This window comes from Gobius niger, assembly GCF_951799975.1.
Source record: "Gobius niger genome assembly, chromosome: 11".
Classification (NCBI taxonomy): Eukaryota; Metazoa; Chordata; class Actinopteri; order Gobiiformes; family Gobiidae; genus Gobius; species Gobius niger.
In genome coordinates this window covers 35,120,566-35,408,923 of record NC_136862.1, presented here as the reverse complement: position 1 = coordinate 35,408,923, position 288,358 = coordinate 35,120,566, and the positions used below count along the sequence as shown (strand labels likewise).

At 45.7% G+C, this 288,358-nt stretch overlaps 6 protein-coding genes across 10 annotated transcripts; 3 read left to right on the top strand and 3 right to left on the bottom strand.

The window, feature by feature from the left end:
* Positions 1 to 19,771: 19,771 nt before the first annotated feature.
* Positions 19,772 to 29,473, top strand: LOC306970715 (uncharacterized protein; the record flags this gene model as incomplete). Its single annotated transcript, XM_079566742.1, has 6 exons — positions 19,772 to 19,891; positions 20,016 to 20,067; positions 25,144 to 26,133; positions 26,206 to 26,358; positions 26,453 to 26,542; positions 29,162 to 29,473. The coding sequence occupies exons 3-6, from the start codon at positions 25,144 to 25,146 to the stop codon at positions 29,471 to 29,473; spliced, it is 1,545 nt and encodes a 514-aa protein (XP_079422868.1). The 5' UTR covers positions 19,772 to 19,891; positions 20,016 to 20,067.
* Positions 29,474 to 38,189: 8,716 nt separating this feature from the next.
* On the top strand, positions 38,190 to 57,463 carry taf9 (TAF9 RNA polymerase II, TATA box binding protein (TBP)-associated factor). Of its 4 annotated transcripts, none has more exons than XM_079566379.1 (7): positions 38,190 to 38,325; positions 41,929 to 42,010; positions 51,127 to 51,263; positions 51,874 to 52,008; positions 53,217 to 53,298; positions 53,688 to 53,780; positions 57,319 to 57,463. In XM_079566379.1, exons 1-7 carry the CDS (start codon positions 38,290 to 38,292, stop codon positions 57,450 to 57,452), a joined length of 699 nt encoding a protein of 232 aa, XP_079422505.1. In that variant the 5' UTR covers positions 38,190 to 38,289; the 3' UTR covers positions 57,453 to 57,463. The 4 variants fall into 4 exon arrangements, with proteins under 4 accessions (XP_079422505.1, XP_079422504.1, XP_079422503.1 ...); XM_079566378.1 differs by having other exon boundaries at positions 57,316 to 57,463; XM_079566377.1 differs by having other exon boundaries at positions 53,667 to 53,780.
* Positions 57,464 to 79,597: 22,134 nt separating this feature from the next.
* On the bottom strand, positions 79,598 to 148,699 carry LOC306970389 (arrestin red cell). 2 transcript variants are annotated; one of them, XM_079566361.1, is made up of 16 exons: positions 148,429 to 148,699; positions 105,833 to 105,863; positions 104,913 to 104,973; positions 104,644 to 104,688; positions 103,506 to 103,603; positions 101,348 to 101,446; positions 100,165 to 100,224; positions 95,784 to 95,851; positions 95,543 to 95,678; positions 95,001 to 95,085; positions 89,827 to 89,899; positions 87,736 to 87,873; positions 82,576 to 82,659; positions 82,429 to 82,505; positions 82,104 to 82,158; positions 79,598 to 80,624 (listed from the first exon to the last, which is right to left on the bottom strand). In XM_079566361.1, exons 1-16 carry the CDS (start codon positions 148,452 to 148,454, stop codon positions 80,537 to 80,539), a joined length of 1,224 nt encoding a protein of 407 aa, XP_079422487.1. In that variant the 5' UTR covers positions 148,455 to 148,699; the 3' UTR covers positions 79,598 to 80,536. The 2 variants fall into 2 exon arrangements, with proteins under 2 accessions (XP_079422487.1, XP_079422486.1); XM_079566360.1 differs by having other exon boundaries at positions 79,601 to 80,627; positions 148,429 to 148,697.
* An 8,883-nt stretch (positions 148,700 to 157,582) lies between these two features.
* On the bottom strand, positions 157,583 to 191,721 carry ap4m1 (adaptor related protein complex 4 subunit mu 1). Its single transcript, XM_079566357.1, has 16 exons — positions 191,496 to 191,721; positions 190,452 to 190,510; positions 189,326 to 189,411; positions 188,910 to 189,016; positions 182,361 to 182,457; positions 181,321 to 181,431; positions 181,007 to 181,081; positions 179,090 to 179,149; positions 175,411 to 175,477; positions 175,185 to 175,238; positions 167,311 to 167,417; positions 167,122 to 167,213; positions 165,826 to 165,870; positions 162,222 to 162,272; positions 158,548 to 158,665; positions 157,583 to 157,920 (listed from the first exon to the last, which is right to left on the bottom strand). Exons 2-16 carry the CDS (start codon positions 190,507 to 190,509, stop codon positions 157,729 to 157,731), a joined length of 1,320 nt encoding a protein of 439 aa, XP_079422483.1. The 5' UTR covers position 190,510; positions 191,496 to 191,721; the 3' UTR covers positions 157,583 to 157,728.
* Positions 191,722 to 192,322: 601 nt separating this feature from the next.
* rbmx2 (RNA binding motif protein X-linked 2) lies at positions 192,323 to 213,176 on the top strand (the record flags this gene model as incomplete). The annotated part of the gene is made up of 6 exons (XM_079566741.1): positions 192,323 to 192,350; positions 194,889 to 195,004; positions 195,080 to 195,131; positions 196,664 to 196,793; positions 205,042 to 205,216; positions 212,551 to 213,176. Exons 1-6 carry the CDS (start codon positions 192,346 to 192,348, stop codon positions 213,174 to 213,176), a joined length of 1,104 nt encoding a protein of 367 aa, XP_079422867.1. The 5' UTR covers positions 192,323 to 192,345.
* A 46,293-nt stretch (positions 213,177 to 259,469) lies between these two features.
* LOC306970061 (olfactory receptor 51I2-like) lies at positions 259,470 to 266,882 on the bottom strand (the record flags this gene model as incomplete). Its single annotated transcript, XM_079565887.1, has 2 exons — positions 259,470 to 260,013; positions 266,491 to 266,882. 2 exons carry the CDS (start codon positions 266,880 to 266,882, stop codon positions 259,470 to 259,472), a joined length of 936 nt encoding a protein of 311 aa, XP_079422013.1.
* Between the last annotated feature and the right edge of the window lie 21,476 nt (positions 266,883 to 288,358).

Genomic DNA, 288,358 nt, shown 5'->3' with positions numbered 1-288,358 from the left:
TTTATTCTATTAATTTCTCCATTAAACCAAGTTGAGTTGGGGGATAGATGGCCTAATCCAATCATTGGCCCTAACCTTAAGGTCAGTGGACCCATGCCTAAACCTAATTTATAGGAAGGACAATTTTAGTTCTACAAAAAAACATCATTTTTTGCATTATGGATTATGTTAGCTTGTTATTTTAGTTTTTGATTTTGGTGTTGTACAACGCGACTCTGGGAAAACCTCATGGTACAACTTGCAGCAGATATGGCCCGTGCATTACCGAGCTCCACTAGGGAGTTGGGTCTAACTCATAAACCTACTCCGCCAGTGCCTATCTGGTGTTGGAAATGCCAGCGTTCATCATAAGACGCCTTGGAAGCCAGTTGGGGAAATACCGTAAGACGTGCCTATAATTTACCATGACAAGCAGTCATGAGGACATGTGCACTGATGCCTGAAGAAGGACTAGTTGATCCGAAACGTCGCGACCGTGCACAGAGGGGAATAGCTCACATTTAAAAATCCAAATTTGGTCAAGTTTGATAGAGCAACGCGGGATTTGGCGCACAGTATATAAGAAGCTCACCAAGCAGGGAGCATTCAGTCAGAGCAAGGCTACTCAAGGACACACATGGACGTAAGAGTGACTCAGATCAATGGATAATACACACCAGGGGGCGCTGAACCCAATTTTTAAGGCAAGTTAGCCGACATTTAAAAACAATTTCACATTTAATTTAATTTTACATTATCAGTTTATTCTATTAATTTCTCCATTAAACCAAGTTGAGTTGGGGGATAGATGGCCTAATCCAATCATTGGCCCTAACCTTAAGGTCAGTGGACCCATGCCTAAACCTAATTTATAGGAAGGACAATTTTAGTTCTACAAAAAAACATCATTTTTTGCATTATGGATTATGTTAGCTTGTTATTTTAGTTTTTGATTTTGGTGTTGTACAACGCGACTCTGGGAAAACCTCATGGTACAACTTGCAGCAGATATGGCCCGTGCATTACCGAGCTCCACTAGGGAGTTGGGTCTAACTCATAAACCTAACCCTAACCCTAACCCTAACCCTAACCCTAACTCAGGTATGGCCAGTGCATAAGTCAAACCCTTAACCCCTAAACCCTAAGGAACTCCCCCTAGTGGATGGGGTTAGGAAACGTTGCCACATATGCAAATGAGAGTCTTGGCTTTCCAGAGTCATCTGCACTTTCTTCTCTAACCCTAACCCTAACCCTAACCCTAACCCTAACTCTCCTTAACTGTTTAATTCATCAAGGAATGAACAGGGAGGGTCATCGTGATAATTTTCTAACCCTAACCCTAACCCTAACCCTAACTCAGGTATGGCCAGTGCATAAGTCAAACCCTTAACCCCTAAACCCTAAGGAACTCCCCCTAGTGGATGGGGTTAGGAAACGTTGCCACATATGCAAATGAGAGTCTTGGCTTTCCAGAGTCATCTGCACTTTCTTCTCTATACCTACAGCCCCCATGGCCCCGGCAGCCCTGTAACCCAAACCCTGAGGAGCTCCCCCTAGTGGACCCCATTGGTAAGTGCTTGTCACATCTTGTTACTGAGTTCTGGCCATGCCTGCATTTACATTACACATCATTTGAACAAATCTGGTCGACTCATATCGCCCTAATTCATGACTTGAAAATGACTTTCAATAGAATTCATTTCTCCATTATACCCAGTTGAGCTGTTGACTAGAGGGCCATATACAACCATCGGGCCTGACCTTAAGGTCAGTGGACCCATGCCTGAACCTAAGTTATAGGAAGGACCATTTCAGTTCTACAGAAAAATATCATTTTTTGCATTTGGGATTATGTTAGTTTGTTATCGTGCCTTTTTTGGAATGACAATTTCAGTTTTACATTATATCAGTTTTGCATTTAGAATGACGTTGCTTTCTTATTTTCTGATTTTCAAACTAATTGGAGTCTAGCTCAGTTAGTGATGAGTAACTCAGGTATGGCCAGTGCATAAGTCAAACCCTTAACCCCTAAACCCTAGGGGAACTCCCCCTAGTGGATGGGGTTAGGAAACGTTGCCACATATGCAAATGAGAGTCTTGGCTTTCCAGAGTCATCTGCACTTTCTTCTCTATACCTACAGCCCCCATGGCCCCGGCAGCCCTGTAACCCAAACCCTGAGGAGCTCCCCCTAGTGGACCCCATTGGTAAGTGCTTGTCACATCTTGTTACTGAGTTCTGGCCATGCCTGCATTTACATTACACATCATTTGAACAAATCTGGTCGACTCATATCGCCCTAATTCATGACTTGAAAATGACTTTCAATAGAATTCATTTCTCCATTATACCCAGTTGAGCTGTTGACTAGAGGGCCATATACAACCATCGGCCCTGACCTTAAGGTCAGTGGACCCATGCCTGAACCTAAGTTATAGGAAGGACCATTTCAGTTCTACAGAAAAATATCATTTTTTGCATTTGGGATTATGTTAGTTTGTTATCGTGCCTTTTTTGGAATGACAATTTCAGTTTTACATTATATCAGTTTTGCATTTAGAATGACGTTGCTTTCTTATTTTCTGATTTTCAAACTAATTGGAGTCTAGCTCAGTTAGTGATGAGTAACTCAGGTATGGCCAGTGCATAAGTCAAACCCTTAACCCCTAAACCCTAAGGAACTCCCCCTAGTGGATGGGGTTAGGAAACGTTGCCACATATGCAAATGAGAGTCTTGGCTTTCCAGAGTCATCTGCACTTTCTTCTCTATACCTAACCCTAACCCTAACCCTAACCCTAACCCTAACCCTAGGGGAACTCCCCCTAGTGGATGGGGTTAGGAAACGTTGCCACATATGCAAATGAGAGTCTTGGCTTTCCAGAGTCATCTGCACTTTCTTCTCTATACCTACAGCCCCCATGGCCCCGGCAGCCCTGTAACCCAAACCCTGAGGAGCTCCCCCTAGTGGACCCCATTGGTAAGTGCTTGTCACATCTTGTTACTGAGTTCTGGCCATGCCTGCATTTACATTACACATCATTTGAACAAATCTGGTCGACTCATATCGCCCTAATTCATGACTTGAAAATGACTTTCAATAGAATTCATTTCTCCATTATACCCAGTTGAGCTGTTGACTAGAGGGCCATATACAACCATCGGGCCTGACCTTAAGGTCAGTGGACCCATGCCTGAACCTAAGTTATAGGAAGGACCATTTCAGTTCTACAGAAAAATATCATTTTTTGCATTTGGGATTATGTTAGTTTGTTATCGTGCCTTTTTTGGAATGACAATTTCAGTTTTACATTATATCAGTTTTGCATTTAGAATGACGTTGCTTTCTTATTTTCTGATTTTCAAACTAATTGGAGTCTAGCTCAGTTAGTGATGAGTAACTCAGGTATGGCCAGTGCATAACTCAAACCCTTAACCCCTAAACCCTAAGGAACTCCCCCTAGTGGATGGGGTTAGGAAACGTTGCCACATATGCAAATGAGAGTCATGGCTTTCCAGAGTCATCTGCACTTTCTTCTGTATACCCTAACCCTAACCCTAACCCTAGGTAAATGAAAAGGTTTGTAATAAGAGTAAAGTAAAAAAGAAAAAGAAAAGAAGGACAATAAACAGAAAGTGAATAAAAAAAATAAAAAAAAACATGATCTTATTTTTGGTAGGTTCTTCAAAATATTCAGCAGGCAAAATTAAGGCAACCAAAATCCTTTGCTGACAATAAAAGGAAAAAGAAGTGGTGACACTTTGACATCTCAGCATGAAGGACCATTTCTGTTTGAAGAACTGACAAATAAAGGTGTTGCCACTATAAAAATAAAAATAAAAAAAAGGATATGTGCTTAAGAAACTTAATGTATCAAGGCTCAGGCCATACTACAGATTCAAAAGTAAGAATAGCAAAGCAAGCTCACACCTATTGGTAAATTCTTAGTGGAAAATTAAGCTACAAATATTCAATTGCATTTGTGTTAATTTGGTAAATAAATCATGTGAATAAGATTGTTTTAGGAGCTAATTTGTAGTTAAAAACTCCACATTGTGTATGCAAATGAGTGGCACCACAGAACTGACAGGAGTTTGGAGCGACAGACGTTACACAAGGGAAACTCGCTTCGTAACTTCACACTGTGGCTGCTGCGGGCACCGTGCGGACCCGCTGGTTACCGGTGTGCCAGGGCCTTTGTCAGAGCCATAAACAGCAGAATTCACCGCCACAGAACTGGACACAGTCGGGCCGTTGGCGCGGGGGCGGAGCGGAGCTAGCGCGAGCTACACCGTGGACCCATCAGAGTTTAGAACCGCTGGTAAACTCTGACTGCGCAGCGGGGTTTTATATTCACTGATATAAGAAATCTGGCACCATATTGAACGAACGTAAAAAGAACGGGAATGCCGTTCATAGACACCAGAATGAGCGCGTTCATGGTTTCGTTCATCAGGCAGTAATCCAGTGCGTTCAGTTCACATTCGCCCAAAATATGAACACGTTCAGGTACATCACTTCCTATAGTTGTCATGGCTTCAAATGGGAAAAAGGTTTGATCCCAGTCCAAGAAGATCTGGTAAGCATTTTTCCTAGTTTCTTGTGAAAACCCTGTAAGTAAAGGTGACGGGAAAAGAGACAATTAAAAGCATTCAAATACACATTCTGATCAAAACCTATAAATAAAGGACAAACTATATCCTGTGTTCAATCAAACCCTGTTTCTGAATAGAGCATAAATGAAGAATGTACAGGAGTACTCGACAATTTGTAGTGAGCATGTATATTTCATCGTGAAAAAGATCAGGACTTGGTAACTTTTCAATTCAATTTAACAGAAACCAGTGCTTTAGCATTACATGATAACCCCAGTACAAGAACGATCATGTTTCCCTATTCAGTCCAGTCTTGCTTTACATTGAATGATCCTAAACTTCCAACAAACAATACAGGCATGCCGAGAACACAAAAAATTATTTTTTCCAGAAATTTCGTTGAAATGTGTCTGATGTTGTTGTATGATGCTCTTTTTGAACTAACAAGCTGTTTGCAAATGGTTTCTGAAAGGGAGAATAACAAATAAATTATATAATTTGCATATTATTATATCATATATCTTTCTGTGAGTAAAATACAGTAGTAGTCTGAAACATAACCAAACTGGCACCAGAACAATAGGTAAGATACATTAATAGCTTGACCAGCTCAACCAGTAAAAATGAGGACACATAATTCATCTGTAATGCAAGAGCAACTAAGGTAATAGAAGGTGGAGCTGTAAAGGCCTACAGTACGAAGTTCTGGAAGAGACATGATTGAGGAAAAACAATACCATGGTTAAGTCGACAGTGACTTGGGTTAACATGGGGCCTGGTTTAAATAAAATGCGCGCACTAAGTCGTATGTGGAACAGGAAATAGCCCGCGGACGCGCAGCATGTTGGCTACGGTATTACGCATGAGGTGTGGTAGCCTGATAGACCCATTAATCATAATGAATGAGTGCCCAGTCAATGGTATACGTCCTGCCTGTTTTCACCTCAATTGTCCCCTATAAATATAAGAAATAAAGATCTAATATCCATAGGATACTAAGGTCTACTAAGTCGCCAAGATGTTGCACGTTCACATGCTCTTTGTCGTTCAAAGATGCACATGGCCTGGTAGTGCGGTGCGCGTGTTACTGAACACGGGGTCCCAATCCACTTAATATCCTATTTAATTAGCTCTGACACTTGTCACTTGGGCAATACAGGGAGAGTGTGAAAATAATAAAACGCAACGCATAAACAAAGAATATTGTACTAAAGTGGCAAAGGCAATTGGCCTAAATAACTAGTTGCAAGAGGCCTAAAATTGAAGTAGCTACATAGGCCCTACTAAAAAGAGATAAAAACATGTAAAGACACTTGCACATGTAGGCTATAACATTAATAGACCACGACAAGATATGTTTACTTACTTGTAGGGCACACACAATGGCACGACAGCTGTAATTTGGGTCAAACGCTGGGTCGGTCAAACGCTGGGTCGGTCAACCAACGACACCCTGCAGCTTCAACGACGCTTGGAGGCTTCTGATTGATTGAGAGTTCAGGCGAAGTGAAAAATCAAGGGGGTGACAACAAGGGTGTGGTCGCTCAGCTTGCTGTCAAACAATACAGGTGCTCGTCATATTTAGAATATCATGAAAATGTGCTTTCATTTCTATTATTCAACTTAAACTGTGAAACTAATCTATGATATAGACTCATTACATGCAAAGTGAGATATGCATAGCCTTTATTTGTTATCATTTTGATTATTATGGCTCAGCTTGTAAAAACCCCAAAGAGGATATCACTGTCCTCTGTCGAGAGCGGACGTGTTTTCTGACTTCTCCTGCCCCCACTTTTATCTGCTGCTGCTAGTGTCTTGTCTGACTTATCTTCATTTTTCTCAGGACTCCCTGCTCGCTGTGCTCCTAAACCGGCTAACCATAGAATTGACAAGATTTTTTCACAAAGAAATGGGACAGTGGGGGAGCCTACTTGTCCAGAGGGTACATTTCCGGCCGGGCATGGAATCGACTCTTGGAACAAGTGGAAGGTTGTATGTCTGGCCCCCTTCTCTGTGGAAGATGTCAAAGACATCTATCTTTTTGGGCCTATGGTAACAAGGTACCTGCTTATTGGACTAGGAGTTGCCCTGGTTTATCGCAAAGTTGGCAAATTGGCAGCAAAAAAGGAGACCCCGCGGCTGTCAACTGAAATTAAAGAACGTTTTGAAGCGGTAAGCGCCAGCGTGATGGAGTTAGAACGGAAAGTAGCGAAAAGTGAGGAACTGATTAAGAACCTTTCTTCTCGTTACGAGGAAGGATTACGGAGGATGGATTACATCTTGGCAAAGTCAGGGGAGGCGTCTCGGGAGGTCTTGGGACAGATCTCGGGGCTTTGCAGAACTGAGAAGGCCACTACCTGCTGCGGATGTCTGAATAATGTTGAAGATCGGTGAAAAATCACATTGATTAACTTAAAGTTGAAATCTGAATAATTTTCACCCTCCATGGAACACAGGAGAGCAACTGGGCCGTTATCGTTCCTGTGCAATGTCTACATCCCACACCAAGGCCAAGCAACGGGGGAAAGGACTGATAGGACTGACGCCGGGCTGATACACAGACATAAACATCTCAAGGTTTTTCTGCAAAGAGGCCTCATACTGCACAACACGAAATGTCCCGCCCCTATCCTACCCCCCTCTCTCTGAGTCCGCCTCACCACTACTAGCCCCCCACCACCCCTCCCTTTTTGGTCTAAGAAAAATTTCCACCATGCTTTCCGCACGTACTGTGTATCATCCAAAAAAGGTGTTATGTGTTAATGTGTGTGTATGTTGTAAGACTTGCTTTTACTTCTTCTGTAACTTTCGAAGAAAAAGAGTGGTGCGCACTGAATGGGTGCTGCTGCCGGATGCTCTTTCATCAAATGTAATTTCTCTATCTGTGAGATCAATAAAGTATCATCTATCTATCTATCTATCTATCTATCTATCTATCTATCTATCTATCTATCTATCTATCTATCTATCTATCTATCTATCTATCAATAAAAATTCCTAAAATTTGAACATTTTGCTAATGTAATCCATAATCGATAACATTATCACAAACAAAGGCATAAGTTTCTTATAATGTTATCGAGTAAAGTTCAGAAGCCCCTTATGAGAGACCAACAAGCCCGGTAAGAATCGTGAGGATTTCCTTCCGTGGACCCACCACCTGCAGGAGAAGCCATAAGGGGCTGGTGCAATGTGATTTGGGCAAATTCAAATAGCTGCCCCCACGACCCGGCAATATGGAAGAGAATGGATGGATGGATCATATATTAGTTTCGCATTTTAAGTTGAATTACAGATATAAATGAACTTTCTCATGACAAGCACATGTATATTCCACACAAATGTACTGCTTGTGGCCACTGATGTCACAGATCACATTCATACATGGACAAGGTGGACGAAGTGTTTTGCCCAAGGACACCAAAATGAACTTATCAGGCGAAGGTTTGAATTACAGGGCGGATATCTAAACGGGAAACAGGAGAGAGAGAACAACAATAACATACATTTATCCTCTTTAATGTGTCAAATAACATCTTCCTTGGTTACACTTCATTTTGCAAAACTGTTAATTTGAACTTTATTCAACCAGGAAAGTCCACACTGAAAAAATGTGTAATAGTAGTTGTTGTAGTAGTAATAGCAGTAGTAGTAGCTGTAGTACTAGTCGTAGTAATGTAATAATATATATCAGGGGGGTTAAGGTTAGGGTTAGATTTACGATCTTGTGTCTTAGTACATTATGTACCTCCAAACTGCAAATACTATTCCTTTGTGTATGTGGTATATGTTACACACTGTTCAAATTACACACTGTAGCAGATTACATTGTACTGAATTCTGCAGGTACAATGTATTAAAAGAAGTGATTAGTTTTAAGCGTTGCCCTTTATTATTATTTTTTAGTTGAACTACATTCTGGACCAAAGTCGTCCTTCCGGGGAATTGATAGTAAAAGATGGGCAGAGGATTTCTGGTCCTTGGGACTACAGGAGTCCTTAGAATCCAACGTACGTTTCTTTTTTTTCCTTCTCCATCTTAAAATTAACGCATGCATACCCATTATTTTATATAAAAACAGTATTTGATCATTTCAGATTGGGAACGCTTGCAAGGCAACTTTATTTATACCGCGCATTTCGTACACAAGGCAACTCAATGCGCCTTACAAAAGAAAATATGCGAAATTACAATCAGGTTAAGTTAAGGCAAAGCACATATATAATCTAATAATATATAATATATATATATATAATAATAATATATAAACATCAAGACATGGGAAACACACAGTACACCTGGGCAGGCGCTGTAGGGGAGGGGCGCCCGCCTGTCGACTGGAGGGCGGGGGTGGGGGAGTTAAAAAAGTTGGTGAACACAGACGCAGAGGGATTTGGGGCGTGGTTAGGGAGGGGATGTGTGTGCACTTATTTGCATAGTCCTTGAAATGAATGTTGTGAGTGAATGTTTGTAAATATAGTCGCAGAAGCGTCAGTCCGTATCTGGTTTAGCTCCGTGACTTGACCTTGAGTGGGGAAAGCTGACGGTGTAGGAGAGATAAGAGGTCCAGCTGCTTCAATCTCCTCTCAGGAGGAAAAGAATTATTCCAGTATTAGTTCATCACTTAATAATAAATTTGCTTTTTTATTTTTTCTTGGTCTCAGCATAAGTTCAGTTCTCCAGAGCAGGTAGTTCCTTCACAGTTCATCCCTTTTCCTGCCAAGATGTCGCCCTCCTTTTGTCCGTCTCCACAGTGAGCTGCCAGGTCATGCAGAACAGTCCATCATTGTGCATTACTTTCCTGTATAACTCCATCACTCGGTCACTCCCTGCTCCAAAGTGCAACAGCAGCGGACTTTCTGATAAACCAGGGCAAAGCCAAGTCCGTACCCTGTTATCAAGAGTCCAAATAAGTGAATATCTTTGATGTCTCCGACCGACAGGACCGCGAGGCAAACGATCCACTTACTCCACACGTCCACCATAGCTGTGAAAGTCCAGTCAGGGAAGACGACCGGCTTGCCTCAAAATCGTGGAGGAGGAAGCAAAAAGAGTTGTAATTAAACTTTCCAGTCTTTTTATTAGTATTTCTCACATGTGTTGTGTCTTACTTTTTTACATTTGTTGAAAGGGAAAAGATGTTTACATTGCTGACCTCTATGGAGTAGCGACATGGAAAGCTGGCAATGACCCACTGCTCACGTTGCCTGTAAGTTAATTGCTAATGTTAATTGGCCAGGTTTGGCCAGAATGAATGTAGTGTGTGAGTGAGTGGTTGGTAGTCGTAGGAGGGGCCGATGGCACAGACTGGTTGCCTCGCTTCCGTTAGTCTACCCTAGGGCAGCAGTGGCTACAACAGTAGCTTACCACCACAGAGTATGGAGTGAATGAATAATGACGACAGTGAAACTTGGTAACACAGGCTTACAGTACAAATGTAAGCCATTATTACTATCATTATAATTCACAGGAAAACATGGCGTCTAAAGATGCAGTTGTGCTGCCAGCCTGGAGCCACCAGTCAGGTTTTCCTGACCATTACCTTCTCTGTGTAAGTTGAAATCTTTGTTTAATGAGTGCTGGATTGTGTAATATATAATAACAAAACTTCACATTCCAGATTCTTTTAGTGAAACAAAGGCAAATGGTGCTGCTGGACTCAATAAACCCTGAGGGCTTTGGCGATGAGACATACAGAAATATTTTCAGGTGAAAATAATATCTATTCTACTGAAAATGTATATGTTAATGAGTGATGTCTAAACTACAAAGATACTTTTCTGCAGACAAATTGCCAATTCCATTCGGCAGGGACCGTGGCTGGAAAAGATGGGAAAAGACATAGAAGAATGTTTTAAGTTAGACTCTGCACCAAATAATGAATTGACTTCAATCTCTTTTGTTGAATTTTCCAGTCCAGTCCGCATTCAATGACTGCGGGATCTTTATGCTGATGGTATGCCACCTGCTTAGCGTGCATATAGGCTTCGCTTTTGTGGTTTATGTATGTGACAGAACAATTGGGCCTGAGACAGAAACACTACAGATGTCTTGGCCCTGGAACTAGTCGCAGGGATCGTTTACTACACTCGTGTCTTAAGGCAACATGAAAGAATAAAATGTATATTGCTATGAGGAGGAATTTACAGTTAGATTGCCTGCAGTGGAAGTTATTTGTAAGCAACCAAAAGCGGGAGGCCTTATGGGTTTTCTAACTAGACAATTGGTAGAAAAACAAAATATTTAACAACTTTTATATTGTATTGTGCAAAATTATATTCTAATTGTGATCAAATATACTAAGCAATTGTTGTCAGTGAAATCCATCCATCCAATTTCTTCCCCTTTATCCGGGGCCAGGTTGTGGATGCAGCAGTCTGTGCAGAGATTCCCAGACTTCTCTTTTCCACGCACACCTCTCTGCTCAGACTGCTGCCTCCATCACCCGGCCCAAGATAAAGTGGATGAAAATGGATGGATGGATTATTATTACAACATTTCAATAACATAGTTAGTCCCGGAAAATATTACAGTATACAGTGTTCAATGGAAATATAAAATTCACAAAATGTTATCTTTTACAGTATGCGCTCTGTCTCTGTACCTCTACCTGTTTGACGTTCACACAGGTATGGTGTCTCCTCTGAAGGCACATCATAACATTTCTAGCTATCACCAGCTTTTTTCTCTCTAAAGATGCCTTTAGTTCGCCGTTGGTGGTGTATCCAACTGATGGAGAGATGGGGTATAGCTTACATTAAACCTTTTATTTTTATTTTTATTAAGTTTATAAAACAGTAGTAGTAGTAGTAGTAGTAGTAGTAGTAGTAGTAGTAGTAGTCATTTCAACTCTAAATGATACCTATAGGCATGGTCAGAAATTTGCTCACTGGACGGAAGAGGCAAGTGAGCTTCTGAAGGGAACAGTAAATCCTGTATTCAGAGTCCCAAAAACTCTGCAAACCCATCAAAGTGTAAGTCTTGCACCAAACTGAGGATGGCACTTTCCTACATTTGATTAATTTTGCACAAGCTTTTAATGCTCTTCTTCAATATTCCCACCATTTAAAGGAATAGGCCACCGTTTTTACATACTAAAATATGTTCTTACCTCACTTTAGACGTGTTAATATATCCCCGTCTGGTCTTTGTCCGTGCGCTCTGTCACGCAAACGGAGCACATACGCAGCCTCTCCCACATGTCACATAGCTCCGAAAAAGCTCACGATAGAAGCTACCAAGCTCTTCCACGTGTTCCCTATTTAAATAAAGTTACGTGAAGTGTTTTCATGCGAAGTATATTTACACAGAAATGTAACATGTCGATTTTATAAGCAAATAAAAAGGGGGACTATATTGTGAGGCGTAATGATACGAGGAGTAAAACGTCCGCGCAGTAACTCCTAAAGGTTATTGACGGAAGTGAGCGGGGGAAGTCTTTAGGAGTTACTGCGCGGACGTTTTACTCCTCGTATCATTACGCCTCACAATATAGTCCCCCTTTTTATTTGCTTATAAAATCGACATGTTACATTTCTGTGTAAATATACTTCGCATGAAAACACTTCACGTAACTTTATTTAAATAGGGAACACGTGGAAGAGCTTGGTAGCTTCTATCGTGAGCTTTTTTGGAGCTATGTGACATGTGGGAGAGGCTGCGTATGTGCTCCGTTTGCGTGACAGAGCGCACGGACAAAGACCAGACGGGGATATATTAACACGTCTAAAGTGAGGTAAGAACATATTTTAGTATGTAAAAACGGTGGCCTATTCCTTTAAGGCGCAATCAAAGAAGAGTCACATGGTGCCACATATTGGAGGAACATTTTTATGTATTGTATTTCTTTACTTCTTAGAGTAGCCTAGTTTTACAATAAAGGTACTTTTTACTCTAACATGGGTAACATGGGTACTCCACTCTGGGGCAAGTGCTCCTCCGAGAAAGAGATCTCAGTGGGACTTTCCTAGTTGACAAACATTTATTCAGTAAGCTACTCAAGCAGCATTTTCCCCTCGTATTTTTTCCCACTTTTTGTTGTTATGAATTAACATCCATCCATCCATCCATCCATCCATCTTCGTCCACTTGTCCATTGCCGGGTCGTGGGGGCAGCTGTTGGAGCTGCCCAAATCACATTGCATCAGCCCCTTATGGCTCCTCCTGCAGGTGGTGGGTCCACGGGAGGACGGCCTCACGATTAACCGGGCCTGTTGGTCTCTCATAAGGGGCTTCTGAACTGCTCTTTGACCCGTCACCTAGGACCTGTTTGCCATGGGAGACTCTACCAGGGACACGAAGCCCCCGACAACAGAGCTCCCAGGATCATTCGGGCGCTTAAACCCCTCCACCACGTTAAGGTGGCAGTTCCAGGAGGGGGTTATGAATTAACAAGTAAATATATTTAGTACTAGGTGAGACCCGGCCTTCGGCCGGGCCTCACTAGTCTCCACATTTGATATTCTGAGATTATGAGTGATTACAAAGAAATGTCCAACCCGTCACACAGTACAGCTGTAGAGCAGTGGTTCCCAACCCATTCCAAAAACTATGGCCACTACAAATGTTTAAAATAATGAATGCTAAAAATAATTTCAAACAAACTGCAATTGGAGTGTTTGATGCACCCGTAGTCCTTTCTTCTAAACTACAACGACAATATGTTTGCTAAACTCAGGGAAGAGAATTCAAGAGACAGTGGAATATTTATGGATAAATATTAGGGGTTCAGCTCTAACGGTTTGGGTCACGGTGCAGGACCTGTGGTTTGGAGCATCACGGTAGTGTACAATCAAAAAAATAATAAGTTGGATTTGAACTGAAATAGCCTAATGATCGTTGTTAGACAGTATTTATGACCTTACAATAAAATTGGCAATGCTTTCAAAGCTGCTTTGGAAGAAAATGTACCTCTGGGCTCACAATACGTGAAAGCAAAACAGAAAACAAATGGTATAGCAGCAAAGTAAAAAAAAAGAAAAAAACTACGCAGTGCAGGCCATGCGCTCGTTAAGTGGTAGTTTCATTTTCGCTTTTACTCACACGGAGGATAAATCAGTCGGAGCAGCGCGTGTGATTAGAGGCTCGTGTTTGAGCAGGTTTTGGGCAATGTTTTGCGTGTCCTTTTTTTCGGAGACAAAGCTTTGGAGACGGAATATGACCAGCATTGGATCTTACGCATTTGTCTGCGCCTCTGACATTACGCAGCACTGGATCTATAATGAACCACAGCCTCGGTCACTGCAGGAGAGAGTTAAACACGATGGCACACATCGCCCTGTTTGGATGCGCGCGCGCACACATGCACACCCACGCACGCACACACACACACACACACACGCACACACACACACACACGCACATACACACGCGCACATATCGCCCTGTTTGGATGCGCGCGCACACACACATGCACACACGCACGCACACACACACACACACACACACATCGCCCTGTTTGGATGCGCGCACACGCACGGCAGTCAGATCTCGTGCACTCGCGTTGTTGTGACGGCGGGTTGTCCTCGGACAGCAGCACCGCGGTCCATATGGACCCGTGGTCAATGCCCGCGGCCGGTGGGACCTTCACGTGGGGGCCGGCCCGCGATGTAATAATAATAATTATAATTATAATAATAATAATAATAATAATAATGCATTAGTCTTATATAGCGCTTTTCCAGACGCTCAAAGTCGCTTAACAATTTGGTGCATTATTCATTCACTCCATACTCGGTGATGATAAGCGAGGCAACCAGTCTGTGCACATGAGCCACCACCACCAACCACGCACACACTCACTACTGTCGCCAGGCTTCCTGGTGTTCCCAAACGGTCTCCCATCCAAGTCCTAACCAGGCCCTTCCCTGCTTAGCTTCAAAGGCGGTATGGGAAATAAACATGGTGGCGCCCATGGAGCTTATGGCGGCGCCCAAGGAGCTGAAGGCCAGTTTGCGTTTTATATAATAGATACCACTCTCACTTAAAATACACTGCTGACCAAATGCTTGTCTTAAACATACAATTGACCTCTTCGTGCAGATGCCAGCCTTGGTCCTTGAAAGGATCCTGGTGGAGGTGGTGTTACAGGATGGGGACGTGGCATTTAAAAATCTGTCGCTTGAATGCAAGGTTTTCAGAGACAAAACAGTTGTAAAACATCTTTTTCATTATTTCTGTTGTAAGAAATAAATAAAGGAAATTAAAAAAAAGGTCAGCTGGGGCCAAATCAAACGCACCCCCTGAGCATCTGAACAGACGTCATGTTTGCGCTGCTGATGTGACGATGGAGCTCGTTATAACCTATTCCGGACACACCTGTTCTTTATTCTTACCTAACGATCATGTCACGGAGAAAAAGAAGTGCGTTTGGCTACGAGGACTTTTTTCAACCTTCCTAAATAGAAGGCCATTCATCAGAATTTGTTTTTTCTCTCCGAGATTCAGCGACTATCACCAAAATAGTGTTTTTCTGTGACTGTCTCTGATGGATATTTGGTGAACCTTCACCAGAATCAAAGTGGATTAATGGTGCGTTCAAGGCAACTGGAAACTGGTAAATTTAACACTTCCCACTTGGAAAATGCCTTGGAATGCCGCTCGAACTGGTAATTACAACTTGTAAACTCGGATACCTGAAGACTGCTACGAGTTCGTATACAAGATGAAGACAATAATGGCGGCCCCCAGTGGAGCAGTACAGCTAACGTTAAAACTGTAATAAAACCACTACATCAGTGATGTGAACGTTACTTTTGGTCACAGCTTTCAACACAACTTTATGTCGCATGTTTGTAATAACATCTGGTTTAACGAAACGTTCATATAACGTTAGCATCATATGAGCTAACTGTTGTAGTATTAGCAGTTTTGTTTATGTAGCAGGCTGGACGTGCCACTAGATGGCGCTAGCCCTAAAATATAAATAGCCCCTGCTTTAGCTTAACCGTCCTCTGCTTTCACTGTTACCGCCCCCACATACGCCGCCTCACCGTCCCTCTTCCGGGTAGTCACGGAGCGTTAGCTGCGGGCGGCTCACAGGTAATCAGTATAGTTCTCTTTATCATACATACAATGATACATGATTCTGTTATTTTTCAAAAAATAGAAAAGTGGGGCATTTTTCTGAGTGCAATAAATTGACTTTATAACATTCCTAATTACGGCAGAATGTTCGCACTTTGGCCTAACCATTATTACACTGTGTGTAATCTACTCTCAGTATAATTACAGCTGTTCTTTTAGGCCCTCAGAGCTGTGGTCGAAGTGTATTGGTCACTAAACAACATCATGAAGGTCCAGGAGCACCAGAGAGGTCAGGGATAAAGCTGTGGAGAAGTTTAAAGCAGCATTAAGTTATACAAAGATTTCCCAAGATTTAAACATCTCCTGGAGCAACTGTTCAATCCATCATTCAGAAATGAAAAGAGTACAGCACCACTGCCAACTTACCAAGACACGGCCGTCCACCTAAAATATTAGACCGAACAAGGAGAGCATTGGTAAGAAATACAACCAAGTGCCCCAAGATAACTCTGGAGGAGCTGAAGTCCTGCCGCTGAGCTGGGGGAATCTGTACATGGGACAACTATGAGTCGTATCTATACAAATCTGGCCTTCATGGATGAGTGGAAGAAGAAAGCCATTATTGAAAGGAGGCCATAAGAAATCCTGTTTGAAGTTTGCTAGAAGTCATATGGAGGACACAGCTCCATGTGGAAGAAGGAGCTTTGGTCAGATGAGAAAAATATGCAACTTTGTTGCCCAAATGCAAAACGTTATGTATGGAGCAAATCTGACACTGCTCATCGTCCTGAGTGCACCATCCCCAGTGTCAAATATATGGGGGGGGGGCATCATGATGTGGGGCTGCTTTTCCTCAGCGGGGACTGGGGAGATTGTAAGAATAGTTGTGAAGATGGATGGAGCCAAATACAGGGACATTTTGGAGGAAAACCTGCTGGAGTCACAAGAGAACTGAGGCTGGGGTGGAGATTCACCTTCAGCAGGACAATGACCCGAAACACAAAGATAAATCTACAATGGAATGGTTTTTAAAAAAACATATTAATGTGTTAGAATGGCCCAGTCAAAGTCCTGACCTAAATCCTATTGAAAATCTGTGGAATAATGTGAAAACTGCTGTTCACAAACGTTTTCCTTCTAATTTGACAGAGCTGGAGTTGTTTTGTAAAGAGGAATGGGCTAAAATGTCAGTCTCTACATGCGCAAATCTTGTAGAGTCAATATCACACTCTTGTAGAGGCGATATCACACTCTAATCTTGTTCTAAATCCAAAAAACGACCTAAAGTTTAATTCATTTGAAAGTCTAACGCTGTCTCTCACCTGTCCCAAATTTAAAAATCAAAAAGCTTTACTACTTGCAATAATTTATCGACCTCCGGACCCCTACTCAGACTTCTTAGCAGAATTTTCTGAGTTTTTAGCCAGCATAGTGCTGGACTGGAATAAAATTATAATAGTGGGTGATTTTAACATCCACGTCGATAATAAGAGTGACAGTCTAAGCAGGGCATTTAGTGCCCTGCTGGACGGGGTTGGCTTCACGCAAAATGTGAATAAACCTACCCACTGTCATAAACACACCCTTGATTTGGTTTTAAGTTATGGGATTGAAATTAGCGACCTAGACGTTCTCCCTCAAAACCCCGCGCTTTCTGACCATTTCCTAATTACATTCAATTTCTTAATTGAAGATTATACTAATCCACAGGATAAAATTAAATTAACACGGACACTATCTGAAAAATCTGTGTTAAAATTTAAAGAAATTATCCAACCAGTCTTTAACATTACAGAGAATAGCTCGCTTACTAATTTAAATGATAGTGATGAGTTTGTGGACAGCGTTATGCTCACGTTAAAAACAGCCCTTGATGTTGCGGCTCCACTGAAACAGAAAGTAATTCGGCCAAGGTGTGTCGCCCCCTGGTACAACGCGGAAACACCAGCGCTTAAGCGGAAGACTCGCAAATTAGAGCGGTTATGGCGCAATTCGCGCACTGAACAATCTCTTAGATATTGGAACAAATGCCTACACTGTTAACCCAAAAGTTAATTGCATTCAAATGGTTTAGCTATAATCACTTATGGTAATTCATTTTCTTCGTAAAACTGAAATCATATAACTGTGGCAGACAGAACTCATTGCTATAAGCTTAATGCACTTAATCTATATTGTTTTGCATGTGATAAACTTAAATAAATACATTTAACATGGTCCTTTCAATTTTAAGTTCATTGTTAAACATAGTTTGAGTGCATTTTTTTATAAGAGAATAAGTTTTAAATGAAACACTCAAATAATAAGAGTAAATGATAGTATTACTAATTGTGTTAAGTTTAAACCACTTTCACTATCTTTAAATTTTTATAGCCCCTCCCATATTTTTTACCCGGCACTGGCACCGAGGAGACGTCTGGACTTGTTTGTCAGAAAATTTCAAGAAAACGTCGTTTTTGATGGTTTTTCCTGGGCTTGGACATTTTATTTTCAGTCTACAGTCAATAGAGAGTACTTTTCCTCAAATATCCACGCAAACTGGTGAGTTACGTTTTTGTATTTCAACTTTAAGCGAAAATGGTATTATGTTACGCAAATGCGCACGCTAATTCAGTCTACTGAAAATGGTACACGGTGGCAGTGAATCTCCACACCGCGCATGTTTCCATGCTGCTGCTGCTGCTTTTGGCTGAGAAGTACACGACGGTAAAGGCAACTTTTAGATATCAACATCACTCCTTTCCATTTTAAGACAGCGGATCATCGCCGTTAGAGTTTACCAGCGGCCGCTCTGAACTCGGGCGAGTCCACGGTGTAGCTAGCGCTAGCTCTGATCTGCTGCCGCGAACGGCCCCACTGTGGCGGTGAACTCTGCTGTTCATGACCCTGGCATAGACCGGTGACCAGCGGCTCCGCACGTTAACCAGCGGCTCCGCACGTTAACCAGCGGCTCCGCACGGTAACCAGCGGCTCCGCACGGTAACCAGCGGCTCCGCACGTTAACCAGCGGCTCCGCACGGTAACCAGCGGCTCCGCACGGTGACCAGCGGCTCCGCACGGTGACCAGCGGCTCCGCACGGTAACCAGCGGCTCCGCACGGTGACCAGCGGCTCCGCACGGTGACCAGCGGCTCCGCACGGTGACCAGCGGCTCCGCACGGTGACCAGCGGCTCCGCACGGTGACCAGCGGCTCCGCACGGTGACCAGCGGCTCCGCACGTTAACCAGCGGCTCCGCACGGTGACCAGCGGCTCCGCACGGTGACCAGCGGCTCCGCACGTTAACCAGCGGCTCCGCACGGTGACCAGCGGCTCCGCACGGTAACCAGCGGCTCCGCACGGTGACCAGCGGCTCCGCACGGTGACCAGCGGCTCCGCACGGTGACCAGCGGCTCCGCACGGTAACCAGCGGCTCCGCACGTTAACCAGCGGCTCCGCACGGTGACCAGCGGCTCCGCACGGTGACCAGCGGCTCCGCACGGTAACCAGCGGCTCCGCACGGTAACCAGCGGCTCCGCACGTTAACCAGCGGCTCCGCACGGTGACCAGCGGCTCCGCACGGTGCCCGTAAGCGGGCATATTGTGAGGTTACGAAGCTAGTTTCCCTTGTGTAACGTGTGTCGCTCGAACTCTTTTCTGCTCCTGGCTGCACACGCATTTGCCTAAAGACACAATGCGGAGTTTTTGAACTACAAATTAGCTCTTAAAACAACCTTATTCATATGATTAATTTACCAAATTAACACAAATGCAATTTAATATTTTTAGCTTCATTTTCCACTATGAATTTACCAACTGAACAACTTAAAAAATAAAAATAAAAAAAAAGATTCGAGAACATAATACTGAAGAACTGAACTGCCAACACAAAGTGAATAGATTTGATTAGATGTTCACTATATTTTATAGATTTTTGATTATAATTAGTTATTTGTATTTATTTGTTTGGTCCAGACTATATCCTATTGTTTTAATGGAGGTTGATTTCACCAAAAGTGTCCTCGTAATTCACAAATTGTGGGGCAGGGCCTATAAAGGGAATGTAAAGCCTATGAAGACTGGTGTGACACTGTGATCCTTGCAAATATGATGGTGGTAAGTGGTTCTCCAATGGAGTGACTGCCAAATTAAGGTTTTATCATTTTACACACCTGTCTTGTGCATGATACTGGACTTTTTTGTTTCAATAACATTTTCAGACGTTTCAATGTTTTAATGCTTGTGTGCATTTCCTCAGGAATTCAACCTGAACCAGGAATTAATCTGGAACCAGGAATATTTACCATAAAGGTAAGTTTATGCAGAAAAGGTTACTGTTGTGTGGGGTTGCTCAAAGTAATACGAATTAATTTAAAATGTTCTAAAAGCATGAACTAGTATTGTCTGTTTATTTTTTGTATGTTTTTATCCTCAGGAAGGAAACAGCATAAACCAGGAAAAAGGTTGGAACCAGGATTATCTACCATAAAGGTGAATGATGGTACACAGAAAGAAACTGAATTATTTAAAAAATAGTGTTTTCCACAGGCATTGCAAGTTAATTATAGAGCATAATTCCAACACAGTATAAATCAAAGGGCCTTATGTATGAATAGATGAAAAATTATGGGGAGTTACTTGTCATGAAAAGTATGCAGAGACTTTTAAATACAATACAGTTTGTTTGGCCTAAATTGCATTGAATTCAATTTCATTTTATTAAAACTTTGAACTCTCAGACACCATTAACTTAAATAAACAGCCACCACTTGTCCTTACAGAAAAATCTAAATGTGCACCAGCTGTCTTAAAAATAAAACTCTTTATCAGTAATCATTGTTGTATGTTTGCAGATTTTAAAGATGATGCAAACATGATGTGGAAATGCAAGTACTGCAATTTCGTCTGTGAGAAGAGAGCACAGCTCTTTAAGCATTTAAGGCTAAAACATGGGACATTCACAAGAACTGAGCCTTTTCCTTGCTTACATCAAGAATGTATATGTACGTTCAAGTCCTTAAATGCACTTAAAATACATCTGTCCAGATTTCACTCTAAAATCACAGATCCGCAACCAACAAACCCTCATGTAAATTTCCGCTGCATGTCATGTGACTTTGTTGCGTCTTGCTCTGAAGGAGAATATTTGGTTCATCTACGAAGTGCACATTTAAAAGTAAATCACAATGTTCCATGCCCATTTAAGTACTGTGACTTTCAAACAAGTGTGTATGCCACATTCAACTCACACAAAAGTAAAATGCACAAAGAGCAATCTTGGAAGGATTTCAAGCCTGAAATAATTTTATGTGATACTTGTGAAGTGGCAAATGAAAGTCAAAATGAAGAGGAGCAAATGCAGACATCTGATACCGAAGCCCTAGAAACCATGTCAGAAGCCTCTGATGATGACGACGTAGGAGATTTAAGAAAGCAGCTTGAGCACAACGTAGCATCTCTATTATTGAAAATGCAAACTATTTTGCATATTCCAGAAAGTGCTACTCAAGAAGTGATGGAGTACCTTTGCCATATACATGACATGTCCCAACCACTTCTTTTCAGCAATGTCAAGTCAGTTCTGATGAAATATTATCCAAATGTGGATGATTCAGTTGTAAAAGAAATTGTTGGTGCTGTTTCTGAAAGCAATGTTGTGACATCATTGTGTGGAAAACATGGAAAGATGAGCACTCAGAAAAGACGAGCTGCCTATGTGCGAAATGAGTTTCCCTTGGTAATGCCAGTAGAATACCTTGCAGCAAAAGGCACAAAAACAATTGTGTACGTGCCCATACAAAGTATGTTAACAAAATTGTTGAACAAAAGTGAGATTTTGGATAAAGCAATGGCAGAGAACACGCATGCCCCAAATGAATTTACTTCATATGCTGATGGGGAACATTTCAAGGAAAATAAACTACTTTCAGGGGATGAGTTCACCATTGCGCTCATCCTGTACATAGATGACTTTGAGGTAGCAAATCCCCTGGGAACATCGAAACTAAAACATAAAATGTGTGCAGTGTACTGGACTATTGCTAATCTACCTGCAAAGTATAGATCTACACTCAACTGCATCCAGCTCGGCCTCCTTTGCAACACCACCACTATTAAACAGTGTGGATATGGGAAAGTGCTTGAGCCTCTGATTAATGACCTGGTCACATTAGAAAAGCACGGAGTTTTTGTAGAAAAGTTAGGTGCAAGTATCAAAGGAACTATATTGTTTGTTGTTGCCGACAACCTTGCAGCCCATTCTCTTGCAGGTTTTCAAGAAAGCTTTACAGTTCAGAAATTTTGCAGATTCTGTATGGCATCCAAAAGTGACATCCAACAAAATGATGCAAATTCTGGCGTCTTTCAGATCAGAGACAAAATCAATCACGACAGGCATGTTCAAGAAGTCAGAAAAGACCCACAGTTTCGTCAGAACACTGGTGTAAAAGGTGGATGCCCTCTTACAGAGAAACTTGAACATTTCCATGTTGTCAAGGGTTATCCTCCTGACGTTTTACATGATGTTTTGGAAGGGATTGTCCCAGTAGAATTATCTCTGTGCCTGTCAGACCTGATTAGCCAGAAGTATTTCACTCTTGATGAGCTAAATCAAGCCATTAAAACATTGGGCTATACTTTTTCGGACAAGACCAATCAGCCACAGACGATTAGTAAAGGATTTTCAGCCAAAGGGACCATCGGTGGTAATGGCCATGAAAACTGGTCTTTAATCAGGCTACTGCCATTTCTCATAGGCCATCGTGTTCCAAAAGGTGTCAGAGCATGGGAAATTCTCATGCTACTCAAGGATATTGTGGAGCTAGTGGTAATGCCTAAACACACTGAGGCAACACTGTGTTTTCTTGACAGCAAACTGCAGGAACACAGAGAACTGCTGCAAGCTACCTTCCCTAGCTTTAGATTGCGCCCAAAACACCATTACGTAGAACACTACCCTCAGCTGATAAGAGACTTTGGTCCATTAACTGAGCTTTGGACTATACGCTTTGAGGGGAAACATAAATTTTTCAAAAGAGCCATCAGGGGATCACAGAACTTCAAAAATGTGGCGTTGACGCTTGCAGTGAAACACCAGAAAGCTGTCAGTTATTATTTGGACTGCAATTCATTTTTCCGGCCAGCAGTCGAGTTGACAAAGGTTTCCAAGGTTTCGGTCTCATCTTTCTCCACTGATGTTCAGAAAGCTCTCCCTCAAAGTATATCCGCTCCTGGGTCAGTACTTGTTGCATCATCAGCCTGCATCGAGGGAATCAAATATAATGTTGATATGATCCTCTGCATTGGTTCCTGTTCAGGTCTCCCTGCCTTTGGTCAGATCACACATATTGTTGCTTCAAACACTGAAATCATGTTTGTGTGCAGAAAAATGACCGCATGGTATGAGGAGCACATTCGGTCCTACGAGTTATGTCACTCTGTGGGTTCATTTTGCGTGACGAAGTGGTCTGATTTAACTGACATTTTCCCACTGTGTGCATACAAAATACAAGAGAAGCTTATGGTTACTCTCAAGCGATTTGTACTTTGTTAAAACAAATCAAACAAGAATTGTCGGACATCCTGGTGGATAAATAATCAAAATCTCATAAATGAATACAGATGAACATGTCTTGATTTAGATTGCTGATATTTCATCCAAACTGGCGACCCACAGGTTGGCAAAGTGGATGGTAACAAGGGCTGTCAATCGATTAATTTGTTAAATCACGATCAATCGCACTTGTGAAGTTCGATTAATCACAATTCATCATGGCTAATTCTTTTCTAATAATTATGTTAATTTTTAATACTTGTCCAACATAAAACACTTACATTTAAGGCATTTGACAATTGATTGTACATTTCATTAACCAAATATTCATAAAGTTCATAATTATGGGAAAAGCCCAACAGCTTATAACCAGGATCTTTTCAGCCTTTCTTTGTCGCTTGCCGAAGGCTTGATATTTCACATTTTAGAGACATTTTTGACAGTCTGCAAACTTCTAGGTTAATAAAGTAGAGTATCAGGATTAGTAGTAGTATTAGGAGTATCAGAAATTAAAATCATTCTTGTTGAAATAGGATAATTAGACAAGCCTTTTTGATGCATAAGTTGCTCTTTGTTGCTTTTGTTTGATTAAAATACCTCATGGTGTGAAAAGATTGGAGACCCCTGGCTTACAATATGGAGTTAATACAAGTGCTTTGTCTTTCAGGACGTGTGTGAAGATACAAAACACATGTTTTTGATAAATTGCGATTCATTTTGACAGCCTTAAGGCCTATTCATACTCCACAAGACGCGAGAACTTTGTTCTCGCACCCAGAGCTGCGAGAACAAAATGACGTCATTTTGTTCTCGCAGCTCCTGTTCGGCAGCTCTGGCTGACACTTTGGCCCAGCAGAACTTTGTTCGGCAGGGCTGCGAGAACTCTGGCTGTGATTGGCTGGATTTTTAGTGGGCGGAGTTATTTTGGCGGAAGCGGGAAGCGAGAATCCAATGTTTACGTCCTAACACTGGTGCGGAAAACGGAGACAACATGGATAGTTTTGCGGCACCGCTCACGGCAGTAAAATACTTCGCTGAAGGATTACAAGGACACGCAAATGGCAACAAAGTCCTGGGGAGAAACACGCGGACGTTTTGGGCGAGGACGAAGAGGAAACAGAAGAGCCTGGCGCTACCTGCGTGAAAGAAGCGTGATAAAGAAAAAAAAAAAGTGGTTCAGGCTTGTGGACGGAGGAATACCAAGCTTGTACATCATAGACCCTTTCGTCAAACACCGGGAAACGTCACCAACATGTTCAGTGAAGGTTCTTGGATGGACAAAACCTGTACTGAGCTACATGGACGTGAAACTATTAGATATTATGAGACTTGTTCTTCTCCTCTGCTCCGTTTCATTCATACCGTGTTGGCTTGGCGGTTTTATTGTGATTGCACAACATCACTTTTGAATGAAATAAATAAAATGAAATGAAATGAAACAACATGGTTTTACCGAGTGACACGTTTTTTAACATAATAAACCAGCGTGAGATGTGGCTAAACATGAAGTCAATCTTCAAAATGTTTTCAATATCGTGACTGATACATTTTATAATAATTTGAAGTCAAATGGCTCGTTTTATTTCGGTCATTCCTTGTTTGTTTTGGCTGCGGAAAAAGGGGGCGTGGCAGTTCGGCAGCAACACGTCTTGTGGAGTATGAAATGTCAGAGCCCAGACGAACTTTGTTCTCGTTCTTTTTGCCTCAAGAACAAGAACAAAGTTCTCGCGTCTTGTGGAGTATGCAGAGGCCTCTAGTCATAAGACAACTGTGCACAGCTCTGTTACTGTCACTGTCCCATCCTTTGGTTAGTCAGTCACTAAAGCCAAATTCACACATGCCCTCCTCTAGACATTGTCTAGAGGAGGGCACATGTTTGAATTTTGCTTTTTATTTGGCACTGGAGAAGAAAATTAATTAAAATAAGCCATGGCCATCTAAATCAAGACATGTACAGCTTTATTTATTTATTGTGGTCTGATTAATTTGCTAAAACATGTTGTTTTTGTCCCCAGATGGAAGAAGCAAAAATGACCATGAGACTCATTGTGAATGACGGGGACATTCGAAAACTAACATTAAATCCACGTCCTAACACAGTAGATGATTTAATCAACTGGATCAAGACTACAATTCAAGCAAATTACCAGTTCACCTTGCAGTATGACGAGCCTGACTTCAACAATGCTCCTGTAAACCTGAGAGATATGTCCGAACTTCCAGAGAAGCCAACAATTCGCATCATCCCGATCATAGAGCTTACACCAGTGCCAGTGTTTGACAGCTTTAGTGAGACAAGCAGCCAGGCTGATACAGAGATCTTGTCTGTTTCATCGTCGTCATTGTCTGTGGAGGTGCGCAAAGAGTGGCCTGACCCGTTCATCATTCCAAAGTTTTCAGTTAGTGTAGAATACCAACTGCGCCAAGGTAATCTTGCATACCTCCGGGATGTAACCTACCTCAAAATCTCAAAAGAGCTGAAGCATTGCATCCTTGACAGGCTGGCTGAGGCTATTTATAGTTTTAAAGCCTACCCAGACGACGAGGACATTGATGCTGTTGCAATGGCCTTAGTTGCAGAACATCCATGCCTCAAGGAACGAGGTTCATCAACTGGCTTTCAGGGATGGAAGAACAGCCTTAAATTTAAAATGGGCAACTACAGAAATGATATGCGCAAGCTGGGACACCCCGATGTTACTGTGAATGCAGGCAAACGTGGAAAACGCAATTCTGATGGTGAACCTTCACACAAAAACATTAAGAAGCCACGAAAAGGAGAAGTAAACTACCTCCCAGACCTGCCAGAAGGAATGGATAGTGCTAGCCTTGAAACTGCCCGAGAAGCCATGGTTGATGAAATGAAGAAAAGAACTCCTGATGTTTCCTTCATAAAGCATGAAATGAACACCACTTTTGCCTTAAGAAGAGCTGAAGTGGTCAAGGACAAACCTGACATTAGCCAGATGGTTCAGCGGTGGCCAGCGCTTTTTACTGAAAGCCAGGTTTGTGATTTAATTTTTAATTTTTTATGTATAGTTGTATTTTTGAAAATAATAACTGGGCTTCTTCTATAGGTCAACTTGGAATTCAACAGAATCACTGGAAAAAACCTCATAGCAGAATTCTTTTCTGCTCTGGATGGTTTGTACCCTGGCCTGGAAGAGGTCTTCACCAGAAAGACAGGACGTGTGGGCCAACAACTGGCAGACCTTCGAAAACAAAAGAAGGTGAGTTGCCATCATATTTTAATCTTTTAATTGTACAGCATGTCCCATCCCATGATTTCAGAGTGGTAAATGTGTCTGTTTTAACTTGTTGCAGAGCATGGAGCCCACTGTCAACAGATGCTACGCCTTGAGGGGACTTCCAATTCTTCTTGGGGACAACGCCTCCAAGTTCTTTACGAGCCAAGTAAGTATATTTGAATGTTGCAATTTTACCTCCATGTTCCAAAAACATACACAAATAGACCTTGATTCATTAATTTTAATATTTATATTCTTCATTTATACATGGGTATGTCTCTTGAGACTCTTAAGTCTCATTTGCAAGAGAGACCTGTTAACAGTTTTACAAATTTAATAAAACATACAATGTAGACAAACTCCTTCACATGGGTTTTAAAATGTTGAAGGGCCATAAGGCTGTCCACAGACTTAAGATATTATTGTTCACAAAATGAAATAATTGTTCATGTACACGGTGCATAATTTAGAAAGAAACAGACAAAACAACAACAGACATACTGTAGACAGAGGACAATGGGATCTGCTGTTAAGAAATGTGATAGCTTTTTTTGAAAACAAGCCTTCCTGCATCTGAGTGCCATGTATCTCTATCCTGAGTGTAAATGGTTAATGGTAAATGGTCTCAACTTATAAAGCGCTTTTCCACCTACATTAGGCACTGAAAGCGCTTTACAGCAAGGATCCACCCATTCATACTCTCATTCATACACCAATGTACGCAGACACTGGGGGCAATGTGGGTGAAGTGTCTTGCCCAAGGACACAACGACAGTGTGCACTTTCAGGAGGTGGGATTCGAACCCCTGACCGTCCAATCATGAGACGACCCGCTTTACCATCTGCGCCACTGTGTAGAGCAGTGGTTCTCAACCTGGGGGTCAGGACCCCCAAGGGGGTCGCCAGACAAATTTGGGGGGTCACCAGCTCATGTAGATAAAATACACATATTTTCATTACAATATAATCTGATGCTTTATTGTAGCCTGTGTTTGCTATTTTACCAGAGAGCCATTATTTGTTCGTAGTTTCTTTATTTTTTAAGAATTATGTAGGCTAATGTTCTTATTTCCTATGGTGTGACCCGGGGGGGGGGGGAGGTCACAAACCTCTTTAATGGGGGTCGCAGCTCCAAAAGGTTGAGAACCACTGGTGTAGAGGTTTGAGCAGGGAGACCACCTCATATAGTAGTGACAGACATGAGAAATAAAAACTTAGATCACTATTGAAGTGCTTTCTCTGCTTTTGACCCAAAAATCACACATACAGATAGATTTAGGTCACAAAATATTTTAATCCAGAAAGTTAGGACACAGTGTACAAACGGGTTTTACATTTCTTCACATGTAGTACTCTAGTACAGTGGTTCTCAACCTTTTGGAGCTGCGACCCCCATTATAAAAGTTCATTGGGTTTGTCACACCGGGGGATATGGGGTCATTGGCCTATAATTCTTCAAAATCAAAGGTAAGAGAAAAAAAAGGGCAAAATAAAATTAATCAAATTAAGAACAACTAATGGCACTTTGGTAAAATAGCACACACCTTCTTCAATAAAATAATAATAATAAAATATATATTTCTTATCTACATGATCTGGCGACCTCCCAATTTTGTCTCGCGACCCCCAGGTTGAGAACCGCTGCTCTAGTACCCACGCAGCGCTTTTCCAAAATTGTTCTATGTGATGCAGTTTATGTGCTTCGTCCCATACTTTTGAATTTTTAAGAATTTGCTGAATAAAAGATAAAGAAATTAAGACTTAATGTCAACTTGAAAAACTGTAATACTTTTAAGTGACATTTAAGCCCTTCAATTTGTTACAATTCCTTTAATGACTCCGAAATCGGGGGATCATTGGTCATTCTCTAGGTCAGTGGTTCTCAACCTTTTGGAGTCGCGACCCCCATTATAACAGGTAAAGGGATTTGTGACCACCGCCTGGGTCACAATGTGAGAAATAGGAACATTAGCCTACATAATTCTGAAAAACCAAAGAAAAAAAACAAATGACTGAAATAAAATTCATCAAACTACGGACAAATAATGGCACTCTGGTAAAATAGCAAACACATGCTCCAATAAAACATTAGATTATATGCTAATGAAAATATGTATATTTTATCTAAATGATCTGGCGACCCCCCAAATTTGTCTTGCGACCCCCTTGGGGGTCCCGACCCCCAGGTTGAGAACCACTGCTCTAGGTAAAGAGAACTATATTGAAAAAGTGGGACGGGGAACAAAGGTGTATATGGTTATGCAGTGCACCCGAAAAAGATACAGGTGGTCAGCTTTTGTAGAGACATGTTTTATAGTGAGGGAAAGGAGAACGTATGTAAGTACAACAGGAGAGGTGAACAGGAGTGGACCAGAGGAGAAAAGTGAACCAGTGGACAGTGGTTGACGAAGCTCTCAATCATCTTTATGAAAGAATGCACAACAGGTGAATCCTCCTGCCAGGTTATTCTGACCATTAGCCTGGCCAGACATCCGGAGATGAGTCCCCATGCACTGCATGTAGCTGGCCTCTCCTCTTGATGGGTTGCCCCAGCAGCATTGATGGATTGGTCAAATGCAGAGGACAAACGTCATTGTACAGTTGTGTAATGACAATAAACCTTACAATTTCCCAAAATGTGTCTTAGTTTTTAAATTTGAAAATATAACTTGTACTTAAATTTAAAAAAAAATATTTGTAGAAATACAAACTGTAGAAATATTTTGGTCTTGTGTTACTCTCCACCAACAGGTTAACTCACTGATTCTTCTTTTCCCCTCTGTAGAATGCTGCTGATGGTGACCTTGAAATCCCCATAGGAATCATCTTCAAGGGTGAAAACGGAGGTCCAGAGCAAGAACTCAACCCCTCCCAAGTGGGGATCCTTCTGGAGGGCAATGTGGTCATGGATTCCGTCTGCAGTCTTCCTTTGGCAATGGGTCTCCTGTTTGGACTGACTTATGCACTCCACTTGGAGTACCCAAAGTGCATGAAGAACACATTCCTGTTCATCCAGCAGATTATGCTGAACCTGGGACGAAACGATCCTCCTCCAAAACTCCAAAGGCTGAAAAATGAGCTTGCTATGTGTGCATAGATACATTGAATGTTCACTCTTCATTCAGCAGCTTCATCTCAAGTTCAGAAAGTCATTATTGTATTTTTTTTTTTTTGTCTTTTGATTTTGGTGGATGGCAAAACCAGGGCTTGTCCAGCTGGGGCCATTCCATATTTTTTATATTTTTTTTCATATGGGTAAAAAAGTTCAAATTATTGTGAAAAGAGGTTTTACTGTTATAACCTGTTACAAGTGTGTCGCACCAAAGTTCTCTGTTACTACTGATGTACAGTTTTAGCTGTTTAAACGGATTTTTAGAAAGAAAATATTTTATTGGAAGTCCAATGTCGTTTGTGAAAACATAGCAATTACTGTCAAATAATGCCAAAAGTCCTTGTTGAAAAGTGGCTTGGAACTACTAAAATGTAGTGTTTGTTTCTGAAAGGAATGTTTTCTTAGAATCACTGTGCGAAAATTGGAGTACTGTTCATAGGAAAACAAAATTGTTACAAAATAAAAAAGTAAAAAAAAAAAAACTTTTGTGGTAATTGGCGACAGTACTAAAAATGAAAATGATACTTTTATTATTGATATTACTAGAAGTATTAAGTGTGTTTGACTTGACATGTTAAGTTAACTGTAATTAAGCATATGAGCTTTAGAGTAGCACTACGCAAACTAGTGAGTTTTCTAATATCGGCACTACTTAAACAATTGAGTTTTCTACTAGTACTTCCCTTAATAAGTTAAGTTCATTATACATAAACAAATTAGTTTTGAAATATTGAATACTTAAACACATTAGCTAGCTATGACTCAACATAGTAATTTGTGACATTTTTTACTTTTGAGTTTACTCTACTAAATCAGTTATTTTTTGGTTTTGGGTCAATTACTCAAACCATTTGATGGGAATCGGTTTCCTCAAACGATTTAAGTGTATTGAACTTATCCGGGTTTACAGTGTACTCGCATATAAGCAAGCCATGAGGAAAGCAAAAACAAACTACTACTCCTCATTAATTGAAGCAAATAAAAACAACCCTAGGTTTCTCTTCAGTACTGTGGCCCGGCTAACAAACAGTCACAGCGCAGTAGAACCTTTAATCCCTAATACCCTTAGCTGCGATGACTTCCTTGAATTCTTTAATGATAAAATCAAAACCATTAGAGATAAAATAAATGATAAGCTTCCCTCATCTTGTCCTGATCTAAACCCAGTTGAATCATTGACTCCATCTGAAGTCTTAGACAGGTTTATAACTGTAGATGAGGCTGAGGTATCATCAATCATTATGTCCTCAAAACCTTCAACTTGTCTTCTAGATCCAATTCCAATTAAACTCCTTAAAGAAATTACTCCTGAAATCTCAGACACCATATTGAAAATAATTAACTCGTCTTTAGAAAACAGTTATGTGCCAAAGTCCTTTAAATATGCTGTTATCAAACCACTTTTGAAAAAACCTAGTCTTGATCCTGACATTTTAGCCAACTATAGGCCCATATCTAATCTCCCTTTCATTTCAAAAGTCCTTGAAAAAGTAGTGGCTAAGCAGCTTTGCAGTCACCTACAGGACAATAACTTATTTGAAAAATTTCAGTCAGGGTACAGAAGTTATCATAGCACAGAGACCGCCTTAGTCAAAGTTACCAACGACCTGTTATTAGCAGCTGACGCCGGACTAGCTTCAATCCTAGTTTTGTTAGACCTTAGCGCAGCCTTTGACACAATCGATCACAATATTCTCCTGCAGAGGTTAGAATGTGACGTAGGCATCAGGGGAACAGCCCTCTCCTGGTTTAAATCTTACTTATCTGACAGGCAACAATTCGTTAATGTAAACCAAAAGTCTTCACCGTGTTCCAAAGTGTGCTATGGGGTGCCACAAGGTTCAGTGCTCGGGCCAATTTTATTTATACTATATATTCTTCCATTAGGTAACATAATCCGAAATCACAATATAAGTTTTCACTGTTATGCGGACGACACACAGCTGTATTTATCAATAAAACCAGGTCAGACAGATAAATTAGAAACACTTAGCTCCTGCGTAAAAGCCATAAAGACATGGATGACAGCAAATTACCTCCTTCTTAACCCGGACAAAACCGAGGTTATTATATTAGGCCCTCAAAAACTGAGTGAGTCTTTATCTCAACAGATCATCTCCCTGGATAATGTTAGCATATCAACGAGCACAACAGTAAAAAACCTCAGAGTTCTGTTTGACCAAGACCTCTCTTTTAAGCGATGCAGAAAAACGTATTCACGCATTTGTCTCTTCAAGGCTGGATTACTGCAATAGCCTGCTGGCAGCGTGCCCTAAAAGCTCCCTGAAAAGTCTTCAATTAGTTCAAAATGCAGCTGCTAGATTGTTTTTTTTGTGATCAATTTTTTATTAATTTTCCATTCAGGTGTAGGGGTGAGAATCCACATATTCAGCATGTATATAGTACAGCGAGAGATGCACACACAGACACATACAAAAAAAGATATATATATATATATAGCGCAGATACATACTGCAAACTCAAAGGCATGCTACCTCACCCCAACCATTGTCCAGAAAGTTTTGACATTTTGACAGTCCCAAACCATATGCATAAATGTGCCTTGGGTTTTGAGATTGCAAAATGTACAATTGGGGGATGGTAGCACTTTCATTTTGAATAGAATGTAGGGAGTGAAATATGTTCTATGGATAAAATTGAAATGAATAACCTGATGATTAGGATTTCTTGACGATAACAGCATATTTTGCCAAATCATATTCCAATTTAAATTTGTAGGATGAGGAAGTTCTTCTTTCCACAGTTGGAGAACAAGCATAGACTCATCATGTGCTGATTGAAATATAGAATATAGTTTAGAAACTGTTCCGTGAGAAGTAAGTAGAGTTGAATACAATGGGTGAGTAATTGGACAACTGTTCCATGGGACCCCATAAGTGCGCATTGCAGTCCGCAATTGGAGATAGAAAAAAAAACTAGATCCTGGCAGATGTTAGGAGACCTGAAGAGTTGCAAATATGACTCAAATTATGGACACCTTTACGAGACCATTTAGGAAAGGAAATAGGGATCTCTCCTATTTTGAGTAAAAGATTATGAAAGATTGGCGAGTGAAAGAACCATTTGGCTTGGATGTTACAATGTTTCCTTATATTATTCCAAACTTTAATAATTTCACCAATAATTAAGCCATATTTGGTGCAATCATTTGAAGGAATATTTGCAAACAGAAAATCTTGGAGTCTGTGAGGGAACACAAGGTTCTCCTCTGAGGGTCTCCAAGAAACAGTTGATGATTGGTTCAACCAATGACTCAGGGGGCGGAGAACAAATGACCAGTGATACCATTTAAAATTAGGTATGTTAACCCCGCCTTCTTTTTTTGTTTTTTGTAATATCGATAATTTAACTGTGCTTTTTATTGCACCAAATAAAATTAGCAGCTAATAAGTGCAACTTTTCCCAGTATCCTTTAGTAGGGGAAATAGGGATCATTGAGCTTATAAAATTAATGCGGGGAAGAATGTTCATTTTTATTACAGAGATGCGTCCATGAAAAGACAGAGGAAGTGAGTCCCATTTTCGTAAATCTACTTCAACTTCTGCTGCCAGCTGGTTATAGTTATGTTTGACTATATCTGAGATTGAGGGATATATAGATACTCCTAAATATTTCAGATGGTCTACAACTGGAATATTTGATATTAAGCTTTCTTGGCGAGCAGATAAATTAAGTGGAAGTACTGCAGATTTACTCCAATTGACTTTGTAGCCTGAGATTAGCCTAAAATTGTTGAAAATACCAAGAAGATGGGGAAGTGAGTGAGCAACATCCTCCAGATAGAGCAAAACATCATCTGCATATAAAGATATAGAATGAGAAGTGTTGGCAAGATGAATAGGTTTATGGCTGATTGATTGACGCACTGCTTGTGCCACAGGTTCAAGGCTAAGTGCAAATAGTAAAGGTGAGAGAGGACATCCCTGACGAGAACCACGGGATACCTGAAATGGTTTAGAGAATGTCTGCCCAGTCACTACCATTGCCATAGGGTTGGTGTATAATATCTTAATCATTGAAATAAAATGAGGGCCAAATCCCATAGATTCCAATACTGACCATAGAAAGCTCCATTCAAGGCGATCGAACGCCTTCTCAGCGTCTAAGGAAAGAATGGCAGCAGAAGATTTTATTTTCTTGGCATTTTCAACAATGTGAAGAAGACGCCCTTACGTTATCAGAAGCAAGACGTGTTTTAATAAAGCCAGTTTGATCTTTATCAATCAAAAGAGTCATGTGGGATTCTAAGCGAGAAGCCAGAACTTTAGCATATAACTAGATATCGGTATTTAAAAGAGAAAGTGGTCTGTAGTTAGAGCAATCGGTGGGATCTTTACCTTTTTTCAGAAGTAAAGAAATAAGAGCTGTATTGGTATGCTGATGAAATGTGCCACTTGCAATGGACCGTTTTATCATATCCAGTAAAAGGGGACCTAACTCTGACCAGAAAATTATATAAAATTCCGGTGGGAGACCATCTAAACCGGGTGATTTCCCTGTTTTCATAGATTGGAGGGCCTTTGATAGTTCAGACAGAGTAATAGGTGTATCCAGATTATTACAATCTTGATCTGAGAGGCAAGGTAGATTTAATGGATTCATAAAGGTTGAAATGGCTTGTTCATTACAACCTGTTGTAGAGGAGTACAACACGCTATAAAATGCTGCAAATGTATCGTTAATATCTTTGGAATCAGTGACTAAATGGCCGGTGCTGGTCTTAACACTTGTTATATTTGCAAGATTTTCGCATGCCTTTAGCTTCATGGCTAGTAATCGACTAGACTGAGCACTGTTCAGGTAATATTTTTGTCTAACTCGATGCATTAAAAAATCTGCTCTTTTAGTGAGCAAATCATTTAATTTTTTTTTCAACAATTCATTCTTCAACATTACTTCAGGTGAATTATTAGAGACCATATTCTGTTCCGATTCTGAGATTTGTTTTTCCAATAATTCAATTTGTTTCAGTCTAGATCTGTGTAGGTGAGAGGCAAAGCTAATTGCTTTCCCTCTGATGCAGCCTTTCACTGTCTCCTGCTAGATTGTTAACGCAGACAAAGAGAAGAGAACACATTACACCTGTGCTAAAGTCTCTCCATTGGCTTCCTGTTGAGTTTAGAATAAAATTTAAAATCCTGCTCCTCACATTTAAATCCATAAAGGGTTTAGCTCCGCTTTACACTGCGTTCCAAATTATTATGCAAATTGGATTTTTGTGTCAAAAAGGTAAAAAAAAAAACAATAATAATGAAACTCATGGATGGTATCGTGTCTTGGGGCTCTTTGAATCCCTGACATTAATCTCAGAGACCTGGGATGATTAGTTGTCGGGTTAAGCCCAGTTAAGAGAAAAACTACTGAAAAAGGGTATTCCACTTTATTATGCAGATCATCATTTTCAAGCAATATGGGAAAGAAAAAGGGACTTTCTGCTGATGAAAAGCGTGAAATAGTTGAATGCCTTGGTCTAGGTATGAAAACCTTCGGTATTTCATGAAAGATTAAGTGTAATCATCGTACAGATCAGAGATTTGTGGATGATTCAGAGACACACTCCGTTTTATGCCGATAAAGGCACAATATGGACGGTTTCTGCGAGACAAACACATCAGATTAGGAGAACAGATGCCACAAAGCAGCATACAGGTATTTGAAGCTGCTGGTGCCTCTGGAGTCTCCCGAACATCAAGGTGTAGGACCCTCCAGAGGCTGCAGTTGTGCATAAACCTTCTATCCGGGCCTCCCCTAAACTGTTCATTGAATGTTCATGAACAGAAACGGCTGCAGTGGCTCAGAAATACATGAGGACTCATTTTCAAACAGTCTTGTTCACTGATGAGCGCCGTGTAGCCCTGGATGGTTAGATCAATGGAGTAGTGGATGGTTGGTGAATGACCACAATGTCCAAACAAGGCTGTGACGTCAGTAAGGAGGGGGCTGAGTCATGTTTTGGGCCAGAATCATGGTGAGAGAGCTGGTCGGCCCCTTTAGGCCCTTTTAGGCTCCCTGAAGGTGTGAAAATGACCTTTGAAAAATATGTGGAGTTTCTGACTGACCACTGTCTTCTATCCTACAAAAAGAAGAGCCGTGCTTTCCCGAACAAAATCCTCTTCATGCATGACAACGCACCATGTCCTGCTGTAAAGAAAACCTCTGCATCACTGGCTGCTATGGGCATAAAAGGAGAGAAACTCATGATGTGGACCCCCTCCTACCCTGACCTCAACCCTGTTGAGAACATTTGGAGCCTCAACAAAAAACACTTCTATGAGGGTGGGAGTCAGTTTTCATCCAAACAGCAGCTCTGAGAGGCTATTCTAACATCCTGCAAAGAAATCCAAGCAGAAACTGTCCAAAAACTTACAATTTTAATGGATTTAAGAATTTTGAAGCTGCTATCACACAAGGGCTCCTATGTTAAAATATAACTTGACCTGTTAATATTTTTTTGATTGAAATAGCTTTTGATTTCAGTAAATATGACCTCCTAATGCTACAAATACAACAAATGACCATTTTCAGTTAATTACAAGCTTTAAAATGTATTGAAACGATGAGTTGCATAATAACTTGGAACAGTGGATTTTGAGGTTTTTACTATATTTATTTTTGAAAAAAATACTGTTATCACTAGGAAATTTTTTCCACCACATTTAAATGATCCTCTACCAGTTAAAGACTTGAAAATTATGCTGACTCTCATTTGAGTTGACAATTTAGAAAATCTTAGAAAAATGTCATTTGCATAATAATTTGGAACACAGTGTATCTCCAAGACGCTGTCATTCCATATCAGCCAACCAGAGCTCTCCGCTCTCAAAACTCAGGGCAACTAGTGATTCCTCGAGTCTCCAAAATCACTGTAGGAGGCAGAGCATTTAGCTACCAAGCTCCGGTTTTATGGAATAAACTCCCAGCCCACGTTAAAGAAGCAGACACAGTCCCTATATTTAAGACTAGGCTCAAAACGTACCTCTTTGAATTAGCTTATAATCAGGTCAGTTAGGTAAAGCTCTGACCCTCAGCCTGAAGTAAAGCTCTGACCCTCAGCCTGAAGTAAAGCTGCCTCAGGAGGAACACTGCTGTGGGAAGTACGGTCCACTGAGCGCTCTCCTCTTCTTCTTACTGCAGACTTTGTCTTATCATGATACAATATTTATTTTATCTGTAGTCTGTTCATCACTATTCACATGGTGTCTCCTGTCCCACTCCCCCTCGGGAGTGCCCGTCTAGATCGAACGGAGGAACCTGGGTGAACGGAGGAACCTGCATTCTGGAATCTGAGGACTGGACAGTCTGTGATCTTGGCCCGTCTGCTGAGGGATCCTTCGGCCCTGGGTCTCTATAGCCTGTCCGTCCATGGGAATGGATCTCTCCTTCTGTGGTTTTCCCCAAGGTTTCTCTTTTCTCCTGCCGGGTTTTGAGTTTTTCCTTGCCGTTCTGGAGAGTCTAAGGACGGGGGACGCCCACACCGCTCGTCTTTACCTCCTATTGGACATTATATTTGCCATTATATTTACCTGAACTTTTAATTGTCATATTTATTGCTCTGTTTTATTGCCTTAATGTTTGGTGCAGCTGTGAGGCGACTTCTGTTGGTTTTCTATTTTTTGAAAAATGTGCAAAAGTTCAAGGTGTATGAATACTTTCGAGGCACTGTGTATCATATTAATGCCTATACTTAACTTTGGAATGGCTAAAATAGCATGATACAGATCCTTTAACATTACTGTCTTACAGGGTATGAAGGAAATGGCAAAAGGGGCCACATCTCAGCCTTCTACTCAGACGCAGTGCCAGGTTACTGCAGTCACTTAGACAGTGCTGGGCACCTTCAACCCGAGGGAAGCAGAGGATGTTTTGAGTCCGATAATATTTGACTTGCTTTATCTAGAGCTCGAGCAAAATAAATGTCCGGCAGATAGAAGAACACTTTGCTTGCAACTGTACTTTTAGAGTTATGTATTTATTTTCTCTGTTCTCCAATTGATTGTATTTTGTTTTGTTTTTTTATTGGTTTAATCCTGTATTTTTTCTTGACCAAAAAAAAAATGCTCCTTCGCTGAAAAGAATGGCTTTATGAGGACCTAACCTATTTAAATCTTATATTTGGCTACCTTGTGTGTATGTATATATTTAGGCCTATATATATTATCATGGATTGTAAAGTTTGTAAATAGTCAATTGATTGACTGCGGAATTCTTCCGCAGTCAATTATTGATGAATTGATGAATTGATGAAAAATGGACGAAAAATGGACGAAAAAATGACAAAAATGTGATAAAAAATTACAAAAATGTGATAAAAAATTACAAAAATGTGACAAAAATGTGACAAAAAATTGATTAAAAATTGACGAAAAATGGACGAAAAAATGACAAAAATGTGACAAAAAATGACAAAAAAGTTACAAAAATGAGTTGAATACCCAACAAAAAAATGTTGGAAAAAAAAATCTGATGACGTGAGGAAAAAGATCCTCTCGGTTCAGGCGGGAGTGAAGAGGTTAACCATTTCCCTGGCCCTAACCTTAATTTGTGTCATGATATCTCACGTTTTCACAGCAGACTGTCCCTCCGGAGCATACGATCTAGCACTAACCATTCTCCAGCGTTCGCTAGCTCCGATTCTCTTCCTGTCCCCGATATGCCTGCCACAAACAGAAGAGGGCAGCGTTACGCTTTGCTAGCGTACAGCCTGCCGTAAACCATCCGAAGAAGAAGAAGGAGAAGAAGAGCTAAAAACAAAAGGAGAGTCGCATACCTAAAGGCAGACATGTCGGCTCCAAAAACCATCCCTAAAGACGCGCAGGTGAGTTTTCCCCAGAGGAGAGGACCTGAGCCCGGGCAGCTCCGAGAGAACACCAGGGGTCGTGTGGAGCTCTGTGCCCAGGGAGGAGCGTAGCACGGACTCGTTTGAGCGTTAGCATTAGCACTTAGCGGCTAACATTAGCATTGCTCGTTTGACTTGATTGGAAATGTTTTCACTGATTCACGGCTCAAACAGCGGACTGACTTGTTCAAAAGCTCGTGTTTTCTCTGATACTCAAAGGTAAATGACTTCCCCCGGCTCTCACGCAGACAAACGAAGTTAAGGAAGTGTTGTGGTTAGCCAACCTCTGTTTGTTTTTAGCTTCTAGCCCCGTGCATCCCAACAAATCCTGTGTCGAAGAAGTTAACGCTGTTGTGACTTCTTCAAGAATGAAAATATTGACGCGTTTTGGACAGACAGGGTCATGGGGTGAATTGCTGTACTAAGCTGATATGTGCAGTGGAGTAAGCGGAGGAGAGTGGTAACTTGTGATTCTTGTTTTATCTTTTGTCTTTGTGACGTCTGCAAAAGCAACTTTATCTGAGTGTCCTGCTGAAATAACACCAGATAAAAGGCCAGGTGTTCTACACCTAATCAGTAAAATATCGCTCACTATTTCTACAGGAAAGATATTTTTAGATTTAAAATAAGCCTTCATTGTGTCTGAAAAAAGAAGTTGCTAATTAATGTCAAAAAAGCATTACTAACCCCATAGTAAATGTCAGACTATTGTTGGCTTGATAGCAGGTTATAATCCCTAAAAATCCCATTCTAGTCAATAGGGCTAAAGTTCTGTTGGGTTTATTAGGTGGTGATGTCATCGCTCTACGTCCGGATCCAAGTTCAGGACTGTGATGTCATATCTGCTAAACATGGGTTTTTTGCACTAATGGAGATTTGAAAAAGTAAAGTTATTGCTCAAATCAAAACTCTTGGACACTACTGTGTGTTAGATGGATTTGCCAGCAGTGACTCAGCAGTAGGGGTGAGTGATATATCGTTTACAGGATAATGGAGACATAGGGCTAGGGATGTCCCGATCAGGTTTTTTTCCCCTCCGAGTCATTTGAATTTGAGAATTGCCCGATACCGAGTCCTGATCCGATACCTAATACATTGTTTTAAAAAATTAAGAAAATTCATGGTTTTGGACATAGAGAGCAACTTTGCTTTGTCTGTTTTTTCTCAAGTAAGCAAGACTATTAGTCTTTACAGTGTAATATAGTTTTACACAGAGAGGCTGATCTAAAATCCCATTCTTTATTAAATGTGTTTGTTGATTGGCAATGAAAACAACACTTGGGCAATACATTTTTTATGCACTGCAATGTAAAAAACTGTCTGTGTGCCATGTTAACTTGATTACAGTCTCTTTAATAAGTAGATATAGGGTGGCCACATTTCCCAGCCTGGAAACCGGGACGGGGTCGAGGTCCGCGCGCGCAGTGCACCGTCCACCGAGCTGTGCACGTGCACCGTCCACTGTGGCTTGAGCGTGGGTCACCTACTGTGGGCGTGTACAGAGTGCGTGTGTTTTACTAAAGGTTTAAGACAACCAGGAGTGACAACAAGTGCTTCAATTCACCTCCTGAACATAGCGCAGGGATAAGTAAGGAAAGGAGGCAGTGGTTATCAGGTTATAGAGACGAAGTTTGCCCTTGTTTGTCAGCGTTTGCGCACGTATGAGCGCAGTTGGCCATCACGGACTTTTAAACATCTCAACAGAAATGTGAGGAGGGTTTCTCTGCTCAGTGCGGGTCTGAGTAGGCATGGTTTAATCACATGTATCGGGGTAATAGCTATAAAAACAGCTGTTTGCTACTTCTTGCCGCTCTCTCTCCGCCCTGTCTTCCCGTCCGTTCTCACTCCTCTCTCCTCACTTAGCCTACAGTAAACTCTGCACGGGTTATCAGAGATGTTGTTATTGTTCCCCTGCGCTGGCACTTGTGTGGATTTGGGGATTTCTCAGACGAAGGGGGGACACGGACTGAGCGATGGTGCGAGCGGTTTGACGCAGCAGGTGGAGTGAGTAACAGAGGCACTGGGCCAGAGGGAGAGGACCGAAAGTGGTTCGCAGTAGCTCGAAATCTGATCAAAAGTAACGAGAATGGACACGCATAAATATCCGAGTCCTGATCGGGAGGTATTGTCCGATTCCAAACGAGTCTGTAACCACGTGATCGGGTCCGATTTCCGATCACGTGATCGGATGGGGACATCCCTACATAGGGCCAGATCTTGTGACTGGCGCAGTCCGTGCGCAACTCTAAACGCAACGTGGTACACGCGTGATCTTGCACGTGGCGCAGGTTTTGCGCTAAAGGCTGCGCCACTAGGGAGAGGGCGTTATTTAAGAAAAAGAGGCCGACTGAGGCGTGGTTCATTACAAGCAGCACTTGGAGCCGCTCTTCTGTGGCACATTCACATTATGTTCCTCTTTACATCGCGCTGCCTTGTCTTCTTCCTTAGAATCAACGTCAAATTGAAAACAAAAGTGGTAACAAAGTTACATTTAAAGGAATAGGCCACCGTTTTTACATACTGAGATATGTTCTTACCTTAGCTTTGACGAGTTCTTTAGGACCTGTCTGGTCTTCCCTCGTGCCTTCAATCACGTAAACACAGCGCAGACGGCGTTAGCATTTAGCCTCTCCCTCTCCCCACTATAGCTCCAAAACAGGTCAAGATAGAAGCTACCAAGCTCTTCCACGTTTTCCCTATTTAAATATGGTTACGTAAGGTGTTACACTACAGAGTATAATTACACAACATTAAACAATGTGGATTTTCTAAGCGGATAAAATGGGGAACTATATTGTAAGGCGTAATAATACCAGGAGTAGTTTGGCATCCGCACAGTAAAGTGAAGATTATTATTTAAATAGGGAAAACGTGGAAGAGCTTGGTAGCTTCTATCTTGACCTGTTTTGGAGCTATAGTGGAGAGAGGGAGAGGCTAAATGCTAACGCCGTCTGCGATGTTTACGTGACTGAAGGCACGGGTGAAGACCAGACAGGTCCTAAAGAACTCGTCAAAGCTAAGGTAAGAACATATCTCAGTATGTAAAAACGGTGGCCTATTCCTTTAAAAAAAATGGATAATACTATACATTTTCCAAGTTCAATGGCAAACCAAAAAAAATTATAATCTCAAGGTGTTTTTTGACACTCAACTTGCCATGGTTTGAGAACTTCACCACTGGAAAGCGCATGACTTGTTTAGCACATGTGGAAAAGCTCATGTTAGTTTTGTGAGGTTGACTATCATAATGTGTTTGATGCACATGGATCATCAAAATTAGAGTAATTTACTTCATTCTGCGAGGACAGAGCCTCCCTCTTTCCAATCACCTTCAACTCCATCCTCACCTTCAACTCCATCCTCACCTTCACACACTCCATCCTCACCTTCACACCCTCCATCCTCACCTTCACACCCTCCATCCTCACCTTCACACCCTCCATCCTCACCTTCACACCCTCCATCCTCACGTTCACACCCTCACCTTCACACCCCCTGTCAGAATCAGGGGGTGTGAAGGTCTGTCTGAGGTGGAGGAATCGAACTGTGAAGACTCACAAGAACTATTGTTTTTGTGTCCAGGTGATGATGCAGATCCTCAAAGATATGGGCATCACGGAGTATGAGCCCCGGGTCATCAACCAGATGTTAGAGTTCACCTACAGTAAGTGCCATAGACCTGGTTTATCGAGGGGTAACAGCAGTTATCTAGGAAGTTTTTTGGTTGGGACCAGGGTTTCCGTTAGCCGGCTGAAAACCAAATGGCCAGTAAAAATAATTTCTATCGGCCAATTTGGCCGACAGTAGAAAATATGGAGAGAATGGAGAAAACTATATTAAATACAGCATTGAACCTAAGTCAGTGACTAACATAGCAAAGTGTTTTGAGACAGCCCTAAATATGAAAAAAGGTTCAATATTTCTATCAAAAAAGTTTAGATTTACGCCCTAAGCCCATCTTACTAAGCACTTTTGAAGCACCATCATGGAAATGAAAGGCTTTTCTCTTCGTGCTTCGTAACATTTGCCAAGAAAACGGTGAACTACAGATACATTTACTTTTATAAAAGTGTGTTAAGAACTCAGCAGCGAATACTTTTGATTAGGATATTCTTTAAACGAGCATGTGTTCAGTCAGACTGCCACGCTGTCCCGCAGCGGCTCTCCCTGAGAGAGTGGCCAGGTTTAGAGACGCTTTCCTCGTTCAGTCTGCACAGATGCCTCAGCTTACTTACCTGTGTTGGAGCCGCTCAGAGCGTGGCAGAGCTGGGTCCGTGTGGAATCGCTCGACACTGACTTTCGATGACTTTAGTGCTCTCGATTTGTCCCTCTGTAATATTTCAGCGTGGAAGGGCATCCTACAGCCCAGCCCTCCCTGTGCAGCTGATGTGGTCAGATCTGGACAGCATTGGGTCGCAGATATCTTTTGTCTGAGTTAAAGGTCAGATGAGTACGTCCGCGTGACACCTGTCGCTCTCCATCGTCTCCACATGCACAACTTTATGTTTGGATTTAAGCATTTTTCTCGTGTCATTTAGTCATTAGGAATAGCCGCTAAAGTGAACCTACTAAAGCACTCGTGTAGCTCTGTCTTAATGAAGATTGTTATTGCTAATAAGCCACATTCATTATGTATATATCGATTTGGGCTGCAACGATTAATCGATAAATTCGATTAACTCGATTAGTAAAATGCTTCGAACATTATTTTCCCGCTTCGATTACTCGCTTTATTAATATTTCTCATTAAAACCGTATGAAACGGGGCCGCCTACGTGCCCGGAACTTTAAGTGGCGCTTGTTTCCGCACGGCCGCTTTTGAAGAGCACAGCTCTATGGTTGTTTTAAACACCAGAGCGGAGCTCACTGTGCTAAAACTCGTAGCCGGGCAGAGCCAGGTAGCAGAGCGGAGAACCAGGCTGTTGTAATCATCAAAACACGGCTCAAACAAGAAGAAACTCCGCAACGAGAGGCGAAGACAGGACGGAGGTGAACGAGGCGAACAAGGTGAAAGGACACGGCTCCCCCCGCTCCGCTACCGCCACAACAATGCTAACAGCTGCATCAGTGATGATTTACCATCAGGACCATCTACACTTTCATCCACTGTTACTTCAAAGTGTGACATAAGGTAAGGTATGATGGCGAACTTATCCCCCCCCCCCCCCCCCCACCAAACACAGACTTTTTTATCCTACTGTATCTACTTGTCCGTTGCTGCAAAGTTTTTTGCACTAAATATCTTTACGCTGTATCTACGATTTAAATTAAGATAAATTAATCCACAGATCTAAATAGAGTGACCACCTGTCCCTCTTTTGACTGTCCTGCAGAGCCCTGTCGTTCTCTGTTCCTCCTGCTTAACATGTTCCACTTTTTTTTATTGAAGCCTACCTCATGATTTTTTTTATCATTATTTTTTACGTCCAACTGCCTTGTAATATATCTGTTGCTAGCTCAGTGTTATATAAGTTGCAATAATAAAAAGGTGTGTGTGTCTTTTCATGGGATTAAAATGCCTGATCTATAAAAAAATAAAAAAAATCTCTGTCCTTCAAACTTCAGACAAAGTTCTGCCAAATTGTCCCACTGGTCTGTTTAAACTATTTATGGTGGTCACACTATTTCAAAAGCAGAATAAAACTCCAGCACAGTCACACTGTCTCATCTGTACGTTAAACTTTCTCATATCCATCCTTTCATTGCTCACAACAAATACATTTATGAACCATGCAAATTGACACATTAATCCCTGTTATAGCAATACTATGACAAAAATAATTAAAATGTTTCTCCTCTTTTAGGAAACTCCTCTGGTTGAGATCCCGGCAAAGAAATCAATCACCTGAGCTTCAGCAAAACATTTCAAGATGCTGTCTCCAATCAGGACCTACTTCACTTGAATAAGAATAAAAGTACTCATTTAAAAGACACTATGAAGCTGCTCTCTCTCCTCATCATGGACATAAGGACAGGCGTCTCTTGATGAGAGTGAAATGTTGCTGCTTTTGGGACAAACTGGAAATTTAGAATAAATGCTATTTCTAGCAGAAAAATCCTTTGTTTTTATTATCCGATTAATTGATTAATCGATGTAAATAATCGATGTAAATAATCGATAGATTAATCGATTACTAAAATAATCGATAGTTGCAGCCCTAATATAGATATATATTTTTCATGGCCGGTAATTCTTGTGAATGGCCGACATTTTACAATCCAGCCGGCAAAAGTGGCCGACAAAAAAGAGTCTTCCAGAACCTCTGGTTGGGACAGTACATGTTAATTGTCAAGCCACTCCGGATTGTTGCCATGGGCTACAAAACAGTCAACCAAGAAGAATGACCGGACATAAAATAGTTTAAAAAAAATATTGTCATATTATAAAAAAAAACATGCACCTACATTTAATCATAGCTAGAGCGCTATACAAGTGCTTTAACACGAGCGAGCGGGTCCAACAACACTTTGCTATTTCCAAAGAAGGGACTACAAAAATACAATGGTATGCAAAAGTTTGGGCACCAATTTAAATGTTCATGATCTTACTTTATAAATCATTGGTTGTCTGGATAAGAAATTTCAGGTAAATATATCGTATAGGAGACAAACACAGTGATATTTCTGAAGTGAAATAAAGTTTATATGATTTATGGAAAGTGTGCAGGAATTATTTAAACAAAATTAGGCATGTGCATAAATGTATGCACCCATGTCAATGTATTGAGGAGAAAGGAAAGAAAAATCTCACTGACATAACGCTGATATCGTTGGTCGTGTGCGCTGGGTCATCCCCAGGTCATTCTAATCCTGTGTGAATAGTTCTTTAGGCTCAATATTGCATGTAGCTATTTGTCTTTTTCAGAAATAGTATTGAAATGATATACAAGCGGACTAAACTGACTGCTTTACAGAAACAATACAGCTACACGTGTGTCCTCCTCTAAACTCCTATGGTTTAGTTCAATGTACCTGGGTCACCGGAAGTTCAGGCTTGATCCTGGACTTGCTTCGAGAATAAAAAACATGCGTCTCTTGTTTGGAAAGTGTTTAGAAAATATGTGGTAATGAAAGGATTTTCTTGTAGTAGAGTGAAGTTAATTTGGCATCTCAAATCTAAATTGTAAGTTGACATTTGCAACAGGAAAACAGGTTCCGCTAGACTTTTTTTTGTCGGCCACTTTGGCCGGCTGGGTCGTAAAATGTCGGCCATTCACAGGAATTACCGGCCATTAAAAAAATATATACATAATAAACATGGCTTATTATCAATAACAATCTACATGTAGGCAGAGCACTACACGAGTGCTTTAGTGGGTCCAAAAGAGGCTATTGCTAATGAAAAAATGACGTGAGAAAATGCAGCTGAAATCCAAATATAAAGCCTACTCATCAGTACTTTAACTCAGACAGAAAGTAGCCCATATCTATGACCCTCCTTAAACCCGGCTACTCTCTGAGCGGCTCCAACACCGGTAACTAAGCCGAGGCGTCTGTGCAGGCCGACCGAGGGAAGCGCCTCTAAACCCGACCACTCTCTGAGCGGCTCCAACACCGGTAACTAAGCCGAGGCGTCTGCGCAGACTGACCGAGGGAAGCGCCTCTAAACCCGGCCACTCTCCCAGGAAGAGACAGTGCAGGACAGCGTGCACTGTAAATTCCAACTCATTGCACTTACTTGGGATAAGTTGTAAACCCGATGCATAACTATTACTCCCAATGTTAAGCCATGATTACTAGTAACGCTAGTATGATTAAGACGGCTTTCACAGTATTCATTACTAATGATACAAGTTCTGATTACTAGACATGTTAGTACTGGCAACTGGGAATTCCGAGTACTGATTACTTTTGTTACTTAAATATGGCCTTAACCTGTACTATTATGCTTAGTACTGGTTAATGGAACATTCCTGTTCCCTTTATGGTTTATTGGTTATTCCCATTAATGAAGTTTTACAAATTTAGTACAAGATATAAATGTTGTAATAAAGCAAAACAAAGTGTAGTTATAAAGTCAATTTATTTAACATTAACACAGTGTAAAACACTTACATTTTTAGGTGCAGTTAATGATAGAACATCTCTATTTCTGCAGTTATAGTTCACTTCAGTCCAAACAGGTGGATTAGTCTGTACTGAGCCGATGAAGACGAGGAGCTGAAGTGTCTCAGACGGTTCCACAGACTCTGTACATGCAGCAGGTTCTGCAGACTCACAGCAGGAGGAAGGGCATCTTTGTAAATCACCGTCAAGTCTTCATCAGCGAGGTCAGATTTCTGTAAGACATAAAAAGAACAAAAATACTTTAGATACAAGTCCCTTTGGCAAGACCAAAACCTACAGGTAAAATGTTGCTTTGTCTCATCCAAACATCTCAGCTCTGACTCTGTCTCACCTTAGTGTGTTCAGCTCCAGCCTCAGCAGATCCTTCAACAGCTGCTCTTCAGTCTGACACTGGACACACACAAAAGCATTCATAAGTGTTATTTCACATCCAACTTATGGCCACTTTATCAGAATATAATGATGAGTGCCGTCTTACCTACTGCCTGGATGCTGAGATGGTCTCAGAGTTTTCACAGCAGTTCAGACTTCTGTAAAACAAAGAATTTCAATCAGTAAGCACAGTAAAAACAGATAAAAAAGAGTATGGACTTCCTCAGAGTTTTATGACAATAAGGATAAACTATCATATAAAAAAATCAGGATTGATATTTATATATTTCTATTATATTTGTACTAATACTAAAGTCATTTGAGTGTCTCACCTCAGCGTGTTCAGCTCCGTCTCATCAGGTCTTTCCACAGCTGGACTCCTCAGTCTGACACTGGACACACAACCCATTTCAAAGATTATTTTACTAAATTACATGCTGTTTAAAACACTGATCAGTGCAGTCTTACCTTCAGCCTTGATGTAGAGTCAGTCTCTAAATCTTCACAGCTGTCACTGTCTGGGAATAAAAGAAAATCTTTAATCATAACCAGCAGTATTAGATGTTGTGGACAGGCTGCACTTGATTTAACTTTTGAAATAATGACTATTACATTAATATGGCCAAAGCTAATATGTAGATGGTCCATGAGTAAAAAATGCACAAATGACTGTGCTGCTGCTGCTGCACTTTTGCACGAGAACACTCAGTAAATTACCCTTACGTATCTATTTTCTGTCTTTAAATGACACGTCTGGAGCTTTAATACTTAAATTTGTATCACTAATATTAGACAGGCCACTGTGCGGTCACCAAATTAAATAATAAATGTGTTTTAAGGTAGAGCAAGAGCGTTATTGCATTTTTCAAATATAAAAAAATACTGAAAATAGTAACAATACATCAAACTCTCAGAGCAAACACAAATATATCCAAAGACACACTCACCTTATGTCGATTAACGAGAAATCAAACAGGAAAGGTCCTGTTTTCTGCTGTTTCTGCTGATGATGCACTGAGGGCTGTCGAACACTTTTCTTTTGAATTCAAAACAGTTCAGAGCAACCTGATTGGCTCATTCTGTACATGTGACATATGACCTGAACCAATCACGGGCAGCGTAGGTTACAGCTTAGTTTTGTCAGTTACGATTACTAGACAGTCAAGTTCCCGTTACAGGGGGGCAGTAGAGGACACTGGGGGGGTTAGTGAGAGTTACTAAAACCATGTACTGGATAAAGAGAAAAGCAAGTCAAGCCAATGTCAAGCCGATATTATTCAAAACTGGCAAATCCTAGTAAGTGGGACAGAATCTGATAATGGATACTTTAGATTGAGCGTGAGCACAACAGGACGACAACTAATCATTACTGGCATCATGTAAAGTTAGTAATTACTGACAAAACCCTGTTATTGGAACAGAAACATGTTGCTGTAAAATGGAAAAGCAATTAATCATAATTTTCTCTTGAAAATGTACCTCTTACATGGAATAGAGGGTTAATGCTGAAAATTTCAGGTCTCTTAGTAATTATAACACTTTATTTCATGTTGCGACCTTAGTTGGAATTTACAGTGTGTCAGTCTGACTGACCACACGCTCGTTTAAAGAATATCCTAATCAAAAGTATTGCTGAGTTCTTAACACACTTTTATAAAAGTAAATGTACCTGTAGTTCACTGTTTTCTTGGAAAATGTGACGAAGCACGAAGAGAAAATCCTTTCATTTCCAGCGTGACGATGGCGCTTCAACTGCTTGTAAAATGGGCTTTTTGATAAAAACATTGACCTTTCTTTAATATTTGGGGCTGTCTCAAAAACACTTTGTTAGTCACTGACCCAGGTGACATGTTGTATTAATATATTTTTCTTTATTCTCTCCATATTTTTTACTGTCGGCCAATTTGGCCGATGGAAATTATTTTTACCAGCCATTTGCTTTGCAAGCCGGCTGTAGCCGGCTAACGGAAACCCTGCAGGAAAAAACACTAACATTAGGGTTGCCGCATATAAATGCCACAGTTTGGTCCCTCTTGGTGCGTACGAAGTATTGTAAATACCCTGGTTTATATCCCAGGGAGGAGGAGATGTGAAGTGAGACATGGCAGCACCTTGATCGTGCCTTGCTTTGGTGTGTGCCATTAAACCTCCATCCATCCATCCATTTTCTTCCGCTTTATCCGGCCGGGTCGCGGGGGCAGCAGTCTCAGCAGAGATGCCCAAACTTCCCGGTCCACACACACCTCCTCCAGCTGTTCAGACTATGTCTCCAGGCCAGCTCGGAGACATAGTCCCACCACCGTGTCCTGGGTCTTCCACGAGGCCTTGTCCCACTAGGACATGCCTGGAATTCCTCCCGCGGGAGGCGACCAGGAGGCATCCGGAACAGATGCCCTAGCCACCTCAGCTGGCTCCTTTCGACGTGAAGGAGCAGCGACTCTACACCGAGCTCCTCCCGGGTAACTGAGCTCCTCACCCGATCTCGAAGGGTGCGCCCAGCCACCCTGCGAAGGAAACCTATTTCGGCCGCTTGTATTCACGATCTTGTCCTTTCGGTCATTACCCAAATCTCATGACCATAGGTGAGGGTGGGAACATAGATCGATCGGTAAATCGAGAGCTTTGCCCCGACTCAGCTCCCTCTTCACCAACCGATACAGCGACCGCATCACTGCTGACGCTGCACTGATCCGTCTGTCGATCTCACGCTCCATCCGTCCCTTACTGAGAACAAGACCCCGAGATACTTGAACTCCTCCACTTGAGGTAAGGACTCCCCACCGACCTGAAGAGGTGAAACCACCTTTTTCCGGTGGAGAACCATGGCCTCAGATTTGGAGGTGCTGATCCTCATCCCGGCCGCTACACACTCGGCTGCAAACCGCCCCAGAGCTTGCTGAAGGTCCTGGTTTGTTGAAGCCAACAGTACAACATCATCCGCAAACAGCAAAGATGAGATCCTGAGGCTCCCAAACCGGACACCCTCCGGCCCCTGGCTGCGCCTAGAAAGACTGTCCCTAAAAGTAATGAACAGAACCGGTGACAAAGGGCAGCCCTGGCGGAGACCAACATGCACCGGGAACAGGTCTGACTTATTGCCAGCAATGCGAACCAAGCTCCTGCTGCGGTCATACAGGGAATGGACAGCCCTTAGCAGAGGGCCCCGGACCCCATACTCCCGGAGCACCCCCCACAGGGCACCACGAGGGACACGGTCAAACGCTTTCTCCAGATCCACAAAACACATGTGGACTGGTTGGGCGAACTCCCACGAACCCTCGAGCACCCGATGAAGGGTATAGAGCTGGTCCAGTGTGCCACGACCAGGACGAAAACCGCATTGTTCCTCCTGGATCCAAGGTTCGACTATCGGCCGGATCCTCCTCTCCAGCACCCCGGAGTAGACCTTACCGGGGAGGCTGAGGAGGGTGATTCCTCTGTAATTGGAACACACCCTCCGATCCCCCTTCTTAAAGAGACGGACCACCACCCCGTTCTGCCAATCCAGGGGCACTGTCCCCGACCGCCACGCGATGTTGCAGAGACGTGTCAGCCAAGACAGTCCTACAACATCCAGAGACTTCAGGTACTCAGAGCGAATCTCATCCACCCCCGGAGCCTTGCCACCGAGGAGCTTTCTCACCACCTCGGTGACTTCAGCCCCGGTGATGGGCGAGCCCACCTCCGAGTCCCCAGCCTCTGCTTCCCCATCGGAAGACGTGACGGCGGGATTGAGGAGGTCCTCGAAGTACTCCTTCCACTGTCCGACGACATCCCCAGTCGAGGTCAGCAGCCCCCCACCCGCACTGTAAACAGTGCGGGTGAAGCACTGCTTCCCCCTCCTGAGGCGCCGGATGGTTTGCCAGAATCTCCTCGAGGCCGACCGATAGTCTTCCTCCATGGCTTCTCCGAACTCCTCCCAGACCCGAGTTTTTGCCTCTATGACCGCACGAGCTGCAGCATACTTGGCCTGCCGGTACCTCTCACCTGCCTCCGGAGTCCCACAAGCCAACAAGGCCAGGTAGGACTCCTTCTTCAGCTTGAAGGCATCCCTTACTTCCGGGCGCCACCACCGGGTTCGGGGATTGCCGCCGGGACAGGCACCAGAGACCTTACGGCCACAACTACGAGCAGCCGCATCGACAATGGAGGACCCGTGAACGTCAAATTCATAATTTGCATATAATGATAATTTGGTTTGTTTTGGGCTCGGGCATTGGTCAGGCTTCATGACTGCGGAGCCGGGTCTGGTTGGGCTGGATTTTTTGGGCGTAATATAAGTTTTGCACCAAATCAAACACTTTCATTTGACACTTTCCTAACTTTTGCCCCGTTTTTCAGGGTACGTGACGACCATCATAGAGGACGCTAAAATCTACTCCACTCACGCTAAAAAGTCCACTGTGGATGCAGACGACATCAAACTGGCCATTCAATGTCGAATGGACCAGTCCTTCACGTCCCCCCCGCCTCGAGACGTGAGTGGTGCCGTCTTCTCGTGTGTCTCTATGTCCTCTGCAGAGGACTAGTGTTTTTGCTCCTGTATCATTACGCCTCACAATATAGTTCCCCTTTTTATCTGCTTATCAAATCGACATGCTACATTTCTGTGTAAATATACTTCGCATGAAAACACTTCACGTAACTTTATTTAAATAGGGAACACGTGGAAGAGCTTGGTAGCTTCTATCGTGAGCTTTTTTGGAGCTATATGACATGTGGGAGAGGCTACGTATGTGCTCCGTTTGCGTGACAGAGCGCACGGACAAAGACCAGACGGGTATATATTAACTCGACTAAGGTTAGGTAAGAACATATCTTAGTATGTAAAAACGGTGGCCTGTTCCTTTCAGTACCACTTTTAGTATCGATTTAGTATCGAGGAATACATTTTTGTTACAACAGGACTATGTACTATATCCCCATGGCTCTATGGAGCCTTGTAGTGTCTAAAAGCTGCCAAGTGCTAACCCTGTAGTTTCAAGATCCAGGGTTTGGCAGTACATGAGCATTTATTAGATGTCTTCGATCTTTTTGCCTTCATCTGTGGTCATTGTTAAAGGTAACTGCTTGTGTTTTGTGTGGTAGTTTCTGTTGGAAGTGGCACGTCAGAAGAACCAGACTCCTCTCCCTCTGATCAAACCATACACCGGACCCAGACTACCTCCGGATCGATACTGCCTCACTGCACCCAACTACCGCCTCAAATCTGTGCAGAAGAAGGTACCAACCAATAATAAAGGCGCACTGACACTTGGCATCCAAACCGTCCCAATCTCAGGCCTGGATGCCTCCAATGCGCTCACACTTGCACAAACAAACCGAGCCGCACCGATTAGAGAAGCACAAGGATTCGTTTGATTAATGCAGAAGGGAAGAAAACAAATAAACCCAGCAGCACGAAATAATGCAAGTCTATGAGTCCCGTTGTCAAATTTGTTTACTCCACTTTTCAATGGTGAATAAAAGAGTCACTTTAAGCTGATAGAAACAGAGCTGTGCGCGCCGCCCTGTCCCCCGCTATGCTGAGGCAGTGGGCAGGGCAGTGGCTCTGAGCCTTTCCTCCATGGATTACTGGATAAAGTACAGCAAAATACAGCCTTTAAAATGAAAACAGAAGATATGACGCTCAGTTTGTGTCATTCATTGCTGCTTCGGCCACCATTGTAACTTCATTGTAACTCCTGGAAGTAGGCTATACGTTGCAAGAAAGCACTTAACACGAATGCGCACTAAAATCACAAGTGGTCTAAATGCACTTAAGCTTTTGTTTTATCTATCAGACAAAAGCTGGTTGTAAAATCAGAGCAGATGGTAACCCTTTTTTATTGTAGACTAAATTTAACCTCTTACTATTCGCCTTAACCGAGCACATTTTCTCCAGTGCGGCTTTATCCAAATCTAAAAGCTTCTGGATTGGAGCTTACGGCCAGTGCAACGCCTCATTTGAAAGCTAAGACCTTCAAAACTCATCATAACTCTTTTGTCGTATTGTCGCCCCTTTATCACATTTTTAAGTGGTTTTTTTTTTCTTGTTTTTTTTTTCTTCTTGTTTTTGTTTCTTTTTTTTTCTCCTTGTGTTGTTGCTTTTCCAGCACGTTTTTGTCGGTCTTTTGTTGGCTTTTTTGAAGAAGCTTTTAGATTTGAGTAAAGCCAAACTCTGTTCAGGCGGGGCTTAAGAGGTTAAAGAGGAGGGAGGTGGGTCACAAGAGATTATTAATTAACAAAAAGTTGCCAAAACAGTTTGTGAAACCACTGGCTTGAATGTTGACACTTGTCTCTTTATTCACCAAAGGCACTGAAAAACATTTAACACATTAACTACCACAGCTTTATGATGGTTATTAGTATTATTTTCTGTACTTTTTCTAGTTTAGCGGGGCTAAGCACAGAGATTGTGTTTTGTCAGTAACTCTTTTCTTTGGTTGCAGGTGACTGCCTCTGCTGGTCGAATCTCAGTCCCACGCCTCAGCGTCGGAGCAGTGTCCAGTCGCCCCGCCACCCCCACCATAGGTCTGCACAGTCTGTTCATTTGGCTTGGTTTGGTCCTGCTTTGGGTTTTATTATTTCATTCAATCGACTTTATTTCAAATACATTTTTCCCACACTCTTAAGACGACATCTGTTCTTCAAGCAGCTCCTCAAAACTCCACATTTACTCTATTATGTTTGTTTCTTTCCTGGAGCTGTAGCTTACGACCACAAGAAAAACGGGTATTAAATATCAACAAATCCTACAGTTTGAGTTATCTCAAGATCTTTCCCATTTACCTGCTGAGTTTATACATTTTGTTAAACCGTGGCTTTATTTGAACCACTGATCTGTGAAGGCCATCCTGGTTAAATGAGGAGGCACATCTTACTTCTGTCTGTCACTACAGGCTCTTCATCTGTTCCTTCAGTCACCGCCAAAGTGTCCACTCCCGTGTCGCTGTCAGCCCAAAGGTTCACCGTCCAGATCCCAACGGCCGCACAGAGCCACGTTCCCAAAACCAGTAAGAGCTCAGCACGACTCTCCCTAACCAGTAACTCATCACACTAACCAGTAACTCATCACACTAACCAGTAACTCATCGCACTAACCAGTAACTCATCACACTAACCAGTAACTCACTACACTAACCAGTAACTCACTGCACTAACCAGTAACTCACTGCACTAACCAGTAACTCATCACACTAACCAGTAACTCATCGCACTAACTAGTAACTCATCACACTAACCAGTAACTCATTACACTAACCAGTAACTCACTGCACTAACCAGTAACTCACTACACTAACCAGTAACTCACTGCACTAACCAGTAACTCACTACACTAACCAGTAACTCATCACACTAACCAGTAACTCACTACACTAACCAGTAACTCACTGCACTAACCAGTAACTCACTACACTAACCAGTAACTCATCACACTAACCAGTAACTCACTATATTAACCAGTAACTCACTGCACTAACCAGTAACTCACTACACTAACCAGTAACTCATCACACTAACCAGTAACTCACTATATTAACCAGTAACTCACTGCACTAACCAGTAACTCACTACACTAACCAGTAACTCACTGCACTAACCAGTAACTCATCGCACTAACTAGTAACTCATCACACTAACCAGTAACTCATCGCACTAACTAGTAACTCATCGCACTAACCAGTAACTCATCGCACTAACCAGTAACTCATCGCACTAACCAGTAACTCATCACACTAACCAGTAACTCATCACACTAACCAGTAACTCATCACACTAACCAGTAACTCATCACACTAACCTGTAACTCATCGCACTAACCAGTAACTCAATGCACTAACCAGTAACTCAATGCACTAACCAGTAACTCATCACACTAACCAGTAACTCAATGCACTAACCAGTAACTCAATGCACTAACCAGTAACTCACTACACTAACCATTAACTCATCGCACTAACCAGTAACTCATCGCACTAACCAGTAACTCATCGCACTAACCAGTAACTCATCGCACTAACCAGTAACTCATCGCACTAACCTGTAACTCACTGCACTAACCAGTAACTCATCACACTAACCAGTAACTCACTGCACTAACCAGTAACTCATCACACTAACCTGTAACTCATCACACTAACCTGTAACTCATCGCACTAACCAGTAACTCATCGCACTAACCAGTAACTCATCGCACTAACCAGTAACTCATCACACTAACCTGTAACTCATCACACTAACCTGTAACTCATCGCACTAACCAGTAACTCATCGCACTAACCAGTAACTCATCGCACTAACCAGTAACTCATCACACTAACCTGTAACTCATCACACTAACCTGTAACTCATCGCACTAACCAGTAACTCATCACACTAACCAGTAACTCACTGCACTAACCAGTAACTCACTGCACTAACCAGTAACTCATCGCACTAACCAGTAACTCATCGCACTAACCAGTAACTCATCGCACTAACCAGTAACTCATCGCACTAACCTGTAACTCATCGCACTAACCTGTAACTCATCACACTAACCTGTAACTCATCGCACTAACCAGTAACTCATCACACTAACCAGTAACTCACTACACTAACCAGTAACTCATCGCACTAACCAGTAACTCATCACACTAACCAGTAACTCATCACACTAACCAGTAACTCATCGCACTAACCAGTAACTCATCACACTAACCTGTAACTCATCACACTAACCTGTAACTCATCACACTAACCTGTAACTCATCACACTAACCTGTAACTCATCGCACTAACCAGTAACTCATCGCACTAACCTGTAACTCATCGCACTAACCAGTAACTCATCGCACTAACCTGTAACTCATCGCACTAACCAGTAACTCATCGCACTAACCAGTAACTCATCGCACTAACCAGTAACTCATCACACTAACCTGTAACTCATCGCACTAACCTGTAACTCATCGCACTAACCTGTAACTCATCGCACTAACCAGTAAATCATCACACTAACCAGTAACTCACTGCACTAACCAGTAACTCACTGCACTAACCAGTAACTCATCGCACTAACCAGTAACTCATCGCACTAACCAGTAACTCATCGCACTAACCTGTAACTCATCAAACTAACCTGTAACTCATCGCACTAACCATTAACTCATCACACTAACCAGTAACTCATCGCACTAACCAGTAACTCATCACACTAACCAGTAACTCATCACACTAACCTGTAACTCATCACACTAACCTGTAACTCATCACACTAACCAGTAACTCACTGCACTAACCATTAACTCATCACACTAACCAGTAACTCATCGCACTAACCAGTAACTCATCACACTAACCAGTAACTCATCGCACTAACCAGTAACTCATCACACTAACCAGTAACTCATCGCACTAACCAGTAACTCATCGCACTAACCAGTAACTCATCACACTAACCTGTAACTCATCACACTAACCTGTAACTCATCACACTAACCTGTAACTCACTGCACTAACCAGTAACTCACTGCACTAACCAGTAACTCACTGCACTAACCAGTAACTCACTGCACTAACCAGTAACTCATCACACTAACCAGTAACTCACTGCACTAACCAGTAACTCATCACACTAACCTGTAACTCATCACACTAACCAGTAACTCATCGCACTAACCAGTAACTCATCGCACTAACCAGTAACTCATCGCACTAACCAGTAACTCATCGCACTAACCAGTAACTCATCGCACTAACCTGTAACTCACTGCACTAACCAGTAACTCATCACACTAACCAGTAACTATCACACTAACCAGTAACTCATCGCACTAACCAGTAACTCACTGCACTAACCAGTAACTCATCACACTAACCTGTAACTCATCACACTAACCTGTAACTCACTGCACTAACCAGTAACTCGCTGCACTAACCAGTAACTCGCTGCACTAACCAGTAACTCATCGCACTAACCAGTAACTCATCACACTGACCAGTAACTCATCGCACTAACCAGTAACTCATCACACTAACCAGTAACTCATCACACTAACCAGTAACTCATCGCACTAACCAGTAACTCACTGCACTAACCAGTAACTCATCACACTAACCAGTAACTCATCGCACTAACCAGTAACTCATCACACTAACCTGTAACTCATCGCACTAACCAGTAACTCATCACACTAACCAGTAACTCATCGCACTAACCAGTAACTCATCACACTAACCAGTAACTCATCACACTAACCAGTAACTCATCGCACTAACCAGTAACTCATCGCACTAACCAGTAACTCGCTGCACTAACCAGTAACTCGCTGCACTAACCAGTAACTCATCACACTAACCAGTAACTCATCACACTAACCAGTAACTCATCGCACTAACCAGTAACTCATCGCACTAACCAGTAACTCGCTGCACTAACCAGTAACTCGCTGCACTAACCAGTAACTCATCGGCTTTTTCCTACAAATAAATAAATACAAATATTGATATTAACACACAGTAAATGTTGATATGGTTTTATTTGATCTATGGCTCCTCCCCCAACAGCAGCGGCCACGCCCCCTGTCCTGATGAGCTCATCTCTTATTGGTCCGAAGACTCTCCTGATGAGCAGCAGCAGCCTATCACAGAGCGACAGCCTGAAGCGCAAACATGAAGACGACGAAGACTACGACGCGCTATAGACATTTCCATAAACATTCAACACAGTGAGAATCAATCCTTGTGAAAGATGGAGATTACTGCTGGACCACGGCTCTTGTTTACTTTTAAAGGGGACATGTCATGCAAATCCGTATTTTTTTTTATTTCTTGAATTTAGTTGAGTCATAGATAACTAGGGGTTGAACCTCCCAAAAAAGTAGCATGTTCCCCAAATCCCAGGGTTGCACATCATGTATGACCTAACAGGAGGTTCAGGGGGCATAGGAATGGGTGTATTTTTACACTACTTTAATTGGTATTTGATTATATTCATCTTGTGGGCCTGAGGTCCTTGACTGGAGGGCCGGATTTTGCCCCCGAGCCGGCCGTTTACTTGCCCATTTCCAAGAGAGTACTCCAAACGAGATGCCTAACACAATTCAAATAAAGTTCTCCTTGCTCCTGAGAACATTTGAATATATTGTGAAATAAATCCCTGCACACTTGAAACAGTCACTGCATATTTGGAGCTGGTCCATTGTTACCAGTTTAACCGGGCTCAGAGGATCTTTGTTTGTTTTTTCCTTTTAGTCCTGCTCATGTCCACCAGAGAAAGCAGTGTTAACACAGACTGAAGAAACTCCTGTTTTTCATAATAAAGGTTTTGTAAAGATAAAACCACAACAGTAAAGTCTCATCTTTTCAGCGTCGATGGCGTCAGACACCAGCTCACCAACTGACTCATTTCTTAAAAACACAACACTTGGGGAGTAAATGTCCTTAATGGAGGGGAGAGGGTGAGACGGTGGAGTAAATGTCCTTAATGGAGGGGAGAGGGGGGAGACGGGTGGAGTACATGTCCTTAATGGAGGGGAGAGGGTGAGACGGTGGAGTAAATGTCCTTAATGGAGGGGAGAGGGGGGAGACGGGTGGAGTACATGTCCTTAATGGAGGGGAGAGGGTGAGACGGTGGAGTAAATGTCCTTAATGGAGGGGAGAGGGGGGAGACGGTGGAGTAAATGTCCTTAATGGAGGGGAGAGGGGGGAGACGGTGGAGTAAATGTCCTTAATGGAGGGGAGAGGGGGGAGACGGGTGGAGTACATGTCCTTAATGGAGGGGAGAGGGTGAGACGGGTGGAGAACATGTCCTTAATGGAGGGGAGAGGGGGGAGACGGGTGGAGTAAATGTCCTTAATGGAGGGGAGAGGGGTGAGACGGTGGAGTAAATGTCCTTAATGGGGGGGAGACGGTGGAGTAAATGTCCTTAATGGGGGGAGACGGTGGAGTAAATGTCCTTAATGCAGGGGAGAGGGTGAGACGGGTGGAGTAAATGTCCTTAATGGGGGGGAGACGGTGGAGTACATGTCCTTAATGGGGGGGAGAGGGGGGAGACGGTGGAGTAAATGTCCTTAATGGAGGGGAGAGGGTGAGACGGGTGGAGAACATGTCCTTAATGGAGGGGAGAGGGTGAGACGGGTGGAGAACATGTCCTTAATGGAGGGAAGAGGGGGGAGACGGGTGGAGTAAATGTCCTTAATGGAGGGGAGAGGGGTGAGACGGTGGAGTAAATGTCCTTAATGGGGGGGAGACGGTGGAGTAAATGTCCTTAATGGGGGGGAGAGGGTGAGACGGGTGGAGAACATGTCCTTAATGGAGGGGAGAGGGGGGAGACGGGTGGAGTAAATGTCCTTAATGGAGGGGAGAGGGTGAGACGGGTGGAGAACATGTCCTTAATGGAGGGGAGAGGGTGAGACAGTGGAGTACATGTCCTTAATGGAGGGGAGAGGGTGAGACGGGTGGAGAACATGTCCTTAATGGGGGGGAGAGGGGGGAGACGGTGGAGTAAATGTCCTTAATGGAGGGGAGAGGGTGAGACGGGTGGAGTACATGTCCTTAATGGAGGGGAGAGGGTGAGACGGGTGGAGAACATGTCCTTAATGGAGGGGAGAGGGTGAGACGGTGGAGTAAATGTCCTTAATGGAGGGGAGAGGGGGGAGACGGGTGGAGTACATGTCCTTAATGGGGGGAGAGGGGGGAGACGGGTGGAGTACATGTCCTTAATGGGGGGAGAGGGTGAGACAGGTGGAGTACATGTCCTTAATGGGGGGAGAGGGTGAGACGGTGGAGTACATGTCCTTAATGGGGGGGAGACGGGGGGAGTACATGTCCTTAATGGGGGGAGAGGGGGGAGACGGGGGGAGTACATGTCCTTAATGGGGGGGAGAGGGGGGAGACGGTTGGAGTACATGTCCTTAATGGGGGGAGACGGGTGGAGTACATGTCCTTAATGGGGGGGAGACGGGGGGAGTACATGTCCTTAATGGGGGGGAGACGGGGGGAGACGGGTGGAGTAAATGTCCTTAATGGGGGGGAGACGGGGGGAGTACATGTCCTTAATGGGGGGGAGAGGGGGGAGACGGGTGGAGTACATGTCCTTAATGGGGGGGAGACGGGGGGAGTACATGTCCTTAATGGGGGGAGAGGGGGGAGACGGGTGGAGTAAATGTCCTTAATGGGGGGGAGACGGGGGGAGTACATGTCCTTAATGGGGGGGAGACGGGTGGAGTAAATGTCCTTAATGGGGGGGAGACGGGGGGAGTACATGTCCTTAATGGGGGGGAGACGGGGGGAGTACATGTCCTTAATGGGGGGGAGAGGGGGGAGACGGGTGGAGTACTGGTGAATTTTTGTACTAACTCTTCAAGGGAAGTTTGCATTGGTTAGCAGTTCTGAGAAACGTGTTGCTACATTTTTTGTCCACAAGGGGGCAGTCCTGGTCCATGAAAGCAGAGAGAACCTTTTACAGCGCTAACAGCATTAATGACATCAGGAAAAGTAAGTAAATTCCCTAAGTGCAACACTGACCACATTCCTCCCGATCATCTCAGTCTTTAAAGTAAAAGGACATGCTTATATATTCATTTCCAGTGCTGTAGGACTTAGGACATGGAATTTTGACAGTTTTATGGGTAGTTTAGACAGTTCAAAATTACATTGTAGAAGAAAGAGAATATTTCTTCTACAATAGAAGAAATATGGTTTAAGTATTCATATGAATACTTAAACCATTAAGTATTCATATGAGTCATAAAGTTTTGTAACTATCTTAGTTTGAAATCACCTTCCATCTGTCACCATGTATTAAAATAGTTGGACTTTTTTTTTACTGTACCATCAACATTGCTTTTCAATCAAACTTAGATTTTTGAGATGGTAGGGGAGACCGGGTATGGTTATAACCAGGTGGAGAGTTGTACACCACCTGTTCCACCACTCAGGGGTAAGACAGGAGTCACATGATCATATCAGTGTTTACCCACTTCCTCCCTGATCCACAAGGTTCATGCAGATTCTATACAGAAAAAATATTTTGTGGTAAGAAAGTAAATTATTTGACCAAGACTATATTCTGTTTAGTGTTTATACTATTGCACATGAAACCATATGACTTCCATGAGATTAAATGATAGTTTCTCAGGCTGAATATGGGTTCGGGTTTTTCACATCCCCCTGATAATCTCACATCATTGTGCTGATACAGCTCACTCCTTACATACAACTAATGACACTTTCTAGAATTTAATACTTTTTCAGAATGCCCGGACAGTGGAAAAGAAAGACTGACAGATTTGTGCTAATGTTTTGTTTTTCTGATGTGTTCAGACAGAAGGGCAATAAACAGCAACAATGTGTCGTACCACAACTATGCAGATGACACTCAAATCTACGTGTCACTGACGGCTGGTGAACATGGGTCTGTAGATACTCTCTGTCACTGATACAGGTGAACATGGGCCTGTAGATACTCTCTGTCACTGATACAGGAGAACATGGGTCTGTAGATACTCTCTGTCACTGATACAGGTGAACATGGGCCTGTAGATACTCTCTGTCACTGATCCAGGTGAACATGGGTCTGTAGATACTCTCTGTCACTGATACAGGTGAACATGGGCCTGTAGATACTCTCTGTCACTGATACAGGTGAACATGGGCCTGTAGATACTCTCTGTCACTGATACAGGAGAACATGGGCCTGTAGATACTCTCTGTCACTGATACAGGAGAACATGGGCCTGTAGATACTCTCTGTCACTGATACAGGTGAACATGGGCCTGTAGATACTCTCTGTCACTGATACAGGAGAACATGGGCCTGTAGATACTCTCTGTCACTGATACAGGTGAACGTGGGTCTGTAGATACTCTCTGTCACTGATACAGGTGAGTCTGTAGATACTCTCTGTCACTGATACAGGAGAACATGGGCCTGTAGATACTCTCTGTCACTGATACAGGTGAACATGGGCCTGTAGATACTCTCTGTCACTGATACAGGAGAACATGGGTCTGTAGATACTCTCTGTCACTGATACAGGTGAACATGGGCCTGTAGATACTCTCTGTCACTGATACAGGAGAACATGGGTCTGTAGATACTCTCTGTCACTGATACAGGAGAACATGGGCCTGTAGATACTCTCTGTCACTGATACAGGTGAGTCTGTAGATACTCTCTGTCACTGATACAGGTGAACATGGGTCTGTAGATACTCTCTGTCACTGATACAGGTGAGTCTGTAGATACTCTCTGTCACTGATACAGGTGAACATGGGCCTGTAGATACTCTCTGTCACTGATACAGGTGAACATGGGCCTGTAGATACTCTCTGTCACTGATACAGGTGAACATGGGCCTGTAGATACTCTCTGTCACTGATACAGGAGAACATGGGCCTGTAGATACTCTCTGTCACTGATACAGGAGAACATGGGCCTGTAGATACTCTCTGTCACTGATACAGGAGAACATGGGTCTGTAGATACTCTCTGTCACTGATACAGGTGAGTCTGTAGATACTCTCTGTCACTGATACAGGTGAGTCTGTAGATACTCTCTGTCACTGATACAGGTGAGTCTGTAGATACTCTCTGTCACTGATACAGGTGAACATGGGTCTGTAGATACTCTCTGTCACTGATACAGGTGAACATGGGTCTGTAGATACTCTCTGTCACTGCATCCAACAGATCAGTTTGTGGATGCAAAACAACTTTCTCCAGCTAAATGCAGACAAAACTGAGATCATTGTTTTTGGCCCACAGGCACAAAGACAAAGTGTTATCAGTCACCTTGAGTCTCTCTCTCTAAAACCAAAAAATCAGGTTAGAAATCTAGGAGTAATCATGGACTCAGACCTGAACTTAAACAGCCACATCAAAGCAATAACATCAGCAGCTTTTTACCATCTGAAAAACATTGCTAAGATCAGAGGAATAGTGTAAAAACCAGACTTAGAGAGACTTTTCCATGTGTTTGCCTCCAGCAGGTTAGACGACTGTAACGGCCTCACTGTCAGAGCTACAGTACATCCAGAACACTGCTGCTCGAGTCCTCACAAGAACCAGGAAATACGACCATATTAGTCCAGTGCTCCGGTCTCTGCACTGGCTTCCTGTCACTCAGAGAATAGACTTTAAAACAGCTCTGCTTGTTACAAGTCTTTTCATGGTTTAGCACCAAAGTACATCTCTGACATGTTACAGCTGTATGAACCATCTCGGGCCCTGAGAACTTCAGGGAGGGGCCTCCTGGTGGTTCCCAGAGGCAATAATAAACACGGTGAGGCTGCGTTTCAGTTTCATGCAGCTAAAATCTGGAACAGTCTTCATGAGGATGTGAGACAGGCCTCAACTCTGACAATGTTCAAATCCAGGCTGAAAACAGTTCTTTTTACCGATGCATATGACTGAAAGTATTTTATCTGCACTCTTGCTTTTTACTGTAATTGATTAATTTGTTGTTAATGTTTTTATTGATTCTATTTGTTTTCTTGTATTTATGCAACTGTGAAGCACTTTGAATTGCCTTGTGTATGAATTGTGCTCTACAAATAAACTTGCCTTGCCTTGCCTTGCCAATTCAGATCAGTTGCAAAGGCTCATGGGATCTGCCATGTAAAACTGAGCAGATACTGCAAAGCACATGAGAAGCTGAGAGACCAGGTCCAGTGATCGTCCCAGTGCAGGTCACTGAAGCATCAACAGAGTTTTCTCTGAGGAGCAGGAGGAAGAGTTGGCGGATTATATGACTCAGATATGCAGTATATGATATGAACAAAGAGAAGAGAACACATCACGCCTGTGCTAAAGTCTCTCCACTGGCTCCCTGTTGACTTTAAAGTAAGTTAAAATCCTGCTCCTCACATTTAAAGCCATAAAGGGTTTAGCTCCGCTCTATCTCCAAGACGCTGTCGTTCCATATCAGCCAACCAGAGCTCTCCGCTCTCAAAACTCAGGGACTAGTGATTCTTCGAGTCTCTAAAATCACCACGCTCCGGTTTTATGGAATAAACTCCTAGCTCATGTTGAAGAAACAGACACAGTCCCTATATTTAAGACTAGGCTCAAAACGTACCTCTTTGAATTAGCTTATAATCAGGTCAGTTTGGTAAAGCTCTGACCCTCAGCCTGAAGTAAAGCTCTGACCCTCAGCCTGAAGTAAAGCTGCCTCAGGAGGAACACTGCTGTGGGAAGTACGGTCCACTGAGCGCTGTCCTCTTCTTCTTACTGCAGACTTTGTCTTATTATGATACAATATTTATTTTATCTGTAGTCTGTTCATCACTATTCACATGGTGTCTCCTGTCCCCCCCCGAGTATGGAGTGAACGAATAGTGCAAAGTAAAGCGTCTTTGAGTGTCCAGAAAAGCGCTATATAAAACCAATGCATTATTATTATTATTATTGGACATTATGCCTGAAACGTCATTTGCATGAACTTTATAATTTTATATTTACTGTTTTATTGCCTTAATGTTCGGTGCAGCTGTGAGGAAACTCCTGTTGTGAGATTGCCTGTCCTGCCAGACACTCCTCCTTTCTGTTCAAAAGAAGAACCGTCTGGACAGCTCTTCGCAGCCGATCATTTCACCATTCTACCCAGATCGGTCCAATCACGCACCGAGAGGCGGGACTTCATTCCCCCAAGAGGCGGAAGCCGTCACCACACTTGACCCAAACAATAGAGATGGCGTGCGTGGCGAGTGATACGATGTCCCTAAGAAGAAGAAGAAGAAACAGAGTAGGGATGCGCTCCTTGTAAATAAGGACGTTTTTGGAAAGGCTTCCTGCCGCTTGTTGCTGTGAGGTATCTAGTGTGGCAGTATGAATGATGCGTGGTTGCCTGCGGGGTATAGATAGTTTTCCATTGACGTCACACTCCCGCATAGTTCCATATGGCGCCATCTTGTGTTTCTAGGGTCTTGTTTGTGTTACGGATCATTGATAATATGGTGAAGAAATAGTGCTCACACCTGTGTTGTGTGGGGCTGATCCCAACACGACGAAGAGAAAACGTCTCAATATCCCAAAAGTAATTCATCACTAAGGAACAGAAACATAAAAACTTTCGTACGAGAGATTTAAACTATGGCCGCCTGCCGCTCGTCCCGGGTGTCGGGTCTGACTTTACGGGGCAGCCTGTGCTTATTCCGCTCTGTGTCTGTGTTTGAGTCTCATGTCTTGGCTGATGTTCCCTGGTTTTGCCCGGGTCTGTCAGCTTTTATCTGACAGATAAAAGAGAAAAAGTGGCATCAAACAGATTTGACAGCAGGGCTAGCTGCTAGCATGAAATAAACAAGTCTACGATGAGCTCGTAGACTTGAATTTTTTCATGCTGCTGCCAAACACAAACCAGGTACAGTTAGCAGCTAGCAGAGAGAGGAGACTTGGACAAATCACGGAGGAAGCACCGGCCGTCCCTGTAAACTGAGACCCGGCGAGAGCGAGAGGCGGCCGGGGAGTGTGAGGAGAAGGCCCGGGAGGCGAGAGCGAGAGGCGGCCGGGGAGAGTGTGAGGAGAAGGCCCGGGAGGCGAGAGCGAGAGGCGGCCGGGGAAGAGCGTGAGGAGAAGGCCGGGGAGGCCAGAGCGAGGCGGCCGGGGAGGCGAGAGCGAGGCGGCCGGGGAGGCGAGAGCGAGAGGCGGCCGGGGAAGAGCGTGAGGAGAAGGCCGGGGAGGCCAGAGCGAGGCGGCCGGGGAGGCGAGAGCGAGGCGGCCGGGGAGGCGAGAGCGAGAGGCGGCCGGGGAAGAGCGTGAGGAGAAGGCCGGGGAGGCCAGAGCGAGGCGGCCGGGGAGGCCAGAGCGAGGCGGCCGGGGAGGCCAGAGCGAGGCGGCCGGGGAGGCCAGAGCGAGGCGGACGCTGTTATTCTCTTGGTTCATCAGGAGGTAAACGCAGCACAGATCGGCGCTGATACACGTTATAAATACAGCCATTCCTCATTGTTTAACAGCTGTTTGTTTGGTTCGATGGACAAGTTTAAGTGCACGCTCAGGCCTACGTGTTTTACTGTTATGATTACCGTGCATGTGTACATCACAATGATTATGTTAGTGTGGCAAGGGCGATAGGTAGGACACATTTGATGACACCAACAACGACGCCCAGGGAGTATGGCCCTGGGACCAGAATTACTCTTAATACGCCGTGCTAGGTTGGACAAGAAAGAGAGGAGGTTTAATTAACTATAAATCCATTTTATTTAAGCGACTCATTAAAATAGGCCTATGTACACTGATAAAATCTATAAGGTAGTATATGCTGGACAAACAAATTCCGTAACACAAAACAAACACACAAGCGACCAATTGGCAGCACATGGACATACAGTAACAGGGAAAAAAATTGCACACAAACAGACTGAACACCATGCAACCAAATCAAAATCATGCAAAAACAGTCGAAACACAATTAACAATAAGCACAGCAAACCAAAATACATAAAGAACCAGGCAAAAACAACATGCAAGGCGGCGAAACTCACCGCAGCCTGTAAAGGGTCATTTGTGTGTTTGAGCAAGGCAAGGCAAGGCAAGGCAAGTTTATTTGTAGAGCACAATTCATACACACGGCAATTCAAAGTGCTTCACAGTTGCATAAATACAAGAAAGCAAATAGAATCAATAAAACCATCAACATAAAACTAATCAATTACAGTAAGAGGCAAGAGTGCAGATAAAATACTTTCAGTCATATGCACAGGCAAAGCAAGTTTCATACAGGGCATTGGGACTGCCTCGGATTGCACCCTTATAGATTGTAAACATTTGGTAAACAAAATAATTGAGGACAAAACAACGGCCCTCCCTCACAGGGGGCGGCCTGGAAGGCAGCCGTATACCACACGCCTGGTGCCTAAAATAAACAGGACATGGTCGTTAAAGAATATGCCCATAATCTATAAACTAGTGTTTAGGGACATCTTACCGGCTGACCGAGATTGCGTGAATGCACGAGGAGCGTGAGGAGGGGAAAAGGCGTGGGGGAGTGCGCTTGTTCCCACGCAGCTCAGGATCTAAAGTAAATTGGGTGTCAGCTTGGTCCAAGACCCAAAAGAAGTCAGACACAGAGGGCACTTACCCGGGGAAGACCCCAAACCCGCGCCGAGCCCTAATGTAAACTCTGCACACGCGGCAGGAAGAGGGGAAGAGGCGAGGAGGGATTGCGCGCATTCCAACGCAACTCCAAATATAAAGCCAGGGTAGAATCAGCATGGTATACAACAGGGTACAAACCCATAAGAGCTAGACAGAAGTGCACTTACCTGGAGGAACCCCAAACATGCACCGCGTGGCCGACGCACACACTCCAGCCAAGGGGAGAGAGGAGGCAGCCCGGTCACTTACGGCAGACCGACGCAGCCTGTGCAAGAGACGCGCTGTGTTAGAACCTGCCACGGAACATGGCAAGGGAAGAAAGGGAACGTACTGACCTGAGCGAAAAGGCCTGACATGCACGGGGGTTCGGGACTGTGAAGCCCCGACCCAGTCAAGCAGCAGCACGACAAGACGCCTCGCAAAGCCGAAAAGACAGGTGTGTGTACGCTCACCGTGCGCGTGTCCGCTTTAAAACCTATGTCGGGGACGCCCACTGCACACCATAAAGGTAACCACAACACCATCGGGACCTACTACATTCGCCTACCCATCACATGGCTCATTGTGAATGAAAAAAACACATTAGCGACTACAGAACGGCCGTAGTAGACACAATTATTAAAGTAAAGGAAGCAAAAAGATGGCGCCACTGTGTATGGTTCGCCGTCTGCTCCTGCCAAGTTTGGTGACTTTTCTACTCATTATAGGGCCTTTCATTGATAATGTGACATCGCTGTTGGTGTATGATCGCCTGACACTGTTAAAGATCCGGGATTCTGTAAACAACCTGCCCATTCAAGCCTTTGATGGACATTCTAAGACACCGCCACCTGTCCTCGAGTCTGTCCCACCCTTTCTGCAGCGTCCTGTGAGCGGGTTGCCTCGCAACGAGAGGCGCAGAAACGAGGAAAGAGAGGCGGGATCTCTGTCAGAATCAAGGCTTACCTTGCCTCCTCCGGTGTGGATAATCCTAGACACTTTTGCAACTGGACAGCGGACCCTCGCGGCCTCGGCCTCCGGCGTTCCCTCCAGCTCTGCTATCAGTGGCTACATCCAGCTAGCCCTGACACTGGGCACTCCCTTCCGTCTTGCCGGCCCACCAGGATCTGGAGTCGGCGGTGCGCGCAGGAGAATCTCGGCCCGCTGGTCCGCGCTGTCTCGGAGCCTGACGGTTGTGGATCTTTCTCTGCAGTGCTTCTTAACGTCCGTTCACTCGCAAGCAAGACTTTCATCATAAACAACTTCATTACTACGCACGATCTGGATTTTTGCTTTCTGACGGAAACCTGGCAGAAGTCTGGCGATAACAGCGCCTTCACTGAGCTCCTCCCACCTGGTTATTCATACCTCAGTACACCGCGGGTCTCCGGCCGTGGTGGTGGCCTGGCTACTGTGTATAAACATACATACACTTGTCGCTTACTGCCCGCCAAAGCCTACAGTAGTTTTGAACTGCAGCTCTTTTTATTTGAGTCAGTCACCCCTGTTTTGTGCGCCATTGTCTACCGCCCACCAAAGCACAATAAGGACTTTATAAATGAGTTTTCAGAATTTTTGGCCGAGTTTGTCCCATCATATGACAACATCATAATTTGTGGGGATTTTAACATTCATGTGTGCTGTCCATCAAACCCTTTAGCATCTGAGTTCCTCTGCTTGTGAAACACCTTTGACATGTCACAATCAGTACATGAACCCACACATAATCTTGGCCACACACTGGACCTTATCATCTCACATGGACTCCCTGTAGTACTACAGGAAATATCTCAGACATGCATCTCGGATCATTTTCCAATTCTTTTTCATTTCTCGGCGCCCCGTTCTGCATCCAACCCCCTCACTGCACCCTCCTGTCGCCGCATCATTTCCTCCTCCACCCCTGCTCAGTTCGCCACTGCCTTTCAGACCACTGCTCTGTACACAGAGACAATTGTGGCTTCCCCTGTCTGCCCAGATGATGCTGTTTCCTCCTTCCACTCCACCTGTGCTGATATTCTGGACAGTATTGCACCATTTAGGTGCAAATCTACAAGGTGTCTATGGAGATCCTGAGGGAGAGCCTTACAAGTTACCAAAAGGCAGTCAGGGAGGCTAAATGGCAATATCTGTCAAACATTGTCTCCTCCAGCTCTAGCAACCCTAGGGTGCTCTTTAACACCATACAGTCTGTGATTAGTCCTTCTGGCAGCGTGCTGAAGAATGTTTCTGAATCTACATGTGAGGGGTTTCTGAAGCATTTTGTGGATAAAGTGGCGTCAGTGAGGATGAACATTAGTTGTAATGCTCCCTCTGTTGACATTTATAGTCCTCCACTGCCCCCTGCTGTTTTCAGAGAGTTTGAGCCCGTGACACTGACTCTCCTCTCTGAGGTGGTCCAGGGGATGAGACCCACAAGTTGCCCTCTGGATATCGTTCCATCTAAGGTTCTCAAACATGTTTTTGACACCGTGGGCCCATACCTTCTCACTCTGTTTAATAGCAGCCTCAGCACTGGATCTGTCCCAGCAACCTTCAAACATGCTGTGGTTAGGCCACTGTTAAAAAAACCTAACCTAGATCCTGCTGTTCTGTCAAATTTCGACCTGTCTCTCACCTGCCATTTCTGTCCAAGGTTTTAGAGAAACTAATCTTCATTCAGTTGCAGTCTTTTTTGGAAAATAATTCTATTTTAGAGAAGTTTCAATCTGGCTTCAGATCACGTCACAGTACGGAGTCCGCTCTTCTTAAAGTGCACAATGACATTTTGCTGTGTTTGGATTTGAAGCAGCCAGTGCTTTTAATGATGCTGGACCTGACTGCGGCGTTCGACACCGTGGACCACGCAGTTCTCCTCTCCCGGCTCGCGGAGCATGTTGGTGTTCAGGGCACGGCCCTGCAGTGGTTCAGGTCTTACCTGACTGACCGGAGCTTTGCTGTCATGATCGACGATTATTCCTCCTCTTCTGCCCCGCTGTCATCTGGGGTGCCACAGGGTTCCATCCTTGGCCCGGTCCTATTCTCACTGTACATGCTTCCGCTCGGGTCCATCATTGCCAGACACAATTTATCATTCCATCTTTATGCTGACGATGTCCAGATCTATTTACCAGTATTCCCTAACACTGCCCCTGCTCTTGACTCCCTCCATAGCTGCTTTTCGGACATTAAACAATGGCTCGCGCAGAACTTCCTCCACCTCAACGAAACTAAATCTGAATTTATTATTTTTGGTTCCAAGGATGTTCCTCAGATTCAGTCGAGGGTTGTGGGTCCAGTCCGAGATGCCGTCAGGAACCTGGGAGTCATCTTTGACCGAGAGCTGAACTTCAAACAACAGATAAATGCTGTGGTCAAGGCCAGCTTTTTCCTGCTGCGCCTTTTGACCGATGTGAAGCCTTTTCTCTCACGCCAAGACCTTGAGAAGGCGACCCACGCGTTTATCAGTTCTCGGTTGGACTATTGCAACGCTCTCTACTCCGGCCTCCCACACTCGTCACTCCACCGGTTACAGTTAGTGCAGAAGCAGCAGCCCGTCTTCTCACCGGTTCATCCAGACACAGCCACATCACTCCCGTCCTCTCCTCCCTGCACTGGCTCCCGGTCCGTTTTCGGATTGATTTTAAAATGTTAACGCTTGTTTTTAAAGCCCTTCATGGTCTCGCTCCTTTATATCTGACTGAGTTGTGACCGTACATCGCCCCAGCAGAGTCTCCGGTCTGCCGATCAGATGGTCCTGCCCAGGTCCCAGTACAAACAGTGGGGTGATCGTTCCTTTGTTGTTGCCGTGCCTAAACTGTGGAACAGCCTGCCTCTCAGTCTGCGTGTTCTCACGGACCTGTCCCTTTTTAAATCCAGATTAAAGACTCATCTCTTCAAACTTGCTTTTAATACTTAGAGCACTGAATTGTGTCTAGGTTGTAATTTTTTGGTGTTTTTAAATGTGTTTTATCTTTCTGTGAAGCACTTTGGTCCTCCTGGTGTTGCTGTAAAGTGCTATATAAATAAACTTTAAATGATTGATTGATTGAATTATTCATGAAATGTGCATACGAGTCGTGCATAAACATTGTCGAACGCCACACAAAATGGCGGCGCAGCGCAGAGGATCATGGGAATGGAAAACCATCTATTAAATAGGGCAGCATTCCCCTTTGTTCGTCCCACCTGACCTATCCCCTCCGTGACGTCACCCGCCGACCAGGAGCTAGCATGGCTGTCAGAGCTTCATAGTGTAACATGTATGAAGATTGTCGCTAAGAACGAGGAAATGTCACCGTCTCAAGGCGTCAAGCCCAGTGTTCGGAGCCTGCGGTGGAGCATGTGCTCTCGGTGAGTGGCAACGAGATCATTATTGTTGGTAACTATCACTGAGCTAACGCTAGCATTGTTTGTAGCTTCTCGGAGGTCGGCGTCGCGGCTGTAGCCCTCGCGTGTGTGTCTGGATGGCTTTACAGGGCCGTTGTGAGCACAGCCACCCGGTATGTGCACGTTCAGTGTCCTTGTTGTAATGTACGTAGATTCATACTGTTAGACTGTAACCTCCTAGGCTGCTGGTCGGCGGGAGAGCCTCCCTTTCTCTGTCTCATGTTTCTGTCACTGGTCCTTCCTCCACCACACGCTGTCTCGTGTTGGACTGGTAACATGGACATTGACTGACAACTACACGAAATGATACCTTTTTATAAATCAATGAAGTGTGAACCTGTCAATGTGGACCGTGAGAAGGAACGTAAACAATGTGCCTAAACCAAAAGACAAACTAGTTTAAAGTCAAAGAAACAAAAACTTGTTAGTAATACAGGTTTGGTTAGTTTATTGTCTCTGTCCATAGTTAATACGAACCTGTTTAGCGATAATTTCAGTTCAGCCAAAGTGAGATTCGGGGCTTAAATGGTAACATCTTGGTGAGATAATGCACCCCTGCGCCCCATATAGTCACACTAGCTTTGCTCTGATTGGTTGATGCCGTCTGTCAATCACGCCCACCGGGAAATCGTTGAGATCATGCTCGCTCCCAGACTATATGTCTTTGAAATATCTATGAAAAAGCAGGTAGTTTGGCAGGACAGGCAAGGTGTGATATTGGGCTATACAAAACCATTGATTGATTGATTTGCACATGAGGTTAAACATATGACAGAGAGAGAGATTGTTCTTTTATTGAAATAAATCTCTATTTGAAGCAGATCACGTGACGTGGCCTGTTTTTGCTTCATGTGCATGTGTTCCAACCTGCCCCGGTAGAGGGGTCGGTTGGAACACAGGACCACCATGTATTTGACGTCAACTCACAAGGTCTGTGATTTTCTTGCAGAGGTTTGAATTGGTGCCATCTATAGTTAACACATGTGGTACTTTATATAAAGGTTTGAGAACTCCAGCTCCTGTAACTCACTGAATTTTTGAGCTACAGCAAAACCCGGTCTCCACTCTTTTAACCTCTTAACCCCCGCCTTAACCAAGATTTTCTCCAGTTTACCCAAATCCATAAAGTCACCACAGCCTATAGAGCCAGTGTAACGCCTCATTTGAAAGTGAAGGCCTACAAAACTCATCTAAACTGAGCTTTTTCCTTGCGTTGTTGCCATATGATCACTTATTTTTTACTTTCTTTTTCCATTGTTTTCTTGTTGGGTTTTTGTCACATTTTGCCACATTTTCAATGTTTTTTTTGTTGCTCTTTTGTCACCTTTTCATTACGTTTTTTGCCACTTTTCTCTTGCTTCTCACTTTTTTGTCCCATTTTTGTCACTTTTTCATCACTTTTGCATTTCCATCCTCGTTCCGTCTAATTTTTGTCGCTATTTTGACACTTTTTTTCAAGAAGCCTCTAGATTTGGGTAAAGCTAAACTGGAGAAAATGTGCTTGGTTCAGGTGGGGGTTAAGAGGTTAACATCAAATGGTTTACGAGCAGGAAAAGGGAGCAACACAGAACTATTGATATGGTGTTTGTTTATGGAGACACTTTTTGTGAAATTATCCAAATTGACGTAACGTATCTAAGAAAAAGTTCAACCTGGTCAAATGCCTTCCAAAAGTCCAAGAAAAGAATGAAACCGTCATTAGATAATCTAATCAGTCTAGAACCATCCTAATGTTGTTACGGAAACAACGACCTCTGAGAAAACCAGACTGTGAATCACGGATTATTAGTGAAATACCTTCTTAAGTCTGTTAGCAATAACACACTTTAGCGAGTAAGGTTATCTGTCTTACGCTGCGTTTGTGGATCAGTGAGATGAGACCTTGTTTCGTGGTGGTCTTCAGAGATTTAGTTTTGACACATTCTTATATGACAACGAGAAGAAGGTCATTTACACCTTCCCTGAAGTGTTTGTCAGGACGACCTCTCAGACTTTTACAGACTCATCTATTTTGAACAGGAGTAAACACAACATTCCAACCATCAGCCCGGACTATCAGAGGTCGATGAATAAAGATCTTTATAAAACTGGTAAACTTCCTCAGCACTGACTTTGGGATCCATGTATTAAACATCATTAATGTTCCTCCTCAAGGCCACACAAATATGCTGTTACGTCCACCTTGTCCGATCCATCTGGCTCTCGATCTAATCAAGACTCCTGTGACTTTCCGAGAGCTTCATTCATCCAATTTGGATTCAAGAATAACAAAGGCAGCTTTGTCAGAGACCAACATTGGATTTTTCTTAAATTAATACAAGACTTGGATGAATAATGTAAGTTCTTGTTGTACATTGTGACACAATGGGGATAAATTGGCGCTAGCCCCCGTTAGCCTGTTAGCTTCTTCGCTATGATTCCTTTAGTGTGCATTAGTGACTCCGACCTGGAGGCTGGAAAGCTGCAATTGTGGTTTTCTGGCCAGAGACATCGGGGGAGATGAAAGACCCCCCAATCCTCCCATTAACACTTGTATCACCCCCAGAGGGACTACGAATCGTAAACCCATTTTTATTTTTATTTTTATTTTTGGAGGGAATTGCCCAGCTCTAAGCTCCAGTCGAGAAGCTTTTAGATTTGGGTAAAGCCGAACAGAGTCAAGAGGTTAAAACAACAAAGGAGTCCACACCAGAGAAATTCATTTGACTTTAATAAGAAAAAGAAAACTAAAATACAAATCTCCAAATAAAAATACATGTCAAACCATGTGATTATGAGTTGGTGCGATGACGTACATTAATAATAATATCAAGAGTCACCATAAGAAGCGGAGGATATAACTCTGTAGAGCCACGTTTCGTCCCATATTTTCACACGAATCTGAATCACGACAAAAACTGGACGTCACGGCTCGAAAATTCACAGCACAGCGAATAAAACATGCTGAGGAGCGCCCCCTGCCTCTGACCCGCGGGACCACGCTCGGGGCGGCGTGGGGCTCCGCGAGAAGCGAGAGGCGCGTCATAGAAAACATCACGGAGTGGCTTTAAAAACACCAACTTTGATTTTCTCACATGTGAAACTGACCGAGCAGAGTTAAAGGCGCCATTTCTGACACAAGCAGGAAGTGGAGCAAAGACTTTTCATGTTTTTGTTTTCGGAACAGGATTAGGATGAAAATTAAACAATGACATTTTTCTTGACATATTGATTTATAAAGCTGAAGGACAAAAAGAAGCTTAAACATTATACAGACAAATGGCCAAAACAAAAACAGAACATCGTGAAAGACATGAACACCTGAATGTTTTCTGTTTTATAGAAACCTAAATGAATAATAAGACCATTTATTTAAAGATGATCAGATGTCGACAATACATTTGTTAAGTGGTGACATCACAGCTCTACTTCCGGGTCCACAGATGTGTGAGAAACTACAAAAAACTCTAACTCATTGACTGTCAGCCATTTTCAAATCAGAGAGATCCCACTGCCAGAGGTTTTGCAGGTTTTTTCAAGACCCAAATGCTGCACCCACTACTATATAAGTCTTATTTACCAAAATAGCTACATCCGGGTTAGCGGAGATAAATGCTAACAGTGCAGCAGCTACGCTAACCCCTGAAGTAGTGACTTTAGTAAATATTACTTTTTAAGCAGTAGGTGCTGCATTTTTGGCTAATGGGCCTGATAAATAAGTAGGTTCAGTAACTCTCCGCTGAGTTTCAGAAATATTGCTGGTTGTTTTTAAGAGTTTTTTACTCGCATATTAGCCGGTCTGCTAGCACCCGGAAGCGGAAGTCATGACGTCACATTAAACGTGTTGAAAATAATCAAATCTGCACCATTTCTTGCTTGAAATCTTTCAAATGGGCCCAAACTCTGTTGAAAAAACAGTGAGACTTCATGGATTTAAAATGATCACATTGGAAAAGAGTCCTGCTGTGTTTGGTTCCAGCGCTTTTGGCACAAAGTAAATTAGAACGATTATATATCCGACAGTGATTATTTTGTGCTTAACAGAACATTTGAACCCCTTACCCCCCCGCCTAAACCTACAGCACATTCTCCAGTTCAGTTTTACCTAAATCTAAAAGCTTCTTGACCTGAGAGTTTAAAGCCTACAGCAGGGGCATCGAAGTCGTTAGGGCTGAGGGCCCAAATTCAGCCCCCACAGCGGGTCGGGGGCCACATAGATGTTATTTATGAGGCACATGTTTCTCACACATGTTTCTCACACAGGCTGAGAAACATGTGACACAGTCTCACATGTGTCACATGTTCCTGTGTCACATGTTCCTGTGTCACATGTTCCTGTGTCACATGTTCCTGTGTCACATGTTCCTGTGTCACATGTTCCTGTGTCACATGTTCCTGTGTCACATGTTCCTGTGTCACATGTTTCTCAGCCTGTGTCACATGTTCCTGTGTCACATGTTTCTCAGCCTGTGTCACATGTTCCTGTGTCACATGTTCCTGTGTCACATGTTCCTGTGTCACATGTTCCTGTGTCACATGTTCCTGTGTCACATGTTTCTCAGCCTGTGTCACATGTTCCTGTGTCACATGTTCCTGTGTCACATGTTCCTGTGTCACATGTTTCTCAGCCTGTGTCACATGTTTTTTCAAAGTGCTGCATGAAGTCATTATTCATTCACTCCACACTCGATGGCAGTAAGTTGCTATTGTAGCCACAGCCGCCCTGGGGCAGACTGACCATTTACCACATGGCTATAATATGCTGTTTATATCCTGATCTCTTATCATGTCAGCGTCCTCTGCTGGACACGTGTGGAATTCTCCTCCTTTTTTATTTAAGCTGCCCCCTAGTGGCTGGAGTGAGCAAACAGGTTATTTCTTTAAAAATCCATCGCTCCGCACAGGAATGGGTTAGAGCAGGGGTGCCCAAACTTTTTGTCTCCGAAGAAGTGCTTGTGACTCGGCGATGTCAAGCACGAAAAAAAAAAAAAAAACATAACTACAAATTATAGTTATTTTATTTACTTTTAATTTTTTCGATGGCCTACATTTGCATTTGATATATATATATATATATATATATTAAAACAAATGGTAACTATGACAAAAGCCTAATTTTAGTAGAACAAAACCAACAATTGTAGTTGCACCTACAGTAACTACCTCATTCGCTCACTCAAAGAAAATGCCACATTAGATTATTTTGAAAGTTTCAGTTCAGCATCAATTATTTTATAAGTCATTTTTTAACATATACTGTTGTTGACGTCAACAATCTTTGCAATAAAATTTGGAAAACTGTGAAAGTTGATGCTACAAAGCTCTGTAATTGAGAAACACCAAGACATCACAACAGTGTTTCCTTAACTTTGCGAAAGGAGTGAAACAGCGCCCCCAATTTGACACTCGTGGTCAAAAAGTGTACTGCATCCATATTTACCATTGAGAGTGAATGGAAGAGAGTTAGTATTAACCACAAGCAGCGCAAAAGTAGGTCACTCTCTGGCAGGCCAACAGAATTGCGTCGGCAGGCCAAATTTGGCCCGCGGGCCCCACTTTGGGCACCTCTGGGCTAGAGACTTAATTATTATTTTTTTGACATGCTCAGGACCATGACACATGTGGCCGATAGGCTCGGGTAACGCCTCATTTGAAAGCAAAGACAAGTTTGTGTCACGTTTTTTGTAGCTTTTTGTACTTACATTAGACTAAAAACAAAAATGACAAACATGTTCACAAAAACAAGATCGACCAAAAGATGAGTCTTGTAGGTCGTAGTTTTTAAATGAGACGTTACCCCGTCCAATAGGCTGCAAGCTCTAGGGCCAAGAAGCATTTAGATTTGGGTAAAACCAAACTGAAGAGAATGTGCTTGGCTCAGGTGGAGGTTTAAGAGATAGTTTGTGCATTCAAAACTCCAATGACCAACTGTTAAATAAAAAAGCTTAACAACAGTATAAAAAATATTGGTGCGTATAAAGACGGTGAGTTTAATCAGGTAAAAAAATCCATTGCACTTAGAAAGTTTACAAAAGCTCAAATCAAGACGAAGGGAAAGAAGTTCATATTTGGCCACGTTTAAGCGGAACAAAAACGGAATGTTAACTTAAAGAAATAATGGCAACTTTTTCAAGTGAGTTTTTAAGGCAAAAATATTTCAATACAAAAAAAAGTGATGTGTTAAAGCAGTGCAGAGAAATAATGGCCAATCAACTTTTATTTCAAACAAAAACACTTGGAGTAAGTGGAGTTTTGAATCTGGTGGAAAAGGAGAGTTTAGTCAAAATGTTGCAACAATTTTATAAGAATTAATTTTCAACAAAATAAAACCAGAATAAAAGCATTTGGACACTGGGACATCCGGCTTTGGGTTGGTTTCAAATGGCAGGAGTTTTATTGTGAAAAGGCACTGATTTGTCTTTTTTTTAATGACGTGGAGAAAATCTTTTTGACGCCGAACCAAACGACAGCAGCTTTTTAGTTTTACTCTTCAAACCATTCTGAAAACCAGAGAGAAAAAAACATCAAACGTAAAGATGGTGGACTTTGAGGCGAAGGAGGCGACGACGGCGGCCGTTTTAACGCTCGCAAAAATATGACTTGGACTTTCAAAAGTCCCCAAACTGGTTCGAGTTTGTCTTATACTCGCGTCTTATTTTGAATCATGTACAAATCATTTTTAAAAGAAAATATTACAGGATTCGACAAACCGTTTCCTGACTTGTACTAAAATAATGAAGATCTACCTAAAATGCAATCATTTTGAATGTTTTCCTTTTTGACAATAACTAAAATGAGCTTCCGTAGTAACTAATGTGCTGGACATGGTCAGTACACGGAGAGCGGACAGCAGAGCGTGACGAGGGTGGGCGTTGGCCGCTGTCGCCGAACCAAGCGTGGAGTTTGCTGAGTTTTTGCGCTGGTGAATCGAGCTTTTCGTTTTTTTTTCATGTGACACAAAAACAAGAATCAAACACAGAAATGAGTATGTTTTTTTCTTCTTCAAATATATATATCTGATTTACAAGGCCCACATTCAGTCGCTCCTGACGTCTGCTCAGAGCTCCAGACCAAAGACACAGGCTTGAGGAGAGTCCCTGACCGTCTGCCCACAGTCTGGACAAAGACAATAGAGGCCAAATGATGAGGACTCATGTCAGAGACACAAGAAGCCACAAAACAAAAACAAACAAGTCCTGAGTTTGCACTTTTATTTCCACTTTAGCCGTGTTTTGGTCCCGATTTATCTTAAATTAAATGTATAGGTAGAACTTTTATCTCTTACCCCCGCTTTAACCAAGCGTATTTTCGCCATTGCAGCTTTACCCAAATGTAAAAGCTTCTCGACTGGAGCTGACAGCTTTCAAATGAGGCGTTACTCTGGCCTATAGGCTAAGACCTCAGCTCTTTCCTCATTTTTTGGGTCATGTTGTCATCATGTTTTTGTTGCGTTTTTGTCATGTGGCCCAAAAAAAGCAATAAAAACGTGATGAAAACATGACAACAAAAACAAGGAAGAAGCTTAGATGATTTAGTAGGCCTTAGCTTTCAAATGAGGTTTTACACTGGCCTATCAGCTGTCAGCTCTCAGGTCAAGAAGCTTATGATTGGCTAAACTGGAGAAGATGTGCTTACGGTGGGGATTAAGAGGAGCTTTAGATTACCGACAGAAATATGATGGGGAAAAAGAATGTATTTTATGTGTAATATTAGCATATGTGACGTATTAGTTACAAAGACTTGCTCATGTTAAAGAAACAAGAACTGACATTTTTACAGATCTTTCCACTAATGACTCGTTTATTTGAGTTCAAAGCAGGAAAAGAGAAAAGCTTCCAAAAGTTGTGGAGTTCCAAACTGTAACGTGTGGAGTCTGTAGAAGCTTCTTAAGAGTGGGATGAAACTGGCCCTAAAGTTGAGTAAATAGATACAGACGGTATCGCGTCATAGAAGGGGGCGTGGCTTCACCAAGGGGGAAAATAGAATCTTTAAGGAAACACAAATTTCACACAAATTAAGCCATTTTCTGGTGGAATGTGAACTTATTTACCACATTAATAAAGTCTAGTGTAAATCGGGCCCATATGGATGTTTATTCACAGCAGTCATTAGAAGAGAAAAAACGGCAGTCGTAGCTAGCCGTTAGCATTAGCATTCTGCTAACATGAAGCATCATGTTAGCATTATCCGTTAATATATTTATGGGCTGTTGAACCACTTTGCTCCTCTCCATGTCTTTGTATCTTTATTTAGTGGAAAATGAAAATTCAGCATTTGTTAAAGTAGTTTTTGAATAATTAGATAAAGTTTAGATATTCCCCGTTAAACATGACCATATATGGGCGGTTCCAGTCTGTATCTATCCCTCTTTGGATTTAAGAGCGTTGTCGGGGGGATTCCATGTGTCACAAACAGTACTTGTGAATAAATAAGTGTGAGAAAGACTCGGGAGCGCCCCCATGTGGGAGTGATTTCAGTCGACAAAATGTCATGAAATAAACATCGTAAAGAGAGTTTGGTCTGTGTTTTTACTCATTAAAAGTAAGAGGTTAAGGAGAAAATGTACCACTTTTCACATGCAGCATCTAAAGGACTAAAGTGGAGCTGAACCAGGACTAAAGTGGAGCTGAACCAGGACTAAAGTGGAGCTGAACCAGGACTAAAGTGGAGCTGAACCAGGACTACAGTGGAGCTAAACCAGGACTAAAGTGGAGCTGAACCAGGACTAAAGTGGAGCTGAACCAGGACTACAGTGGAGCTAAACCAGGACTAAAGTGGAGCTGAACCAGGACTAAAGTGGAGCTGAACCAGGACTGAAGTGGAGCTGAACCAGGACTAAAGTGGAGCTGAACCAGGACTAAAGTGGAGCTGAACCAGGACTATAGTGGAGCTGAACCAGGACTAAAGTGGAGCTGAACCAGGACTAAAGTGGAGCTGAACCAGGACTATAGTGGAGCTGAACCAGGACTAAAGTGGAGCTGAACCAGGACTGAAGTGGAGCTGAACCAGGACTGAAGCAGACGGTCAGGGTGAAGAGCTAAAGTGAATGTTGGAACGCGGTGCTGAGCTCTGGGCAGAAAGCCTGTTAGATATTTCAATTCTCTGATTCCTCTGTTCAGGGGAATGTGTCTGTACAACAAATAATCACAACTCCACCAGTTCAAAAGATTCACCAGGACTGGAGCCGCCGCTGCTGATGGGCGGGGCATGTGGTGCGCAGGTCCAGATGAACATTTGAACTGGCGCGTCGTCTCTACAGGTCTACACCCCTGTGCTGTGTCTACGTGTGGAGCTAGCTTTGTTTTCTCTCCAAATGTTGACTTTGTATGTGACTTTTCTGCAGGTTTTTTCGAGGCCGGGGTTCTAGCAGTCCTCGTCCTTGTCGTCCACGGCGCCTTTGAGCCGCAGCCGCGCAAAATCCTCGAAAACAAAGTCGTCGTCCTGTGAAATGCTGCTGTAGGAAACAAGACACACAGAGGAGTCAGGGTGAGCACGGTCTGCCAGAGACAAGCCCAAACTCCCCTTTACCCCAAAGCTCCTCCCCTTTACCCCCAAAGCTCCTCCCCTTTACCCCACACCCCTAACCGCTCCTCCCCTTTACCCTCAAAGCTCCTCCCCTTTACCCCATACCCCTAACCGCTCCTCCCCTTTACCCTCAAAGCTCCTCCCCTTTACCCCACACCCCTAACCGCTCCTCCCCTTTACCCCCAAAGCTCCTCCCCTTTACCCTCAAAGCTCCTCCCCTTTACCCCACACCCCTAACCGCTCCTCCCCTTTACCCCCAAAGCTCCTCCCCTTTACCCCACACCCCTAACCGCTCCTCCCCTTTACCCACAAAGCTCCTCCCCTTTACCCCACACCCCTAACCGCTCCTCCCCTTTACCCTCAAAGCTCCTCCCCTTTACCCCACACCCCTAACCGCTCCTCCCCTTTACCCTCAAAGCTCCTCCCCTTTACCCTCAAAGCTCCTCCCCTTTACCCCACACCCCTAACCGCTCCTCCCCTTTACCCCACACCCCTAACCGCTCCTCCCCTTTACCCTCAAAGCTCCTCCCCTTTACCCCACACCCCTAACCGCTCCTCCCCTTTACCCCAAAAGCTCCTCCCCTTTACCCCACACCCCTAACCGCTCCTCCCCTTTACCCTCAAAGCTCCTCCCCTTTACCCCACACCCCTAACCGCTCCTCCCCTTTACCCCAAAAGCTCCTCCCCTTTACCCCACACCCCTAACCGCTCCTCCCCTTTACCCCCAAAGCTCCTCCCCTTTACCCTCAAAGCTCCTCCCCTTTACCCCACACCCCTAACCGCTCCTCCCCTTTACCCCCAAAGCTCCTCCCCTTTACCCCACACCCCTAACCGCTCCTCCCCTTTACCCCCAAAGCTCCTCCCCTTTACCCCACACCCCTAACCGCTCCTCCCCTTTACCCTCAAAGCTCCTCCCCTTTACCCCACACCCCTAACCGCTCCTCCCCTTTACCCTCAAAGCTCCTCCCCTTTACCCTCAAAGCTCCTCCCCTTTACCCCACACCCCTAACCGCTCCTCCCCTTTACCCCACACCCCTAACCGCTCCTCCCCTTTACCCTCAAAGCTCCTCCCCTTTACCCCACACCCCTAACCGCTCCTCCCCTTTACCCCACACCCCTAACCGCTCCTCCCCTTTACCCTCAAAGCTCCTCCCCTTTACCCCACACCCCTAACCGCTCCTCCCTTTACCCCCAAAGCTCCTCCCCTTTACCCCACACCCCTAACCGCTCCTCCCCTTTACCCTCAAAGCTCCTCCCCTTTACCCCAAAGCTCCTCCCCTCAGAGTGAGCCACAGTCATCACCATGTCAGTAAAGATATATAAGGCACTATATAAACGATTACAAATAGGCTCCATTATGTCACCTGGTCTGATAAAGGTACTTTTCAAAGTAAACTGAACTCACTTTGTGTCGAACTCGATGAGGTTGGTGTCGATGGGAGGGTCCATCTCTGGCACCGCTGAGGGAGACAACACACATGTTAAACCTGAGCGAGATATTATCACACACTGAAGACCTGCAGAAGGTTTGTGAGTGTGTCCGATGTTTTCTCCTTCCCATTTGCTGTGAGGTCAAATATCTCCTATATAACCTGTAACCTATAACCTGCTTCAGCCAAGCTTCTTCTCACTGCAAACGTCCCCATCACCTGCGACTCTTCAATCCAGCAGCCTCTCAGTTTGACAGAAATGCCAGTCTCACAGAGAGGAACGTGGAATGAACTAAATACCTGAGTGTGGGCGGGACGCCGGGGGTTCCACAGGTTTAGGGTGCATCAGGATGAAGGGCAGCTCCACCGACACGTCTCTGTCACACAAAGGTCACTATTATGGGATATGAATTACATCAAGAGAGAGACAGAGGGATGAGTACGTACCCTCCACGGGACACCACCAGCTTCACCTTGACTCTGTAGGACACTAGGATCCCCAGCACCTCCTTATTGGTCACATCCTTCACTCTGTGGAGAGAAACCCAAGGTCAAAGGTCAACTTTATCTGTATAGCACATTTACAACTACACCAGCTGGGTTTTTAGGGAGGACTTAGAACTGCTTAGAGGGGCAGACCAGAAGCTCGGACTCCTCTGGTGACAGTGTGTTAGGCCCATCCAGCCCTGACCCGCTTCACCTCCTGACGACCCGCTTCACCACCCGACGACCCGCTTCACCTCCTGACGACCCGCTTCACCTCCCGACGACCCGCTTCACCTCCCGACGACGACCCGCTTCACCTCCCGACAACAACCCGCTTCACCTCCCGACGACCCGCTTCACCTCCCGACGACCCGCTTCACCTCCTGACGACCCGCTTCACAACCCGACGACCCGCTTCACCTCCTGACGACCCGCTTCACCACCCGACGACCCGCTTCACCTCCCGACGACCCGCTTCACCTCCCGACGACCCGCTTCACCTCCCGACGACCCGCTTCACCTCCCGACGACCCGCTTCACCTCCTGACGACACGCTTCACCTCCCGACGACGACCCGCTTCACCACCCGACGACCCGCTTCACCACCCGACGACCCGCTTCACCACCCGACGACCCGCTTCACCTCCTGACGACCCGCTTCACAACCCGACGACCCGCTTCACCTCCTGACGACCCGCTTCACCACCCGACGACCCGCTTCACCTCCCGACGACCCGCTTCACCTCCTGACGACACGCTTCACCTCCCGACGACGACCCGCTTCACCACCCGACGACCCGCTTCACCACCCGACGACCCGCTTCACCACCCGACGACCCGCTTCACCACCCGACGACCCGCTTCACCTCCCGACGACCCGCTTCACCTCCCGACGACCCGCTTCACCACCCGACGACCCGCTTCACCTCCCGACGACCCGCTTCACCTCCCGACGACCCGCTTCACCACCCGACGACCAGCTTCACCTCCCGACGACCCGCTTCACCTCCCGACGACGACCCGCTTCACCTCCCGACGACGACCCGCTTCACCTCCCGACGACGACCCGCTTCACCTCCCGACGACGACCCGCTTCACCACCCGACGACCCGCTTCACCTCCCGACGACGACCCGCTTCACCACCCGACGACCCGCTTCACCTCCCGACGACCCGCTTCACCTCCCGACGACGACCCGCTTCACCACCCGACGACCCGCTTCACCACCCGACGACCCGCTTCACCTCCCGACGACGACCCGCTTCACCTCCCGACGACGACCCGCTTCACCTCCCGACGACGACCCGCTTCACCTCCCGACGACCCGCTTCACCTCCCGACGACGACCCGCTTCACCACCCGACGACCCGCTTCACCTCCCGACGACCCGCTTCACCACCCGACGACCCGCTTCACCTCCCGACGACCCGCTTCACCTCCCGACGACCCGCTTCACCACCCGACGACCCGCTTCACCACCCGACGACCCGCTTCACCTCCCGACGACGACCCGCTTCACCTCCCGACGACGACCCGCTTCACCTCCCGACGACCCGCTTCACCACCCGACGACCCGCTTCACCACCCGACGACCCGCTTCACCACCCGACGATCCGCTTCACCTCCCGACGACCCGCTTCACCACCCGACGACCCGCTTCACCACCCGACGACGACCCGCTTCACCTCCCGACGACCCGCTTCACCTCCCGACGACCCGCTTCACCACCCGACGACCCGCTTCACCTCCCGACGACCCGCTTCACCTCCCGACGACCCGCTTCACCACCCGACGACCCGCTTCACCTCCTGACGACCCGCTTCACCTCCCGACGACGACCCGCTTCACCTCCCGACGACCCGCTTCACCACCCGACGACGACCCGCTTCACCTCCCGACGACCCGCTTCACCACCCGACGACCCGCTTCACCACCCAACGACCCGCTTCACCTCCCGACGACGACCCGCTTCACCACCCGACGACCCGCTTCACCTCCCGACGACCCGCTTCACCACCCGACGACCCGCTTCACCACCCGACGACGACCCGCTTCACCTCCCGACGACCCGCTTCACCTCCCGACGACCCGCTTCACCTCCCGACGACCCGCTTCACCACTCGACGACCCGCTTCACCACCCAACGACCCGCTTCACCTCCCGACGACGACCCGCTTCACCTCCCGACGACGACCCGCTTCACCACCCGACGACCCGCTTCACCTCCCGACGACCCGCTTCACCTCCCGACGACGACCCGCTTCACCTCCCGACGACGACCCGCCTCACCTCCCGACGACGACCCGCTTCACCTCCCGACGACCCGCTTCACCTCCCGACGACCCGCTTCACCTCCCGACGACCCGCTTCACCTCCCGACGACGACCCGCTTCACCACCCGACGACCCGCTTCACCTCCCGACGACCCGCTTCACCTCCCGACGACGACCCGCTTCACCTCCCGACGACGACCCGCCTCACCTCCCGACGACGACCCGCTTCACCTCCCGACGACCCGCTTCACCTCCCGACGACCCGCTTCACCTCCCGACGACCCGCTTCACCACCCGACGACCCGCTTCACCACCTGACGACCCGCTTCACCTCCTGACGACCCGCTTCACCTCCCGACGACGACCCGCTTCACCACCCGACGACCCGCTTCACCTCCTGACGACCACCCGCTTCACCTCCCGACGACGACCCGCTTCACCTCCCGACGACGACCCGCTTCACCTCCCGACGACGACCCGCTTCACCTCCCGACGACGACCCGCCTCACCTCCCGACGACGACCCGCTTCACCTCCCGACGACCCGCTTCACCTCCCGACGACCCGCTTCACCTCCTGACGACCCGCTTCACCACCCGACGACCCGCTTCACCACCTGACGACCCGCTTCACCTCCTGACGACCCGCTTCACCTCCCAACGACGACCCGCTTCACCACCCGACGACGACCCGCTTCACCACCCGACGACGACCCGCTTCACCTCCTGACGACCACCCGCTTCACCTCCCGACGACGACCCGCTTCACCTCCCGACGACGACCCGCTTCACCACCCGACGACGACCCGCTTCACCTCCCGACGACCCGCTTCACCACCCGACGACCCGCTTCACCACCCAACGACCCGCTTCACCTCCCGACGACGACCCGCTTCACCACCCGACGACCCGCTTCACCTCCCGACGACCCGCTTCACCACCCGACGACCCGCTTCACCACCCGACGACGACCCGCTTCACCTCCCGACGACCCGCTTCACCTCCCGACGACCCGCTTCACCACTCGACGACCCGCTTCACCACCCAACGACCCGCTTCACCTCCCGACGACCCGCTTCACCTCCCGACGACGACCCGCTTCACCACCCGACGACCCGCTTCACCTCCCGACGACGACCCGCTTCACCACCCGACGACCCGCTTCACCACCCGACGACCCGCTTCACCTCCCGACGACGACCCGCTTCACCACCCGACGACCCGCTTCACCTCCCGACGACCCGCTTCACCTCCCGACGACGACCCGCTTCACCTCCCGACGACGACCCGCCTCACCTCCCGACGACGACCCGCTTCACCTCCCGACGACCCGCTTCACCTCCCGACGACCCGCTTCACCTCCTGACGACCCGCTTCACCACCCGACGACCCGCTTCACCACCTGACGACCCGCTTCACCTCCTGACGACCCGCTTCACCTCCCGACGACGACCCGCTTCACCACCCGACGACCCGCTTCACCTCCTGACGACCACCCGCTTCACCTCCCGACGACGACCCGCTTCACCTCCCGACGACGACCCGCTTCACCTCCCGACGACGACCCGCTTCACCTCCCGACGACGACCCGCTTCACCTCCCGACGACGACCCGCTTCACCTCCCGACGACGACCCGCTTCACCTCCCGACGACGACCCGCTTCACCTCCCGACGACGACCCGCTTCACCTCCCGACGACCCGCTTCACCACCCGACGACCCGCTTCACCTCCCGACGACGACCCGCTTCACCTCCCGACGACCCGCTTCACCTCCCGACGACGACCCGCTTCACCTCCCGACGACCCGCTTCACCTCCCGACGACCCGCTTCACCTCCCGACGACGACCCGCTTCAGCTCCCGACGACCCGCTTCACCTCCCGACGACCCGCTTCACCTCCCGACGACGACCCGCTTCACCTCCCGACGACGACCCGCTTCACCTCCCGACGACGACCCGCTTCACCTCCCGACGACGACCCGCTTCACCTCCCGACGACCCGCTTCACCACCCGACGACCCGCTTCACCTCCCGACGACGACCCGCTTCACCTCCCGACGACGACCCGCTTCACCTCCCGACGACGACCCGCTTCACCTCCCGACGACCCGCTTCACCTCCCGACGACCCGCTTCACCTCCCGACGACGACCCGCTTCAGCTCCCGACGACCCGCTTCACCTCCCGACGACCCGCTTCACCTCCCGACGACGACCCGCTTCACCTCCCGACGACGACCCGCTTCACCTCCCGACGACCCGCTTCACCTCCCGACGACGACCCGCTTCACCTCCCGACGACCCGCTTCACCACCCGACGACCCGCTTCACCTCCCGACGACGACCCGCTTCACCTCCCGACGACGACCCGCTTCACCTCCCGACGACGACCCGCTTCACCTCCCGACAACGACCCGCTTCACCTCCCGACGACGACCCGCTTCACCACCCGACGACGACCCGCTTCACCACCCGACGACGACCCGCTTCTGCTCCTGACGACGACCCGCTTCACCTCCTGACGACTATCTAATTACACCTGTTTCCCGGGGCGTCACGGTTCAGTTCGATTTCCAGTGTGGTGGATAAAGCCAGGCCTTTGTGCAGTAGTAGTACAGTAGTATTTGGAGTATTGGTAGTACTTACATGGTGGATGAAGCCAGGCCTTTGTGCAGTAGTAGTACAGTAGTATTTGGAGTATTGGTAGTACTTACATGGTGGATGAAGCCAGGCCTTTGTGCAGTAGTAGTACAGTAGTATTTGGAGTATTGGTAGTACTTACATGGTGGATGAAGCCAGGCCTTTGTGCAGTAGTAGTACAGTAGTATTTGGAGTATTGGTAGTACTTACATGGTGGATGAAGCCAGGTTGGTGTCCTCGTGCTTGAGTTTTCCGTCCAAAGCGAGGCCCCGTTTCTCACGGTTCTTGTCGAGCGTCGGGGTCAGAGTGTACACTTTACAGAAGGTGGAGCTCGACGACACCTGGTCGCTATGGAGACAAGAGACATGACATCAGAAACGTTGCACCTGACTGCATCCAACAGATACAGTGGCAACTCGTTCTAACGTAATACCATCTCGTTCTAACGAGTTGCCAAAGTCGTGAGAACGACTATTTAAGCCCAACGCAGACGCTTGACGGATGCAGACGCGGGGCCGCGGGGCCGCGGGGGTTTGACCTGCTGCAGAGGCACAGACGGGTCTCGGCTGTGACAAACAGGGAGACGCCGTACACTTTGTTTAAGGGGATGATGGAAGCAGCGGAGACAGAACCATCATCAGGGCTCAGGTGGAGCATGTTAAATTGGCAACTCGTTAGAACGACATTGGCAACTCGTTAGAACGACATTGGCAACCCGTTAGAACGACATTGGCAACTCGTTAGAACGACATTGGCAACTCGTTAGAACGACATTGGCAACTCGTTAGAACGACATTGGCAACTCGTTAGAACGACATTGGCAACTCGTTAGAACGACATTGGCAACTCGTTAGAACGACATTGGCAACTCGCTAGAACGACATTGGCAACTCGTTAGAACGACATTGGCAACTCGTTAGAACGACATTGGCAACTCGCTAGAACGACATTGGCAACTCGCTAGAACGACATTGGCAACTCGTTAGAACGACATTGGCAACTCGTTAGAACGACATTGGCAACTCGTTAGAACGACATTGGCAACTCGCTAGAACGACATTGGCAACTCGCTAGAACGACATTGGCAACTCGTTAGAACGACATTGGCAACTCGCTAGAACGACATTGGCAACTCGTTAGAACGACATTGGCAACTCGCTAGAACGACATTGGCAACTCGTTAGAACGACATTGGCAACTCGCTAGAACGACATTGGCAACTCGTTAGAACGACATTGGCAACTCGCTAGAACGACATTGGCAACTCGCTAGAACGACATTGGCAACTCGCTAGAACGACATTGGCAACTCGCTAGAACGACATTGGCAACTCGTTAGAACGACATTGGCAACTCGCTAGAACGACATTGGCAACTCGCTAGAACGACATTGGCAACTCGCTAGAACGACATTGGCAACTCGTTAGAACGACATTGGCAACTCGCTAGAACGACATTGGCAACTCGTTAGAACGACATTGGCAACTCGCTAGAACGACATTGGCAACTCGCTAGAACGACATTGGCAACTCGTTAGAACGACATTGGCAACTCGTTAGAACGACATTGGCAACTCGCTAGAACGACAATGGCAACTCGTTAGAACGACATTGGCAACTCGTTAGAACGACATTGGCAACTCGTTAGAACGACATTGGCAACTCGCTAGAACGACATTGGCAACTCGTTAGAACGACATTGGCAACTCGTTAGAACGACATTGGCAACTCGTTAGAACGACATTGGCAACTCGCTAGAACGACATTGGCAACTCGTTAGAACGACATTGGCAACTCGCTAGAACGACATTGGCAACTCGTTAGAACGACATTGGCAACTCGTTAGAACGACATTGGCAACTCGCTAGAACGACATTGGCAACTCGTTAGAACGACATTGGCAACTCGCTAGAACGACATTGGCAACTCGTTAGAACGACATTGGCAACTCGTTAGAACGACATTGGCAACTCGTTAGAACGACATTGGCAACTCGTTAGAACGACATTGGCAACTCGTTAGAACGACATTGGCAACTCGCTAGAACGACATTGGCAACTCGCTAGAACGACATTGGCAACTCGTGGATTGATTTTCAAGTAACACGTATAATCTAAAATAAAATACTTAGACGCCCATGTGACATATGTCAATTTACAGATCTTGGACACCAGGGGGTGTTTCCACAAAATAACACCAGAAATGTGATAGATTTGATCCATTTACTCCGTTTCATATCCAGCATATTTTCCCTTAAAGAAAAAGGGCTCTGGTTCTAATGGGATAAAAACAAAAATACTCACTCTGCCTCCAGTTGAGCCACGGGACATTTGTACTGGGCAGTACTGAAGAGACAGATGTCTGCATACTGACGCACTGAAACACAAGTACACGGGTCAAAGTACTGAAGAGACAGATGTCTGCATACTGACGCACTGAAACACAAGTACACGGGTCAAAGTACTGAAGAGACAGATGTCTGCATACTGACGCACTGAAACACAAGTACACGGGTCAAAGTACTGAAGAGACAGGAGTACTGACGCACTGAAACACAAGTACACGGGTAAAAGTACTGAAGAGACAGATGTCTGCATACTGACACACTGAAACACAAGTACACGGGTCAAAGTAGTGAAGAGACAGGAGTACTGACGCACTGAAACACAAGTACACGGGTCAAAGTACTGAAGAGACAGATGTCTGCATACTGACGCACTGAAACACAAGTACACGGGTCAAAGTAGTGAAGAGACAGGAGTACTGACGCACTGAAACACAAGTACACGGGTCAAAGTACTGAAGAGACAGATGTCTGCATACTGACGCACTGAAACACAAGTACACGGGTCAAAGTACTGAAGAGACAGATGTCTGCATACTGACGCACTGAAACACAAGTACACGGGTCAAAGTACTGAAGAGACAGGAGTACTGACGCACTGAAACACAAGTACACGGGTCAAAGTACTGAAGAGACAGGAGTACTGACGCACTGAAATACAAGTACACGGGTCAAAGTACTGAAGAGACAGATGTCTGCATACTGACGCACTGAAACACAAGTACACGGGTGAAAGTACTGAAGAGACAGGAGTACTGACGCACTGAAATACAACTACACGGGTCAAAGTACTGCAGAGAGAGGAGTACTGACGCACTGAAACACAAGTACAAGGGTCAAAGTACTGCAGAGAGAGGAGTACTGACGCACTGAAACACAAGTACAAGGGTCAAAGTACTGCAGAGAGAGGAGTACTGACGCACTGAAACACAAGTACAAGGGTCAGAAAGTACTGCAGAGACAGGAGTACTGACGCACTGAAACACAAGTACAAGAGTCAAAGTACTGCAGAGACAGGAGTACTGACGCACTGAAACACAAGTACAAGAGTCAAAGTACTGCAGAGAGAGGAGTACTGATGCACTGAAACAAGTACACGGGTCAGAAAGTACTGCAGAGACCGGAGTACTGACGCACTGAAACACAAGTACACGGGTCAAAGTACTGCAGAGACAGGAGTACTGACGCACTGAAACACAAGTACACGGGTCAAAGTACTGCAGAGACCGGAGTACTGACGCACTGAAACACAAGTACACGGGTCAGAAAGTACTGCAGAGACCGGAGTACTGACGCACTGAAACACAAGTACAAGAGTCAAAGTACTGCAGAGAGAGGAGTACTGACGCACTGAAACACAAGTACAAGGGTCAGAAAGTACTGCAGAGACAGGAGTACTGACGCACTGAAACACAAGTACAAGGGTCAAAGTACTGCAGAGACAGGAGTACTGACGCACTGAAACACAAGTACAAGGGTCAAAGTACTGCAGAGAGAGGAGTACTGACGCACTGAAACACAAGTACAAGGGTCAAAGTACTGCAGAGACAGGAGTACTGACGCACTGAAACACAAGTACAAGGGTCAAAGTACTGCAGAGACAGGAGTACTGACGCACTGAAACACAAGTACACGGGTCAAAGTACTGCAGAGAGAGGAGTACTGACGCACTGAAACACAAGTACAAGGGTCAAAGTACTGCAGAGAGAGGAGTACTGACGCACTGAAACACAAGTACAAGAGTCAAAGAACTGCAGAGAGAGGAGTACTGACGCACTGAAACAAGTACATGGGTCAGAAAGTACTGCAGAGACCGGAGTACTGACGCACTGAAACACAAGTACAAGGGTCAAAGTACTGCAGAGAGAGGAGTACTGACGCACTGAAACACAAGTACAAGGGTCAGAAAGTACTGCAGAGAGAGGAGTACTGACGCACTGAAACACAAGTACAAGGGTCAGAAAGTACTGCAGAGACAGGAGTACTGACGCACTGAAACACAAGTACAAGGGTCAAAGTACTGCAGAGACAGGAGTACTGACGCACTGAAACACAAGTACAAGGGTCAAAGTACTGCAGAGACAGGAGTACTGACGCACTGAAACACAAGTACACGGGTGAAAGTACTGAAGAGACAGGAGTACTGACGCACTGAAACACAAGTACAAGAGTCAAAGTACTGCAGAGACAGGAGTACTGACGCACTGAAACACAAGTACAAGGGTCAAAGTACTGCAGAGACAGGAGTACTGACGCACTGAAACACAAGTACAAGAGTCAAAGTACTGCAGAAAGAGGAGTACTGACGCACTGAAACACAAGTACACGGGTGAAAGTACTGAAGAGACAGGAGTACTGACGCACTGAAACACAAGTACAAGAGTCAAAGTACTGCAGAGACAGGAGTACTGACACACTGAAACACAAGTACACGGGTCAGAAAGTACTGCAGAGAGAGGAGTACTGACGCACTGAAACACAAGTACACGGGTCAAAGTACTGCAGAGAGGAGTACTGATGCACTGAAACACAAGTACATGGGTCAGAAAGTACTGCAGAGAGAGGAGTACTGACGCACTGAAACACAAGTACAAGAGTCAAAGTACTGCAGAGAGAGGAGTACTGACGCACTGAAACACAAGTACAAGGGTCAGAGTACTGCAGAGACAGGAGTACTGACGCACTGAAACACAAGTACAAGAGTCAAAGTACTGCAGAGAGAGGAGTACTGACGCACTGAAACACAAGTACAAGGGTCAGAGTACTGCAGAGACAGGAGTACTGACGCACTGAAACACAAGTACAAGGGTCAAAGTACTGCAGAGACAGGAGTACTGACGCACTGAAACACAAGTACAAGAGTCAAAGTACTGCAGGGAGAGGAGTACTGACGCACTGAAACACAAGTACAAGGGTCAAAGTACTGCAGAGACAGGAGTACTGACGCACTGAAACACAAGTACAAGAGTCAAAGTACTGCAGAAAGAGGAGTACTGACGCACTGAAACACAAGTACACGGGTCAAAGTACTGCAGAGACAGGAGTACTGACGCACTGAAACACAAGTACACGGGTGAAAGTACTGAAGAGACAGGAGTACTGACGCACTGAAACACAAGTACAAGAGTCAAAGTACTGCAGAAAGAGGAGTACTGACGCACTGAAACACAAGTACAAGAGTCAAAGTACTGCAGAGACAGGAGTACTGACACACTGAAACACAAGTACACGGGTCAGAAAGTACTGCAGAGACAGGATTACTGACGCACTGAAACACAAGTACAAGAGTCAAAGTACTGCAGAGAGAGGAGTACTGACGCACTGAAACACAAGTACAAGGGTCAGAAAGTACTGCAGAGAGAGGAGTACTGACGCACTGAAACACAAGTACACGGGTCAAAGTACTGCAGAGAGGAGTACTGACGCACTGAAACACAAGTACATGGGTCAGAAAGTACTGCAGAGAGAGGAGTACTGACGCACTGAAACACAAGTACAAGAGTCAAAGTACTGCAGAGAGAGGAGTACTGACGCACTGAAACACAAGTACAAGGGTCAGAGTACTGCAGAGACAGGAGTACTGAGGCACTGAAACACAAGTACAAGAGTCAAAGTACTGCAGAGAGAGGAGTACTGACGCACTGAAACACAAGTACAAGGGTCAGAGTACTGCAGAGACAGGAGTACTGACGCACTGAAACACAAGTACAAGGGTCAAAGTACTGCAGAGACAGGAGTACTGACGCACTGAAACACAAGTACAAGAGTCAAAGTACTGCAGGGAGAGGAGTACTGACGCACTGAAACACAAGTACAAGGGTCAAAGTACTGCAGAGACAGGAGTACTGACGCACTGAAACACAAGTACAAGAGTCAAAGTACTGCAGAAAGAGGAGTACTGACGCACTGAAACACAAGTACACGGGTCAAAGTACTGCAGAGACAGGAGTACTGACGCACTGAAACACAAGTACACGGGTGAAAGTACTGAAGAGACAGGAGTACTGACGCACTGAAACACAAGTACAAGAGTCAAAGTACTGCAGAAAGAGGAGTACTGACGCACTGAAACACAAGTACAAGAGTCAAAGTACTGCAGAGACAGGAGTACTGACACACTGAAACACAAGTACACGGGTCAGAAAGTACTGCAGAGACAGGATTACTGACGCACTGAAACACAAGTACAAGAGTCAAAGTACTGCAGAGAGAGGAGTACTGACGCACTGAAACACAAGTACAAGGGTCAGAAAGTACTGCAGAGAGAGGAGTACTGACGCACTGAAACACAAGTACATGGGTCAGAAAGTACTGCAGAGAGAGGAGTACTGACGCACTGAAACACAAGTACAAGAGTCAAAGTACTGCAGAGAGAGGAGTACTGACGCACTGAAACACAAGTACACGGGTCAAAGTACTGCAGAGACAGGAGTACTGACGCACTGAAACACAAGTACACGGGTCAAAGTACTGCAGAGACAGGAGTACTGAGGCACTGAAACACAAGTACACGGGTCAAAGTACTGCAGAGACAGGAGTACTGACGCACTGAAACACAAGTACAAGGGTCAAAGTACTGCAGAGACAGGAGTACTGACGCACTGAAACACAAGTACACGGGTCAAAGTACTGCAGAGACAGGAGTACTGACGCACTGAAACACAAGTACACGGGTCAAAGTACTGCAGAGACAGGAGTACTGACGCACTGAAACACAAGTACAAGGGTCAAAGTACTGCAGAGACAGGAGTACTGACGCACTGAAACACAAGTACAAGGGTCAAAGTACTGCAGAGAGAGGAGTACTGACGCACTGAAACAAGTACACGGGTCAGAAAGTACTGCAGAGACAGGAGTACTGACGCACTGAAACAAAAGTACAAGGGTCAAAGTACTGCAGAGAGAGGAGTACTGACGCACTGAAACACAAGTACAAGAGTCAAAGTACTGCAGAGAGAGGAGTACTGACGCACTGAAACACAAGTACACGGGTCAGAGTACTGCAGAGACAGACACTCTGCAGATTAGACGTGTGTCAGTAGTATTTGTCTCTTCTGCTCTAACAATATTCGTTCACACTCTGGAATACTGTGGTTTCAGGTCAGATCCTCGCCCGTGTGTATCAGTGTGTACCTGATATTTTGACCCTCTTGACGGTCTTGGTGGAGTTGTTGGTGACGTGGACGTTGACGCTGATCGGTTCTCCGTGATAATATAACTGTAGAACACAAAAAACACAGCTTTGAGCTGAGGACACATTATGCAGCTTTTTCTTTGCCCGATTTTGTTATAGTTTTCATTCGCTGAGAGTCTTCGAATCAGGACTAGTTGAGGGCAGCAGAAGCAGCTCTGGTCTCGTAGTGCAGGGGGTTAAATAACTCAACTCGTCAAATTGTTTAATGACACGACTAAATCCAGGAAATCTAAATCCAGGAAATGTTTGATTTGTAGTGCCGATTTTGGACCCACAGGAGAAGCGTGGGTTAGTTTAGTGACTCAAATATGAACATCCAAGGACCAGCAGCCGACAAGAGCAGATAATAAATGAACATACTGTGGTATCGTTAAAGTACTGGTATAGAACGTTACCGAGCCCCATCGTATAACTATGCATTTTCATGAAAGGAATAAACTGAATGAATGAAACTTGAACATTGTGGGTAGTGTGGTCTCACCTCCTTGTCCAGTGATGCCTCCAAGTGCAGGGAGCGGTCCGACATGAGGAAGCTGCGTGTGGTCTCCACCATCGGCTGTGGGCCGGGCTTCTCTGGAGCATACTGCACTTTACGGATCACCAGCCGCACAGAGTTTCTACACACAGTCAACAATACAGACCTTTACCGGAAGGAGAAGCAGCAAGTGGAGAAGGACTCGTGGTATCAGTCGTGATAATAGCAGAGGGGCTTCAACACTGACCTCTTGTGGATCTTCTCTTCTATTGACTTGGCACAAAACGCTCTGATTTCAAAGTCCACTCCACACGCCTGAGGACACAGAGAGAGGAGATGAGAGACGAGACGAGGAGAGAGGAGATGAGGAGAGAAGACACGAGGAGAGAGGAGAGAGGAGATGAGGAGAGAAGAGACGAGAGACGAGGAGAGAAGAGACGAGACGAGGAGAGACGAGGAGAGAGGAGATGAGGAGAGAAGACACGAGGAGAGAGGAGATGAAGAGAGAAGAGACGAGGAGAGAAGAGATGAGGGGAGGAGAGAGGAGATGAGGAGAGAAGACACGAGACGAGGAGAAAGGAGATGAGGAGAGAAGAGACGAGGAGAGAAGACACGAGACGAGGAAAGATGAGGAGAGAGGAGATGAGGAGAGAAGACACGAGGAGAGAGGAGATGAGGAGAAAAGAGACGAGGAGAGAAGAGATGAGGGGAGAAGAGACGAGACGAGGAGAGAGGAGATGAGGAGAGAAGACACGAGGAGAGAGGAGATGAGGAGAGAAGAGACGAGAGACGAGGAGAGAAGAGACGAGACGAGGAGAGACGAGGAGAGAGGAGATGAGGAGAGAAGACACGAGGAGAGAGGAGATGAGGAGAGAAGACACGAGACGAGGAGAGAGGAGATGAGGAGAGAAGAGAAGAGGAGAGAGGAGATGAGGAGAGAAGAGACGAGACGAGGAGAGAGGAGATGAGGAGAGAAGACACGAGACGAGGAGAGAGGAGATGAGAGACGAGACGAGGAGAGAGGAGATGAGGAGAGAGGAGATGAGGAGAGAAGAGAAGAGGAGAGAGGAGATGAGGAGAGAAGAGAAGAGGAGAGAGGAGATGAGGAGAGAAGAGACGAGGAGAGAGGAGATGAGGAGAGAAGAGATGAGGAGAGAAGAGATGAGGAGAGAAGAGAAGAGGAGAGAGGAGATGAGGAGAGAAGAGACGAGACGAGGAGAGAGGAGATGAGGAGAGAGGAGATGAGGAGAGAAGAGAAGAGGAGAGAGGAGATGAGGAGAGAAGAGAAGAGGAGAGAGGAGATGAGGAGAGAAGAGAAGAGGAGAGAGGAGATGAGGAGAGAAGAGAAGAGGAGAGAGGAGATGAGGAGAGAAGAGACGAGACGAGGAGAGAGGAGATGAGGAGAGAAGAGACGAGGAGAGAGGAGATGAGGAGAGAAGAGAAGAGGAGAGAGGAGATGAGGAGAGAAGAGACGAGATGAGGAGAGAGGAGATGAGGAGAGAAGACACGAGACGAGGAAAGAGGAGATGAGGAGAGAAGACACAAGGAGAGAGGAGATGAGGAGAGAAGAGACGAGAGACGAGGAGAGAAGAGACGAGACGAGGAGAGAGGAGATGAGGAGGGAAGACACGAGGAGAGAGGAGATGAGGAGGGAAGACACGAGGAGAGAGGAGATGAGGAGAGAGGAGATGAGGAGAGAAGAGACGAGATGAGGAGAGAAGAGACGAGGAGAGAAGAGATGAGGGGAGAAGAGACGAGGAGAGAGGAGATGAGGAGAGAAGAGACGAGAGACGAGGAGAGAAGAGACGAGGAGAGAGGAGATGAGGAGAGAAGAGACGAGAGACGAGGAGAGAAGAGACGAGGAGAGAGGAGATGAGGAGAGAAGAGACGAGAGACGAGGAGAGAAGAGACGAGACGAGGAGAGAGGAGATGAGGAGAGAAGACACGAGGAGAGAGGAGATGAGGAGAGAAGAGACGAGACGAGGAGAGAGGAGATGAGGAGAGAAGACACGAGGAGAGAGGAGATGAGGAGAGAAGAGACGAGACGAGGAGAGAGGAGATGAGGAGAGAAGAGACGAGAGACGAGGAGAGAAGAGACGAGACGAGGAGAGAGGAGATGAGGAGAGAAGAGACGAGGAGAGAGGAGATGAGGAGAGAAGAGACGAAGAGAGAGGAGATGAGGAGAGAAGAGACGAGGAGAGAAGAGATGAGGGGAGAAGAGACGAGACGAGGAGAGAGGAGATGAGGAGAGAAGAGATGAGGGGAGAAGAGACGAGACGAGGAGAGAGGAGATGAGGAGAGAAGAGACGAGGAGAGAGGAGATGAGAGACGAGGAGAGAAGAGATGAGGGGAGAAGAGAAGAGGAGATGAGGAGAGAAGAGATGAGGGGAGAAGAGAAGAGGAGAGGAGATGAGGAGAGAAGAGACGAAACGAAGAAAGAGGAGATGAGGAGAGAAGACACGAGATGAGGAGAGAAGAGAAGAAGAGAGAGGAGATGAGGAGAGAAGAGACGAAACGAAGAAAGAGGAGATGAGGAGAGAAGAGATGAGGGGAGAAGAGAAGAGGAGAGAGAAGACACGAGACGAGGAGAAAGGAGATGAGGAGAGAAGAGACGAGACGAGGAAAGAGGATATGAGGAGAGAGGAGATGAGAGACGAGACGAGGAGAGAGGAGATGAAGAGAGAAGAGACGAGACGAGGAGAGAAGACACGAGACGAGGAGATGAGATGAGGAGAGAAGAGACGAGGAGATAAGGGGAGAAGAGACGAGATGAGAAGAGACGAGAAGAGACGAGAGGAGATGAGAAGAGACGAGACGAGGAGAGAGGAGATGAGGAGAGAAGAGACAAGGACATGAGGAGACGAGGACATGAGGAGACAAAGACATGAGGAGACGAAGACATGAGGAGACGAAGACATGAGGAGACGAGGACATGAGGAGACTGGTCAGCAGCCATCTTGGTCAGTGTTTAAATAGAGCATGGTGGGTAAATGTATGGAGTGTCAAAGACATTAACAAGCTAAAATATACAGTCCTGAAATATACCACATTTCATATGGTTGGATCTTAACAAGGTTCCAAGTTGAACTTCAATGTGCAACAAGAAGTTGGAGTGGAAAAAAATATATATATATTGAAAAACAACAAATAAACTGCAGCTGATCAAAAGTTTCAGACAACATGCCACTAAATCTGTGCACGAATGTGGATTCATCGCTCCCACCGCTGCTGAGGTGGGACGCAATAAAACAGTCATTTTGAATGTCTTCTAAGATCCTGAGGGTCAAGTGGAAGACCCAAAGATCCTGAGGGTCAAGTGGAAGATACAAAGATCCTGAGGGTCAAGTGGAAGACCCAAAGATCCTGAGGGTCAAGTGGAAGACCCAAAGATCCTGAGGGTCAAGTGGAAGACCCAAAGATCCTGAGGGTCAAGTGGAAGACCCAAAGATCCTGAGGGTCAAGTGGAAGACCCAAAGATCCTGAGGGTCAAGTGGAGACCCAAAGATCCTGAGGGTCAAGTGGAAGACCCAAAGATCCTGAGGGTCAAGTGGAAGACCCAAAGATCCTGAGGGTCAAGTGGAAGATACAAAGATCCTGAGGGTCAAGTGGAAGACCCAAAGATCCTAAGGGTCAAGTGGAAGACCCAAAGATCCTGAGGGTCAAGTGGAAGACCCAAAGATCCTGAGGGTCAAGTGGAAGACCCAAAGATCCTGAGGGTTAAATGAAAGACCCCCCCCAAAAAAATTTGCCAGCACTGATTGGCTGATCGTCAAGACACTGGACGATCCTCGGCCCAAATGAAGGCCGTTACTGGAGCCGACTGCACGGCGGGTTCGATCCCCACCTGGGCGGGGCCTTTCAGTGTGGTGTGTGCATGTCCTCCCCATGTCTGCATAGGTTTCCCCTACCACTAAAAACATGTACAATAGGCCAGGATGAATGAGAGTGTGTTTGAGAGTGCGCATGGGGGACGATGGATGGACATGAGCGCCTGGCTACACTTTGGTGAGGCATGTTCTTGGTTATTGGGCAGCAGTCGGAGCTCAACAAGCCAAACGCACTCAAAAAAGATATTCTTTTTCACCTTTGCATCAGGACGTCATGACAGGTGAATGACTGAAGACAGAAAATGACACCGAAACCACATGTGGTCCTAAACCTTTAAATAGCCTATTTCAGTGTAATGGTTGTTTTCAATAAAAAGCTTGCTCAAAAGATTTTTTTGTCTCACTCCCATTTCTTCTTGTTGCATATTGAAGTTCTATGTACGTCTTCACGTTCAGATCTAACCATGCAAAATGTGAATTTTTGCCATTTTACAACTGGTCTACAACTTTTAATCGGGATTGTACCTAAATAGTGAGAATATACAGGGGGCACATGTAAGTTCAGGTTTATAACTACTTGTTTATAGAAGCATAATTAGTGGAAAATGACCACCAGGACTTTATTTTTGCTTTTTTTAAATTTATTGTAGCTCAGGAACAACACAGGAACAACCTGCCTATTCTCTCACAGAGCTTTCCAATATTCATGTTTACTGGCCCTACTTTGGTATGTGAAAGAGGGGAAAACGAGGCGTGACTCTGGAAAAGCAGACTGACAGAGGTCCATGTTGGTCTGATTACCTTGCCGGTGTCTTCGGGCCCAGGCTGAAGAGTCACTGAACACGGCAGGTTCTGAGGGATCTGTCACAATGGAAGAGAGGGGTGTTAAGCAACAGTATGCTAATGCTAACAGCAACTGATCCAACATATTTGTAATGTTGTAATGATCTGATCACTTAATGCTGTTTGTTACTGTAACCTAAACCTTCCCGAGTGGGAGGAAAAAGTAAGTACACCTTTGGGAATTTCTCACATTTCTGCCTAAATTGGTCAAAAAATGTGGTCTGATCTTTATTAAAATCACAAGAATGAGTACACGATGTCTACTTGAACTAATGCCACCCAAACATGTTATTATATTTTTATTGGCCATGTAAATATTCACAGGACAGCGTGGAATAAGTGAGTACACCTCCTGGCTAAGGATGCTCCAGAGCAAATTACACAACTTCATGCAGACATTTAGAGTCAGGTGTGAGCCAACCTGAAGTCCAGTCACTGAGGCGTGGCTTAAAGCTGCCCTGGGCACTGAGAAACACACACTGGTTAAGAACTGTCTCTTGTTGAGAAGCATTGTCTGATGTGCACCGTGCCTTGCTCAAAAGAGCAAAATATTGCTGCATGTTTGAAGTTTGCAAAAGGCACTTGGATGCCCCACAGCAGTACTGGCAAAATATACTGTGGACTGATGAACCAAAAGTTGAATTTTGTTTGGGAGGAACACATAATGTCATGTGTGGAGGAAAAATGGAACAGCACACAAACATCAAAACCCTTTCTCCACTGTGATGTCTGGAGCAGGGAGGCTGCTGTTCTGCCTCAGGGCCTGGAATACCTGCTATCATCAATGGAAATTTGAATGAATTCACAAGTTTATCATGAAATTTTGCAAAAAGCTTGAGGCCATCTGTCCAACAATCTCACAAACATAACAGACAGCCGGCTCTAATAGTGTCATATTGCCCACCCCAACTCAAAGAAGTGACATTTAAAAGGTACGTGCGGCAGAAAAAGAAGGCTTTAAGCGACCCAAAGAGGATTCTGCATAACTCGCTGATGAGTGTAGGCCCGGATGATTAGGTTCATCATCTGGGACCCATGCCCTACAAGGCGAGCTCAGGAATCTGAAATCTGAACCCTTCACATCTTGATCACCATTATCTGAGGCAGTCGCAGTGTTAGTGATAGTAGTAGTAATACTCACAGTAAAGTAGAAAGGATGTGCGTGCTGTCCCAGTTTCTTCAGCAGTCTCTCCTGAAGTCGACTGTTGGGTTTCCTTTCCTCTGGGACCGGGGGAAACGCCTGAATGCACACAAAATATAATACAAAATATAAAACACCAAATACAGAAAAACTATCCACTGGAAGTGGAGGGAATCCCTGGAATTAATAATAATAATATTAATAATAATAATAATAATGCATTGGTTTTATATAGCGCTTTTCTGGACACTCAAAGACGCTTTACTTTGCACTATTCATTCACTCCATACCCGGTGGTGGTAAGCTACTATTGTAGCCACAGCTGCCCGGGGGTAGACTGACGGAAGCGAGGCAACCAGTCTGCGCCATCGGCCCCTCCGACCTCCACCAACCACTCACTCACTACATTCACTAGGCTTCCTGGTGTTCCTAAACGGTCTCCCATCCAAGTACCGACCAGGCCCTTCCCTGCTGAGCTTCCAAGGTCTGATGGGATTGGGCAGAGCAAAGGGGGTGTGGCCACGAATTAAGGAATGAAGCAATGTATTAAAGCAATTTAAATAAGGCAAAAAACTATCATATTTAGTGGACAAAAAGTAACATTGTGTGCAATACTCCAATCTCCAGAAGTTCTCCGACGACTCCGCCATCGTGGGCTGTGTGTCTAAGGGGAACGACCTGGAGAACCGGTCAGTCATCATGGACTTTGTGGACTGGTGTGAGCGCAACCACCTGTGCTTGAACATCAGTAAGACGAAGGAGATGGTGATCGACTTCACGAGGAAGCCACTACCGCACACACCGCTGAACATCCAGGGGGAGGACATTGAGGAGGTGGACAGATTCAAGTACCTGGGTGTTCACCTCAACAATAAACTGGACTGGTCCCACAACACCAACTCCCTGTACAAGAAGGGCCAAAGTCGCCTCCACCTTCTGAGGAGACTGAGGTCCTTGGGAGTGACCAGGCCTCTGCTCAGGACTTTTTATGACTCTGTGGTGGCCTCTGCTCTCCACTACACTGCCGTGTGCTGGGCCCCGGGCAGCACAGAGCGGGACAAGAACAGACTGAACAAGCTGGTCAGGAGGGCCAGCTCCGTCCTGGGGCCCCCTGGACTCTGTGGAGGAGGTGAGGGACAGGAGGGTGTTAGCCAAGCTCACCTCCATCATGGACAACACCTCTCACCCACTGCACGGGACTGTAGAAGAGCTGAGCAGCTCTCTCAGTGGCAGACTGAGACACCCTCAGTGCAGGACGGAGCGCTACCGCAAAGCCTTCATCCCCACTGCTGTCAGACTGTGCAATAAGACTGTGAAGTAACGCCGACTGTAACAAGTGAATTTCTCCTTTGTGAGATTAATAAAGGTTTATCTTATCTTATCTTATCTTAATACACATCAGCCAGGTCACCACGGCAACCAGGGAGCCGCGGTGTACTGAGGTTCAGAATAGCCAGGGGGGAGGAGCTCAGGAAAGGCGCAGCCATCACTAGTTTTCTGCCAGGTCTCGATCAGGAAGCAAAAATCCAGATCGTGGGTGGAGATGAAATTGTTAATGATGAAAGACTCGAGCGCTACAGAGATCGACCCACAGTTGTCTGGCCCCGAGACGGCACGGATTCCACCTGTGTGCACCCCCAACTCAGGGGGAGTGCCCAGAAAAACGGCTAGCTGGACGTATCCACTGATACTAGAGATACTAGAGACTAGAGTGACGAGGGGGAAGACACGTTCAGAGTTGGGATTTCAACACTGAACCCTGAAGACCGAACACTGTGCCGTTTGTGCAGCAACCTTATCCATTAGAGTCGAGGTTCCCAAACAGGTTCCTAAACAGACCAACCACTCAGAACCCCCCACTGTAAAATATAATTACATGTTGTCCCGGGCTTTGGGAATGGCTGCACTAGACTTAACATTTACCCATTTATGTCACGAGGACATGATCAGAGTATTATTACTTCTGTAACTCGGCCACTGTGTGGAGCTGTTCTCATTTATTGACCTGTGGCGGAGAAGAGCTAGCCATGATCAACTGTTTGTTTGTTTTTTCCGTATAAGAATAAGGAATTGAGTGATATGAACTTTTTCCCTCAGGAAGGGCTGTTGCTCTCATCTATGACACTAGATTGTCCAAACATGCATGAGTGAAACACACCTGGAAAGTGGAGATGTATAGGTCCTTTCTGAACGACAAACCGAGAACGTCCAGATCCTCACGACCATATCGGAACGCACAGGTCAGAGTCACAAACACTAGAGAGACACAGAGAGAGAGACAAGTGAGGAGGGAAGGAGAGGAGACAAGTGAGGAGGGAAGGAGAGGAGACAAGTGAGGAGGGAAGGAGAGGAGACAAGTGAGGAGGGAAGGAGAGGAGACAAGTGAGTGAAGGAGAGGAGACAAGTGAGTGAAGGAAGGAGAGGAGACAAGTGAGGAGGGAAGGAGAGGAGACAAGTGAGGAGGGAAGGAGAGGAGACAAGTGAGTGAAGGAGGGAAGGAGAGGAGACAAGTGAGGAGAGAAGGAGAGGAGGAGACAAGTAAGGAGGGAAGGAGAGGAGACAAGTGAGGAGGGAAGGAGGAGACAAGTGAGGAGGGAAGGAGAGGAGACAAGTGAGTGAAGGAGGGAAGGAGAGGAGACAAGTGAGGAGGGAAGGAGAGGAGGAGACAAGTAAGGAGGGAAGGAGAGGAGACAAGTGAGTGAAGGAGGGAAGGAGAGGAGACAAGTGAGTGAAGGAGGGAAGGAGAGGAGACAAGTGAGGAGGGAAGGAGGAGACAAGTGAGGAGGGAAGGAGAGGAGACAAGTGAGTGAAGGAGGGAAGGAGAGGAGACAAGTGAGGAGGGAAGGAGAGGAGACAAGTGAGGAGGGAAGGAGGGAGGAGACAAGTAAGGAGGGAAGGAGAGGAGACAAGTGAGGAGGGAAGGAGAGGAGACAAGTGAGGAGGGAAGGAGGGAGGAGACAAGTGAGGAGGGAAGGAGAGGAGACAAGTGAGGAGGGAAGGAGAGGAGACAAGAAGAGGAGACAAGTAAGGAGGGAAGGAGAGGAGGAGACAAGTGAGGAGGGAAGGAGAGGAGACAAGTGAGGAGGGAAGGAGGAGACAAGTGAGTGAAGGAGGGAAGGAGAGGAGACAAGGAGAGGAGACAAGTGAGGAGGGAAGGAGAAGAGACAAGTGAGGAGGGAAGGAGAGGAGACAAGTGAGGAGGGAAGGAGGGAGGAGACAAGTGAGGAGGGAAGGAAATGAGACAAGTGAGGAAGGAAGGAGGGAGGAAATAAGGGAAATACAAGGAGGAGATATACCTTTGCGATCCTTGAGATACTCAGGGTCTACCAGAATCACTCCATCTGAGAAAACAGGACATATTAGACATGCTGCCCTTCCAAGCTCCAGCACCACCTGAGAGCTGCACACGGCTCTTTGGGGCCTTTATTGGAGATCAAGGGAAATTACAGTGAGCAAATAGGTGCTATAAATACTGTTTTAAATGCACCAGAATGCAGGAAGTTATACACACGTTCTTGTGGGAGTACCCATCGAAACAAAAAGGAGAACATATGCGGACCCATACCGACTGGGTCCACGTGGTCCAGGTGATCCACAAAGTCTCTCTTTCCCAGGTAAACCGTCACCTGTACAAACACAAACACAGGTGTTGCATTACATTTTCAGAGAGTAAGCTTGTGATCAAGTCCCCATGGATATTTAGGCCGTTTTCACACATTGGAGCGGCTTATGGGTCGACCCAGACAGCCCTAGTTTCAACTGCATTTACTTCAAAGTTAGTTCAGTCCGTGTTCACATGCGCTTGCACCAAATGTCGCACCTTCAGCCACGGAACAACGATCGCTAATATCAACGGACATCAACCTGTCAATGTTTTAACACTTTGTCTGTTGACGTCAGTTTGCACAGGGACTGCAGGTGAAAATTAGCACAAGTGCTACACCCTGGTACAATCCCTTTAGAGGTTAATGTACATGCACATTGTCCTTGTGCAAATAAATAAACTAAACCCACACACCCTCACACCCTAACCCTCATGTTAAGCGGTGGTCAGTTCTTTCTCTCGTGGTTAAATGCAATGAGGCTGATATGCGAAGCAAGGAGAAATGACCTTAATCAGTTCATGGAGAGGAAACTCATGCAGCGCATACATATATTCTTTCTTCGAACAAAAATGAGGTAAGAAAGCAAGAGTAGCTCAGCCCGAGGTCGGCACCATCACACCAAACCCGCTGTTTAGACCGACCCAAACTACTGCGATTGGGTTCATACTGACCCAAAAGTGCTGCTCTCAGGTCAAGAACCACATACCTAGAGCCTGTCTGAAAAGGCCGTAAGACTCCAAATGTATGTCAAACATTCAATATTCCTAGACCGGCCAAGTACAACCTTTCTATTGTGTGGTTGGATAACGGCTTTCACATGTGGTTTGTAAGATGTCGATATGTTTGCGGCGTGATCTGTGCGGTCGTGTCCTGGGCTCACCTTACAGTTGGGGCTGGACTTCTTGAAAACTCTAAAAAAGGAAACAAGAGAGAGAGGTCACAGATCATGTCAAGAAACCGAAGGGAAGTTACTGAAGCGACTTCCTGTTGGATGTAAACTTCAAACAAAATACCAGGAACCAGACTATGAATCTATTTTGTTAAGCCAATCATGTGACAAAACTCGAGCCGAGGATGCAAATACAAATGCAAAAACACTGTGCCAACGGCGGGCAAACGTCAGACGGATATTACAGTGGCACAAAAACATCCATTTGGAACGACTTCTGTTTAAGATGGACAGACTTTTGGCTGAAACACATGAGCTCGATCCAACACTACAACTGTACCATGACAGATAAAACCTTGTGTTTTACTGACATTGCCCATGTGGCAGTTCTAAACAATGAATAAAAATGTGAATATTCAATAATTAATCTAATTATTCTACAATTGCACCAAAACAAAGCTTAAATGGAAATAAGCAAAACAATAATGAAAACTGAACCCGTTTTAGGCTGACCGTCTCAGTGGGATGGAAGAATAGAGGCCAGCCTCAGCAAATTCCAAAACCAATACGCTCTAACAAGTTAGATTATTTATAACAACGTTTCTATCATTTATTTTGACTGTCCAATGATTACCAAGTAGCTCAGCAGCAGGCATCATGGAGATTTGCCTTTGGGACTCTTCCTGTGCAATTAACTATATGGTTTTGGCCTGGAAATAAGATTTGACCCGGAGAGAGAGAGAGAGAGATAACTGCGAGGACAGAATCTGGATTTGCCTGCACCTCTCTGAAGTGCATTCTGGTTCTTTTCGGGCAAACCATCCCATGTGCCTCGTCTCATACAGACGCATCTCGTCATAGAAGGGGGCGTGGCTTCGCCGAGGGGGAAAATAGAATCTTTTGGGAAACACATTTTTTCACTCTTTTTAGCCATTTTCTGGTGGAATATGAACTTCTTTATCACATAAATAAAGGTCAGGTGTTAATCGGGCCCATATGGATATTTTCTCACAGCAGATTGTTCAGTAAAAGTGAAAAAATGGCAGTTGTAGCTAGCGCTAGCTAACCGTTAGCATTAGCCCGATGCTAACATGAAGCATCAATTTAGTATTCTCCGTTATTTATGTATTTATGGGCTGTTGAACCACTTTGCTCCTCCCCATGTCTTTGTAGCTTTATTTAGTAGAAAACTATGTTCATAATTCAGCATTTGTTAAAGAAGTTTTTGAATAATAATAATAGTTTTCCCCCTTAACTGTTTTCAAACATGACCATATATGGGCGATTCGATGTTATAGCAGTAAGTATACAACATTCCTTGGTCCCCGTTCAAACGCTGTGTGAAGTGTTAGAGTCTGAACGCCTTTTTATCTCTGTTTATGTCACAAAGACGCTCGTATTTTTCTTGCTAGCTGATGAACACATGACAACATGAGTGTGTTCAATAACTCTCCTTCTTATATACAGCTGATTGGCTGGCCAGCTGGTAACACTCGGCCAATCACAGCACTCCTAGGCGAGACAGAGATTTAACAAACGCACAAAACTAGACCTCGACAGATCAATCTACGGTGGACAGTGCCGTTCAAACCAAACATACAAATCCTGCTCGACCACTCCTGACTGGAGATTATCCCGTTGTGTGAAAGGGCTCTTCCTCCATTATTTTTCTGATGAATGTAACTCTGGACACCCCTTTCTTTCTGCCACAGCCTGGACACGCCATTTCAAGTCTACCAGCACCACCATAGTGACACACAAGTCACACACAAGTCAGCCACGTGGTGTGATCATTTTACAACTGTGTTGATATTCCTTCCAAGCAACATAAATAGTAAGAAAAGCCAGTCTTTAATATCATTTTCAGTTCATAGCTTATTGAATACCAATCACTGACAATGTTGCATCGATTTAAAATTGTTTCCCTGTAATCAATGATGCATCTGAAACACTTATTTTTATTTGTTACTTCACAGGCTAGTCTGTCTAAAAACGTACTTATTCAAGTCCTTCCAACTTCCAACAATGTAGCCCTCAGTGTGGACATTGCTGCAATACCACCCCCTTGTGGCTGGGGTTCACAATGATATGAAATCAAATTCATGTCCAAAACAACTTAAAAGCCTGAAAAGATTTGTATGTTTTCTAAATATACAGTTTCCACCCGTGATGACTCTGAACATGGTTTTAGCCAAGTCCATCTCCAATGGTGTCAAGAAGTAATGAATGACAGCCGTCACTGAGTGTTGAAAAATGACCTGAATGAGCGTTCCTCTGCTTTAGCGCCATCTAGCGGTCACAATATTCGACGGATATTTATTAATCTTGTATCATTAAATGCAGCTTGAAGGAATCCACTGGTGTTTTTAGTTCTTCGGTAGGCCAATTAATTCTTGAGTTATGAATGAATAAAGTTCACCTGCAGCGTCAAAATCTTCGATCAGAGGTCTGGACCTCGCTCGAAAAAAAACAACACTTTTTTCATCTCGTTTTCCGCGGCAACAATCCCGTTCCCGGACCGTGACATTTTCCAGTCAATCAGAACACGAGTAGCAGAGTCCGATGGAGCTGGTGACTTCTGCATATGTGCTGTAAATCCTGAGATATTGTGGGGGAAAGTCTCCACAATCGTGGCTGAAAGTGTGGACATTTTTCGAAAAGTCACCATCATGATCATATAATATAAGAAGTTTTCTTTCTTATTTGCACGTTGGTTTGGGATATAAATGTGATTTTAACCCGCGGCTTTTTGAATTAAATTATAAAACCTGGCTGCGCCGTAAGCGGCCGCTCTAAACCCGGGCGAGACCGCGGTGTAGCTAGCGTTAGCTCCGCTCCGCGGTAACGGCCCGACTGTTGCCCAGGTCTGTGGCTGTTTATGGCCCTGGCACACCGGGAACCCGCGGGGTCCACAGGGCACCCGCATCAGCCAGTGTGAGGCCACGAAGCGAGTTTCTATGGTAGAGCGTGTGTCGCTCCAAATCCTCTATACTCCGCAGAGCGCACTCATTGGCATAAAGCCACAGTGCGGAGTTTTTGAACTACAAATTAGCTCTTAAAACAATCTTATTAATTTACCAAAATAACAGAAATGCAATAGGATATGTTTTGCTGAATTTCCACTATGAATTTACAAATTAAGGCGAGACACTACAGGTGAATGGTGAACAAATGTATATTTACAGATATCAATTTGAAACTTTTGCTGTCGATCACTGGCATAAATGTAAGAAAAAAATACACTGCAAGTTTTCTGTCATTTTATCTTTTCATACAAGAACAAGGTGTTTTATACCTACAAATGCCCCAAATTTCCCATCTTTTCGGCAACGAAATCTGAATAGATAGAGCTACATTCAAATTTATGGTTTCATTTTATTGATAAATGAGTTGCCAAGACTTTTTCAGAGGGGATTTACGATTTCTTGTTTAGTTTTAAAATAAGCTGTTTTTTAGTGGAAAAATGTGTAAAAATTTAATTTTCGCCTTATTTTTTGACATTCAAAACTCAATAAATGGGGCTTAAGGGATTAAATAATAAAAAACCCTCTGAAAAAATCTTCAAAATATCGTTCAGTCCAAGGCTGGAAATGTGAAGTCTTTAGGTCCGACTGACGTGGACATAGCGTCGCCACAATGACAGAAACATGTGTTTTGAGAAAAAGGCCCTTGAAATTGCATTCTCCCATATAAGTCTATGGGGGAACATTGAATCAGCGCAATATTTAAATATGTTATTGTGAAGATTAGGGATATTTTCTGTTTCCGGGTGAAAGCTTGTATGTTCAGAGACCAATTTGGCCCAAAACCTGAAAACTGAAAAAAAAAATAGTTTTGCCTGTAGTGTCTCCCCTTAAGTAACTAAAAAGAAAAAAAAAAGGACTTTTTTTTTTGTAGATCACCATTACTGGCTTATTAAAAAAAAAAACTATACAAGATATCCCAAATCCCCTCGGAAAAATCTTCTTATCTAATGTTCCAACAAAGCTGAAACCATTATTTTAAACATGGATGGTGCCTTATTTAGATTTCATCTGCAAAAAATTGCACATTTTAGCATAAACTCTTATTTTTATATATAAACAAATATTACAGAAATACAGCAATACAGTTTTTGTTCAGATTTGTGTAAATAATATACAGCAAAAGTTTCAAATCGATATCACTCACTTTAAATGTTTTCCGTATTCACCTGCAGTGTCTCGCCTTAATTTTTTGTTAAAATATGCAAATTAGTTGCATTTTCTTAGCCCACAATAAAAATCTGACATCATATTTGAAATCCTTTGTTTGTTTGTTTGTTTGTATACTTTATCCTTGACAATTTTCCTTCTTGAATGTGAATTTTGAGAATGATATTTGGGGAAATGGGAAAGTTAGAGAACAAAAAAGCTGAAAATTGTACCACTTTTTGTGATAAATGGGTCCAGACCATATCCTATTGTTTTAATGGAGATCGATTTCACAAAAAGTGGCCGAAAATGAAAACTGAAATGTCTATAACTTTGGAAGTAATTGTTGTATTTAAAAAAAATTCAAAAAGCCTTTTCATCCTCTTGCTGACCTCTACCACCTTATGTTCTTATGAATATTATCTACTGTATTTCAATCTTTTCATCTGGCATTGCTAGTACTACTAGTATTATGTCTATGCTTTCAACGCACTTAGCTCACACATTATCTGCTTCATTAGTGTCAGTGCGTCATATGATCCTTAGGGATCAGCCAATCAGAGCAGAGCCTGGTCCCACCTGAGTTTGGACAGGTCCAGACAAGTGAGACAGGCCCAGGTGAGTTTCAACAAAAAACAACAACTGGGTCCAGAGTCCAGACCTGGTTCAGTCTTAGCTCAGGCCCAGGTTTAGCAAGGCCCTGGTTCAGTCTTAGCTCAGGCCCAGGTTTAGTAAGACCCTGGTTCAGTCTTAGCTCAGGCCCAGGTTTAGTAAGGCCCTGGTTCAGTCTTAGCTCAGGCCCAGGTTTAGTAAGGCCCTGGTTCAGTCTTAGCTCAGGCCCAGGTTTAGTAAGACCCTGGTTCAGTCTTAGCTCAGGCCCAGGTTTAGTAAGGCCCTGGTTCAGTCTTAGCTCAGGCCCAGGTTTAGTAAGGCCCTGGTTCAGTCTTAGCCCAGTGGACATAGAAGTAAAGGATTTGTACATAATGTTAAATTCCAAATCAGGTTCTGTGCATCAGATGATACTGTCTTCTATTTGAATTATATTAAAAAAGGACAAAATATTATTACATTTTCCATTTTTAAATATAGATTTTAAACTTTTATTGACTATTTATAGAAACATAGCATACACTGCATACACAATATGCCACCCTATACCATACTAAATAAAATGTTTTTTTTTTCTGGCAACAGTGGGCTAGTAAAAGTTTACAAATGGTTTGACATATTGAATAGTTGTGTCTCTTTGGACACGTTCAGTTTTAGTAAAACTTGCCACCGTTAACATCTCTGATCAGCAGAAACCACGTCAGAACCCAATGACCACACGGTCCACCTGGAGAGGTCAGCCCTCTCCTCACTGACCACACGGTCCACCTGGAGAGGTCAACCCTCTCCTCACTGACCACACGGTCCACCTGGAGAGGTCAACCCTCTCCTCACTGACCACACGGTCCACCTGGAGAGGTCAACCCTCTCCTCACTGACCACACGGTCCACCTGGAGAGGTCAGCCCTCTCCTCACTGACCACACGGTCCACCTGGAGAGGTCAGCCCTCTCCTAAATGACCACACGGTCCACCTGGAGAGGTCAGCCCTCTCCTCATCACTGACCACACGGTCCACCTGGAGAGGTCAGCCCTCTCCTCACTGACCACACGGTCCACCTGGAGAGGTCAACCCTCTCCTCACTGACCACACGGTCCACCTGGAGAGGTCAGCCCTCTCCTCACTGACCACACGGTCCACCTGGAGAGGTCAGCCCTCTCCTCACTGACCACACGGTCCACCTGGAGAGGTCAGCCCTCTCCTCAATGACCACACGGTCCACCTGGAGAGGTCAGCCCTCTCCTCATCACTGACCACAACCGCACATCAAACGAGCGCAGAGCGAGCGCAGAGCCACGGGCACTTGCCCGGTCAGTTTAGGATTTAGCCTCACAGTAAATGTAGCTCCGTTAGCTTTACACTGCGTTTCAAATTATATTAAGATTTTCTAAACTGTCAACTCAAATGAGAGTCAGGATAATTTTCAAGTCTTTACCTGGTAGAGGATCATTTAAATGTGGTGGAAAAAATCTCCCAGTGAAAACAGTATTTTTTTCAAAAATAAATATAGTAAAAACCTCAAAATCTACTGTTCCAAGTTATTATGCAACTCATCGTTTCAATACATTTTAAAGCTTGTAATTAACTGAAAATGGTCATTTGTTGTATTTGTAGCATTAGGAGGTCATATTTACTGAAATCAAAAGCTATTTCAATCAAAAAAATATTAGCAGGTCAAGTTATATTTTACCATAGGAGCCCTTGTGTGATAGCAGCTTCAAAATTCTCAAATCCATTAAAATTGTAAGTTTTTGGACAGTTTCTGCTTGGATTTTTTTGCAGGATGTCAGAATAGCCTCCCAGAGCTGCTGTTTGGATAAAAACTGCCTCCCACCCTCATAGAAGTTTTTTTTGTTGAGGCTCCAAAGGTTCTCAATAGGGCTGAGGTCAGGGGAGGAGGGGGTCCACATCATGAGTTTCTCTCCTTTTATGCCCATAGCAGCCAGTGATGCAGAGGTTTTCTTTACAGCAGGACATGGTGCGTTGTCATGCATGATGAGGATTTTGTTTGGGAAAGCACGGTTCTTCTTTTTGTAGCATAAAAGTGGTCAGTCAGAAACTCCACATATTTTTCAAAGGTCATTTTCACACCTTCAGGGAGCCTAAAAGGGCCTAAAGGGGCCGACCAGCTCTCTCACCATGTTTCTGGCCCAAAACATGACTCCGCCCCCTCCTTACTGACTTCACCGCCTTGTTGGGACATTGTGGCCATTCACTAACCATCCACTACCATCCATCTGACCATCCAGGGTTACACGGCCTCATCAGTGAACAAGACTGTTTGAAAATGAGTCTCATGTATTTCTGAGCCACTGCAGTCGTTTCTGCTTCAGCTTCAATGAACAGTTTAGGGGAGGCCGGATAGAAGGTTTATGCACAACTGCAGCCTCTGGAGGGTCCTACACCTTGATGTTCGGGAGACTCCAGAGGCACCAGCAGCTTCAAATACCTGTATGCTGCTTTGTGGCATCTGTTCTCCTAATCTGATGTGTTTGTCTGGCAGAAACCGTCCATATTGTGCCTTTATCGGCACAAAAAAAAGTGTGCTCTGAATCATCCACAAATCTCTTATCTGTATGATGATTACGCTTAATCTTTCATGAAATATCGAAGGTTTTCATACCTAGACCAAGGCATTCAACTATTTCACGCTTTTCATCAGCAGAAAGTCCCTTTTTCTTTCCCATATTGCTTGAAAATGATGATCTGCATAATAAAGTGGAACACCCTTTTTCAGTAGTTTTTCCCTTAACTGGGCTTAACCCGACAACTAATCATCCCAGGTCTCTGAGATTAATGTCAGTGATTCATAGAGCCCCAAGACACGACACCATCCATGAGTTTCATTATTATTGTTTTTTTTTTACCTTTTTGACACAAAAATTCAATTTGCATAATAATTTGGAACGCAGTGTAAAGGTTAGCTTATAGATGCTCTCATGTTTCACGCGGTTGCACGCTGTGTGTGCGTAACTTTGTTGTACAGACTGATGCGTTAGCGCTGCAGCTACAAAGTAAAAGCAGTAAACGTTCACTTGTGGTAAAATAAAGCGGTGTAACTTTCACCTCAGCGTCAGCGCGATGTCTCGTGCGGTTCATCGCCCTCAGTGGTGCGTCTGTTGGAGCGGGGTTAGCGAGTAGACGAGCTACAGTCAGCCGGTGGATGTGGGCGGCTGTTGTGCTGCCCAGGTGAAGTGAGCGAGCGAGAGAGAGAGCGAGGGCGGGGCAGCGGGGCTCACTCAGCCTGGAGCTGGAGGCTCCTCTGGCTGAAGCCACGGGGAAACGGCATATTTGGCGTAACAGCACCAGTGAACATTATACAAGCCTCAGCCAGTGCATAGTTAAAGTTTATTTACACGTTACACGCCATATTTTTATCAAAACTCTGTGTTATATATTTTTATGTTGAATGTTGCACGTCTCACCAAGAAAAAATCCTAGTTTATGAACCTGTTTACAAACAATGGCAATAAAAACTGTCCTGAGCATTTGGACAACTTTATTGTGAATTATGCATGAAGACACCGTTTCTTATTGGATCTATCGTCGCCTTTTGCTGTAACTTTCTTGCAGGTTTTAACTGGTAGCTCTCAAACAATGTAATGTTCTTGAAGTCGCCCTGGGCTGAAAAGAGGTTGGTGACCCCTGGACTAGTTAATGTTCTCTGAGGGTCCACAGTGACAGACGGGGGGACACCCAAGGAGCTTTAATGTTCCCACCATCAGCTACTTCCTGTCTTTGTTTCTTTCCACAAGAAATGATGTCACAGGAAGCTCTGAAATGTTTACGTCTGTGCCGCGTGACACCTCCCAATCATCGTCGCCAAAAACCAAAACCGGGCATGCGCAGTGCCTATTCTTCGTACTTTATCTGAAATGTTTGTCATACAAATTATTTCACAATCAATTTCAATTGAAGGTTCAAAGCATTTTTTAAGCTTTGGGCTTTGATTGACAGGCCTGGAGAACTGTGGACGCTTGGCACTTCCTGCCTTTTTGACCATTTTTGGAGCAGCTCTGTGGGAGGAGACTGACCTGTCGTCTTTAATGGTGTTATTAATGTAAAAGGGGAGGAGTCGGGAATGATAATCTACTAATATTATGTCTATGGCAATAATTAGGGATACCCCAAACCAATATTCAGAATTGGTATTAGTATCCAGTGTTTGAGTGCATAGATTGGATCAGATTCAGTGACTGGATCAGGCCCGATCGACCAGAAGATGGTTATGAACATGCGATGGTGCATCTGCGGCGGGTTTACCGCTCAGGGTTTCCCACTAATACATTAGTTTGTGGCCCCGCCATAGTCTATGTTTATCCGCCACAGTCCCGATCTCCCCTCTCTTTCTCTGTCTCCCCCCACACCAACATCTGCAGCAGAGGCGCAGGTTTAACTGGACAAATAAGGAGCAGACAACAATGTCTCAGTGTTTAAGTAGATATATCTATATGCATATCTATATCTATAGAGAAATGAATAAATAAATATAAAAATATATTAAATATATGTATATATGTATATAAATAAGTATGTATAAATACATGTATACAAATAAATAAATATATATAAATAAACATATAAATAAATGGGCGGAGCCTCCACAGAGCTCCAGAGATTGACTGACAGGCTCTAAAGCCAGTCAATGCAAACACTCTTTGTTGCCAGGCTTTTAAGCAGTGCTCGGGTCAAAAAGTGGTAATTGAAACATTTACCAAATGTCTTTTGGAGCCAGCAGGGGGAGGTACTGCAGCAATGTCAGCTCCCCGCCATGAGGACCATAGAGACCTGTGTTCCTCGCTCATTTTTTTGACACAGTTTCAGCTTCCTCCTGTTTGCGTGACACAACACAGAAAAGTCACACATCTGAGTAGAAACAGGAATTGCAGCGTGAGACCAACAGGAAGTTTGAGCAAAGGTCCATTTACGTCAAAATAAACCCGCTGCATTACAACAGAGTTCCTGCACAGTTCTTTAACACCTAGAATTACAACATTTAACTTATATATAACTTAATATTTAGAGGTCCCCCAAGGTCCTTGAAGTTTGACCATTATGACATATAAGTGACACCATAAGCGTTTTTCAAAACAGTCTTGCATCATTGTTATTGCTAGTGTAACAACATGTTTATTGTTCACAGCAATATTTTGCAAAGCTCTTAGTACTTTGACTCTGCTCACAAGCCTCACAATAAACCCAAGAGTCCACTTAAGCTGAACTACATGTCCGCAAGATCGTCACGGTTATTCGCTATGCTTGCATTGAAATTCTGAATTTTTTAATTTCTGTTTCAATCTCAGAAACTCGCAGTCTTTGTCATTCTTGATCAGTGCGTTAGAGTTACAATGACTTATGTCAAAGAGACGGTTTAATCCATTCTTTGCCATTACTCCACTAACTGACCATGATGACAGTCTTTGATCTTTAGGATAATGTCCGGCTGGTGTCGCACCGGTATGAGTGACTTGATCCACAAAGGACTCAGCAGGTCAGATAGTGTCAGATACTGCTGTACTAAGTTTTTCATAACTCATCTCGACCACATGAAGGCGAGCTCAGTTTATTGTCTCGACCGATCGACCACACCTTATCTGTCCTTGGAGTACGAGCTGATGCGGTCATGTTGCAGCTACAAACATACATGTTAGACCCATTATACTGTGCACAGTGAGCAAACTGGTTCACTGTTTAGGATTCATTTGTCTGGATTTCAAGCTAGTTGAAGGCCTAAACAGTAAACCTAAACAGTAAACTTAAACAGTAAACTTAAACAGTAAACCCTAAACAGTAAACCTAAACAGTAAACCTAAACAGTAAACCCTAAACAGTAAACCTAAACAGTAAACCTAAACAGTAAACCCTAAACAGTAAACCTAAACAGTAAACCCTAAACAGTAAACCTAAACAGTAAACCTAAACAGTAAACCTAAACAGTAAACCTAAACAGTAAACCCTAAACAGTAAACCTAAACAGTAAACCTAAACAGTAAACCTAAACAGTAAACCCTAAACAGTAAACCTAAACAGTAAACCTAAACAGTAAACCTAAACAGTAAACCCTAAACAGTAAACCTAAACAGTAAACCTAAACAGTAAACCTAAACAGTAAACCCTAAACAGTAAACCTAAACAGTAAACCTAAACAGTAAACCTAAACAGTAAACCTAAACAGTAAACCCTAAACAGTAAACCTAAACAGTAAACGAATTACCGGCCATTAAAAACTATACATAATGAACATGGCTTATTATCAATAACAATCTACATTTAGGCAGAGCTACACGAGTGCTTAAGTGGGTCCAAAAGACGGCTATTGCTAATGAAAAAATGACGTGAGAAAATGCCGCTGAAATCCAAATATAAAGTGCGCGTGGATCAATTGAGAGCGGCAGGTGTCACGCGGATCAAGCCTCATCTGCACTTTAACTCAGACAGAAAGTAGCCGATATCTATGACCCTCCTTATCCAGGTCTGACCACATCAGCTGCTCAGCAAGGGCTGGGCATCAGGTGTAAAATAATGATTAGGTCTGTCACCGCTGAAATATTACGGAAGGGCAAATCGACTGAACATGGACCCAGCTCTGCCGCGCTCTAGAGCGGCTCCAACACCGGTAACTGAGCCGAGGCGTCTGCGCAGACTGACCGAGGGAAGCGCCTCTAAACCCGGCCACTCTCTGAGCGGCTTCAACACCGGTAACTGAGCCGAGGCGTCTGCGCAGACTGACCGAGGGAAGCGCCTCTAAACACGGCCACTCTCTGAGCGGCTCCAACACCGGTAACTGAGCCGAGGCGTCTGCGCAGACTGACCGAGGGAAGCGCCTCTAAACACGGCCACTCTCTGAGCGGCTCCAACACCGGTAACTGAGCCGAGGCGTCTGCGCAGACTGACCGAGGGAAGCGCCTCTAAACACGGCCACTCTCTGAGCGGCTCCAACACCGGTAACTGAGCCGAGGCGTCTGCGCAGACTGACCGAGGGAAGCGCCTCTAAACACGGCCACTCTCTGAGCGGCTCCAACACCGGTAACTGAGCCGAGGCGTCTGCGCAGACTGACCGAGGGAAGCGCCTCTAAACGCGGCCACTCTCTGAGCGGCTTCAACACCGGTCACTAAGCCGAGGCGTCTGCGCAGACTGACCGAGGGAAGCGCCTCTAAACGCGGCCACTCTCTGAGCGGCTTCAACACCGGTAACTAAGCCGAGGCGTCTGCGCAGACCGACCGAGGGAAGCGCCTCTAAACGCGGCCACTCTCCCAGGAAGAGCCAGTGCAGCGTGTCAGTCTGACTGACCACACGCTCGTTTAAAGAATATTCTAATCAAAAGTATTGCTGAGATCTTAACACACTTTTCTAAAAGTATATGTACCTGTAGCCTAGTTCACTGTTTTCTTGGAAAATGTGACGAAGCACGAAGAGAAATATTTCCAGCGTGACGATGGCGCTTCAACTGCGCTTTGTAAAATGGGCTTTTTGATAAAAACATTGAACCTTTCTTTAATATTTGGGGCTGTCTCAAAAACACTTTATGTTAGTCACTGACCCAGGTGTCATGTTGTATTTAATATATTTTTCTATATTCTCTCCATATGTTTTACTGTCGGCCAGTTTGGCCGATGGAAATTATTTTTACAGGCCATTTGCTTTGCAAACCGGCCAAAAGCCGGCTACAGCCGGCTAACGGAAACCCTGAACACATTAATATATATTTTTTTAAACCATTCCATTGTAGATTTATCTTTGTGTTTAGGGTCATTGTCCTGCTGAAGGTGAATCTCCGCCCTAGCCTCAGTTCTCTTGTGACTCCAGCAGGTTTTCCTCCAAAATGTCTCTGTATTTGGCTCCATCCATCTTCCCAACTATTCTTACAGTCTCCCCAGTCCCCACTGAGGAAAAGCAGCCCCACAGCATGATGCTCCCCCCCGTATATTTGACACTGGGGATGGTGCACTCAGGACCATGAGCAGTGTTAGGTTTGCTCCATACAAAACGTTTGTCTCATCTGACCAAAGCACCTTCTTCCACATGGAGCTGTGTCCTCCATATGGGGTTTCTTATGGCCTCCTTTCAATAATGTCTTTCTTCTTCCACTCGTCCATGAAGGCCAGATTTGCGTAGATACGACTTATAGTTGTCCCATGTACAGATTCCCCCAGCTCAGCGGCAGCACTTCAGTTCCTCCAGAGTTATCATGGGGCACATGGTTGCATTTCTTACCAGTTCAGTTTGTTAGTTTAGATGGGCGACCGTGTCTTGGTAAGTTGGCAGTGGTGCTTTACTCTTTCCATTTCTGAATGATGGATTGAACAGTTGCTCCGGGAGATGTTTAAATCTTGGGGAATCCTTGTATAACTTAACGCTGCTTCAAACTTCTCCACAGCTTTATCCCTGACCTCTCTGGTGCTCCTTGACCTTCATGATGTTGTTTAGTGACCAATACACTCCGACCACAGCTCTGAGGCCCTCACAGAACAGCTGTAATTATACTGAGAGTAGATTACACACAGGTGCCTCTATTTAACCGTTAGGCCAAGGTGTGAACATTCTGGAGTCATTAGAAATGTTTTAAAGTAGAGATGGCCGATATATCGGCGCCGCCGATATTTGTCATTTTTTGACATATCGGTATCGGTCCGATGTTGGGAAATATCGGCCGATATTTTTTTTTTCCTTTTAATTATTTACTGCACCGTATTGTCGTAGCGCACCTGAATGCAGCAGCGTGTAGACGGGCTGCACTGACCTGACTGGGGCAACAGTTTATTCAAATTATCTAAAATAAACAGTGGCTCCTAAAAATAAAGAACCTCCAGCATAAATTCACACGTCTCCAAAAGAGAATGTGTTTTTACTAAGTTTAAACAAAGTGGAGCGGACACTCGGACACCACAGAGATGCAGAGCCACAAGTGGCTGCTGGAACAAACTGGACTAAAACAGCCTCCATGGACATTATTCTGAGTCAGGATTAACAGGAATCATTTTCTGATGGATTATTTGTTGCTACATCTGAGGTGAGTGTTGCGAAAGTTTCTCCGTCCTGACGTCAGATTTATAACTTTGTTTGTTAGCGCTAGCATAGCTGCTAACAGGCTAAAGGCTACGACACGTAAACATGACCTTTCTGTGATCATGTAGGTCTAACTACAGTGATGATAATGTCTGTATTCACGTTTACTCTGCTCACTTCTGTCATGTTAATGACCCGTGAAAACGAGGCGTCATGTCGCATTTTCGCGCATATTTAATTAGACGCTTTTGCGATCGTTTGCGCATTTATTATTGAAAACAAAGCAGTTCAAAGCTCATGCCAATCTTGTAAATCTACTGTTTGCCTTTTGCCAGCTCTAAACCAACTCTAAATCTTCAGTCTGGCCTCATTAGTTCAGTATAAGGTGCTGTTAAAGTGACTATTTTTTGCAATTCCAAAGCTTCATACAGAGCAGTGTGTCCACAGACAAGTTTATCAGATTTGTTTAAAGTTAAAACATGTAGCTTAAATAACATGGTAGGCTACATGTTTAAGTAAAAAATACAATCAAGAGTAGCCTAGCATTTCCCAGTGTCACTGTTTCCCATTAAGAGAGGACATGGGTGAAAGCATAACAATAAGTAGGTCTGAGTAAATATTTAGCCATAATCCAAATGACATTTCACTCCAACATTGCATTTGGTCTTTTTAATATTTTTCTAATAAAAGGGATTGTTTGTTTCATCCTGGTGTGTGAGACGTGTCCCAGGCATAAGCATAAGACATTCCAATAATGGAGCAATTTGCAAACTTGACCACATTTGAGCCTTTCTATTGATTTTTAACGTCGAAATAAATATCGGGAAATATCGGATATCGGCCACAGCAGCAAGGCAAATATCGGATATCGATATCGGCAGCAAATTTTCATATCGGACCATCCCTATTTTAAAGGCAATTTAATGCACTCAGAAAATGCTGTATGAATACTTATGCAAGCCCCACTTTTCACTTTTCTATTTTTTGAAAAATAACAGAATCATGTATCATTTTGCTTTCACTTCACAGTTGTCTGTTACTTGTGTGTGAACGTTCAGTAAAAAAATATAAATAAAATCTTTATGTTTAGGGTTGTAAACATGACAAAATGTGCAAAAGTTCAAGGTGTATGAATACTTTCGAGAGGCACTGTATATCCAGTGTACACACAGACACTGGAGGCAAGGTGGGTGAAGTGTCTTGCCCAAGGACACAACAACAGTGTGCACCTGCAGGAATCGAACCACTGATCCTCTGATCACAAGCCGGCCCCGTTCTACTCTCTGTGCCACCGTCACCCAAAGAAACTCAAGAAACTACTTCAAACTTGGCACTGAAGTAAAACATTTCCCTCACGATCACAACTTAAAGCTTTTCCTTGTTTACAATCCCACAGAATCACAATTGGTTTTATTGCCATTGTCTGTGAACAGGTTTACAAACCAGGATTTTTTTTTGGAGCAATCGTGAAACATGAAACTTAAAACATAACATAAACAAAATGACATAAATAATAAACTATAAACACTTTAAAACTACAAGAGCATGCATAAAGTAGTAGAAAAAACAACAAGAAGCCGTCTCCCCAAGTCCCTGTCTCGAACATAATGCTATATTTACCATTTCACTGAAGGAAATTTCAAGAGATCTGCAAGAGTTTCTCGGTATCGTGTCGGCCACCAAGTCCTCTTTGTAGCCGCTTAGCAATAGCCAGCGTTTCCTCCAAAATAACTTCAAATTAGCAACTGTCCATCTAAAAACGGCGCGACTCATCCGTTTCCTCCACCTGAGCCTCGCACTCAGTTTAGGATGCTTTGAATATCATACAAACATAACAAATTATTCAGAATGCATGTATCTGCACTCCCTCGACTTCTGCACTGTCAAAACACACTTCCGGGTCAAATTTTATCCCGATTGAGCAATCCCACAATTCATTGCACCAGTTGAGATTGTGATTTCACTGTCTTTTACACCAGTTTGTCTCATGGCACTCACTGAGTTCACGAGGCGATCTTTCCACTTCACTCAAGTTAAAGCAATCTCTGTCCGAACGGTAGAGTCAGTGCCACTGCAGAGCACAATCGCAAATATAGCCGACCGCCCCGCCCCCTTTTGTCTCCCTCAATCTAAATTTACGGTATTGCTACTGCCTTTATGTTTGTTTGTTTTTTAAGTTTTTTTCCCGAGGGTCTTAGTTTTAGGATTTTTGGAATTTTTGGAATCTCAGTATTTGACAAAGTTTTTGTCAGAAAAAAAAAAAAGTTTTTTCACAATGCTGAGAACTCTGCTCTTAATTTATACATTATTCAGATAAAAATGTGAACACCGCGTTCCAAATTAATTGACACTTTTCTCCTAAACTTTCAGTTTCCAGTTTAGATTTCCTAAACTGTCACCTCAAATGAGAGTCAGCATCATTTTCAAGTCTTTAGCTGAAGAGGATCATTTAAATGTGGTTGGAAAAATCTCCCAGTGATTATCAAAAATAAATATAGTAGTCTTCTAGTCTAGTATATAGTAGTCTTCTTTTTGTAGCATAGAAGAAAGTGGTCAGTCAGAAAGAGGTCATTTTCACACCTTCAGGGATCCTAAAGGGGCCGACAGCTCTCTCACTATGATTCTGGCCCTAAACATGACTCCACCCCCTCTTTGCTGACATCACAGCGTTGTTGGGACATGGTGGCCATTCACCAAACATCCACTACTCCATCCATCTGACCATCCAGGGTTACACGGCAGTGGCGGCTGGTCCATTATGGGCGGTGGGGCGCCGCCCCTCCTATCAATTTTGCAAATAAAATAAAAAGTTTTAAGTTTAGCAAAATCATAACTTTCTTATGTACAGGTGTTTTTTACACTGAGGGAGGGGGAGTGGAGGTGAAGGATTGTGTCATTTTGTCTGCCTGGTTCATCGTGTGCTGTAACAGCCTCATAAATGTGTAGTTTTGTGCTCGGGGCGGCGAGGAACAGCGCCCCAAGCATCTAACCAATGGCCTCTACTATGGTATAAAAACGTCACTGTATATTATTAATTCAACCAATCAGAGACGCGCAATAATAAATTTAACAGGTGAAAGAAGAGGAAGCGTCTCCTGTAAACAAACGCGAGTAGCTCGTTGTTGGAGCAGCTCTGAGCTCACGGACGATCGGAGGAAAAACTTCTCATTTGAGAGACTGAGAAGCTTCTGTTGTTTCCTGAGAGGAAGGGGTGGGGCGAGATACTTGAACTCCTCAAGTGGAGTTCCACTATAAACTATATATTTTCGGAAAGTGCTCGCGCATTCCTACCTCATGGTAGAGGTCCTGGTCCTGATCCCAGTCGCCCATTGACTTTTATGGGCTCTGTACAATTACAATGTTGATTTTTGCATTATACATGTATGTGCACGAGACGTGCACAACAAGTAGAGTGCCTTAGTGAGTGTTTGAGAGGAGGGGAGCGCTTCGTGCACATTTTTCTGTGCGCTCCGCGCACTTTGGGTGGCTGCGCTCCGCTTCGCTCCACGCACTGTCCAATTACAATGTTTGTTTTCTGATACATGTGCACGGAACGTGCACGACGAGAGGAGTGTGTTAGTGCATGTTTGTTAGGAGCCGAGCGCTTCGCGCTCGTTTTGTGCGCTCCGCGCACTTTGGGGGAGTGCGCGCACTCTATACGATTACAAGAGGCCCTTGGCCAGCCCTGATGGCGCTCGGGCCTAATAACTTCAGCTGCAAACAGAGTAACATCCAAAACGCACCTACAGCCCGTAGCTAGACGCTTGTGCTTACTGACGCTTGTGTTTACTGACGCTTGTGCTTACTGACGCTTGTGCTTACTGACGCTTGTGTTTACTGACGCTTGTGTTTACTGACGCTTGTGCTTACTGACGCTTGTGTTTACTGACGCTCGTGCTTACTGACGCTTGTGTTTACTGACGCTCGTGCTTACTGACGCTCGTGCTTACTGACGCTCGTGTTTACTGACGCTCGTGCTTACTGACGCTTGTGCTTACTGACGCTTGTGTTTACTGACGCTTGTGTTTACTGACGCTTGTGCTTACTGACGCTTGTGTTTACTGACGCTTGTGCTTACTGATGCTTGTGCTTACTGACGCTTGTGTTTACTGACGCTTGTGCTTACTGACGCTTGTGCTTACTGATGCTTGTGCTTACTGACGCTTGTGCTTACTGACGCTCGTGCTTACTGACGCTTGTGTTTACTGACGCTTGTGTTTACTGACGCTTGTGCTTACTGATGCTTGTGCTTACTGACGCTTGTGTTTACTGACGCTTGTGCTTACTGACGCTTGTGCTTACTGATGCTTGTGCTTACTGACGCTTGTGTTTACTGACGCTTGTGTTTACTGACGCTTGTGCTTACTGACGCTCGTGCTTACTGACGCTTGTGTTTACTGACGCTTGTGTTTACTGACGCTTGTGGTTACTGACGCTTGTGCTTACTGATGCTTGTGCTTACTGACTCTTGTGCTTACTGACTCTTGTGTTTACTGACGCTCGTGTTTACTGACGCTCGTGTTTACTGACTCTTGTGCTTACTGACGCTCGTGTTTACTGACGCTCGTGCTTACTGACGCTCGTGTTTACTGACTCTTGTGTTTACTGACGCTTGTGCTTACTGACGCTCGTGCTTACTGACGCTCGTGTTTACTGACGCTCGTGCTTACTGACGCTCGTGTTTACTGATGCTCGTGTTTACTGACGCTCGTGTTTACTGACGCTCGTGTTTACTGACGCTTGTGCTTACTGACGCTTGTGCTTACTGACGCTTGTGTTTACTGACGCTTGTGCTTACTGACGCTTGTGCTTACTGATGCTTGTGCTTACTGACGCTTGTGTTTACTGACGCTTGTGCTTACTGACGCTTGTGCTTACTGACGCTTGTGCTTACTGACGCTTGTGCTTACTGACGCTCGTGTTTACTGACGCTCGTGTTTACTGACGCTCGTGCTTACTGACGCTTGTGCTTACTGACGCTTGTGCTTACTGATGCTTGTGCTTACTGACGCTTGTGCTTACTGACGCTTGTGCTTACTGACGCTTGTGTTTACTGACGCTTGTGCTTACTGACGCTTGTGCTTACTGACGCTTGTGTTTACTGACGCTTGTGCTTACTGACGCTCGTGTTTACTGACTCTTGTGCTTACTGACGCTCGTGCTTACTGACGCTCGTGTTTACTGACGCTCGTGTTTACTGACTCTTGTGTTTACTGACTCTCGTGTTTACTGACTCTCGTGCTTACTGACGCTCGTGTTTACTGACTCTTGTGTTTACTGACGCTTGTGTTTACTGACGCTTGTGTTTACTGACGCTTGTGTTTACTGACTCTTGTGTTTACTGACGCTTGTGTTTACTGACGCTTGTGTTTACTGACGCTTGTGTTTACTGACGCTTGTGCTTACTGACGCTCGTGTTTACTGACGCTTGTGCTTACTGACGCTTGTGCTTACTGACGCTTGTGACGCTTGTGACGCTTGTGTTTACTGACGCTTGTGCTTACTGACGCTTGTGCTTACTGACGCTTGTGACGCTTGTGACGCTCGTGTTTACTGACGCTTGTGACGCTTGTGCTTACTGACGCTTGTGTTTACTGACGCTTGTGTTTACTGACACTTGTGTTTACTGACGCTTGTGTTTACTGACGCTTGTGCTTACTGACGCTTGTGACGCTTGTGACGCTTGTGTTTACTGACGCTTGTGCTTACTGACGCTTGTGTTTACTGACGCTTGTGACGCTTGTGACGCTCGTGCTTACTGACGCTTGTGTTTACTGACGCTTGTGTTTACTGACGCTTGTGCTTACTGACGCTTGTGCTTACTGACTCTTGTGTTTACTGACGCTTGTGTTTACTGACGCTTGTGCTTACTGACGCTTGTGTTTACTGACGCTTGTGTTTACTGACGCTTGTGCTTACTGACGCTTGTGCTTACTGACTCTTGTGCTTACTGACGCTTGTGCTTACTGACGCTTGTGTTTACTGACGCTTGTGCTTACTGACGCTCGTGCTTACTGACGCTTGTGCTTACTGACGCTTGTGTTTACTGACGCTTGTGACGCTTGTGACGCTCGTGCTTACTGACGCTTGTGCTTACTGACGCTTGTGCTTACTGACTCTTGTGTTTACTGACGCTTGTGTTTACTGACGCTTGTGTTTACTGACGCTTGTGCTTACTGACGCTTGTGTTTACTGACGCTTGTGCTTACTGACGCTTGTGCTTACTGACGCTCGTGCTTACTGACGCTCGTGCTTACTGACGCTCGTGCTTACTGACGCTCGTGCTTACTGACGCTCGTGCTTACTGACGCTCGTGTTTACTGACGTTTGTGCTTACTGACGCTTGTGTTTACTGACGCTTGTGTTTACTGACGCTTGTGCTTACTGACGCTTGTGTTTACTGACGCTTGTGCTTACTGACGCTTGTGCTTACTGCCGCTTGTGACGCTTGTGACGCTCGTGCTTACTGACTCTTGTGTTTACTGACGCTTGTGTTTACTGACGCTTGTGTTTACTGACGCTTGTGCTTACTGACTCTTGTGTTTACTGACGCTTGTGTTTACTGACGCTTGTGTTTACTGACGCTTGTGTTTACTGACGCTTGTGTTTACTGACGCTTGTGTTTACTGACGCTTGTGTTTACTGACGCTCGTGTTTACTGACGCTCGTGCTTACTGACGCTCGTGCTTACTGACGCTCGTGCTTACTGACGCTCGTGTTTACTGACGCTCGTGCTTACTGACGTTTGTGCTTACTGACGCTTGTGTTTACTGACGCTTGTGTTTACTGACGCTCGTGTTTACTGACGTTTGTGCTTACTGACGCTTGTGCTTACTGACGCTCGTGCTTACTGACGCTCGTGCTTACTGACGCTCGTGCTTACTGACGCTCGTGCTTACTGACGCTCGTGCTTACTGACGCTCGTGTTTACTGACGTTTGTGCTTACTGACGCTTGTGTTTACTGACGCTTGTGCTTACTGACGCTTGTGCTTACTGACGCTTGTGTTTACTGACGCTTGTGTTTACTGACGCTTGTGCTTACTGACGCTTGTGCTTACTGACGCTTGTGTTTACTGACGCTTGTGCTTACTGACGCTTGTGTTTACTGACGCTTGTGCTTACTGACGCTTGTGCTTACTGACGCTAGTGCTTACTGACGCTTGTGTTTACTGACGCTTGTGCTTACTGACGCTTGTGCTTACTGACGCTTGTGCTTACTGACGCTTGTGTTTACTGACTCTTGTGCTTACTGACGCTTGTGTTTACTGACGCTTGTGCTTACTGACGCTTGTGTTTACTGACGCTTGTGTTTACTGACGCTTGTGCTTACTGACGCTTGTGTTTACTGACGCTTGTGCTTACTGACGCTTGTGCTTACCGACGCTTGTGCTTACCGACGCTTGTGCTTACCGACGCTTGTGTTTACCGACGCTTGTGTTTACCGACGCTTGTGTTTACCGACGCTTGTGTTTACTGACGCTTGTGCTTACTGACGCTTGTGCTTACTGACGCTTGTGTTTACCGACGCTTGTGTTTACCGACGCTTGTGTTTACCGACGCTTGTGTTTACCGACGCTTGTGTTTACTGTCGCTTGTGCTTACTGACGCTTGTGTTTACTGACGCTTGTGTTTACTGACGCTTGTGTTTACTGACGCTTGTGCTTACTGACGCTTGTGTTTACTGACGCTTGTGCTTACTGTCGCTTGTGCTTACTGACGCTTGTGTTTACTGACGCTTGTGACGCTTGTGCTTACTGACGCTTGTGCTTACTGACGCTTGTGCTTACTGACGCTTGTGCTTACTGACGCTTGTGTTTACTGACGCTTGTGTTTACTGACGCTTGTGTTTACTGACGCTTGTGCTTACTGACGCTTGTGCTTACTGACGCTTGTGACGCTTGTGCTTACTGACGCTTGTGTTTACTGACGCTTGTGTTTACTGACGCTTGTGCTTACTGACGCTTGTGCTTACTGACGCTTGTGTTTACTGACGCTTGTGTTTACTGACGCTTGTGCTTACTGACGCTTGTGCTTACTGACGCTTGTGCTTACTGACGCTTGTGCTTACTGACGCTTGTGCTTACTGACGCTTGTGCTTACTGACGCTTGTGCTTACTGACGCTTGTGCTTACTGACGCTTGTGTTTACTGACGCTTGTGTGTACTGACGCTTGTGTTTACTGACGCTTGTGTTTACTGACTCTTGTGTTTACTGACTCTTGTGCTTACTGACTCTTGTGCTTACTGACGCTTGTGCTTACTGACGCTTGTGCTTACTGACTCTTGTGCTTACTGACTCTTGTGCTTACTGACGCTTGTGTTTACTGACGCTTGTGCTTACTGACGCTCGTGCTTACTGACGCTCGTGCTTACTGACGCTCGTGCTTACTGACGCTCGTGCTTACTGACGCTCGTGCTTACTGACGCTCGTGCTTACTGACGCTCGTGCTTACTGACGCTCGTGCTTACTGACGCTCGTGCTTACTGACGCTCGTGCTTACTGACGCTCGTGCTTACTGACGCTCGTGCTTACTGACGCTCGTGCTTACTGACGCTCGTGCTTACTGACGCTCGTGCTTACTGACGCTCGTGCTTACTGACGCTCGTGCTTACTGACGCTTGTGCTTACTGACTCTTGTGCTTACTGACTCTTGTGCTTACTGACTCTTGTGCTTACTGACTCTTGTGCTTACTGACGCTTGTGCTTACTGACGCTTGTGCTTACTGACGCTTGTGTTTACTGACGCTTGTGCTTACTGACTCTTGTGCTTACTGACGCTTGTGTTTACTGACGCTTGTGTTTACTGACGCTTGTGCTTACTGACTCTTGTGTTTACTGACGCTTGTGCTTACTGACGCTTGTGTTTACTGACTCTTGTGTTTACTGACGCTTGTGTTTACTGACGCTTGTGTTTACTGACGCTTGTGTTTACTGACGCTTGTGCTTACTGACGCTTGTGTTTACTGACGCTTGTGCTTACTGACGCTTGTGTTTACTGACGCTTGTGCTTACTGACGCTTGTGCTTACTGACGCTTGTGTTTACTGACGCTTGTGCTTACTGACGCTCGTGCTTACTGACGCTCGTGTTTACTGACGCTCGTGCTTACTGACGCTCGTGTTTACTGACGCTCGTGCTTACTGACGCTTGTGTTTACTGACGCTTGTGCTTACTGACGCTTGTGCTTACTGACGCTTGTGCTTACTGACGCTTGTGTTTACTTACGCTTGTGCTTACTGACGCTTGAGCTTACTGACGCTTGTGCTTACTGACGCTTGTGTTTACTGACGCTTGTGCTTACTGACGCTTGTGCTTACTGACGCTTGTGTTTACTGACGCTTGTGCTTACTGACGCTTGTGTTTACTGACGCTTGTGCTTACTGACGCTTGTGCTTACTGACGCTTGTGCTTACTGACGCTTGTGTTTACTGACGCTTGTGTTTACTGACGCTTGTGTTTACTGACGCTTGTGTTTACTGACGCTTGTGTTTACTGACGCTTGTGTTTACTGACTCTTGTGCTCACTGACGCTTGTGTTTACTGACGCTTGTGCTTACTGACGCTTGTGCTTACTGACGCTTGTGCTTACTGACGCTTGTGTTTACTGACTCTTGTGTTTACTGACGCTTGTGTTTACTGACGCTTGTGCTTACTGACGCTTGTGTTTACTGACGCTTGTGTTTACTGACTCTTGTGTTTACTGACGCTTGTGTTTACTGACGCTTGTGTTTACTGACTCTTGTGTTTACTGACTCTTGTGTTTACTGACTCTTGTGCTTACTGACTCTTGTGTTTACTGACGCTTGTGTTTACTGACGCTTGTGTTTACTGACTCTTGTGTTTACTGACTCTTGTGTTTACTGACTCTTGTGTTTACTGACTCTTGTGCTTACTGACTCTTGTGCTTACTGACGCTTGTGTTTACTGACGCTTGTGCTTACTGACGCTTGTGCTTACTGACGCTTGTGCTTACTGACGCTCGTGTTTACTGACGCTCGTGCTTACTGACGCTCGTGCTTACTGACGCTCGTGCTTACTGACGCTCGTGCTTACTGACGCTCGTGCTTACTGACGCTCGTGTTTACTGACGCTCGTGCTTACTGACGCTCGTGCTTACTGACGCTCGTGCTTACTGACGCTCGTGTTTACTGACGCTCGTGTTTACTGACGCTCGTGTTTACTGACGCTCGTGCTTACTGACGCTCGTGTTTACTGACGCTCGTGTTTACTGACTCTCGTGTTTACTGACGCTTGTGTTTACTGACTCTTGTGCTTACTGACTCTTGTGCTTACTGACGCTTGTGTTTACTGACGCTTGTGCTTACTGACGCTTGTGCTTACTGACGCTCGTGCTTACTGACGCTCGTGCTTACTGACGCTCGTGCTTACTGACGCTCGTGTTTACTGACGCTCGTGCTTACTGACGCTCGTGCTTACTGACGCTCGTGCTTACTGACGCTCGTGCTTACTGACGCTCGTGTTTACTGACGCTCGTGCTTACTGACGCTCGTGCTTACTGACGCTCGTGCTTACTGACGCTCGTGCTTACTGACGCTCGTGCTTACTGACGCTCGTGTTTACTGACGCTCGTGCTTACTGACGCTCGTGCTTACTGACGCTCGTGCTTACTGACGCTTGTGCTTACTGACGCTTGTGCTTACTGACGCTTGTGCTTACTGACTCTTGTGTTTACTGACGCTTGTGCTTACTGACTCTTGTGCTTACTGACGCTTGTGTTTACTGACGCTTGTGTTTACTGACGCTTGTGCTTACTGACTCTTGTGCTTACTGACTCTTGTGCTTACTGACGCTTGTGCTTACTGACGCTTGTGCTTACTGACGCTTGTGTTTACTGACGCTTGTGCTTACTGACTCTTGTGCTTACTGACGCTTGTGTTTACTGACGGTTGTGTTTACTGACGCTTGTGTTTACTGACTCTTGTGTTTACTGACGCTTGTGTTTACTGACGCTTGTGCTTACTGACGCTTGTGTTTACTGACGCTTGTGCTTACTGACGCTTGTGTTTACTGACGCTTGTGCTTACTGACGCTTGTGTTTACTGACTCTTGTGCTTACTGACGCTTGTGTTTACTGACGCTTGTGCTTACTGACGCTTGTGTTTACTGACGCTTGTGCTTACTGACGCTTGTGTTTACTGACGCTTGTGCTTACTGACGCTTGTGCTTACTGACGCTTGTGTTTACTGACGCTTGTGCTTACTGACGCTTGTGCTTACTGACGCTCGTGTTTACTGACGCTCGTGCTTACTGACGCTTGTGTTTACTGACGCTTGTGTTTACTGACGCTTGTGCTTACTGACGCTCGTGCTTACTGACGCTTGTGTTTACTGACGCTCGTGCTTACTGACGCTTGTGTTTACTGACGCTTGTGTTTACTGACGCTTGTGCTTACTGACGCTTGTGTTTACTGACGCTTGTGGTTACTGACGCTTGTGCTTACTGACGCTTGTGACGCTTGTGACGCTTGTGCTTACTGACGCTTGTGCTTACTGACGCTTGTGACGCTTGTGACGCTCGTGCTTACTGACGCTTGTGCTTACTGACGCTTGTGCTTACTGACGCTTGTGTTTACTGACGCTTGTGTTTACTGACGCTTGTGCTTACTGACGCTTGTGCTTACTGACGCTTGTGTTTACTGACGCTTGTGCTTACTGACGCTTGTGCTTACTGCCGCTTGTGACGCTTGTGACGCTCGTGCTTACTGACTCTTGTGTTTACTGACGCTTGTGTTTACTGACGCTTGTGTTTACTGACGCTTGTGCTTACTGACTCTTGTGTTTACTGACGCTTGTGTTTACTGACGCTTGTGTTTACTGACGCTTGTGTTTACTGACGCTTGTGTTTACTGACGCTTGTGTTTACTGACGCTTGTGCTTACTGACTCTTGTGTTTACTGACGCTTGTGTTTACTGACGCTTGTGTTTACTGACTCTTGTGTTTACTGACGCTTGTGTTTACTGACTCTTGTGCTTACTGACGCTTGTGTTTACTGACGCTTGTGTTTACTGACGCTTGTGTTTACTGACGCTTGTGTTTACTGACGCTTGTGTTTACTGACGCTTGTGTTTACTGACGCTTGTGCTTACTGACGCTTGTGTTTACTGACTCTTGTGTTTACTGACGCTTGTGTTTACTGACTCTTGTGCTTACTGACTCTTGTGTTTACTGACGCTTGTGTTTACTGACGCTTGTGTTTACTGACGCTTGTGCTTACTGACGCTTGTGTTTACTGACTCTTGTGTTTACTGACGCTTGTGTTTACTGACTCTTGTGCTTACTGACTCTTGTGTTTACTGACGCTTGTGCTTACTGACGCTTGTGTTTACTGACTCTTGTGTTTACTGACGCTTGTGTTTACTGACTCTTGTGCTTACTGACTCTTGTGTTTACTGACGCTTGTGTTTACTGACGCTTGTGTTTACTGACGCTTGTGTTTACTGACGCTTGTGCTTACTGACGCTTGTGTTTACTGACGTTTGTGCTTACTGACGCTTGTGCTTACTGACGTTTGTGCTTACTGACGCTTGTGCTTACTGACGCTTGTGCTTACTGACGCTTGTGTTTACTGACGTTTGTGCTTACTGACGCTTGTGCTTACTGACGCTTGTGCTTACTGACGCTTGTGTTTACTGACGCTTGTGCTTACTGACGCTTGTGCTTACTGACGCTTGTGCTTACTGACGCTTGTGCTTACTGACGCTTGTGTTTACTGACGCTTGTGTTTACTGACGCTTGTGCTTACTGACGCTTGTGTTTACTGACGCTTGTGTTTACTGACGCTTGTGTTTACTGACGCTTGTGTTTACTGACGCTTGTGCTTACTGACGCTTGTGCTTACTGACGCTTGTGCTTACTGACGCTTGTGCTTACTGACGCTTGTGTTTACTGACGCTTGTGCTTACTGACGCTTGTGTTTACTGACTCTTGTGTTTACTGACGCTTGTGTTTACTGACGCTTGTGTTTACTGACGCTTGTGTTTACTGACGCTTGTGTTTACTGACGCTTGTGCTTACTGACGCTTGTGTTTACTGACGCTTGTGCTTACTGACGCTTGTGTTTACTGACGCTTGTGCTTACTGACGCTTGTGCTTACTGACGCTTGTGTTTACTGACGCTTGTGCTTACTGACGCTCGTGCTTACTGACGCTCGTGTTTACTGACGCTCGTGCTTACTGACGCTCGTGTTTACTGACGCTTGTGCTTACTGACGCTTGTGTTTACTGACGCTTGTGCTTACTGACGCTTGTGCTTACTGACGCTTGTGCTTACTGACGCTTGTGTTTACTTACGCTTGTGCTTACTGACGCTTGAGCTTACTGACGCTTGTGCTTACTGACGCTTGTGTTTACTGACGCTTGTGCTTACTGACGCTTGTGCTTACTGACGCTTGTGTTTACTGACGCTTGTGCTTACTGACGCTTGTGTTTACTGACGCTTGTGCTTACTGACGCTTGTGCTTACTGACGCTTGTGCTTACTGACGCTTGTGTTTACTGACGCTTGTGTTTACTGACGCTTGTGTTTACTGACGCTTGTGTTTACTGACGCTTGTGTTTACTGACGCTTGTGTTTACTGACTCTTGTGCTCACTGACGCTTGTGTTTACTGACGCTTGTGCTTACTGACGCTTGTGCTTACTGACGCTTGTGCTTACTGACGCTTGTGTTTACTGACTCTTGTGTTTACTGACGCTTGTGTTTACTGACGCTTGTGCTTACTGACGCTTGTGCTTACTGACGCTTGTGCTTACTGACTCTTGTGCTTACTGACTCTTGTGCTTACTGACGCTTGTGTTTACTGACGCTTGTGCTTACTGACGCTCGTGCTTACTGACGCTCGTGCTTACTGACGCTCGTGCTTACTGACGCTCGTGCTTACTGACGCTCGTGCTTACTGACGCTCGTGCTTACTGACGCTCGTGCTTACTGACGCTTGTGTTTACTGACGCTTGTGCTTACTGACGCTTGTGCTTACTGACGCTCGTGCTTACTGACGCTCGTGCTTACTGACGCTCGTGTTTACTGACGCTCGTGCTTACTGACGCTCGTGCTTACTGACGCTCGTGCTTACTGACGCTTGTGCTTACTGACGCTTGTGTTTACTGACGCTTGTGCTTACTGACGCTTGTGCTTACTGACGCTTGTGCTTACTGACTCTTGTGTTTACTGACGCTTGTGCTTACTGACGCTTGTGCTTACTGACTCTTGTGTTTACTGACGCTTGTGCTTACTGACGCTTGTGCTTACTGACGCTTGTGTTTACTGACGCTTGTGCTTACTGACGCTCGTGCTTACTGACGCTCGTGTTTACTGACGCTCGTGCTTACTGACGCTCGTGTTTACTGACGCTTGTGCTTACTGACGCTCGTGTTTACTGACGCTTGTGCTTACTGACGCTTGTGCTTACTGACGCTTGTGCTTACTGACGCTTGTGTTTACTGACTCTTGTGCTTACTGACTCTTGTGTTTACTGACGCTTGTGCTTACTGACGCTTGTGCTTACTGACGCTTGTGTTTACTGACGCTTGTGTTTAGTGACGCTTGTGCTTACTGACGCTTGTGTTTACTGACGCTTGTGCTTACTGACGCTTGTGCTTACTGACGCTTGTGCTTACTGACGCTTGTGTTTACTGACTCTTGTGCTTACTGACGCTTGTGCTTACTGACGCTTGTGTTTACTGACGCTTGTGTTTACTGACGCTTGTGCTTACTGACTCTTGTGTTTACTGACGCTTGTGCTTACTGACGCTTGTGTTTACTGACTCTTGTGTTTACTGACGCTTGTGTTTACTGACGCTTGTGTTTACTGACGCTTGTGTTTACTGACGCTTGTGTTTACTGACGCTTGTGCTTACTGACGCTTGTGTTTACTGACGCTTGTGTTTACTGACGCTCGTGCTTACTGACTCTTGTGCTTACTGACGCTTGTGCTTACTGACGCTTGTGTTTACTGACGCTTGTGTTTACTGACGCTTGTGTTTACTGACGCTTGTGCTTACTGACTCTTGTGTTTACTGACGCTTGTGCTTACTGACTCTTGTGTTTACTGACGCTTGTGTTTACTGACGCTTGTGTTTACTGACGCTTGTGTTTACTGACGCTTGTGCTTACTGACGCTTGTGTTTACTGACGCTTGTGCTTACTGACGCTCGTGCTTACTGACGCTCGTGTTTACTGACGCTCGTGCTTACTGACGCTCGTGTTTACTGACGCTCGTGCTTACTGACGCTTGTGTTTACTGACGCTTGTGCTTACTGACGCTTGTGCTTACTGACGCTTGTGCTTACTGACGCTTGTGTTTACTTACGCTTGTGCTTACTGACGCTTGTGCTTACTGACGCTTGAGCTTACTGACGCTTGTGCTTACTGACGCTTGTGTTTACTGACGCTTGTGCTTACTGACGCTTGTGCTTACTGACGCTCGTGTTTACTGACGCTTGTGCTTACTGACGCTTGTGTTTACTGACGCTTGTGTTTACTTACGCTTGTGCTTACTGACGCTTGTGCTTACTGACGCTTGAGCTTACTGACGCTTGTGCTTACTGACGCTTGTGCTTACTGACGCTTGTGCTTACTGACGCTTGTGCTTACTGACGCTTGTGTTTACTGACGCTCGTGTTTACTGACGCTTGTGTTTACTGACGCTTGTGCTTACTGACGCTTGTGTTTACTGACGCTTGTGCTTACTGACGCTTGTGCTTACTGACGCTTGTGCTTACTGACGCTTGTGTTTACTGACGCTTGTGTTTACTGACGCTTGTGTTTACTGACGCTTGTGTTTACTGACGCTTGTGCTTACTGACGCTTGTGCTTACTGACTCTTGTGCTCACTGACGCTTGTGTTTACTGACGCTTGTGCTTACTGACGCTTGTGCTTACTGACGCTTGTGCTTACTGACGCTTGTGTTTACTGACTCTTGTGTTTACTGACGCTTGTGTTTACTGACGCTTGTGCTTACTGACGCTTGTGTTTACTGACTCTTGTGTTTACTGACTCTTGTGTTTACTGACGCTTGTGTTTACTGACGCTTGTGCTTACTGACGCTTGTGTTTACTGACGCTTGTGCTTACTGACGCTTGTGTTTACTGACTCTTGTGTTTACTGACTCTTGTGTTTACTGACGCTTGTGTTTACTGACTCTTGTGTTTACTGACTCTTGTGTTTACTGACGCTTGTGTTTACTGACTCTTGTGTTTACTGACTCTTGTGTTTACTGACTCTTGTGCTTACTGACTCTTGTGCTTACTGACTCTTGTGTTTACTGACGCTTGTGTTTACTGACGCTTGTGTTTACTGACTCTTGTGTTTACTGACTCTTGTGTTTACTGACTCTTGTGCTTACTGACTCTTGTGCTTACTGACGCTTGTGTTTACTGACGCTTGTGCTTACTGACGCTTGTGCTTACTGACGCTTGTGCTTACTGACGCTTGTGCTTACTGACGCTCGTGCTTACTGACGCTCGTGTTTACTGACGCTCGTGCTTACTGACGCTCGTGCTTACTGACGCTCGTGCTTACTGACGCTCGTGCTTACTGACGCTCGTGTTTACTGACGCTCGTGCTTACTGACGCTCGTGCTTACTGACGCTCGTGCTTACTGACGCTCGTGTTTACTGACTCTCGTGTTTACTGACGCTCGTGTTTACTGACGCTCGTGCTTACTGACGCTCGTGTTTACTGACGCTCGTGTTTACTGACTCTTGTGTTTACTGACGCTTGTGTTTACTGACTCTTGTGTTTACTGACTCTTGTGCTTACTGACTCTTGTGCTTACTGACGCTTGTGTTTACTGACGCTTGTGCTTACTGACGCTTGTGCTTACTGACGCTCGTGCTTACTGACGCTCGTGCTTACTGACGCTCGTGTTTACTGACGCTCGTGCTTACTGACGCTCGTGCTTACTGACGCTCGTGCTTACTGACGCTCGTGCTTACTGACGCTCGTGTTTACTGACGCTCGTGCTTACTGACGCTCGTGCTTACTGACGCTCGTGCTTACTGACGCTCGTGCTTACTGACGCTTGTGCTTACTGACGCTTGTGCTTACTGACTCTTGTGTTTACTGACGCTTGTGCTTACTGACGCTTGTGTTTACTGACGCTTGTGTTTACTGACGCTTGTGCTTACTGACTCTTGTGCTTACTGACTCTTGTGCTTACTGACGCTTGTGCTTACTGACGCTTGTGTTTACTGACGCTTGTGCTTACTGACTCTTGTGCTTACTGACGCTTGTGTTTACTGACGCTTGTGTTTACTGACGCTTGTGCTTACTGACTCTTGTGTTTACTGACGCTTGTGCTTACTGACGCTTGTGTTTACTGACTCTTGTGTTTACTGACGCTTGTGTTTACTGACGCTTGTGCTTACTGACGCTTGTGTTTACTGACGCTTGTGCTTACTGACGCTTGTGTTTACTGACGCTTGTGCTTACTGACGCTTGTGTTTACTGACTCTTGTGCTTACTGACGCTTGTGTTTACTGACGCTTGTGTTTACTGACGCTTGTGTTTACTGACGCTTGTGCTTACTGACGCTTGTGTTTACTGACGCTTGTGTTTACTGACGCTTGTGTTTACTGACTCTTGTGTTTACTGACGCTTGTGTTTACTGACGCTTGTGCTTACTGACGCTTGTGTTTACTGACTCTTGTGTTTACTGACGCTTGTGTTTACTGACGCTTGTGTTTACTGACGCTTGTGTTTACTGACGCTTGTGCTTACTGACGCTTGTGTTTACTGACGCTTGTGTTTACTGACGCTTGTGTTTACTGACTCTTGTGCTTACTGACGCTTGTGTTTACTGACGCTTGTGTTTACTGACGCTTGTGTTTACTGACTCTTGTGTTTACTGACGCTTGTGTTTACTGACGCTTGTGCTTACTGACGCTTGTGTTTACTGACGCTTGTGCTTACTGACGCTTGTGTTTACTGACGCTTGTGCTTACTGACGCTTGTGTTTACTGACGCTTGTGCTTACTGACGCTTGTGTTTACTGACGCTTGTGTTTACTGACGCTTGTGTTTACTGACGCTTGTGCTTACTGACGCTTGTGTTTACTGACTCTTGTGCTTACTGACGCTTGTGTTTACTGACGCTTGTGCTTACTGACGCTTGTGTTTACTGACGCTTGTGCTTACTGACGCTTGTGTTTACTGACGCTTGTGTTTACTGACGCTTGTGTTTACTGACGCTTGTGTTTACTGACGCTTGTGTTTACTGACGCTTGTGCTTACTGACGCTTGTGTTTACTGACGCTTGTGCTTACTGACGCTTGTGCTTACTGACGCTTGTGACGCTTGTGACGCTTGTGCTTACTGACGCTTGTGACGCTTGTGACGCTCGTGCTTACTGACGCTTGTGCTTACTGACGCTTGTGCTTACTGACGCTTGTGTTTACTGACGCTTGTGTTTACTGACGCTTGTGCTTACTGACGCTTGTGCTTACTGACGCTTGTGTTTACTGACGCTTGTGTTTACTGACGCTTGTGCTTACTGACGCTTGTGCTTACTGACGCTTGTGACGCTTGTGACGCTTGTGCTTACTGACGCTTGTGACGCTTGTGACGCTCGTGCTTACTGACGCTTGTGCTTACTGACGCTTGTGCTTACTGACGCTTGTGTTTACTGACGCTTGTGTTTACTGACGCTTGTGCTTACTGACGCTTGTGCTTACTGACGCTTGTGCTTACTGACGCTTGTGTTTACTGACGCTTGTGCTTACTGACGCTTGTGTTTACTGACGCTTGTGCTTACTGACGCTTGTGTTTACTGACTCTTGTGCTTACTGACGCTTGTGTTTACTGACGCTTGTGCTTACTGACGCTTGTGTTTACTGACGCTTGTGCTTACTGACGCTTGTGTTTACTGACGCTTGTGTTTACTGACGCTTGTGTTTACTGACGCTTGTGCTTACTGACGCTTGTGTTTACTGACTCTTGTGCTTACTGACGCTTGTGTTTACTGACGCTTGTGCTTACTGACGCTTGTGTTTACTGACGCTTGTGCTTACTGACGCTTGTGTTTACTGACGCTTGTGTTTACTGACGCTTGTGTTTACTGACGCTTGTGTTTACTGACGCTTGTGTTTACTGACGCTTGTGCTTACTGACGCTTGTGTTTACTGACGCTTGTGCTTACTGACGCTTGTGCTTACTGACGCTTGTGACGCTTGTGACGCTTGTGCTTACTGACGCTTGTGACGCTTGTGACGCTCGTGCTTACTGACGCTTGTGCTTACTGACGCTTGTGCTTACTGACGCTTGTGTTTACTGACGCTTGTGTTTACTGACGCTTGTGCTTACTGACGCTTGTGCTTACTGACGCTTGTGTTTACTGACGCTTGTGTTTACTGACGCTTGTGCTTACTGACGCTTGTGCTTACTGACGCTTGTGACGCTTGTGACGCTCGTGCTTACTGACTCTTGTGTTTACTGACGCTTGTGTTTACTGACGCTTGTGCTTACTGACTCTTGTGTTTACTGACGCTTGTGTTTACTGACGCTTGTGTTTACTGACTCTTGTGTTTACTGACGCTTGTGTTTACTGACTCTTGTGTTTACTGACGCTTGTGTTTACTGACGCTTGTGTTTACTGACTCTTGTGTTTACTGACGCTTGTGTTTACTGACGCTTGTGCTTACTGACGCTTGTGTTTACTGACGCTTGTGTTTACTGACGCTTGTGTTTACTGACGCTTGTGCTTACTGACGCTTGTGTTTACTGACTCTTGTGCTTACTGACGCTTGTGTTTACTGACGCTTGTGCTTACTGACGCTTGTGTTTACTGACGCTTGTGCTTACTGACGCTTGTGTTTACTGACGCTTGTGTTTACTGACGCTTGTGTTTACTGACGCTTGTGTTTACTGACGCTTGTGTTTACTGACGCTTGTGCTTACTGACGCTTGTGTTTACTGACGCTTGTGCTTACTGACGCTTGTGCTTACTGACGCTTGTGACGCTTGTGACGCTTGTGCTTACTGACGCTTGTGACGCTTGTGACGCTCGTGCTTACTGACGCTTGTGCTTACTGACGCTTGTGCTTACTGACGCTTGTGTTTACTGACGCTTGTGTTTACTGACGCTTGTGCTTACTGACGCTTGTGCTTACTGACGCTTGTGTTTACTGACGCTTGTGTTTACTGACGCTTGTGCTTACTGACGCTTGTGCTTACTGACGCTTGTGACGCTTGTGACGCTCGTGCTTACTGACTCTTGTGTTTACTGACGCTTGTGTTTACTGACGCTTGTGCTTACTGACTCTTGTGTTTACTGACGCTTGTGTTTACTGACGCTTGTGTTTACTGACTCTTGTGTTTACTGACGCTTGTGTTTACTGACTCTTGTGTTTACTGACGCTTGTGTTTACTGACGCTTGTGTTTACTGACTCTTGTGTTTACTGACGCTTGTGTTTACTGACTCTTGTGTTTACTGACGCTCGTGCTTACTGACGCTCGTGTTTACTGACGCTCGTGTTTACTGACGCTCGTGCTTACTGACGCTTGTGTTTACTGACGCTTGTGTTTACTGACTCTTGTGTTTACTGACGCTTGTGTTTACTGACTCTTGTGCTTACTGACTCTTGTGCTTACTGACTCTTGTGTTTACTGACGCTTGTGTTTACTGACGCTTGTGTTTACTGACGCTTGTGTTTACTGACGCTCGTGTTTACTGACGCTTGTGCTTACTGACGCTTGTGCTTACTGACGCTTGTGTTTACTGACGCTTGTGTTTACTGACGCTTGTGTTTACTGACGCTTGTGTTTACTGACGCTTGTGTTTACTGACGCTTGTGCTTACTGACGCTTGTGTTTACTGACGTTTGTGCTTACTGACGCTTGTGCTTACTGACGTTTGTGCTTACTGACGCTTGTGCTTACTGACGCTTGTGCTTACTGACGCTTGTGTTTACTGACGCTTGTGCTTACTGACGCTTGTGCTTACTGACGCTTGTGCTTACTGACGCTTGTGTTTACTGACGCTTGTGCTTACTGACGCTTGTGCTTACTGACGCTTGTGTTTACTGACGCTTGTGTTTACTGACGCTTGTGCTTACTGACGCTTGTTCTTACTGACGCTTGTGTTTACTGACGCTTGTGTTTACTGACGCTTGTGTTTACTGACGCTTGTGCTTACTGACGCTTGTGCTTACTGACTCTTGTGCTTACCGACGCTTGTGTTTACCGACGCTTGTGTTTACTGACGCCCTCCACTGACCCTCACCCACTGACCCTCACCCTCTGACCCTCACCCTCTGACCCTCACCCGCTGACCCTCACCCGCTGACCCTCACCCGCTGACCCTCACCCGCTGACCCTCACCCGCTGACCCTCACCCGCTGACCCTCACCCGCTGACCCTCACCCGCTGACCCTCACCCGCTGACCCTCACCCTCTGACCCTCACCCACTGACCCTCACCCACTGACCCTCACCCACTGACCCTCACCCACTGACCCTCACCCACTGACCCTCACCCTCTGACCCTCACCCTCTGACCCTCACCCGCTGACCCTCACCCGCTGACCCTCACCCGCTGACCCTCACCCGCTGACCCTCACCCTCTGACCCTCACCCTCTGACCCTCACCCTCTGACCCTCACCCTCTGACCCTCACCCTCTGACCCTCATCCTCTGACCCTCATCCTCTCATCCTCTGACCCTCACCCTCTGACCCTCACCCTCTGACCCTCATCCTCTGACCCTCACCCTCTGACCCTCACCCTCTGACCCTCACCCTCTCACCCTCACCCTCTCACCCTCACCCTCACCCTCTCACCCTCACCCTCTCACCCTCACCCTCTCACCCTCACCCTCTGACCCTCACCCTCTCACCCTCACCCTCTGACCCTCACCCTCTCACCCTCACCCTCTGACCCTCACCCTCTCACCCTCACCCTCTGACCCTCACCCGCTGACCCTCACCCGCTGACCCTCACCCGCTGACCCTCACCCTCTGACCCTCACCCTCTGACCCTCAGCCACTGACCCTCACCCTCTGACCCTCACCCTCTGACCCTCTCACCCTCTGACCCTCTCACCCTCTGACCCTCTCACCCTCTGACCCTCTCACCCTCTGACCCTCTCACCCTCTGACCCTCTCACCCTCTGACCCTCTCACCCTCTGACCCTCACCCGCTGACCCTCACCCGCTGACCCTCACCCGCTGACCCTCACCCGCTGACCCTCACCCTCTGACCCTCACCCTCTGACCCTCACCCTCTGACCCTCACCCGCTGACCCTCACCCGCTGACCCTCACCCGCTGACCCTCACCCGCTGACCCTCACCCTCTGACCCTCACCCTCTGACCCTCACCCTCTGACCCTCACCCTCTGACCCTCACCCGCTGACCCTCACCCGCTGACCCTCACCCGCTGACCCTCACCCTCTGACCCTCACCCTCTGACCCTCAACCTCTGACCCTCAACCGCTGACCCTCACCCTCTGACCCTCACCCTCTGACCCTCACCCGCTGACCCTCACCCGCTGACCCTCACCCGCTGACCCTCACCCGCTGACCCTCATCCTCTGACCCTCACCCTCTGACCCTCACCCGCTGACCCTCACCCTCTGACCCTCACCCGCTGACCCTCACCCGCTGACCCTCACCCGCTGACCCTCACCCGCTGACCCTCACCCGCTGACCCTCACCCGCTGACCCTCACCCGCTGACCCTCATCCTCTGACCCTCACCCGCTGACCCTCACCCTCTGACCCTCACCCTCTGACCCTCACCCTCTGACCCTCTCACCCTCTGACCCTCATCCTCTGACCCTCACCCGCTGACCCTCACCCGCTGACCCTCACCCTCTGACCCTCACCCGCTGACCCTCACCCGCTGACCCTCATCCTCTGACCCTCACCCTCTGACCCTCACCCGCTGACCCTCACCCTCTGACCCTCACCCGCTGACCCTCACCCGCTGACCCTCACCCGCTGACCCTCACCCGCTGACCCTCACCCGCTGACCCTCACCCGCTGACCCTCACCCGCTGACCCTCATCCTCTGACCCTCACCCGCTGACCCTCATCCTCTGACCCTCACCCTCTGACCCTCACCCTCTGACCCTCTCACCCGCTGACCCTCACCCGCTGACCCTCACCCGCTGACCCTCACCCTCTGACCCTCACCCTCTGACCCTCACCCGCTGACCCTCACCCGCTGACCCTCACCCGCTGACCCTCACCCGCTGACCCTCACCCTCTGACCCTCACCCTCTGACCCTCACCCGCTGACCCTCACCCGCTGACCCTCACCCGCTGACCCTCACCCTCTGACCCTCACCCTCTGACCCTCACCCGCTGACCCTCACCCGCTGACCCTCACCCTCTGACCCTCTCACCCTCTGACCCTCATCCTCTGACCCTCACCCGCTGACCCTCACCCTCTGACCCTCACCCTCTGACCCTCATCCGCTGACCCTCACCCGCTGACCCTCACCCGCTGACCCTCATCCTCTGACCCTCATCCTCTGACCCTCACCCTCTCACCCTCACCCTCTGACCCTCACCCTCTGACCCTCACCCGCTGACCCTCACCCTCTGACCCTCACCCGCTGACCCTCACCCGCTGACCCTCACCCGCTGACCCTCACCCGCTGACCCTCACCCGCTGACCCTCACCCGCTGACCCTCACCCGCTGACCCTCACCCGCTGACCCTCATCCTCTGACCCTCATCCTCTGACCCTCACCCGCTGACCCTCACCCGCTGACCCTCACCCGCTGACCCTCACCCGCTGACCCTCACCCTCTGACCCTCACCCTCTGACCCTCACCCGCTGACCCTCACCCTCTGACCCTCATCCTCTGACCCTCACCCGCTGACCCTCACCCGCTGACCCTCACCCGCTGACCCTCATCCTCTGACCCTCATCCTCTGACCCTCATCCTCTGACCCTCATCCTCTGACCCTCACCCTCTCACCCTCACCCTCTCACCCTCACCCTCTGACCCTCACCCTCTGACCCTCACCCTCTGACCCTCGCCCTCTGACCCTCACCCTCTCACCCTCACCCTCTGACCCTCACCCTCTGACCCTCACCCTCTGACCCTCACCCTCTGACCCTCATCCTGTGCATCTACAGATTCTTACTAATCAACATAACACAGAAAGTCCCAGTGAGTTTAATAATCTATTTTTCAAGGGAGTCCTGGCTCCAGGAGTGAACCTATTGTACATGTTTTAGTGGTAGGGGAAACCGGAGGAAACCTACGCAGACACGGGGAGAACATGCAAACTCCACAGAAAGGCTCCAGGAATTGAACCCGGGACCTTCTAGCTGTGCAATGTCACAGTTCCCACAGTGTAGAGGAATAGTCCTACATTCACTGCACACACGGTGGTGGAACATTGACATAGAACATTTGTCTTTACATGGACTTAAGCAGGCAGACACTGAGAAATACATGGGTTTGTTTAGTGGGGACGCCGCACATTAATGAGAGAAAAGCAGAAGCAGAGACGGGAACTGCCACTACAGCGCGAGTAACTGGAACTATGAGGGATTAGATGGTAAGAACATTAACGATATTGCACATAAACACCTCCTCATTTTCCATGGGGAAAAGGGGAAATCATTTTGATGCCCGAGTTCCCGAGATGCAATAACCTTTGACCTCACAACACGACAGAACAGCGACAATATATTTCATGTCTTTTAGTTTAATAGATTGTTCTTGTCTCTTTTTCCTCTGATTGACAGGTAAAAATAATCGAATCTTTCTGTTTCACCGATCAAAGCAGATACAAAGGAGCAGCAGGTCAGTGGTTTGCAGACAACTTTCTCACGGGAATTCATAGTGTGTTGTTGTGTTTTTTTAAATATTTCACTTTGCTACAACACAAAAGCACTTGAACACAATGCACTCGTAATTTCCACTTCACAACTGGAAAGGATCACATGACGGCAGGATTACGGCCTACAGTCCTTTCCTCCTCTCTCACACCTTTATGAGGAGGCCATTTGAACCTCGTTCATATTTGCTGAGAGAGAAGATGAACTTTGGGACAGGTCCAGCCAATTACAGCAATATTAACCATAAGTTACCATAGTTACCCCAATAGAATTCCTCTGCCCCCCCACCTCAATAGTAAAGTCGAAGCTGTTCAGAAAGTTGTGGTTGTCATGTGACTGCAACCCAAAACATCCTACCTGTCAGTGTGTAGAAGACTTTGTGTTGCAAAGCATTTGAGTCAAAATAATAAGTCATGTCAATATTTTTAGGCAGTTTTTCTATTGTTTACGCTAGTGTGTCGTAACTTCGTCCCAATTCCTCAATTCATATCTCATGACGTGCGCTATGGCTAGTGCTAGCTGGTTTGTGGGAAGATAAATAACCCAAACTCTAGTCCTAATCCTAATTTGAAGTTTTTACAGTGGACCGTGCCTCCCGAGCAGACCATCTATCACTAATCCAGTCCAAAACCAGAAGATTAATCACGTGATACGAGTTCATTCATTCATATGGATGGCCGTCTTGAACCAGCGATTCGGCACGGTTTCGAAGTTCCAAAGTGCACGCCTTTCAAAACATCATTCAAAACGCGCATGTCACATGACTCTGACGTGCTTCATAAAACACCACTGTTTCACAACACTTCACTAGGGGGCGTCTGTGTCCAACCTTAGTCCAACCACAGGGCCTCGCAAACCTTTCTCCATGTTTCTCTAGTGTTTTAGTACAATGCGAGAGTGCACTCAGATGGGTTAGTTGATAAAGTTACCGCGCTTGTAAACACTAGGGATGCACCGATACGATACCAGTATCAGTTATCGGGCCGATACCACATGCTTGTACTCATACTCATACTCATCAATGAGGTCCTGATACCAGAAACCCATACCACTTGACGTGCAGCCAGCGCTCCTACGGGGGCGCAGCTCTCAGCTGAGGAGAGAAAACAGCAACAAACTGGAGACTCGGTTAGTAAATCCAATATTCCACATAGAGCTGACTTTATTACAGACGACACTCCCTAAATCAGAGTCTGTGCTGGATTTAACCAGAGCTAAATGTTGTTAGTGCTGCAGCGTGGAGTCTGCACTGCACTGTTTACAAGATAGAGGCTAATGTTGCTAACTAGCCGCTAACTCACTGCTAACAGTTGCCCAGGGGCTTATTCATCTGAATAACTAACCCAGCAACTAAAAAGTCTTCAGAAAATCCAAATTAACGATTCAGCATGTCCATATTGAGCGACAATGAAAATGCCTTGTTCTCGTATAGGTATTCGGTATCGGCAAGTACTTAAATCAAAGTCCTCAAATCGGTAAAGTGTGCAAGTCTGTGCATTCCTAGTAAACACAGCTCGTCTAAGGGGCGTGGGTACGAGTCACACCTCTGACAGATCACTCTGAACTACAGGCCTCCAAGCTTTATGTTTCAGAACTGTTCATGCTAACAGGCATTTTTTTAATAGATTAGCAAGAAAAAAAGCATTGAGTTGGAGGAAAAATGTAGAACATTTAAGACAGCTGCTTCATTGATTTATGTTCCTATTGTCCACACATTCACAAAAAGTCCACATTCTAATTGGCAAGTAAAAAATCAACCAGAAGGTGGTTTTATTTCAATCACAGACGGATCAATAACATGGCTGAATCCTGAAACACTGTGAATGTGGCTGGACGACACTTTGTCATTGTGGAGTCTTTGAGGGACCGGCACAATCAGCCAAATCAGTATTGTAGTAATGTTCCGGTCAAAGTTCACAACTACCCACAGTGTCAACAAAGCCCATTAAAACCAGACTATCATAGTACGTAGAACAACCGGCTATTTAGAGACTATTGCGTCACCATTACATCACTTAAGGTGGTTTTACGGCGATATGCAGGTTCACATTCATCCTCCATTGCAGTGCGACTGTCCACGTCTGTGGAAGAGTTATGCTCGAGTGCAATGGTCACAGTTTAAGTACATTTCAGTTACTTTTTGTTCATTCCCCTTCCCCCTGGCAACTTTGATGCAATTTGCACAAATTACCTCTCAGGTTTACTATGAAATTAAATTAAACATTTCAATAATAAATTAAAAAAAAGAATCTCACAGTGTTGTATATGGAGCCACCATACGTACTCATCAAATTCCCTACTGAAAGAAAAGATCCAGAATGTCGTGATGAATGGATTAAATTAGTATGTTTGACATAGCTAGCTAGTAATGCTATTTGTAACCAATACATCTATGTACTTAATACAACAACTGTTTATGTATTTATTGGTTTAGCCATAAGGGCCACAAGTTCTTTTCCTCTTGCCAGTAACGCTGTGTCCCCGTTTCTTAAGAATTACTTTTAAAATACCTATTTTTAACACTCAAAATATTCAATGTCTGTGACACTCGGTCATGTTAACAGTTTGGGATGCGATCTGGGTAGGCCTGACCTTTAACCTGGACCAGCATGCTTTACGCTCGGTGAGAAGCTGAATCCGCTTATTGGCAAGTAAAACCAGCCAGAACGTGCTTTTATTTCAATAACATGGCTGGATCCTGAAACACTGTGAATGTGGCTGTACGACACTTGGCCACTGTGGAGTGATCGTTTGGAACTGTGAGGCACCGGCACAATTGCTACAACTGCTTTGGAGTTTCATGAAGCTTCACTTTGCCCATCCCTACGAGTTACCAGCAAGTTAGCAACAATAGTGCAAACAAACTAAAGGCCAGTCCACTTCCATGTTCTGTACGCTTCAGACTGTACAGGCAGAGCAGGCCTGACGCTGAGCAGATGTGGCCCTTGTCAGTTTCAACTGGGCATTTATTAACATTATGACGGACTGTGGCGTATTTGTGTCACGTGACACACAATTACAATATTTTGACATCCCATAAGAAAACGTGACAGAGTCTAGTCATTCCCACATGTTGCTCGGACGTGAGGTTAGTGCTGACAGAATGGGAGCAGATGACAGCAGTGTTTTGGAGAGAAAACACAGGCTGCAGTCGAGTCTCCGCTGAGGCGGCTCAGTGACGCGGCTCTGCTGAGCAGATCCTGAGCCTCTCGGTAGTAAAAACAAAAACATGTCGCCTCCAACAGCCCGAGGACACGGAGATGAGCGCGTTTAACCAGGGCCCAGGGGCAGCAGCGAGAAAAACCCACGCAGCGCATTCACAGCCAATTACAGCAGATGAGTGCGGCCGCTGCACCAGAACACGCTGCTAAACTCACACAGTAAGGAATTCCCGTCAAAATGCAACAATTACAGACACATCTGTGGCAGGTCACGGAGTGGCTTAAGTCGGTCTATATTTCGGCAGTGCTGTAGTTTCACAAATGCAAACAAAAACAACGGAAAGACGAGTTTAATGAGGCGTCCGCGCTGTCAATTCCGCCCACTCCGCTTTTATTTTAACACAGAATGTCCATGACGTCTGGCCCACGGCCGTTCACCCCATGAACAACTATCGGAACATCACAGCACGTCCACAGGTCAAAGCAGGCGTTTAGTGAAGCTGCCCGTGTTTGTTTGGAAAGAGACGTCTCTTGGCAGAAGTGATTTGCCTTCCGCTGTTGGTGTTAGCCGCTTCCAGCTAACCCCACCCTGCTAGCACAAACTCTAGCTTTTAACAAGGAAACAGACGCGGGAAGAGTCACAAACCCCGTGTGTGGAACGGAGAGCCTCTTACTCTCGTTCCGCTTGGTCGTGATGCTTGTAGGCGCTCGCACTGCCGAGACGTCCCTAAATGAGTGAAGCTTTCCCCCCGCAGTGACCAGACGCTGCCCACAAGCCAAATGCGTGAAGCTAAAGCTAAGCTAACTAGCCGTTAGCCGCGGTTACCTGGTGCCCTGCGCCTTGTCGCCCATCTCCGCGGCAGGCGAGGAGCGGCCACAAAGATCACACAAAATGAGCCGTGTGCGAAGCAGATCGGGGGGGTCTTCAGAGTGCGGTGTCCTGAAGAAGAGTCCTCCGTGTCCGCAGTGTGGAAGCTTCACAGAGCCTTCGCTCAGCACTGGGTCTGCGGCTAATGAGCGCTTCCTCCTCCTCCGTCTGTCTGCGCGCGGAGCCTGTCCGTCCTCTCAGATCAGTGTCTGCACCTCTGCACCACCAGCGGAGATCCTTGTATCACTCCTTCCTCCGCGCCTCCGATTTGAGTAAATGCAAATGCCGGGGACATTTGCATTGTCCACAGACCGTGTTGGTTCTGACCTGCAGCTGCACATGCCAGACTTTGTGTTTTATTCGTGTTCTGCTCCTGACATTTCTTCTTCTCACAGCGCGCGCTCTGCCTCCGGGACCGTGTGAGGACTTTCAATGTTGGCAATGTTCTCCATCAGCACCACTTTCATTTCATGTTGAAGCTTTTTTCATCACTGTAGGCTGTTTCTCCTCCTCGTGCAGCTGGTTCCAGATTGCACATGGACTTGTTTCTGAAACACTGACTTAGGGTCAAACGGATGAAGTGTTCTTACACATGACGCACCAATAGGTTTATTCTATTGAATTCTTTCATGCTGTTGAATCTACACTATTTTACAGATATTAATTCAACCTTTGAAAGTAGGCAAGAAAACGGATTCTGATTCTGGAGATGAAGACGTGGATGTCTCAGAACTCCAGCTGAACAGAAGCCACGCCAGCACCCCGTCCTCCTTCAACACATTCAGAACAGAGCTGCGAGCTTGACCACCTCACACCCATCCTCCACATCCTCCTGTGGCTTCTGCAGTGCTCCACAATACCTTAAATAACTGCTCCGCTCCCCCCACCCTGCGCACCATGGGGGGCAGAGCGCCTCACCTCTGGAACGCCTGAGGTTCTGCAGGAGCCACGAACTCTGGACTCCTTCAAAAGGCACTTGAAGACCTTTTTGTATGTCATGACAGCTTTACTTTTGAATGTTTCTTTATTTCTTTATTTTGGCCAGGGGCAAGCAAAATAACAAACATCAACAATATGGTTAAGAATGAAAAATACATGATTACAAGTGTCATCACAGACACTTCCTGGTGCATCACAAACTCCTCCTGCAGCTCAGGAAGAGCTGATGGTGAGAGGGTTTTCATCACTTCCGTTGTCGTCTTTGTGATCTGGTAACTTATAATGTAACTTGTATTTGTAATGTTTGAAAAGTTTGAAACACTGATGAACATGACAACACCAGTAATGATTATTACAGACAGCACGTCTTTAGTGCTAGTTTATGTTTCAGCTTTAGACTGAAGATGTTCACCGTGTGTCTGAACAGCTCAGGTGACGAGTCCGAGGTTTGAATCTGCAGAGACAGAAAGTAACACATGTGGAAGTGGCGTTCAAAGTAAGGATGTGGTTGTTTCCTGTCAGTTAATGTGACTTGACATTACAGAATTGCGTGATGTACTTATTCACATGGTTTGGTAAATATGAACATTTTAAATACACCTTATATTTTATTTGTGTGTGTAGATTTTGATGTCTATCCATACTACGTATAATGCATTTATACTCAACAAAACGCGCTAAAGTCCAATTTAGTTGTGTGCCAAAATATCTGTGCACGAATCTTTACTAAACACTTCAGATGAAGTAATGGAATATCTTTAGTACACTTCAAAAAGTATGTCAAGAATAGCACTTATGTTTACATTTACCTTCAGCATGTTCATTCAGAAGCCCCTTATGAGAGACCAACAGGCCTCAAGTGGACCCACCACCTGCAGGGGGCGCCATCAGGGGCTGGAGCAGTGCTCAGCTGCCCCCACGACCCGGCAACGGACAAGTGGACCAAGATGGATGGATGTTCATTACACGCTGAACATGCTTAAATGTAATATATTTATTAACAAATTGGTTTTATTTAGTGCTTTTCTGGACACTCCCGAAATTATTAATTATTCATTCACTCCACACTCCAACAAATCGTAGCCACAGCTGCCCTGGGGTAGTCTGACAGAAGCGAGGCAGCCAATCTGTGTCATCAGCCCCTCCCACCACCACCAACCACTCACTCACTATACGGATATATGTTTGAGCAGACATTGTGAATGCACTAGACCCTCTACACCCCCCACTGGTCAGTAAGAACAGTGGGGGTGTAGAGGGTCTAATGATGTGTTCACTCTGTTCTTACTGACCAGTGGGGGGTGGAGAGGGTCTAATGATGTGTTCACTCTGTTCTTACTGACCAGTGGGGGGTGTAGAGGGTCTGTTGATGTGTTCACTCTGTTCTTACTGACCAGTGGGGGGTGTGGAGGGTCTGTTGATGTGTTCACTCTGTTCTTACTGACCAGTGGGGGGTGTGGAGGGTCTGTTGATGTGTTCACTCTGTTCTTACTGACCAGTGGGGGGTGTGGAGGGTCTGTTGATGTGTTCACTCTGTTCTTACTGACCAGTGGGGGGTGTAGAGGGTCTGCTGATGTGTTCACTCTGTTCTTACTGACCAGTGGGGGGTGTGGAGGGTCTGTTGATGTGTTCACTCTGTTCTTACTGACCAGTGGGGGGTGTAGAGGGTCTGTTGATGTGTTCACTCTGTTCTTACTGACCAGTGGGGGGTGTAGAGGGTCTGTTGATGTGTTCACTGTGTTCTTACTGACCAGTGGGGGGTGTAGAGGGTCTGTTGATGTGTTCACTCTGTTCTTAGCAAATTTCTCAAACTCTCAAGCGAGAAAAAGTGAGTACAATTTCTCACATTTATTGGTCACTAAATGTGGTTTGATCTTCATCAAAATCACAAGAATGATTAAACAGAGTCTGGTTAAACTAATACTACACAAACATTTACATTTGATCATATTTTTATTGGCAACAACATATAAACATTCACAGGAGAGCGTGGAATAAGTGAGTACACCGCCTGAATCTCGCTGAACTGCAGCAGTTTTGTAAAGAGGAATGAGCGAGATTCATCCTGATCGAGTGTCTGATCTGCAACTACAGGAAAGCAGTTACTGCTTTTCTTTAGTTGTAGGGGTTCACTTACTTATTCCATGCATGTTGTGAATGTTTGAGGCTTTTCTGCATAATATCTTGATCTTAACTTATGAATACATTTGTCTATTGATGAAGCACGTAGTCCAGACCCTGATGCTCCTGCTCCAGACTTCACAGCGAGGAGAGGGTTTGGATGTTGATGCTGTTCCATTTTTCCTCCATTTTTCCATCAGGAACAACAAGATGGCGGAGTCTGAAGCAGGAGAGCTTCGACTGAATGTGTCAGCGGGTATAGAAAGAAGGGCACTGGCAACTTTGAAGTTGAACTTTGAAGAAGGTCGACAGCATCCAGATCCTTCCAGCAGATGAACAGTGGTCCTTAACACAGCTGACTACGAGGCCAAGATCAATCACCTGCTCCGGGATGCTAAAGAAAGAACATCATAGATTACCTTCAGAGGCTGGAAAAGGAAGAAATAATTGACAGAGCTGCATTTCAAGCAAGGGAGAGGCGATTCCATGTATTTATGGGCTATCCAAAAATACACAAAGGTTTTCCTCAAGACCATTTTGTCCCTGTTAGTTGGCAACACAGAACACCATGTGGAAAACACAAAGGAGTTTGTGGAGAAGATCAAACACCTCCTGCTGGAAACAGAAACTATGGTGTCTCATGATGTGACAGCCCATCTGTCCCAACCTCAGCAGCAGCAGTCACAACTGGGCTCCATGAGTTTTACTCACATTCAGTGTTAGACAGGAATCATTCAACCATACAGAGATGTTGTCCAATGCCACGGAGAGCTTGGTTGCCACTTGTTCATGGTCCTTCCCATCCGTGTAGATAACGGTGTCGTCAGCAAACATCTGGACATCCACATCATCACACACGGATGGGAGATCATTTATATATAAACAATAATGGCCCCAAGATAGATCCCTGTGGCACTCCCATAGTGCACTCTCTCAGTTGGGACAAACATGATTTTACAGTTGAATCTTGCCTTGGGCCGGAGGTTTGAAACCAGGGCGACGGAGGCAGGTAGTAAAGCTGTCCTGCTGTCCCCAAGGCTAAATGTCCGTGAAGCAAACCAAAGGATGAAAAGGGGCCATCTCTGGAATCTGATTAGCCACCCCCCAAAAATATATAGTTTCATAATTATGCCTTCCTACATTGTGGGAGAAATATATTATCTAAGACCAGGTCGAGTATGTTGAGGACGTTTTGTGTCCGTGGGAACAAGAGAAGAAACTGTCCTGTCGACAATATGGCTCCACAACGGCGGAAAGTTCCTGGATGAAGGTTTGAAGAAGCCGGGTTTAAAAGCCACTGGTGTCGTGACCCACAGACACAGAGGGTGCAGAAAGAGGAAGTGGAAACATGAAGCTGACTCAGAACTGAACTCAAACAGCCACATCAAAGCAAAGACATCAGCCGCCTTTTAATCATCGCTATGTTCAAGTAAAGGAAACACTCAAGGGCCCCATGAACCAACCTGTCACTCAGAACCCTGCAGTAAATGCTTGAAATACACAGTCTGTGTCTGAAACCATCAAATTGTCTCCTCTAAGCTCTAACACTAGTAACTCCTGAACCTTTCATGGGGCGACTGTTAGATCTGTGCAGTTTGGGAACTAGACCTTCGGCAGCATTTGAACAATCCGTCCGTCCTTAAACAGGGGAAAGGGAAGTGACATCACCAACAGCTGCTTTTCTTCTTCTTTAAAGTTATTGGTGGAGCGCAGGCCAAACAAAAGTGCATGTCGCCCCCTAGTGTCCAACAACAACATAGTGTCCAAACAAAGACATTTAAGGAGAAAAATAAATCCAAATGATCCAAACATTTCCCTTTAGTGTTATTTTATTTCAGCAGCTGTTTCATAAAGCGACAGCAGCAAATGATCCATGTGGCTTAAGTTCTACTAAATGAAAACAAAAGCATTTAATCTGTTTCCTGAGTTTACTCTTTAACACTGACATGTGACTGAGCTGTGGGGACGACAACATGGATTTATCACTTTTATAAAGTTTGGCTTGTGCACAATCTTTTTATTATTATTATTATTTATATTATTAAATGTGCTCCTGTCAATCAACAGTGGTTGCTCATGAATCACTCGAGGGTGGGGGCGAGGGGGGTGGGGGGATTTGGCGCAGTGGCTTATGGGACGGCACATAGCTCCTAATCACCGGTTAGTTAGCATCAGAGGTCCCTATGCTAAAGTGGCTATGATAGTTAGCATCAGAGGTCCCTATGCTAAAGTGGCTATGATAGTTAGCACCAGAGGTCCCTATGCTAAAGTGGCTATGATAGTTAGCACCAGAGGTCCCTATGCTAAAGTGGCTATGATAGTTAGCACCAGAGGTCCCTATGCTAAAGTGGCTATGATAGTTAGCACCAGAGGTCCCTATGCTAAAGTGGCTATGATAGTTAGCATCAGAGGTCACTATGCTAAAGTGGCTATGATAGTTAGCATCAGAGGTCCCTATGCTAAAGTGGCTATGATAGTTAGCATCAGAGGTCCCTATGCTAAAGTGGCTATGATAGTTAGCATCAGAGGTCACTATGCTAAAGTGGCTATGATAGTTAGCATCAGAGGTCCCTATGCTAAAGTCGCTATGATAGTTAGCACCAGAGGTCCCTATGCTAAAGTGGCTATGATAGTTAGAATCAGAGGTCCCTATGCTAAAGTGGCTATGATAGTTAGCATCAGAGGTCACTATGCTAAAGTGGCTATGATAGTTAGCATCAGAGGTCCCTATGCTAAAGTGGCTATGATAGTTAGCACCAGAGGTCCCTATGCTAAAGTGGCTATGATAGTTAGCACCAGAGGTCCCTATGCTAAAGTGGCTATGATAGTTAGCACCAGAGGTCCCTATGCTAAAGTGGCTATGATAGTTAGCACCAGAGGTCCCTATGCTAAAGTGGCTATGATAGTTAGCATCAGAGGTCACTATGCTAAAGTGGCTATGATAGTTAGCATCAGAGGTCCCTATGCTAAAGTGGCTATGATAGTTAGCATCAGAGGTCCCTATGCTAAAGTGGCTATGATAGTTAGCATCAGAGGTCACTATGCTAAAGTGGCTATGATAGTTAGCATCAGAGGTCCCTATGCTAAAGTGGCTATGATAGTTAGCACCAGAGGTCCCTATGCTAAAGTGGCTATGATAGTTAGAATCAGAGGTCCCTATGCTAAAGTGGCTATGATAGTTAGCATCAGAGGTCACTATGCTAAAGTGGCTATGATAGTTAGCATCAGAGGTCCCTATGCTAAAGTGGCTATGATAGTTAGCACCAGAGGTCCCTATGCTAAAGTGGCTATGATAGTTAGCACCAGAGGTCACTATGCTAAAGTGGCTATGATAGTTAGCATCAGAGGTCCCTATGCTAAAGTGGCTATAATAGTTAGCATCAGAGGTCCCTATGCTAAAGTGGCTATAATAGTTAGCATCAGAGGTCACTATGCTAAAGTGGCTATGATAGTTAGCATCAGAGGTCACTATGCTAAAGTGGCTATGATAGTTAGCATCAGAGGTCTCTATGCTAAAGTGGCTATGATAGTTAGCATCAGAGGTCCCTATGCTAAAGTGGCTATGATAGTTAGCACCAGAGGTCACTATGCTAAAGTGGCTATGATATTTAGCATCAGAGGTCCCTATGCTAAAGTGGCCATGATAGTTAGCATCAGAGGTCCCTATGCTAAAGTGGCTATGATAGTTAGCATCAGAGGTCCCTATGCTAAAGTGGCTATGATAGTTAGCATCAGAGGTCCCTATGCTAAAGTGGCTATGATAGTTAGCATCAGAGGTCCCTATGCTAAAGTGGCTATGATAGTTAGCACCAGAGGTCCCTATGCTAAAGTGGCTATGATAGTTAGCACCAGAGGTCACTATGCTAAAGTGGCTATGATAGTTAGCATCAGAGGTCCCTATGCTAAAGTGGCTATAATAGTTAGCATCAGGGGTCCCTATGCTAAAGTGGCTATGATAGTTAGCATCAGAGGTCCCTATGCTAAAGTGGCTATGATAGTTAGCATCAGAGGTCCCTATGCTAAAGTGGCTATGATTGTTAGCATTGAGGCTCCTTTTCCTAACTACTTCCTAACTGACAGGGCAATTCGGAAGCTTCTTGTCATGGCGGACGCTGACGCACATCCGGTTTGGCGTAAGAGCTCGTTTCGGACGCAGCCTCAGTCTTCCTACTGATTTTGGTGATGCAGTTACATCACCTCTCCACCAATGCTCCGTGGCGCTCTTTATCCTGATTGACAGGTATGACAGGTAGTCATGGTTTCCTAATGTTAACTTATAATGAGCAGTGGACAAACCTTTTACTCATGGCTTCACCAGATTCTTGGTGCTCCTGCCCAAATGATGTCCTCTCTCCCAGTGCACAGTACACCGAGCGGGCACCAGAGGGCCCCCTACCGACATTCTTGCTTGGGGCCGCTTCCAGATGTGGAGCTAGGCTGGCTGGAGGATTCACCTATTGTACATGTTTTTAGTGGTAGGGGAAACTGAAGTATCCGGAGGAAACCTACACAGACACGGGGAGAACATGTAAACTCCACACTGAAAGGCCCCGTCCAGGTAAAGGTAAATACAAACAATTTCAAAATGACTGGTATAGAATTAAAGTGACACTAGTGAAAACGCATCAACCAAAAGCTTTCTTAAACATACGTGTCTTCAGATCCTTTGTTTGTCAGCCAGATGCAGAGACAGGGTGTTCCACAGCCTGAAATGACCGGTCCCCTCGGGTCTTATGATGAGTGGTGGGGACCACAAGTAGCCTGGGAACTCTACCAGCGGGTGAGTCTGGTCACCACAGAGTCGATTCCATTTCCCACAGCGGTACATTCGCAAGCAAACAGGAAGGGGAGTCAACCAATCAGAGAGGGCGGGCGGGCGGGCGGGCGGGCGGGCGGGCGTCCGTCCGTCCGTCCGTCCGTCCGTCCGTCCGTCCGTCCGTCCGTCCGTCCGTCTGTCTGACTGAAATCACCCATATATACATGTGCCACCACCACCAAAACTACAAATAAAATCACCACCTAGAGTCAACCCCTGTCCCACCCAGCTGTTGCTAGATTAGGTCCACACCAATTGGGAAGATCTTGTTTAAAATGAAATGACACAGTAAGCTGAAACTAACTCAAAAATAAACGGCAACCAGCACTGAGCCTATAAAAGCACAGTGCGATTATTAAACAATATAACAGAACAATTTACAATTAAAAGCATACCTTTAAAACTGGACTGTTAAGACCCTTAAAAGAATACAAAATCATTTACAATGTAGTGTTTTACAATAAAAAGAACCTTAAAACCTAAAACTGTTCTCACCAGGAAGCAACGTGTGCACAGGCCTGCTCAGAAAGAGGAAGCAAGCCTGTGTAGCTCCTCCCTTTATAGCCTCCTGTGATCACCTGACCACACCTGTCCCTGCCACACTAGGTCCAAAAAGTACTTCTGTGTAGTGGTAGTTTATGTCAGTCGGTATCTTCACACAGACACGATTAACTACAAAACTTGAAAACACTGAAACAATGACTGAAAAGACTTTTGGCTGAAGTGAAACCCATACTGTGTCTAAAGCCAAACCTTATTACAGCTTAACGTAAAGCGGCAAGCATACGTGAATTCACACAAGTCACACATTTCATCAATAGATTTGGCTCGAATCAGTCAGATACATCGTATTTTTAAGGTGTCATTCAGACTATTCCATACATTTACTCCTCTGACGGAGACACATCTGGCTTTGGTTTTTGTTCTAAATATACTTTTCTGATAAACACGAGTTCCTCTTCGATTATAGCCAGTCTCTCTGGGTTTAAACCTTTCTCTAATAAATTCAGGACGCTTATGGTTATGAACCTTACAACAACAGCTGTGCTGAGATCAACTAAATCTTGAAATATCCCACAATGAACTTGAAATACAATGAGGCACAACTTACTTTGGGTAAAAAGTTAAGTGTTACATTTGAAAAATGAGGAGAAAATGCAAAAATCTTGATAAATATTGAGCCCAAAACTGTGTATCTATAATTTATTGAAGTCAGTATAGTCATATACTTTGTTATACAAATAATAAAATAATAATAAAATATGACATGGCCTTTTTACAATGCACTTCCTCAAGTTTTCTTCAGGCTTTGTTTTTGCTCTTCAGAAGTCCTCTTTTTGTTCTACATACTCTTCCACAGTCTGCAGGATCATTACTGTGGTTCACATTCGGACAGTGTAGGAGTCAGAGTGTGTGGTGTATCGGACCCATCTCTCCCCAGGACTGGGCTGGACAGGGCTCAGTCTGAGGAAGCGGATCTGGAGTCCAGTGCAGGTCCATTTCGGGACTTCAAAGCTGAGTCCAACCGGTCCCACCTCCATCAGCGACGCCGAGCTGAGGCCCGGCACCTCCAGCTGTGAGGAGAGCAGAGCTGTCACCAGCAACTCACCAGACGTGGGTAGAGGAGCCAAGTATTTACTCATTACCCATTTTACTCAAGTAGAAGTCAAAAGTGTTTGCTTAAGTAAGAGCTGCATACTAAAAAAAGATCAATTATTATGAAGAATTAAAAAGGACTGTATGAAAAAAATACTTGCAAAAGTACAATTACTTCAACAAGTAACTTAAGTACATGTACTTGAGTAAATGTAACTGAGTACTACCCACCGGCTGCTAATAGATGTGTTTCAGTCAAATTGCACTCATTGCAACATCTCCACTTAAGCTCCTACAGACTAGAGACATTTGGAAGTTTTTTTCACAGTTTTTCTGTGAATATCTCATTTATTTATTGAGTTTTGGAACCCAGAGAACAAGGCTTTTGTACTAATAACTATTTAAAAACTAAAGAAATAAAAGCACACATTTAAACCTGGCTCTGTCAATTAAATACCTTCACATTTTGTCGCTGAATTGCTGAAAAAGTAGGAAATGTTGGGGTCAGGATGAAATATGTGCTTGTGTTTTATTGTGTTTACGGGGTGAAATGTTCCACAGTGAGACTTTAACTCTCGGTTTGTTGATCTGAGTTGATTTTGTACCTTAAACAGAGCAGACAGCTGTGTTCCACCGCTGAACTTTGGGATGGACCAAAGCACGACTCGACTCTGGGTCTGCAGCTCCGCCACCTGCTCCGGACTGCTCAGCTCCTGAGACAGACTACAGGCCAGGAGAGGAGGATGAGGAGGAGAGGAGAGGAGGAGAGGAGGAGGAGGAGGAGAGGAGGAGAGGAGAGGAGGAGGATGAGGAGGAGAGGAGGAGAGGAGGAGAGGAGGAGAGGAGGAGAGGAGAGGAGGAGAGGAGGAGAGGAGAGGAGGAGAGGAGGGGAGGAGGATGAGGAGCAGAGGAGGAGAGGCGGATGAGGAGCAGAGGAGGGGAGGAGGATGAGGAGCAGAGGAGGATGAGGAGCAGAGGAGGATGAGGAGGAGGATGAGGATTGATATTAAATGGCTAAATCATCACAGTTTTTTAGGGATCGATTCATATTTTAATTTAAGATTTGTTTTTGTTTTATTGTTTAGATTATTTTTGTTTTAATAATATGGTTGTTTCAAAATCTTTGTTACAAACTGCACGCTGACTTCAGTTGTTGTCCTTTTGTTTTTTTACTGTGATTTACTTTAACATTTTTCAAGGTTTGTTGATACACTTTACCTAAAAACAATAAATAGATGAAAATCGGCAGCTCTAGAATTTTTTGTGTTTTTTAGTGAGTACAAATATTTCTCTGACTATAGGCCGACACACACCGAGACGCTTTGACAAAAAAGACGGGTCACTGGCCTGTGACGGACACTTTGTTGGGAGGGACGAGAGCAGCAGCGGACACAGAGAAAGCATCATCAGTGATAAACTCCAGTCTGTCGCCAAACTCAGTCGCCAAACTCAGTCGCCAGCTCAGTCACCTACGAGTCGTCAACTCAGTCGTCAACTCAGTTGCCGACTCAGTCGCCAACTCAGTCGCCAACTCAGTCCCCTACTCAGTCCCCTACTCAGTCACCTACGAGTCGCCAACTCAGTCGCCAACTCAGTCGCCAACTCAGTCACCTACGAGTCGCCAACTCAGTCGCCAACTCAGTCGCCAACTCAGTCACCTACGAGTCGCCAACTCAGTCACCTACTCAGTCCCCTACTCAGTCCCCAACTCAGTCCCCTACGAGTCGCCAACTCAGTCGCCAACTCAGTCGCCTACTCAGTCCCCTACTCAGTCCCCTACTCAGTCGCCAACTAAGTCCCCTACTCAGTCACCTACGAGTCGCCAACTCAGTCGCCAACTCAGTCGCCAACTCAGTCACCTACGAGTCGCCAACTCAGTCACCTACTCAGTCCCCTACTCAGTCCCCAACTCAGTCCCCTACGAGTCGCCAACTCAGTCGCCAACTCAGTCGCCTACTCAGTCCCCTACTCAGTCCCCTACTCAGTCGCCAACTAAGTCCCCTACTCAGTCACCTACGAGTCGCCAACTCAGTCGCCAACTCAGTCCCCTACTCAGTCACCTACGAGTCGCCAACTCAGTCACCTACTCAGTCCCCTACTCAGTCCCCAACTCAGTCACCTACGAGTCGCCAACTCAGTCGCCAACTCAGTCCCCTACTCAGTCCCCTACTCAGTCCCCTACGAGTCGCCAACTCAGTCGCCTACTCAGTCGCCAACTCAGTCCCCTACGAGTCGCCAACTCAGTCGCCAACTCAGTCGCCAACTCAGTCCCCTACTCAGTCACCTACGAGTCGCCAACTCAGTCGCCAACTCAGTCCCCTACTCAGTCACCTACGAGTCGCCAACTCAGTCACCTACTCAGTCCCTTACTCAGTCCCCAACTCAGTCCCCTACGAGTCGCCAACTCAGTCGCCAACTCAGTCGCCTACTCAGTCCCCTACTCAGTCCCCTACTCAGTCGCCAACTAAGTCCCCTACTCAGTCCCCTACTCAGTCCCCTACTCAGTCGCCAACTAAGTCCCCTACTCAGTCCCCTACTCAGTCCCCTACTCAGTCCCCTACTCAGTCGCCAACTAAGTCCCCTACTCAGTCCCCTACTCAGTCCCCTACTCAGTCCCCTACGAGTCGCCAACTCAGTCGCCTACTCAGTCCCCTACTCAGTCCCCTACTCAGTCACCTACGAGTCGCCAACTCAGTCGCCAACTCAGTCGCCTACTCAGTCGCCAACTCAGTCCCCTACTCAGTCGCCTACTCAGTCCCCTACTCAGTCACCTACGAGTCGCCAACTCAGTCGCCTACTCAGTCGCCAACTCAGTCCCCTACTCAGTCCCCTACTCAGTCCCCTACTCAGTCACCTACGAGTCGCCAACTCAGTCGCCTACTCAGTCGCCTACTCAGTCGCCAACTCAGTCCCCTACTCAGTCCCCTACTCAGTCCCCTACGAGTCGCCAACTCAGTCGCCTACTCAGTCCCCTACTCAGTCGCCTACTCAGTCCCCTACTCAGTCGCCTACTCAGTCGCCTACTCAGTCCCCTACTCAGTCGCCTACTCAGTCGCCAACTCAGTCCCCTACTCAGTCGCCTACTCAGTCCCCTACTCAGTCCCCTACTCAGTCCCCTACTCAGTCCCCTACGAGTCGCCAACTCAGTCGCCTACTCAGTCCCCTACTCAGTCCCCTACTCAGTCCCCTACTCAGTCCCCTACGAGTCGCCAACTCAGTCGCCTACTCAGTCGCCAACTCAGTCCCCTACTCAGTCGCCTACTCAGTCCCCTACTCAGTCGCCTACTCAGTCCCCTACTCAGTCCCCTACTCAGTCCCCTACTCAGTCGCCTACTCAGTCCCCTACTCAGTCGCCTACTCAGTCGCCTACTCAGTCCCCTACTCAGTCCCCTACTCAGTCCCCTACTCAGTCCCCTACTCAGTCGCCTACTCAGTCGCCTACTCAGTCCCCTACTCAGTCCCCTACTCAGTCCCCTACGAGTCGCCAACTCAGTCGCCTACTCAGTCCCCTACTCAGTCCCCTACTCAGTCCCCTACTCAGTCCCCTACTCAGTCGCCTACTCAGTCCCCTACTCAGTCCCCTACTCAGTCCCCTACTCAGTCGCCTACTCAGTCGCCAACTCAGTCCCCTACTCAGTCCCCTACTCAGTCCCCTACTCAGTCCCCTACTCAGTCCCCTACTCAGTCCCCTACTCAGTCCCCTACTCAGTCGCCTACTCAGTCCCCTACTCAGTCCCCTACTCAGTCCCCTACTCAGTCCCCTACTCAGTCCCCTACTCAGTCCCCTACGAGTCGCCAACTCAGTCGCCTACTCAGTCCCCTACTCAGTCCCCTACTCAGTCGCCTACTCAGTCCCCTACTCAGTCCCCTACTCAGTCCCCTACTCAGTCGCCTACTCAGTCCCCTACTCAGTCCCCTACTCAGTCCCCTACTCAGTCGCCTACTCAGTCCCCTACTCAGTCCCCTACTCAGTCCCCTACTCAGTCGCCTACTCAGTCCCCTACTCAGTCCCCTACTCAGTCGCCTACTCAGTCGCCTACTCAGTCGCCAACTCAGTCACCTACCAGTCATATGTTATTAATGGCACATGCCTAGCTCACATGTTTAAAGCGCCGCACGGTTTGAGTTTGGTGCACTCTGAGTCTGAAGCTACAGCAGAAGATTTGCGTGGATGAAGACAGTATTGACAGCAGTGACGTCATGCCGTGAGGAGTTTGAATAAATTTTCTTATGTGAGCCTGGATCGTCAGATTTGCGTTGCACATTTGAATGTTCTGACCTGACGCAGCCTTTGGGAACGTGGACCGAGGCTTGGACATTTATGGCAGCTCTGAGGAAAAACAACAGGACAAAATGTTAGCAACTGTTTTTATATTATGCCACTTTAATCACGTCCAAATCAATCCAAAATCCAAATCACCAAATCCTCTTCCATACAGTTGTATTGGCCCAAACTCTCCGTCTGAAAAGAACGTGCACTGTTTGGACACCCTGCAGAATAAAAGCCTCACAGTCCCCAAATATGGCAAGTATCACAGCTTCAGAGGCGTTTTCTAGGCAGATAAGAGTCTTTCATTTCTAGTTTTAAGGGATTTTAGTACTTTTTTCTAAACAAAAGTCTTCCAGATTTCTGAGCTGTCTTGTCATGCACTCCTGGAGGTTTATGCGCAGATCGTATATGATGTTTAGGTCAGGAGACTGAGGCCCACAGCTAAACCTTCAGACTGCAGCTCTTGATAAACCATCGTAAAGCATCGTTTGAGCTGTGTTACCCATCTGAAGAAGTCATTTGTAACTTCAGCTTTTCAAATGACATTACGTTTTCCTGCGGAATTTGTTGGAAATTAATTTAATCCATTCTTTGTTCTAGCCATGAAACGTTCCCTGTGACACCGACTGCAAAACAAACCCAAAGGATGATGGATCTCCACAGTTGGACAGAAATTCTGAGCCCCTTCTTCTCCAAACTGACCGTTGCACATTCAGGCCAAAATATTCCATTTTAACCTCTGTTTTTTTTGTTTCCAGAATGCATGAGGCTTGTTTTAATGCTAGGTCTAAACTTTTCCATCCCACTGTAGAACATTTGGCCACCTTTGCACAACTTACCTTTCTAATAATATTCACATTATTAGAAATTTTGATCTGGGGGACAAAACCTTTGCTACACAGTGGTAGTGAAAGGATCAACTTCTGCTAAGCGGCCAAATACTACTGGGGCCTTTTCCACCTCCGTGAAGCTGGCCCTTCATCATGCTCATATTTATATAAAAAATATGTTGATCGTTTGTGCTGTCTTGAGCTGTAAAATCTTCATTTGTGCAGTTATTGTTTTTGAGATAATAATGATCGTTTTATTGGTCACCCAACCCGTTATAAAGCTCCAAAACAGGTAAAAATTGTGTCAACCTCTTCCTCTACATCTGTGCTGTTTGGTGCTGTAAAGATTTTTATTTGTACTGGTTTGGTTTTTAAACTATTACAAACTTAAGAACCTTGAGGCAGGAACCCTCGTCCTCCTCTGAGGAGTGCGCACGTGTCAGAGGCGAACGGCAACACACACTGCATGCAAAAAAGACTCAGCAAAATCTCAGAAATGAAAACAGCTCAAACACAATTTTTTACAACACAAAACAGCACAAACAATTGACATGTTTTGAATATAAATGTATGTTTAATGGGGGGCCACCTTCACACAGCTGCCTTACCTTATCTCGTGTAATGTAGGACCAGCAGCTAAAGGGACTACACCGAGTTTAAAAATGTTACATTTAAGTATTTTCCTCACCCTACATGTTTCAACAATGTCCTAATGTGTAGAATGAGCCCAGACCTGTTCACCACAACTGCCTCTAAAATCCTGCACTGTCACTCAGAAAGGTGATAATTCATGCACAAGCTTAAAGAGGGGGTATTATGCTTTTTTCAGTCACATAGCACCAGTCTATATCACACTACAATGATGACAAACCTTCTGTTGGTCTGTCAATGCAGTAAATTAGAATAACTGCCTTGTATAAAATTGCTCTTTCAAAATGGCCGTAGCAAACGTCTTGAAATAGGCCTCTGTCTCTTTAAGAACCTCTGACCCTTTCCGACACGCCCCCTCCACACACTGTCTGTGGCATCACAACAACACTGCGCTCGTTGTCTCCACAGTATTGAAACTACGATCGGTGCATTTTAATCTTTATTGTTGGAAAGGAGCTACTGTTTATCACTTTGTGAACAATGGCCACACAGGATATTATTTGGAGACAAACCTTCCACACCGGACGCTTGGAAGGGGCTCTTGCCTGAAAAATAACTGCTGTTTGGAGGCTTCTCTTTGCTACTGCCATGCCCTATGGATCTCTAACTATACCCCCATGGACGACACCAGGATCTGCAGGAGCCCATACCATTCAGAGACGGACATTATCTGTGCAGGTGGACAATGGTTTTTCGAGGTTACCCGTTAGCTTGTTATAATCGACTACAGCTCATTGTTGATGAAAAGTCTGCAATAAACCACAAATGTGTAAAGCCAGGCTCATTGTGTGATCATCGTAAAGGCTGCTTCGAGTAGTTGCTGCTTTATTGACGTTATTTGTGCATAATATGCTGCCTGTTTTCAATGAATGTTGTGAAGGTGAAGGTTGTTAGCTTGTCGCGGCTAATAGTGCCTTAGCTCCTGGAGAAACCACTCGGCTACGACTCACTGTAGATGAAATGTGAGCAATAAACTACAAAATCAACAAGCCAGGCTCAGTGTGTGATCATCATAAAGGCTGCTTCAAGCAGTTGCCTGTTGTAGTGGCGTTTTCAATGCATAATATGCTGCTTGTATTCAGTGAATTTTCCCGTTAGCTTGTCGCGGCTAGCTTGTTAGCTCCGGGAGAAAACCACTCGGCTATGACCCATTGTAGATGAAATGTGAGCAATAAACTACAAAATCAACAAGCCAGGCTCCGTGTGTGATCATTGTTAAACGGTTCTTTATGTGTGTGGTGGTTTTATTGACTTTATTTGTGCATATTTCTCGTTTTCACGTGATGACTTTAGCTTAGCATTAGCTTTCTCCGGAGGCTCTGTGCATCATCAAAGCCCAGCGCAGAACCAGACACTGAAATAAGTGTTCTTGTCACCGGTTTTAATCCTGGGTGTTTCGGTAACAGAAACACTGATGTGTGTCTTTGTAAAAGTCTCAGAGCTGCTGTGGCTCCGGTTCACAACACATGAAGCTAATCCTCCATGATGACTCTGTTTACATCTTAGGGCTGGACACTGCGGGGAGGGGGTTCTGCTGAGGAGCAGTGGTTGGTTACTCGGCTGGTGATGAAAGGATCGGGGCGTCTCCAGGCGGTGGAGGCGTTCCCAGAAGGAATCAGGCGTTTTATCCCTAAAATGGCCGCCATCAGAGTTTTTACGGACTACTCGAAAATACGTGAATGTGCCAAGGCAACACTTCAGGCATGTTTTTAATGAGGGAATGACTTAATAACATGATGTAAAGCTTGAAAAAGTCGATTTTGCATAATACCCCCCCTTTAATATAGAAGGTGCAGTTACAGGTATGACCTGAGGTGGCAGTAGTGAGTATAAAATGGCTAACTTGCCTATAGCCCCTTTAAGGCCCGGGCTGTTAAGAGTGAAAAAGGGTGCACAGCAAACTCACTTTGAAATGTTTCTTCCTCATTTGTTTTTCTGCTGCAACACACACTCCCTTTGATTAACAAAAACAAGCATCTCTTTTTGCACCAACGTTTGTTTTTAAGCCAGCGCTGAACATGATCATTTTTTCTGCTACCGTTTACATTTAATTCCATTAAGTTCCATAAAATCCATTGATTCTGAAAAATGTGTTTGGTTTTGAACATGAACACAAAGAAAGTGTGAATTACATTTTGGGCGGCAATTCACAGCGCAGCTTCAGGTACATCAGCAATCTGTGGAACACGAGCAGAGACACAAGTTAGTAGCTTTGGTGGTTTTCACACGGCTCTGGACAGGTCGACCTAAAGGGGTGATACAGTAAAGTCTGTGCATCAGCCTTTATTAACACTGTTTTACCATGGACTGGGTGAATACTCCATTCTGATTGGCTGGAGGGTGTACATTAAAAAGTGATCATCTAACCCTACAGTTGAATCACATTCTATATAACTCCACTGCAGGTGTAATGATAAACAATTGAGCTGGAACTAGCTTCAGGTAGAACATCTTAAAAAGTGAAATAACTCATGTCCAGGACTTAAAAAAAAAAGCAAACAGGCCCCAATGAACAGTTTCAGTTTGTGGGACTATGGTGTAAGTGGGATAATGCCCGACAAGGTGTCCATTCTCAGAACTAAAGGGACGACGCGTCGCGCCTCTGTGTCATCCATTTATTTCTGATAATGGCATTATCCCTTACTTAGCTAATGATTAGCAACAAGCGGGAAAGTGTGTTCTTAAGACTTAAACTTGTAGTTTAAAGCACTACACCTATTTCAAGAAACTCATGATCTTTATTGTTGTTAAAACATTAAGAATATGTTTTGGATTTATATTTAAGTGTAACAGACTTTGAACATTCTGTGTGTAAAGAGAATTTGTATCGTCAATATGCAAATTATATTTTCTGTAACAGGCTCTCGACCCGAGAGCAGTACTTTGTGTAAATATAACCGCAGCACTTTGGGCTGAAGACCGGCTGACACAGCAGAGGTGCATAGGTATTTATAGATATCTCAAGAACATGTGTGGATTTCCTGAATAAAAGTGCATTTAATGATTTTAGTTAAATGCAGTTGAGTAGAAATATCCACCAAATACTGTAATCGCCAGAGGGTGCTAAAATATTGTTCAAATGTGTTTATTTAGGTAGTAGTAGTCGTAGTCATAGTCGTAGTCGTAGTCATAGCAATAGTAGTAGTAGTGGTAGTATTAGTATTAGTCATAGTAGTAGTAGTAGTCATAGTAGTAGTAGTAGTAGTCATAGTAATAGTAGAAATAGTCATAGTAATAGTAGTAGAAGTCAGATTAGTATTAGTAGTAGTCATAGTAGTAGTAATAGTCATAGTAATAGTAGTAGTAGTCATAGTAGTAGTCAGATTAGTATTAGTATTAGTAGTAGTAGTAGTCACAGTACTACTAGTCATAGTAGTCATAGTAGTAGTAGTAGTAGTAATCGTAGCAGTTGAAGTAGTAGTAGTTACCGTCCAGAAGCGTCTCTCTCGACTGTAGGAAACAGTCTGAACGGAGCGGCACACGGCAGCTCCTCACTCAGCTGATACTGCATTATACTCTGCTGTAAAGTAAACAGGAGAAACAGTAAATACACAGAAGCCCTCCCTCTCCCTAGACACCTCCTCTTGTAGAGTTTCTGTACAGGTTCATCATTGTACCTCTCCCTGTGAGGGGCAGAGCCGGAGGATCCTGTTGCTGTCAAACTCATCCAGTTTGACACTCTGGTGAAAGCTGCACTCATCGACTCTCACGGCCGCTCCATAACCTCAACACAAAACAAACACATCTACTCAATAACCAACACAAAACAAACACATCTACTCAATAACCAACACAAAACAAACGCATCTACTCAATAACCTCAACACAAAACAAACACTTCCACTCAATAACCTCAACACAAAACAAACACTTCCACTCAATAACCTCAACACAAAACAAACACATCTACTCAATAACCAACACAAAACAAACACATCTACTCAATAACCAACACAAAACAAACACTTCCACTCCATAACCTCAACACAAAACAAACACATCTACTCAATAACAACACAAAACAAACACATCTACTCAATAACCTCAACACAAAACAAACACATCTACTCAATAACCTCAACACAAAACAAACACATCTACTCAATAACAACACAAAACAAACACATCTACTCAATAACCAACACAAAACAAACACATCTACTCAATAACCTCAACACAAAACAAACACATCTACTCAATAACCTCAACACAAAACAAACACATCTACTCAATAACCTCAACACAAAACAAACACATCTACTCAATAACCAACACAAAACAAACACATCCACTCAATAACCTCAACACAAAACAAACGCATCCACTCAATAACCAACACAAAACAAACACATCTACTCAATAACCTCAACACAAAACAAACACATCTACTCAATAACCAACACAAAACAAACACTTCCACTCAATAACCAACACAAAACAAACACATCTACTCAATAACCAACACAAAACAAACACATCTACTCAATAACCAACACAAAACAAACACTTCCACTCAATAACCTCAACACAAAACAAACACTTCCACTCAATAACCTCAACACAAAACAAACACATCTACTCAATAACCAACACAAAACAAACACTTCCACTCAATAACCAACACAAAACAAACACATCTACTCAATAACCAACACAAAACAAACACATCTACTCAATAACCAACACAAAACAAACACTTCAACTCAATAACCTCAACACAAAACAAACACTTCCACTCAATAACCTCAACACAAAACAAACACTTCAACTCAATAACCAACACAAAACAAACACTTCCACTCAATAACCAACACAAAACAAACACATCTACTCAATAACCAACACAAAACAAACACTTCCACTCAATAACCAACACAAAACAAACACATCTACTCAATAACCAACACAAAACAAACACTTCCACTCAATAACCTCAACACAAAAAAACACATCTGCTCAATAACCAACACTAAACAAACACTTCCACTCAATAACCAACACAAAACAAACACATCTACTCAATAACCAACACAAAACAAACACTTCCACTCAATAACCTCAACACAAAAAAAACACATCTGCTCAATAACCAACACAAAACAAACACTTCCACTCAATAACCAACACAAAACAAACACATCCACTCAATAACCTCAACACAAAACAAACACATCCACTCAATAACCTCAACACAAAACAAACACATCCACTCAATAACCAACACAAAACAAACACATCTACTCAATAACCAACACAAAACAAACACATCCACTCAATAACCTCAACACAAAAAAAACACATCTGCTCAATAACCAACACAAAACAAACACTTCCACTCAATAACCAACACAAAACAAACACATCCACTCAATAACCTCAACACAAAACAAACACATCCACTCAATAACCTCAACACAAAACAAACACATCCACTCAATAACCAACACAAAACAAACACTTCCACTCAATAACCAACACAAAACAAACACATCTACTCAATAACCAACACAAAACAAACACATCTACTCAATAACCAACACAAAACAAACACATCTACTCAATAACCAACACAAAACAAACACATCTACTCAATAACCAACACAAAACAAACACATCTACTCAATAACCAACACAAAACAAACACTTCCACTCAATAACCTCAACACAAAACAAACACTTCCACTCAATAACCTCAACACAAAACAAACACATCTACTCAATAACCAACACAAAACAAACACATCTACTCAATAACCAACACAAAACAAACACTTCCACTCAATAACCTCAACACAAAACAAACACATCTACTCAATAACCAACACAAAACAAACACTTCCACTCAATAACCTCAACACAAAACAAACACATCCACTCAATAACCTCAACACAAAACAAACACATCTACTCAATAACCAACACAAAACAAACACTTCCACTCAATAACCAACACAAAACAAACACTTCCACTCAATAACCTCAACACAAAACAAACACATCCACTCAATAACCTCAACACAAAACAAACACATCCACTCAATAACCAACACAAAACAAACACATCTACTCAATAACCAACACAAAACAAACACTTCCACTCAATAACCTCAACACAAAACAAACACATCCACTCAATAACCAACACAAAACAAACACTTCCACTCAATAACCTCAACACAAAACAAACACTTCCACTCAATAACCAACACAAAACAAACACTTCCACTCAATAACCAACACAAAACAAACACATCTACTCAATAACCAACACAAAACAAACACATCCACTCAATAACCAACACAAAACAAACACTTCCACTCAATAACCAACACAAAACAAACACATCTACTCAATAACCTCAACACAAAACAAACACTTCCACTCAATAACCTCAACACAAAACAAACACATCTACTCAATAACCAACACAAAACAAACACTTCCACTCAATAACCAACACAAAACAAACACTTCCACTCAATAACCAACACAAAACAAACACATCTACTCAATAACCTCAACACAAAACAAACACATCTACTCAATAACCAACACAAAACAAACACTTCCACTCAATAACCAACACAAAACAAACACATCTACTCAATAACCAACACAAAACAAACACATCCACTCAATAACCTCAACACAAAACAAACACTTCCACTCAATAACCTCAACACAAAACAAACACATCTACTCAATAACCAACACAAAACAAACACTTCCACTCAATAACCAACACAAAACAAACACTTCCACTCAATAACCAACACAAAACAAACACATCTACTCAATAACCAACACAAAACAAACACATCTACTCAATAACCAACACAAAACAAACACTTCCACTCAATAACCAACACAAAACAAACACATCTACTCAATAACCAACACAAACAAACACTTCCACTCAATAACCTCAACACAAAACAAACACATCCACTCAATAACCTCAACACAAAACAAACACTTCCACTCAATAACCTCAACACAAAACAAACACATCCACTCAATAACCAACACAAAACAAACACATCTACTCAACAACCTCAACACAAAACAAACACATCTACTCAATAACCTCAACACAAAACAAACACATCTACTCAATAACCTCAACACAAAACAAACACATCCACTCAATAACCAACACAAAACAAACACATCCACTCAATAACCAACACAAAACAAACACATCTACTCAATAACCAACACAAAACAAACACTTCCACTCAATAACCTCAACACAAAACAAACACATCCACTCAATAACCTCAACACAAAACAAACACATCCACTCAATAACCTCAACACAAAACAAACACATCCACTCAATAACCAACACAAAACAAACACATCCACTCAATAACCAACACAAAACAAACACATCTACTCAATAACCAACACAAAACAAACACATCTACTCAATAACCTCAACACAAAACAAACACATCCACTCAATAACCAACACAAAACAAACACATCCACTCAATAACCAACACAAAACAAACACATCTACTCAATAACCAACACAAAACAAACACATCTACTCAATAACCAACACAAACAAACACTTCCACTCAATAACCTCAACACAAAACAAACACATCCACTCAATAACCAACACAAAACAAACACTTCCACTCAATAACCTCAACACAAAACAAACACATCCACTCAATAACCTCAACACAAAACAAACACTTCCACTCAATAACCAACACAAAACAAACACATCTACTCAATAACCAACACAAAACAAACACATCTACTCAATAACCTCAACACAAAACAAACACATCCACTCAATAACCAACACAAAACAAACACTTCCACTCAATAACCTCAACACAAAACAAACACATCCACTCAATAACCAACACAAAACAAACACATCTACTCAACAACCTCAACACAAAACAAACACATCTACTCAATAACCTCAACACAAAACAAACACATCTACTCAATAACCTCAACACAAAACAAACACATCCACTCAATAACCTCAACACAAAACAAACACTTCCACTCAATAACCAACACAAAACAAACACATCTACTCAATAACCAACACAAACAAACACTTCCACTCAATAACCTCAACACAAAACAAACACTTCCACTCAATAACCTCAACACAAAACAAACACTTCCACTCAATAACCTCAACACAAAACAAACACATCCACTCAATAACCTCAACACAAAACAAACACTTACACTCAATAACCAACACAAAACAAACACATCTACTCAATAACCAACACAAAACAAACACATCTACTCAATAACCTCAACACAAAACAAACACTTCCACTCAATAACCTCAACACAAAACAAACACATCCACTCAATAACCAACACAAAACAAACACATCTACTCAACAACCTCAACACAAAACAAACACATCTACTCAATAACCAACACAAAACAAACACATCTACTCAATAACCTCAACACAAAACAAACACATCTACTCAATAACCTCAACACAAAACAAACACTTCTATTTAAAGGAGCTATACCTGATTGAATAACGAAACAGGGTCACTTTCAAAACCCTGTTTGGAAAAGTGACTCACTGTGAGGATCTTCAGTGCTGTTTAGGGAAAGGACTATTTGCACAATGCACATCAACAATAGGTGAATCCTCAGGTTCAAGTTGAGACAGAATGCCTGGTTCATCATCAGGTCCGACAGTTTGAGTATCTGACAGTTGTAAAACAGACAACCCGTACGGGATACTCTGTGAATCTCTGCATCCTAAAAGGCTTGAACTGAATATAAGCTCAAAAAGGTCCAGATCAGTGTTTGTCTGATATGTCATCTAAAAAAAAAGTTTGATTTGTTATTTCTGTTGTAACATGCTAGAATCTTCCACAAACTGTTGTTTAATAAGCCTTGAATCATAGCAATACCAAGTGATTGCAACATCAGGAAAAAGGAACACAAGAAACTAGAGAAATACCAGGGGCTCAGAGAAGACCTGGAGAAAACCTGGAGGGTGAAGGCATCAGTGGTGCCCGTGGTCGTTGGGGCACTCGGGGCAGTGACCCCCAAACTGGAGGAGTGGCTCCAGCAGATCCCAGGAAATACATCAGACATCTCAGTCCAGAAAAGTGCAGTTCTAGGAACAGCAAAGATACTGCGCAGAACCCTCAAGCTCCCAGGCCTCTGGTAGAGGACCCGAGCAGGAGGAGAAAGAGACCGCCCGCGGAGGGTGAGGAAGAGTGAAAGAAACTCACAGTAGTGAACAAACTGGGAATATTATTATGCTGCTTTTGATTTTATATTCGGTTGAACATATTTCATAGAGGAAGGTGAGGACAAGTTTTTCTATATCTTTGTCTATATCTACAGATATCCTTGTATGATGTTATAATTAAATGCTTTTAAAGAAAAAAAAGTGTGTGTCTTCCTTGTTCCAGTGTTGAACTGTCCCATGCTGTTTAACATTGTTCAACAGAGCCAACAATTTACATAACAAAGTTCTGTGGGTATACACAAACCTAAAAGAAGACATGACAAAGTAGCCACATTGTGTTGATACATAAAATAACTTGATTACTGTTGTTATGACATTGTTGGCTTCAGTTATTACATTATCAAAGGATTTTGAAACGGGTCAAATTTATTATATTAATACAGTTCTGTTAGATAGAGGATAACATTAAATCGCTATTTATCATTTTGGGTCAAGCTGTTTTAGTCGTACAGTGTCATCGCCTTGACTGTGGTGCTCAGGCGCCTACTCGCCTGCGTATCAGTCTGACGCTCTGAGAGGGGATTTATCCCTTTTCTGTGGAAGCATAGACAGACTTGAATGGTAGGACTAGCGCCTCGAGTTCATGTCTCTGGGTCCCGCACCGATGATAAATAAACTTCTCGAGTATAGGACATCCAGACTGCTGCCTATTCTTCATCTATCCTCTCCAACACCATTGTTAATTCTCTAACAGGTTCCTACAAACCTCAACACATATATTTATATAAAGCACGGACAATGAGACTGAAAGCTCTGTGTCCTGATTCTTGATTTCCGATAAAGGGATTATCTTTAATTGAACATATTGTTATATTATTAATGTAAATGGCACGTAAATAAAACATATTCATTAATTTTTAATTCATATAAACCAATAAGTGATTAAAGCAATTAAATGGTAAAAACAAAAGCTGCTTGGCTATTGTCACGCTTTCAGGAGCAGTAACATTTAAAGTTGTTAATTCAGTCTTAATTCTGATAAGACTGAATACGAGCGATCGCTGTTATTGTTTACATCCGCTATTTTGGCTGGATGTTTTGGTGAATGGTCGGTAACAGCTGATGCATCCAGGCCTCTAACTTGGTTTTATAAAATGATAGATCTGTTACAGCGCAAGAGAAGCAATGCCCTGTTTATGGACATTGTTTTTTGCCGATCATAGGATTCTTATCATTTGTTTAAAACATAAAATCCCTACCACGGCCCCCGGATGTGACGACATCGCCATCGCTCATATAAACCACTAAACCTAAATTTGTTTATTAACCCATACATTTCAAACAACATGTTCTGGGAAATCAAACATGTCAGCATTAAAGAAAACAACAACAGCAACAACTAAATGTGACATCTGAGAAGGGTAGGGGAGGGTATAGACTATAGAGGAACAAGTTTTCCTTTTAATAAAATGTACTTTTTTTAAATTGTATATAAATGTAAATACTGTCTGTAAATATTATGAACTGTATTTTTTTATGCTTTTTGTAGTGTTTTGTAATTGTCTGTCTCGGGGACGGCAGATGGAGCTAAAGTCTGGTACAAAGTATCTTTTCATCTGCTGATTAATGCTCCTGTACGTGTCCCTGTCAAATAAATAAAATAAACTAAACTAAAACATGTTTGTAGCTTGAAGCTTTAAGACATAAGGACAACCAGTTCTCAGCAGAGGACATTGTATCTGCAACATCTGCAGACTGAGATTTCAGTCAGTGTGACCTTTCAAATTGTAATGAGATTGATTAGATTAAGGCTAAGGTTAAGGTATACTGTATTAATCCCCGTAGGGAAATTCATTCTCTGCATTTGACCCATCCTCAATGCCACTGGGGCGACCTGCAGGAGCAGTGAGCTGCCAGCGTGGGCCGGCGCTCGGGGACCCATCTCCATGATGTGGAGCCAGGCTGGTGGTCAGAAGCACCTGGCTGGAGGTTTCACCTATTGTACATGTTTTTAGTGGTAGGGGAAACCGGAGTACCTGGAGGAAACCTACGCAGACACGGGGAGAACATGCAAACTCCACACAGAAAGGCCCTCGAACCCAGACCTTCTAGCTGTGAAGCACGAGTGCTAACCACTGTACTACCGTGCTGCCCAAATGAAGCTATGTGATACAAAATACTAAACATTTAAGTGCATCTGGATGACCATCTTGAAAATCCTTGGGTTCCAAATACCCACCTCAGTTATTTACATTTCGTGTTCCTGAGTCTGTACCTCTGAGCTGTGACCTCCCAATGCTGAACTCTTCATTTAGTCCAATCCTCATCTCTGACAAATACACAAATGCAGAAAGAAAATTATTGATACATTCGAAGTGCTGTTATTCCACTTCCCTGGCACGAGAGGGAGCCATTTCTCCATCTAGCTTCACTGTGCAGGTTTAGAATTCTCTCTGAAACTAAACGTGTTTATTTCATTAGCTGTCGAGTGTGTGTCGGACCTGAGCAGCTGGGCATGTAGCATTTGACGCGGATCTCTCCCTCTACATCCGCCTTCATCAGCATGCCCTGAAACACAACCGGCACCAGTTAAAGTCCTCCAGGACCAAGCTCAGACCAAATATGATGAAAGTGGACTTTAAATGTATTGGCCCGTGACACACCCTGCATAGTTTGGGAACCCCTGGACTAGGGCTGCACAATACATTGGATGACTATCTTCATCACAATGGGTTTACACTAACGCAGCTGATATCCATGATCCATGATTATGGTGTAAAACTGACAGCTTTACATGGACTGTGGGAAGACATTAAAACCAAATTACCTTTGGGTTAGCACTAGGGCTGGGTACCGTTAAATGACAACGGTCTTTTATCAGGAAAAAAAGTTTAGGTACTACCGGTATTGAGAAAACCAGGTACTGTAATTAAATCTTTAAAGTTTTGATGCTGTTTGTCCATGGACAGCATTAAAGGTAGTGACTTGATTATTTCAGCTCACATAAAAAATGTATATATATTTATATAATCTTTAAATTTGCCCCATTTTTCCAATTTAGTTACACATTTTTTTCCTATCTTTGCCCCAATTTTTTCTTCTTTTTTTCTTCTTTTCCCAATTTGTTAACCTTATTTTTATGACCAATATTTTCCATATTCCATATGCCTACTATCGGTATGTCTGAAAGTGATCTTGAGAACTCATCTACAGTAAGTTATTGGCTTGATAACAATCCAGATCAAAACTGTCTTTCCCAATTAAATCAAAATGACCCGTCTGCATACTACAGTGAAGAAACCTTTCAAAAGTTGGTTAACTCTCCAAGAAACAGCAATGTATTCTCTCTCCTCCATATTAATGTCCGTAGTCTTGCTAAGAACTATGATGTCATTCAAACTGTGGACCGTTGAAGTTCTTGAATCATTCAATTGCTGATGAGTTTAACCCTCTGCCAGTTACTGAGAAAGAAATTATAGATACTATACTCAGTTTAAAAGAAAGTTCCCCAGGATACGATAATACTGATAGTAACTAGCTGAAGTCAGTGCACCTGTACATTGCTAAACCTCTTGTTCATATATTTAATCTTTCTCTCGACAAAGGAGTTGTTCCAGTTGAATTAAAAAGAGCAAAAATCACCCCTGTCCACAAAGGGGACGATCCTGCTGTATTTAACCACTATAGACCCATTTCTGTTTTACCAACTCTATCAAAAGTATTGGAAAGGTTGGTCTATACCAGATTAATAGAATATCTTGATAAAAATAATATTTTATATTTACACCAGTATGGTTTTAGGAAAAAACATTCTACATACATGGCTCTTGTCCAATTACTGACTGAAATATACAAAGCCAAAGATCTACAAGAAAGCGCTGTTTGTATTTGTTTGGATCTCTCTAAGGCATTCGATACTGTCAACCATACGATTCTTCTAGAAAAGCTTTCATACTTAGGTTTAAGAAACAAATCATTATTATGGTGTACTAGCTACCTAACGGACCGTTATCAAACCGTCAAATACAATGGCTACGAATCTCCTCTTCTTCCTCTTCAGTGCGGGTTACCCCAAGGTTCAATTTTGGGGCCCTTGTTGTTTTTGTTATATATTAATGACCTCCCTAATGCTTCCATCAAACTCTCAAAAATACTCTTTGCAGATGACACAAGTGTATTCTGTTCCCATAAAGACACTAATATGCTCATAAATGTGGTTAATGAAGAACTGGAAAAACTATCCTCGTGGTTTAAGGCTAATAAATTATCACTTAACATTAAGAAAACAAGCTTTATAATTTTTGGGACACAACATAAAAGTTTAAACCCTTCTATTATATATTTCCCCAGTTTAGCCCCTTTTTTCTCCCCTATTTTTTCTTTTACACAATTTGCCCTAACTAACTGCCCTAGCCCTAAGTATTTTTAAAGTACTGGTATCGAGTCATACATAAGTCACAGTTTTTCTCAGTTTGGCTGGGTTTGAGACTTACACTCAGATGAAACTTATGTATCAACATATATAGTTTAAATGTTTTGTTATTTTCACACCGACAGCCGCTAGAGGGCACCCTTGTGTACCAGTATCTGCTACTCTTGTACCACTGAACGGGACGGCTGGTATCAATGGGCTCGGTGGGCTATTCGTTTTGTTGACAAGAGAAAGAGGAAGAGAGAAAGAAGAAGTTAATTTTATATCCTAGCTAATTGCCTAATGTCATTACAATGTATGATCATTGTAGTTTTGATCCCGATTTTTAACAGATAAAAGGGCTAGTTCTGAGAACACACATGAATATGACAGTGATCGATAGATGGCAGCAGATTTAAAAAACTGTAATCGAGCAGCAAAAAGAAAGGTGGGAGTGAGCGGGAAACTTGTGAGGGACTGGAGAAAAGCGGAGGTGACTCTTACTGTAATGAAGAAAACAAAAAAAAGCTTGATGGCCACAGGGAGAGGCTTGCACCAGGGTGGCTGGTGCGACTCTACCTTTCAGTTGCTGGAGGACTTTTAACATTACATTGTGTTGGACGTGTATGCTGAACACGGCTGATCATATGCCGGCACTTTAGTCAAAAATACTTGGTAATATTGCAATTTTTAAAACAACTTTAAAATGCAACGGTAGAATTTTACTTTCAGTGTAGACTGGTTTTGGTTCTAATTTTGTCACTTTTGAACACATTGAGGCCACGCTGTTTTGGGGATTTAGCTGTAGTGCCAACATTCCAGACCATTTTTCATAATATTTGTAGCACCACAGCATATTCTATGTTATAGCTATGGACACATGCTAGGGCTTGTTTTAAAGACGAGAATCTAAGCTCTTCGTAGGTGAAAACAGTTTAATTCTACCTCAGTTCCTAAGAAATGCTAAGCTAAACAGAAGCTAGTTTAATTAAAATCACAGCTGTTTTTCTAGATTCTGAGATAATTAGTCTTTTATGCAACTCTCTCCTTTCTGATTAAATCCTCTCCAACTCTCACCTCTCTCCTCTCTGAACGGACACTAATGTTATGGGGAAAGGCAACTGCCTAAATATATTAGTTTTAAGTCAATTGTCAACAACAACATTGTTGACACGTTTTGAAACCCTGCGTGTATCCGCAGATCGATCGCCTGCATTTAAACAGACTGTTATGGATTGAAGACTTACCCCGTTTGTTGCTCAGTCGTCCTTGGACCGATTTGGACCATTTAAAAACTGAGAGAAACTTTAATATCTCAACTGTTTCGATATGTACACGAGACGCCGCTCTGCTTTGTCAAACATGCTCCAGAGAGCGCGAGAGAAATGTCGGGTTTACAACTGCTACACAACACCACGCCCCCTTGGACTAAAAAAAAAGAAAAGAAACGCAAAAATATATATGAAATGTCCAGATCCTGACTCTTCACAAGATTTTGATCGTCATTTATTTCACTTCTGTTCATCACAGAGCTACCAAAATCACACAGAAGGTGTATTAGAGTGTCTGGTTTAGTCATTTTAAAAAAACAGCAAAAAGGAGTTTTTTCCAGTTTTGGCACTCAGCGCATGGGAACAAAAAACAACTTTTTCCGTTTTTGGCACTCAATGTGTTAAGTCTTGTTTCACATACATTGATAAAAAAGGGTCCAGCTGGGACCTTAAACCTCTTAGTGGATTTATGTTGAGTCTAACTGAAGTCCGACTCACGTTAGATCCAATCACCACTGTCATTCGCTCCACAACGTCCACGAAGATCTCACTCTTTCCCTGAAACAGATCAGACACATGAGCTAAAACACAGATAGTTATCATCGCAGCTTAACACTAGGAGCAGCAGTAGAAGTACAGTCCTGAGCAAAATTTTAAGATCAGGTGAAAGATGTTAAAAAAAAAAAAAAAACATTTTGGACCATTACAAGGTTCAAGGTAGATCTTCAATATCAGAAGAAAAGGGAGTGAGACAAACAATAAATTGAGAAGTTTCAATAGTTTAGGACCACATACCTTTAAAAGGTCAAATCTGTGCAAAACAATTGGACTCAGTGTCATTTTCTGTCAGGTATTCATACTGTAGTGTCGCCCCGATGGCAAAGGCAAAAAACGTTCTGGTTTTGAACGTGGTTGGCAAGGGACGTTTATTACTAATAGACAACAGTTCCAGACAGTAGATGCCCTTGGTCTTCATCACGTGGAGAAATGTTCCCTCTCAATCAAGCGCCGCAACACATTTTTGAAGTGTTAACAATAATGGTGGACCTGCTCATTACAGAGTTCATATTTAGAACTTTGATTTCTGTTTTGAGGGGGTTTTGGTGTCTGTTTGAGGTGTGGTCCTTGCTTTCAATAAAAAAAATGTTTGGTAATTTTTTTTGTCTCGCTCCCATTTCTTCTTGTTGTGTGAGTCCTACTCGAGTTGCAATTTTCGGGACTTGAGACTTACTTGACCAAAGCTCCAAAAAGACTTGACTTGGGACTTGCTGTTGGTGACTCGAGACTTAACTTGGACTGGAGGCCAATGACTCTCAATGACTTGCTATGACTTTATAATTATTATTTATTTGAGTGAAACTGTCGAAAGATCAGGATTAATTAATTAATTCAAAAGCGGCACATCTATGTTGACATATGGTAATTAGGCCTAGCCACATGCGTGTTCAGTTTCCAGACGGAGCGTCTAATCAATACAGCGCGAAAAGGCAGGAGGAAATACGACGCGTTTCCTTGGATGCATTAAAAGTTTTTCTCTACAGAGTGAAGAGGAGGAGATTTACGGACAGGAAAACGTTTGAAACAATGGACTGGACCTACAGCGCAGACGGAGCCTCCAGAACGACAATGCGTAAGAGCTGATTAATCAACAGAAATCTTGGGGGCTTTTCGATGTTTTAAGGCGTTCACAGCATTTAGTGGCTAGTTTACGCATCCGCACACAGCCCAGTGACAGCGGGACTGAAGGAATCTATTTTGAGCAGGGGCGAATCCGAGTATACAGGGGCTGGGGCATTACAGGGGAACCACTGACAGAAAAACTGCCAGAAACAAACTAAAATAAAAAGATTATTTGATATTTATTTTTCATACTACAAGGAAAAAGCAGCAGCATGTTTAAAAGACTCTGTTTCATTTTTTTTTAAGTCGGCCCCCCCGGGCCCCTACCTAAAAATGCTGTCCCAGTAATGTTGTACATAGACTGGAGCATTTAAAATATATGTAGTTTGAATTTTTTGCCAACTAAATATTAATTAGACTTTAAATCCAAATCCATGAGATTTTAAAAAGTTTGATTCTAGCCTACATTTTGAAAATCGCTAAATCTTGAGAAAGCACTTGTTATTTTCAAGATTAAACACATGAAAAGTAGACACGCTGGCGTTTGTGACTTGAGGTGACTTGCCGGCTAAAGCAAGACTTGACTTGACTTGACTTGACAAAAGCTATGACTTGACTTGACTTGAGCCCATGACCGATTGACTTGGACTTGCTTGGGACTTGGGCCATAAAGACTTGGACTTGACTCGAGACTTGCATTTAGTGACTTACTCCCACCTCTGGTAGTATTTCCTCTCTGGGATACTTTGTGTCTTTAAAAAAGGCAGTAGCAGCAGCAGAGGCCGTAGCACTTACGTGTTCTCTGAGGTGAATGGGCCGTGTTGCAGCTGAACTAGGAGCCACTTTACTCTGCTGCGTCTCGGCTCCAAACTGCAAAAACAATTACAAATGTAACATTCGTCAAAAACTGTCAGTCGCACAGGAGTTCTCCAATACTGAAAAAGCTTTTAACCTGGACCCTTTTATGAGAATTCCTGTCATGTTTTGTTTGATATGACAAATGCTGTACTGGTCAAATAGTTTCTGGAAGTGAATGATCTTATGAGGTATATTCTCAGTGGAGCTGGTACTTGGTGTGTAGAGTATAATAAATATTGCAGTGACAGTACCAGTCCCACGTTGCTGAGGTCGAAGAGGCTGAAGGGTCTGGAGCTCACGGCCTCAGTTTGGATGAAGTTCTTCAGGATGTCACAGGAGGTGGTCTGGATGTGACCGTAGTCCTGAACACAGACAGAACAGTTCAGTCACACAAGGACCTCAGTCAGAGCAAACAGAGACGGTCCTGGGTTCCATCCCCAGAACAGCCTTTTCAGGATGAATGAGAGTGAGTTTGTTTGTTCATGAACATGCACTATCCCGAACATATAAACAAATCAATGAATACATTTTAGTCATTGCTAGCGTTAGCATGTAGCATGATCCACACTCTTTTGTTGCCTTATTGACACTGAAAATGTGCCAGGTTCGGGTGGGGTTAAGTAGTTTTGGAGTTATTACGGAAAGTTTACATTTTTCTCCTCTTTGTTTTACCCCAACTGCTTCAAACATGACCATATATGGGCGATTCCAGAGATGCCGTCTGTATCTATCTTGCAGCTCTACTGTCTTATTTCATTGTTATTGGCATCTCTATTGAATACGTTTGAAGGTCTGACGCTAAGCACACACCAGACGCACATGGATACCTAAACAAAAGTACTTTAGCTCCCGATTACAGCTGTTGGACTGGATTCTAACAGAGGTCTGACTCTAAAGGCTAAACAGAAGCACTGCAAAGGTTATAGGACTTCTCGGTAATAATTAAGAGCCTTCTCAGACAAGTCTGCTCCGCATCACTGCTTTTATTTGTAAAACACGCCCCACAACTAGGGCTGTTTTTTTTTTTCGATACCAGTAAACTAACAATAATTGGTTTTGGATATCACTGCCAAAACAATACTTTTTCCGATACCTATAAAATATTTGTCATCTAGAACCAGTAAACTGAACAATATTGTTTGGAAGATCATCTCCAATGTCAAGAAGTGTGTAAAAAATTGAGAATTATTTTGGAAAAAATGGGTTGAAAATTAGGGGAAATTGTGGCAAAATTATGGAAATAAAATGGAAACGGAAGCCATTCTTATTTTGACAGTGGTAGTTTACATACCACAACTTCATCAAGCAGCTCGTAGATCAGAGCGAAGTTCATCTGGACCGCCTTCTCGCTCAGAGTCCCAATGTAATCCTTCACCAGAGAGGAAAGTCTGAAACAACAAACACCAAAGAGGAGAATCTGAAACACTGAACACCAGAGAGGAGAGTCTGAAACAACAAACACCAGAGAGGAGAGTCTGAAAAAACAAACACCACAGAGGAAAGTCTGAAACAACAAACACCAGAGAGGAGAGTCTGAAACAACAAACACCAGAGAGGAGAGTCTGAAACAACAAACACCAAAGAGGAGAGTCTGAAAAAACAAACACCACAGAGGAAAGTCTGAAACAACAAACACCAGAGAGAAGAGTCTGAAACAACAAACACCAGAGAGGAGAGTCTGAAACAACAAACACCAGAGAGGAGAGTCTGAAACAACAAACACCAGAGAGGAGAGTCTGAAACAACAAACACAAGAGAGGAGAGTCTGAAACAACAAACACCAGAGAGGAGAGTCTGAAACAACAAACACCAGAGAGAAGAGTCTGAAACAACAAACACCAGAGAGGAGAGTCTGAAACAACAAACACCAGAGAGGAGAGTCTGAAACAACAAACACCAGAGAGGAGAGTCTGAAACATAAACACCAGAGAGGAGAGTCTGAAACAACAAACACCAGAGAGGAGAGTCTGAAACAACAAACACCAGAGAGAAGAGTCTGAAACAACAAACACCAGAGAGAAGAGTCTGAAACAACAAACACCAGAGAGGAGAGTCTGAAACAACAAACACCAGAGAGGAGAGTCTGAAACAACAAACACCAGAGAGAAGAGTCTGAAACAACAAACACCAGAGAGGAGAGTCTGAAACAACAAACACCAAAGAGAAGAGTCTGAAACAACAAACACCAGAGAGGAGAGTCTGAAACAACAAACACCAGAGAGGAGAGTCTGAAACAACAAACACCAGAGAGGAGAGTCTGAAACAACAAACACCAGAGAGGAGAGTCTGAAACAACAAACACCAGAGAGAAGAGTCTGAAACAACAAACACCAAAGAGAAGAGTCTGAAACAACAAACACCAGAGAGGAGAGTCTGAAACAACAAACACCAAAGAGGAGAGTCTGAAACAACAAACACCAGAGAGGAGAGTCTGAAACAACAAACACCAGAGAGGAGAGTCTGAAACAACAAACACCAAAGAGAAGAGTCTGAAACAACAAACACCAGAGAGGAGAGTCTGAAACAACAAACACCAAAGAGGAGAGTCTGAAACAACAAACACCAGAGAGGAGAGTCTGAAACAACAAACACCAGAGAGGAGAGTCTGAAACAACAAACACCAGAGAGAAGAGTCTGAAACAACAAACACCAGAGAGGAAAGTCTGAAACAACAAACACCAGAGAGAAGAGTCTGAAACAACAAACACCAAAGAGGAGAGTCTGAAACAACAAACACCAGAGAGGAGAGTCTGAAACAACAAACACCAGAGAGGAGAGTCTGAAACAACAAACACCAGAGAGGAGAGTCTGAAACAACAAACACCAGAGAGGAGAGTCTGAAACAACAAACACCAGAGAGGAGAGTCTGAAACAACAAACACCAGAGAGAAGAGTCTGAAACAACAAACACCAGAGAGGAGAGTCTGAAACAACAAACACCAGAGAGGAGAGTCTGAAACAACAAACACCAGAGAGGAGAGTCTGAAACAACAAACACCAGAGAGGAGAGTCTGAAACAACAAACACCAGAGAGGAGAGTCTGAAACAACAAACACCAGAGAGGAGAGTCTGAAACAACAAACACCACAGAGGAAAGTCTGAAACAACAAACACCAGAGAGGAGAGTCTGAAACAACAAACACCAGAGAGGAGAGTCTGAAACAACAAACACCAGAGAGGAGAGTCTGAAACAACAAACACCAGAGAGGAGAGTCTGAAATACTGAACACCAGAGAGGAGAGTCTGAAACAACAAACACCAGAGAGGAGAGTCTGAAACAACAAACACCAGAGAGGAGAGTCTGAAACAACAAACACCAGAGAGGAGAGTCTGAAACAACAAACACCAGAGAGAAGAGTCTGAAACAACAAACACCAGAGAGGAGAGTCTGAAATACTGAACACCAGAGAGGAGAGTCTGAAACAACAAACACCAGAGAGGAGAGTCTGAAACAACAAACACCAGAGAGGAGAGTCTGAAACAACAAACACCAGAGAGGAGAGTCTGAAACAACAAACACCAGAGAGGAGAGTCTGAAACAACAAACACCACAGAGGAGAGTCTGAAACAACAAACACCAGAGAGGAGAGTCTGAAACAACAAACACCAGAGAGGAGAGTCTGAAACAACAAACACCAGAGAGAAGAGTCTGAAACAACAAACACCAGAGAGAAGAGTCTGAAACAACAAACACCAGAGAGGAGAGTCTGAAACAACAAACACCAGAGAGAAGAGTCTGAAACAACAAACACCAGAGAGAAGAGTCTGAAACAACAAACACCAGAGAGGAGAGTCTGAAACATAAACACCAGAGAGGAGAGTCTGAAACATAAACACCAGAGAGGAGAGTCTGAAACAACAAACACCAAAGAGAAGAGTCTGAAACAACAAACACCAGAGAGGAGAGTCTGAAACAACAAACACCAGAGAGGAGAGTCTGAAACAACAAACACCAGAGAGAAGAGTCTGAAACAACAAACACCAGAGAGGGGAGTCTGAAACATAAACACCAGAGAGGAGAGTCTGAAACAACAAACACCAAAGAGAAGAGTCTGAAACAACAAACACCAGAGAGGAGAGTCTGAAACAACAAACACCAGAGAGAAGAGTCTGAAACAACAAACACCAGAGAGGGGAGTCTGAAACATAAACACCAGAGAGGAGAGTCTGAAACAACAAACACCAAAGAGAAGAGTCTGAAACAACAAACACCAGAGAGGAGAGTCTGAAACAACAAACACCACAGAGGAAAGTCTGAAACAACAAACACCAGAGAGGAGAGTCTGAAACAACCAACACCAGAGAGAAGAGTCTGAAACAACAAACACCAGAGAGGAGAGTCTGAAACAACAAACACCAGAGAGGAGAGTCTGAAACAACAAACACCAGAGAGGAGAGTCTGAAACAACAAACACCAGAGAGGAGAGTCTGAAACAACAAACACCAGAGAGGAGAGTCTGAAACAACAAACACCAGAGAGGAGAGTCTGAAACAACAAACACCAGAGAGAAGAGTCTGAAACAACAAACACCAGAGAGGAGAGTCTGAAACAACAAACACCAGAGAGGAGAGTCTGAAACAACAAACACCAGAGAGAAGAGTCTGAAACAACAAACACCAGAGAGAAGAGTCTGAAACAACAAACACCAGAGAGGAGAGTCTGAAAAAACAAACACCAGAGAGGAGAGTCTGAAACAACAAACACCAGAGAGGAGAGTCTGAAACAACAAACACCAAAGAGGAGAGTCTGAAACAACAAACACCAGAGAGAAGAGTCTGAAACAACAAACACCAGAGAGGAGAGTCTGAAACAACAAACACCAGAGAGGAGAGTCTGAAACAACAAACACCAGAGAGGAGAGTCTGAAACAACAAACACCAGAGAGAAGAGTCTGAAACAACAAACACCAGAGAGAAGAGTCTGAAACAACAAACACCAGAGAGAAGAGTCTGAAACAACAAACACCAGAGAGGAGAGTCTGAAACAACAAACACCAGAGAGGAGAGTCTGAAACAACAAACACCAAAGAGGAGAGTCTGAAACAACAAACACCAGAGAGGAGAGTCTGAAACAACAAACACCAGAGAGGAGAGTCTGAAACAACAAACACCAGAGAGGAGAGTCTGAAACAACAAACACCAGAGAGAAGAGTCTGAAACAACAAACACCAGAGAGGAGAGTCTGAAACAACAAACACCAGAGAGAAGAGTCTGAAACAACAAACACCAGAGAGAAGAGTCTGAAACAACAAACACCAGAGAGAAGAGTCTGAAACAACAAACACCAGAGAGGAGAGTCTGAAACAACAAACACCAGAGAGGAGAGTCTGAAACAACAAACACCAGAGAGGAGAGTCTGAAACAACAAACACCAGAGAGGAGAGTCTGAAACAACAAACACCAGAGAGGAGAGTCTGAAACAACAAACACCAGAGAGGAGAGTCTGAAACAACAAACACCAGAGAGGAGAGTCTGAAACAACAAACACCAGAGAGGAGAGTCTGAAACAACAAACACCAGAGAGGAGAGTCTGAAACAACAAACACCAGAGAGGAGAGTCTGAAACAACAAACACCAGAGAGGAGAGTCTGAAACAACAAACACCAGAGAGGAGAGTCTGAAACAACAAACACCAGAGAGGAGAGTCTGAAACAACAAACACCAGAGAGGAGAGTCTGAAACAACAAACACCAGAGAGGAGAGTCTGAAACAACAAACACCAGAGAGGAGAGTCTGAAACAACAAACACCAGAGAGGAGAGTCTGAAACAACAAACACCAGAGAGGAGAGTCTGAAACAACAAACACCAGAGAGGAGAGTCTGAAACAACAAACACCAGAGAGGAGAGTCTGAAACAACAAACACCAGAGAGGAGAGTCTGAAACAACAAACACCAGAGAGAAGAGTCTGAAACAACAAACACCAGAGAGGAGAGTCTGAAACAACAAACACCAGAGAGGAGAGTCTGAAACAACAAACACCAGAGAGGAGAGTCTGAAACAACAAACACCAGAGAGGAGAGTCTGAAACAACAAACACCAGAGAGAAGAGTCTGAAACAACAAACACCAGAGAGAAAGGAGAGTCTGAAACAACAAACACCAGAGAGGAGAGTCTGAAACAACAAACACCAGAGAGAAAGGAGAGTCTGAAACAACAAACACCAGAGAGGAGAGTCTGAAACAACAAACACCAGAGAGGAGAGTCTGAAACAACAAACACCAGAGAGGAGAGTCTGAAACAACAAACACCAGAGAGGAGAGTCTGAAACAACAAACACCAGAGAGGAGAGTCTGAAACAACAAACACCAGAGAGGAGAGTCTGAAACAACAAACACCAGAGAGGAGAGTCTGAAACAACAAACACCAGAGAGGAGAGTCTGAAACAACAAACACCAGAGAGGAGAGTCTGAAACAACAAACACCAGAGAGGAGAGTCTGAAACAACAAACACCAGAGAGGAGAGTCTGAAACAACAAACACCAGAGAGGAGAGTCTGAAACAACAAACACCAGAGAGGAGAGTCTGAAACAACAAACACCAGAGAGGAGAGTCTGAAACAACAAACACCAGAGAGGAGAGTCTGAAACAACAAACACCAGAGAGGAGAGTCTGAAACAACAAACACCAGAGAGGAGAGTCTGAAACAACAAACACCAGAGAGGAGAGTCTGAAACAACAAACACCAGAGAGGAGAGTCTGAAACAACAAACACCAGAGAGGAGAGTCTGAAACAACAAACACCAGAGAGAAGAGTCTGAAACAACAAACACCAGAGAGGAGAGTCTGAAACAACAAACACCAAAGAGAAGAGTCTGAAACAACAAACACCAGAGAGGAGAGTCTGAAACAACAAACACCAGAGAGGAGAGTCTGAAACAACAAACACCAGAGAGGAGAGTCTGAAACAACAAACACCAGAGAGAAGAGTCTGAAACAACAAACACCAGAGAGGAGAGTCTGAAACAACAAACACCAGAGAGGAGAGTCTGAAACAACAAACACCAGAGAGGAGAGTCTGAAACAACAAACACCAGAGAGGAGAGTCTGAAATACTGAACACCAGAGAGGAGAGTCTGAAACAACAAACACCAGAGAGAAGAGTCTGAAACAACAAACACCACAGAGGAGAGTCTGAAACAACAAACACCAGAGAGGAGAGTCTGAAACAACAAACACCAGAGAGGAGAGTCTGAAACAACAAACACCAGAGAGGAGAGTCTCAGGCCGTTTTCACACATGATGGAGCCTTGTAGGTCGGCCCGAGTGCGCCCTAGTTTCAACTGCATTTACTCCAAAGTTAGTTCAGTCCATGTTCACACACGTCGTATCATCAGCCACGTAACAACGATCAGCTGTTCAACAAACTTATTCCCATGACAGGCATCAACCTGTCAAAGCACTAACAAGCGCGCACGTACGTGCACACTTCCCCGATGTTGCGCTGCGGTCAATCCTCTCCCTCGTGGTTAAATACAGTGAGGCTGATACGTGAAGCGAGGAGAAATGCACTTTAATCGGCTCATGAAGAGGAACGTTTCACTGCAGCGTGTATTCATTCCTTCTTCACACAAAAAAGAGGCGTCAAAGCGAGAGTAGCTTGGCCTGAGGTCAGCCACATTCACACCACACCCGCTCTGAGACCACCTGTTTCAGCCGCACTCGGACCAACGTAAACCGCTGCAGTTGGATTCACACTGACCCAAAAGTGTCGCTCTCGGGTCGAGAGCCCCTTTAGGTCGACCTAACTAGAGCCTGCGTGAAAACGCCCTGAAACAACAAATACCAGAGAGGCCAGACTGACATCGGAACAAACTGTGAACACTGTTATGAGTGTTTACTTGTTAATGAACTCGATGATGGTGAAGGGCGAGGATGTTGAGTCTGTGGTGACCACCCAGTACAGTCCGCCCTGTTTGACGTGGACAAAAAACACCTCCTTATGGTTCTGCAAAAACATAGAGCAATACAGACTTTACTTTTTTTTCATATTTGATGTAAAAATAAGACATTTTACGTGTTACAATCAGTGTTGGGGGTAACGAATTACAAAGGTAACGAGTTACAAAAATATATGACTTTTTCATTAACTAAAGAAATATAACATGTTACTTATACAAAATATAGGTATTAGTCGGGGGTTCAAAGATCAATAAATCAGACTTGGAAATGTCTGCAGGAAAAAGTTGAATTGTTAAGTGCAGGTGTTTGCCATTTTATGCCAGGAAATGAAACAAATATAATTGGATTGAGTTACCATGACGACAGGAGGCTGGTTTCCGCTCAAAGCTGTGATCTTTTGGTAGAATACTCGCACCACATCACTGCCGTGTTCTCCTCGGACTGAGCACAGAGTCAAGGAGTGCTAATGTATACTCATGCTCAGAGGCGGCAAATGCTTCGTTTTGATAAAACACATCGTCGTACATCGTCTCGTTTTGTTTTTCTGTATTTTCTGGAAAAGTTCTCTGGATATATCACGATTCCACGTGATTTTATGTTTTGATTTACTCAGTTTATGGCGTCATTGAAAATAAATCAAATTTTTATGCTCAAATTGTTACTTACAGTACTCGAGTAACATTTCCTCCAAGTACCTCTTTACTTTTACTTGAGTAATTGTTCGGGTGACTGCTTTTTACTTGTGTAAAAGTATTTTAAAGCAACGTTACTCTTACTTGAGAAAATATTTTGGCTTCTCCACCCACCTCTGTTCATCATAAAATGTAATTGTATTCTTTACCTGTACTTGTTCTTTTTACTTTGTTACTTTCCACCCCTGCATCTTGACATTAGCTTTCGATTTGAGTAAAGCCAAACAGGTGAAAATGCAGGTGGGAGAAAACCTGTTGTATTTACCAGTAATGACCAGCAGCAAACGGAGCATTTCCATTTCTTCTTTTAACATAACAAGCAGCGCAACACTCACAGAATTCACTTATGGCACATCCGTTCCCAAGTTCAAATACTGTTTATGAATGAAACAAAAGGTCCCCATTCATGTTCTAGAATTCTATTTCAGTCAGAGCCGGTGCCAATACTATACTCCGTATTTGAAATACATTTCCCAAAAGAAAATGTCTAAATGTTTCCTGCTCATGTTTCTGAATACTGTCTCCTTTTGGACGCCTTTATGGGGAAATAATTAGACCGTAGTTCATATGAGATGGAAGAGAGGACTTTGAACTTTGGGACAGTTTTTGTCTCATGTGAATTGGCCTCAGGAATTACAGAGAAATGAGCAAGAAACTAAGACTAGAAAAGACAGTTACCATAGTAACCACAAGGGAATTTTCAGCTGCTCAATTCTAAACTATAGACTCTTCAGAGTGTGGTGACGTCAACCCTTGTTCTGGGGGCGCTCAGCTCCCTCTGAAGGATACAGTCTTTGTAGATGAGGTGGTCTCCTTTAGCTGACAGAATGAAGAACTGGGAGATCATCCTGGAACATAAAACAACACCACATCATCATCATCGCCATCATCAATAGGAATGAAGAAGAATACAAAAAAAACTAAATTAAAAGACACAAAAAAGCTAAGAGGACAAATGATCTTTGTCGTAATAAAAAATATATCACAAAATCTCCAAGTCCTCGTCCTGCTGAGATCGACACATTTGTTGCAAAAACAGCATAAAGCGAACTCACATTGGAACTTAAATGATTTTCAGGTTTTCCATATTTAGTCTCGTTTTGATCCTGAATTACAAGTTGTACAGTCTTGTTTTGGCACAATTTGAGGAAAAAGAAACTAACAAACAAGTTACAAATCAGGTTTGTTTACATATTCATAAACTGGGCTGTGTTGAACTGGTTTTGTAAAAGTGTCTCGATAATATTATTATCGCAGTATTCAAGACAGATCAGTGTGCAGCCTTTACAAGGAATGGACATTACTCTTAACAGAGATGTAAAAATGTTAAACTATCTTATATCAAATACAACAATACTAATAAACAAAATAAAACAAATTGATTGGATGTTTAACCTCTTAAAATGTGACAAAAATGTAACAAAAAAGCGTCAAAAACACAACAAAAACACAATAAAGTGTGATAAAAACAAAATTGCAACAAAAAAATGTAAAAAAAAATGGGCAAAATTGTTACAAAAAGAAAAAAAAATGAGAAAAACCCCCCGAAAAAAATACAACAAAAAGTCACGTTCCGGTAATTAGGTGGTCTTAGCTTTCAAATGAGGCATATAGGCCCAAAGGTTGTGAACTCTAGAGTCCAGAAACTTTTGGATTTGGGTAAAGCTGAACATGGAGAAAATGGTCTCGGTTAAGGCGGGGGTTAAAAGGCTAAATATGGGGAAATGTGTGTGTTATTGGGAACAACAATTATTTACTTCCCCAACAAATATGAAATACTAAAGCCAATCAATAAATACATGGTGTGGAAAATATCCTTTTAGGTTTTCTTACCTGCTGCGCAGATTTGAACCAGTGAGACTCACGTTATAGCTTTAAACTGTGACCTATAGGAGCAAAACTGGAGGAATCCTTTTGATTGAAGCCAGACATTATTTCAACTTAACACAACTAATACGCGGATAATCGTAACCATTAATAACCAATCTAATGGGTATCCTTCGTAACAAATCTATTCCATCTCCGTCTTTGGTTTATAAGGTTAAATCGTGGTTAAATTGACGTTTTCAGGTAAAAAATTCCCCGGCTGCTAACTGCTAGCCAAAACAATGTTTACAAAATGGAGGCGCAACGACGCCATCTAGTGTCTGGGCGGAGAATGACTCGCTCCGAAAACAAACCAAATGCTGATTATTCCGTTAAATCAATGCGCTAGCTGTATTGTAAATGCACGGTGTTCCTTTGTGTTTTACTTCAGTCATAGTTATATTAAATTGAACGTTTTTTATTATTTTTTTATTTTTTACTTTTTACAGTTCTTCCTTTAAAACAAACGAAGCATACCTTAAAAAAATCCACATGAACAATAAAAAAAAAACATGGGGAAAGTGTGCATACATTCAGAGCTTCAATTTTGAGATAGGCCTGTAGAGGCTACTATACTTTCCAGGGAAAGACAAAAATAAAGTGATTCTTGACGCATATGGATTGATATGAACTTATCTTTTTTATTATTATTATTCATTAGTAGTTTCACTAAGACTCTGGTCCAGTAGGTGGCGGCAATACACTTTTCTTTTAAGTTGTCATCCGCCATTCAATCTCAAGAAGAAGAAGTGGCAGACCGGAAGTGTTCCGTTGTCGTTTCCGCTCATGTTTCCGCTTGGCTCCGTGCGTGTGCAAGATGAAGTGAGTAAACAATGCGATTCATTCAATGTTTTTACACCTACGACAGCTTTATACTGTATGTTGCAACATCACTCACTCTGTATCCCCGTCATAGATCTGTCGTTGGTCATTCATTCAAAGTGATCCTTCCATTTCTTATTTAGTAATGTTGGAAAGTACGCACGATCGGTACAGCCTTCGAAACAAATCACACTTTAAACTTTAAACTATTCATATGCTTTTATACCAAACAAAATGACAGACATGTATGAACTTTTTGTAACGTTTTAAGAAGAGCAGTGAAAAATCATTTCACTGGGTTATTTTAACAACTGTTTCCTTTTTTTGGTCTGGTACGCTCAAATGTATTTTTTATTTATTGAGGCACACATGGGTCTCATGCATGTAAACACGCCACACCGGATTGTAACCATGTATCATGTAAAGATAAAATCTATAACGTCACTTAAAAAGAAAAATGTTTTATTTTTAAATTATACTGTGGGTATATTGTGTACCAAATCAAAACTGGAACTTTTAACCTTTTAACTCCCGCATTAACCGAGTGCATTTTCTCCAGATCGGCTTTACCCAAATCTAGGTTTAGGATTAGGTTTAGTAAATTTGACATAGCAGGAAAGAACAATATGTTTAACCTGAAATGTGTCAAAACATCTATAAAACAGATTTGTAAAACAACGTTAAAGCTTGAGGAAGTGAAGACATCTAAGATCTGAAAGCTTCTCGACTGGAGCTTAGCGCCTGTTAGAGAGAAACACTCTGTTTGTAGTTTTCGTGTTAACTGTAAGGCACGAGTTGTGTTTATCCCATAGCCATATTATTAATAGACCGTCATTACTCACTCCTCCCCGTTTGACAAAATAGGGGAAATCATGGTGGATTTACAGACTCCTCCTCCCCAGCTCTGACGAAGCATGTTTCCAAAAAGGTCATAAGGGTGGGATCTTCACTGTAGACTTGGCCCTTGCGTGAGGTGTAGTCCAGCTCCCATGCTAACAGTCTGGCCCTCATTAGTACGAGATTTCGAAAATTTCGAAAGAAAAAAAAAGTCGAAAAACCAGCCTGGTCCCTTTAATTGTAAGCGTTATCACAGGAAGAATATTTAGCTGTAGAAAGTTTAGGCACTAGGCTCTAAAATTGTTTTTAACGTGTCTTAAGTCCAATGCATTCCAATGGGAGACTAGCGGCTGTATGGAGGTACTACAGCAATGGCGGAGCAATGGCGGCCTTTAGTGTCGTCGGCACAAAGCAGAGCAGCCAGCGGCCATTGGATTATCCCCGCCTTCAACCAGGAGTGTCAGCTAGAACACCTCTGAATCACCTAAGCACTAACAAAGGAAATCAAACACAGAGGCACCACAAACAGAAAACAAAACAACAATTGACGTGGTCTTTCCGATAAATCACAATTCTTAAGGATTACGACAGCTGCAGACACCTCCAAGCCTGAAGTACTAAGTAACTTGTTTAGCTTAATAAATCCCTCTGGGAGTAATACATGGGATGTCTCTGGCCAGAAATCCACCCATGCAACTTCCCTACCTCCAGGTCAGAGCCACCAATATACACTAATGGAATCACGAAGAAGAAGCTAACAGGCTAACGGGCCAAGCTAACTGCAGGCTAGTGCCACTGAAAAAGTATTTACAGCCAAGTTCGAGTGAAAAAAAAAAAATCTCCAATATGTAATTGGATGTACAATATCCCTTTGTCCCTTCGCCTTTTCTGTCAGTGTAGTATTTACTCTCCAGGCAATTAATGAGTAAAAAAACGCAACGTGCTACGACACCTGCAGTGGCGCTTATGGGGCATGAGTTACTCAGTACTGCTTTAACTGAAGCTATGTGTGTGTACTACAGAGCAGGAGAAAATCACCAGTAACCATAAGATAAGTATTAACCAGGGCCTTTTGTACACCGCCTATAGGCCAGAGTAACACCTCATTTGAAAGCTAAGACCCACAAAAATCATCTAAGCTTCATCCTTGTTATGATTTGATGGTTTTTGTCCTTCTTGGTTGTGTTTTCATCGCATTCATCGTTTCTTTTTTTGGACACATTTTGGTCACGTGTTTGTGGCTTGTGGGGGCGACGATGGCGCAGGTTGTAGAGCGGGTCATCTCATGATCGGAAGGTCAGGGGTTTGACTCCCAGCTCCCGCATGTGGACACTGCTGTTGTGCCCTTGGGCAAGACACTTCACCCACCTTCCCTGCAGTGTCTGCGTACATTGGTGTCTGAATGAGAGCGTGAATGGGTGAGCGGTTCCTTGTTGTTAAAGCGCTTTGGGCCGAATGAAGGTACAAAAGTTGAGACATTTACAATACACTAAAATAACAAAATGTGGCCAAAACGTGCAGAAAATCACAGAAAACCTGACAAAAATGCGACACAAAAGCAAGGAAAACTTGATGAAAAAAATGTGATAGCAAAAACAGCACTGCTTGGCTCTGATGAAAGTGATTTAAAAGTATATTATTCTTATTTCCCACCTCTGGTCTAAACTGTGTCTTATAAACTCATTCTGTCTGTGTCCTCAGTCCTTTGACAAAAGTGCGTCTCATAAATGAGCTGAACGAGCGCGAGGCAGATCTGGGCATCAAGGAGACGGTGTCGTGGCACTCGGAGTATTCGGACAGCGCCTGGATCTTTGTTGGTACTGAAGGAATACCTTTGATGTGGTCTGTGTACTTCAATCCGATTGTGTTTTTGATGAGGCTTTGTGATCCAGGAGGAATGCCGTACGAGCTGAGCGAGGGCGACATCATCTGCGTCTTCTCACAGTAAGAAAAGATTTCAGTTAAGGCTGTAGACGGATGTGGGGTAGAGCAAACAAACCAAAAAGTACAAAAAATGTAATTACAAAATCAAAAGTGCTCATTGCAAAAATAATGTGAACTGCATCTGTGAATATTATCCTTCAATCATCAGAGTGCATTTTAACATGAGCAAAAAAATGCACTATATATATATATATATGAATTCAAGAACATTTTTCTTCGCATGGTGGCGCAGCGGTTAGCCTCACAGCTCGAAGGTCCCAGGTTCGATTCCCACCTGGAGGGGGCCTTTCTCCCCATGTCTCAATCAATTAATCAAACTCTATTTATAAAGTGCTTTTTCATACCAAAGGTTAGTGGTAAAAACATGTGCATGTTGAATGGTGTTTCTGACCACCAGCCTGGCTCCACATCATGGAGATGGTCCCCGAGCGCCGGCCCATCAGCTCACTGCTCCTGCAGGTCGCCCGGCGGCATCGAGGATGAGAACAACATTCTCTATTAATCTCTGTAGAGGAATCTTTGTAAAGTAACATAGCTTAACTTCTCCAGTTTGGCTTTAGCCAAATGTAAAAGCTTCCTGACCTGGGAGTTTACAGCCTGTAGGCCAGGGTAACGCCTCATTTGAAAGCTAAGACCTACAACACTCATCTAAATGGATCTTTTCCTTCGCAATGTTGTCACTTTAAAAAAAAAAAAATGTTCAAAAATGTTTTTTGTCGCTCTTTTGTTGCGTTTTCATCCTTGTTTTCGTCTCATTTTTGTTGCTAGTTTGACCAATTTTTTTCCAGAAGCTTTTAGCTTTGGGTAAAGCCATACTGGAGAAAATGTGCTCTGATCAGGTGGGGGGCAAGAGGTTAAGAATGTTGAAAAATATTTAATATAATAATATCTTGAATCAATGATTTTGATACAAACCACTAATCGGGACCTCCAGAACGTTTTGACCTGAAGTCCTTCACAAACGTGAGGTGATTTGGTCCAGACCCGGTGGCGTCTCTGTGCTGTGAATGTTATTGCCAGAGCAGAGCGTGTTGCATTCCCATAAGTGCCGTTTCAATATCATGAACTTCTTACCACCCGCCTAACATTGTAACATTTTTATTGTGTTTTTAAATTAGATTACATTTGGGTAAAGCCAAACGGGAGAAAATGTGCTCGGTTCAGGTGGGGGTTAAGAGGTTCAAGTTTAAACAAAGTGTTATTACACAGAAAACACCAGCTCCTGTTGTCTTTAAGGTTATAGCTGTGGCACAGGATTGTTTCCAACCTACTTTAAGCTGGATGTAACTGCTAGACTCAAGACACATTATGGTGGTGCATTATGGAACTTGTATGTGAAGAAAATGATATTAGAGTGGTTCCATTAGCAGTTTTCTCTCATTCATTCCATCCAGAAAACCTACCAGAAACCCTAAAAACCACCATACCTAAAAGCACCATAGAGCCCACCATCCATCCAGCCACTGGGTCATCTCTGCACTAAGATCAAGTTGTTTGTCCCACAGATGTAAATGCTGGGTCTGTGGTTTCAGATATGGGGAGGTGGTCAACATTAACCTGATTCGGGACAAAAAAACGGGCAAGTCCAAAGGCTTCTGCTTCATCTGCTACGAGGACCAGAGGAGCACCATCTTAGCTGTGGACAATTTCAACGGCATCAAGGTACAAACACACTTCCACGTTAGGACTGTAAAAACAACAGAGAATCACAATTAGCCCTGCATGAGACCAGAACAACATGTGGATAATCAAGAAGTAGCTTTTTGCGATGACAATCAAAACTATTTCAACTCAGTCAGGTCCATTAAGTGACAAAACATGACTCCAGTGTATGGATATCGTGCCAACCATCCTTTGTGTAGCCTGAGCTGGAATGGTTGCTCTGAACAAATGATAATGTAACAGCATCCTCTGCAGAGAGCTAAATGTAAGTGTCTGACATATTGACCCTGCGGAGACCCACCTACCCCCATACTACTATAGGATTACCGCCATACCGCGGTCACGTGACGCACACCGCAGGTCTGAGTTCCTCACCGTCATCACCGGCAAAAAAAAAAATGCCTTTAGCTTTTACAAAATTTAACCATAAAATGAACTAATAATAAACCTGCACAAGTGTCTCAACGAAAAAACTAACAAAAGTCTCAAAAAAGACCAGCCACAGGTGAAAATAAAATGAAAAAGCAGGTGAGGAGCAGGTGAGGAGCAGGGGAGGAGCAGGTGAGGAGCAGGTGAGGAGCAGGTGAGGAGCAGGGGAAGGAGCAGGGGAGGAGCAGGTGAGGAGCAGGTGAGGAGCAGGTGAGGAGCAGGTGAGGAGCAGGTGAGGAGCAGGGGAAGGAGCAGGGGAGGAGCAGGTGAGGAGCAGGTGAGGAGCAGGTGAGGAGCAGGTGAGGAGCAGGTGAAGGAGCAGGGGAGGAGCAGGTGAGGAGCAGGTGAAGGAGCAGGTGAGGAGCAGGTGAAGGAGCAGGTGAGGAGCAGGGGAGGAGCAGGTGAAGGAGCAGGTGAGGAGCAGGTGAGGAGCAGGGGAGGAGCAGGTGAGGAGCAGGGGAGGAGCAGGTGAAGAGCAGGGGAGGAGCAGGTGAGGAGCAGGTGAGGAGCAGGGGAGGAGCAGGTGAAGAGCAGGGGAGGAGCAGGTGAAGAGCAGGGGAGGAGCAGGTGAGGAGCAGGGGAGGAGCAGGGGAGGAGCAGGTGAGGAGCAGGGGAGGAGCAGGTGAGGAGCAGGTGAAGAGCAGGGGAGGAGCAGGTGGAGGAGCAGGTGAAGAGCAGGGGAGGAGCAGGGGAGGAGCAGGTGAGGAGCAGGTGAAGAGCAGGGGAGGAGCAGGTGGAGGAGCAGGGGAGGAGCAGGTGAGGAGCAGGGGAGGAGCAGGTGAAGAGCAGGGGAGGAGCAGGTGGAGGAGCAGGTGAAGAGCAGGTGAGGAGCAGGTGAAGAGCAGGGGAGGAGCAGGTGAGGAGCAGGTGAAGAGCAGGGGAGGAGCAGGTGAGGAGCAGGGGAGGAGCAGGTGAGGAGCAGGGGAGGAGCAGGTGAGGAGCAGGTGAGGAGCAGGTGAGGAGCAGGGGAGGAGCAGGGGAGGAGCAGGTGAGGAGCAGGGGAGGAGCAGGTGAGGAGCAGGTGAGGAGCAGGGGAGGAGCAGGGGAGGAGCAGGTGAGGAGCAGGTGAAGAGCAGGGGAGGAGCAGGTGAGGAGCAGGTGAAGAGCAGGGGAGGAGCAGGTGAGGAGCAGGTGAAGAGCAGGGGAGGAGCAGGTGAGGAGCAGGGGAGGAGCAGGTGAGGAGCAGGTGAGGAGCAGGTGAAGAGCAGGGGAGGAGCAGGTGAGGAGCAGGTGAGGAGCAGGTGAGGAGCAGGGGAGGAGCAGGTGAGGAGCAGGTGAGGAGCAGGTGAGGAGCAGGGGAGGAGCAGGGGAGGAGCAGGTGAGGAGCAGGGGAGGAGCAGGTGAGGAGCAGGGGAGGAGCAGGGGAGGAGCAGGTGAGGAGCAGGTGAGGAGCAGGGGAGGAGCAGGTGAGGAGCAGGGGAGGAGCAGGGGAGGAGCAGGTGAGGAGCAGGGGAGGAGCAGGTGAAGAGCAGGGGAGGAGCAGGTGAGGAGCAGGTGAAGAGCAGGGGAGGAGCAGGTGAGGAGCAGGTGAAGAGCAGGGGAGGAGCAGGTGAGGAGCAGGGGAGGAGCAGGTGAGGAGCAGGGGAGGAGCAGGTGAGGAGCAGGTGAGGAGCAGGTGAGGAGCAGGTGAGGAGCAGGGGAGGAGCAGGTGAGGAGCAGGGGAGGAGCAGGTGAGGAGCAGGTGAGGAGCAGGGGAGGAGCAGGGGAGGAGCAGGGGAGGAGCAGGGGAGGAGCAGGTGAGGAGCAGGTGAAGGAGCAGGTGAGGAGCAGGTGAAGGAGCAGGGGAGGAGCAGGGGAGGAGCAGGGGAAGGAGCAGGGGAGGAGCAGGTGAGGAGCAGGTGAGGAGCAGGTGAAGGAGCAGGGGAGGAGCAGGGGAGGAGCAGGGGAGGAGCAGGTGAGGAGCAGGTGAGGAGCAGGTGAGGAGCAGGGGAGGAGCAGGTGAGGAGCAGGGGAGGAGCAGGGGAGGAGCAGGGGAGGAGCAGGTGAGGAGCAGGTGAAGGAGCAGGTGAGGAGCAGGTGAAGGAGCAGGGGAGGAGCAGGGGAGGAGCAGGGGAGGAGCAGGGGAGGAGCAGGGGAGGAGCAGGGGAGGAGCAGGTGAAGGAGCAGGGGAGGAGCAGGGGAGGAGCAGGGGAGGAGCAGGGGAGGAGCAGGGGAGGAGCAGGTGAAGGAGCAGGTGAAGGAGCAGGGGAGGAGCAGGTGAAGGAGCAGGGGAGGAGCAGGGGAGGAGCAGGTGAAGGAGCAGGTGAAGGAGCAGGGGAGGAGCAGGTGAGGAGCAGGGGAGGAGCAGGGGAGGAGCAGGTGAGGAGCAGGGGAGGAGCAGGGGAGGAGCAGGTGAGGAGCAGGTGAGGAGCAGCAGTCACATCAGGCCTACGTGAGAGCGGAGATACAGCTCCATATGCACATGAGCAGGACTGGGCCTAATGAGCAGGCGACGCGAGGGCGAACAGTTAAATGTGACCCGCGTCTTATTTTCCATAAAAAAAAAGTTTTGGCATTATCCGCACCACGACGCTCCGCGGCGCATTCGCCCAGATTTGTGCAGCTGTGTTTACGCGGCTCCGCTACCGTCACCTCAGAGCGGCTGAAATGTACACGTGGCTCTGTAAACCGGTGAAAAACAGCTAAACTACGAAGACCAGAGGCTGATCGCTGGACGGACTGGCAGATCTGACCAGAGATGTTTGTTTGCGATGGTCGGAGTGAAGAGGCTGAAGCTGAATAAATGATCACGTGAACATGAGCGTCATCTCATAATAAGAGCCTAATTCACTCAGTGTTTCATAAAGCACCGGGTCTGGCAGGAGAACAGCGTCTCAGGTGCTTGGATAGCCCCCCCTCCCCTGTTCAAATGTGTCCCCCCCACCTTCGAAACGCTTCTGACGCCAGTGAGCGGTATATCGCAAAACCGCGGGAATTTATTGATTACTGCCCGCGGTCTGAAAACATCCAAACCGGCACAGCCCTACTACTAATAGTAAAGAAGAAAGCATGAACGTTTGATCACAGCTGGCCCATACCTTAAGGTTTATTTTTAGATGTGGAGGTAAGCTGTATTTGACCTCTGATGACCCTGAGAGGTCATTGACCCCAAAATGCAGACTTATTTCAGCCTGTATGTAACAAAATCATATTCACAGTGTGTAAAATAGTGCATTTCTATGCATTTAAAATTTCTAGCACATGTGGCTATATTATTTTGCATTGTCCAGCATCAATAATATGCTGTGCCACCTGGTGAGTATTAGAATAAGCCGAATGCCCATCTCGGGTCGCCTGTTGCATTATGGGTAATGGAATTTATTTTGACAACCAAACAATATTGATAGTTAGCGTAAAGCAACAAAGAAATCTCTGATTTGGACCGTTTAACTTTTTATTTCTATGGTTTTATCCGCTGGAAAGTTGATGATATAAAGCGTTCTTGTTGTCGCCGTGGAGCTTGTTACAATATTGGCATAAAGTCTATTTTTACAACCAGGGCTGCTACGGAGACAGACAGAAACTGAAAGAACTGAACGTTCATATGAAGAGATGCTTCAAAAGTGATGACCAGTCCTCTTTCACATAGTTGGAATAACTCCATCCATCCATCCATTTTCTTCCGCTTTATCCGGGGCCGGGTCGCGGGGGCAGCAGTCTCAGCAGAGATGCCCAAACTTCCCGATCCACACACACCTCCTCCAGCTGTTCTGGGGGGACCCCGAGGCGACACCAGGCCAGCTCGGAGACATAGTCCCACCACCGTGTCCTGGGTCTTCCACGAGGCCTTGTCCCACTAGTTGGAATAACTCTGTGAGAAAAACATTTCTGACCCTTGAACAAAGTCCAGGGTCTGAAACTGTGGCCTCAGGCCGACATTCATTACATTTAAACTGGAATGAGAAATAAAAACATGGAATCTTTTTTTTTTGTCAATAATGAGGTGGACAGTAAACGGAATCTTTGTCTTAATTGTGAGAGAGATCCACGTACACCGGCTATGCCAAATGTACTTATTTGTATTTTTTACGAGTGATCTGATGGTACAACAGGGCTAATCAATCGCTAATGACAGACGGAAATGTGCCCACGATATTTAACATCAACACCGTTTGGAAACTTCCCCCTGTGATTTCAAGATGAATTGAAATGATTTTAAAAAGTGGCGGTTTCGGTGTCAGGCTGATCCCAGGTCCTGTCCGCTATGGTCCACTATGGTCCACTATGGTCCACTATGGTCCACTATGGTCCACTATGGTCCACTATGGTCCGCTATGGTCCACTATGGTCCGCTATGGTCCACTATGGTCCGCTATGGTCCGCTATGGTCCACTATGGTCCGCTATGGTCCACTATGGTCCACTATGGTCCACTATGGTCCGCTATGGTCCGCTATGGTCCACTATGGTCCGCTATGGTCCGCTATGGTCCGCTATGGTCCGCTATGGTCCGCTATGGTCCGCTATGGTCCACTATGGTCCGCTATGGTCCACTATGGTCCGCTATGGTCCACTATGGTCCGCTATGGTCCGCTATGGTCCGCTATGGTCCGCTATGGTCCGCTATGGTCCACTATGGTCCGCTATGGTCCGCTATGGTCCACTATGGTCCGCTATGGTCCGCTATGGTCCGCTATGGTCCGCTATGGTCCGCTATGGTCCACTATGGTCCACTATGGTCCACTATGGTCCACTATGGTCCGCTATGGTCCGCTATGGTCCGCTATGGTCCGCTATGGTCCGCTATGGTCCGCTATGGTCCGCTATGGTCCGCTATGGTCCGCTATGGTCCGCTATGGTCCGCTATGGTCCGCTATGGTCCGCTATGGTCCGCTATGGTCCGCTATGGTCCGCTATGGTCCGCTATGGTCCACTATGGTCCGCTCCTGCCTACGGAGCCCCTGTCGTGACATTTCCCTCGCTTTCAAGATATTGACAACATAAATGTTTGTAAGAAATGTCACTTGAGACTTCTAGTCTTTAAACCAATGCCCGTAAGCCTTATGGTCCACTATGGTCCACTATGGTCCACTATGGTCCACTATGGTCCACTATGGTCCACTATGGTCCGCTATGGTCCGCTAAACCAATGCCCGTAAGCCTGGGTCACGGTTATGGCTCAATATACTGTACTTCAGTGTTCACGCTCCGCTACCTGGACACGTTCACACCAGTCTTCATTTCCTCGACTAAAATATTTAGTCTTAATTTTAGTCAAAGTGTTATTTTTGACGACTAAAATTGGACTAAAACTAAATTAAAAGTTTTACATGAGACTAAAACTATGACTAAAATGTCCAGATATTTTAGTCGACTAAAATAAGAATGAAAAGGAGAGACTCATCCAAACTTCTATTGACAGTTTGAAAGAGCCTCAGATCATTTACAATCACTCTGAGCTTTGTTCATGTGAGAGCAGCTCCATGAAGCAGAGGAACAACATTAAATATGATTATAATCAATATTATCAATGCAAAGTCCACACAATTCGTCTTAAATTTAGTCGACTAAATTTACTTTTATCTTTATCTAAAACTAGACTAAAATTGAAGATATTTTTTTGACTAAAATTAGACTAAAATTGAATTACATTTTCGTCAAAAGACTGAGACTAAAACTAAATTAAAATATGTTGTCAAAATGAACACTGGTTCACACATTTCAATGGCGGAGTGGTTTTGTTTGGAGCCTGAATGACCCACGCGTGCACAGTCAAGATGGGCATTTGGCTTATTTGCCCATGTTGCTATGGAAACGTGTACATGAGTGAAACACATGCCTGCAAATGGGATGGTCCACAACACATGTTTAGCAGTTGTTCAGGTAATTGTAAGTGAACTGAACAATGTGCGTGCGTCTTGATATCCCAGCCTCGGGCAGAAGGTAAGGTGACTCGAAATGATGAGGATGGATCCACAGCTTTATAATTCCCAAACTTTATTCCAGGGTCGAACAGTCATTGATGGTTATAATCAGAGGATGTGTGTAGATACATGTGTGTGTGGTTTCTATAAAAAACAGAAAAAGGAAAATAATTACAATCAATGCAATAATAATCAAGGATAAAGTGTCATGCAATATGTCAATAATAATCCTTAAGAGGATAAACATCTTGAACAGGATATACAGGTGAAAATAGTATGTCTAAATAATGACATAAAACAAACGAGACTTGGGCAGCTCAAAAGTGCCCAAATGCCGCCCTCTTATGGACAGAAAAAGGTACTGCAAGGGCAGGGCTGCATTTAGCTGTGGGCAAGTCTGCACATGGCGACTCCTAAAGGTTATTGACGGAAGTGAGCGGGGAAGTCTTTAGGAGTTACTGCGCGGACACTGTGCTCCTCGTATCATTACGCCTCACAATATAGTCCCCCTTTTTATCTGCTTATAAAATCCACATGTTACATTTCTGTGTAAATATACTTCTCATGAAAAGACTTCACGTAACTTTATTTAAATAGGGAACACGTGGAAGAGCTTGGTAGCTTCTATCGTGAGCTTTTTTGGAGCTATGTGACATGTGGGAGAGGCTGTGTATGTGCTCCGTTTGCCTGACAGAGCGCACGGACAAAGACCAGACAGGGATATATTAACACGTCTAAGGTTAGGTAAGAACATATCTCAGTATGTCAAAACGGTGGCCTGTTCCTTTAAATATGTTATATCAGTGATTCTGTAACAGTATTTCTCAAACTAAAATGCAAACACTAGGCCAGTATTAGCCTATTTCACTACTTTAGGTGTGACTCAGTCATAGTTTCAGTCGCAGCCTTGACTGATTGAAGCTAGCATTAGCATGCTGCCGCTAACTGCAGTATGTTTGCGCGGCCCCCCTACATGTTCCAGCCACGTCCTACTGAGTGTCACTCAAAAAGGTGTTACTTCGGGTTCAAAGTGCCGTCATGCACAAGCTTGATATAAAGACTGTAGCTATGCATAAGACCTGAGGTGGCAGTAGTGAGCATAAAATGACCAACTCTAGTCTCTTTAAAGAGTAAAACAGCGTTGTGGTCAGGTCTAGCTTATTTAATTTGATTCCATTGGATACCTGCCCTTAAAAAGTAGGTTTTGACACTAAGATCAAAACGATTGGTCAATTAGAAGCTACAAAATTGAGAAAAATAAGTAATAATTTACGGTGGTAATTTAAAAAAAATCGAAGATGGCTGCCCTCATCGGAAATGACTGCCTGTAATATGTAATAACGCTGGTAGAAATGTTCTGCTCTCTTCACAAAGTGCACCATTTTTATGCTTAACCACTCTACCATAACCTATCTGAAGTGAATCAGGCCCTGATCTGCACTGCATAGTTATGACTGAGTTAGACAAAGTCATTGATACAAAAGAGTGTTCAATCCTGTAGGGGGTGCTGTCGCACTACATATTTTTTTCCCCCAAATGCAACGAAGAACTGTGATTCTGAAGGTGCATTATGCAAAATGTAAAAAAATACTTGATAATATTATTGCCCCAGCAGCTGTCAGTGAAAGGTCAGCTCCGGCATAAAATCTTACCTCTATGCAGAGGCGTGTTTGGGTAATCGGGAGAGTCGGGACGTTTCCAGGTGGGCCGCTCAATCACGGTGCTTTTGAAAGAATAAAATAATGAATTAATAACTGAATTAAGACTCTCAGTTGTGCCATTCCAGGAGGGAGTGCATGATGAGAGAGCGGTTTATCTGCAGCTAACTGTACCGTGTACAGAATGTTTCCATTACAGCTTTGCTTACGTACTGCTGTACAGTTCTAAGAGTATGAAATATTAAGCATATTGGGGACAGTAGTGCACGAGTTAGATATTGGTTTAACCCTTTTTTTTTCCTTTTGTTGTTGTTTTCAGATAAAGGGACGGACGATCCGAGTGGACCATGTGAAAGATTACAAACCGCCCAAAGATCACGAGGACATGGACGATGTGACGCGCAGACTGAGAGAACAAGGCTGTGCACCCACTGTGAGCGAGGAGAAGGAGTCTGAGGACGACGGCGTCATACCCCTGAAGAAGAGTAAGAAGGGTGAGATATACTACTACTACTACTACTACTACTACTACTACTACTACTACTACTACTACTACATGCACTACTCCATCCAGCTGACCATCCAGGGTTATACGGCCTCATCAGTGAACAAGACTGTTTGAAAATGAGTCCTCATGTATTTCTGAGCCACTGCAGCCGTTTCTGCTTCTGCTTCAATGAACAGTTTAGGGGAGGCCGGATAGAAGGTTTGTGCACAACTGCAGCCTCTGGAGGGTCCTACACCTTGATGTTCGGGAGACTCCAGAGGCACCAGCAGCTTCAAATACCTGTCTGCTGCTTTGTAGCAGCTGTTCTCTTAATCTGCTGTATTTGTCTGGCAGAAACCATCCTCATTGTGCCTTTATCTGCACAAACCTGTGTGTGCTCTGAATCAGCCACAAATCTCTTATCAGTACGATGATTACACTTAATCTTTCATGAAATATCGAAGGTTTTCATACCTAGTCCAAGGCATTCAACTATTTCACTCTTTTCATCAGCAGAGAGACCCTTTTTCTTTTCCATAATGTTTGAAAATGATGATCTGCTTAATAATGTGGAACATCCTTTTTCAGTAGTTTTTCCCTTAACTGGGCTTAACCTGAAAACTAATCTCACAGGCGTCTGAGATTGATGTCAGTGATTCAAAGAGCCCCGAGTCACAAAACCATCCATGAGTTCCATTGAAAAACTTTTTTTTTTAACTTTGTGACACTGAAATACAGTTACAGTTACATAGTGTATAGCTGATTTTACCACAGCAAACAGCAACTGCAAATAGGTTGCGTTCACGTGACATCACAACATTCTAAAGAGCTAAAATCAAGGTGGAGGGCTACTGAAAAATGACGGTCACTATGGTAGCTGACAAAAAAAATGTTGTGTCTTAGTTTTTGGTTGATATCTCAATCATTACTCGAATAATCCACATGAAACAAAAACTGTTTCATTGTCCAGTTATTTCCTCATAAAGGCATCCAAAAGTGGTGACAATATTCAAAAACATGAGCGAGATGTTTGCCAATAGAGAGGACTTTCAGACATAAAAATAATAAGTCAGGTTTGTGAATCCAATCACTGTCAAATACTGATGAGGAAAACCATCTGACAATTTTCGTTTTGGAGATTTCTTCCAAAAACTGTATTTCTCCCATAGTTATATTGGCCCCGCCCTCCGCCTGACATTTTGACATCATCACATTCTAAATCATGAACGCTACCTATTGAGTGGAGAGCCCATAGAAATAAAAGGAGAAGTGGCGTTCACAAACAATGTGTACCTCACATTTGTTTTGCATTGTTTAGCATTGATTGCAATCGTCATGTCCCATCTAGAGTTGTATTAAATAACTTGGTTACACCATGTGTGTCAATGTGCTCTGCGCGACCAATTTCTGTGGCATCTTTTCAAAGAAATGACCAAGCAGTGAAGCAGAAAGTCGCTCAGAGTCATGTTTGTTAATCCCTTGTGGGGTTAGTCCATCTCAGTTCACCCATCCATCCATCCATCCATCTATCTTCTTCCACTTTTCCGTTTCCGGGTCGTGGGGGCAGCTGTTGGAGCTGCCCAAATCCCATTGCACCAGCCCCTTATGGCTCCTCTTGCAGGTGGTGGGTCCACAGAAGGACGGCCTCACAATTAACTGGGCCTATTGGTCTCTCATAAGGGGCTTCTGACCCGTCACCTAGGACCTGTTTGCCATGGGAGACCCTACCAGGGGCACGAACCCCCCGACAACAGAGCCCCAGGATCATTCGGGTGCTCAAACCCCTCCACCACGTTAAGGTGGCGGTTCCAGGAGGGGGTCTCAGTTCACCTGATGAGTTAAACCTCACCCTCTTCAATTTTTGTGAAATTTGGAATATATGTAATTCATGGCCCGAAAAGCCAGAATTTCAAATTATAAACTAATCGGACCAACAGTTTTCGAGATATTGCATTCTAATTTTTTCACTTTTTTGCGAAAAAGGGCGTGGCTGCCTACTTTCAAATTGCTGTAACTCAGCAACCACTGGTCCGATTTTCATAAAATAGGTATGTCTGTAAAGGGGAGACCACGAGGAATCTAAATGTGACATTTCTTCATGTATTTAGCAGTTGACATACCCACTTCTCCAGGCATCCATTCACTGTCCATTCTGTACAATTCCATTAATTAATATACATAGTGCCTCAGATTGATTTATTCCAAGATATAATGTCAATCACAAATAAGGCTGCAACGACGCTTGTTTACATTTCACTTCCAGCATGGCTGCGCGTGATGCAGACGCTGCGGGAAAAAGCACGCCAAAAGTCGTCAAAAGTGTGGGAGTATTTCTAGAAACGGCCTAATAATGTTGTTGTATGCACACTGTGTCGAGCGGAAATGGCATATCACAGCAGCACAAATAACCTGGCTAACGCCAGACTGCTGTGTGCGCTCCAATCATTTCCAACTGCAATATCACTAGTCTGGCATTAGCCAGGCTACAGCACAACGGCTATGAACGAACATGTGAAACGAAAACACCAGACCGCGTTCTTGCCATCGCCATCAACCAGTCAATCTGCCGCGGAGCCGGTATTTCCTATACGCTGACACTACGGTGTTGTTTCACTGATGATGAGCAGGAGAGACCGACCGCCTTCCCCCTGTCACTCCCAACACACGAGTAGGCTACTTCTCCGCTCGTATCCCCACTCGGCTGTCTGTCTCCCGGTGCTCGTTTCACCTCATGCCGCTCTCATGCCGTCCCCACATGCCGCCCTCATGCCGCCCTCATGCCGCCCTCATGCTGCCCTCATGCCGCCCTCATGCCGCCCTCATGCAGCTCTCATGCTGCCCTCATGCCGCCCTCATGCCGTCCCCACATGCCGCCCTCATGCCGCCCTCATGCCGCCCTCATGCTGCCCTCATGCCGCCCTCATGCTGCCCTCATGCCGCCCTCATGCCGTCCCCACATGCCGCCCTCATGCCGCCCTCATGCCACCCTCATGCTGCCCCCTCATGCCGCCCTCATGCCGCCCTCATGCCGCCCTCATGCCGACCTCATGCCGACCTCATGCCGCCCTCATGCTGTCCCCACATGCCGCCCTCATGCTGCCCTCATGCCGCCCTCATGCCGTCCCCACATGCCGCCCTCATGCTGCCCTCATGCCGCCCTCATGCCGTCCCCACATGCCGCCCTCATGCCGCCCTCATGCCGCCCTCATGCCGCCCTCATGCCACCCTCATGCTGCCCCCTCATGCTGCCCTCATGCCGCCCTCATGCTGCCCTCATGCCGCCCTCATGCCGCCCTCATGCCGCCCTCATGCCACCCTCATGCCACCCTCATGCTGCCCCCTCATGCCGCCCTCATGCCGCCCTCATGCTGCCCTCATGCCGCCCTCATGCTGCCCTCATGCCACCCCCTCATGCTGCCCTCATGCTGCCGCTCTCATGCCGCCCTCATGCCGCCCTCATGCCGCCCTCATGCCGCCCCCTCATGCTGCCCTCATGCTGCCCTCATGCCGCCCTCATGCTGCCCTCATGCCGCCCCCTCATGCTGCCCTCATGCCGCCCCCTCATGCTGCCGCTCTCATGCCGCCCTCATGCCGCCCTCATGCCGCCCTCATGCTGCCCTCATGCCGCCCCCTCATGCCGCCCTCATGCCGCCCTCATGCCGCCCTCATGCCGCCCTCATGCCGCCCTCATGCTGCCCTCATGCCGCCCTCATGCTGCCCTCATGCTGCCCTCATGCCGCCCTCATGCTGCCCTCATGCCGCCCTCATGCTGCCCTCATGCTGCCCTCATGCCGCCCTCATGCCGCCCTCATGCTGCCCTCATGCCGCCCTCATGCCGCCCTCATGCTGCCCTCATGCCGCCCTCATGCCGCTCTCATGCCGCCCTCATGCCGCCCTCATGCTGCCCTCATGCCGCCCTCATGCCGCCCTCATGCCGCCCTCATGCCGCCCTCATGCCGCCCTCATGCTGCCCTCATGCCGCCCTCATGCCGCCCTCATGCCGCCCTCATGCCGCCCTCATGCCGCCCTCATGCCGCCCTCATGCCGCCCTCATGCTGCCCTCATGCCGCCCCCTCATGCTGCCGCTCTCATGCCGCCCTCATGCCGCCCTCATGCCGCCCTCATGCCGCCCCCTCATGCTGCCCTCATGCTGCCCTCATGCTGCCCTCATGCTGCCCTCATGCTGCCCTCATGCCGCCCTCATGCCGCCCTCATGCCGCCCTCATGCTGCCCCCTCATGCTGCCCCCTCATGCCGCCCTCATGCTGCCCTCATGCTGCCCCCTCATGCCGCCCTCATGCTGCCCTCATGCCGCCCTCATGCCGCCCTCATGCTGCCCTCATGCTGCCCTCATGCTGCCCTCATGCCGCCCTCATGCCGCCCTCATGCCGCCCTCATGCTGCCCCCTCATGCTGCCCTCATGCCGCCCTCATGCTGCCCTCATGCTGCTCTCATGCTGCCCTCATGCTGCCCCCTCATGCTGCCCTCATGCCGCCCTCATGCTGCCCTCATGCTGCCCTCATGCTGCCCTCATGCCGCCCTCATGCTGCCCTCATGCTGCCCTCATGCTGCCCTCATGCTGCCCTCATGCTGCCCTCATGCTGCCCCCTCATGCTGCCCTCATGCTGCCCTCATGCTGCCCTCATGCCGCCCTCATGCCGCCCTCATGCCGCCCTCATGCTGCCCTCATGCTGCCCCCTCATGCTGCCCTCATGCTGCCCTCATGCTGCCCTCATGCCGCCCTCATGCCGCCCCCTCATGCCGCCCTCATGCCGCCCTCATGCCGCCCTCATGCCGCCCTCATGCCGCCCTCATGCTGCCCTCATGCTGCCCCCTCATGCTGCCCTCATGCTGCCCTCATGCCGCCCTCATGCCGCCCCCTTATGCCGCCCTCATGCCGCCCTCATGCCGCCCTCATGCCGCCCTCATGCCGCCCTCATGCCGCCCTCATGCCGCCCTCATGCTGCCCTCATGCTGCCCTCATGCTGCCCTCATGCCGCCCTCATGCCGCCCTCATGCCGCCCTCATGCTGCCCTCATGCTGCCCTCATGCCGCCCTCATGCTGCCCTCATGCTGCCCCCTCATGCTGCCCCCTCATGCCGCCCTCATGCCGCCCTCATGCCGCCCTCATGCTGCCCTCATGCTGCCCTCATGCTGCCCTCATGCCGCCCTCATGCTGCCCTCATGCCGCCCTCATGCCGCCCTCATGCCGCCCTCATGCTGCCCCCTCATGCTGCCCTCATGCCGCCCTCATGCTGCCCTCATGCTGCCCTCATGCTGCCCCCTCATGCTGCCCTCATGCCGCCCTCATGCCGCCCTCATGCTGCCCTCATGCTGCCCTCATGCCGCCCTCATGCTGCCCTCATGCTGCCCTCATGCTGCCCTCATGCTGCCCTCATGCTGCCCCCTCATGCTGCCCTCATGCTGCCCTCATGCTGCCCTCATGCCGCCCTCATGCCGCCCTCATGCCGCCCTCATGCTGCCCTCATGCTGCCCCCTCATGCTGCCCTCATGCTGCCCTCATGCTGCCCTCATGCCGCCCTCATGCCGCCCCCTCATGCCGCCCTCATGCCGCCCTCATGCCGCCCTCATGCTGCCCCCTCATGCTGCCCTCATGCCGCCCTCATGCCGCCCCCTCATGCCGCCCTCATGCCGCCCTCATGCCGCCCTCATGCCGCCCTCATGCTGCCCCCTCATGCTGCCCTCATGCTGCCCTCATGCCGCCCTCATGCCGCCCTCATGCCGCCCCCTCATGCCGCCCTCATGCCGCCCTCATGCCGCCCTCATGCCGCCCCCTCATGCCGCCCTCATGCCGCCCTCATGCCGCCCCCTCATGCCGCCCTCATGCCGCCCCCTCATGCCGCCCTCATGCCGCCCTCATGCTGCCCTCATGCCGCCCTCATGCCGACCTCATGCCGCCCTCATGCCGCCCTCATGCCGCCCTCATGCCGCCCCCTCATGCCGCTCTCATGCCGCCCTCATGCCGCCCTCATGCCGCCCTCATGCCGCCCCCTCATGCCGCCCTCATGCCGCCCTCATGCCGCCCCCTCATGCCGCTCTCATGCCGCCCTCATGCCGCCCTCATGTAGTTCTGTTTACAGGTAGGGGATAACGACCTTCAAAAAGACATACACAGTCACTGTCGTATGGTCCTTGCAGATGTTTGATGTCTGGCTGTTTTCCCAATGAAAACTTTGAAACCCATAATTCTCACAAGTTTTGTTCTGTCAACACTGACCCACTGCCTGTATGTGACCTCCTCCATATATGTTGATTCATCACTGGTGGACAACAAATCTGTAACACCTTGGCAACCAGGACATTCATTGCATTCACCCATCATGCATTGTGGAGCCAAAAGATTATTTCATTGAAAATTGTTACCCTTACAAGACACAGCTTCACTGCAAAGTCTCAAAGTGCCTACATAAACAATTTGAAGGGGACTTTGCTGATAATTTTTCAAGACAAAATTTAAAGGTCTCATTGTGAAAACAGCTATTCGTACATCTCTTGCCATGTTTGATGACTGTGTAAAGGATATCAATGTCTTCCCTGTGCCAGTGGATGAGGTGGTTAGTTGTGAAGCTGAACTCAAGCCTAGATTCATCCTGGCTACGACCATTAAAGGAACATTGCAGTTCCATCGTTTCATCCCTGTTTCAATGACAGAGATGCATGTCTACAACTTGGTGAACAGGTGAGCCCCCCCCAGATTTGGTAGCAGTTCAGGAACACCTGAGTAATGAACATGAAGGCAGTGCTGACATACTTCTAGTTACTAGACCTCAGAATTGTGTGCTGCAGCTACGATAACGCTCCATGGATTGGTTTTGTGGAGCACGTCTCAACAACATAAAGTTTATGTGTCTTAAGGGACCTGCTCAAACCTTCTACTTGTATAATAAGGTCTTGAAATCTTCTTCCACTTGAAACTACAGTGTTTCTCATTATGACCTGCCCAGAATGGTCTCCCCTTTACAGACATACCTGTTTTTTGAAAGTCGGACCAGTAGTTGCTGAGTTACAGCAATTTGAAAGTAGGCGGCCACAGCCTTTTTCGCAAAAAAATGAAAATGCGATATCTCGAAAACCGTTGGTCCGATTAGTTTAAAATTGGAAATTCTGTTTTTTCTGGCCATGAATTACATACTCACCAAATTTGGAGAGGGTGAGGTTTAAAAATGCTATTTTTTTGGGTGATCTGAGATGGACTGACCCTGTGGCAGGATCAAATGTGTACATTTTCTTTCTTCTTGATATGCTGTGTGTATACCCAGGGGTCCACGCACCACAGTTTGGGAATCACTGTATTGAAACTAGACCGTTCCTCTTGTTCCAGATAAGAAAGAGAAGAAGAAGAAAAAGGAGAAGAAGAAGAAAAAGGAAAAGGAGCAGCGTTCGCCAAGCTCCTCACAGTCGCCCCCTGCTGCTCAGGCTGGGTCCTCCGCTAACATGAGGGTGAAGGAAGAGAGACACGACGTGGGATATGACAAATACAGCCACTCACACCAACAACAGGGGGCGCAGTGGAGCAGACAGGAGGAGAGAGAGAGATATGAACCCAAGCCTGGAGAGAGGAGCGAGGGGAGCAGGGAGAGGGGGCGAGACAGGAATTCAGAGAGACACAGAGATGACAGAAGGAGAGAGGGGGGAAGGGAGGACAGGGAGAGATGGAGGGATGGAGGGAGGATGGAGGAGGGAAGGGAGGACGGAGAGAGATGGAAGGATGAGGGGAGGAAGGAGGAGGGAAGGAAGGACAGGGAGAGATGGAAGGATGGAGGAAGGAAGGAGGAGGGAAGGGAGGACGGAGAGAGATGGAAGGATGGAGGGAGGAAAGAGGAGGGAAGGGAAGACAGGGAGAGATGGCGGGATAAAGGGAGGAAGGGGGAGGGAAGGGAGGACAAGGAGAAATGGAGAGATGGAGGGGGGCGGGAGGACAGAAGGAGAGACAGAGACAGGTATTAGAATATAAGATGCAAATACATGTTCAAATGGATTTTTTTGTCAATAAAAATATCAGTAAAATATCCAAAAAGTGCTTGGATTGTCTTTCCCGTTTACTTTGTCCAATGTTACGCAGTGTGGCTTTAATATGCCACCACCTTGAGTACCACCTTGTGACATCATCAGGTGGAACAGAGTACTCTGAGCTGTTGAAGAGACTGTGCTGGAATCATGAATATGTATGAACCAAAGACACCACAGCAACGTCTTTCAGCAGGGGCTGCATTGGAATATAATCTCCTGACCTCTCCTCCCTCTCCTGACCTCTCCTCCCTCTCCTGACCTCTCCTCCCTCTCCTGACCTCTCCTCCCTCTCCTGACCTCTGTGACAGTATGCTTCCCACGTGCACAATTGCACAATGGCTGTTTCCCAATTGCCAGGATCCTCAGCGCCTCGACCAGTTCGGACGGAATCCACATTGTCTCAGCACCACCAAGCAGTGTTCCAATTCACCTGGACCACTCGCCCTCTCGCAGCTCCACTCCTCCGTTTGGCTCTTTCACGAAGGAAACACCTGTGGATCCTCCGTTGCCCCGGAGAGCTGAAATTACCCATGCACTACAACATTGTTTTTCTTCTTTCCTTTTCTCCCAAAATTGTATTTGTGTGTACTCAAACAAAACAAAGTTTTGTCCCACGATTGTACAAAAAAAACTTATAAAATTATTGGTAGAAGTGTTGTGTAAAAATTAGGTTTATATGAAGTTCATCTTAATGAAAGGCCTAATAAATCCTAGGCCGGATAGAAGGTTTATGCACAACTGCAGCCTCTGGAGGGTCCTACACCTGGATGTTCGGGAGACTCCAGAGGCACCAGCAGCTTCAAATACCTGTTTTCTGCTTTGTAGCAGCTGTTCTCTTAATTTGATGTATTTGTCTGGTAGAAACCGTCCATATTGTGCCTTTATCTGCACAAACCCATGTGTGCTCTGAATCAGCCACAAATTTCTTAACAGTATGATGATTATGCTTGATCTTTTGTGAAATTTCAAAGATTTTCATACCTAGACCAAGGCATTAAACTATTTCACGCTTTTCATCAGCAGAGAGATTAAATTTTCTTTCCCTTATTGTTTGAAAAATGATGATCTGTTGAATAATGTGGGACGTCTTTTTTCAGTAGTTTTTCCATTAACTGGGCTTAACCTGAAAACTAATCATCACAGGCGTCTGAGATTAATGTCAGTGATTCAAAGAGCCCTGAGACACAAAACCATACAATTTTTTTTTAAATCTTTATAGCACTTAAATACAAGTTGCATAATGATTTGGAACGCGGTGTAAGTAGGGTAATACTTTAATAAGTCAGACAGTTGTAATTATTTCATTGTTTCAGTCTAGGCTATAGTTTAGTTATATGCAAAAAAAAGTTATCAGTAGTAAATGGGAAAAAAATAATAATAATAAAATCAATCGCAATACGAGCGGTCGCTGATTTTGTTTGACAATTTGGTTGTCCATAAGTGCACGTGGCACCAGGACACCCTAGGCAGGAGGTCGATGATCGACTTTGTAGTTGTGTCGTCTGACCTCCGGCCGCGTGTCTCGGACACTCGGGTGAAGAGAGGGGCGGAGCTGTCAACTGATCACCACCTGGTGGTGGTAGGGGAAGAAGCCGGTCAGACCTGGCAGGCCCAAATATGTTATGAGGGTCTGTTGGGAATGTCTTGTGGATCCCTCTGTTTGTGGGGTCTTCAACTCCCACCACCCGAAGAGCTTCACCCAGATTCCGAGGGAGGTTGAAGACATGGAGTCCGAGAGGACCATGTTCTCCTCCTCCATTGTTGATGCGGCTTCTTGCACTTGTGGCCGTAAGGTCTCTGGCGGCAATCCCCCAACCCGGTGGTGGCGCCCGGAAGTGAGGGATGCTGTCAAGTTGAAGAAGGAGTCCTACCTTTCCTTGTTGGCTTGTGGGACTCTGGAGGCAGAGGCACAAGGCAAAAACTTGGGTATGGGAGGAGTTCGGAGAAGCCATGGAGGAGGACTATCGGTCGGCCTCGAAGAGATTCTGGGAAACCATCCGGCGCCTCAGGAGGGGGAAGCAGTGCTTCACCAACACTGTTTATTTTTAGTTTTTTTACTGTGCGGGTGGGGGGCTGCTGGCCTCGACTGGGGATGTTGTCGGGCAGTGGAAAGAGTACTTAGAGGATCTCCTCAATCCAATCGTTATGTCTTCCAATGAGGAAGCAGCTGGGGACTCAGAGGGGGACTCGCCCATCATCTAAGCTGATGTCACCGAGGAGGTTAGAAAGACACGTCTTTACAACATCGAGTTGCGGTCGAGGACAGTGCCACCTGGATTGTCAGACCGGGGTGGTGGTCCCTCTCTTCAAAAAGAGAGAGAGGGTGTGCTCCAACTACAGAGGGATCACCCTCCTCAGCCTCCCCGGTAAGGTCTACTCCAGGGTGCTGGAGAGGAGGATCCGGCCGATAGTTGAACCTTGGATCCAGGAGGAACAATGCGGTTTTCGTCCTGGTCGGGGCACACTGGACCAGCTCTATACCCTTCATCGGGTACTTGATGGTTCGTGGGAGTTCGCCCAACCAGTCCACATGTGTTTTGTGGATCTGGCAAAAGCGTTTGACCGTGTCCCTGGTGGTGCCCTGTAGAGGGTGCTCCGGGAGTATGGGGTCCGGGGCCCTCTGCTAAGGGCTGTCCGTTCCCTGTATGACCGCAGCAGGAGCTTGGTTCGCATTGCCGGCAATAAGTCAGACCTGTTCCCGGTGCGTGTTGGTCTCCACCAGGGCTGCCCTTTGTCACCGGTTCTGTTCATTACCTTTATGGACAGAATTTCTAGGCGCAGCCGGGGGCTGGAGGGTGTCCTGTTTGGGAGCCTCAGGATCTCATCTCTGCTGTTTACAGACGATGTTGACGTTGGTGGAGAGTCCTTGCCTCAAGTGGAGGAGTTCAAGATTCTTGGGGTCTTGTTCACAAGTGAGGGACAGATGGAGCGTGAGATGGACAGAGGGATCGGTGCGGCGTCAGCAGTGATGCGGTCGCTGTATCGGTCTGTCGTGGTGAAGAGGGAGCTGAGTCGGGGCAAAGCTCGCGATTTACCGATCGATCTACGTTCCCACCCTCACCTATGGTCATGAGATTTGGGTCATGACCGAAAGGACAAAATCGCGAATACAAGCGGCCGAAATGAGTTTCCTTTGCAGGGTGGCTGGGCGCACCCTCCGAGATCGGGTGAGAAGCTCAGTTAACCGGGAGGAGCTCGGAGTAGAGTTGCTGCTCCTTCACGTCAAAAAGAGCCAACTGAGGTGGCTCGGGCATCTGTTTCGGTTGCCTCCCGGTCGCCTCCCGTGGGAGGTACTCCAGACATGTCCTATTGGGACAAGGCCTTGTGGAAGGCCCAGGACACGCTGGTGGGACTAATTCTCTGAGCTGGCCTGGTGTCGCCTCGTGCGTGGATTGGGAAGTCTGGGCATCTCTGCTGAGACTGCTGCCCCCACGACCCAGCCCTGGATAAAGCGGAAGAAAATAGATGGATGGATCTTTTGGAGCCGGCATAAAGACACATGGAAAATCAGGAAAAAACATTGTCATTTGTGAGTCCTCAGTCTTTTGAACACTCTGCTCAGGCTCTGGTGAATCTCGCGGCACTGGAAAGCGTAGATGAATGGATTAAGCACGCCAGGGATCACGTTAAACAAAATGGCGGTGAGTTTGCGGTACTCTTTGTACTGCGGGTAGCGGTGCAGAGCAATGATGGACAGACCACTGAACAGCACGATCAGATACAGCAGCAGGTGAGTGGAGCAGGTCTGCAGGGCTTTGCGGTTCAGGCTGCGGCTCCTCGTGCTGAGGCAGGCCACGGTGATGAAGCCGTAGGTCAGGACGACGCTCCCGATGGACCCGGTCAGCAGCACCACCGTGAACGTGATGCCGTACACATTGTTGATGAAAGTGCTCTGACAGGACAGCTTGAACAGTGACGCGTTGTCACAGTATGGAGCTGGGATGAAATAACGGCACCGGGTCAAACGCAGCGACAATCCCAACAAACCCCCGACCAACAGGAAGCCGAGCCCGCAGGAGAACACGGTCATCCTCACCACCGCCCGGGTGCTCATGATCAGGGAATACCTATGGTGGTAAAAAGAAAAGATTACTCACATACGGAGCATCTAGAAAGTATTCACACCCCTCCACTTTCTCCACATTTTGTTATGTTATAGCCCTTTATCTCCCCTCATCAGTCTACAGACAACACGCCGTAATGACAAAGTGAAAAAAATTCTAGAATTTTTTCCAAATGTATTAAATAAAATAAAAAACTGAAATACAGTGGGTGCTTAAGTATCGGCCCCGCTCTTCAGTTTTTTATAAATAAAAACTGGGGGTTTTGTACCCCCTGTCATTTTTAGTGCAACCAATTACCTTCAGAAGTTGAATGAACATTTCTGAATGATCACCTGTTGACCCAACGACTATAGAGTCTACCTGTGTGTAATCTAATGTCAGTTCAAATTAGTGGTGGGCCGTTATCAGTGTAAACGTGCTGCGTTAACGTGAGACTCTTATCGGGCGATTTAAAAAAATATTGCCGTTAATCTATTCTCAAAGTTGGGTTGGGAGATGGGTCTATACTCTGCAAGCTATGATGACTTTTATGCCCAATTTGGGACCCACAGGAGAAACGTGAGTGAATATAGCGTCTCCAAAGCGAACACACAGAAGCAGCGGCCAATGACAGAGGCAGAGACAAAAGACAGAAAAACACCGGAGCCCCTCCGTGTTCACTTCTCTTTCAAAACAGCGACATAAACATCTCATTTCACGAAACAGCGCAACTTTATCACCTAAAGCAGTGTTTTTCAACCTTTTTTGAGCCAAGGCACATTTGTTTTCAGCGATAAAATCACGAGGGACACCACCAGCAGAAAATGTTTGAAAGTGTAACTCTGTAGCCTATAGTCACAATATGAAGTTGTGTCTTTAATAGGAATGCCACTGTCACCACCACCTGTCGCATTCATGCATCACTAATTCTCTCTGCGGTCACACTGAGATGGAAGAGTTTTACATGCTTACTCTGCCGATCACTACACAGCACAGAGACTCCACAATGGCACATTATTTGCAGATAATAATTCATATGTTTTGAAGATTTTTTTTTTTTCAAACCAACTAGGTGAAATTGGACAAGTTCCCAAGGCACACCAGACAATATCTCAAGACACACTAGTGTGCCACGGCACAGTGTTGAAAAACACTGACCTAAAGTTCACGAGAGCCTTCTCCAGGTAAATTTCAACCGCGAGCAGAGTTTAACCGCAGCACTTACTGAGTTTGGAGACGAACTTTCCTGCTCCTTTTCTCCGTTAGCTTCTCTTTCTCCGCTCTCCTCTGTCTCCTCCGCCTCGCGGCTGAGGCCCGTTTCCTTTTCTTATTGAATCCAAAGAAATACGTCCCACATCTTCGTGTTGTCGATGTTTATCTCCATTTTGACAGAACTATCTCCAGGTTGAAGCTCGTAGTAGCAGCAGCTGCAGCAGCATGAGCTGTGTTGTTGTGACAGTGATCACGTGACACTGTTGACACTGTTGACCAATCAGGAGACGCGCACATGTTTCCCACGCTCACAAACAGAGGCCTATATTTTCTGATCTGGTAAATAAAAAAAATATAAATAATGATCTGCCCGTAAATAAATACTTGGGGACTCCTGCCACAACTGAGAGACTTTTTTCTTTAGCAGGTCATTTTGTGCAAAAGAGGAGACCAGAAAATCACCAGAAAATGTGAACAAGCTGGTCAGCCTGAGTGACCGGTGGAAGAAGGAGAAACAGCTTGGACTGATTAACACAAAGCTACTGACTGTAAACTGTTCATCAGGACCTCTAATGTCGGCCTACAGTTCAAAATTAATGTTTAACTGAATAAACAGTTAGTAAACACAAGTGCATCTTCTTGAACATGAATTATTTTCATCACCAATTATAGTAGAACGTTCTCAAGCAGGTTGTGATGCATTTTGGAAACAGGAGATGAGCCCCTGGTCTAACGCACCGCCTGACTTGAGAAACTTGTTCTCAAAGAGTTACTTTTAGTCATTATTTGGGCAGCACACATATTCTGAATGGCTTCAGCAGAATTCAAGCGAGACATTTTAATTTAGATTAATCTAGATTAATTTCAAAATTAATCTAGATTAATCTAGATTTTAAAAAATTATCTATGCCCACCTCTAATATATATATATATATATATATATATATATATATATATATATACAGTTGACCCCGGTTCGAATCCCCGTTGGGGAAATGGGCTGCCAGTCTGGGTCCTTAGGCAAGACCCCTCACGCTACTGCCGACCTCATACAATGATGAGAGACAATGAAATGAATGACATGCCGGCTCAGACGTCGCCCGGCCAAACAAGGTCTGCGTCAGGTGCTGGGGAACCAGAGCACCTCGATGTAAAATGGGCTACTGGAACAAGGCGGAAATGGGAGAGATGCGAGAACAGGGCTCTGATGGAATGCTACTACTCCAGTAACCCTAGCCAGAGGGGCTACATGCAGAGGATGTGGGAGAAATGGTTACTTCGAAACCCACAGTCCAAACTCACGGCTAAACAACTAGTAGCTCAGTGTTCCATAAACGGCAACTGCTATCACAACTTGAGATTGACGAGGTACAACACCAATGCTCCGGCTACGGGGAGCCAGGACACCAGGTCAGAGGGGAGTTAACACCAGCCCCAATGGAGATTGGGTACGAAGCCCCAATAAGTGCCATCATGCTGAACAAGGACTGACCTGAAAAATAAGGCAAAAATGTCCAGCAGGCAACCCCGAAGCCAATTACAGAGGCTAAGAGAAGTACTGTCCTATCGTAAGAGCAACCATGAGATGAAATACCCACCATGGAAAAGAAGGCTGGAGGATAACATCAAGGCAGCACGGAGGGAAGTGAGTCAATTGACAGTGGCCTTGAAAGGTGCAATGAAAAAGCAAGTACCCAAAAGGTACAGCCAGATGTCCATACCTGAAGCATTGGAAACTGCCAAACAAAGGCTCCAAGCCTTGGCCAGCCGCCTAAAGAGGTATACGAGAGACAACGAAGACAGACGAGTAAATCGTCTGTTCGCAACTCAACCAGCGAAAGTGTACGCTCAGTGGCAGGGTAACAATAACAGAGCAGACCCACCAAGGCTGGAAACTGAACAGTACTGGAAAGGCATATGGGAGAAGGAGGCAGCACACAACAGTGATGCACAGTGGCTGGTGGCTCTGAAAGAGGACCACAGCAACCTCCCTGAACAGAATCCAGTTACCATCACAGTGGCAGACGTCCAAGAAAGAGCCTCAGGTATGAAAAATTGGACAGCACCAGGCCCTGACACGATACACGCCTACTGGCTTAAGAAACTCACAGCTCTCCATGAGCGCTTGGCAGCACAAATGAACCAGCTGCTGAGGGATGGGAATCACCCTGAATGGTTAACCGAAGGGCGCACAATCTTGATCCTGAAGGAACTCCCTCAAAGGGTACAGTCCCATCCAACTATCGGCCAATAACCTGCCTGGATGCTCATGTCCGGCACCATAGCGGCTAAGATAAGCAGGCACATGGATCAATACATGAGCACAGCTCAGAAGGGAATCGGTAAAGATACCAGAGGTGCCAAACACCAGCTCCTGGTCGACAGAACAGTCGCTCAAGACTGCAGAACCCGACACACTAACCTGAGCACTGCCTGGATTGATTACAAGAAAGCCTACGACTCAATGCCACATACTTGGATCATTGAATGCCTGGAGCTCTACAACATCAACAGGACTCTAAGAGCCTTCATTGCAAACTCGATGAGGTTGTGGAAAACCACCCTTGAAGCCAATGGCAAGCCACAAGGAGACGCCCTGTCCCCACTGCTGTTCTGCATAGGTCTGAACCCCCCTCAGCCAACAAGTAAAAATAATCAACAAGACTGGCTATGGATACCGACTCAGGAACGGGGCCACCATCAGTCACCTCCTCTACATGGATGACATCAAGTTGTACGCTAAGAATGAGCGAGACATCGACTCACTGATCCTCCCAGATATACAGTGCAGACATTGGGATGTCATTCGGACTAGAGAAGTGTGGTCGGATGGTGACTCAGAGAGGGAAGGTCGTCCACACAGAAGGTCTCACTCCCAGAAGGAACAATAGCAGACATTGAGGACAGTTTCAAGTACCTCGGAATCCCACAAGCAAATGGCAACCTCGAAGAGGTGACAAGGAAAGCGGCTACGGCCAAATACCTCCAACGAGTAAGGCAGGTCCTAAGAAGCAGCTCAATGGCAAGAACATGTCCCAGGCAATAAACAGCTACGCCCTGCCAGTCATCAGATACCCTGCAGGAATAATAAGCTGGCCAAAGGATGAGATACAGACCACAGATGTTAAGACGTGGAAGCTCCTAACCATGCACGGAGGGTTCCACCCCAAATCCAGCACCCTGAGACTGTACGCTCGCCGTAAGGAAGGAGGCCGAGGACTAGTGAGTGTGAGAGCCACTATCCAGGATGAAACATCCAAGATCCATAAGTACATCAAGGACAAGGCTCCAACAGATGACGTGCTCAGTGAATGTCTCAGACAATGGGGAACAGAAGATGAGGTGCTGGAGGTCCCGTCATGGGAGGACAAGCCCCTACACGGCATGTACCACCCAAACATAACTGAAGTGGCGGATATTCAGAAATCCTACCAATGGCTCTTGAGAGCCGGACTAAAGGACAGCACAGAGACTCATCATGGCTGCACAGGAGCAGGCCTTGAGCTCCAGAGCAATAGAAGCCAAGATCTATCACACCAGACAAGACCCCAGGTGTAGACTGTGCAAAGAGGCCAATGAGACAATCCAGCTTTACAGAACTGCAGGGTGTAAGATGCTGCAGGGAAAGCTTACATGGAGCGCCATAACCAAGTGGCTGGTATAGTGTACAGGAACATCTGTGCAGAGTATGGGCTGGAAACCCCAAGGTCAAAGTGGGAAACACCTCCAAAGGTGGTTGAGAATGACCGAGCCAAGATCCTGTGGGACTTCCAGATACAGATGGACAGAATGGGAATGGCAAACCAACCGGACATTGTGGTGGTGGACAAAGAGCAGAGGAGCCGTTGTGGTCGACAGCGCAATACCAAGCGACTTCAACATCAGGAAAAAGGAACACGAGAAACTAGAGAAATACCAGGGGCTCAGAGAAGAGCTGGAGAAAACCTGGAGGGTGAAGGAATCAGTGGTGTCCATGGTCGTTGGGGCACTCGGGGCAGTGACCCCCAAACTGGAGGAGTGGCTCCAGCAGATCCCAGGAAATACATCAGACATCTTGGTCCAGAAAAGTGCAGTTCTAGGAACAGCAAAGATACTGCGCAGAACCCTCAAGCTCCCAGGCCTCTGGTAGAGGACCTGAGCTTGGAGGAAAAAGAGACCGCCCGCGGAGGGTGAGGAAGAATTTTCCTTAATTTTTTTTAATATATAATTATATACTGGTGTATAGGCTCAAAAACATAACAAATGAGTCGATGTCCCAATATTTATGGACCTGACTGTATATTTCACCTGTTTTGGCACTTTTCACCAATTGGATATTTATGGCATTCATGCAAGTTCAGTTTTATAGTGTTTGAGCTCCCATTAGTGGATTTTCAGTTGTACTGCAGGTCATTTCTTTATGCATCTGTATGTATCCATAGCCTGGTTCCCGGAGGGAATGCTCACTGCATCAAAGCCCAAACACATTCCCAGCGCAGATCCAGCCACTGAAATAAGTTTTCTTGTTTTAATCCTGGGTGTTTAGGTAAAAGAAACACAAATTGGAAAGCTGATTGGTCGAAAGCTGACGGCCGGAAGATGCGTAAGGGAGGCGTGGTCCTGCTCTCGAACCTCAGATAAATATAAATACTTATCTCCATTTCGCTCACAAGGACCACAAACCCCAGATACGATGTAGGTGATCAATGACGTTCTGGGGCTTCGATGAGGGAAGCTCACGGGCTCGCGTGCCCAAAGTGACGTGTGTAGACCTCGAAGGCTGAGGAAGACCAACGGCCTAAGATCTTGATGAGATGGTCGGGCACGCCTTGGCTGGAAGCAGACATAGCAGCTCCGACTCGGAATGAGTGCCCCGGAGAAATTCAGGGCAGATGTTGGACGAAACAAACCTGAATAAAGGGATGAATCATGATCTAGTCGCGGGAAGGCCGAGTTCAATTACGAAAAGTGGATCCTGGAGGGAAGAGCCGCTCCACATCCTATACTGGATGTAGTTCACGGGGGGCTCAAACGGGCTTAAATAAGTTGAGCTTGAAAAGCTCAATAGGAACCGAAATGCCGCTGCAGTTGGTCTTGCTTTGCTTGTGGTGAAAACCAAGCAATTGTCGAAAACTACCTGGAGATCGCCCACGTGAGGAAGACTTGCCGAGCCGTGCATGAGGGAGGCGGGGCGAACTCAGCAATAAAGGAGCCAAAGAAAACCAGCATGAACATAGACTCGAGCGTGCGCAATATGTGCAGGGGCAGCGTGTTAGAGCGAATAGAAACTTGGCATCTCATGAGCAGGTCTGACGTGAGAGGGAGTTGGCGGCGTGTGGCGCTGCAAGCCTTTCAGGACCTGACTGAGAATATGGGGGCCTAAAGAGGCATGCCTGCAAGCTCTTTAGCAAAGAAACCTGACGATAACTTGTTCATGTTCATAATTATGTCGGAACAAGGAATCACCGGGCGGAAGGCAAGGATGACGGATGGCAACAAAGATAAGAAGTTCCTGGGGGAAGCTGCGGGTGTGTGAAACGAGTATACCTCTTAGGTTAAGCGGTGCACGCACTCTAGGACGCTCCTGATGCCTGTGTCGGGACGAATTAACAGTCAAACTGATGAAGCCTAGTGAGAAAGTATATGCAACGCTAGACCTGAATCCCCCCAAAAACGGCTGAGGAATAACATCCACGGTAACATCTTGAGACCGGAGGGGACGTCTGGGAACCTGCGACGAACAAATCTGGACGGGGCATTTCCACACCTGCGAAGGAATCTAGACGGGGGATGCTGGTGTCTGAGAAGGAACCTGGTGGCGACATCTTCAACCTGCGACGGAACCTAGACGGGGCATCACGGTGCTGGAGAACCCGGGCGACGACATCCAGGACCGGTGAAGGAACCTAGACAAGGCATCTCGGTGCCTGGGAAGGATCCTGGGCGAGGCAACTCCACTCCCGCGAAGGAACCTGGACGGGGCATCCCGGTGCCTAAGAAGGAACCCGGTGATGAAATCTTCAACCTGAGAAGGAACCTAAACGGGGAATCTCGGTGCCAGCAAGGGAACATGATTACAACATCCTTGACCTGTGAAGGAACCTGGACGGGGCATCTTGGTGCCTGATAAGGAACCCAGTGACGACGTCTTCGACCTGCGAAGGGACCTGGATGAGGAATCTCCGTTCTAGCGAAGGAATCCAGACGGGGCATCTTGGTGCCAGAGAAGGAACGTGATCTCCATACTAGCGAAGGAACCTAGACGGGGCGTCTCGGGCCTGCAACACAACCTACGCGGGGCAACTCAGTGTTTGGAACAACTACGAAGGAGGCACGGCCAGGGACGACGAGGTAAAAGCATTGCCAGGGAAAGCGGAGGCAACTCTAAAAGGCACGGCTGAGGACGACGAAGACCTGCGACAGCGCTGGCGAAGACTAAGGTGAAGGAAGCGAAGGGGACGACACAAGCAGAGGCATCACTGGGCATGACAAGCAGTGGTGCTAGGGATGGCGAACGTAGAGGCATTGTTGAGTACAACGAAAGAGGGCGTGGTTGAGACAAGGCAAAAAATCCGCCCAGGACAAAGGGGGTGAAGATAATGCAGCCGGGGACGACGGAAGCGAGGGCAGCGGGTAACTTTGGCGAGGGCGGGAGTGTCTTTGACGAACTGAGACGAGGGATGCAACGTCTGAGATGACTGAGGCGAAGAAGGCAACATCTGGGACAACTGAGGTGAGGGATACGGCTTCTGGGACAACTGAGGCGAGGGCGGCGGCGTCTGGGATGACTGAGGCAGGGGAAGCGTCTGGGACGACTGAGGCGAGGGCGGAAACGTCTGGGTGACGACGTACATGAGGGAGGCAGAGTTTGGGGCAAGGTCTGCAGCGTGTGGCACGGCTTAAGTGAGGGCGGAAGTGTCAGGGACGACTGAGGCGAGCTCGGCAGCCTCTGGGGCAGGGCGGCAGCTTCAGGGACGACTGAGGTGAGCGTAGCAGCATCTGGGGGGGATGCGGGGGGACCGGCGTAAAGGACGACGGAGGTGAGGGCGGCAGATAGCATGAGTCAGCGTGAGCCGAGATGGCCTGGCTAGAAGGAGGCGAGGTGGCCCGAGCAAGCAAGAGCTTCAGTTAGCGTAGTTGAGTTAGCAGGAGCCAAAACGGAATTTTGCGGAATAAACAGAAGCTGAATAGCTAGCGCTGGAGAAATGGTTATCAACATGTGAAATAGTATGGGGTGACCTGAGCTGGGCTGCCCTGAGTACGGTGGTGAATCCTCTGGAAACACGAACAGTAGAAGGGACTGGCAACTCGGTGCTGGAAACGTAGAGGAGAGATATGAAATCTGGCAACTCAGAGCCAAGAGACACAATATGTAGCTCTGGCAACCCAGTGCCAAAGGGAGCGGAATACAGCATGAGAGCCATAGCTTGACTCTTCCGTCCAACATTTAACAAACATAACATAGAAATCAACAATTTGTCAGCATAATATTTACGTCTGGGGCTGAAAATGCAGCGAATTACACAATATATGTCCCCTTTTAGTAACTCGGGTGCCTTACGCTTCACCCAGATTCCGAGGGAGGCTGGGGACATGGAGTCCGAGTGGACCATGTTCTCCTCCTCCATTGTCGATGCGGCTGCTCGCAGTTGTGGCCGTAAGGTCTCTGGTGCCTGTCGCGGCGGCAATCCCCAAACCCGGTGGTGGCGCCCGGAAGTAAGGGATGCCGTCAAGCTGAAGAAGGAGTCCTACCTGGCCTTGTTGGCTTGTGGGACTCCTGAGGCAGCTGAGAGGTACCGGCAGGCCAAGCGTGCTGCAGCTCGTGCGGTCGCAGAGGCAAAAACTCGGGTCTGGGAGGAGTTCGGAGAAGCCATGGAGGAAGACTATCGGTCGGCCTCGAGGAGATTCTGGCAAACCATCCGGCGCCTCAGGAGGGGGAAGCAGTGCTTCACCAACACTGTTTACAGTGCGGGTGGGGGGCTGCTGACCTCGACTGGGGATGTCGTCGGTCGGTGGAAGGAGTACTTCGAGGACCTCCTCAATCCCGTCGTCACGTCTTCCAATGAGGAAGCAGAGGCTGGGGGCTCGGAAGTGGGCTCGCCCATCACCGGGGCTGAAGTCACCGAGGTGGTGAGAAAGCTCCTCGGTGGCTCCGGGGGTGGATGAGATTTGCCCGGTCTGCCTGGATTGGCAGACCGGGGTGGTGGTCCCTCTCTTTAAGAAGGGGGATCGGAGGGTGTGTTCCAATTACAGAGGGCTCACACTCCTCAGCCTCCCCGGTAAGGTCTACTCCAGGGTGCTGGAGAGGAGGATCCGGCCGATAGTTGAACCTTGGATCCAGGAGGGACAATGCGGTTTTCGTCCTGGTCGTGGCACACTGGACCAGCTCTATACCCTTCATCGGGTGCTTGAGGGTTCGTGGGAGTTCGCCCAACCAGTCCACATGTGTTTTGTGGATTTGGAGAAAGCGTTTTACAGCGTCCCTCATGGTGCCCTGTGGGGGCTGCTCCGGGAGTATGGGGTCCGGGGCCCTCGTCCCTTCCCTGTATGACCGCAGCAGGAGCTTGGTTCATTGCCGGCAGTAAGTCAGACCTGTTCCCGGTGCGTGTTGGTCTCCGCCAGGGCTGCCCTTTGTCACCGGTTCTGTTCATTACTTTTATGGACAGAATTTCTAGGCGCAGCCAGGGGCCGGAGGGTGTCCGGTTTGGGAGCCTCAGAGTCTCATCTCTGCTGTTTGCGGATGATGCTGTTCTGATGGCTTCAACGAACTAGGACCTTCAGCACGCACTGGGGCGGTTTGCAGCCGAGTGTGTAGCGGCCGGGATGAGGATCAGCACCTCCAAATCCGAGGCCATGGTTCTCCACCGGAAAAAGGTGGTTTCCCCTCTACAGGTCGGTGGGGAGTCCTTACCTCAAGTGGAGGAGTTCAAGTATCTCGGGGTCTTGTTCACGAGTGAGGGACGGTTGGAGCGTGAGATCGACTGAGGGATCGGTGCGGCGTCAGCAGTGATGCTGTATTCGCTGTATCGGTCTGTCGTGGTGAAGAGGGAGCTGAGTCGGGGCAAAGCTCTCAATTTACCGATCGATCTACGTTCCCACCCTCACCTATGGTCATGAGATTTGGGTAATGACCGAAAAAACAAGATCGCGAATACAAGCGGCCGAAATGAGTTTCCTTCGCAGGGTGGCTGGGCGCACCCTTTCGAGATCGGTTGAGGAGCTCGGTTACCCGAGAGGACCTAGGTGTAGAGTCGCTGCTCCTTCACGTCGAAAGGAGCAGCTGAGGTGGCTCGGGCATCTGTTCCGGATGCCTCCTGGTCTCCTCCCGCGGGAGGTGTTCCAGGCAAGTCCTAGTGGGACAAGGCCTCGTGGAAGACCCAGGACACGGTGGTGGGACTATGTCTCCGAGCTGGCCTGGTGTCGCCTCGGGGTCAGAACAGCTGGAGGAGGTGTGTGTGGATCGGGAAGTCTGGGCATCTCTGCTGAGACTGCTGCCCCCGCGACCCGGCCCCGGATAAAGCGGAAGAAAATGGATGGATGGATGGATGGATGGATGGATGGGTGCCTTACGTTGAACCTAGCAACTTGAGCTGAAACAAGCTCGGGCTTCCATACTGGAAGAAACCCGATCTGGCAACCCGAGCACAGGCCGGAACTTTCGGGCTCACATCCTTGAAAGAACCTGATCTGGCAACCCACACGCCAGCCGGAACTGTCATAGTGTCATGCTAGCAGTATGGCTATCTGCAAGAGAAATCCAGAGACGCTGGATAACATGGTAGAACCGAGAAGGGGAGCGCATGGAGCGTGTCTTGGCGCTAAATGTAGGCTGGATGGTCACGTGAAGGAAAGCGTGGGGTGGAAAAGAAGATGGCGCGCTGCAGCCACACGACCCCTTTTCATGGGACTCTAACCACATGAACTGGATGCGGGGACAGCACGACTTAGATGGATATATGCTCCACCAACAACCAGCGTGGCAGTACAGTAAAGCTCACGGTTACCTGAACGGGATTACTGCGTAGTGTGATGCCCACGTGGAACCGGGCTGAAGCCGCAGTGGCGTACGTGCGCCCAGGCGCAACTCGGACGGAGGGACCAGCAATTTACAAAGATAATGGAGAGGACGGATAGACACAGCTGCGACACTAGGTAAGAGGAAAGATTACCATAACACGAGTAGACTCGCAAAGCCGGTACGATGCGTGCGGGGCGTAGGGACAGGAGCGCGCACGTAAATGGGAACGAGCCCGAAACCTCGAACAAGAGGATGAGGTTAGTAGACGGGGGCTTAAATAAGCGGCCGGAAGAGGCGTATGGGAGGTGTGGTCCTGCTCTCGAACCTCAGATAAATATAAATACTTATCTCCATTTGTTTCAGCTGGACTATAATTAATACAGAAGACCTGAGTCTTGGTAACATTTAAATTATAGCCTGATTTTTCTCCAAAATCATCTAGGATGTTTAGAAAGTTTAGGGAATGTTTGATCAGGATTTTGAAGATATACAAAACAAAAGTTTACATACCCTGGCAGAATGTTTTATTTTTCAAAGAATATGAAAGATAAAGTTAGTGTTAGTGGTTGTGTGAAGCTGGGACCCTCATTTTATTCTGCTGGAGCCAGTGGTATCAGTGTACCACCACCATATTTCACAGTAAGTATGGTGCACTTTTTTGTTGCATACATACCTACTGTGAAATATGGAGCTGGTTCGCTGATGCCACTGGCTCCAGCAGGATAAAATGAAGGTCCCGTTGGAGTCCATCTCAGTCTCCTGACCTCAGTATCATTGAACCACTGTGGGGAGATCTCAAACGTGCAGTTCATGCAAAACAGACCAGGAATTTACAGTAACTGGAGGCTTTTTATCAGAACGATGGGTCACTTTACCATCAGAAAAAAAGACCCTCATCCACAACGACCACAAAAGACTCCAAGCTATTGTTGATGTTAAAGGGACAATACACAGTGTTAAAAACTGGGGGTGTGTTAACTTTTGATCAGGGTCCTTTTGGTACGTTCTTTTTTCATTATGATTTAAAAACAGTAAAATCAGATCACCACACATGGCTTCACACAACCACTAAATATGAGTGAAAAAATACTTTTTTGTGTTATCTTTCATATTCTCTGAAAAGTAGTCAAAAGATAAAAAATGTTGCCTGTGTATGTAAACTTTTGAGCACAACTGTACTATTACCCCATCTTTCACAGCCAAGCTGTGAAACCACTAAATACAACTATGAAGGCAAGCTACATGTAAATGCTATGCTAACATCAGCCGTATTATGTTGTTGTTGTTATGTTGGGGCGACAGTGGCGCAGATGATAGAGCAGGTCGTCTCATGATCGGAAGGTCGGGGGTTCGATTCCCACCTCCTGAAAGTGCACACTGTCGTTGTGTCCTTGGGCAAGACACTTCACCCACATTGCCCCCAGTGTGTGCGTACATTGGTGTATGAATGAGAGTATGAATGGGTGAGTGGATCCTTGCTGTAAAGCGCTTTGAGTGCCTAATGTAGGTGGAAATTTGTGAAATATCTGTATGACCTGCTGTCCACTCTCTCGTTGTCAATCAGAGGTCAGAGTCTGTTCACGTCACATCAGACACGGGTCAGCGCTTTGGCCACAGCCAGAGGTCGGTCCCAAAACCTATACCTGGTCAGACCGGTTTGGCCCTGTTATTCATTGGACACTATTACCTTTGAGCTCTGCTCTTTGTCGCATGTACTGGGCCAGAGGCCCGATAAATAGCAGCCCTGCATACTTCCTCTGTTTATTTTTGATTCATTGGGTAATGATATAAGGCTTGAATACATTTAATAGTATCATTGAATCACAGTCTTTTCAAAACTGCAAAAAGGTAGTTCCAGCTAACTCTTTCAAAGGCCTTTTCGGCTTCAAGGCTTACTAGGGCCGTTGAAATATTTAGTTTTTTAACTTCATTATTTATGTGTAAGGTATGCAATATGTTGTCTTGAGCTTGGCACCCTTAATAAACCCTGTTTGGTCCTTCTCTATTAAATCAAATCTTTTAAATGCCTTGTTTGGTTATTGGTGCTGTCACAGTCAGTGTTTTAGCTGATCGGTGTGAAAGCGATTGCTTGTCGCTGCTAGAGTGGTACTGGCCAGAATTATACAGCAATTTGACAACATACCCATTTACTTATAATTAGAATATTTTCATTGTACCTCAGCGGTCTGCAGATGGCGACATATCGGTCGATGGACATGAGGATGAGGATGGCGTGGATGTTCCAGCCGTACATGTGGACGGCGAAAGTCTGGGTGACACAGGCGCCCAGCGGGATAAGGCGGCGGTGGGCCGGCAGTAGCATGTCCCACAGGATCCGCGGAACCACCGCCAAGTTGTTCATCACGTCGTTGACAGCCAGGTGGCAGATCAGCAGGTACATGGGCTGATGCAGGGCGCGCTCAGACCACACCAGAGCCACCACGCCCAGGTTAGAGCCCACGATGAAGACATGACTGAGCAGGAGAGACAGAAACACCAGGGAGCGGCTGGATGAGGGCACCATCAGCCCCTCAAGCTGGAGGAGCGAAGGGAAGGTCCCGTTCTCCATCACTGACTCACAGGAAACACAACACAAGATTAGTTTGACATGCAATTTGTTATAATAAGTATATTTTCCTGTAGAGTACATAACTTTTGCCACCATAGATCTACTTGTGACTAGCGTTTCTTCCGATTGCGAATGCGGAAGTAAGAGGCGATATTAGCGCAGTGTTTTCTTGGGCGGTCCGCCCTGTTCACTTCTTAACACTGTCTCAAATCTGTATTTGTGCACCATGTTACATGCCGAGTGTGGCCCCATTAAACTCTGGAGTTCCTCAAGGTTAAGTTCTTGGCCTTGCCCTTATATAGCCTATCTGCTGCCACTTTGAGAAATATTTGAAAAATACAACTACTCCTTCATTGTTATGCTGATGACGTACAAATATACCAACCAGTGAAACCGCCACCGCTCCGAGTCGTGAGTACGTTCTCTTGAATACCAGGACGTAGCGCCACGGATCTGTGTTTCTCTAGCTTGATAAACCACACCCACTTCTTTCTGCGTGAAAGAAGGTGGGTCCGGCCATACGCGGTAAACAAGTTGCTGATTGGTGGTTAAGGCCGAACCAATCACGGCCGTCACAGAGAAAGGACAAGGTTACGTCAGTCGCTGCACCACTATGTTGTTAATTAACAGTAACATTAGCCAAAACTAATCATGGATGAAGCAGTCGAGGATTTTGCCTCTGTGTTCTCCGTGTGAGTTTTTATTCAGTGCATATTTACATATTTATATACACAGGCCCGCCCTCTCAAACTGCTCCAATTGCTCCGTGACCAAAGTAATTTCCTGTGAGGAATGGACAGGGAAGAGTATGGAGGAGCCAGGCAAGCGTCCCTCTGTCATACTGTCCACAGTAAACACAGCTGTATTTGTATTTGCGTGGTTGGAGCTTGGTTAGTCTCCTGTTCTGAACATTGACTGGCTGCTCTTCCTGCTTGTCAGGGTCACACTCTTCGGCTGCTGTTTATCAAGTCCCTCCTTACTCGCGATGACGTTGGTTATTTTTAACAAGCGAGAGTAAACGTGACCAGCGCTGCATTCAGCTCAGGCATACGTCCAGTTTGCCTCATAGATGTCATAAAAAACAGTAAATATGGATTCAAACAAACTTGAGGTGAGCTGGACTGCAGACAAAATGGAGCCTAACAAGCTGTGATGACAGCAGAAGCTCCAGAACAATGTAAGTGTTTATAAACTGCCAAATGACAGCAACTTTGGAAAGCAGTGACAGACATGTGCCTGTATCAGAATCAACAGCACCACAGCTTTAGAAATCAATCTGGAAGAGTTCAGCTAAAACAGTCTGTCTTCTAGAGGTAAGACTGGGCTTTCATTACTGTTGTTTATTATGTAGATGGAAGTTCACAAAACTTATTATCTTTGCATTAGACTGTCATCATGAATTGTTTAATTGAGTAGATCTGATTGTAATTAGAGTGGATAAATGATGCATTCCAGCGTTATTACAGTAGCTATATATCAAACTATATATTCTCCACCGACTGCGGGCAGTGGCCAACCAGAGGCCCGGGAGCTTGAGGGTTCAGTATCTTTGCTATTCCTAGAACTGCACTTTTCTGGACTGAGATCTCTGGTGTATTTTTTTATTAGTTTTGTTAGACCTTAGCGCAGCCTTTGACACAATCGATCACAATATTCTCCTGCAGAGGTTAGAATGTGACGTAGGCATCAGGGGAACAGCCCTCTCCTGGTTTAAATCTTATTTATCTGACAGGCAACAATTCGTTAATGTAAACCAAAAGTCTTCACCGTGTTCCAAAGTGTGCTATGGGGTGCCACAAGGTTCAGTGCTCGGGCCAATTTAATTTATACTATACATTCTTCCATTAGGAAACATAATCCGAAATCACAATATACGTTTTCACTGTTATGCGGACGACACACAGCTGTATTTATCAATAAAACCAGGTCAGACAGATAAATTAGAAACACTTAGCTCCTGCGTAAAAGCCATTAAGACATGGATGACAGCAAATTACCTCCTTCTTAACCCGGACAAAACGAGGTTATTATTATATTAGGCCCTCAAAAACTGGGAGAGTCTTTATCTCAACAGATCATCTCCCTGGATAATATTAGCATATCAACGAGCACAACAGTAAAAAACCTCGGAGTTCTGTTTGACCAAGACCTCTCTTTTAAAACACATATAAACCAGGCTTGTAAAATAGCGTTCTTTCACCTGCGCAACATTACTAAAATACGAAATATCCTAACTAAGAGCGATGCAGAAAAACTTATTCACGCATTTGTCTCTTCAAGGCTGGATTACTGCAACAGCCTGCTGGCAGCGTGCCCTAAAAGCTCCCTGAAAAGTCTTCAATTAGTTCAAAATGCAGCTGCAAGATTGTTAACGCGGACAAAGAGAAGAGAACACATTACACCTGTGCTAAAGTCTCTCCATTGGCTTCCTGTTGAGTTTAGAATAAAATTTAAAATCCTGCTCCTCACATTTAAATCCATAAAGGGTTTAGCTCCGCTTTATCTCCAAGACGCTGTCATTCCATATCAGCCAACCAGAGCTCTCCGCTCTCAAAACTCAGGGCAACTAGTGATTCCTCGAGTCTCCAAAATTACTGTAGGAGGCCGAGCTTTTAGCTACTAAGCTCCGGTTTTGTGGAATAAACTCCCAGCCCACGTTAAAGAAGCAGACACAGTCCCTATATTTAAGACTAGGCTCAAAACGTACCTCTTCGAATTAGCTTATAATCAGGTCAGTTTGGTAAAGCTCTAACCCACAGCCTGAAGTAAAGCTCTGACCCACAGCCTGAAGTAAAGCTCTGACCCACAGCCTGAAGTAAAGCTGCCTTAGGAGAAACACTGCTGTGGGAAGTACGGTCCACTGAGCGCTATCCTCTTCTTCCTACTGTACTGCAGACTTTGTTTTATCATGATACAATACTTAATTTATCTGTAGTCTGTTCATCACTATTCACATGGTGTCTCCTGTCCCCCCCCCTCGGGACTGCCTGTCTAGATCGAACGGAGGAACCTGGGTGAACGGAGGAACCTGCTTTCTGGAATCTGAGGACTGGACAGTCTGTGATCTTGGCCCGTCTGCTGAGGGATCCTTCGGCCTGGGTCTCTATAGCCCGTCCGTCCATGGGAGTGGATCTCTCCTTCTGTGGTTCTCCCCAAGGTTTCTCTTTTCTCCTGCCGGGTTTTTGAGTTTTTCCTTGCCGTGCTGGAGAGTCTAAGGACGGGGGACGCCCACGCCGCTCATCGCTACCTTTGGACATTATATTTGCCTGGATTCACCTGAACTTTTAATTGTCATATTTATTGCTGTGTTTTATTGCCTTGATGTTTGTTGCAGCCCTTTGAGGCGACTTCTGTTGTGATATTGGGCTATACAAAACCATTAAACTTGAAACTTAAACTTGAAACTTGTATTTCCAGGGATCTGCTGGAGCCACTCCTCCAGTTTGGGGGTCACTGCCCCGAGTGCCCGAACGACCAAGGGCACCTGCTTCACCCTCCAGGCCTTCTCCAGCTCTTCTCTGAGCCTCTGGTATTTCTCTAGTTTCTCATGTTCTTTTTTCCTGATGTTGCAAACACTTGGTATTGCGATGTTTGTGTAGGCTGTCAGTCGTACAGGCGTTATCCATCTTCAATGAAGGTTCTTGAGTCATCGTCTGTCCTCTGTAGTTGAAGTGTCGAACGTTTCGCCTCTCAGGCTTTGTCAGCGCACTAAGATTCAGCTCAGCTCGCAGTTCAGATAAAGACCACAGGGAGGAGTTCAGCTTGGTTCAGTCCCTCCCTTCTATTAACAGCTATTCTCACCTGTAGGTAAACATCTTTGTAATTATAAGTCCTTTGCAATTATAAGTCCCAACGCCTTAAATCACCCCTAAGTTTCAGTCTTAACAACCCTAATCTTAGCTGATCACTGCTAATTACCTGCCTATTGATCTGTGCTGGGTTGAGTTTCAGTCCCATTAACATGACAGGGCCCTGGAGGTAGGGACCATAAGAGATTTCTGTTCACTGGATTTAGATGAAATCGAAGTCCTCCATACCTGTTCATGGAGAGGTTCTCCTTTACGATGTAGTGGTATGTGCATGCCCGCTGGGCAGCCAATTGTGCCGTGGCAGAGCCTTGATTGCGGTAACTCGCTTGACCTGCCGCCTCTCTCCTCACCTCTGCCGTCCACACGCAGTGTAGCTGTCCTCGAAGCAGAGCCACTGAGAAAGGCTCATTTCGCCACTAAAAACGCAGATCACCGCTTTCCTAGTCTTAAGCCTGTGGCTTAAACATAGCGTGGCGATCTCCGTGGTGAATAGAATCCATGGTTCATTCATAAACTTGTCTTACGCATCGATTCTAACCCACCGCTCTCGTAGCTTCTTGTGACGGCGTGCGGGCCGCCCTTGTACTGCTTGGCTCGTGTGTTAAACACGTTTTCGGTGAGTATTATCAGCGCTTTCCTTTATCAATTCATTTACCACATTATTTACTAAAACACTTGCTCTCGTTAGGTTTCTGTGTCAGCGCGCGGGCTGACTTCAACCTGTTGTTGCCAGATTTAGAGCGCCTCATTCATACCTTGGTTCATTCATTGGGTCTAACTCAGCTTTGTTTTAGGCTGTTGCGTCGGCGTGAGGCTGAGCTTATTTTTCGCAGTCCTTATTCTAAACTATCCTTCGTTCTTGGTAAACCACCTAAACCTTTAATAACAATTAAATATATTCGAATTTTATAAATATATTCTTATATTACAACTTTTGTGCAGCTGTGTGCATTTAATCTGGAATTAACTAAAGAAGTTGCACCTCCACGCTGCACTCTGAACTGCAGTGATCTTGGTAATGTATGGTCATATAGCTCCTAAACTAGCCGATAATAGTAATATTAATTTTCCATCCTAATGTAAATCCAATTCTAACCTGTAGGATCATCAGACGGGCCTCCCCTTCTGGACCACCTCCCCTTTTGGTTCTTCTTTTGGTTGCCCCTTTCTGCCCTTGTTCCACTATGTTCCACTACTACATTGTGTTCGACCACCATTTGGCGCTGCCAAAATTTGGCCTATAGTGCCTCTAAAGTGGTGTCTGGACCGGTCCTTAGTTTCTGGCAGTTTTTCTTCAGTGGGTCCCCTGCAACTCCCCTACAGTGCCTCTCGTAAGTATTCATACACCTTGAACTTTTGCACATTTTGTCATGTTTACAACCCTAAACATAAAGATTTCATTTTGATTTTTTTACTGAACGTTCACACACAAGTAACAGACAACTGTGAAGTGAAAGCAAAATGATACATGATTATTATTATTTTTCAAAAAATAGAAAAGTGAAAAGTGGGGCTTGCATAAGTATTCATACAGCATTTTCTGAGTGCATTAAATTGCCTTTAAAACATTCCTAATGACTCCAGAATGTTCACACCTTGGCCTAACGGTTAAATAGAGGCACCTGTGTGTAATCTACTCTCAGTTTAATTTCAGCTGTTCTTTTAGGCCCTCAGAGCTGTGGTCGGAGTGTGTTGGTCACTGAACAACATCATGAAGGCCAAGGGGCACCAGAGAGGTCAGGGATAAAGCTGTGGAGAAGTTTAAAGCAGCATCAAGTTATACAAAGATTTCCCAAGATTTAAACATCTCACGGAGCAACTGTTCAATCCATCATTCAGAAATGGAAAGAGTAAAGCACCACTGCCAACTTACCAAGGTGTGGTCGTTCACCTAAACTAACAAACTGAACAAGGAGACACTGGTAAGAAATACAACCAAATGCCCCAAGATAACTCTGGAGGAGCTGTGAAGTGCTGCCGCTGAGCTGGGGGAATCTGTACATGGGACAACTATAAGTCGTATCTACACAAATGTGGCCTTCATGGACGAGTGGAAGAAGAAAGCCATTATTGAAAGGAGGCCATAAGAAATCCTGTTTGAAGTTTGCTAGAAGTCATATGGAGGACACAGCTCCATGTGGAAGAAGGAGCTTTGGTCAGATGAGACAAACGTTATGTATGGAGCAAACCTGACACTGCTCATCGTCCTGAGTGCACCATCCCCAGTGTCAAATATACGGGGGGGAGCATCATGCTGTGGGGCTGCTTTTCCTCAGCGGGGACTGGGGAGACTGTAAGAATAGTTTTGAAGATGGATGGAGCCAAATACAGAGACATTTTGGAGGAAAACCTGCTGGAGTCACAAGAGAACTGAGGCTGGGGCGGAGATTCACCTTCCAGCAGGACAATGACCCGAAACACAAAGATAAATCTACAATGGAATAGTTCAATAAAAACATATTAATTAATTACATAAGCATCTGACTTCAGGTAAGCACAAGCGTCTAACTACGGGCTTTCGGCACGTTTTTGACGCCCGAAAAGCGTTTGGTCTGTACGCACCTTTACACATCATGGTTCTGGAGGCTGCCTGTCTGCTAGTGATGGGATTTACGGCTCTTTTTGGTGAGCCGGATCATTTGGATCGGCTTGCCAAAAAGAGCCGGCTCTTTTGGCTCCCATGTTTTTACATATACAGTTTAAATTCCGGAGAGATTTGGATTCATGGCATGTTAAATGAGCTTTTCGACTACTCCCAGCACAAAACAACTATAATCAAGAAAGAAATTAAAAATAATGTATTTTTTTTTCATTGCTATAATGAAGTGATTTTGGCTTATAGTGGTGTTGTTTTGTCTTCAATAATCCACGTTGATTTTTCGAGATGGTAGAGCCATTGTTTATTATAGCAACACATGAACTTTTAAAGCTGGTAGTAGTTACATAATGTACTCTTTTATTTACAGTCAAAACCCCCCCAGTCCCTCAGCTGCCTGTAGCTCCGCCCTGGTCCTGCTGCGTCTGTAGCTGCTACGGCCAAAGTCCAAACTTTAGCCAGGACTTTTGTTGTCCTTCTGCTTTAGTTGCTTTTGCAATGGGCTCATACACATGAGCAGTAAAGGCTGACATTGCGAGTATCACGCTCCGTGTGTGATCGCATTGTTTACTTTTCACTCCACAAACCCAGGGTAACCATAAAACTGAAAATATGAGGCGGATATTTCTCATTTAAGAAGTGGCTAAAAGCTAGAGATGCACTGACTACGTTTATGGATTAGTTTAAGTTTGTAGAGGTCTTGATTTTGTGTAAACAGCAGGTTCATTCCTGGCGGACGCCGGGCTGCAGCTGCAGATGTTTTACCTCCTTTCTCCCTCTCTCCCCAATCAAATTCTCTTACTCTTTTCTTTTCTCTTTTAGCATTTGCCTTTTTCTATTTTTCTCCAATGTAGCACGGAGCGGTGCACGTAAAGCTTGAAAAACATGCAACCTTTAAAAAAAAAAAGCGGCTCACGGGTGAGACTCGGCTCTCATCGTTCACTTAAAAGAGCTCTTTGTACCGTTCGGGACCGACCCATCACTACTGTCTGCGCCGTAGCATCAGTCCATTGTTTCAAACGTTTTCCTTATAAACGTCTTTAAGATTTAAATAAATGTCTGTGAATCTTCATCTCTTCCCACACAGTAGAAAACTTTTAATGCATCCAAAAAAACGCACATTTCCACCTGCCTTTTCGTGCTGTATTGATTAGACGTGGTGTGTCGCGAAACTGAACACGCATGTGGCTAATTACCATAAGTAAACATAGATGCACTGGTTTTACGCTCTTTCAACTGCTCAGGGCCTGCCCTTTGAACAGATAAATAATAACTATAGAGTCACAGCAAGTCATTGAGAATCATTGGCCTCAAGTCCAAGTTAAGTCTTTTTGGAGCTTTGGTCAAGTAAGTCTCAAGTCCTAAAAATTGTGAGTCTGACTCAAGTCAAGTCATTTGACTGGATTCCCCCAGCTAAAAACTCTCAGCTCCATACGGGCCGACTGGCTGAACAACAGCTTCTTTGATCTATTATTATCTAGTTTGTCTCCTGCTCAGACTTATAAAATTCGAAAGTGGTGGAGGAGCCAAACCACGTAAAATTTTAAAAAAAACAGATTAGCATCATGAAATTTTACAAAGTTTTCCCATTTCAGCAGGTTATACTTATCCAATATACTGCAGTGGTGATGATGAAAAGGTTTCATATCCAGTACTTTCAGGGCCTGTTTATAGACAGAGTTTCAGCATTGTCTTACAGCCCTGAGACCAGCTGGTGACACAGTACGACACATGTGGCATTATCATAGTATAAAAAAATAATTTGTATTCAAACTCTGATCCTACTCTGTTAAAACATTGATCTTCTCTCCTGCGATATACACGTCAGGATCTGGTAAGTGGGACTTTCTCATGGTAAAAAATATACAGTCCATAGTTTTAGAAAGCTTTTTAACCACTTCGTCCTTGTCCTTCCCATGTTCATAGATCACAGTATCATCCGAGTACATTTGTATCTCACAATCAGAGCGCACAGATGGCAGGTCGTTGATGTAAAGACTAAATAAAAGTATCCCCAGTATTGCACGCCTATATTGTTGACAAGGTTACATGACAATTCATTTTTGACCCTGACAACTTGTGTTCTACGATCCAAGTATGATTTTATCCAATGAACAGCATCAGGTGAGAAGTTGAACCGCAATAATTTTGAAATGAGAACGTCATGGCTGATGGTATCAAATGCCCTTTTCAAGTCCAGGAAAACGACACCAACTACACCCCCTCTGTCCATCATGGACTTCACATTTTCAATAAAAAAATGTAACGCTCCCCCAGAGCTGAAAAGGTTGATCTATCTCCTGTAGTGTTTAGCTGAGAGTTGGACAGGACAAATGCCTGTTGATATACTATTCCAGACGCAGTTGGAGCAGGGCCCAGTGTTCTCTGTTTCATCAGATCAAATCCACAAATGTTTTCCTGATGGTTTCAATCAGTGACAAAGTCTATTACCTGGATTCATCCAACCACTGAATGTGACCTGTCCCATCTCAGCTAGACACTACAGGAGGACAAGACCACGGGAGGGCATCTGATACAGGAGTTTAGGGGAGGTGTCCTGGTTTAGGTTTAGACCTCGTCATGGTTCTGGTTTAGTCCTACTTCAATTCAGTATTAAGGAACCTCAGATGGATAGACAAATGAAATAATAACTTACGTTAGTACATAACATTGAGGGACAATTCAAAGAAGAACTAAAGAAGAACATTGCAAACACAACCACTCAATTTTCTTTTGTAATGACATCACACACATAAGCTCTATAGAACAGAATAAAGTTGATCTTACGGATGGTGGCAGCAGAGCCATGCACCAGACGGCAGCGCGGCCCAGGTTTAGATCTCGGTCTGGACCTGGGTCTTATATGGAGCTCTGAGTCGCAGCAGTCCCAGTGGAGACCCCCTCTCCACAGAGCAGAGCTGCATCCACCCAAAAGTTTGAGATGGACTGTAATACATTTTGTAAAAAAGGCCCCCTTGTGGCCACTCAGACACTTTACTGTGACTTTCTCTCTCCTACGAAGGGACGTCTCGCTTCACCTGGACGCTTAGCCAATCACAAGTTGACGCAGGCTCGCGGCACGCTGGTATCATTCAGCACGAGACTTTTGCCAGTAGTGTACGCTCGCAGCACCCATAACCCACCTTGTGAATACAACTGTCCTGTTATTCTGTGTGCGTCTGCAGTAAGCATCCGTATGTCATTGTTTCTGTACTGTGGTTGCTAAAGCTACATTTGTCGTGTTTGATCTGTTTAGTGTTGCTAAACGTAAGCTAGGCCTAACAAGGCCTCGAGCGTGATGTTTCCTTCTATAGATGTAGAAGTTGCTACTCGGGCATTATTATTTTGGTTACACGATGTAAACTAGCAGCTAAGCACTGTAGTTGCATAGTTTGAAAACTATCACAGCGACATTCGCCTTAAAGGTGCACAACGCAAGTCTCTGAGTTTTCGCAGAACTATGCCCCCTTTGGCGAAAAGCGGAACTGCAATCAGGGTTGTGCACGCTCCTGGACCACACGCACGCTTGCACGAGCACGAGCCGATCAGAACCAAAGGAGCGTCATTCGTGATTGCACAAATCTTTTGTTGAGAGTCGTAATGTCTTCAGAGGTAAGAAAGTTATAAGTTATTTTGAATTATGTGAAAGGATTTTGCATTTCAGTAAACAACATTAATGTTTGAGAGGAAAAACGGGGGTAGGAGAAAGGTAAAAAATAATAATAATCCCATTTCTACTCGTTTTGTGTGTTCACTGATGATTGAATTATAATGGTAATGCATTCATGAATAATATAAATTATTACTTTGTATAAGCTAAAAAATAATAATCTGTGAGTGATACACCAAATACCTTATTAGTTGGTCAACAAAGTAGACTGAAATATAACGTTACCATCTGAGCTAAAACAGCCCAATCCTCCGAATATTTGTGAGGGTTTAGCCTGTTTTATTGATCTACTTAGTAGCATAATCCAACTGCAATATATTCTCATTAGACAGTAATTTGATATACATTTATCTGTGAAAAGTGCTAATACTTTTCAACTACTGTACCAGTGCAGGGTATGTAGCGGCTAAAAGTCACTAGTTTATACATTTAGAAGAGAAAAAAAGGCTCCCTATACACATAACATGGAATGAATTCACACAGTACAAGATCATATTAGCCGAGAAATAGAAAGTGCAAGGGCCGGTAGTTATGCAGTTCAGAAGCAAACCTGATGTAGACGAATACAGTTATTTGTTTTGGAAAAAGTCAGCCTGCTGTACAATATGAGGGAATTAAAATAAGCACCCCTTCATTATTGTATTTCTTTCCTGCGATGTGTAGAATACAGCATGTATGTTATCACAATAACAAAATGTTGTTCTCCCTTTAGAATTCCAACTCGGGTCATTTTGATGTTCCTGTGGAGAGAAGTGGCAGCAGTGGAAGGGGCAGAGCAGACGGTGAGACCACGAGGAGAACCAAGGGGGGGAGGCAGAAGTACTCGTGGCAGGTGCAATCATGAGCAAGATTGATCAGTGAGGACATTTATGTTGACTGTAAAGAAGCAGCATTCAGGCAATAAACAAGCTGTGAGCACATGAGAAAATATGTCTACGAATTAGGGAAGAAAAGGCTTTATTGTAAATATTTTGTTCCATGTTTGTAAAAATAAATATATATGCACTGCTTATGTTTCACTTGGACTTTGTTCAGGGAGCTGATGGCATCTAGTAAAACAAAACAGGATTTTTAGCAATTAGAACAAATATGTTTTTATGGAACAGATAAGAGACATGCATTGTAAAGCAATGAAAAACGAACATACCTGCCCTCTGTGGACACATGACTGCACCAGATCAGCTACAGGAGGGGGCACAAGGCCAGACAGGGGTCATATGTTCTGAAGCTTCGTTTTCTTTGGGGAGTCCTGCAGACTGAAGTCGTATTCGTAGAATTTTTGTCAGGGATGTAACTGTAGTCTTTTGCCCGGTCTTTGACTTCTTGCAGTACAGTCGTTTTTGCCTGCACAACAATTTATATGACATAAGTTCTCAAAACATGCGTTATATCGGGAAGTCATAAAGCGATCACTTACGACACATGGCCTTTGTTGTTGACATGCGCTGGTCCGTGGTCATGGTGGTCATGGTGGTTATGGTGGTCATGGTGGTTGTGGCCGTCGTCTGTCCCGGCTTCATATGAAGAGGCAGATCCCGGGCGTAGGACCTCTCTTTCCTTACTTTTATCACCCAAACACCCATGGACTCCACCATGTCAGTGGAGTGCACCTCACCACACACCCTAAAATACAAAAATGAACCTCTATAATGTCATAGTAGAAGCAACATTGACATCTATTACTACAGTACTTTACTTTACATACATTTTGAATGATCATACTCACCATAAACTCCTCTGTTGCTTGCATGTTGACAAGCAATACAATTACAATAACTTTTATCCAGCCAAGTATTGTTTTATGTCGCGACATCACCCAGGCCTGTTGAACAAGTTCAAATTTTAAATTCATGTTTCGTTACTGCATGTCACTCTCACATGAAAACCATGTCACTTACAGCATAAAGTCTCTTAGTGAGGGAATGGGAAGCGCCCCTCTCGTTGATTCTCTCCTTGTTATAAAACACAAACACTGCATTAGAAAATGCCCATCACTACCTCAAATACAGAAAATATTCTGATTTACAAATGAAACAAAAAAGGCCAGAGACAAAGCACATTAACCACTGAATTACCTGGAGTCCATTTGTCCGTCAGCTAAAATAGAAACACAGATGCATGTCAGTTATTAGAGAATTTGCAAATATCTGCAGTTTATAACTTACCAAGGCCAACAACACTGTTTTTAGTCTGTAATGGGTTTATAATGGCAGCCCTCTTCTCTGTCCACAACTCCCTTACAGCTGGTACGCAGTAGAAATGATGTATCCCATAGTAGAAGATGCACCATTCTCATGTTTATTATTTGAAGAGGTCATGGCTGTTCCACATCTTGTGTCCGCGTGGGCAAACTGCAGATATATATGCACAAGTATTACAAATGCACCTACATTATATTACATAACATCCTGTTCATGACTTTTTTCATGACTACAGACATTTAGTACTCACCAAGTCTACTATAACTGCTTTCCTTCCTCAAGCCCAATGATGGGAAGTTCATCCAATTGAGTCTGCACTGAACCACCAGGGCTGTGTAACAAAAACATACACACTTTATTCACTCATTTACAAGGAAAAGACAGTAGGAACTGCATTACAAACATACCACAAAGACACAGGGCGACATAATCAGAGACATGTGTGTCTGTGGCACACATGTGCACAAGAAAACATACAAGATCTTAGCCAAAAAATGCACATCAATTAAAAAAATTATTGACCCCAAACGAAGTAAAGATTGAAAGAGATTATCATTATTACGTTATTATTATTTATTTATTTATTTATTCATTATCAATTTACACACCATCTAAACCAGGACCAACTCAGGACCAACTCAGGACTACACCAGGTCTGAACTAGGTCTAGGACATAAACCAGGTCTAAAGTAGGAACTAGGTCTAGTCATGAACCCGGTCTAAAGTAGGAACTAGGTCTAGACATAAACCAGGTCTAAAGTAGGAGTAAACAATGACTAACATTTATATGGGTTGTGTGTGCTCTTCACAAATAATGTATTAGAATCAGTACACAGCAACAGCCACGTTTCTGGGAACAATTTACTGATTTTCCCCCAAAAGAAAACATATCAGACAAAGTTGAGTCTTAGGTCAGTGTGTTGGTCAAGGACAGGAGCACCATTTAGCATCATTTTGAAGATGTGAGCGAAACGTAAAAGGCTCCCGGTAAACCAAACACTAAAACATAGAGTTCATCTTTTATGTTGTGTTTCATGTTGTACGATTGATCTGAAGAAAACTCCAAGTTTGTGAACCTGCTCATTGACAATGGCAATAAAACCAATTCTGATCGTACATTTAGCTAACGCTACAAGCTAAAGACGTAGCATTACACATATTACGCATCGTCATTTGTTGACATAGATCTACCGTATCAGACCTTGTATTAGACATTAGAGACTGTGTCTTACCCTTGTAGTAAGAAGAAAGCAGCTGAGGTCCGGGTGAGCCCGACAGCGGATCGGAGGTAGTTTGTCCCATGTTGACTCGTCTCTGCGGCGCCCGTTTGACTCTAAATTCCCCTTTTTCGGTCACACTAGACAAACTTTTTATCTTCTTTATCGTACATTGAGTTTGCATTTGGGATGAACAAGTGTCCGGTCTCTTACAATCCACCCTCTACTTTCGCAAAAGTGGCGGAGTTGTCTTCGCTGATGCGGATAATGGCGGCGAATCCACAAACTCCCCAGAGCCAGGTGCGCGTGAACGCACATGACGTCACGCCCAGGCTCAAAACCTTAAGACTCCGTCCCGTATCCCTCTTATTTATTTTACTGCACAGGATTATAGGGGCGAGTGCAGTGATCAGAGAGGAGCTCAATCAGCACATCAGGCAATTGTTTAAACACGTATGGGTTTGAAAAACGGTTATTTTAACATTTAGAGTTGCGCATAGCACCTTTAAGTCCAGTTAATTGGCTATAAGTCACGCACCTCCCGCATGACCACTGGTGGTCACGTGACACCTCCCGATGAGGCCTGGTGTAGTTATTTACACGACCAGCAGAGGGCGCCATCGTATTGTGGATGGTGTATTCTTTCCCATTTTCATGGTTGGAGCTGTTAGGCCCAACCATGAAAACAATGCCAGTTTCGGCCATGTTTTTATGTTATGGTGATGTATTCCAGCTATTATAATATCATAGCAGATAGGAAATACAGATAGATGTTTGTTGCATTATAATTCATTGCATTCGACTAATTCTGTTTTTATTTCTGTTTATCTGTTTCAGAACCACACACACACACACACACACACACACACACACACACACACACACACACACACACACACACACACACACACACACACACACATATACAGTTGTAACTTCAATAAATCGAATCCAACGAAACATCTGGTGTGATTCTGATCGATCACCCACTGTGGGCTCTACTTAGCGATCCAACACAAATCTAAATCAAGGAAGCCAGTCTTCTTCCGCACACATTTAATGTTACCAAAGAAATCCACTATGTTTGGGGCCCCGCACAAAGTATAGAGTATCATTAAACTGTCAAGAAGCAGAGAAACGAGATGCAGGAAAAGTCAGTAAATACATCGCAAAGTAGAGCTCAAATTCTTTTATGTCTTTTATGTTTGAAAATCCATTTTCGTCATCTTTCCCATAGTTTTAGAAACTAGAAGGTCTTGGCTTTCAAATGATACAATTAGATTGAGATTTGGATATGTCTAAAGGTGCGTTCACACCAAATGCGGCAAAGCGTACATGGAAGACACGCCTCACGAAGCGTCAAAATATCCCGCAGCGAGTCACACGCCTCTTGTGCGGCGCGTTTTGAAGCTTTTTGCTTGTGTTTACGCCTCTTTCACACCGCACGAGAATTCATGAACGAATTGACGAGCGAACCAGTCTGCGCCATCATTCGCAAGCCGCGCTTCAAGCGCCGTCCTGTTGCAGATGGGAAAGCTCTTGTGTTTACAGACAGCACGCCGAGGCGGCGCCGAGAGAGGCGGCTCGGCTGCTGCCGCCTCCGCTCCCAAAACCAAAAATGGAGCTCCAGCGAATTTCTTTCGCGTGTGGGCCGCGCAGCGAAGCGGCTTTCAACACCAAAATGTACAAAAATCACTTTTATGAAGTAATTTCACATCTATCCAATTGTATACTTGGAATACATGAGGAAATATACTTAAGTATAACTTTAGGCGTATTAAAAACAGAATTTTCCATGCCAACTTTTTTTAATTCTTTTTTTTATTGTGCTTAAAACACATTTTGCACGTTAAGGAGACATATCAGTTGTATTCCTATCTTATAATTATTATAGTGTTGCTTTAGAATGAACCACGAGAAGTTGTTTTGAGTCCAATACTACTCTGGCGCTTCGCCCCCGCTCCGTGGCGGTAAGAATGCATGCCGCTCGCCGCGAGGCAGTTCAGCCGCAAAGGGCGTTTGGCTCTGAGCTCAGCGTCAGGATTTTTGACATAGGGCCTCACTGTGGATAACTGGGAAATGAGGCCCTATGTCAAAAATCCTGAAATATCCCTTTAAGCTTTTGACGCGCCACCAGGGCGTCCAGCGCGGGCCACGGTAGAGTTGGGAAATGTTGAACTTTTTGGAGAAATTTGCAAGCGTCAACCAATCAGGAGCTTTCTCCAACAGTGACGTACGTTGTAGCTGAGCCACCGGGGCAGATGCTATGCCGGCCCAAAAAAAAAAAAAAAGTTGGTATTACGGCCACAAGTCATTAGCTTCATTGTGAACCGGAGCTACAGCCGCTCTGGGACTTTTACAAAGACACACTTTAGTGTTTCTTTACCTAAACACCCGGGATTAAAGGGGTCAGCCCGATGTTCCCCGACTGCACGTCTTCATGCGCCTTACAATTAAAGTCCTGCTGTAAACTCTTCTAATCAATATAAGCAGTGAACACGCGCCCCGCCTCTCTCATCACCGCGTGGCACAGAGCGGCCCTGTACGCACGGATAATGGAGCAACAAGCCGCTTGGTTTCGCTCTTAACTAGCCTACTGATTAGGCTACTTTATAACATGCACTGCGTTCCAAATTATTATGCAAATGACATTTTTCTAAGATTTTCTAAATTGTCAACTCAAATGAGAGTCAGCATAATTTTTAAGTCTTTAACTGGTAGAGGATCATTTAAATATGGTTGAAAAAACCTCCCAGTGATAACAGTATTTTTTTCAAAAATAAATATAGTAAAAACCTCAAAATCTACTGTTCCAAATTATTATACAACTCATCGTTTCAATACATTTTAAAGCTTGTAATTAACTGAAAATGGTCATTTGTTGAATTTGTAGCATTAGGAGGTCATATTTACTGAAATCAAAAGCTATTTCAATCAAAAGCTTCAAAATTCTTAAATCCATTAAACTTGTCAGTTTTTGGACAGTTTCTGCTTGGATTTGTTTGCAGGATGTCAGAATAGCCTCCCAGAGCTGCTGTTTGGATGAAAACTGCCTACCACCCTCAGAGATATTTTTTTTGTTGAGGCTCCAAAGGTTCTCAATAGGGTTGAGGTCCGGGGAGGAGGGGGTCCACATCATGAGTTTCCCAGTGATGCAGAGGTTTTCTTTACAGCAGGACATGGTGCGTTGTCATGATGAAGATGATTTTGTTCGGGAAAACACGGCTCTTCTTTTTGTAGCATAAAAGTGGTCAGTCAGAAACTCCACATATTTTTCAAAGGTCATTTTCACACCTTCAGGGAGCCTAAAAGGGCCTAAAGGGGCCGACCAGCTCTCTCACCATGATTCTGGCCCAAAACATGACTCCGCCCCCTCCTTACTGACATCACAGCCTTGTTGGGACATGGTGGCCATTCACCAACATCCACTACTCCATCCATCTGACCATCCAGGGTCACACGGCCTCATCAGTGAACAAGACTGTTTGAAAATGAGTCTCATGTATTTCTGAGCCACTGCAGCCGTTTCTGTTCTTCAGCTTCAATTAACCATTTAGGGGAAGCCCGGACAGAAGGTTTATGCACAACTGCAGCCTCTGGAGGGTCCTACACCTTGATGTTCGGGAGACTCCAGAGGCACCAGCAGCTTCAAATACCGGTTTGCTGCTTTGTAGCATCTGTTCTCTTAATCTGATGTGTTTGTCTGGCAGAAACCGTCCATATTGTGCCTTTATCTGCACAAAACGGAGTGTTCTCTGAATCAGCCACAAATCAATCAATCAATCAATCAATCAAAGTTTATTTATATAGCACCTTAAAACAACAAAAGGAAGACCAAAGTGCTTCACAGACAGATAAAACAATATTAAAAAAAATCAATCAATCAAATAAGTGCGATCTATGTCTTAGAAGCTAGTTTGAAGAGATGTGTCTTCAATCTAGACTTAAAGAGGGACAGCTCTGTGAGAACACGCAGACTGAGAGGCAGCTGTTCCACAGTTTTGGCACTACAACCCTGAAAGAACGATCGCCCCACTGTTTGTACTGGGACCTGAGCACGTCCAGAACCATCAGAGACCGGAGACTCTGCTGGGGCGATGTAAGGTCAACAACTCAGTTAGATATAACGGAGCGAGACCATGGAGGGCTTTAAAAACAAACATTAAAATGTTGAAATCAATCCGAAAACGGACCGGGAGCCAGTGCAGGGAGGAGAGGACGGGAGTGATGTGGCTGAGTCTGGATGAACAGGTGAGAAGACGGGCTGCTGCATTCTGTACTAACTGTAACCGGTGGAGTGACGACTGTGGGAGGCCAGAGTAGAGAGCGTTGCAATAGTCTAACTGAGAACTGATAAACACGTGCGTTGCCTTCTCCAGGTCTTGGCGTGAGAGAAAGGGTTTCACTTTGGTCAAAAGGCGCAGCTGGAAAAAACTGGCCTTGACCACAGCATTTATCTGTTGTTTGAAGTTTAGTTCTCGGTCAAAGATGACTCCCAGGTTCCTAACTGCATCACGAACTTGACCCATGACCCTGGACTTAAATTGAAGGACATCCCCGGAACCAAAAAGAAGAATTTTGCTTCATTAGGTGGAGAAAGTTCTGAGCAAGCCATTGTTTAATGTATGTTTAACTGTGGAGTGATTCGAGAGCAGAGGCAGTGTTGGGGAGTATCGGTAAATAGACCTGGACATCATCAGCATAAAGGATGAAGGACAAATTATGTTTAGAAATGATGGACCCGAGCGGAAGCATGTACAGTGAGAATAGGACCGGGCCAAGGATGGAACCCTGTGGCACCCCAGATGACAACAGGTCAAATCCAAACACAGCAAAATGTCATTGTGGACTTTAAGCAGGGCTGACTCTGTACTGTGACGGGATCTGAAGCCCGACTGAAATTTTTCCAGGATTTAATTATTTTCCAAAAAGGTCTGCATTTGAATAAAAACAAGTTTCTCTAAAACCTTGGACAAAAACAGAGACAGGTTGAAAATTTGACAGAGCAGCAGGATCTAGATTAGTTTTTTTTTAACAGTGGCCGAACCACAGCGTGCTTGAAAGCTGCAGGAACAGATCCAGTGCTGAGGCTGCTATTAAACAGAGCGAGAAGGTAGGGGCTAACTGTGTCAAAAACATCTCTGAGAACTTTGATGGAATAATATCCAGAGGACAGTTTGTGGGTCTCGTTCCCTGAACCACCTCAGAGAGGAGAGACAGTGTCACAGGCTCGAACTCTTTGAGAACAGCAGGGGGCAGTGGAGGAGTATAAATGACAACAGAGTGAGCATTACAGCCAATGCCCATCCTCACTGATGCCACTTTGTCCACAAAATGCTTCTGGAACCTTTCACATGTAGATTCAGAAACATTCTTCAGCACGCTGCCAGAAGGACTAATCACAGACTGTATGGTGTTAAAGAGCACCCTAGGGTTGCTAGAGCTGGAGGAGAATTGTATTAAGGCACTATGTGAAAATTACCTTTAATTTAAGAGGGGAGGTAATGTGGTGTATTAACACTATTAAAATGTCTATTAAGGTTGACCCTGAAGACTTGCCGTAGTTAGCCTTCATGTATACTGCGCATGTCATATCACTGCCCTGACGGTAATCCCCTCGTGTCACGTTGTTATGTTGCTCCCAGATAACTTACATATAAAGTGGTTAAACGCGTGCCTCGCCTCGTTATTTAAGTACACCACAACTGCAATAATAAAACAGTAGCACAAACACTGTTTGATTGTTTAAAAAATCTCTTCAGAGTCGCCTCAGTGTGGGGACATTTGAAGGCAGACGCACAGTGCCTATATGAGCATAGGCAGTGGCATTGAGAGGAGTGAGGACGCAATATGGAATATAAATAAACATAATAATATTTAACAAAATGTGCTGCGAGACGCAGAATGTATGTGAAAACCGAACACTGCGGCCGCGTTAACCGGTAGCATCAGAACAAAGCAGCAAACACAATAATGGCCGTTGTTTTAGCAGTATTTTTCCCACCCATTTAATAACCAATAAACGTTTCAATATTTTCTATGGAATTCCAATATTTGTAAAAACGAGAAACACAATTAAACCATAAATTGTGTTTTTCCAAATGTATTTTGAGACGGAATAACCACTGATCGAAGGTTACACGGATTCCTTTGATCATTGTTTTTTTTAGACCTATTATTATTTTATATTTTTTCGTTTTTAGTCCAAATCAGAAATGCATCAAATTAAAGTTCAAGTTATAAAAATCCTATAGGGACAGTTTAATTGTGAGTGACGCATAAAGCGGGACAACAATGCACAATGATGCACATGCCGTGTGCCGTGAGAGGTGTCTCTCACCCAGTAGGTTTTGGGGTTTGGGGGCGTGTCATAGCCCTTATGTTGTGTGTGTCCAGAGTTTCCGCCATTCTGTTGTTGGCTCAGAAGGAATAAAGTTGACTCACTTGCAGCTCGCTTGTGTCCTCTTCTTTCTCGCCACAACAATCACTTTTTTTTTTACAACAACTGACCTATGTTTTTGTAAATGTGAGTATAATGATGGGCTCCAGGTGATCTGTCCGTGGGGCGCGTCGTGCGTGTCCATTATGTGTAAAAGTGAAATCGTGTGTTTGGAAAAAACTATAGGCTAACAGATGCAGCTATAGTTTCAATCATCTTCAAATTTTTATTCAATCAAAGATGTCAAATAGCAGATGCCCGGGAGAGAGCAGGGGGGGAGCTGGATAACATGCCCAAAGTTAGCCCACATAGACACTTGCTGCGATCAGCTGAAATATTAACACACAGAGAGCGAGAGGGGAAAAGAAAAGTAAACAGGCTGATATTTCCTCAATAATCACAGAAGTTGGCACGGATCATATGCCGTCTTGGGTGGAGGAAGAAATGCGAACATCAAAGGGCGCATGCGGGGAACATCAGCCCCGGGGGACGTCGGTACACACCCGGATTAAAACCAACCACTAGAAAACTTACATCAGTGACTGAATCTGTGCTGGGATTGTGTTTGGGCCTCGAGGATGAATGTTGTAGCTACGAACACACGCTGACGTGCGGCCAGAACGTGGTGACATTTGTGACAAGCGTCTGACCTCAGGTAAGCACACGCGTCTAACTGCGGACTTTAGGCGCGCTTTTGACGCCCGAAAAGCGTTTGGTCTGTACGCATCTTAAGCTAGCAGATAACCGGTTAATAAATGAAGTACAACTAGTCACTGCAGTAACCAGCATGTAAAACCTGTTTCTACAAAATGGTACAAGTGGCAATGGTCTATTCATATATCTTTTATGCATTTTTTATTTTGTCTCTAACCCAGGCACCTTTGGTTTAGGAGTCAGATGCTGGTCTTTACCTCAAGTGAGATTGCATTGTTGTATAACGCATCCACAGTACCGTGACCCAGACCCAGATGCGTCACCCCCACGCCCTGCTGCTCATCACCGGTGACTTTAATCACGCCTCTCTTTCCGCCACTATCCCCACCTTCTATGTGAAGTGCCACACAAGGAACAATAAGACCCTGGACCTTCTGTATGCTAACGTGAAGGGCGCTTACACCTCTGCCCCCCTCCCCCCGCTCGGACGCTCAGACCACAATCTCGTCTTACTGCGGCCGGATTACACACCCAGGGTGCGAAGGGAGCCAGCACAGAAGAGGTCAGTGAAAGTGTGGAGTGAAGAGCCTGAAGAGAGACTTAGGGACTGTTTCCAGACCACAGACTGGAACATGATCTGCAGCTCTCATGGAGATGACATCGACGGCCTGACCCACTGCATCACAGACTACATCAACTTCTGTGTGGAAAACACTGTACCAACCCGGAAGGTACGGTGTTTCTCCAACAACCACCCCTGGGTGACCCCTGAACTTAAAGCCCTCCTGAACCAAAAGAAAAGGGCTTTCAACTCAGGGGACAGAGAGGAGCAGAGGAGAGTCCAGCATGAACTCCAGTGGAGGATCAGGAAGGCCAAGAAGGACTATGGCGAGAAGCTGGAGCAGAAGCTGGAGCAGAAGCTGGAGCAGAAGCTGGCGCAGGGCAACGCACGGGACGTGTGGAGGGGACTGAAGAACATCTCCGGTGTTGGACAGAGTGCCAGAGGGACAGCTGATGGAGACCAGCGCGGGGCGGATGAATTCAACAAACATTTCAACCGGTTTGATTCTCCTCCCACTCCCTCCTCTTCACACGTCTCCAGCCCAGTGGACACTGCCCCCCTCCCCCGATCTCATTCACCTGCCTCCAGCCCCCCTGCACCCACGTCTCCAGCCCCCACCATACGGACTTCCTCTAGCACCTGCCTCACCCCCGGCAGTCCACCCCCACACCAGTCCCCCCTCACTCCCCCCTCTCCATCACACCGGACCAGGTGAGGAGAGCGCTGAGGCGACTGAAGCGGGGGAAAGCTGCAGGACCAGATGGCATCAGTCCCAGGCTGCTGAGGACCTGCGCAGACCAGCTCTCCGAGGTCCTCTGCCACATCTACAACCTGAGCCTCAGCCTGGAGAAGGTCCCCGTCCTGTGGAAGACCTCCTGTCTGATCCCGGTTCCTAAAACAGCGCACGCCAGGGAACCGGCCCACTACAGACCAGTCGCCCTGACCTCCCACCTGATGAAGACGATGGAGTGGCTCATCCTCACCCACCTCCGCTCTGTGGTGAGCCCCACCCTTGACCCGCTGCAGTTTGCTTACAGACCCAACATCGGAGTGGAGGACGCTGTCATCTACCTGTCGGAGCGGGCGCTCACGCACCTGGAGCACGCCGGGAACGCTGTGAGGGTCATGTTCTTTGACTTCTCCAGTGCCTTCAACACCATCAGGCCGGCGCTGCTGCGGGGGAAGCTGGAGGACGCGGGAGTGGATGAACATCTCACCGCATGGACCATCGACTACCTCACGGACCGACCACAGTATGTGCGGCTGCGCAGCTGTGAGTCTGAGGTGGTCGTCTGCAGCACCGGGGCCCCTCAGGGCACCGTCCTCTCACCGTTTCTCTTCACCATCTACACATCGGACTTCACGTACAACACGGACAGCTGTCATCTCCAGAAGTTCTCCCACGACTCCGCCATCGTGGGCTGTGTGTCTAAGGGGAACGACCTGGAGAACCGGTCAGTCATCATAGACTTTGTGGACTGGTGTGAGCGCAACCACCTGTGCTTGAACATCAGTAAGACGAAGGAGATGGTGATCGACTTCACGAGGAAGCCACTACCGCACACACCGCTGAACATCCAGGGGGAGGACATTGAGGAGGTGGACAGTTTCAAGTACCTGGGTGTTCACTGGACTGGTCCCACAACACCAACTCCCTGTACAAGAAGGGCCAAAGTCGCCTTCACCTTCTGAGGAGACTGAGGTACTTCTGAGGAGACTGAGGTCCTTCTGAGGAGGCTTAGGTCGTTCGGAGTGAGCAGGCCTCTGCTCAGGACTTTTTATGACTCTGTGGTGGCCTCTGCTCTCCACTACACTGCCGTGTGCTGGGCCCCGGGCAGCACAGAGCGGGACAAGAACAGACTGAACAAGCTGGTCAGGAGGGCCAGCTCCGTCCTGGGCTGCCCCCTGGACTCTGTGGAGGAGGTGAGGGACAGGAGGGTGTTAGCCAAGCTCACCTCCATTATGGACAACACCTCCCACCCACTGCACGGGACTGTAGAGGAGCTGAGCAGCTCTCTCAGTGGCAGACTGAGACACCCTCAGTGCAGGACGGAGCGCTACCGCAAAGCCTTCATCCCCACTGCTGTCAGACTGTACAATAAGACTGTGAAGTAACGCCGACTGTAACAAGTGAATTTCTCCTTTGTGAGATCAATAAAGGTTTATCTTATCTTATCTTATAAGCATCATCAGCATAAGAAAGAAAACAGTTGTAAACGGCCACCAAAATGTGAAATCTATATTAAATTCTTCAACTAAATAAGCATCTTTATTTCAATAATAAGACTTTCATATGGTCTTTACAATACAGAGCCATCATTTAGTGGTGGTTTAGTGCAGTTGTTACATTGGTTATACTAATAGAAATGACTTGTGACTCTTTATACATCAGAAAAGTGTGTGTTTGGGTCCACAGTGTTGTGACATTACCCTAATTATGTTGTGTTCTCTTCAATGACAATGACAAACCACAATAGCAGAATAATATTTATTTTGAAGACACTGCTTTTATGTGACATGTTAATCTTTGTAATACATAAATCACATCTCACGTTCTCACAATGAGCTACATCTTCAATGCTTACGTAGACTACAGCAAAAAGTGTACATCTAAACAGGGGCGGATCTAGAAAAAAAATCACGGGGTGTCAAGCAGGGTTAGGAATCATTTCTAGAGTGGCAACACGTTTTTACAATGTTAAATGTTCATAGCGGGGGTACGCAACTTTTGCTAGTTCGAAAGGCATTTTTTCCTTTAAAGAGGGGGTATTGAATTAGAATAACTGCCTTGTATAAAATGTCTCTCTCAAAATGGCTGTAGTGAATGTCTTGAAATAGGCCTCTGTCTCTTTAAGCCTTTCCGACACGCCCCCTCCACACGCTGTCTGTGGCATCAGTGGGGAGGGGGTTCTGCTGAGGAGCAGTGGTTGGTTACTCGGCTGGTGACGAAAGCTCGGAGGCGTCTCCAGGAGGTGGGGGCGTTCCTAGGAGGACTCAGGCAAACCTATCCCTAAAATGGCCGCCATCAGAGTTTTTACAGATTACTCAGAAATACGTGAATGTGCCAAGGCAACACTTCAGCCATGTTTTTAATGAGGGAGTGACAGAATAACAGGATGTAAAGCTTGAAAAAGTCGATTTTGAATAATACCTAAAATTGTCAACAATTAAATCACAGTTAGCAGGCAAAGTCACTGGGGGAATTTGTTGTAAAGCATCAATACATTTTGCAGCCCCTTCAGGGGTGAAATTACGTTTCCTCACAGTTTTTGCCAAGGACTTTCGCTGTATCAAACCGGTGACATTAAAAAACACGCTGTAATGGTCAGAGACAGCCAAGTGGACGACAGAGGACACAGTAGTGGACAGGCCATACGTGATGACCAGGTCCAGACTGTGCCCTTTCTCGTGAGTTGGCTGCGTGACGTGTTGTGTGAAGTCCATAAAATTAAGAACATTCAGAAACTCGGTTGAAATGGGGTTAAAGAGGTTGTCTATGTGTAGGTTATAATCACTGGTTAGAATTATCATATTAAAAGAGCTATGTTAAATAGATAGAGGCGTGCTCATGCATCTTTTTACCCTTGGACTTTGTGATGCGCTTCCTCGTCTTGGGCCAACGCTGAACTGACTAATGCGCAGACTTAATTCTTTTCCTGGTCGATGTAACTCTGGACACACATCCATATTGTTGCATTAGGAATAGAAAATATCATTAGCATAAATACGAATTTACATTTGATCAATTTAGGGTTAGTCTTCAACCCCGTGAGCTGCTACCTTAACATGGTGGGGTTGTTTGAGTGCCCGAATGATCCAAGGAGCTCTGTTGTCTGGGGCTTTATGCCCCTGGTAGGGTCTCCTATGGCAAACAGGTCCGAGGTAATGGGTCAGACGAAGAGCAGTTCAGAAGACTTCTATGGACAGTACAACAGCAAGGACCGTGATAATAAAAATAATAATGCATTGGTTTTATATAGCGCTTTTCTGGACACTCAAAGACGCTTCACATTGCACTATTCGTTCACTTCATACTCGGTGGTGGTAAGCTACTATTGTAGCCACAGCTGCCCTGGGGTAGACTGACGGAAGCGAGGCAACCAGTCTGCGCCATCGGCCCCTCCGACCACCACCAACCACTCACTCACTCACTACATTCACTAGGCTTCCTGGTGTTCCCAAACGGTCTCCCATCCAAGTACCGACCAGGCCCTTCCCTGCTGAGCTTCCAAGGTCTGACGGGATTGGGCAGAGCAAAGGCGGTATGACCACATGTGATGTCGCCCGGTATGGCGCAACCAGGGCCCCACCCTGGAGCCAGGCCTGGGGTTGGGGCTTGAATGCGAGCGCCTGGTGGTTGGGCCTTTGCCCAGGGGGCCCGGCCGGGCACAGCCCGAAGGGATGACGTGGGCCTAGATCAGTGGTTTCGCTTGGAATAATTTCTCTCCTTCATTTTGACGGACAGGGTTGAAAAAAATCCGTCATGAGCTATTTTTATCCTTCATGAATTCTCTCATTATAAGCATTTTTTTTTTAAATAAATGTATATATAGGCTGCATATTATTTATGTTAGTAAAATTGTGAGATTGCAGGATAAATGGAGCTAAACTAAACCTGATCTGAACAGTCATGGTACACGAATTGTGCTGCAGAAATGTGTATAAACTTGTGCTAAAAGAGGATGGCTTATTCAGAGCGTCACCTGCTCCTCAATATCAAGGCTCAGATTACACTAATACAAATGTAAAGTGGAGCTTATTATTTGCATTTTTAAAATTTAACATAATTTAGTTGTAGTAGTTTAAGAAACGGTGGGTGAACGGGACAATCAATGTTTACCAGTTTGCTTCACTGCACGACGGGCCGCCCGCTACGCACACAGGGAGGGAGAGAAATAGATGACGGCGTTTGCATCGTACTTTTCTTCCCCGTGTTGTTGTTAGCGCCCGGGTCAGGAAAGTTAGCTAGCAAGGCAGTGCAGTCAGTGATACAACTTGATAGAGTTCATCCAAGACAAGATGTGGCGTGAAACAGTGGCAGCTATGAAAAACAGAGCTGCATCTTTATTTTCGTTACGGGGGGACAGGTCTCTCACCTTTGTCTCGGCCTACGGGCCCGACATCGGTACAGAGTACCCGGCCTTCTTGGAGTCCCTGGGAGGGGTACCAGATGGTGCTCCGACTGGGGACTCCATTGTTCTACTGGGGGACTTCAACGCCCACATGGTTAACGACAGTGAGACCTGGATGGGGGTGATTGGGAAGAACGGCCTCCCCGAACTGAACCCGAGTGGTGTTCTGTTATTAACCATGTTCGAGCACAAGGGTGTCCATAAGTGCACGTGGCACCAGGACACCCTAGGCAGGAGGTCGATGATCGACTTTGTAGTTGTGTCGTCTGATCTCCGGCCGCGTGTCTCGGACACTCGGGTAAAGAGAGGGGCGGAGCTGTCAACCAATCACCACCTGGTGGTGAGCTGGATCCGCTGGCAGGGGAGGAAGCCGGTCAGACCTGGCAGGCCCAAGCGTGTTGTGAGGGTGTGTTGGGAACGTCTGGCGGATCCTTCTGTCAGTGGGGTCTTCAACTCCCACCTCCGGAAGAGCTTCACCCAGATTCCGAGGGAGGCTGGGGACATGGAGTCCAAGTGGACCCTGTTCTCCTCCTCCATTGTCGATGCGGCTGCTCGTATTTGTGGCCGTAAGGTCTCTGGTGCCTGTCGCGGCGGAAATCCCCAAACCCGGTGGTGGCGCCCGGAAGTAAGGGATGCCGTCAAGCTGAAGAAGGAGTCCTTGTTGGCTTGTGGGACTCCGGAGGCAGCTGTGAGGTACCGGCAGGCCAAGCGTGCTGCAGCTCGTGCGGTCACAGAGGCAAAAACTCGGGTCTGGGAGGAGTTCGAAGAGGCCATGGAGGAAGACTATCGGTCGGACGCCGTGTCTGTCTTTTTCATGACTGTAGTGATCTAGTAATCGTAAAATGCTTGTGTGACCAAAATGGTCGCACTCTTGAGCCCTGCCTTAAAGGCACTCAAGTGGTCCTTTTGTTCCTGTCGAAATGGGGCTTTATTGATCTCTATGGCGTATTTCTTATAATTGATTTGGGGCATATATTCTTAAAATGGCAGCTAATGGGCATGATAGATCAAAGGTCTCACCCACATGTCAGTTGGGGTTACTTTCCCTTCCCACTTTTCTTCCCTAGCACTCCCTTGTTGAAGGGAGTGAGGTAGGCCCACAGAGTTTGAGTCACGGAAGGCATACGAGCGATCGCTGTTATTGTTTACTTCCGCAATTTTTGCCAGCTGTTTTGGTGAATGGTCGGCAACAGCTGATGCAGACAGGCCTCTAACTCGGTTTTCTAAAATGATAGATCTGTTACAGCGCAAGAGAAGCAATGCCCTGTTTATGGACATTGTTTTTGCTGATTATAGGATTTTAATAAAATGTTTATCAAATATGAAAATGTAAAATGCCTACCACGGCCAACGGATGTGACGACATCGCGATCGCTCGTATTAAAGACCCTGAATAGAAGTGAGTGAGATTCAACCACCAATCATTTCTAGCAGGTGTCCCACTACTTTTCCCATATAAGTGACCTGTATGGACCCAAATATCAATGTACTAATGCTTCCACAAGGGCTACTATTTCTGTATGGAGTGTAGCCCATATCGCAGTGAGTTATGTCAAATTTACACCAGAGACATTACAGCACAGTAAAGCAGCACGCACGTGTAACTTTTTTCCATTTTGACCTATCATGATATTTACACTAGCATTGTTTTGCCAGGCAGCCGTATTGTTTTGGAGATGTCTTACAAAAAACAGTTTTTCTCCTGTATTAGCCCCGGCCCTCCCCTGACATTACAACATCATCACATTCTATAACATGAACGCAACCTCTTAATTCCGTGGTCCATTACAACCGATCATATTTATTTATTATGCGTAATTTTAATGTTTGCGAGGTGGGTTAGAAACTGTGGGCCCAACAGGCTGAAGACCATGACCCGTACATCACTATTGGTTACCGCTTTGTTAGAGCCACTGTGCACCGATGTGTGACAGCCCTCTCTCCCTCCCTGAGTTTGGCCTATTTTACATTTTTTTTTTAAAACATGGCATAAAGTGTTTTTGTCACGTCCAGAAAGCGTAGTAAGATGTCTAATTTGTGGGTCTGGCCACTCTGACATAACACAAAGCACTTGCGCCCTCTTTTTGGAGCCGGCATAAAGACATTTGAAAAATCAGGAAAAAACATTGTCATTTGTGAGTCCTCAGTCTTTTGAACACTCTGCTCAGGCTCTGGTGAATCTCGCGGCACTGGAAAGCGTAGATGAATGGATTGAGCACGCCAGGGATGACGTTATACAAAATGGAGGTGAGTTTGCGGTACTCTTTGTACTGCGGGTAGCGGTGCAGCGCGATGATGGACAGTTGGTTGAAAATCACGATCAGATACAGCAGCAGGTGAGTGGAGCAGGTCTGCAGGGCTTTGCGGTTCAGGCTGCGGCTCCTCGTGCTGAGGCAGGCCACGGTGATGAAGCCGTAGGTCAGGACGACGCTCCCGATGGACCCGGTCAGCAGCACCACCGTGAACGTGATGCCGTACACATTGTTGATGAAAGTGTTCTGACAGGACAGCTTGAATAGTGACGCGTTGCTACAGTATGGAGCTGGGATGAAATAACGGCACCGGGTCAAACGCAGCGACAATCCCAACAAACCCCCGACCAACAGGAAGCCGAGCCCCCAGGAGAACACGGTCATCCTCACCACCGCCTGGGTGCTCATGATCAGGGAATACCTATGGTGGTAAAAAGAAAAACATAAAAGATACAGGGCATGACCGACGTCTTGTGCTCAGTCCTCCCCATTTACATTAATGACAATTCAAGAGAAAATCCATGATGGCTGCTCAGTATGCTCCCGCAGAGTATGTTCCAAAAAAGGACAAAAAAGACCTGTTTCCAAATGGCCACTGTTTCCTATACTATTGGATTGTCTCCAACAAGAGATAAAGAGAAAGGGACTGGCGAACTGAGTGCAGATGCTAACGAATAGCGACTAGTTGCCCTCTCTATTTTTACCCAAACAGGACTAGAATGATCAGCATCACAAAACCAAAATACACTTTCTGTATATTGGCACCCAGTAGTACTGGCGGAAATTGGGCAGAGCAAGACCACCTTCCCACTTGGGGGACGGAAGTATAGATTTACTTAGTCTTTGGGGAGGACGGCCATCTTGATCAGCTTTATTTGTCCTATCAAAGACAATGGCAGTGAAGACCATCGGTCAAAATCCTTACCTACACATTCCAATAAAGATAAGAAGCTCTGTTTTACCATATCAGATATAGAAGAAGAGATAAAAACTCCAAGATATCGACATCCAGTTTCTGCCCACTTAAACGGGCTGGATGCAAGTTGATCATTTTATACTCACTACTGCCACCTCCCGTGTTACGCGTAACTGCACCTCGTGCATGATGGCATTTCAGACCCGAATTAACACCTTTCTGAGTGACAGTGCAGGCTTTTAGAGGCAGTTGTGGTGAACAGGTCTGAGCTCATTCTACACATTAGGACATGGCTGGAACATGTAGGGGGAGGAAAATACATAATTTTAACTTTTTTAAACTCTGTATAGTCCCTTTAAATGATACAATTAAACAAGGAAGCTTTTTGACCAAAGTTGAGAGGCAAAATGTACCATACCAGTATATCAAAAAGCACTGGGAATGAATTAAGAGGATCAGAGATGTACAAAAAAATCTGCGTTTAAAAATGAAATGGGCCTTTAACGGCTACATAACAAGGAATCTTTATCTTTTATCAAAATTAAAGACATTGAGACGTGAGTTTTGGGAAGTTGGGATTTTGAAAAGGCTTCACTGTACATCATTGAGATCATTGTTGACTTTGTAATATTCAGCTGAGAAGCCATTGGGGCCCTGCGACCTGCCGTACTTCAATTGCTGTAATAGGTCCACCCAAGCTTCTCATCGATTCTTCGTCTATCTGCGGAAATTGTTTACTTTGAAGCATCTCATACATGTGCAGCAGGTGGCGACCTGGTAGTATACAAGGCTGAATAGAAACCAACAAATGCTTCATTAATTCCCTCTGCATCTGATCTGACTGACAAGGCCGTCAGTCACAGTTTTAACTTGGAATTAGTTTTGATGTTGCTTCGGTATGCGCTTGATAAGATAGAATGTATCCAGCTTTATCACAAGATAAAAGAAAAAAAACACTGCTTTGTCTTAATTACTTAAAGGAACAGGCCACTGTTTGTACTTACTGAGATATGTTCTTACCTGAGCTTAGACGAGTTGATGTTGTTAGTATTTGGCATCTCCCAATATATTCTTATAGCTTCAAACGGGGGTGAAGTTGGAAGCTACCACGCTCTTCCATGGACACGCACAAGACCAGACAGGTATCTACTTGTCTAAGCTCAGTTAAGACATAACAGATCACACCTACGTGTTCCAGCCATGTCCTAATGTGTAGAATGAGCTCAGACATGTTCACCACAACTGCCTCTAAAATCCTGCACTGTCGCTCAAAACGTTGTTACTTCGGGTCTGAAGTGCCGTTATGCACAAGCTTAATATAGAGATTGCAGTTACATGTAAGACCTGAGGTGGCAGTAGTGAGCATAAAATGACCAGCTTGCATCTAGTCTCTTTAAGCCCCCTGTAAATGTCATGATTTGTCTATCTCTGATAGTAAAATATCACCTGAAAGTCCAAAATATAGCTATTAGTCCTCTAAAGAGCTTGCACTCAAAACACGGTGCGAAGCAATGTTGCTCCTAGCAAAAATATTTACTATAACCATAAAAAATTTTTTTTACTATAACCATTACCATTTCTTTATATTTAATTACTGCACCTGGGGTGATGGCAAAGTGAGCCTTACCAGCCAACGTCTCATCTGCTCAAGTTGCCGCGCATGTGCACTTGGTAGTTTACAACCAAAACAAAACTTTCTCTGATCTGGAATAATGTCTGAATGAGGAGACGACACCGCTCACGACATCAATCAGCCTTCAAACAGGACCAAGTCTGAAGTCGGGGCATTTTGGGTATTTTAAGAAAGCCGAGGGACAGTTGATACAGTTATCCGTTTGCAGAACGTGCAGAAAAAATGTGTGTGTCTGTGAAAGGCAGCAATACTTCGAACCTCATGACTCATCTAGGTGACCGTCACCTACAACTCTGTAGCCAATGCAAGTAAGTTAACGTTAGCGTTTTACCTGAAATGTATGATGTGGGGACTTTGGGTTGAGGGAGAATACAACGAGTCATCCCATAGTGCAGCTGCAGCGCCACCGCCAGTATATAAGCCATGTCGCGGACACCTCCATATTGAAATGGCACAATACATTACGGGGCTCCCAGGAGCAGACTGCAATAGATTCACTCTCGCCGCATTTTTATGAATTTAACAATGATTACTGTCTGATGAAATTTTCCCAAATCTGCAAAGCACACTGGAAGGACACACACTGAGGACAATATTTTCCTGATACAGAGGGTTTGTTTAGTTGTCTGACAATAACATGTTTCTAGCGCTATAACCTGGTAAGAGTTTGTCCTTATCCAGAGTGAAACACGTCCTGTGCCGACATGGGCTGAGTGGGTACTCTGCCAGGAAGAAGCCCTTACTCCAAAAGAAACATCAAAAAGCCAGTTTTTAGCTTGGAAATAAAAAAGGATAAAGACTTTTTTTTTTAGATTTTTTTGAGACATATCTTGGTGCCTGACGAAAAAAGGATGAATATTTTGGCCAAAATGACTTTAGCGACCCCCATGAGCTGCCACCTTAACGTGGTGGGGTTGTTTGAGTGCCCGAATGATCCGAGGAACTATGTTGTCTGGGGCTTTATGCCCCTGGTAGGGTCTCCCATGGCAAACAGGTCCGAGGTGACGGGTCAGACGAAGAGCAGCTCAGAAGACTCTTATGGACGTACAACATTCAAGGACCGTGACGTCGCCCGGCATGGCGCAGCCGGGGCCTCACCCTGGAGCCAGGCCTGGGGTTGGGGCCCGAACGCGAGCGTCTGGTGGCCGGGCCTTTGCCTACGGGGCCTGGCCGGGCACAGCCCGAAGGGACGACGTGGGCCCGCCCTCCTGTGGACTCACCACCCGCAGAGGGATCCGTAGGGGTCGGGTGCGGAGAGGACTGGGTGGCAGTCAGAGGCGGGTGCCTCGACGACCTGGTCCGCATGCACAGCTTCTGGCGTTCGGGACTCGGAACGTCACTTCGCTGGGGGGGAAGGAGCCTGAGCTTGTGCGGGAAGTTGAGATACTGACTAGATATAGTCGGGCTCACCTCCACGCACAGCTTGGGTTCCGGATCCCAACTCCCGGAGAGAGGCTGGACTCTCCATTTTTCTGGAGTTGCCCGCGGGGAGAGGCGGCGGGCTGGGGTGGGTTTGCTCATATCCCCCCAGCTCAGCCGTCACGTGTTGGAGTTCACCCCGGTGGACGAGAGGGTCGCGTCCCTACGCCTCCGGGTCAGGGACAGGTCTCTCACCGTTGTCTCGGCCTACGGGCCCAACATCGGTGCAGAGTACCCGGCCTTCTTGGAGTCCCTGGGAGGGGTACTAGATAGTGCTCCGACTGGGGACTCCATTGTTCTGCTGGGGGACTTCAACGCCCACGTGGGTAACGACAGTGAGACCTGGGAGGGAGTGATAGGGAGGAACGGCCTCCCCGATCTGAACCCGAGTGGTGTTCTGTTATTGGACTTCTGTGCTAGTCATGGTTTGTCCATAACGAACACCGTGTTCGAGCACAAGGGTGTCCATAAGTGCACGTGGCACCAGGACACCCTAGGCAGGAGGTCGATGATCGACTTTGTAGTTGTGTCATCTGATCTCCGGCCGCGTGTCTCGGACACTTGGGTGAAGAGAGGGGCTGAGCTGTCAACCGATCACCACCTGGTGGTGAGCTGGATCCACTGGCAGGGGAGGAAGCCGGTCAGACCTGGCAGGCCCAAGCGTGTGGTGAGGGTCTGCTGGGAACGTCTGGCGGATCCCTCTGTCAGTGGGGTCTTCAACTCCCACCTCCGGAAGGGCTTCACCCAGATTCCGGGGGAGGCGGGGGACATGGAGTCCGAGTGGACTCTGTTCTCCTCCTCCATTGTCGATGCGGCTGCTCGTAGTTGTGGCCGTAAGGTCTCTGGTGCCTGTCCCTGCAATCCCTGAAACCGGTGGTGGCGCCCGGAAGTAAGGGATGCCGTCAAGCTGAAGAAGGAGTCCTACCTGGCCTTGTTGGCTTGTGGGACTCCGGAGGCAGCTGAGAGGTACCAGCAGGCCAAGCGTGCTGCAGCTCGTGCGGTCGCAGAGGCAAAAACTCGTGTCTGTGAGGAGTTCGGAGAAGCCATGGAGGAAGACTATCGGTCGGCCTCGAGGGGATTCTGGCAAACCATCCGGCGCCTCAGGAGGGGGAAGCAGTGCTTCACCAACACTGTTTACAGTGCGGGTGGGGGGCTGCTGACCTCGACTATGGATGTCGTCAGGCGGTGGAAGGAGTACTTCGAGGACCTCCTCAATCCCGACGTCACGTCTTCCGATGGGGAAGCAGAGGCTGGGGACTCGGGGGTGGGCTCGTCCATCACCCGGGCTGAAGTCACCGAGGTGGTGAGAAAGCTCCTCGGTGGCTCCGGGGGTGGATGAGATTCGCCCTGAGCACCTTAAGTCTCTGGATGTTGTAGGACTGTCTTGGCTGACACGTCTCTGCAACATCGCGTGGCGGTCGGGGACAGTGCCCCTGGATTGGCAGACCGGGGTCTCTCTTTAAGAAGGGGGATCGGAGGGTGTGTTCAGAGGAATCACCCTCCTCAGCCTCCCCGGTAAGGTCTACTCCAGGGTGCTGGAGAGGAGGATCCGGCCGATAGTCGAACCTTGGATCCAGGAGTAACAATGCGGTTTTCGTCCTGGTCGGGGCACACTGGACCAGCTCTTGAGGGTTCGTGGGAGTTCGCCCAACCAGTCCACATGTGTTTTGTGGATTTGGAGAAAGCTTTCGACCGCGTCCCTCGTGGTGCCCTGTGGGGGGTGCTCCGGGAGTATGGGGTCCGGGGCCCTCTGCTAAGGGCTGTCCGCTCCCTGTATGAGCAGCAGGAGCTTGGTTCGCATTGCCGGCAATAAGTCAGACCTGTTCCCGGTGCGTGTTGGTCTCCTCAGGGCTGCCCTTTGTCAACGGTTCTGTTCATTACTTTTATGGACAGAATTTCTAGGCGCAGCCAGGGGCCAGAGGGTGTCCGGTTTGGGAGCCTCAGGATCTCGTCTCTGCTGTTCGCGGACGATGTTGATCTGATGGCTCCAACGAACCAGGACCTTCAGCTGCTCTGGGGCGGTTTGCAGCCGAGTGTGTAGCGGCCGGGATGAGAATCAGCACCTCCAAATCCAAGGCCATGGTTCTCCACCGGAAAAAGGTGGTTTCCCCTCTACAGGTCGGTGGGGAGTCCTTACCTCAAGTGGAGGAGTTCAAGTATCTCGGGGTCTTGTTCTCAGTGAGGGGCGGATGGAGCGTGAGATGGACAGACGGATCGGTGCGGCGTCAGCAGTGATGCGGTCGCTGTATCGGTCTGTCGTGGTGAAGAGGGAGAGGGAGCTGAGTCGGGGGAAAGCTCTCGATTTACCGATCGATCTACGTTCCCACCCTCACCTATGGTCATGAGATTTGGGTAATGACCGAAAGGACAAGATCGCGAATACAAGCGGCCGAAATGAGTTTCCTTCGCAGTGTGGCTGGGCGCACCCTCCGAGATCGGGTGAGGAGCTCAGTTACCCGGGAGGAGCTCGGAGTAGAGTCGCTGCTCCTTCACGTTGAAAGGAGCAGCTGAGGGGGCTAGGGCATCTGTTCCGGATGCCTCCTGGTCGCCTCGCGGGAGGTGTTCCAGGCATGTCCTAGTGGGACAAGGCCTCGTGGAAGACCCAGGACACGGTGGTGGGACTATGTCTCCGAGCTGGCCTGTTGTCGCCTCGGGGTCCCCCCAGAACAGCTGGAGGAGGTGTGTGTGGACCAGGAAGTTTGGGCATCTCTGCTGAGACTGCTGCCCCCGGATAAGGGTAATCTTGCAAGCCCTAGAGCACCATCCAAACTGTGAAATGGGGGGGGGGGCTGTTTTATCTGATAGGTGTGAAAGCGGTTACTGGTCGCTGCTTCAGTGCTACGGTTTTTGCTCTCCTTGCACTGGCCAGAATTATACAGCAATTTGACAAAATAACCCATTTGCTCATAATTGGAAAATTTTCATTGTACCTCAGCGGTCTGCAGATGGCGACATATCGGTCGATGGACATGAGGATGAGGATGGCGTGGATGTTCCAGCCGTACATGTGGACGGCGAAAGTCTGGGTGACACAGGCGCCCAGCGGGATAAGGCGGCGGTGGGCCGGCAGTAGCATGTCCCACAGGATCCGCGGAACCACCGCCAAGTTGTTCATCACGTCGTTGACAGCCAATTGGCAGATCAGCAGGTACATGGGCTGATGCAGGGCGCGCTCAGACCACACCAGAGCCACCACGCCCAGGTTAGAGCCCACGATGAAGACATGACTGAGCAGGAGAGACAGAAACACCAGGGAGCGGCTGGATGAGGGCACCATCAGCCCCTCAAGCTGGAGGAGCGAAGGGAAGGTCCTGTTCTCCATCACTGACTCACAGGAAACACAACACAAGATTAGTTTGACATGCAATTTGTTATAATAAGTATATTTTCCTGTAAAGTAAATAACTTTTGCCACCATATTTTATACATGCAGCGTTTGTAAGAAAAAAGACCATGTGTGCTGTTGAATTTTCTTCCGATCACGTATGCGGAAGTAAGAGCCGATATTTAGCCTGTCCATTCATGAGAGTGGTTCTCTCCTTCTGTGGTTCTCCCCGAGGTTTCTCTTTTCTCCTGCTGGATTTGTCTATCTCGGCTTTCACATGTCGAACGTGGCCACATTAAACTCTGAAGTTCCTCAAGGTTAAGTTCTTGGCCTTGCCCTCTTTTCTCTATATCTGCTGCCACTTCGAGAAATATTTGAAAAGTACAACTACTCCTTCATTGTTATGCTGATGACGTACAAATATACCAACCAGTGAAACCTGCTGCTGTGGGTTTACTAACATTGACGACCAGTGCTTTGAGTGGGCCGGTACTCACTAGTACACTGTACTGCCACCTCTGACAACCCCAGGTTAGAGTAACCGCTCCGAGCCGCAAGTACGTTCTCCTGAGTACCAGGATGTAGCGCACAGACCAGTGCCACGGACCTGTGTCTGTCTCCTCAGTAAACACACACCACGCTGTATTTGCGTGGTTGGAGCTTGGTTAGTCTCCTGTTCTGAACACTGACTGGCTGCTCTTCCTGCTTGTCAGGGTCACACTCTTCGGCTGCTGTTTATCAAGTCCCTCCTTACTCGCGATGACGTTGGTTATTTTTAACAAGCGAGAGTAAACGTGACCAGCGCTGCATTCAGCTCAGGCATACGTCCAGTTTGCCTCATAGATGTCATAAAAAACAGTAAATATGGATTCAAACAAACTTGCGGTGAGCTGGACTGCAGACAAAATGGAGCCTAGCAAACTGTGATGACAGCAGAAGCTCCAGAACAATGTAAGTGTTTTATAAAGTGCCAAATGACAGCAACTTTGGAAAGCAGAGACAGACATGTGCCTGTATCAGAATCAACTCTGTAACAGCACCACAGCTTCAGAGATCAATCTGGAAGATCCATCCATCCATTTTCTTCTGCTTTATCCGGGGCCGGGTCGCGGGGGCAGCAGTCTCAGCAGAGATGCCCAAACTTCCCGATCCACACACACCTCCTCCAGCTGTTCTGGGGGGACCCCGAGGCGACACCAGGCCAGCTCGGAGACATAGTCCCACCACCGTGTACTGGGTCTTCCACGAGGCCTTGTCCCACTAGGACATGCCTGGAACACCTCCCGCGGGAGGCGACCAGGAGGCATCCGGAACAGATGCCCGAGCCACCTCAGCTGCTCCTTTCGACGTGAAGGAGCAGCAACTCTACTCCGAGCTCCTCCCGGGTAACTGAGCTCCTCAACCGATCTCGAAGGGTGCGCCCAGCCACCCTGCGAAGGAAACTCATTTCGGCCGCTTGTATTCACGATCTTGTCCTTTCGGTCATTACCCAAATCTCATGACCATAGGTGAGGGCGGGAACGTAGATCGATCTGTAAATCGAGAGCTTTGCCCCGACTCAGCTCCCTCTTCACCACGACAGACCGATACAGCGACCGCATCACTGCTGACGCCGCACCGATCCGTCTGTCGATCTCACGCTCCATCCGTCCCTCACTGAGAACAAGACCCCGAGATACTTGAACTCCTCCACTTGAGGCAAGGACTCCCCACCGACCTGTAGAGGGGAAGGAGAACCATGGCCTGGAGGTGCTGATCCTCATCCCGGCCGCTACACACTCGGCTGCAAACCGCCCCAGAGCAGCTGAAGGTCCTGGTTTGTTGAAGCCAACAGAACAACATCGTCTGCAAACAGCAGAGATGAGATCCTGAGGCTCCCAAACCGGACACCCTCCGGCCCCTGGCTGCGCCTAGAAATTCTGTCCATAAAAGTGATGAACAGAACCGGTGACAAAGGGCAGCCCTGAGGAGACCAACACGCACCGGGAACAGGTCTGACTTATTGCCGGCAATGCGAACCAAGCTCCTGCTGCGGTCATACAGGGAATGGACAGCCCTTAACAGAGGGCCCCGGACCCCATACTCCCGGAGCACCCCCCACAGGGCACCACGAGGGACTAGGGCTGTCACGGTATGAAAATTTTACCTCACGGTTATTGTGACCAAAATTATCACGGTTTTCGGTATTATCGCTGTATTTTTTTAAAATGTGTGTTAATATGTTCAGAAAGCATTGATAGTCCTGCACAAACTGAAATAGTTTCAAAAAAGTTGAACAGTGCTTGTTACATAAAAAAATACAGACAAAGCCTTTTCACATCAAAGTAAAGGAACTCTAACGATGTGTTGTTGATCGTTTCGAGGGCATTACATGTACTATTTATAGCGTCAGAAACGAAGATAAACCGTCTATATCAGGAAAACTGTTGTTCTCCTTCCAGTGAGCTTTCGCTTTGCAGATTTGGGAAAATACCATCATTATTAAATTCCTAATACTGCGGCGCTGCAGCCGCACTATGAGGCGACTCGTTACATTCTCCTTCAACCCAAAGTCCCACATCAGCATTTCAGCTAAAACGCTAACTTACTTGCTATAACATACAATTATGCCATTTCCCCGTGGCTTCAGCCGTAGGAGCCTCCAGCTCCAGGCTGAGTGAGCCCCGCTGCCCCACGCTCGCCCTCTCGCTCCCTCACTTCACCTGAGCCGCATCCGCCGGCTGACTGTAGCTCGTCTACTCGCTAACCCATGGATCTATTATATTAAACTAACCCCGCTCTAACAGACGCACCACTGAGGGCGATGAACCGCATGAGACATCGCGCTGACGCTGAGGTGAAAGTTATACCGCTTTATATTACGACAAGTGAACTTTTACTGCTTTTACTTCGTAGCTAGCGGGAGCGGCTAATGCATCTGCACAACAAAGCTATGCCGACACAGCGCGCAACTGTGCAGGAGACTGAGCACCAAACTGATCTAGGTTTTGTGATGCCTGTAGCTTTATATTTGACAATAGCCGCGGAAACTGCAGCAGATGAGACGGTGGCTGGTGAGGCTCACCGTGCCTACACCGCGGGTGCGGTTATTCACCGAGATAATAATCAAAACACAAAACAAGACGGTAATTTTCACCGTCAAAATTTTTACCGGGGTTTACCGCTACACCGGTTACCGTGACATCCCTACGAGGGACGCGGTCGAACGCTTTCTCCAGATCCACAAACACAGGTGGATGGTTGGGCGAACTCCCATGAACTCTCGAGCACCCGATGGAGGGTGTAGAGCTGGTCCAGCGTGCCACGACCAGGACGAAAACCGCATTGTTCCTCCTGGATCCAAGGTTCGACTATCGGCCGGATCCTCCTCTCCAGCACCCTGGAGTAGACCTTACCGGGGAGGCTGAGGAGGGTGATTCCTCTGAACACACCCTCCGATCCCCCTTCTTAAAGAGAGACCCCGGTCTGCCAATCCAGGGGCACTGTCCCCGACCGCCACGCGATGTTGCAGAGACGTGTCAGCCAAGACAGTCCTACAACATCCAGAGACTTAAGGTACTCAGGGCGAATCTCATCCAACCCCGGAGCCTTGCCACCGAGGAGCTTTCTCACCACCTCGGTGACTTCAGCCCCGGTGATGGACGAGCCCACCCCCGAGTCCCCAGCCTCTGCTTCCCCATCGGAAGACGTGACGACGGGATTGAGGAGGTCCTCGAAGTACTCCTTCCACCGCCCGACGACATCCCCAGTCGAGGTCAGCAGCCCCCCACCCGCACTGTAAACAGTGCTGGTGAAGCACTGCTTCCCCCTCTTGAGGCGCCGGATGGTTTGCCAGAATCTCCTCGAGGCCGACCGATAGTCCTCCTCCATGGCTTCTCCGAACTCCTCCCAGACCCGAGTTTTTGCCTCTGCGACCGCACGAGCTGCAGCACGCTTGGCCTGCCGGTACCTCTCAGCTGCCTCAGGAGTCCCACAAGCCAACAAGGCCAGGTAGGACTCCTTCTTCAGCTTGACGGCATCCCTTACTTCCGGGCGCCACCACCGGGTTCGGGGATTGCCGCCGCGACAGGCACCAGAGACCTTACGGCCACAAATACGAGCAGCCGCATCGACAATGGAGGAGAAGAACATAGTATTGTTGTAAATGTGCTATATAAATAAAGTAGACATTGACATTATTTCCCTGTCGACTCTCACCGATCATTTAGGCCTCATTATTTTTCTTTTCTACAATGAAGTGTTTTGCAAACTTTGTGCAGAGTGCTCAGTCTGCTGCCACGCTCTCTCATGTGAGAGAGAGAGACAGAGAGAAGGGGGAGACAAGGGAGTGGGAGGGTTTGAGACAGAACTGTGAGGAGTCACAAATATATATATAAATATAAATATATATATATATGTATATATATATATATATATATATATATATATATATATATATATATATATATATATATATATATATATATATAATATCCTATAGTTGGAGTCGTCATGAATTAACTTTTCATTTAGTTTGAGTCTAATGTTAGTCTGCAAAAATGCTGCTTTGGCTATATCAGAGGCGGGTAGTACTCTGTTATATTTACTCAAGTACTTGTACTTCTACTTGAGTCAAATTATAATGAAGTACAGTTTTCCCTCATTTATCGCTTGCGTTCTAAAGATCACTCGCAATAAACAAAATCCGCAAAGTAGTCAGCTTTATATTTTGCAACTAATATATATGTTTTAAGGCTGTAAAACCCATCACCACACACTTTATACACTTTTCTTACGAGTTCACATGGGTTCTTCCTTATGCCTGGTGTCACTGTTTTGTCTTTTTAGATTTTTAGATTGACATTACAGACGTGGGGCTGGAAACACCGTGAGTTGCTCTCGTCTCCGCTGTGCGTTTGTTCAAACCCAGAGACAATCATAGCTACGACCAAAGCTTTATCGTAGCAGCTTCAGCCTCAGAAGGCGAGTGTTTAGCTCAGACGAGCGTCACATGCTAGCGGTCTTTATTTTCGCGGAAAAGTGCAGAGAAAGTGAACGCAGAGTCGGACCCGCTCATGCCCGGCTCATGTCTGCGGCGCAGTGTGTGCCCTGACGTGTTGACGGGACACTGGCTAGTCGTAGAGTGAGCCTCCTCTTTGTCAATCGGGACGCAGAACACAATGCACGTATGGTGTTCATACGCTGTAAAAAAGCATGCAAAATAGTACTAAAAATAAATCCGCAAAACAACGAGGCAGCGAAAGGTGCACTGTGTTATAGTGCGTTAAAGTAATTGTCACTTTTTCCTTTATGAGTAAATATTTAAACAGCAAATCCTTCATTTTGATCGAGAAAATGTCTAGTGCTCCTTGGTCTTACAATGATTTAGTTGTTCTGTATTTTCTGCCAATTTATTGGAATTTTCTTTGGAAATATTTGAATTTCCTTAATTTAAATTTTGTTTCACACAATTTATGGCGTCATTGAAAATGATATGTTTTTTGCTCAAACATTTACTCAGTTACTCACAGTACTCAAGTAACATTTTCTTTAAGTACTTTTTTACTTTTACTAAATATTTGGCCCACTACTTTTGACTTGTACTTGAAATGATTTCAAAGTGACGTTACCTCCGGCTACATTTCTACATTTCTGAAGAAACATTGAGTCTGTCTTTCCTGATAATAACTATTATTTGGCCCTTGAGTGCGTTTTATTCATGTTTTGGACGAATACAAGTTCACTAATCCAAGTTAGAAAAGTGCAGCAGGCCAATTTATAGGCTACGTAGCCAAGAGCAGACCAAAATACACATAGGCTTTAGTCAAGTTGCTATTTTATGATTTTTTTGTGCAGCGCTTTGGAAGCATTCTTGTTTAAATGTTCTGTATAAATAAAGTGGAAATGATTGGTATTGGTAATATGGTCTCAATATTTACCATAACAAATCTGACAAGAAAAACAATCAGCAGCTTCTTCCATGAACAATTACATAAGAAGGATTCATTCTGAGAGTCCAACAGGACTGAATAGTCACGCATTGATATAAGTGAGACACATCACATAAGACTGCTCTTTGACTTCTCGTGCTCCCCCAGAGCTGAAAAGGTTGATCTATCTCCTGTAGTGTTTAGCTGAGAGTTGGACAGGACAAATGCCTGTTGATATACTATTCCAGACGCAGTTGGAGCAGGGCCCAGTGTTCTCTGTTTCATCAGATCAAATCCACAAATGTTTTCCTGATGGTTTCAATCAGTGACAAAGTCTATTACCTGGATTCATCCAACCACTGAATGTGACCTGTCCCATCTCAGCTAGACACTACAGGAGGACAAGACCACGGGAGGGCATCTGATACAGGAGTTTAGGGGAGGTGTCCTGGTTTAGGTTTAGACCTCGTCATGGTTCTGGTTTAGTCCTACTTCAATTCAGTATTAAGGAACCTCAGATGGATAGACAAATGAAATAATAACTTACATTAGAACATAACATTGAGGGACAATTCAAAGAAGAACTAAAGAAGAACATTGCAAACACAACCACTCAATTTTCTTTTGTAATGACATCACACACATAAGCTCTATAGAACAGAATAAAGTTGATCTTACGGATGGTGGCAGCAGAGCCATGCACCAGACGGCAGCGCGGCCCAGGTTTAGATCTCGGTCTGGACCTGGGTCTTATATGGAGCTCTGAGTCGTAGCAGTCCCAGTGGAGACCCCCTCTCCACAGAGCAGAGCTGCATCCACCAAACTCTACTCTATTATCTGAGGTTAACTTTCAATAGCTAGAGTTTGAGATGGACTGTTATACATTTAATGCTACCAAAGAAATCCACTGTTTACAAATGAAATATAGAGCTTTGTGAACAAAGTAAAAGCTGATGGTATAAGTGGTGCTCTTTGGTGAAGGGATTGTCAACATATACAAATGCATAAAGAACCAAGGCACGCTCTCAAAAATGAATTAAAATGCCTTTATTAATTACGGCATGTCTAAAAAAGACTTAAACCCCAACGCGTTTCAGCCCACAGGCTTCATCAGGGGGACAAACAGCATAAAAAAAACATGTGTAACATACATATGTTCCACCAATAGGATTTCTACACATGGCTGAGACAGTAGCTATGGGAGGTGGGCTCAGGTCGACAGAGACTAAAAACACCACAAGATAGTGGTGTTGTTGCCCAAAGCCAACAATACAAAACAAACAAAAAGTGCAATAGTACAAGTAAGTATAAAATGATTTAAAACTGTATAGAAACACAGTGAATCAAGGTCCTCATTGAGTCTAGGGTGTTTAGTGGCTCGAAGTGTAAATCCAGAAAGTCTTTGTTGTACTTTTTAAAGTCTGTTTCCTTTCTGTATTGTGGCTGTTATGTGTTCAAGTCCGTGGGCTTGGAGACTGGCTGGGTTATTGTTGTGGAATTCCATGGCCATGAATGGCCAAAAAATAAAAAATAAATCGAAAATGATTACACCCACTTCAGATGGTGCATTGGGTCATTTGGGAAATATTTTGTATTGAAAGCTGGTACCTCATGAAATAAACCTTTTATCATTAAACATAAAATAAAATCTTGAGGGAACGCTTTTGTTCACCTGTCAGATGTTGTAAAGTTCTAATGAAATAAAATACATTTACATAATACATTCTGGCTCCTGGTTGACTGTGAGCAAACCGTTAAAACACCCTCAAGGCAGATCTTTTGTGGCCGACATGAAGACGGAGCAAGTGCTAAAGAGTTTAATGGTGGATCTGGATGTAGACAGCACGAATGCCAGTGTGGCTGGACAGGCACTGGACATGTGTGTCAAGTTGGTGGCTCCTGAGTATGCCCACCCTGAAACAGGGAATTCCTCCTCTTCCTTGAGCAAAGGCAGGTCTCCAGTGTGGTGTTTTCCTACACAGACAGCAGGTTTGGGTGTCTCCAGGACAGCAGCAGTCCTAATAGACCACTTTGACCATCTGACAGAGTTCCTGAGCCAGAACCCTCACATTAACAACCGCCTGGCCTGCCTCGTCAGAAAAGTGATGGAGCTTCCCTACCTCAAATTGGTCTTCGTGGTGTTTGCCTGCCTGGATGTGCACTTGGTGGAGCCCTTCTGTTGAACCATGGAGAAATATGCTACCCACAATCAGCTCAGGGAGTTCTACAAGGGACTGCATACAGGTTTGGGTCAGCCAATCAGCGACAACAATACTACGTTCACAACGCCTAAGTGTCCTGACCTACACGGAGGAGGTCCTGAACTCAGTGTCAGACGTGGCTGCTGAACACTTGGATGAGGTGAAGAAGCTGATAGGTCTCATGCAGCCTCACCTGAAGACTGTCCCAGGCAGAGGAGGGACTATGGGATTGATGAGGAGACCTTCCCAATGGACTACCCTGTCAGTGAACAGGCCAGTAACATTGTCGGCACCCCTGTGCACAACATTGGAATGGAGAGACAATGTGGCAAGGTGGACTACAGGCTGAAGAAGCTAGGCACACTGAACGCGGTCAGTAGGTCAATCATTTTACAGAGGAGACAGGAGCTTACTAATTGACAGATTCCATCCTTCAGAGGTTTCAAGGCAGCAGCCCAAGCAAAAAGATAGGTTGAACTCAACTGGGGTAAACTTATGAAGGTGAAATTCGAGAGTGGGGCGGGCCAGAAACAGGAGATGGCTCAAAGAAAGCAGAGGAAGAGAGTAGACCTGTTGGACACACTGAAATCTAGAGGTGGGGTAGTTGAGAAGTTCCTTGCAGATGAACGTCTGAACAACAAGGCAAAGCTGCAGAGAATGAAGCTTGAGGTTCAGTTTGCCCGAGAAAGTACCACACTTCTGCCAAAAGTTGATCCTATCTTCAGAATCCAGGAAACACTGCCCAGTGGGAAGAGGAGGATGAAAACAGGCGTACCAAGGCAAGAGGAGTGACCGAACCACACTGGAATATGCAAAATTACAAGAAAGTCTTGAAAGGCTAAGAAAAATGTGAGGTGCCACTTAAAGGGATATTTCAGGATTTTTGACCTACGGCCTCATTTCCTAGTTATCCAGAGTGTTGCTGATTTCTGGAGATTTTTTTTTTTGTCATTCATGCAGTCCTTATATTTGATGAGTTTCGTGGTTGTTATGGTAAATATTGAGACCATATTAAATGAAAACCGGAGAGAAGTTGTCGTGAATCAAGCGTGCCGATTTATTGGACATGTGCACATGGAGACACATCAAGTACCGAGATACAAGATGCTCTGAAGAACAGTTCACAGCTCACAGTATTTATACACAAAGACAGCACAATGATCACACGATTATGGAATGCCCCAATGGTGTATTGGGTCAGATTGACCTAAGACATTCAGAGACACTGACGAAATGTATTAGACAAACGTCGCCACACAAGGACACAAACACCCTGTCTCCAATTCTAGATAAGATGTCCTGACCCCGGCCGAGCAGGTGTCCGAGCAGGTGTCCTTTAGCTGTAAACAGGTTACACTGCATACTTGTCAGTCGCTCATAAAACATAAGTAATGTGATTACAATAAACATATAATAATATACAGTTGGATTTCCATAATTTCCATAACATGGTGCAAGGCTAGCGCATTTCTATGGTATCAGCTAGCCTGCATTAGTCTTATGCACTCCACAGTGCACCTGAGGCAAATCACTAACGCCAGACTAACGATATAATTGTCTGTGTCGATTTTGAGGGACTATTTTCTAGCAGATCACTCCGCCGCCGTGTAGCTAATACAACCACGAAGCTGATGCTGCTCAAATATAAGTCATTTTAAATGCAAAATGGTTACAATTATTCTATGGACACAGACATTTATATAGTTAGTCTGGCGTTATAAGTGATTTGCCTCAGGTGCACTGTGGAGTTTTTAATGCAGGCTAGCCTTGCACTAGCCTAGCGCCACGTAACTCTTCAAACATAAGAACTGCATGAATTACAAAAAAAATATCTTCAGAAATTAGCAACACTCTGGATAACTAGGAAATGAGGCCCTATGTCAAAGATCCTGAAATATCCCTTTAAGACTGATGACTTCTTTTCATGTCAATGTGACTGAATACGAATTTTGTAACATTTCCTCTATTAATAATGTGTGTATGGGTGTATTCAGACCAGAAAAGTCCTTTGGTCCACTTGCTTGTTCCGGATCAAGCAAGTGATCCGGAACAAGATCACTTGCTTGAAGTGATCTTCAAGCAAGTGAAGATCACTTCAAGCAAGTGATCTTCACTGGTGCAGTTCTTATGCAGACTGTACTTTTTGCAAGTGAAGTATATTTTGTAAACACATCCACGCGCGTGATGATCGGTGCTCCCATTGGACAACAATGACGAGGGCGGCACAGACCCGGAAATGGAGGAAAACATGGAAGTCCTACGTGCTGCACTCCTGCTCTGCCTATTTGTGCTGTTGTTCGAGCTGCAACATCATTTTGGAACAGCGTCGGCGTGCAATAACCCGAAGGAGACGGTGCGCTCTGCGTGCCCTGACCCACAACATGCTGGCAGCAGCGTGGCTCAACAGAAGACAGACAATCACGTACAACATTCACTACGGCATACGGGACATTGTTTTGTGGGGCTGTGAGTCAAACACGTGGGGCTTAATAATACGAATGATTTGACAATGCTACCAGTATCAACATTACTGTGTACTGTAAAGAGTAATTTTACATGATGCAAAGTATCTGATTTTTTTCAGCTTCCTTTATATGAAACCATAACAAGAACTGCCAGTGCACAGTTTTAACTAGTTTAAAAAAAATAGTTAGATAAATAAATCATAAGATAGATAGATAAATAAATAAATCCCACACACGCGCACACACTTCACCATAGTCTATTGTATTTCATTTCGCTCGATAATACATCACTTTAGATTATACTGTTTTTTTTAAATTTTACTTATTTTCAGAATGAGAAGAGACACTTTTCAAACTGTCTGTGGCATTCTCCAACCCTATTTGTCTCGGCAGCACACAAGGTGCAGAAGGCCTCATTCTGTGGAGCACCGTGTGGTGATTTGTTTGTGGAGACTCGCCACTAACTTGGAGTACAGATCCATCTCCCACCTTTTTGGTGTTGGCACTTCCACATGCTGCGTCATCACACAGGAAGTAATAACAGTTATAAATACAGCACTAAAACCACTTTATTTAAAGACACCATCTGCAGCTGACTTCAGAAAAATAATGCAAGGCTTCAAAGACAAATGGAGATTGCCACAAGTTGTTGGAGCCATTGATGGAACCCATGTGCCAATCAAAGCCCCCACAAACACACCAGCAGACCAGCAGACTACTTCAATAATAAGGGCCAATATTCTGTCACCCTTCAAGCGGTTGTTGACAACAAAATGAGAGTACGGGATGTAAACATTGGGCAACTAGGACGAGTACACGACGCTCGAGTTTTTGCACTCTCTTCTCTTTGTGATCAGGGCCAGAGGGGTGAACTTTTTCCACAATGGACTGAAACAATTGAAGGAGTAAATGTCCCTCTCATGATTTTAGGTGATGCTGCTTATCCGTTACTCCCCTGGCTTATGAAGTCATTCAGGGAGACCAGAGCTATGACTGCGGATCAAAGTAACTTTAACTACAGACTCAGCCAGGCACGAATGACAGTGGAAAGAGCTTTTGGGCGTCTTAAGGGGCGCTGGAGATGCCTCCTTAAACCAAATGAGTCACACATTTCACTGATTAGTGAAATCACACTAGCCTGTTGTGTATTACATAACTTTTGTGAAGTTCATCATGAGGAATACATAGAAGGGGAGGGAAACGAAGAACAGGAAGATGAAGCATGTCGGGCAGATGGAGAGCATCCTGCACATGTTGTAGACCGCAGGGCTCATGACATCAGAAATGCTCTGTCGGTTTATTTTTCAAGGCTCCAAGCATTTGTATGTATGTATCATTTGTATGTGCAAAGTGTAAAGTTATATTGTTAACACAACAGATGGAAACCAGTTATGTGATGCATATTTTGGCAATTAATAATCACAAAAGCCAGTGACCTCAACAAAGGAAATAAAAATGAACATTTGACGCTTACAATGACAATAAAAGAAACATAAGAGACGAAACCACTTACCATTAACCTCAGCTTCACCGGAGAAGCTGGTGGAGGTGTTTTCTGCAGATGAGGGCTCGTCTTCTGAGCGGTTTGTTTCTATGATGTCCACGGGGCAAACCGTTGGTCTTCCTAATATTTTATCGAGTTCATCAAACCACGGGCATTGGTCTTTTTCCTCTCCCGAAGCCCCGCTCTTCTTCAATGCATCTCGTACTTTCATATAAGTTTAAGTTTCTTCACTTTAACGCAGCATTGTTCAGGAGATCGCTTGAAGCCCCTCTCCTTCATTTTCTCGCTGAACACGCCGAACACGACCGCATTTTTGTGTGTCTTTTCAAGCAGTTGGGTTACGTGCTCATCTGCCCAAATATCCAGGAGGCTCTGTGTCTCCTCGTTGCTCCAGGTTTGTCCACGGCTCATTTTTTCTGGCATCGTTACAGCGTTAGCAGCAGTGAAGGGCTCATTTTTCCCACACGCGGTGCCTTCCTACGATTGCCTGTTAAGGCCAAAAAGGCCAATGTATGCTGGAGTTGTTTCGGATCTAAACTATTTGTGTTCAAACCTGAAGCAAACCGGACCTGACTTCGTTTGGAAGCGGACTTACACCACCTGAAAAAGTGGGTCTCGGTCCGGTTCTTTGATCCGCACAAGGATTCGTTTGCTGTATTCACACCTGCATAAAAAATCTGGACCAGCGTTCAAAACGAAACCTGATCCATTTAAAGTGGACCAAACAGTGTAGGTCTGAATACACCCTTAATTCCTAAATGGGTTTGAAAGCATTAATTCAACAGTATACAGGCAAACAGTAAGAATAGCTTATGCGTACCAGGCGGAATGTACAGGCAAGGCAAGTTTATTTGTAGAGCACAATTCATACACAAGGCAATTCAAAGTGCTTCACAGTTGCATAAATCCAAGAAAGCAAATAGAATCAATAAAAACATCAACATAAAATTAATCAATTACAGTAAAAAGCAAGAGTGCAGATAAAATACTTTCAGTCATATGCATCGGTAAAAAGAACTGTTTTTCAGCCTGGATTTGAACATTGTCAGAGTTGAGGCCTGTCTCACATCCTCATGAAGACTGTTCCAGATTTTAGCTGCATGAAACTGAAACGCAGCCTCACCGTGTTTATTATTGACTCTGGGAACCACCAGGAGGCCCCTCCCTGAAGTTCTCAGGGCCCGAGATGGTTCATACAGCTGTAACATGTCAGAGATGTACTTTGGTGCTAAACCATGAAAAGACTTGTAACAAGCAGAGCTGTTTTAAAGTCTATTCTCTGACAGGAAGCCAGTGCAGAGACCGGAGCACTGGACTAATATGGTCGTATTTCCTGGTTCTTGTGAGGACTCGAGCAGCAGTGTTCTGGATGTACTGTAGCTCTGACAGTGAGGCCGTTACAGTCGTCTAACCTGCTGGAGGCAAACACATGGAAAAGTCTCTCTAAGTCTGGTTTTCACACTATTCCTCTGATCTTAGCAATGTTTTTCAGATGGTAAAAAGCTGCTGATGTTATTGCTTTGATGTGGCTGTTTAAGTTCAGGTCTGAGTCCATGATTACTCCTAGATTTCTAACCTGATTTTTTGGTTTTAGAGACAGAGACTCAAGGTGACTGATAACACTTTGTCTTTGTGCCTGTGGGCCAAAAACAATGATCTCAGTTTTGTCTGCATTTAGCTGGAGAAAGTTGTTTTGCATCCACAAACTGATCTGTTGGATGCAGTGACAGAGAGTATCTACAGGCCCATGTTCACCTGTATCAGTGACAGAGAGTATCTACAGACCCATGTTCACCTGTATCAGTGACAGAGAGTATCTACAGACCCATGTTCACCTGTATCAGTGACAGAGAGTATCTACAGACCCATGTTCTCCTGTATCAGTGACAGAGAGTATCTACAGGCCCATGTTCACCAGCCGTCAGTGACACGTAGATTTGAGTGTCATCTGCATAGTTGTGGTACGACACATTGTTGCTGTTTATTAGCTGACCCAATGGAAGCCTGTACAAGTTGAATAAGAGGGGTCCCAAGATTGACCCCTGGGGGACTCCACAGGTCATGGCAATTTTGTCTGAGACACAGTACGTCCTGTGCTCGAGGTAGGACTTAAACCAGTTTAGAGCAGTACCAGAGATTCCCACCCAGTTTTCTAACCTGTGAAGTAAGATCCCGTGGTCCACTGTGGTCCACTGTGGTCCACTGTGGTCCACTGTTGTCCACTGTGTTCCTGTGGTCCACTGTGTCAAAGGCAGCGCTCAGGTCCAGCAGAACTAAAACTGAGACCTTACCTGCATTGGTGTTCATGCGGATATCATTTGTCACCTTGATCAGAGCTGTCTCAGTGCTGTGGTGGGGCCTAAAGCCTGACTGGAAAGTATCAAACACATTGTTAGACAGGAGAAAGTAAGTGAGCTGCTGATATACTACTTTCTCTAGGACTTTTCCTAAGAATGGCAGGTTTGATATGGGCCGGTTGTTGTTCATTACCTTGGCATCAAGGCTGCTCTTCTTTAGAAAAGGCTTAATGACTGCAGTTTTCAAGGCCTTTGGAAATGCTCCATTCTCAAGTGAGATGTTAACTAACTGAGCAAGTTGTGGTAACAAGCTGGTCAGCACAGACTTCAGAAATCTAGTGGGTAATTCATCAAGGCAGCATGTACATGAACTCAGACCGGAGATAACCTCTTCCATTGTTTTGTCAGTAACAGGTGTGAAATGTGTCAGCTCAAGGTGTTTATCTGGTGGCAGAGTTTCTATTTGTGTTGTGGAAATTATGGCATTTTTAATGCTTTGGACTTTGTCATAGAAAAATATTGCAAACTCATTACACTTAGATGTAGAGATTAGTTCTAGGGGCAGTGAAACTGGAGGGTTAGTTCATCTGTTTACTGTGGAAAACAGAACGCGAGAATTGTTTCTGCAGTTTGAGATGATTGTAGAGAAGTACTTCTCCCTTGCTCCACGCAAAATCTGGTTGAACACACAAAGCACTTCTTTGTAAACCTCAAAATGAACCTGGAGCTTTGCCTTGCGCCATTTCCGTTCGGCTTTTCGGCACTCCCTTCTTGAAAATGCCATAGAAAATGCCACTTTTTGGGTTCTTTTTTTCAAGGGGTGGGGGGTTATTTTCAAGATACAGAGTTCATTTTGGTGTCAAAGTTCTTGTATTGATAGTGTTAATCAAGTCCCAAATGGGTGCGTAAGCAACTTTGGATGGCAGCTCTTGCCATGTAGAATAGTCAAATCAAATCAAATCAAAACAACTGTATTCATCCCAATGGACAATTCTGTTCACTGCTCTCTGACAGTAAAACAGTAAATGGAGACACATACAACCATATACAGACGTCATGAACTGTAAGTGCATCAGGACACAAGGGGACCAGTAAAAATGAGGGGGGAAAAAAAGAACAAGAGTATTTCTGTCCATAATGCTTTCTAAAAACATAAAGCCTCGTCTTCTTAATGCATCACACAGTGTAGGACAGGGGTAGGCAACGTCAGGCCCGGGGGCCAAATCCGGCCCTCCAGCAAGAACCTCTGGCCCTCAAGATGATTATGAGAAATATTATTATGCAAATAAGAGATGAAATACATGATAAAGTACTCTTAAAACCCTTCAAAAACCCAAAGGTGGTGTGCAGAATAATTTTAAGTGGGACGCAAGCCTGCTTAAGCCTACTTACTACCTAAGGAACTTAAATTTTTCAATTTTCCATCTGAAACTGCATGGAAATCACACGGGAGTCTGTTAAAATTAATGTTATCGGGTTGTTTTGATCTCTCAAAAACATATCTACTACTTATTCAATAAAAACTTAAAAACTAAATATTTTATACGATATATGGAAAATGGGTCGTGGCTTGTCATCCTGGGTTAATAGTGGGTCCCGAAGCCGTACCACTTGAGAGCCACAGATGTAAAACACTGGCATTTGCAGAAAAAAAAATACTTTAGGCTACTATGGTGAGGTTCAGCCCATGATGATGTTTTGGTGTAGGAGGTAAACATCATCCACCAAGTCAACAAGTCAGGGGGCAGCTGTTGATTGAGGGCAACCACCCACTCTTAACAGGCCACTATACACTCTAGCTTTTTAACGCACCACACTAGATAGGGTTTACAATTTGGGCATGTCACTATCATAATAACGATAATAAATTGTGGATAGTAATGACAATGTGGCAAGATGGCAGAATATAATTTCCAATATGCCTTTACAATATCCATCCAGCCATTTTCTTCCGCTTTATCCGGGGCCGGGTCGCGGGGGCAGCAGTCTCAGCAGAGATGCCCAGACTTCCCGATCCACACACACCTCCTCCAGCTGTTCTGGGGGGACCCCGAGGCGACACCAGGCCAGCTCGGAGACATAGTCCCACCACCGTGTCCTGGGTCTTCCACGAGGCCTCTTCCCACTAGGACATGCCTGGAACACCTCCCGCGGGAGGCGACCAGGAGGCATCCGGAACAGATGCCCGAGCCACCTCAGCTGGCTCCTTTCGACGTGAAGGAGCAGCGACTCTACTCCGAGTTCCTCCCGGGTAACTGAGCTCCTCACCCGATCTCGGAGGGTGTGCCCAGCCACCCTCCGAAGGAAACTAATTTCCGCCGCTTGTATTCGCGATCTTGTCCTTTCGGTCATTACCCAAATCTCATGACCATAGGTGAGGGTGGGAACGTAGATCGATCGGTAAATCGAGAGCTTTGCCCCGACTCAGCTCCCTCTTCACCACGACAGACCGATACAGCGACCGCTTCACTGCTGACGCCGCACCGATCCGTCTGTCGATCTCACGCTCCATCCGTCCCTCACTCGTGAACAAGACCCCGAGATACTTGAACTCCTCCACTTGAGGTAAGGACTCCCCACCGACCTGTAGAGGGGAAGCCACCTTTTTCCGGTGGAGAACCATGGCCTCGGATTTGGAGGTGCTGATCCTCATCCCGGCCGCTACACACTCGGCTGCAAACCGCCCCAGTGCGTGCTGAAGGTCCTGGTTCGTTGGAGCCATCAGAACAACATCGTCCGCAAACAGCAGAGATGAGACTCTGAGGCTCCCAAACCGGACACCCTCCGGCCCCTGGCTGCGCCTAGAAATTCTGTCCATAAAAGTAATGGACAGAACCGGTGACAAAGGGCAGCCTTGGCGGAGACCAACACGCACCGGGAACAGGTCTGACTTACTGCCGGCAATGCGAACCAAGCTCCTGCTGCGGTCATACAGGGAACGGACAGCCCTTAGCAGAGGGCCCCGGACCCCATACTCCCGGAGCACCCCCCACAGGGCACCACGAGGGACACGGTCGAACGCCTTCTCCAGGTCCACAAAACACATGTGGACTGGTCCTAGAGCTGGTCCAGTGTGCCACGACCAGGACGAAAACCGCATTGTTCCTCCTGGATCCGAGGTTCAACTATCGGCCGGATCATCCTCTCCAGCACCCTGGAGTAGACCTTACCGGGGAGGCTAAGGAGGGTGATTCCTCTGTAATTGGAACACACCCTCCGATCCCCCTTTTTAAAGAGAGGGACCACCACCCCGGTCTGCCAATCCAGAGGCACTGTCCCCGACCGCCACGCGATGTTGCAGAGACGTGTCAGCCAAGACAGTCCTACAACATCCAGAGACTTAAGGTACTCAGGGCGAATCTCATCCACCCCCGGAGCCCTGCCACCGAGGAGCTTTCTCACCACCTCGGTGACTTCAGCCCCGGTGATGGGCGAGCCCACCTCCGAGTCCCCAGCCTCTGCTTCCTCATTGGAAGACGTGACGACGGGATTGAGGAGGTCCTCGAAGTACTCCTTCCACCGTCCGACGACATCCCCAGTCGAGGTCAGCAGCCCCCCACCCGCACTGCACACAGTGTTGGTGAAGCACTGCTTCCCCCTCCTGAGGCGCCGGATGGTTTGCCAGAATCTCTTCGAGGCCGACCGATAGTCTTCCTCCATGGCCTCCCCGAACTCCTCCCAGACCCGAGTTTTTGCCTCTGCGACCGCACGAGCTGCAGCACGCTTGGCCTGCCGGTACCTCTCAGCTGCCTCAGGAGTCCCACAAGCCAACAAGGCCAGGTAGGACTCCTTCTTCAGCTTGACGGCATCCCTTACTTCCAGGCGCCACCACCGGGTTCGGGGATTGCCGCCGCGACAGGCACCAGATACCTTACGGCCACAACTACGAGCAGCCGCATCGACAATGGAGGAGGAGAACATGGTCCACTCGGACCCCATGTCTCCAACCTCCCTCGGAATCTGGGTGAAGCTCTTCCGGAGGTGGGAGTTGAAGACCCCACTGACAGAGGGATCCGCCAGACGTTCCCAGCAGACCCTCACAACACGCTTGGGCCTGCCAGGTCTGACCAGCTTCCTCCCCTGCCAGCGGATCCAGCTCACCACCAGGTGGTGATCAGTTGACAGCTCAGCCCCTCTCTTCACCCGAGTGTCCGAGACACGCGGCCGGAGATCAGATGACACAACTACAAAGTCGATCATCGACCTCCTGCCTAGGGTGTCCTGGTGCCACGTGCACTTATGGACACCCTTGTGCTCGAACATGGTGTTCGTTATGGACAAACCGTGACTAGCACAGAAGTCCAATAACAGAACACCACTCGGGTTCAGATCGGGGAGGCCGTTCCTCCCAATCACTCCCTCCCAGGTCTCACTGTCGTTACCCACGTGGGCGTTGAAGTCCCCCAGTAGAACAATGGAGTCCCCAGTCGGAGCACCATCAAGTACCCCTCCCAGGGACTCCAAGAAGGCCGGGTACTCTGCACCGATGTTGGGCCCGTATGCCGAGACAATGGTGAGAGACCTGTCCCCGACCCGAAGGCGTAGGGACGCGACCCTCTCGTCCACCGGGGTGAACTCCAACACGTGACGGCTGAGCTGGGGGCATATGAGCAAACCCACCCCAGCCCGCCGCCTCTCCCCGCGGGCAACTCCAGAAAAATGGAGAGTCCAGCCTCTCTCCAGGAGTTGGGATCCGGAACCCAAGCTGTGCGTGGAGGTGAGCCCGACTATATCTAGCCGGTATCTCTCAACCTCCCGCACAAGCTCAGGCTCCTTCCCCCCCAGCGAGGTGACGTTCCATGTCCCGAACGCCAGAAGCTGCGCATGCGGACCAGGTCGTCGAGGCACCCGGCCTCGACTGCCACCCAGTCCTCTCTGCACCCGACCCCTACGGATCCCTCTGCGGGTGGTGAGTCCACAGGAGGGCGGGCCCACGCCGTCTCTTCGGGCTGTACCCGGCCGGGCCCCGTGGGCAAAGGCCCGGCCACCAGGCGCTCGAGTTCGAGCCCCAACCCCAGGCCTGGCTCCAGGGTGGGGCCCCGGCTGCGCCATGCCGGGCGGCGTCACGGTCCTTGTTCTTTCATTGTCATTGTATTGCCTTTACAATATGAAATCGGATATTCATCCATTGATAATGACAAGAAGGATAATTGTTATGCTCAATAACAATAACTATTAATTATTATTAGGCCCGAGCGCCATACATGGCGGTAGGGACTATTGTTTCTGTATTTTCAGAAAAGCCCTCACGGGGCTTCAGCGGCCAACCGCGCGCTCCACGTACACGCCAGTGTAGCCCAGTCTAAGAAATGCTACTTTAGACTAAGCTGTCGATGTGCATAAGTTCATTGATTAAAACTACTAATAAATATTCAGTTTGATTAAATTGCTTAAAAATCGACCTAAATAAATAATTAATTTCATGTATGTATAAATAGTTAAAAAAGAAATAAGCCTCATGTTATTTAAAGTTCATTTGCATAAGAAAGGTTTATTTTTTATTTCTATTGGATGATGTACCTGTAACATCCAATCGGAGATTGATGGGCGTAGCCTAACAGCCCAAGTGCGACGACAGTCTAGCCCTCGAGTCACTCGGCTTTTAGCAGCGAACTGAACAGATGTAAGGAAACCAGTCCAGTAAACACGGTCTATCCAGGTGGATGCAGAGTCTACAAGCTCTGGGTGGATTTGTTGTTACCTGTGATGTGAGTACATGCAGTGTATTTATTGTTTTTATTTGTATATGCTCAGACGTAAAGTGTGTGTGTAGAATTTTGATGCTGACCGTGGCGCGGTTTAGCATGCTAAGCGCGGCTAACGCTAATGCTAGTTTTTTTTCTTCTCCGTCTGTATGAAGAGTGTAGACGGGTCAAATTTGTTTAAGACTAAGTATAGATTTCTTGATACGCAGTGGACCATGAGAAGCCCTCTTTGGACCCTACTGCGGGAGTTTATAGTCTTGCTGTTCGTCGTTTGGATCTGTCCTGCTGCTCCGGGGAGGACTTGTTGAGCCGACCCCGCCATTTTACCGCTCGATGTCTCGTCTCGTCTCATCTGCCGCCAAGCCCGGTCACTACCATCTACCATCTAGAACCAGTCTCGTCTAATCTGCCGCCGAGCCCGGTCAGTACCATCTACCATCTAGTAGAAGCCAGGTTCCGTGAGTACTCCGAAAACACCAGGTGCACGTGCTGTTTTTTTTTCTGCTTGCATGGCAAGTGAAGAGGCCATTGTTTCTGTTTGTAAGGCCACAACGATCACAAGCATCAACAGGCCTGCAACAAAAACCGAAGTGAACTAAAAAAAAGGGGTTATTGAAAAGGAGTAATTGTATCAGCCCACTGTTTGTTTATTCTACCTACATTTTTTATAACTAAATTTCTACTTTTGCATTCAACTTCACTGTGTGTGTGTGTTGTTTAATTATTATTTGTTTGTGAAAGGTTTCAAGAGTATTAATTTTCTTGGTGGAAGTATTTAAATTGTATTTATTTATTTTTAGAGTAAAAGTACCCAGGACCCCGCCCATAGTCTACCACCACATTTGATTAGTTTGAAAACCCTGGTCACATGGGACGGGTGTTACACCAGTAAAAAATGACCCACAAGTATTTTGTGCGCCTCAGCCAGAGCTTTCCAACGGTGTATAGCATGTAGTCATAAGGGCAACAGCTTAGGTTTTTTTTTGGCAAAAAATGATTATTTTTCTTTCTTTCTTTCTTTCTTTCTTTCTTTCTTTCTTTCTTTCTTTCTTTCTTTCTTTCTTTCTTTCTTTCTTTCTTTCTTTCTTTCCGCCTCTTAAAACTGGATTTTGACCCCCTGAACGTGTGCGAAAACTCAATTAAAAATCACCGAAAAATCCGGTCTGGTGAAAAATTTACGAAAATGTGAGTGTCCAATGTGGGACATGCATAATGGCACAACAGCGCCACCTGCAAAATTGAAAAAAATGCCTCCAATGACGGAGAGCCTCCACCAACTTGGCCACACACTCACGCCTTTGGGCCTTAAGTGGGTTTTAAGTGGTTCCACCCATCCTCCGTGGAAATGGCCAGAGGTCTTAGCCAGGCAGTAAGACTTTTCTCTGAAATTCG

Coding starts and splice junctions, on each gene's coding strand:
- taf9 (XM_079566376.1), top strand. CDS start 38,290: ATGTCGGCTCCAAAAACCATCCCTAAAGACGCGCAG. Junction 52,009..53,216: donor TCAAATCTGTGCAGAAGAAG/GTACCAACCAAT, acceptor CTTTGGTTGCAG/GTGACTGCCTCTGCTGGTCG. Junction 53,781..57,315: donor GAGCCACGTTCCCAAAACCA/GTAAGAGCTCAG, acceptor CTCCCCCAACAG/CAGCGGCCACGCCCCCTGTC.
- LOC306970389 (XM_079566360.1), bottom strand. CDS start 148,454: ATGGGCGACAAGGCGCAGGGCACCAG. Junction 82,159..82,428: donor GGCGTCCCGCCCACACTCAG/GTATTTAGTTCA, acceptor TGTCTCCCTCAG/CGGTGCCAGAGATGGACCCT. Junction 80,628..82,103: donor CTCATCGAGTTCGACACAAA/GTGAGTTCAGTT, acceptor TGTTTCCTACAG/CAGCATTTCACAGGACGACG.
- ap4m1 (XM_079566357.1), bottom strand. CDS start 190,509: ATGATCTCCCAGTTCTTCATTCTGTCAGCTAAAGGAGACCACCTCATC. Junction 181,432..182,360: donor AGCTGCTTGATGAAGTTGTG/GTATGTAAACTA, acceptor GTCTGTGTTCAG/GACTACGGTCACATCCAGAC. Junction 175,478..179,089: donor CAGTGGTGATTGGATCTAAC/GTGAGTCGGACT, acceptor GTTGTGTTTCAG/GGCATGCTGATGAAGGCGGA.